At 36.6% G+C, this 234,938-nt stretch overlaps 1 protein-coding gene, 1 non-coding gene and 1 pseudogene across 8 annotated transcripts in view; all 3 read left to right on the top strand.

The window, feature by feature from the left end:
- Mettl4 (methyltransferase 4, N6-adenosine) overlaps nucleotides 1-10,427 on the top strand; it is a 29,013-nt gene extending 18,586 nt beyond the window's left edge. For 5 of the 7 annotated variants that reach the window (XM_015482511.2, XM_048806483.1, XM_048806484.1 and 2 more), the window contains 3 exons: nucleotides 4,231-4,337; nucleotides 4,833-4,924; nucleotides 10,249-10,427. In XM_015482511.2, the coding sequence (XP_015337997.1) occupies nucleotides 4,231-4,337; nucleotides 4,833-4,924; nucleotides 10,249-10,394 (345 nt within the window). In that variant the 3' untranslated portion in view covers nucleotides 10,395-10,427. Of the gene's footprint in view, nucleotides 1-4,230; nucleotides 4,338-4,832; nucleotides 4,925-9,863; nucleotides 9,905-10,248 lie in introns of all 7 variants that reach the window. The other 2 variants (XM_048806487.1, XM_048806488.1) reach the window with 2 other exon arrangements.
- Nucleotides 10,428-30,954: 20,527 nt separating this feature from the next.
- Nucleotides 30,955-183,154, top strand: LOC107139349 (annotated as a pseudogene).
- A 13,553-nt stretch (nucleotides 183,155-196,707) lies between these two features.
- Nucleotides 196,708-196,813, top strand: LOC125617813. Its single transcript, XR_007348927.1, has one exon. It is a non-coding gene; the product is annotated as a U6 spliceosomal RNA (small nuclear RNA).
- The last annotated feature ends 38,125 nt before the right edge of the window (nucleotides 196,814-234,938 follow it).

The following is a 234,938-nucleotide window of genomic DNA, read 5'->3' as shown; positions in this document are numbered from 1 at the left end:
CCCCCCCCCCCCATTTACCCATCAAAGTTCCTCCATTCTCCCCATTCCCTCCCCCAGTATGAACCATCACCCACTTATCAGAGAGAACATTTGGCCTTTGGTTTTTTGGAATTGGCTTGCTTCGCTTAGCATGATATTCTCCAACTCCATCCATTTACCTGCAAATGCCATAATTGCATTCTCTTTTTAATGCTGAGTAATATTCCATTGTGTATATATAATATAGTTTCTTTACCCATTCATCTATTGAAGGGCAATTTTTGTTTCCACAATTTGGCTATTGCAAATTGAGCTGCTATAAATATTGATGTGGCTGCATTACTATAATATGCTAATTTTAAGTCCTTTGGGTATAGATTGAGGAGTGGGATAGCTGGGTCAAATGGTTGTTCCATTCCCAGTATTCCAAGGATTCTCTATACAGCTTTCCATGTTAGTTGAACCAATTTGCACTCCCACCAGCAATGTATGAGTGTGACTCTTCCTCCACAGCTTCGCCAACATTTATTGTTATTTGTACTCTGTATAACTGCCCTTCTGACTGGTGTGAGATGCAATCTTAGAGTAGTTTTGATTTGAATTTCTCTAATTACTAGAGATGTTGAACGTTTTCTAATACATTTGTTGATCAATTGTTCTTCTGAGAAGTGTTTGTTGAGTTCCTTGAACCATTTATTGATTGGGTTATTTTTATTATTTATTTATTTATTTGTGTGTGTGTGTGTGTGTGTGTTTAGATTTTTTAGATCTTTATATATCCTGGAAATTAGAGCTCTATCTGATGTGTGTGTGGCAAAAATGTACTCTCAAATTGTAGGCTGTCTTGTCACCTCATTGATTGTTTCTTTTGCTGAGAAGATGATTTTTAGTTTGAATCCATCCTATTTATTTATAAGAGTTTGTCTCTGTGTCTTCTATTTTGTTCTATTGGTCTGTGTGTCTATTTTGTTGCCAATACTATGCCATTTTTGTTACTCTAGCTTTGTAGTTTAGTTTAAGGTCTGATATTGTGATGCCACCTGCTTGACTCTTCTTACTAAGAATTGCTTTGGCTACTGTAGGTCTCTTATTTTTCCAAATGAATTTCCTGACTGCTTTTTCTATTTCTATAAGGAATGGCATTGGGGTTTTAATTGAAATTGCATTGAATCTGTGTAGTGCTTTGGGTAGTATGGCCATTCTGACAATATTAATTTTGTCTATCTAAGAGCATGCTCTTTTTTTCTCTAGTGTTATATAGTTTTCATTCTAGAGGTCTTTCACCTCTTTTGTTATATTGATTCCTAAGTATTTTATTATTTTGAATGGGGTAGTTTTCCTAATTTCTCTTTCAGAGGATTCATCACTGATGAATAGAAATGCCTTTGAAACTCTAGCCAGAGCAATTAGACAGAAGAAATCAAAGTGATATGAATAGGAAAAGAAGAACTCAAACTATCATTATTTTCTGATGACATGATTCTATACTTAGAAGATCCAAAAAACTTCACCAGAAAACTTCTAGAATTAATAAATGAATTCAGTGAAGTAGCAGTATATAAAATCAATAGCCGTAAATCAAATGCATTTCTGTATTTGTTTATGTAGCTCTCTGTCAAAATGATCTTTTGCTGCCTGTATTTGCTCTCTTATATCATCCTTTAATTTGCAGGACACTTTGTAATGTATATCCTGAACTTCTTCTCTGTCATTTCTTCTGCTCTGCTTGCCATGGATTCTAATAATGTGGTATCTTGGTTTGTTTGGGGCACTTTCTTCCCTTGTCTTTTCATATTGCTTGTGTGTCTTCCCTTCTAGCACTGTAGATGCGAGGCGTTACTGTTTTTACTCTAGAGGCTTATAGTGCCCCTGTAGGGATCCAGTACCTCTCCTTTGAGGTGAAGGACAATGTTAACAGGTCCCAATGTAAATAATATATACCCTAAAAACAAATGTTTGCTATTAAGACGTTTACAGTTTGGTCACAATGTACAAAAATAGTGAATTCAAATATTATCTACAATATACTCAGTAGGTTTGTAAGCAGGTTTACAGATTCTGATGGTGGACAAAGAAGAGGAATAGGATGATGTGCTGGGGAGGTAGGAGGTGAGGATATAGAATTATTATATCTTAGGAAGTGTGAACGAAAAATCTAAAGAGGAAGATTAGTAGTAGGAGAAGGGAGAGGAGGTAATTTTGGGTAGATAAGTAAGTGGGAAGACAGTTGAGTACATAAAACAAACATACATATATATTAAGAAAAATAAAAAATATTAAAATAGTAGGAATTGGTGGGAAAAAAGAAAAAAGAAAAAAAAATACAACACAACTGTAACTTCAGATGTCCCAGTCCTCAAAATCCTAATTCATGTAAAGTACTTGTTTTCACATATGTTGGATATGTGAGGGTAGGAGAATAGAGAGGGAGAGGAAAGAAAAAAAAATCTTGAAGGAAGAAACAGAGATTGTTTTGGTTGGAGATCAGTATCTTTCCTGCCTCCCTTCTCATCCAATAGGTGAGGTCGTCTGTTGTTAGCTGGTATCTTCACCTTCAGGATGGTAAAGGTAACCAGGGTGTCACTGCTAGGTGGGGTAGTGGCTGCTGGGAGAGGGGAGGGTTAGAAACTGGGTACCTGGCCAGCTGGAGTTCCGAACTGGGAGTTGCCTCCACTGAAGATGGTGATGAAGGTGACCCATGATGGAGGCGCCTGCTTTAAACGAGCTGGGCGATGGCGTTGGATGATGAGTTTAGAGACAAGCTCTGTGGTGTGCAGTGTGTGGCTGTCAGCTGATTTCAGAGCCTGTGTGACATTCCGGGTGCAGGCAGGCTACTGCGCTGTAGGGGACTATGTCTGATGCTGCAGAGTCCCAAGATGGCGGCGACAGGGGGAGCCCCATGTTGGTAGATGGGGGTCCACACCTGCCGGGTGTCCTATATGGGATCGGTGTCCGTGATTTCTGATCTGGTGGGTGGCCGAAAGTTCTTTGCGGGTGCTGCGCCACTGATGGTCTTGCTCAGGTACTTGGTAGTATGGCATGGGCAAGTAGTTGGGAGACTTACTCTGTTGCTGAGGCCTGGAGCCCTGCACAGGCATGGTGATTCCTGCATGGGGGCAGGGATATTGCTTGCAGAGAAGCAATATTCTCACTACTTGAGTCCCAGGTCATGGAGCAACATAGACTGCTGCCTCCCTCTGGCCTGCCATCTTGGACCCCCCACTAATAGTTTTGTTATGGCCAGAGACTGGGGTCAAAGTCAGAAAGAGGTCATTTTCTGAACTTGAACTCAGTAAAATGTTAATATATAAAACCGAAGACTATTCATTGCTATTAACATTCAACTGAATACTAAGAAATAGTATGATATGACTAGAGTTGAAAACAAAAACAATATATTGTAGGAAACATTTATTAAATAATTACACATTCGTTGTAACAAAGTATAAAGGCTATCTGAAGAATAAGAATTTTAATGCATGAGAGGTGAAGTGTCTGATTGGTCCTAGAGAAAACATAAAAGGACTTTCTGATTACTGCTGTGGTTGTTCAGATAAAGTGGTTGCTCAGTATAAAGAGTTTCATAGGTAATATATATAAATACTCTGACAGTGAAAATACGTATCTTCATTATAAATTAAGAGATGGATTTGTTATTATAAATTATATTTTTAGCTTGATTGGTTTAAATGAATTTTGAGAGTCTGGTCATCCCAGGATGAAATGATAATTGAATTTCTGAACTTGTAATGCTAGAGGCCAGTCTCTGTACTGGGTATTGTTTGTCTCATCAACTACCCAGCTTCTTTCCTTATCAATTTTAGTTTTCACAGTATTTAATGACACTGTGCTGGTATAGTGGTATATACCTGTAATTCCAGCTATTCAGGAATCTGAGACAGGAAGATTGGAAGTTCAGGGTCAGCCTGGGCCATTTAGCAAGATCCTTTCTCAAAATAAAATAAAAAGGACTGGGAATGTAGTTCAGCAGTAGAGTGTCCTGCTGCATTTAATCCTCAGAACAAAACCAAAACAATGTTATATAAATGAATTTTTAAAAATCCCTTGTAGTCTTCAGTTTGGTAGCCATTACCACATGTGGCTCTTTAGCACTTGAAATGTGGCTACCTCGGTGAAATGTAAAATATGCATCAGACTTTAAATACCTAATATGAAAGAAAGAATGTAGCATATCTCAGCCTATAGTGATGATAAAAAATAATTCCTTTTTTGTTGACTCCTTTCTACCAGATCACCAGTTCAGGAGAGTTTGTGTTCCCTTTAGATTCTCCACACAAAAAGCCTTATGAAGGTCTTATACTGGGAAGAATTGGAGAACAAACTGCTTTACCATTAAGGTAAGAAAGGTGATGTATCAAAATTGTATACATGTGGGGTTGGGATATAGTTCAATTGGTAGAGTGCTTGCCTTGCATACATAAGGCCATGGGTTCAATCCCCAGCACCACCAAAAAAAGAGAAAAAATTGTATACGTGTATTTTTAGGGTTGTAAGAATTAGTAACACAATGATCTTTGATTTTTCTTAATTTTTATTATTTTTGAAAATCTAGAAATCACCTAGAGCAGAAAAGTATGAATTGTATGGCACATGAAATTTTATATTACCTTTTGTTTTATCTAGTGTGTAATTGATTATAAAAAATAGAAAATGAAATTTTAGGAAATATCTCAATTCTTAAATTATTGATTTCCTTCATTGATTCTATTCTAAAATTTGTTTTAAAATCAGATACTATTTTAAAGGGGAAAAAAGAATCAATGCAACTGTGATATAGAATTTTAAAAATGTTCCTTAAAATATAGTTAACTATCTTGTTCTATTTTAATTAGGAATACAGATACAAAAGTTCTCCCCATTCCAGATCACAAATTAATTGTCAGCGTGCCCTGTATTCTTCATTCTCATAAGCCACCTCTTGCTGGTATGTTTTTATAAAATTGAATTGTGATGATTTTTGAAAAAAAAAACTGAAAAAGGGATTGAACTGAGTAGTTGAATGATTTGGTTTAGAAATTAAATCAGGTAAGTATTGTTGTAATATTCTAAAAATTTATAGCAGAATTTATGCAGTAGAGAATAGATTAGACTTACTTACTACCTTGGCTTTTCCTGTTGTACCATTTTTTTTTTAATCTTTATTTTATTTTTATGTGGTGCTGAGGATCGAACCCAGTGCCTCACACATGGTAGGTGAGCGCTCACCTCTGAGCCATGACCCCCCAAACACCCAGTTTTACCATTTTTCATGTTCCCCTTACTATTGGTTGCTCCCCCATCATTGGCCTTGACAGAATGAAGGCTTGAGAAGGCATCTGAGGATGTAGTTCATCTGGGGACTTTTATTTTACCACCAGGTTTTAGTATAGGATGCTGGTTTCAGAATACTCAAATCTCTTGCTTGTTCTAAAACCAGGAACTTGGAATAGTGGTAGTAAGAATGATGGTTAGGGGCTGGTGTTGTGGCTCAGTGACAGAGTGCTTGCCTCTCATATGTGAGGCACTGGGTTTGATCCTCAGCACCACATAAAAATAAATAAACAAAATAAAGATATTGTGCCCATATATAACTAAGAAAATATTTAAAAAAAGAATGATGGTTAGAATTCCCTTGATATTTGGTAGAGACTCTCAGTTTTATGTTTTTAAAGAGGACATGTTGCTTTTCTGAAACATTGGAAAGGTCATTGCTGCAGCCTGAAGTTCTCTCTAGTCTTAATGCTTTAGTGTTGGGTCCATCATTCAGTAAATCCTAGCAGCTAGGACTAGTGAAAAGTATTGGCTTTGGACATGGCTTAATCCTGGCTGTGATACTTGGGAAAGTTACTTGAATCCTCTACCTTATGGTCCTCATTTAAAGAGAGAGTGATGAGCCAGGTGCTGTGGGGCACACCTGTAATCCCAGTGGTTTGGGAGGCTGAGGCAGGAGGATAGTGAGTTCAAAGCCAGCCTCATCAGCTTAGTGAGTCCCTAAGCAAGTTAGCGAGACCCTATCTCAAAATAAAATATAAAAAGGACTGGGGATGTGGCTCAGTGGTTAAGTGCCCCTGGGTTCAATCCTTGGTACCAAAAAAAGAGGAGTGGGGGAGACAGACGGAGAAGCAAGGAGAGACAGACAGATACAAAGAAACAAAGAAATGATATTTATTATTTCAGAGCTGTAAGGATTGGTTATAATATATTTAAAATTCTGTAGCACATAGTTCAGTAAATGCTAAATTTGTTGGGTGAGAGTTTAAAAATTTAGGCATGTAAATCCTTGAGAGATTCTGAATTTGATAATCAAAATTGGGAACACATTTATTTGATGATTTCTGCTTAAAACCAAAACCAAAATCAAACCAAGCCAAAACAAAAAATACCTAAAACTGTATACAAACTGCCACTCAGGAAAACTATAGGCAACTTATTTTTTGCAGAATTATGGAGTAGTTCCTAAGTTAGGAAACGTAAGAAAGTGAACACAAATTCTCAGGAGAATTATTTTGAAAGCACTCAGGGTTTCTGTTAACTTAAATTACTTCCATAAAGAATCTTTATTGCATTCCTTAACTGGAGAAATATTCAGATGTTTATGTCATGATCTGTTCTTTGACTTGGAGGATTTCTCAGTGAATCATCACCTTCAAACTTTGGACTGTATGAATTCTGCATTAAATTTATGATTCAAGTGAAAAGTGAGATTGTACTGTTCTTTGAGAAAAAAATACCTTTGACATTAGTTATACAAGATGGAGGAAATCTAATATGTATCATTCTTATTTGAATTTCTTGATCATTTGGTAAATACCAAACTTTATTTGGTGTTTATTTTAGGGCTTATATCTTATTTAAAAAAAAAAATCCCCAAACTAAGAACCCAGATCTTTCATTATCAAATTATAGTTAAACTTTTATAAGTTTTTAAAAAGTAGAATAAAGTTATATTTAAATATCATTCTTAAGAGAAAAGATTTAAAAATAGTGAAAAATTAGTACTGAAGCATTTTATTGTAGCCTTTTATCTATGAAATGAAATTCTTCCATACTCCCAGTAGAGAGCAGCAGAAACATATTTTTTGGATTGAGAACATTTAAAAACAAAAATATTTTTTGGGAAAAAAATCTAAGTGACTCACTTGTATATTGGTTAAGTAGTGACAGACAAGGAATATTTGTAATACTTTATTTTTTAGTTCATGCTATTATATACATTTTAGTTACAGATTTGTAAATTAAAGCCATCAGAAAGCAACTTTCAGATTTCTGAGCATATTGTTACTATTTAATTCTGAAGTAATAATTCTGGGGATTTGCATAATACATGTTTTATATATAATGCTTAGAACTTTTACCTAAGCATTCTTAAACCTTTCTGTGCACATTCATAAAATGAAATGTTTCCTCTTTTGCTTCTTAGAAACACCAAGTTTTTGTGAAAAATTTTTTAATTTGTTATTTCTGTTGTAAAATATACCAAAAAAGAGGAAGTCCCACATTGGCAGCATATTCCATTTCAAATAATATATTTATGAAATCTCCTGTTGAAAGATCAACCAATAATAGATGTGGCTTATAACCTACATTACAAATGTATATTCTTTTTTTAAAAAAATATTTATTTATTTATTTTTCGGTGGACACAACATCTTTGTTTTGTATGTGGTGCTGAGGATCGAACCCGGGCCGCACGCATGCCAGGCGAGCGCGCTACCACTTGAGCCACATCCCCAGCCCACAAATGTATATTCTTAAATTGAAGGATTTAAGGTAGGAAAATTATGAAATAAATGTATTTGAGTTACAATTTTGATTTTCATATTTTATATCAGAGAAATTTCCACTTCTTTTTCTGTGTCATGTGCTAATAGTGTCTATCTGAAGAGTGAAACATAGCTGATGAGATTGTATGCACTGATGTTTGGGCCATTTCTTCTCTTCTACCTCATCCTTCTAGAGCAAAAGAGTGATGCTTGGCTATGCATTGTTTGCTTCCTTTCCATTGGTTGGAAGTATGTTTTAACATTTATAAATGTTATGTAATTGTCTATGTATGTCATACTCCTGGTGAAATTGATTTTTTTAAACATTTTTTTTTAGTTGTAGATGGACCTTTATTTTATTTATATGTGGTGCTGAGGATTAAACACAGTGCCTCACATGTACGAGGGCAGTGCTCCACCTCTGAGCCACAACCCCAGCCCCCGAAATTGATTTTTACTTGCATTTATTTTTAAATTGATATTTAAAGTTAGTAGGAATAATATATTTCCATTAATTAGCCTTTCTTTTGCCTTGTTTTGAAATAAAACAAATGTGATTAACAGTAAAACCTCTGATTTTCTATTTTTTTATTTTTTCCCCCAACTAGAAAGAACAATACATGTAAAAATGTATTATATTGAGAAATGATGGTAATAAATGGTTTAGGTTGTATTTTTCCACTTGAAGTACATAGCCATCTTTTTCTGTTAGATTATTAACTTATAAAACATGGGTATTCTTCTTCCTTTGTACTCATTATAATGGGTGCTCAGAATAGTGAACACTTTTGACTGATTGACTTCAGTTTAAAGTTCCAAAATAGGGATACTAACATCTTTGTACCAAAAAACTGAACAATGTAAGCAAAAACAGAATCTTGTTTCATTGTACCTTAGGCCACATTAAATATAAATTGAAGCTGGTAAGACATTAAATTTATGGGTGAGGAAATGAAAAAACGATTTAGGATTATTGTCCTTTAAGACTTGGGAAATCATTCTCTTTCAAGTTTCAAAGCATTTAATTATATGAATGTGAAAGTACTAGAAGTCTTTGTGTCAGCATCTTCTAGAAGCTATCACGGCCCAAATTTGAGTTCAATTGAATTATAGACAATGAAAATTTTTAATTCCTTCTTGATTTTTGATAAACAGAACCAGTACTCTTAGGCAAATAAGCAAGTATTTTGGTCTGAGAGCAATTGAAGAACTTTATGAAACTTAAAGTGTTGATATATTGTCTTTTAAATCTTACCTATATCAATTATTCCTGGGCCTTATCTTTCCTAGAGGGAATTTGATAGGTTTCTTCTAAGCACAACTTTACAAAGCAGTTATGAAATATGTTTTTTACTTGTTTAAATATGTTCCTTTTCTGAATTATTATTTTTATACTCAATTCCGGTTAGGTAGGTAGACTAGCTAACTGGCAACATGATTAAAATTAAATTGGTTTAAATAACTGTCTTCCAACTGAGCATGTGTTAATAAAAAAACCTTCTGTGGTATTCTTTTCTTTCATTTAGTGTAGATCACAGCTGTTTAACGAATGTATATATGAGGTACCTTTCCCCAACAAAATAGGATTTTTAATGTAGTAATTAATGTGGTATAGAACTTTTAATGTAGTATATTAATATGTATTAAATAGGGAATACTTAACTGTGGAAATAATATGGTGAAATTTTGGTAAAGAATGATCTATAGCTGGGCATGGTGGCGCACACCTGTAATCCTAGCAATTTGGGAGGCTTGAGACAGGAGAATCGAAAGTTCAAAGCCAGACTCAGCAACTGTGAGGTGCTAAGCAACTCAGGGAGACCCTGTCTTTAAATAAAATACAAAATAGGGCTGGAGATGTGGCTAAGTAGTGGAGTACCCCCGAGTTCAATCCCTGGGACAGGAAAAAAAAAAAAAAAAGAATGATCTATAATTTGAACACGAGGGAATGCTTTTAGTACTACCAAGTTATAGCTATAGGGGGCTATAGTTATTTATTTGTTGTGAATGTGTCATTTTGTATCCAACTCTTCATTTACTATTTCACTGAAGTATATGCTACAAAGAGACTTTTATTTTATCTTTATTTTTAAAGTTGGTTGTCTCTTATTGTTTTTGTAGACCTCTTTTTCATGCATGGATTACATTTATTGAAAAATAAAGTAAGTTCTCAAAGGATATGTCAGCAGTGTCGGAAAACTGAAAAGTCACCTACGTGGGTGTTAAGATCCTCATTTCTGATCTCTAAATGAAAACCAGTAAATCAGGACTACTGAAAGTTCTGTTGGTATTGTTCCCAGTCTCAAGGACGCTTATTTCAAATGATTTTTTGATTATAAATAGTAAGGCCTGTGATGAAATCTTGACATTAATTTGCTTTTATTTTTTTTAAATGAAATATCCCTTCCTCTCTTACTGGCTAAAAGGAAATTGATTTTTTCCTCAATAGTAATTTTTGTGTTTTCTCTCTCTCTCTCTTTTTTTTTTTTTTTTTTTTTTTGGACAGAGGTTCTAAAAGACTACATCAAGCCAGATGGGAAGTGTTTGGAAATGTTTGCTCGAAATTTACAGCCAGGTTGGACTAGTTGGGGAAATGAAGTTCTCAAATTTCAACATGTGGATTATTTTGTTGCTCTTAAGTCTGGGTGCTGACTCTGACCTTAATTAAAATAGAGCTTTTCCTCAGTGTTTCCTCTCTTCATTCAAACTCATTCATTTCTTTTACTACCAACAAGTATGCTTAGACATGTAAGTAAGATTTGGGCTTCTAGTAAGTGACCAAAATGACTGTCCTTCATGTAATTTTAAGGTGAATTTTATTTTCCTTATTATTACATTCCATATTATTTCACACACTCTGCAATTAAAGAAGTAAGATGTTAGACTGAAGACAAGAGGTGTGTTATTGAATAACTTAAGAAAGCATATACTGTGGGCCACATATGCTTATTTGAATGTGATTGATTTGCCCTATATGATGTTATAAAAATAATGGATCCCTCATTCTAAAAAATTAGAAATTTTACATTGAAGTCGACATTTCTGCTTCTCTTTAATCATCAGAAGCTCTGGGTACGCTAAGGCCTGTGCTCTTTCCTGACATCAACCTGCAGGTCCTGTGCTGCTTACCTATTTACCTGGCCCCTGTCTGACTTGAATTTGTAGCCTCAGGTATAGTCTTACATCTGGGGAAAGCATCCAGTCACTGCCAACTAGTGCATCAGTGGATTGAGTTTATGCAGTGGTTTTGGAAGGTTTTAAATTTAACTCAGGGTTGCTTCTCAAGCACTGCTTAGCTTTGCTTGTTTTTTTAAGAAGAATATTAAAAGATATTTCTCATAAAAATGTCAAAAAATAAACACTTTGATTGTGAAAAATGCACTTATATTATTTACAGATTTTCTACAAATAAATATTTCTCTACTGAGTAAAAAAAATTTTTTTTTTTTTTTTGTTGTTGTTTATTTTCATGGTGCTGGAGATCAAACCCAGGGTCCTGTTTGTGTGAGGCAAATGCTCTACATAGATCAGTGGTAGAGTACTTTCCTGGCCCCTACTGAATGAAATATTTTGACCAAAATGGTTCATTGAAAAGCATGCTGATTGATTATGTATTACCTTTTAAAAAATTGAGATATAGTTTTTATGTAATAAAATTTCCCAGTTTCTAGTATAACTTTAAGTGAGTTTTGAAAACATGCTGTTGTCTGCCTACCACCATGATGTTCTTATGGTACATTGGTACATTCCCTTCACCCCAAACTCTAGTGTCTCTTTACAGTCAATCTCTTCCTCATAGAAAACAGTGATTTGCTGTCATTTAGTTTTACTTTTTAAAAATTTAATTTAAATGGAATCATACAGTGTATTATGTCTGTCATAGCATTTTTAGAGAAGAATATCTACTCTCTACAAATTGCACATATTTATCTACTAAGTAAAATGTTACACTGAAATGACTTTTTGACAAGCTTGTCAGTTTATCAATTTTTTCAAATAAAAATTTGTTGTTTTTAAAGTTTGTTCATTTTTTAAGTATAAGGATGGGACCAGGGGCATAACCTTTTGTTTATGGAAGTGTTTTAACTTGTTATTTAAAAGAAAAAACGTTAAATATAAACCAAATTTCTCATAATCTCATATACAAAATTATTTTCAGCTTATGTTATTTATAGATTTCACAAAGTTGGTGGAAACACTTTATCTTTATCAAGTTTTTGGACTTTAATTATTTTTTAAATGTTATTACTTTTTATACATTTATTTATTTATTTTTATGTAGTGCTGAGGATTGAACCCAGTGCCTCACACATGCTAGGCAAGTGCTCTATCACTGAGCTATAACCGCAGCCCCTAGACTTTAATTTTTGCATCGTGAGTACTAATACTGAAAGAAAAAAAGAATTTTTATTCAATGATTCTAGTATTCAAGTGGCAAGTGTTCCAATCTTAGCTCTATTCCTAGGTTGTACAATCTTTGTAACACCTTTTTAATTATTAGTCTCTTATTGAACAAAGGATGATTCTACAAAGTTTAACATTTACCTCTGAGAACAAAAGTCAAGGTCTATGAGCTTTGACATTGTTACCATTCAATTTTAGCCAATTGATCTGCTAAATTTACATATTAATAAGGTGTTTTTATTCAGAGCTTTTTACATTATCTTTAAACCATAAAATTTTTGTGTTTTTTTTCCCTACTATCATCTTCCTTTTACTGGTTTCAGTCTTTTAAGACTCTTTGTAATACAGCTTGGACAAAGGAATGGAACTAACATTTGTTGAGAAGTGTGTGTTACTCTGTGCTACGGTTTTTACAAATTTTGTTGCACGTGATATTTGTACAACCTGATAGATACTATCTTCATTTAAGTTGAAAAAACTAAAGCCCAGAAGTTGTGGTGAACACATAGTTAAATATTGAAACTATGATTAGCATGCACAGTTCCCTGACTCTAAAGCCCTAGCTATATTCTATATAAGAACATGGAAAACTAAGCAGATGACTAAGTGATATAATTTCTAAAACGATACCACTGTACTCTAGCCTGTCCATTCTAGCTCTAGTTTGGGTTTATTTGTACTTAGAGGCCATGGATTTACAGTGGACATCCAGGGCAACCCATACGGAAAAGTCTCCTACCCATTTTGCTTCCACATGATTAACTAACATCCCTCAAGAAAGTTTGGGGAAATCTTGCCTCTTAACGTCATATCCTAGGAATTCTTGGCCTTTCTTTTGATTCTTTCATCCTCTCACACGGAGTCCATTGGAGTAAAATCACAGAACAGTTAACTACTGGGTAGCATATCCTCTTAATCCTGATTGTCACTCACCTGTCATATCTTCATTTCTTGTTCTTCTTTTGTACCCTCTAGTCAAAGTTTGACCTAGTTTCTTTTAGTTCTCTTCACTACCATAGGCAGTCTTTTTTTTTTTTTTTTTTTTTTGGAGGAAGGCAATTTTAGAATTGCCTTTGCCTTTTATTCCATATAAAAAAGGACTAAAACTATAAGATCTGCATACCTGAATAGAATATAAAGATTTGATATAGAACTTCAAACAGGAACTTTCCTAGTGGCAGAGAAAAATCTAAACAAACTGGGAAAACAGAAACTAACCTAGCTCATTTGGAAATGGGTTTGGCAGCTGACGAAATAGGTGAACTATAATTAAGTAATGCAATAAAGGAGTTAAGCACTTTCATGACAACAAAAACACACAACACACGCTGGTTGGGTAGTACCAAGGTTATTCATAGGCTCTTGCTGTCTTAAATTAGAATATTCAATGAGATACCTAGAACAGACACTTGCATTGTTCAGATGCAATTTACAGGTGGAGGGAAAAAAAAAGGTATAGAGCCATTCTGACCTCTATGTTAATTTCTAACTCTAGGAAGACTGTTGTCTTTCTAATTTTATTCTTTTTCACAGATTCTAAGCAAAGACAGCAAATCCAGAGTATTTATTGAGAATCTTCTACCAAGTTGTTCTTATCTCAGTTTTGGCAGAAACCACAGATCCAGTTTCCACTTATGTTCCTGAGCTTGGATGTGTAAATTCTAACTATGCATAGTATGCATTTCATTAAGTCTTTCAAACCTGAGATAAGGCCTGCCTGTCGAAATAATCATTTAACTGTCACATTCTGCAAAGGTAGAGTTAGTGTGTGAGGGAAATTCACCTCCTTGCCATTCCAGGAAGAATGTGAGACTAGCAACTTTTACTTCCTTATTGAAATATTCATATGCAACTCCAAACTCNGGAGGGGAGGGGGGATAGTAGAGGATAGGAAAGGCAGCAGAACACAACAGACACTAGTATGGCAATATGTAAATCAATGGATGTGTAACTGAAGTGATTCTGCAATCTGTATTTGGGGTAAAAATGGGAGCTCATAACCCACTTGAATCAAAGTGTGAAATATGGTATATCAAGAATTATGTAATGTTTTGAACAACCAACAATAAAAAATTAAAAAAAAAAAAAGAACAATTTGATTTCTAGAAATGGAGAACACGAGGAAATTTTACAGGCTTAATTACTAGTGTGTCAATGGGATGATATTGGATATTGGATAGCTATGGATATAGCTAAGACAAATGAATGGTCATTTATAGTATTAAAATTACTTTTAGGCCTGGGGTTTAGCTCACTAGTAGAATATCTACTTAGCATATACAAGGCCTTGAGTTCAATCCCCAGTGTCCTGTCTCCCCAAATTGTCTTTTTTTTTCCCCCTTTGGTACTAGGAATTGGACCCAGGGGCTCTTGGCCACTGAGCTTCATCCCCAGCCCTATTTTGTATTTTATTTAGAGGCAGGGTCTCACTGAATTGTTTAGCACCTAGCAAAGTTGCTGAGGCTGGCTTTGAACTTGCCATCCCTCCTGCCTCAGCCTCCTGAGCCTCTGGGATTATAGGCATGCACCACCACGCTCGGCCCAAAATTGTTTTAAATCAATATCCTTAAAGAAAATCATAGTGCCTAGACTGCTTTTTAACTGCTTCCTCCAACATTGCCACATGTACCTTGGATGTTAATCAATCTGGACAGTTTGTTGTTAACCTGATTGAGGCCCCTCTTTTGCTCATGGTACTGCCTCTGCTAGGGAAAAACTAGCTAGACTTTGGCATCTGCTGGGTCTACGTATTGAGACTTGGTATTTAGCTTCTGAGTGGCTTTAAACAATTCAACTATGTTATTTTAAATTTCTTTTCTAAGGAATAAGAAACCTTGTAGGATTATTATGAAGATGACGTGAAATGACATAAATGAAGGGGCCTAGCATAGGGCCTGATACCTAGAAGGTATTCAGTATAGGCTTTTTGTTTCCTGGTAACACTTTTTACTTCTTGACCCTCTTTAAAATTTTTTTTTTTTTTTGCATTTTCTGTATTTTTTTATTGGTGCATTATAGTTGTTCATAATGGTGGGATTCATTGTTGCGTATTTGTACATGCATATAATCTAATAATATAACTTGGCCAATGTCATTCCCCAGTATTTTCCCTTTCCCTTCCCTCCTCCCTCACCCTCATCCCTTTTCTATACTGATTTTACTAAGAGCCTACCTCCCACCTTTTCCTTTTTTCTCTCTAGCTTCCACATGTGAGAAAAAACATGACTCTTGACTTTTGAGTTTGACTTATTTTGTTTAACATAATGTTCTCAAGTTCCATCTGTTTTCCTGCAAAAGATATAATTTCATTTTGCTTTATGGCAGAATAAAACTCCATTGTGTATATGTACCACATTTTTTTTTTTATCCATTTCTTTATACCATTGATGTACAACTAGGCTGGTTCCATAGTTTGACTATTATGAATTGTGCTGCTATAAACATGGGTAATGCATGTATCACTTAATTTTTTGGGATAAATACTGAAGTCTTGACACTTTTATTTTTTAATATTTTTTTTTAGTTGTCAATGGACTTCATTTATTTATATGTGGTACTGAGAATTGAACCCAGTGCCTCACATATGCTAGGCAAGCACTCTACCACTGAGCTACAACCCTTGACACTCATAAAAAAAACAACAACTTATTTTGAACTAATTTTAGACTTACAGAAAAGTTGCAAAAACAGTATGGAAAGTTTTCAAATATCTCACCTCTATAACCTCTATAAAACCTACTACTTTATGGTTAGAGAATCATTCCCAGAGTGAGCATTCTGCATGCTTCTTGTAGAACACTTATTAAATTTATATTTTTGATTTACTTTTTTTAAAGAAAGGGGTGGGATTTAGTCTTTATTTATAGGATACTCATGTCTATGAAACTGCACAAGACATTTCACGAGAAACAAGTAGACAAACTTCATACATTATATAAAACAAATAACAGTTTGAAACTGTTTTAGTTTCATTGTAAAAAATGCAATAATAACAAACCACATTTTAAAAGATTTCTTAAAGGGTTAGGCATACAATTCAGTGGTAGAGTGCTTGCTTAGCATGCATAGGCCCTGGGTTTGATCCCTGGTACTACAAAAACAAATAACATAAAAAGGTAGTTCTTAGTAGAGAAACCATAAGAAGAACTTATGTGGAACATAGTACACACTAACTGTGCCTCAGTTATGTAATCTAAAAGTTAAAGGTCCAGGAGTTCTATCTTGAACTTGGAAGGCAGAGCCTTCAGAGATGGTCTCTGGTACAACATTTTGATCTTCCTCTGCTGATAAGTTAGTCTTGTGATACTCAACTTTCTATCACTATGATGAAATACCTGAGAAAATCAACTTAAGGGAAGAAAGGTTTATTTTGACTCATGGTTTCAGAGGTTTCAGCTTCTGGTCAACTGGCTCCATTGCTTTTAGGCCTGTGGCAAGGCAGAACATCATGACAGAAGATGTTTTGGAGAAAGAGAACAACAGAGAGAGAGAGAGAGAGAGAGAGAGAGCGAGAGAGAGGGAGAGGGAGAGAGGAGGGAGAAGAAGAGGAAGAGGAAGAAAGGGAAGGGAAGGGAAAGGGGACTGGGGACAAGACATACCCTTCAAGGGCATTCCTTCACTCTTCTCCAACTAGGCACCACTCTTACAGGTTTCACCACCTCCCAATAGTCTATTCAGTTATGAACCCATCAATAGATGAATCCACTGATGAGATCAGAGACCTCATTGGTCCAGTCACTTCCCATGTGCCTCATCTATGAAGGTTTTGGGGACCAAGACTTCAACACATTATAAAACTTTGAGGGCCATTCCAGATTAGAACTATGATACTTTCCCACCAAGCTTTAATGAAGCCATGTACATTTGGTCCAAATCTCCACATTCTTCAATCACTATACTAAATTTCTCAGGTATAGTACTAATACATGATTCACAATTTGCTGTATCTGGTCCTGATGGCCAGCTGTGATTTTGACATTGTCCACGTAGCTTCTTTAAGGAAAGTCGAATTGGTCAGGTTCCCTTACTGGATTGTTCAGGAAACATTGATCAAGTTGTCTTATGTAAGTCAGAAACAACAGTGCATGTGAATTCTTATATAACCACATGATATCATATTTGTCATGATCCAGAAGTATTAACAGAAAGCTGCTAAGCTATTTCCTACCTTATGGATGGTCCAAATGAACACACTGAAATGGTTGAGAAGAAGGAGTTGCGGCAACCCAACTTGTGAAACTTCTAAGAGCTTCTAAATTCATGCCAATTAGAACTTCTGAACTAAGAGCCCCAGGGAATATGTTATTGAAACATATAAGCAGACCAGATTATGATAGATACAATAGCACTTGACATTTTTCACAGCCTACTAACTAAACCCATGTATATATGAGACATACATGTTAATAAACTTCCATTTGTTTTTCTATTGTTAATCTCTTTTGTCACAGAGACCCCCGTCAAGATCTTAGAAAGATAAATGGAATGTCTTTGTCAGTTTCTTTGTTGCTATTATTAGAATAAGTGATAGAAAAATTTAGATATTAAATTATAGTAAAATTTCTATTAATACCATAAAGTATTTTTATTACTAAAACATGAATGAATGGATATGCATTATATCATTTTTAAAATTTTTAATTTGTTATACATGACAACAATGCATTACAATTCATATTACATATATAGAGCATGATTTTTCATATCTGGTGAAGAGTAAAGGAAGGATGATGGAGTTGGGGAGGAGTACTAGGGAATGTATTGGAGCAAATGATGTAATATGCATTTATGAATATGTCAAAATGAACCCCATTGGTATGTATAATTACAATGCACTAATAAAATCCATTTTTAAAAAGAGGGGAAAAAAAGAAAAAAGAAAGATAAATGGAAAATTATCTTTTACTCCCTCACATTAACATACTTGGAACTGCTGATATTTAATGAATGAATGAACTGATTTTTGGCTTCCAATTATTTGGATTTAATTGAATAGACATGATTCCTACAAGAAATTATTAGAACATGACAAAACAGAATATGTTCAAAAACTGAGAGCTTTGGAACAGATGGAAAACAATGCAGAAGTTTAGAGATCACTAAACAGGATGAGAAATGGAGAGCAGGAACTGTGTCCTGATTAAATTTTGGTTTATTTCTAACTCTACTGCTGTAATGTAGTTTACCAGACAGTAGTAGGCAGCTGAAATGTGCTGGTTTAGAAAAGTTACAAAGGAATAGTTTTGTTTTCTAGATTGCAAACTTCATGAAATTATTTTCCTAGAAATTTAGAAGATATTAATGCACTCATTTTTATTTTACAGAACTATAAGTTAAATTTACTGATTAATTTTTTAAAATGTATTTCTTCACATTCTCCATATTTTAAGTCACACTTACTTATTTATTTTTGGCAATGGGGATTGAAACCAGGAGCATGGTACCATTGAGTTACATCCCCAATCCTTTTTAAAAGTTTTTTTTTGGGGGGTGGGGGGTGGGGGAGGGTACTGGCAATTGAACTCAGGGGCACTCAACTACTGAGCCACATCCCCAACCCTATTTTGTATTTTATTTAGAGACACGGTTTCACTTAGTTGCTTAGCACCTTGCTTTTGCTGAGGCCGTCTTTGAACTAGTGATTCTCCTGCCTCAGCCTCTAGAGCTGCTGGGATTACAGGCGTGTGCCACTGTGCCCAGCAAAAAATAATTTTTTTAAAAATTTTGAGATAGGGTCTCATTAAGTTGCTGAGGTTGGCCTTAAACTTCTGAACCTCCTGCCTCTGCCTCTCAAGTTGCTCAGATAGCAGATGTGCACTACTGGATGTAGCAAAATTACATATATGTATATTTAAAAAATATTTTTTAAAAGTTGTAAATGGAAACAATACCTTTATTTTATTTATTTTTATGCTGTGCTGAGGATTGAACCCAGTGCTTCACACTTGTTAGGCAAGTGCTCTACCACTGAGCCACAACCCCAGCCCCCAAATTACATATATGTAAAATGTACAAGTTAATGAGTTTTAATTTACTCATGAAATCACATCACAAACAAGGCAAGCACAATTATCATTACCCCTAATTTCTCATGATCCTTTTCTTTTTTTGGTACTGGTGACTGAACTCGGGGGTTGGGGGTGAGGCAGAACATCATGGTAGAAGAGTGTGGCAGAGAGAAGCAGCTCACATGATGATCAGGAAGCAGAGAGAGAGATTGAGAGACTCTACTCTCCAGATAAAAAAATATATATATACCCCATAGCCATGCCCTCAATGAACCACTTCCTCCAGTTACCACCTGTCTGTAGTTATCACTCAGTTAACCCCATCAGGGATTAATCCACTGATTAGGTTAAAGCTATAACCCAATCATTTCTCCTCCAAACCTCTTGCATTGTATCACATGTGAGTTTTGGAGGATACCACATCTAAACCATAACACTTAATAGTCTTTATAGATGCTAGTTGTATTTCTTATTTTTGATTATTGTGATTATTTCAATAGGATTGCAAAAGGAGTTTTCCTTCTTTCTTTTTGCTGTGCTGGAGAGCAAACCCAGGGCCTTCCATGTGCCAGGAAAGTACTCCAACACTGATTCACCCTCCTCTCCCCCTGGAGTTTTCTCTCTATTGATATCATATTGGTATCAATATTCTTCAAATTCTTCATAGCAATCGTTCTACTAAGGTCAATCTTTAAACTCATTTCAACTCATTGAATTTTGGTTTGAGAGATACTCAGGACATTCAGTAGGGAGTTGTTTGTGTTCCTCTTAGTTTACCTAAAATGAAATTAAAAACAAAAGATAAATGGACATAGCAAATATGAATAGGTCTAAATACGTTTTGCATGCAAATTTTAAAAAGACAGTAATTTTAATCTTCTGAATGTTTTCCTCACTTTGACAAATTCAGTATTGAATTTTATAAAAGAAAACACGGTTAAGTTGGTTAAATGGATATTGTAGTGGCTTTTCCTAGACTCTGCATAGTTTAAGGAACTCATGCATGCCCCTCCCTCCTGGAGAAAAGGAACCCAATTTACAATGGAGTCCTGAGGTACACACAACTGGACTGTAGGAAGGTACTTGGCATAAAGGGGAAGGTTTCAAAAAGGAAATATAAGGAGGTTAAAAGTGCTTTTATACCATGTATTTTTTTTTGGGGGGGTTGGTCATTTATTTATTTATTTTGGTACCTGGGATTGAACCCAGGGGCACTTAACCACTGAGCCACATCCCCAGCCCTTTTTATATTTTATTTTGAGATAGGGTCATACTAAGTTGCTTAGGGCCTTTCTAAGTTGTTGAGGCTGGCTTTGGACTTGTGATCCTCCTGCCTCCACTTCCTGAGCTGCTGGAATTACAGGTGTGTACCACAGTATGCAGTTTGGTCATCTGTTTGGATCTCTCCCTCTTCCATTCATTTTCCTTTTCTTTGTTTTCCTTGCCCTCTGTTTGCTCCTCTGCAGTATAAGAAGGACCTAGGGCTACCTCTCCTTTCACTTGGAGGATGACCTTGGGAACTTCATTTTGTGAGAGTGTGTGTGTGTGTGTGTGTGTGTATGTACAGTACATTTTCTTGATCCATTCATCCTAGCAGGCACTAGGGTGGGATCCCTAGGATGCCTGCAGTCTAACTCCAGCCTAGGCAAAGTAATCTTTGTGCTGGGTGTGGTGGTGCACACCTGTAATCTCAGTGACTTGAGAAGCTAAGGCAGGAAGATCCCAAGTTTGGGCCAGCCTCAGCAAGTTTAGGACCTAAGCAACTTAGTGAGACCCTGTTTCAAAATAAAAAAAATATATATATAGTGCTGGAAATGTACCCCAGTGGCAAAGTTTCCCTGGGTTCCAGGTTCCTAGGTACAATTACCAGTACCGGAAAAAAAAAGGTCTTGGCATTTATACCGAATCTCACCACAAAAGGGGAGTTCCTAGGGGCTTAGGACCAGCAACATGCTCTTATGGATCTGTGATGGAGTTAGGCAGTTAATGGAGGAATCATGACCTCATTCTGTTTACTTTTTCATTTGTAAAAAATTAAGAAGTATGTAATTATATCCCATTATGACTTTAAACACATTGATGGGAAGGATGGTTTATTATCTTAGGATGAACTGTTCCATAGAGAGTTCAGTGCTCTGAAAACCTTTTAATTAAAGAAAATACATGTTTACTCTCTTGGGATTCTTGAAATTTAGTAAGTAAAAGAACACAAAGAGAGAAAAATGAGGGGGGAAAAAGCTTAGGTGAAAAGAATGTCACGCGTTTTGATTGTGCTTGTATATAGCATGTCTCAAGGCTGTTCTATTCTGATGTATACAATAGGACAGCTGAGCACATGCCTTCCTCCCTCACTATTCTTTCCTGGATCTTTATCTCCTAGCACAGTTTTTCAACATAATAGGAACTCAATAAGTGCAGGTTAGTGCCTGGATTGGAGAAGTTTGCATTAAAGTTGAAGGTTAATGTGGGGAGGGCAGATCTTTGACAGAATGAGCGGAAATTTTAGCTGTCAAATATAATATTTTAAAGTGTCTATAAAACTTCACAGTTTAAAAAGGACAGTCACATACAATGTATTATCTTTTCCTCACCATTCTATGGGGCAGATACTATTACTTCTTTTTAATAATGAGGCCCAGAGAGGTAAAGTGATCTTTGTCCACTATCTTATCTATAATAACAGGTTTCAAATCCAGTTCTCCTTTCTCCCCAAATGGAAGAAAAGTTTCCCAGAAGGGGGGATTAACAGAGGATTCAGAGCTGCTGAAATATTAAGGAAGAAGATTGCAATAACATTCATAGCTTTCCTAAGGGCCTGAACAGTGGAGTAGAAAGATTGGAAGATGGTTAAAGGTGGAAAGGTTCCTGAAAGTATTAGGACACTCATACTTTCTTCAAGGGGGGAAATCCGTTCTTAGATAATATGATTTTGTTCCACACTTATAAACCAAAGCAAGTTAGTGCTTTTCTTATTGGAGCACTATAATTACACATTGTATTTGGGTTCATTTTGACAGAATTATTCATGCAAGGAGTTTGATTTCAATATCCATTCCCCCCACTTTCCTCCCCTCCCCCTCTCCCTTCTCCCTCTCTAGTAAACATTTTCTTCTCACATAAAGGTGAAATTCCCTTTTGTACCTTTATATATGGGTATATGGATATAACATGGTTTTGCTAAATTCATTCCTTTTATCTTCCCCTTTCCTTTCCTCCCTTTCTCTCATCCTTCTTCTATTCCACTGAACTTCCCTACATCTTTATGGTATCCCATCCCCTCCCCAACTGCCTTCTTTCTCTTATTTTGCTCTAACTTCCACATGTGAGAGAAAGCATTTGACCCTTGATTTTCTGAGTCTGGCTTATTTCACGTGGCACGATTTTCTCCATTTCCATTGATTTACCAGCAAATTCCATTATTTCATTCTTTTTTATGGCTGAGTAAAACTCCATTTTGTGTGTGTGTGTGTGTGTGTGTGAGTGTGTAGTACATTTTCTTGATCCATTCATCTATGATGGGCATCTGGGTTGATTCCATAATTTGGCTATTGTGAACTGGGCTGCTATCAACACTGACGGGGCTGTATTGCTTTAGTATGCTGATTTTAGATCTTTTGGATAAAATAAGTTAGTGATTTTTAAAAATTTTAAATTTGTTCATTTTAGATATACATGAAAGTAGAGTGTTCTCTGGCATACAGTGTTCTCACTTACATACATGGTAAGTGAGTGATTTTTAATAACCTTACAAGCTATTCTATAATAGGTATTCTATAATAACTTGTAAAACATAGTCTCCAAATAAAGTTGATAAAGTGCAGGAATTTATAATATAAATAGAAGATTCCGAGGTTTGGTGGCTCACACTTGTAGTCTCAGTGACTCAGGAGGCTGAGTCAAGAGGATTGCAAGTGCAAGGCCAGCTTCAACAACTTAGTGAGACCTCTCTCAAAATAAAAAATAAAAAGGGCTGGGCTATAGCTCAACAATAAAGCGATTTTCAGTAACAAAACAAAATAAAACTAGGAGAAAATTAGTTAATTCTTTTATATGTAAAAATGGTTATTTCCAAAAATGTTTAGGGGCTACAAACCTTTATAAGTATTTATTTATGCTATTCACAAGTATTTGCTAAAAGGCATGTATTAGTAAGAACTGTTTTATAAAGTGTACTTTAATTCAAGTTTTCATGTCATTTTTTTTCAGTCTGCAGTTTAATGATGGGTTATCTGTGAAAATAAGTAATTTAGAAAACTTTGTTCTGTGAATATAAAGACCTTTCTGTTCAAGACTGTATAACTTCTAATGTTCTGATGGTCATCTATAACCCTTGCCCCTGCCCAAATATAGCACAGAGTGCATTTACATGGTAAACATATAGAGCCCTCAGGGATGAAATGAGTATCTGGAGCATGTTCCCACCTCACTGAAATCTAAGGGACTTCATGTACTGATATGCTTTGTTTTTATCATGTTATTAGTATTCTACCTGTAATTCTGTTTGAGTTCCCTCTAGGTCCTAAATGTATGATATAATTGTTTTGCCCATACCCAAGAAAAATGACCTGAGAATGTGGAAGTTTTCTCTTAACTTTCCTGCACATCTTGATAAAATGGTAGAAATGATAATAAAGTGCTTGGCCCTTGGGGCAACAATCTAATTCATTCCTTAGTTCAATAAATATTGTTTATATGTCTACTTCCAGGCACTGTGCTATGTGCTGGAGTTATAGGGTAGAACAGGATAGACACAGTCCTTGGCCTTCTGGGCTTACCATTCATAACTGCCAGATTGCAGAGACTAGAATAGAAGCAAGCTGATCAAAAACTTATGTGTAAAGATAAACGTAGAACAGGAGTTGTGTGAGTTTGAGTGTAAGGACGGGTAGCAATACCTCACTTAGGTATTTTGCTCTGCTTCATTAAAAGGTCATTAGAATGTTGATTATTCATTCTGATATGGACCTCACCCTCACTTTGCAACCCCAGTCCACTGGAAGGTATCTTTTTGCTGAAGCAGAAAACATTTTCACCCCATATTCTATTCTGTCTGTACTACAGTGCAATGACTGTGATGCTTTCTAGTCAGAACTCTAGGTAGTTGCCTCTCAGCTCTGTCATCATCCACACCCTTGAAATGTCGGTCCCTCAGGCCTGTGCTCTTTACAGTATGGCTGGTGCAGCACAGCTCTGTGCCTAAAAGCCTGTCTTCTTACACTATCCTCTCACTTTTCTTTTTGCCACTGTGCCTTCTGGACTTCCTACATGAAGGAATTCTCCAGATTATCAAGGATGCCCATCATCATGAAGGATATCACAGTTTAAAAATGGAACTTGCTGGTCATGATGGCAAACACCTGTAATCTGAGTTACTTCGGAGGCTGAGGCAGGAGGATTGCAAGTTTAAGGCATGCCTGGGTAACTTAGCAAGACCCTGTCTCAAAATAAAAAAAAATATATATAATAGGGCTGAGTATGTAGCTCAGTGGTAGAGTGCCCCTGGGTTCAATCCTCAGTACTAAACAAATAAAGAACAACAAAACACTGAGCTCATTGGAGTTTGATGTATCAATGATCACAATCAGACATATGTAAATTGCTGCTGGAAGTAAAGCTGAGTTCAATATGTGAGGAACAAGATGCAGGGACAAAAATGATTTTATACAGATAGGGAGAGCCTGGGAAAGCAGATAGGATGACTCTGACCAAGACTGTAACCATGACTTGCTGGGCTGAAGTGAGTAACCATGGCCTTTGGGTCCCTTCTCAGAGGTAGACGATGTAATTGACATGAAAAAACATGGAAAGTCTACTTCTCTCCTGCTAAACATGATAGCATTTTGTAATCACGGCTGCTTGCTTTCTATGCTGTTTTCAGTAGCCCATGTCATTAAGCTAAGATAAAATAACTATTAGAATTGTCATTTCTTGTCGAAAATAAGGGATGGAAACATTATGCTGCGTTTACCCTCCACTCCCTGTCATATGCATAGAGGAGTAATTCTGTCAAGGTCAGGCACCATCCCTCTGTTTCCCTTCCAAGAAACCCATGGCACAGGGGGGTTCACCACCTCTCAAGCCCAGGAGTGTTTAGGTGGTTTAGAATCTTACCTTCAGGCAGAGGGTACAAAATGTGCAAGCAGCGCTTCTGGCCCTGAATTTGAGAAGAAGTGGAGAGTAAAATTTTTGACAAAAATTGTTTATTTTGTTATCGAAGATTGAACTCAGGGGCACTTTACTATTGAGCTTCGTCCCCAGCCCATTTTATTTATAATTTTGAAACAAGGTCTCATTAAGTTGTTGAGACTGGCCTTGAACTTGGGATCCTCCTGCCTTAGCCTCCTGAGTCACTGGAATTACAGGCATGTACCACGATGCCCAGTATTGACAGATTTGATCTTGTATATTTTCTGTCTCATTGAAATCAAAACAACCAACACATAGTCTTGACTAGAGAAAGAAGATATTCTAATTTTAAAAAGCTCTGGGACACCTTGACATTTTCTTAGATACTCTTTCAGTATGCATTTCCATTTTAATTATTGTGTATTCTAATATACAAATATTTAAATTTTTATTTCATCAGGTCACTTTTCTCCTTTGGACTTTCAATTTATGTTTAGAAACTCTGTGGAACTCCTATTACTACAGTTTAGGAGACTTAAAAGAACCACAGACCCTAGCATACAGCACCCTTCCTTTCTCCCCTGAAAGTACTTTCACCTGCAACTAACAGAGTTAGTAGTTGCAAACAACAGAAATCAACTTTAACTAACTTAAACAGGAGACATATTTATTGTAAAACATGCAATAATGGGAAGGCTTGAGAACCAGGATCATAAAATGGGCAGGAACTGAGGCAGGACAGGCATTTGTAGCTGGAGTCTCAGTCCACATCTGGCACAAGGTCAGTTTGCTTTGGGGTCTGCCACTGGGTCACCATCTCTGTCATTGCCATCATTGGACTCTCAGCTATCTGTATTTTCTACTTTTTTTTTTTTTTAGTATTTTTTAGTTGTCAATGGATCTTTATTTTATTTATTTGTATGTGGTGTTGAGGATCGAACCCAGTGCCTCACACATGCTGGCAAGTGCTCTACCACTGAGCTACAGCCCCAGCCCTTTGTTTTCTAATTTAATAATCAAATCTATGTGGAGATTTATACTTTAGAGTTAAAAACATCATGATGTTGTACTGTTTAAAATTATACCAACTAATAGGGGTGGGAGGGAAAGGGAGGGAGAAGGGGAATAGCATGGATGGTGAAAGGAGACCCTCATCATTATACAAAATACATGTATGAAGATGTGAATTTGGTGTCAACATACCTTATATATAATCAGAGATATGATAAATTATGGTATAATGGTGTATTAAGAATTGTAATGCAAAAATAAATAAATAAATTTAAAAAAAGAAAAAAAAATTATACCAACTGATGTTTTCATTTTGATATCCTCCTTTTCTACCTGCCCCCCAAATTATCAAATTAGAGCAGACAAGAAGACTCTTTGAAAGCGACAGGAAATGGTGCCTTTAGGGATTGCGTGTTAGGACTCCTTCCTACCCTGTTGATGGTTAGATGATATCAGAGGGGATACTTAATATTACTTGTGCCATGAAGAATCTTTCCAGTTCGCTGTATCCTTATATCACTGCCTCTGGGTCCAGAATGGGACAGGGAGTTGGCTGAACCTGGACCACCTGTTAGTACTTTCTTTTCAAGGTATGGGGGAGGGGAGTCTGCTCCTTTTTTGGCTTCCATAGGCTCCCAAGGGTTAACCCCGGCTGGGCCCCATTTATACTATGATTTTCCCAACACTAGAAAGGATGTTGGAGAGTCAAAATGGAAGAAAATGTCAGTAGAGCCCTAGCTCTACTGATACCTGTGCCCTAGCTATTACCTGGCTTTCTGTCAAAGTCCCCATCTGCTTCTCATCCTGGCCAAGTGACTAATGCTTCTTCTTCAGTTGCTGCAAATCAGATATGTGAAGTTGTGAAGTCAGCATTCAGTTTGTTTTCACCACCACCTCAAAACTTTTGTCCCCCCTTTATGTTAAGCCTCTCTGGGGCTCATGACATCTAGGTAGAACACCCATGACACCGTTCTCTTTGGGGTTATTTACTAACGTGCCTATCCTTCACATGTGTGGGAAATGCCATCTAGCTCACCATCCCACTTCTACTTTGTCCCAAGTAGTGTATCTGTTTATGAGTCATCTAACAATGTGATTTTACTATTAAGTTGATCTTAGAGTTGGCTTTACAGTGTGAACTGGTCTCCATTTTCATCCTACAGATAACTCTAATTTAATACGTTAAACCGAATTTATAATCTGTCCCTTCCCAACCTGCCTCTATTTCCAAATTCTCCCAGTTAACAGCATCACTATCCTCCAAGCTTCCCACGCCGGAAATCAGCGACCTGTCCTGAAATGTTTCCCTTTTTGGGCATTCCATACCCAGTCCAGTTACAGTACATAAAAGCCTTCTTAAATTCCCTTGGATCCAGTTCATGTCTCTATTTGTCTTACCATTGCCTTAGTACAAGTTTAGATTTCTTTTCATCTGGATAACTGAAATCTCCTTCTAAATGGTTTCTACTTTTTAAGTATATCCTTTTCAATCTCCCCACATACTAAAGTAATCTTCTTTGTTTTCTTTTTCTTTTTGTACTGGAGTTTGAACTCAGGAGTGCTTAACCCCTGAACTACACTCCCAGCCCTTTTTATTTTTAATTTTATTGCATAGTCTCACTAAGTTGCTTAGGACCTTGCTAAGTTGCTAAGGCTGGCCTCAAACTTGTGATCCTCCTGATACAGCCTTCTGGGTTGCTAGAATTATAGGTGTGCACCACTGTGTCTGGCCTAAAGTAATCTTCCTAAACAAATGTAATCATCTTGTTCCTGTGCTGATATCCTTTTGTGTCCCTGTTAGTTCTCAGATTACAAATCAAACTCTTACCTTTAAGCAAAAGTTTGTCCTTGGTATGGCTTTTGATCATCTGGAACTTATAATTTAATTGGATTCTGTTCATTGAATCACTGTATCTGCTATCAGGTAAAATTTTTCTCCAGACAGAGTTTTTCAAATTGTTCTTCTACTCTCTCTTCTTCTTCCCCGTGTTTATTCCTGTTAATGTTTTAAAACTCAATTTGATTGTTGAGTGATTTATTTATAGATAGGTGATATTTTGAGATTTTGTTTTTGGAAGCAGCTCATGATCCAATTAGAGTGGTTATCTTGGACTTTTCTAATGAGGTGATAGAAAAGACCAATTGTTGCCTTTCAGGTCAGGATGATCTTAAGTGATAAAAGCTGAATCAATCTAAGATCAAAAGAGTCTGGAACTCTTTTGAACTAAGAATTTAGCATAGATGTGGTTTTACAATTCTAATTGTAAGCATAGTATAATTTTTTAAAAAAATATTTATTTTTTAGTTGTAGGTGGACACAGTATCTTTATTTCATTTTTATGTGGTGCTAAGGATCGAACCCAGTGCCTCACATGTGCTAGACAAGCACTCTACCATTGAGCCACAACCCTATCTTTATAATTTTGACAGGTGTTTTTAATGGGAAATCTACAGGCTATAGGTATGTGTTTAACATTTGTTTAAGTTTACATAAAAGTGGGTCGAACTTAAGGATAGTTTATATTTTGCTTGAATTTGCACGGAATTTTAGCAGAAAGCGTTTAAGCATCTTTTTAGAAAGTGTATTGAAAATTTATCAATAATCTTACGTCATTTAATTGAATGGTTATCAAGTCTGGCTGTACAGAGCAACCATCTGAGGAACTTATAAAACTGCAGATAACAGGGACCTTCCCAGACAGAGCAAATCAAAATCTCTAGAGCTGAAAGTCAAGTATTGGTACTTTTTAAAAGGCTTCCAAGTTTTTGCTTTTGTAGGGGATTGACAAGTACTGATCTAACCTAATATTTTTTCTCTGTTCCTTGAGGAATTCTGATTATCTGAACATTGCATTGTGTTTACCTCTTTTTCCTAATATAATTTCCCCTGCAGTGAGCATAACAGTGGAAATCATGTTGCTGAGCTGAGCATAAGGGCACACAGCTAAAATCCCAGTGACTTGGGAGGCCAAGGTAGATAGAGCGTAAGTTCGAGACAACCTCGGCAATTTAGCAAGACCCTGTCTCAAAATAATAAATAAAAAGGGCTGGGGATGAAGCTCAGTGGTAGAGAACCCCTGGGTTAAATCATCAGTACCAAATAAATGAATAAATAAATAAACAAACAAATAAATAAATAAATAATTCAAGTTGCTGGCTTTTGTGGGATTAATTTTTGAAAATTAGCCAAGAACATATGCTTGAACACTGCCTACCTTTAATTCTTAAAGTAATCAAAAGGCTATAAATGTTAATCTCTGGAATTAAGTTACTCTAAATTGTCTTGCCTAGATTAATATTTTCTCAGACTTATCTTGATAAGAGCTTTCTTTAAGGCAGTGACATCAAAAGTAAGAAGATAACTTTCAATGGTAAAATAGATGCAGAGGAAAACCACTAGAATAATGCATTAGAACAAATGCAACTATGTCATTTGGAGTTTAATCTATAAAACAAGATTTCTTGGGTCTGGTGCTGTGGCTCAGTGGTAGAGCATTCACCTAGCACATGCGAGGCCCTGGTTCAACCTTCAGCCCCACATAAAAATAAATAAATAAAATAAAGGTATTGTGTCAACTACAACTAAAAAAAAAATATTTAATAAAAGATTCTTAGATGTAGATATAAATTCTAGTTTATTTTCCCCAAGGGCTCACCAATATTACTATACTAAAAGCAGTTTCTTTCCAAAGTTAAAAGTATATTTAGTTTTTGATGACATATCTGATTAAAGGCAGTCATATTTTTCTTAATTCTCAGTTTATGATATCTGCAAGTTGCCCTTAGATATTTACACACATGAACAAGCATGCATGCACACACACACACACACACATATACACACAGACACATTTTTTTTGCTTAAATTTAATTATAATAAAATATAAATAAATCCAAAAATAATACCTGGAAAGAAAACAATGAGTTAGAGAAATGTAGAAATTAATTAAATTTTCTTAATTAATTAATCATACAAGAATTTAATAGAATGATTTCTTTGTGCCTAGCATCATCCTAAGGCTGAGAGGAGTACAATCCTGATCATCTGGAACTTATAATTTAATTGGAGAGATAAGACCTAGAAAAATACCATACACAAAAAATTACTAAATAAACTTGCAGGGAGTAGGCGACTAAATGTCTATTTGCTAATAACTATAAGTACTGTATCTCAGAAAAGAGAGCTATGCAAAATAAGTTTCCTAAAAGATGTGAGATGGGAAAAACATTTTGGTCTTTCTCTGTATGCTTCAATTTCCTGTGGTTGGATTTTAGTTTTACATTTTTTGAGAAGACTCAAATGAGAAGCAAGTTCCCTAGGTGGTCAACTTTTTGATTTTGTAATTTATCCTTTATAGAACATTGTTCAGAAAATTATTTATTGAGGGGTGAATTGATATTGTTTCAAAAGATTTCCAAGATTTAAAATGTATAGGTTTGTTGGGGGCAGGCCCCAAATGGTTATATAGTTAGGCTCCCTAGCCAAGGCTTCCGGTGGGCTATGTTATGTTTTTAGTATGTAGCCAAGGCCATAAATTGGCGGTTATGGTGAGTGTGTAGTCAAGGTCAGAAATACTCTGATTCAGCGTATGTACTCAAGGTCATGAACATTTGCTTGTGAGCAAGTGCCTGCTGATGAAACCTGTTGGCAGTAGACACTCCTCATGCTGTGTGCTGCTGATCCTGCACAACTCTGTAACTTAGATGTGCTAGAAGCTGGCAGAGGTCAACAGACCTCAAGTGTAGTAGGAGCCAGGAGCCCAGAGAGACCAAGTGTGCCAGGAGCCAGCAGTGACCAAGAGAGCCCAAGTGTGCTAGGAGTTGGTAGGGCCCAAGAGAACCCAGATGTGCTAGAAGTTGGCAGGGGCCAAGAAAAAGAGAGCCCAAGTGTAGTAGGAGCCAGCGGGGGCCAAGAGAGAACCCTGATGTGTGAGTCTACAGGGGCTATGAAAAAACCTAGGTATGCTAAGGGCTGGATAAGGGCTATTCCCTGCTCCAAATATAGGATGACCAATGTTTCTACTGTGGCTTGTGTCTTCTTTCAACTGCTGGATTCCGGAACCTTGTTTCTCAGGCCTGAGCCTTGCCTTTCCCTGGACAGGTTGTATTTTTTTTTTCTTAATTGGGATTGGATTTTGTTTATCCTGATTTCCTCCCTCAAAATAGAATTTCTCTTTCAGTAGAGAGATCTTGGCTCTTGGTCTGGAAGAATAATAGTGAGTGACAGGGCTCAGATCCCAAAAGTCTTTGGGGACTACTTAATTCTTTTAACCTGTGGGCTCTCAGAAGCTTACTGACAAGTAGTCAGACACTTTGACCTTCTCTAGGCATTTCCAGTTGCCTTTTCTAATTCGGCTTACCTCTGCTAGGGTATGATAACAATCTGAGCTATCTAAATCATTTGTGAGGTACAGTCCATATAATGAATGATTAGTGGCCCTCACCTTCTCCCACATTAGAGTATTTGTCTGACAAAGATGGTGCAGTTGTTCTTTATAATTTTAGAGTGGAAAAGAAAGGGATGAAATGTGGTAAAAATTACATATATCCAATATTCTGGGTCTATATATGCTTGTACAACACATGTTGGAAATATTGTTTGCTATATATGTCTTGGTGGGAAAAAATTGTTCAAGACATTGCTCTAGTAGAAGGAAAGGACTGTTTCTGTCTGTTCTCATCTTCCAGTTTGAGAAAGACAAGTCTTTTTTTTTTTTTTTTTTTGTCTAGGTCTCAAATCTACGTTTTTGGTGTCAGGTCAAAATTGCTTTCCTTTTAGTCACTTGAAGGCCAATTCAATTAGACCTTTTCTCCTCAGGGCACTTAACCCATATATCTATATCTATATCTATATCTATATCTATATCTATATCTATATCTATATCTCACCAAAATTTCTCCTGATGCTTAACACCACCACTCAATTCTAATAATTTCTTCTTCTTCTTCTTTTTTGTCTTACAAAGTTCTCCAGCTTTCTTTACTAGTTTGCCTCTTTCTTCTCACCCTCTTTGGCAATTTTATGTGGCTCCTCATTTGAGAATCAACTTCTGGTCCACTGTCTCCAATACATAATTGTCTATCTACTGAGTAATTACATTTCAATCCCTCCAGCCTCAGATACTTTGGGATTTCTCAAATTGCTTTTGATTTGGGGAAAGGATTTTTTTTAAAAAAAAGTTTCCACTGTAAATTATTGAATGATTCAACATTTATAGAAACTGAAACTTCAGAGGAGTAAATAGCTTCAACAGAAGTCTAATAAAACTTCATGTTACCCTAGCAAAGTTGGGAGAATAAGTATGTAGGTAGGTTGCAATCATTTCCTCTAAAGCCCTATTAAAAATAAAGTTTTAAAGTGTTCGACCAGTGCTAATATGCATGACTGCGTGGGTTTCATTTGAGAAAGAATCATGGCTGCTAATATTATCACTAAAATATGTGAATCTATTTTCATAATCAGAGCCCTATGGGATGAAGCATAGATTTCCTGCAGCCTTGTGCCCACGTGTTTTCCAGTGCACTGATTAATACTATTCTCTCAAGTGGAACTCAATCAGGGGCAACCTGCCAGAGGACTACTTTCTATAAATTTCAACTGGACTAATATCTGTGGAAATCTTAAGCCTAAGGAAGAGTTGATGAATATCGTACAATTAAACATGCCTGTGAATTGAAGGATGAAGCGAAGGATAATGAACATATTGAAATGATTCCACATGTTTTATGCATGATACATTCGTAATTAAAACAGCTCCTGAAGGTAAGTTTGTATAGACTAATATAATGATTGCAAAAAAGCAGAGTGTTATTGAATATCTACAGGGCATATTTCCCAAGTGGTGAATGTGAAAATTTGGCTCATTTCACTTCCTCCACTGTTGTCTATCACAAACTAGAGATTGGGTGCACTAGAAGACCACACTCATTAGGAAATTTGTTTACATTGATCAAATATATTCATATCATATTGAGCTATTAATAAATCCCCAAAACACTAATTTCTAAACAATGTTTTATAAATAACTTTTATTTTGATTACTTGATTAAGTCATATTTGTCAAATTTCCCCAGGCTCCTTTGAGATCTTCCAAAATTCAGTAGTTATTGAATGGTAGCTCAAGGTTGCATGACAGTTGCAACCAGGGCCCTATCAGGATTTAATGATAGTAATTTATATTTGCAAAATATATAGGCTCTATTGCAACTTATAAAATTTTATTACACCCAGTTTTATCATTTGATTCTTAAAATGATCCTGTGAGGTTGGAATAAATGTCATTATCTTATAATGAAGAAAACAGAAGCATGTAACATATTCTGTAGACTTTCACTTTCAGATTATAACTGAAGACTAGTTACCAGTAATCTTTTAAATGAGTTGTTAAAGTTGATGAAAAGTTGGTTTTCATAAATGAATATTAGCATATGCCTGTAATCCCAGCGACTCTGGAGGCTTAGGCAGGAGGATTGTAAGTTCTAAGCCAGCCTCTGCAATTTATTGAGGCCCTAAGCAACTTAATGACACCCTGTCTCAAAATAAAAAGGGCTGGGGATGTGGCTCAGTGGTTAAGCAACCCTGGATTCAATTCCAGTACTACAACAACAATAACAACAACAGCAGCAGCAACAAAGAAAACAAAACAAAAAACTCCAGGTAACTAAGGGATTCTAATCAGTATATTTGTGGCTAATGAGTCTGGCTACCATGTGCAGTTTTTGACAGGTTTGCAAAGCTCTTATTGTACTGTTCACATGTGGATAGTTCCAATTCCCACAAAATCAAGGAGAAACAGTTATCTCTGCTTTATTGAGTATGATTTTAGTTTTAGTTGCTGCTCTTTTGTTTGGGTAAATTTACAGTGTAGAGTGTTGTATACTTGTAACAACTGTATTCTTGGTCCTTTTCATCATAAGCAGACTGTGTGTATGTCAGCTTCTAAACCACCAAGTTGTATATGGACCACTAAATGGTATATGCACAGATATAAACCATCATACTTCTATACAGAATGAAGCAGATTTTCCTTAGAGTGAGAATGGCTGGAATAGGTAGACCTTGGGAACTTCGACATTCCTTGAGTGAACTGTGGTAAGAAGGGAGAACCATTTGTCTTCAGGTGTCCTGAGCTGGAGAATCACAGGCATATATTTGCTTAGTATGTGGTTGCAGGAGCTCTGCACGCACATCTCCAATTTTCACAAAGACCTCGTTGATGTCACGTGTTTATAAGAAGGGAGCAAAACTGCATAGAACTAAAGTTTTTGCTCAGTGACTCTGAGGATATGGAATCACAATTATATGGGACAGAGGCACCCGTGAGCTACATGTATGAAATGCAAAAACTTCTATTTTTTCTCCTAAAGACTTGATTTCTTATACCAAGCTTAAATCCCTAAATTAGAGAAGATGTTTGAGATTTGTCTTATTTTCTTATTTTTTGAGGGAAAAATGAGAAATAGAGAACTTTAGTAATTAATAAATACCACAGAGGCTGAGATGGAACCAGTGATCAGAGCTCAGCCAAGGGTATTTTCTTTTTAATCTTTAGTTTTACTTATTTTTTTTAAAATAGGGAACATATTTACATGGTTTAAAAATGCAAAAGGGCTTTTAATAAAAAAATCTCATTTCCATTATATTCCTCAACCATCCAGCTCTTCTCTGTGGAAGCAAACAGTGATATCAGGTTTGTAAATATACTTCCATAATGTTTCATGCATATGTAAACAAATATGTACGTAGATATTCCCTTTATCTCTTTTTATATTAACAATTACATGTTCTTCAAATGATCTTTTTGCAGCTTGTGTTTTTAAAAATTCAACATTTTTGGATTGGGGCTTTGGCTCAGAGGTAGAGTACTTGCCTAGCATGTGTGAGGCACTGGGTTCAACCCGCAGCATCACATAAAAATAAAATAAAGGTATTGTGTTCACTTATAACTAAAAAATAAATATATTTTTTTAAAAATTTAACATTTTAATTCAGTTCACATTGTTACAAAAAGAGTATTCATATTAATTTTTATGGCTACAGGATAATTCAATGAATCCATATATCAAAATGTACTTAACCATTCACCTATTACTAGACATGTGGATGGTTTCCAGTTTTTTGCTGTGTCAAACTATGCTGCAGTTAATATCTTGTACATGTGTTATTTTATACTTGTTTTAATGTATGTATAGGATAAATTAAAAGAAAAGAAAATTTCTGTTAAAGAATAGATTATCTGATATAGACTGCAAATCTGCACTGTAGAGATGTTGAATTCATTTATATTCCTGTTGGAAATATAATATTGCTATTTCTCCATAAAACCAACACAAGGTGTTAGTAAACGTTTTGATCATTGCCTATCTAACAGTTGAAAACTGGTGGCTGAGTGTTGTTTTAATTTGTACATCTCCTTTTAAAAAAATATTTTTAGTTGTAGATGGACACAATCTCTTTATTTATTTTTATGTGGTATTGAGAATCAGACCCAGTCCCTCACACATATTAGGCAAGTGCTCTACTGCTGAGCCACAATCCCAACCCATGTACATCTCTTACTTTGAGTATTTTTGTACCTTATTTCATATGCTTTTGAAAACTACAAGCCAAAGTGAAACTTTTTTCTTTGTAACTTGATTATCTCAGGTATTTTATTATTGTAATGGAAAGTTCATTAACAATTGGACTGGAGGCAAGATTCTTGTGAATGGATTAATGACTTATCAACTAACCACTGGGTCAGCTATGGCCCCCTTTTCCCTTTTGCATGCTCCTGTTTACTCTTCTACTTTCTGTAATAAGTTGAAGCAGGATGAAACTCTTGCTGCTTTCATCCTCTTAAACTTTTCAGAATTCAGAACTGTGAGCCAATAAACCTCTAAAAACTTACCCAGTCGGTTCTAGAGGCAGAGCCTGCCTGCCCCATGCCACTGTGGCTTGGAGTTCCTGGGGAGAGACACCCCATGCCTGCCTACACTGGAGTTCCTTATTCACCAAAGCATGGCTCCACAGCCCAACATCAGGATACATGTAGGTTTGAGGCTGCCACCACTACAAAACTGGGATATCACTGCTTCTATTAAGGAATCAACAGTAAGGACCTGGTAAGATGTCACTAAGATCCCTGTGGTCTGGCTGCACCAGAGGTTTCTCTACTAGAGGTGCTAACAGTTATCTTGTTGCTGAGGTAACAGGGAGTCTTGCCTGGGGTTGCCTATCTCTTGTTTCTCCTACTAACAGCCAACTTCTTATGATTACCCTCTCACTAGTCATAATCTAATACCTCCATATTCTCACACCCTACCTCATAAACATCTCAGCCAACCCCTAGACCCCCTTCCACCATCAGAAACTGTAAACCATTACTCAAACCTATTGACTATATGGTTGAAGATAATTGAACTCATCATTTCTGATTATAGTGACAAAATTGTAAATGTAAAAATAGAAGCTAACTGATATATGGCTACACGTTGGGTACATTGAATGCTGTGATATTGATCTCCCCCTTAAAGGTGAGGTATTGGTAACTTGTAGGCACACTATAAGACAATAGGGCAGAAGTTGTAATACCTCAGATCTATACTGCAAGACAGGAAGACAAATAGACCTCATGAAAAAACGAGGGAGAAAAGTGCCCCAAACAAACTGAGACACTACAACAATAGAATCCATAGATAATGAAGTAGGTGAAATGTCAGGGAAGGAGTTCAGAATATCCTAACTAGAATGATTTGGGAATTAAAGAATGACTTAAGTGAGCAGATACAGGCAAAATCCATCACTCCAATAAAGAGAGAAGAGAACAAATTCAGGCGACCATCAATCACACCAACAGAGAGAGATAAGAGATTACTTCAAGAAAGAGAAATACTGAAAAAAAAACACACAAACAAACGGAAATCCTAGAAAGAAACAATAAGCCAATTAAAAAACTCAATAGATAGCATCACCAACAGACTAGACCACTTGGAAGACAGAACCTCAGACAATGAAGACAAAATATACAGTCTTGAAAATAAAGTTGACCTCACAGTGAAGATGATAAGAAATCATGAACAGAATATCCAAGAATTATGGGACACCATCAAAAGACCAAATTTAAGATTTATTGGGATAGAGGAAGGTTCAGAGATTCAAACCAAAGGAATGCACAATCTCTTCAATGAAATAATATAAGAAAATTTCCCAAGCATAATGAATGAATTGGAAAATCAAATACAAGAGGCTTATAGGACACTGAATGTACAAAATTATAACAGATCCACATCAAGGCACATTATAATGAAAATGCCTGGTATACAGAATAAGGATAGGATTTTACTGCAAGAGAGAAAAATCAGATTACCTATAAGGGAAGACCAATTCGGATCTCAGCAGATTTTTCAACCCAGACTATCAAAGCCAGGAGATCCTGGAACAACAAATACCAACCTCTTAAAAATAATGGATGCCAACCAAGAATCTTATATCCAGCAAAATTAAGCTTCAAATTTGATGATGAAATAAAAACCTTCCATGATAAACAAAAGCTAAAAGAATTTACAGCAAGAAAGACTGCACTACAGAACATTGTTGGCAAAATATTCCATGAGGAGGAAATGAAAAACAACAATGAAAATCTGCAAAGTGAAGAACTACAATAAAAGAAAAGCCAACCAAAGGAGAAACCAAGTCAAGTTAAATATCAAAAATAAACAAAGGGCTGGGGTTGTGGCTCAGTGGTAGAGTACTTGCCTAGCATGTGTGAGGCACAGAGTTTGATTCTCAGCACCACATACAAATAAATAAAAAAAAAGCCCATTGACAACTAAAAAGTTAAAAAAATAAAAATAAACAAAAATGACTGGTAATACAAATCATATCTCAATAATAACCCTAAGTGTTAATGACCTAAACTCATCAATCAAAAGATGTAGGCTGGTAGATTGGATTTAAGAAGACCCCACAATATACTGCCTTCAAGAGACTCATCTCATAGGAAAAGATGCCCACACACTGAAGGTGAAAGGTTGGGATAAAATATACCATTCACATGGTCTACATATGCAAGCAAAGTTTCCATCCTCATATCAAATAAAGTAGACTTCTAGCAATTTAATTAAATGTATAAAGATGGACATTTCATACTGCTTAAGGGAACCATCCATCACAAGACATAACAGTTATAAATCTATATGCTCCAAACAATGGAGCATCTACATTCATCAACCAAAGTCTTTTCAAGTTCAAGAATCATACAGATCACAACACAATAATTCTGGGTGACTTTAACCCACCTCTTTCACCACTGGATAGATCTTCCAAACAAAAGCTAAACAAAGAAACCATAGAACTCAAGAATACAATCAATAACTTAGACTTAACTGACATATATAGAATATATTATCCATCAAAGAGAGAATACACTTTCTTCTCAGCAGCATATGGATCCTTCTCTAAAATAGACCATATGTGATACCACAAAGCAAATCTTAGTAAGTACAAAAAAGTATAGATAATACCCTGCATTCTGTCAGACCACAATGGAATAAAATTAGAAATCAATAATAAAATAAAAAATAAAAGCTACTCCAACACCCAGAGAATAAATAACATGTTACTGAGTGAACAATGGGTTGCAAAAGACATCAAGGAGGAGATTAAAAAATTCTTACAGGTAAACAAGAACACCAATACAACATATCAAAATCTCTGGGACACTATGAAGGCAGTACCCAGAGCAAAGTTCATTGCATGGAGTTCACTCCTTCAAAGAAGAAAAAGTCAACAAATAAATGACCTAACATTACATCTCAAAGCCCTAGAAAAAGAAGAATGAATCAACACCAAAAGCAGTAGAAGACAGGAAATAATTAAAATCAGAGCTGAAATCAATGAAATTGAAACAAAAGAAACAACTGAAAAAATTGACAAAGCAAAAAGTTGGTTCTTTGAAAAAATAAAATTAACCAACCCTTAGCCATGCTAACAAAGAGAGGAAGAGAGAAACCTGAAATTACTAACATACATGATGAAAAAGGAAATATCACAACAGACACTATAGAAAAACTGAAGATAATTAGAAATTATTTTGAAAACATGTACTCCAATAAAATAGAAAATATCAAAGGCACTGACACATTTCTAGAGTCATATGATTTGCCAAAATTGAATTAGGATGATATACACAATTTAAACAGATCAATTTCAAATGATGGAATAGAATATACCATCAGAGGCCTAACAACCAAGAAAAGCTCAGGACTGGAGGGATACAGAGCTGGGTTCTACAAGACCTTTAAAGAATAACTAACACCAATACTTCTCAAACTATTTCATGAAATACAAAAAGAGGGAACACTTCCAAACACATTCTATGAGGCCAATATCACCCTGATTCCAAAACCAAAGACACATCAAAGAAAAAAAACTTCAGATCAATATCTCTAATGAATATAGATGCAAAAATTCTCAATAAAATTTTGGCAAATTGAATACAAAAACATATCAAAAAGATAGTGCTTCATAATCATGCAAGTTTGATTCAACATACGGAAATCAATAAATGTAATTTATCACATCAAGAGACTCAAAGATAAAAATTATATGATCATCTCAATAGGCGCCGAGAAAGCATTTGATAAAATACAGCATCCTTCATGTTCAAAATGCTAGAAAAACTAGGGATAACAGGAACATACCTCATCATTGTAAAGGCTATCTATGCTAAACCCCAGGCCAACATCATTCTAAATGGAGAAAAATTGAAATCATTCCCTCTAAAAACTGGAGCAAGACAGGGATGCCCTCTTTTACCACTTCTATATAACATGGTTCTTGAAACTCTAGCCAGAGGAATCAGACAGACAAAAGAAATTAAAGGGATACAGTTAGGAAAAGAAGAACTCAAATTATCACCATTTTCAGATGATATGATTCTATACCTAGAAGACCCAAAACATTCCACCAGAAATCTCCTAGAACTAATAAATGGATTTAGCAAAGTAGCTGGTTTTAAAATCAATATCCATAAATCAAAGGCATTTCTGTACATCAGTGACAAATCCTCTGAAAGAGAAACTAGGAAAATCACCCCATTTACAATAGCCTCAAAACAAACAAACAAAAACTTGGGAATAAACTTAATGAAAGAGGTGAAAGACCGCTATAATGAAAACTACATCACACTAATGAAAGAAATTAAAGAAGACCTTAGAAGATCTCCCTTTTCTTGGATAGGCAGTATTAATATTGTCAAAATGACCATACTACCAAAATCACTATACAGATTCAATGCAATCCTAATCAAAATCCCAGTGACATTCCTTATAGAAATATAAAAGGTAATCATGAAATCCATCTGGCAAAATAAGAGACCCAGAATGGCTAAAGCAATCATTAGCAAGAAGAGTGAAGCTGGTGGCATTACTATTACTGACCTTAAACTATACTACAGAGCAATTATAACAAAAACAGCATGATATTGGCACCAAAATAGACCTGTAGACCAATGGTACAAAATAGCGGACACAGAATCTAACCCACATAACTACAGTTATCTTATATTAGACAAAGATGCCAAAATGTACATTGGAGAAAAGATAGCCTCTTCAATGAATGGTGCTGGGAAAACCGGAAATCCACATGTTACAAAATGAAATTAAACCTCTCACCATGCACAAAACTGAACTCAAAGTGGATCAAGGACCTAGGAATTAAACCAGAGACCCAAAGTAGGCCCAAATCTCCAACATATCGGTTTAGGCCCCAACTTTCTTAATAAGACTCCTATAGTGCAAGAATTAAAACTAAGAATCAATAAATGGGATGGATTCAAACTAAAAAGCTTCCTGTCAGCAAAAGAAACAATCAGTGAGGTGAATAGAGAGCCTACAAAATGGGATCAAGTCTTTACCACAAGCATACCAAATAGAGCACTAAACTCTAGGATATATAAAGCACTCAAAAACCTTAACACCAAAACAAAAACAAAAACAAAAAACCAACCAAACAAACCCAAATAACCCAATCAATAAATGGGCCAAGGAGTTGAACAGACACTTCTCAGAAGAGGATAGATATACAATCAATCAACAAACATGAAAAAATGTTCAACATCTCTAGCAATTAGAGAAATGCAAATCAAAACTACTCTTAAGATTTCATCTCACTCCAGTCAGAATGGCAGCTATAAAGAATGCAAAGAACAATAAATGTTGGTGAGGATGTGGAGAAAAAGTCACACTCATACATTGCTGGTGGGACTGCAAATTAGTGCAGCCAATCTGGAAAGCAGTATGGAGATTCCTTGGAAAACTGGGAATGGAACCACCATTTGATCCAGCTGTCTCACCCCTCAGTTTATATCCAGAGGACTTGAAAACAGCATACTGCAGGGACACAGCCATATTAATGTTTATAGCAGCGCAATTCACAATAGCTAAATTATGGAACCAACCTAGATGCCCTTCAGTAGATGAATGGATAGAGAAACTTTGGTATACATACACAATGGAACATTAGTCAGCATTAAAAGAGAATAAAATAATGGCGTTTGCAGGTTAAATGGATGAAGTTGGAGAATATAATGCTAAGTGAAGAAAGCCAATCTCAAGTAAACAAAATCTGAATGTTTACTTTGATATGAGGATGGTGACTCATAATGGTGATAGAGGGTGGAGCATGGGAGGAATGGAGAAACTCTAGATAGGGCAAAGGGGAGGAGGGGAAAGGAGGGGGTAAGGGAGTAGGAATTATGGTGGATTGAGTTAGACATCATTACCCTAAGTACATGTATGAAGACATGAATGTTGTGAAAATACTTTGTGTACAATCAGTGACTTGAAAAATTGTGCTCTATATATGTAATATGAAATGAATTACATTCTGCCATCATGTATAACAAATTAAATAAATAAATTTAATAATAAAAGTCAGTAAATATAATTCAGCAAGACATGAATAAACTAATGTTATACATGTAAGTGCATTAATAAAAATATATGAATACAATGGTATTTTAGTATTAGGGACTCTATTAATATATTTATTATGCTAATAGGTCAAGAAAAAACAGTTATATGTGCTAGTCGTTTGACAAAATTTAACATCCAATCCCCTAAAAAACTTGTTATAACAAAATTGAAGCTTCTGTAATGTAACAAAACATGTCATGGAGCCTAAATATATTCTCATTAAAGTCAAAGAGAAGAGAAAAAATAAATTATCCAGTCTCAAATATTTTGTTATAATGACAGACAATGAACTAAGACCATTTGCGATTCTTTTTCTCAGCACTGGACTAGGAGATGCTACTCTTGAGATGATGGCTAAAAACTTGGTTTTGAATATTTATATGCATTGAGGTGAGGAATCTTTCTTTCCTTGGCTACATCTGAAATATTTGAGGACTCATGAGAAGGAAGTCTGTACAACAACAAACTGCAGTGTGTAGTTCTGATCAGCTCTGCCGTGGATACATACAGAAGTCGTCTTTGGTTGTATTACAATGAATAGAAACAAAGAGGTGCTGAAGCATTTAAAACTAACTACTTGAAAAAATAAATTCCTCTCTCCTAGGAAGCAGCTGATTTCTTAAAGACCCACTTAGTTTTGGAAATTCTTATTGCTTAAGTAAAATTGTTTAGTTAATTATGATTTGGCTTGGGCTTTGTTCTCTGTCACATCCTTAGCTGTGCAAATAGGGAGTTCCCATTTATCAACATTAAGCACTTTTCATTTATTAGGAATGTAAAGCAGGCATTACTCTTCCCCACCGACAAGGGAGGAAGCCAACCAAGCTTGGAGAAGTTGCATAAGATAAAAATGAAAACATGGCATTATGTTGTGTAGAGATCTGAGTGGTTTAACTTTAGCAAAAATAGTTCTTTATTTGGAAATAATCTGTGCATCTTTTCAACTACATCATCGAGCCTTCTGTGGTCATGGATTTCAGGGATAAATTGACAAAATGAGAATAATAAGAAGATTTTTCTGATAATACCTCAGAAACTGAAAATAATGAAAGTATATACAAGAAGGAAGTTAAATTTGGCATTACAGTATTACCTATTATATAATGGTAATTATTGCCATCGTCTAAGGGGTATAGATTAAGATTAAAAAATATTGGGGCTGGGGTTATGGCTCAGTGGTAGAGTGCTTGCCTAGCATGCTTGAGGCACTGAGTTCAATCCTCAGCACCACATAAATGTAAAATAAAGATATTGTGTCCACTTAAAACTAAAAAATAAAGACTTAAATAAGATTAGAAAGTATTATTCAAACTGTTATCCACAAATGCTACAAAATGTGATTGTGGAAGTAAATAAATTTGGCATTAAATAAATTATTCTACAATTTGATGCATTATTTCACTGAAGTAATAAATCTGCCTATGATTAATAAGGAATATTAGTTGTAGTTTAATAGTTTATGTAAGAAAAAGAACTTCTTCCCAAAGGACTTAAAATCAGCATACTATGGTAACACAGCCACATCAATGTTTATAACAGCTCTTTTCACAATAGCTAAACTGTGGAAGTAACCTAGATGCCCTTCAATAGATGAATGGATAAAGAAACTGTGGAGTTGGAGAATATCATGCTAAGCGAAGTAAATCAATCCCCACATATCAAAGGCCAGATGTTCTCTCTGATAAATGGATCCTTGTCCACAATGTTGGGTTAGGGCATGGGAAAAAGAGAGGAACTTTTATTGGGCAATAGGAAGGGAGAGAGAGGAGGGAATGGGAGCAGGAAAGATGGTGGAATGAGATGGACATTATTACCCTAGGTACCTGTATGACTGCACGTATGGTGTGACACTAGATCGTGTACAATCAGAGACATGAAAAGTTGTGCTGCAATTGTGTATAGTGAATCAAAATGCATTCTGCTGTCATACATACCTCATGAAAATAATTAAATAAATCTAAAAAGAGAAAAAGAACTTCTTTAAATAACAATCAATTGGGTATCTTATTTAATAAAATATAAAAATATAGTCCTTCAGGTTTGATGATGAAAACTGAGTTATATTTTGGTATCTGTGGTATTAATAGCACAATTCCCAGTAGTATAAAAAATCCAATAATCTGGTAGAATATCAGACTGGAATTTGTTGGATTATTGGACTTTTAATGACATTTGTTGCATCCAGCATGTGGTTGAACCCAGATTGGCAGATCAGTTTGATGAAGTTTTTCTGTTCCAATATTGTTCTTTAGAGAGGTTATTGAATATAACTGTGTTGGTGAATAACATAAACAAGACAAAGATTATTATTTTGACAGAGAAAAGTACAATACTATAGCAAGTAAGATATATAAATTTTTTATAGTTATCAGAATGTTGTTCTTAGCTAGCCAAGAATCCAATTATCCTTTATCCTTTTAGAGTGATGCCTTGAGAGTACTTTACTTCCTTTAACTTAGTTTATTGTGTTATTATTGGTAAAATCATGAATTTTGCTCTCCTACCTCATTCAGGTCTGAGTCATGATCATGTTTTCTCTTCCAGTGAGATTGTTCCAGGATCAAGGACAAATGAATGTCAGGGAAAACAGGACTTCAATAAATGGAAATTTTAGAATGTTTCATCAGGTAATAGCCAGATAGGTTTAAAAGGAAATATGAGTACATGGTGTGGAGGCAAAGAAGGGTGGATGAGTAAAGAGCAGTGAATTGAGAGGGAGAACTGAGAAGATGGATGGTGGAATGAATGTAAAGTTCTCTTTTTGTATTTTTCTTCTGGATTGTGGTTAGAATTTGATCCTCAGTTCTCTTTTCCGGTCATTGACTCTTGCAACACAGAAGGGGAGAGGGAGTTGTGGATGAGTCAGGTCTATGCAAGGTGCTTTGTCAAAAGTATGTCTTTTTGTAAGCCTAAGAGCACAGTCTGAGACCAGAATTTGTGTTCAGGCAAAAGAGAAAGAGAACACTGCTTCATAGGATCATCATCAGGCCATTTGCCACTGTGGACAGCTAAAGATTGATCCCATAGGACTCTGAGCAGTGTTGAGAATGCACCTCTGAATTGCCCACCTGAACAACAGAGGAGGGCAGCATTTATTCATGGCTTCCATCCTCCATTGCTCCAGGGTTGCCCTGTGGATTGTAATAATGCACTCATGCTTCCAGATTGTACATGAATGAATGCCATAGCATCAGAGAAGCCCTGAGGCAGAAAGGGAGAGGTGATTAGCACAGCTGCTTAGAAGGTATGCCATCTGTGCAACCACCCAAGGCCCCATGTCTTGAATTCTAAATAATTTTATAAAATGGGGCTTTGTGTTTTCATTTTGCACTGGGCCCTCCAAATTTTATAGCCCTCCTTGGCTGTCAGATAATAGAATGTGAGATAAGGCACAGAGGGTGTCTGATGTATAGTTTAATGCTTATATTACCTATGAGTCAGATGTTATTATTCCATTTTAAAGATGAAGACACATATTCAGGTGAGGTAATTAATGTGTTGGTTGGGGCTGGTGGTGAGTGATAGAACTAGGGTTCAAATCACAGTTTGAATCGAAAGTCCTAATTCTTTCTACCACATATATGTGGTAGAATATATGTTGGAGAATAAGAAAGCAGAGATCATGATAATCAGTGATGTGATTTTTTTTTTTTTCCTTCTGGACTGACTGTGAAACTCGGACACGTTGACGGTGAGCCCCAAGGTATGTTCTTGCCCTGTTCTAACATACTGGAAACTCTGTGGACACATGGGTAGACCTGGGTCTGGCATCACCTCCAGGTTTTTTTTCTTCCTTTATAGATGAGTGAAAGGAGAAGCTACAGAAGTCAGCCAGTGATTCTGTAGGAAAAGAAGAATCTGGTACGTGTTTTGAAATTAGAATTTTTAGTTTTCTGGGTGAGAGTACATTCAGCTCCTATCTGATGAATGGAGAGAAATGAAGTACAACAAAGGTAAAACTTGGTGTCACCAAGTTGATGGCCACTGTTCACTGATCCCAAATCTAGTTCAGTGAGAGCTGCATTCCCCCAGCCAGTTTCTCTCCTAGTTACCACGGCCAGCTCTAGGTTTTCTTCCTGCTGAGTTGGTGCAATGGATGGAGGGCAGCAATCATGGCACAGTTGTTCCAATTTAGCACTCACCATCGAAAAACTGGAGCAACTTTCCAGTCTCTTTTCTTTTTATTTACCTTTTCTCTCTTTCTTTCATTCATTCAGATATTTCCCTTTGGAACAAGATTGGTCAAATTATGTTATGTTCATGTTCAAATACGACATTGGCATCATGAATTCCACTAATATGTATAATGGCAATGCATCAATAAAAAATAAATAGCAAATATTTCCCTCCGAAAACCTCATCTAAGTCATCTGGGTATGGCCAACTTTACTGAATATGACAATAATGACAATAAAGATGTTTAAGGGGACCATGTGCCTGATTTTCCCTGGGCATTTCTGGTGTAAATGTTGTGTTTTTATTAATAGCAACTTTTTTTTTTAACTTTCAAGAATGGAGTTTTGGGTTCCCAAATTATATGGTTTTCCTAGTTATATTTCATCTCCATTTAGCACATATTATTTGGCTTTCTGCATAAAAAAGTGGAAAACATTAGTCTGGACTCCTTTGTTCTAAGTTTCAGAAGGCAAACTTGCATAAACTTTAATGAAAATGGAGAATTAATTGGTTCATGTAACCAATGCATGAAAGGGGTAGAGGGGAGGAATATCAGATTACTGGATCATGATAATCAGGTTTTCAAAGTATCTTGCCATCTTTCAGTTTTGATTCCTTCTAGTTTTGCTTCATTTTCTCCTACTTTATGTGAACCTTTTCATCTATCAAGGCACACAGGTAATTCTGGCCTGGATCCTTAACATCACAACTCAAGAGGAAAGAGAATCTACTTAGATTTATTTGGAAAATTCCAGGTGAGAATGGTGTCCTGGTTTATGTTGTATGCTCATTCCCTCACACCAATCACTTAGGCTGGTCGGCCCAGCTTAAGTCAATGCACGTGCTGGGGTGAGTGGGGGCAGATTTGCTAACACAGTAGCAGTGCCACACCGGCCTGTGGAGCCTATTCTGATGACTAGCCAGGGGACCCAAGGAGGACTGGCGTTTTGTAAGGCAAAATTAGATAGTGAGCCAAAGGCCTCTCTGCCCATGTTCCTGATTTGGAAAGACATTTTTTTTTTCAATGCTGAGGATCTAACCCAGTGCCCTGGCATTCTTATACTGAGCTACTCTCCAACCCCCCTTGAAATACTTTTTAAAGGAAGACATTCAGCTTCATTTCTTCCTGTGCTTTGGGATATGTTCTAGTCATCTCTTTTATTTTGTTTTTTGACATTTGACCTCAGAATTTATTTGTGAGGGAGTGATGTGTATTTGCCACGAACTGGACAATAATGACAATATTGACAATATTCCCTTTCTGTTGAAAGGGAAGGTGCCAGATGATCCTGGAATGTATCATAAAAGAAAAAAAGCAAATACTCAGACAATGAAGGAGAAGTAGCAAAGGAACACAGAAGCCAGCTTGGATAGTTTCCCACCCACCAAATCTGGGACAATTTGAGCATTAAAAAAAAAAAAGGAATAAAATAGGAAAATTTAAATCTTCAAATAAGTTTCAAAGTTTGATAAGAAATGAGATATTAAATAGTTTCAAAATATTCTCCTACGAAATACTTATTTAATAGAAATGGTAAAGGAGTGATTTTATAGGTAAGAATCCTGGCAGGCACCACCTTAATCAAATCAAAGTGAATATCATCAGTAATTGGACAAATTAAAATTCTGCACCACCTGGTAAGATGCAACAAGAACACAGCATCCACTTCAGTGATATTCCTATTGGTTTCTGTTGAATCTAATATGTTCTAGTTACTATTATTATTATCATTGTTATTATTATTATTTTTTGGTACTGGGGATTGAACCCAGGGCGCTTAACCACTGAGCCACATCCCCAGCCCTTTTTTATATTTTATTTAGAGACAGGGTCTTGCCGAGTTGCTAAGTGCCTCGTTAATCCGCTGAGGCTGCCTTTGAACTCACAATCCTCCTGCCTCAGCCTCCTGAGTTGCTGAGATTACAGGCATGTGCCACCACACTCGGCTGTGTTCTAGTCATCTTAATACCTACAAATTTACCTTCTTATAAGGGGCAGGGTTTGGCCCTAAATGATTCTTTTACTATTTTAAACTTACATATTCCAATGTACTTTTTATTGCCATGTCCCCCTTTAAATTGAGTAACTAGAAGCAGTAGGATAAAAACAAGAGATTCCAGTAGAATGCAAATTGTCTTCTTTTCTTGTTAGACACTGCAAAATATTAGGCTTAAGTGCAGTAGCACTAAAGCTAAAGGATGGTCTCTGGGAAAATCTGGTAACTGTTGAGGGTAATGCTCTTGAAATGACTGACTATAGATTCTTCAGCATTCTTTGGAGGAAAGATTCTGGTAAGAGGGGCCAGGACATCAGAGCTTCCTGCCCATGTCTGTGAGTTTTGGTCCTTTCCTTGGTATTTCTCACAGAGATCCAATCCTGATGTCATAGTTGAAGGAAATTCAGTAGAATAATGGACTCAGATTTCCCTTTAAGAAGCAGAAAGTTAGCCTTAAACACCATACAGAAGAATTGAAAGCAGAATTGATGATGAATAAAATTTTATTCATGAGTAAAAATTTGTGTTCATCAATTATAAACATTTTTTTTGCACTTCAAGATTGTCCTATTGAGAAAGAAGGTACTAGATCATATTTAATGAGAGTGCTCTGTTACTGCACTTCTAACAGATTTTAGACAAAAAGTTGAGTGGAATTAAAAAGTGACATTTCCTATATTATCATTCTAATCAGAGGTGAATTAAATTAAAACTCAATTTCTGGATTTTTAGTGTAATATGGTTAACATAAGTGACTACATCTGGATGTCCTGGTATATTTTTAGCAACAAGTGTGGATGAAGGAGTTAGTAAAAAGAAAAAAAGGAAGAAAGACTCAAAGGAAAGTGAACAAATCTTTTCATGAACTGTACAAAGCTCAAGATGAAAACTTTGCCCTTAGCGCAGAGTGGAAGTTATTTCCTTTTTGAAAAGGAGAGTCCCACAACTTTTTCGAAATTAATTTTTATTTAGAAAAAGAAACCAGAAGTTTTTATATTTTCCTCTGCTACTAAAAGGGATTTATAGTTGAAGCATTGCTTCCAAATGTGTTTTCTTTTGAAGGTGATCTCTTTTATTTTGAATCTAGGTCCTGAAAGCTTTTCTGGCTTAACTGTTCTTGGAAATAATGGGTGTAATGCGCAGCTGTGGTATCCCACTAGGTGAATCAATTCAAGTCATGATGGATGGGAAGATTGGGCTCCTACTTCTCCCCGTTGGGGGCTTGATGAGTGAATATGCTGCCTAACCACTATGTTAACTCTATAGAGATAGATATTGGGTTCATTAAGGGAAGTTTTTAACATACGGCCCAAAGTAAAATAAATGAATGAACAGTGCTGATTATAATTTGTTTATTGTAATCCTTTAGTATTTTTATTATTTAAAACACAGAGGAATCAGAAAGCTAATTTTCCTGAGTTGTCTTAGAGCCTATGAAATTGAGGGTTGAACAGAGCTGAGTATTTCTTAGAGACAGCATGCCAATTTAGTCACACCCCACCTTACTTGCTAGGCATCTCCCCAGAAAAGGGTGTCTAAGTCAAATCATACAAAATGTGTTAAATTCAGTCGATTATAGGGATTCGGTACATAATTTTTAAAAAATATGCCCAGTACTTTTCTGAAGTTTTAACCATTTCAAAGTAAAAGAGAGAAAATTGCTCCAAAGGGAATTCATTATCTAATAAAATATTTTTGTTAAGCAAATAATTATTCCCTAATTTATACTGAATAGGAATGTTAGTTCAGGCCCTCCAAGAAGCAGTCACTAAGATGAGATTAATTGTGCAAGGATATCATAGGAGAGTGCCTGAGAGAGAGTACAGGGGGAGCAGACGGCTGGAAGAGCTGTCTGGCCACAATGCACATCTGACCTGAGCAACTTTGTGGTAAGAAGAGCTGGACCGATCATGAGAAAGGTCATGTGGAAGACATCCAGCTGAGCCTGCAAGAAGTCTCCAGACCTGTGGGTGTGGTGTTCTTGGATGTTCTGCTCTGGCCGTTGCCTCTGACTTCAGCTGCTGGAGTGAGCTGAGTTAGACAGCAAAACACCACCCAAGACCCCAGTGAGAAATTCTGAGAAGCAAGAAATCTTTGTTGCCTTAAGCCATGTAGTTTTGGATGGTGGTTAAGCAGCTGAAGATGACTGATATGCAGAGTCTGGGTGAGAGGGACAAGTGTTCTTGTTTTCTTTGTTGTAAGTAGGCATCTTCCTAGGGCACCTCTCATTGGGGGTACTGCTCTTTTGAGATTTCCACTCTCAGTTTCAACCTCTTGCCTGTCTGAGCCCAAGGCCTTATTTTCTGTCTCTACATGGTCATTAAAATTCATGACCTTCGTTTATTGAAACAGATACATCCCCACTTCATGGTAGCTAAAACTTCAGCGCCCTTAAACAGACTTTATTCATTTTTGTAGCCTTGCAAAATTGTTTTCCTTGCCTTCTTACTCTCTCAGGAATTTAAGTGGATGTGATTATACTGAAGTCAACATTTGATAGAGCTTTTCAGGTTGCCTAGTCTGCCACATTATTAGGTATAGAGTCTCCATCTAATGCTTTTGGATGTTCCCTAGAGATATTATTTGTGTTTTTTTTTTCATAAGTCACTTATATGTCCTGCCTGGGGTTCGAAGGAGGAAACTTTAAACTTTACCTTGTCATGGAAGGATTAGATCATAGTATTGAGCATCATGGCTGCGTTCAAACTTTTGTGATATTAGAACTCTATAGGAAGACATATTTGTACATGATTCTATGTTGACAAAGCGTGCTTGTAAATAAGTGAAATTTTGTATTTTGTATTTTAGAAGGGTCCAAACCAATTTTTCTTAGTTCAAAAACTAACATGAAGAGTAGAAGTTTGACAGAGTAAAAAAAAAAAAAAAAAAAAAACCCATAAAGTGATTTTTCTTTTGACTAAAGAAGAAAGAGTTCTTAAGGTAGCACTTAGCCTAGGAATTCTTTCTTCCCTGCTGGGTGTAGGAGTGGTGGTCCTTAAGATCAGCTGCACTGAGGACACAGTGGGAGAAAGACAGGTTGTTAGAGGCAGTTGAGAAAAGGCTGTAATAGTGGGAAAGCTTATTAATATGAACTGTGGACAATTTCACATAGAAAAAATTTATCAGCTTTCGTGAGAGGAAGGGACCAGTAGGTCATTAAAGTGGGTTAGTAAATGATACATGGGATGATGAAAGAGGAAAACCCATACAGAATCAGAATAGGCATGCTTCCCTCAGCTGCTCCTGACCAAGGCCTCATTAGCTTCGTGGGAGGAAGGTATCAGCGGTAAAAAACCAGGATGTCTTCATAGTTATATTTGTGCTGTGTGGTCTGTGCATGTTTTGTGTGTTTGTATGTGGTGATATATGTGTGTGTGTGTGTGTGTGTGTGTGTGTGTGTGTGTGTATATATATATATATATATATATAATTTTCATTTCTTGTTAGGTGTTTGTGAGAATAACAAAGGGGACCAAAGAGGAAATAAAAAATTATATACATAGTATATAAGTATATGTATATATATATATGTTATATATACATGTGTATAACATATATATCCCTATAGTCTTTGTAATATACTCTACTAGGTGTGATCTGTCCCCCCTCAACATTACTCTTATATATATTTTTAAAAAATATTTTTTAGTTGTCAATAGACCTTTATTTTAATTATCTATATACAGTGCAAAGAATCAAACCCAGTGCCTCACATATGCTAGACAAGCGCACTACCACTGAGCCACAACCCCAGCCCTATATTTTTAAAGTACTGAACCAACCCATTCGCAGACAAGCAGTTAAATACTATAAAGCTTTCTGATATTTTAAAAGAGTTATATCTGAATTAGATCAACTCATCTAACTCACATTTTTGGTTCTCAAGGTGGACAGGGCAGGTATGCACTCTTTAAGGACAGATTCTGGATTAATCTTCTTTCTTTCCTGAGGGTACCATGATATTTTTAACTGGATCAGCAATTTGAGTGGTTTCATAACAAGTACAAGTGACAGGTGTACAAAGCTCCTTTGCTGATGGGACCTTGTTTTGGACAGCACACATTCTGTTTGAAGTCTCTGGAGAACTACCACTTAAATGTCTGGTATGGAAGAGTGGCAGGCTTATCCGAAGCAATCGTCCCCTTGAAAGGGAGAAGAGATGAGCCTGGGTGTTATTACCCCAGTGTAAAATGTATCCAGTCTTCTTTTTCCTTGTAGTAAAGTTTTTATTTTCTCTTTGATCCCCTTTGTTATTCTCATGGACAAACACCTAACAAGGAATGGGGAAAAAAATAACTTTTTTTTTCCCCCATAGGAAGAGCATAACAGAAGGTAGCTTCATAGACTCTGTCCTTCCTGGTAATTTATCAGCAATGAACCTGTGGAAGTAGCCATGGAGCTTCCGATGTTAAACAATAAGATCTTCTGGGCCAGAAGGCTCAGCTAATTCTTCCCCTCCTAAACAGTATGTTTGGTGGTGAACTAATAGACATGAAGACCATGGCATATGGCACATATAGCTATCAGCTCTTGCCTTTATGGCAGTCCTTTACATATAATTCTTATTTTTTTAATAATTTAAAAAAATTTCTGTGATACTGGTGATTGAATACAGGTGAGCATTACCACTGTGTTACATCCTCATCCCCCAAACTTGAGACCCTCCTGACTCAGCTTCCTGAATAGCTGGGACTTCAGTAGCTGGGACTACAGCTACTGCACACATCTGTAGTTCTTATCATTTAAAGATGGTATTGATTGGTTTCTTTTCTTTGTTTGTTTAATATTTATCTGCCTCTAATTCTCACCGCTTTCTATTTTAAGATCAAAATAAGCAAGAAAGACTTGGGGTGATTAGATAAACTTAGATAAATCCTGAAGGGTTTGATTTCATGCCATGTAGGAGAGAAATTTTCTAATGGGTAAAACAGCCAATTTCAGTCCACATTTGCTTTGATTGCATAAAAGATAAAAAGAGTCCTGCCCTTTTGTGTTTTGTGTATCTGTGATTAAAATTTTCCTTTATATTTTCTTTAAGAATTTGTGTATAATAATAATATTACAAAAATGTATGTATGCATTTATATAATTAAGGTCTGATAGGACTCAAAGAAAATTAATGTAAAAATTAAATATTTTTCAATTTACTGGTTAATACCTGCTCTCATAGACTCCTAATCTGTTCATGCCTGCTGAGGACCTCTTCTCAAAAAAAAAAAAGTTGGGGGTGCAGGGGATGGGGGATGACATAATCTTCTACATGATGACCAAACAGAAAAATGATAATCGTGTAATCATGTGGCTTAAAGTGTTTCTTGAATTACAGGTGATTGAATTTGAATCTTTGGTTTTGTAACCTTGAATGTTGATTGACTAGCAACACTTGCTGACCAGCAGACCTAGACCCTTCTGTGTTTCCCATATGAAACCTGGAGTGCATGTTGTGTTAGTCCATTCTGGCTGCTATAGCAAACTACCTTAGCCTGGGTAATTTATAAACAACAGAAATTTATTGCTTTCTTTTATGAAGGCTGAGAAGTCCAAGATCAGAGTGCCAGAAGGTTCTGAGTCTCGTAGATAGCATCTTGTCCTCACAGGGTTGGTAGAAAGGGAGAAAAGGGATAAATAGACTTCCTCAAGTCCTTTTATAAAGGGCATTAAGCCCATTCATGAGGACTCAGTCCAACCACCTCTGAAAGACCCTCCCTCTTAATACTATATTGCATGTAGTATTATGTTTCCATAAGCATTTTGGAGGGACACGAATATTCCAACTAGAGTCGACATTTATTATTTGTACATACAATTTCTTCCTGTTTATTATTTTGACTAGCATCTCCACTGCCATGCAGAAGAAACTGCCATTTAAAAAAATAACTTTATTTTATTTTATTTATTTTTTTAATGTGGTACTGAGGATCGAACCCAGTAGTAGAGGCAAGTGCTCTACTACTGAGCCACAACCCCAGCCCCAAACTGTCATTTTTTTGGCCACAGTGATTGGCCAAATGGTGGCCACCTGGCTCATGCCAGGTCAGTGACAGGATCCCCTTTGGCCTCAGTGGGGTGGTAGAGCTATGGGCTCTAAGGCCTGGGCCTGCTGGGCACCATGTTGCCTGTCACTGGCAAGGCCAGGTGGTGAGGTTGGCATGCAGGCACAAACAGAGATGAGAGAGAGAGACATTAACGATGTTCCAGTTCCTGGTTCCAGCCCCAATCTACACTTTCAGAGACCATTTTAAATGAATTTTCTCTCCCTTCTTTTTGTCTAATCTAGTTAGTATTAATTCTCTCCTCTCCCATAAGCAACCTGAAGAGTTTATAAAGAAGTAAATTTATTATCTGCAGCGTTGTTTCTCCTGGACATTGGTGGACTCCTCCCCACCCTGCCCCGCCCTGGGAATTGAACCCAGGGCTTCACATACACTAGGCAAACTTTATACCACTGACACCCCTAGCCCAACTTCAATTTTTTTTTTTTGCAGTGCTGGGGATCAAAAACAGGGTCTCATGCATACTAGGCAAGTGCCCTACCACTGAGGTACATCCCCAGATTTTTTTTTTTTAATGAGGGGTCAATTACATTCAGCATTCCCCTTAAAATCTTTTTTTAGGCTTTTGTTGCACCAAGTTTCTCCTCTGTTTTGAGCCCAGTGTCTGCCTCTAGACATATCTCATCTCCTTTTCAGTATTCGGCAATTTGGGTTTCTTCTCTTCTGCTCATTCAAGCAAAACATTTCTCAAAAAAACAAACAAAACAGAACAAAAATTGGTACTTTCCCTCTGCTTCAAAAAAACCAAAGCCCAGCCAATCTGTTTCTGTAGCAAAAGGGCTAAGTACAGCATCTTAATAAAGGTGATGCTTTCCCTGCCGAGAAACTTTTGTACTGACTGCTGAGAGAATAAAATTTTCTCCGTATTAGAACTCCTGCAGTGTTTTGGGATCATTTTCCTCATTAATTAAGCAGCATATTGTCATTTTCAAGGCCCTATTTCAGCACATTTTATTCTAAAATAGCCAATTTATATCTACCACTTTTGTTTTCTGCCCAATTTTCTGTGCAATCTGAAAAACACCTCTCATAAGATGCTCTCACTTACTTTCCAAGCTGACTAATGTAATCTAAATATGTTTTTCATTGAAGATTTTTGAAATTCTACCACTTCCTCATATTTTATGATTTGAGTGAAATGTTTGAAATAGCCTGTTGATTTTTGCTAAAAATAAATGTATAGATTGCTTTAGAAAATTTGCTCCTCCTCTCACCTCTCCCCTGTTCCCGCAGCTGTTCTTTGGCAAATATTTTGCTGTTAGAATGACTTGGGGTTGGGCAGGGGGAAACTGGAGAGGAAGAAAGAAGAATTCCTTTAATTTTTTTTCAATGTTACTGAGAAGGGGAACTACGGAAGTGCTGGGGCACAGTTTTCCCTCTGAAAGTTCAATAAGACATGAAGACATAGGGATAGAGTTTAAGGAGGCTTCTTTGTGCTTTGTGTTGCTATTTCCTCAATTATTCTGACTGTGAGGGACAAAAATTGGCTACATGAGTTGATAAATACATTATTTTTTTTTACTACTGTAACTATTTTATTATATATGTATCTTCTCATGCCATATAACTTAAATATAAACAATAAAATTTATTTTAAAAAGTGAGCTATAAATTTTTTGCAGCTTCTCGCAACAAGAGGAGGAATATCTTTTTCTCCTTTTTTTTTTTTTTAAATCCAAGCTGGCTTTATATCCTGCTTTGACCAAGAGAATGCAGTGGAAGTGATGGATGACTTCTCAGAAAACTCTCAAGAGATCTTGTAGTTTCTGCTCATTCCATGTACTAGAAATTGGAGACATCCTGTCAGAAAGGCTGTGTAGAAGAGAATTGAGATACCCCAGCCAACGACTCTAGCTCATGACAAGGAATATGAGTGAGGTCAGTTGAACTACTGTACGATGGTAGACACTTAAGTGATTTCATGTGGGAACATCCAAGGACTGGCCCACCAAACCCAGCATAAACAGAAGAATCATGGACAATGTTCCTCTTCTACTTACATCAAGTCGAAGGAGAAAATAGATGATTCAGAGCACACACACACACACAGAGAGAGAGAGAGAGAGAGAGAGAGAGAGAGAGAGAGAGGCAATTACAGGAACCATTTTACACTTAATTGAGACCTGTCAATGGTGTGCTTTTCTCCAACCATCTTCAGATGTTTGGGTAGAGGTGTGGCATACATAAAACTGGATTTAATCATGATGGGGACTTGGAAGTATGAAAGCACTAGAAAGGGTCAAGATAATATATGCAAGGGAGTAGTTACAATCATGGCCCATGAATTCAAATCTCCAAAATGGGGATATGATGACAGGAAGAGATAAGGATTTGGAGAAAAGAGTTGGGGAGAAAGTGGACCAAATACAACCTTGTGAGGAAAGGTACCAATGGAGTACTTGATATCATGTAATAATCATAAACATTGTGATCTTGGGGAAATCACTTAAATTTATTGATTTGTATAATCAAGAGTTGGACTAGAGTAAATTCTAAAAGATTCTAACCATCTGTCATTCTGTCTCCACAGTTGATTGTTCTATGATTCCATTTAAGAGTGGTCTATAACATAGACCATATCAAGGAATACATTCAGTTTATTAAACAACACTGGGAACCCTCTGGTAAGGTTTCTCACAATATCTTAAGCTTAATTAACCACTAATTATTGTCCTGCTTGTTTGTTGCGTTCCTTTTGGATGACAACTGCACAGGGTTCTACTTTTAGAGTAAGTATTGAGAGATACAATGGAGCATATCTGGAATCACTGAGTGAGTAGGCAGATCCATCCACACAGTAGGATGGAGGGAGGGTGGTGGGGTTTCTGCTCTGGCTCTAATTCTAGTCATATTTACCGCTTTTGCTGTGATTTACTAAAAGATCTGAGAAACTTTGTAATTTGTGCTTCATTTGAATATCTGAGTAAACCAGAGCAGGACCCAGAAGTTGTGAAACAGAGGAGGTATGATTGTGCTCTATACCCTTGTTCATCAGAATCCAGACCAGATGACAGCCGCTGTGATGGCCTTTTGGAGAGATACGAAAAAAAACAAAACTTTCTAACATCCTAGTCAAAGGCATTTTGCTTTAAAGAAGAAGCTCCCAGCATCTATGTCATTGCTTTTGCTGGTAATTATGACTTCCGCTGTATCTGACTGATTTGCAATGTCTTCAAGTTTGTCTCCTTTTCCTCTTCCTCTTACTACAATTTATTCACCGTACAACAGTCAGTAGTGATTTTTTAAAAAATAATTCAGGTCATTTTACTCATTGATTTCCCATTAGATTGAGAATAAAATCCAGACTCCTTATTTTTAACTTCAAGATCTTACCTGAACTGTCCTAGATCTTACCTGAACTGTCTCATACTTCCCCCTCTGACCTTGTCCTGAACCAGTATCCACATCATTCAGTGTGTTTCAGACAACCTGACATTCTATTGTTTCAAGAACATGTAAAATTCTTCACTATCTCAGGATTTGGTGCCAGTGGGTTCCTATACTTGGAGAAGTCTTTCAAATCCTGTGGGGGCTGATCATTATGAGACATTATATTTTCTGCTCACCTTTTGGTTCTCTGAGTACCCTTGAACTAGACAGAGTGCATGATATGCACTTTATCTCACTGGCTGGTGTGACCTCTGTGCTGAGGAGAACCTCTGGTAGGTGCTCGGCAAATGCTACGAATGGGACCTCAAAAGTGGGTGGAGTAGAAGGCAGTTTGTCTAAGGTCAGTTGAGGGGGCTTGAGGCTGGGATCTCTCTTCTAAAATACTGACTGTATTAAAGCTTTCACTTGTTCAAGTCTTGAAAAATGTGTAGCCTTTATGATTCCCCATTTAAAATGCAAACTTTGTGAGTTTATTTCTAAAGTTTATACCAACTAAAGTTTTGGTTCTTAGTGACCATCTAACAAATAATAATGCATAGGATGTGTAAGTGGCAGAGCGTCATGAGTGAGGGAGTAAAAGAAGAGAGCCAAAGGGCAAAGGGCAAAGGGCCACCAGGGTGGAAAAATGTCAGGAAATGGTCTAAGTGAGAGGAAAGGTCACGGGAGGAGAATTACACCAGAGCTAGAGTGGAAACATTTTTGTTTCCCAAGGTATACACAAGTGTCACTGTTGACAACTGGTAGTGTGTATTTTAAAGTATCAGAACATTTTTTATTTTTAAATGCAGACTCTTTTTTCCCTTTTCTTCATATTTATTTTTTATTTGTAGTTGGACACAATACCTTTATTTTATTTATTTATTTTTATGTGGTGCTGAGGATTGAACCTAGGGCCTTGCACACGCTATGCGCACGCTCTACCACTAAGCCACAATTCCAGCCTTAAAACGCAGACTATTGATAGTTCTTCTGGGTTACAAATAAATTGGGAAAGAAGAGAAAGTGATGTGTGTACTCAAAAAAAAAAAAAAAAAAAAGGCGCAGCACCCATTACATAAGATAATGTAACTTCTCAGCATGAGCATTTCAGGGAAATATCTGGTATCTTGTAATGTTGCAGTTACTATGGTGACAATGCATTTTTAATGACATCATTAAATGGTAGTGTAACTACTTGTAACTAAGGAGCACTGAGTAGTCACAGCTGTGTTATTTGGCATTTACATTTCTTTCCTCCAGGATAGTTCTTAATGACTTCAAAATAAAAGTTTTTTTATATCAGAATATCAATTTGGTATATAATTTATGTATATTTTAGAAATAGAAAGGACTTTAGAGAATGCTAATTCTTCCCTTTAACCACACACATGTGCACAAATGGATGTGAGTAAAAACATATATACATACCTACTTTACAGACGAAGATCTATAGACAAATATCAAGTCGCTGTACAAGGTCATTAAGCTAGTTGCAGGCTTAGGACAGATCATAGGTTTTCCGACCTCTAAGACAGTTTTTTCTACCATTGCATACTGCCCCCTTTTAATACAACATGACACAGAACTCCCTCTATACAGGGATTGAACCTAGAATTGGTTCGCCACTGAGCTCCATCACCTGCTCTTTTTATTTTGAGACAGGATCTCACTAAGTTGCTTAGGGTCTCACGAAGTTTCTGGGATTGGCTTTGAACTTGCAATACTCCTGCCTCAGTCTCCTGAGCTTCTAGGATTACAGGTGTGGGCTACTGTGCCTGGCTTTACATTCTTTTTATACATCAAAATTGGTAAGAAGATAGAATTAGTTTTTAACCACCTTGTGGAGTTGTGTTGTGTTTAGGGCCCAGAATAAGAAAAGTAATTAATAAGAGTTCATAGAGGGAATTCAAGTGATCCACAAACCCTTTAAAATTGATTGCAGTGTGTGTGTGTGTGTGTGTGTGTGTGTGTGCGCGCGTGCGCGCATGTGTGTATATTTTTCTAGTGAAAAAAAATCTTACTGTCAATGAATTTATTACCTCTTCCCAAATAAGTGATAAATTTTGGCTCTTTCCCATTGATGATATCAAAATGTCATAAACAAAGTGGGAAGCAAAATGGTATATTGAGAAAAATATTTATGATCTGATAAAGACCAATTTTTTTTAATACCCTTTTTTTTAGATGTTGATGGGTCTTTATTTTATTCATTTATTTATATGTGATGCTGAGAATAGAACCCAGTGCCTCATACATGCTAGGCAAGCGCTATACCACTGAGCCACAACCCCAGCCCAAAGACCAATATTCTTAATTTACAAAGAGCATATATACATCAAGAAAACCATCAGGATCTAGTTGGAATTTGAGTGAAGTAAATGAATGGAAAAAATACAGACCAGAAAGTACAAATGGTTACTAGAAATGAAAATTATTCACATTCATCATCAATGAAATGAAAATTGAAACAGTTTAAATTCTCAATTTTCACTCAACAAATTAGCACAGATTGGAAACAACCATGATAGTATTCTTTGTGTGTGTGTGTGTGTGTATGTGGTACAAAGGTATGCTACCATAAGCTACACCTTCAGCTCTTTTATTTTTATTTTGAGCCCTTTTTAAAAAAATTTGAGATAGGGTCTTGTGAGATTGCTGAGGTTGTACTCAAATTTTTGATCTTCCTGCTTCAGCCTCTCAAAGCACTGGGACGGACTACAGGTGTGCACCACCTCACTTGGCCTGTGCAAGTAATCTGTGTGGTGAAGGGAACAATGGGATAAGCAAATTTCCATACTTTTACGAAGAGTATATTGGAGCAAAGATTTTGGAAATCAAATTAATAATTTGGATTAATAGCCTTGAAAATATTCATAACCTTTAATCCAAATCCTAAGAAAAGGGTGCCTTTCTAAGGCAACAATTAGATGTGTTTGCCAAGGCTTGTATGCAAAAGTATTTCTCCCAGCATTATTTAAAATAGTAAAATATATGAAAAGTGCAAACATAAGGAAAGTTAAAATGACATACTGCACTTCTACAAATCCAATTAAGTTGGCTTGAAATTTTTGTTAAAGATATGTGTGATGGTTAATTTGGACTGTCAACTTAATTGGATTGAGAGATGCCTAGGATTAAGAGACTTCTGGGTGTGTCTATGAGATTGTTTCCAGAGATGATTGGGAGATGGGACAGCAAACTGAAATAGATACACACCTTGAATTTGGGTCATTGTCTGATAGTGTGGGAGCCTGGATGAAAAACGAGGGGGAAGAAAGCACAGGGATGCATCCTAGATTCTTTCTGAGCTGCTGTGTCTATTACTGCTGCCACTGCTTGAGGACATCAGACTTCATCTCCTTCACTCTTCCAAGGTGAATGCTTTAGTCAGCTTTTTTTTTTTTTTTTTTTTTTTTTTTTTTTTGCTACTGTGACTTAAAGATCTGACCAGGAGGTCAAGTTTATTGAAAGGCTCACAGTTTCAGAGGTCTTAGTCCATAGAAGGCCAGATCCATTTTTTGAGGCTTGAGGTGAGGCTGAACATCATGGTAGAAGAGTGTGGCAGAGGGAGGCAACTCACATTATGATCAGGAGGCAGACACACACACACACACACACACACACACACTCCACTCTCCAAATACAAAATAACCCTAACCAACAACGAACCACTTCCTCCAGCCACACCTCATCTGCCTCCAGCCATCACTCAGTTAATCCCATCAGGGATTGATTCACTGGTTAGGTTAAGGCTATAACCCAATCATTTCTCCTCCAAATCTTCTAGCATTGTCTCACATGTGAGTTTGGGGAGGACACCTCATATCCACATCATAACAATGGAGTTTTACCAGTGATTCTCCAGGGCATTTCCAGGACTTCATTCTTAGACTGGGCTGCATCATCGGACCCTCTTGTTCTGCGGCTTCAACATCTTGGATTGGCAGCTAGTAGTTCCTTTGGATCTCCAAGATGCAGATGGCCACTGTGGAGCTATTCAACTTTGGATCATATAAGACAATCTATTAAACCCCCTTTTATAATCACACATATACATATCCTACTGATTCTGTTTCTCTAGAGAACTCCGACAAGTACACTATACAAGCCTTTTGTGATATAATATTGTATTAAAAATATTCAGACTTCTAAAATGCTTGTAGATTGTGTCACTGAATTAAAAAAGTTCTAGAAGCAAATATTCTAAAATGTTGATAATGATAATATCTTGGGTTATGGGATAGTTAATTATTACTTTTTTAAACTTTTGCTTATTTTCTCAGATTCTATAGTAAATTTTAATATTATCAGATATGAAATAAACATTATTGAAGAAGTTTTGCCACGTATATTGCAGATGTCACCTCTAGTTGTTCTGACTTGGCAAAATTTTGTTGTCTCAAAGAATGTCAGAAATTAGAAAAATCTTTTTGGAAAAAAACTAAATTGCAACAAAATTTAACTTCTATTTTTCACTTAAAAATATATATGTAATTTCCTATTTAGGCCAAATACTGAGGAAACACATATGAACAAGATATTTGTCCTGTAGCCAGTTAATGACTACTAGGAAAGACTGGCATATAAAAATTATAACGAAACAGGTCATGCATACTTTGTGATATAGTAACATGAAGGAAGAAATGATAAAGTCTTCTTTAGGAAGTGGAGGCAGGGGGTAATATTTAATTCTAATCTTGAATGATGGACAGGAAATCACAAGATGGACAAAATTAGGCCCTTTCTAATTGCACACTGAGTGTAGGGGAAAGTGTTCAACCTGGGGACTTCATGGACACTACTATTTTGAGAAGAGTTCCCTTAGATTTGCTCAGAAAGGTAGAGAAAAGCCTCTTGGAAAATCTGTGCAAGATGTCCTGATCATACTTTGTAAGCAAAAAGGGGTCATGAAAGTCACTGAGTCATATAAATAAATGAAATTTGATCAGAATGTGCATATGTGAAGGAATAATCTCTAAGGCAATGGAAATAATGATTCAATAATCATGGGTTTAAAAATGACTTAGATATTTTCTATTGAAATAATTCTCAATACAGTAAAAAAAATTTTTTTAAAAAGATTCATTCAAGGTGCTGTTCTGTATTACATTATCCCTCAGAGGACATTTGATATTGGGGATGCCATGATTGGACATATAATGGTATTAATGAGGCCCACATAAAATTCTTCTTTTAAATTTAGTAGGCAGAAAAAATACTTTGTTTTATTGCTGCCAGCTAAATGAAGCAGTTTGTAGCTGCATCTGCTATTTACAAAGGGCATTCATGCCTTGAAAGAACTGGGGTGCGTCTGTATCAAATCTTAATGTTAAATTGATCAAAGTTCAGTTTCTCCCCACATATTTCATTTCATTGCCCCAATAAAGCCCACTAGTAGAAGATGGCAGAAGCAACGCAGCAAGTCCCAATCTCCTCACAATACGGAAAGGAGGCAGAGAAAGAAAAGCAGAATTGAGAGGTGAGTGATGAAATAAATGCTCTAAGGTTCAATATGACAAAGTCTGAGACCTGGAGAAACTGGAAGATAGGTCACCAGAGTTGGAAACAAACTCAGAGTCTCCTTACCCTGAATGCGAACCTGGGGATAAGAAATGGGGAGGGACAACAGAGAGAAAAAGTTTGGCGGGGGTTGGGGGTGGAGAGCAAGCAGACAATCTTTTAAATTTACCCACTTAAAAACATTTGGAAATACAGACAAAATTTAAAGCATGATATTAACAGAAGGGTCCTTAAAACAGTGCAAACAGCTTAAAACCAAATTGCAAAGAAAACTGGGTGTGGGGTAGTGGTCCGTAGCCATCTCATGGAGCCTTCAGCCCACTGGTCATCCCTCTAAATCAGCCTGGACCCTTCCCACACCCATATAGCTGCAGATTAAACCAGAAGTAAGTCCCCATGCAGTGGGACCTCTCAAAATCTGGCTAGAAAGAACTTGTAGAAGGGCAACTACTGGCTGAGAATCACCAAAACCCTTTCTCACTTCCCCTCACTGCAAACCAGGGGAATGGGCTGTTGGGGGCCTGTGCTGGGAAGTTTGCCTAATGGTGTTTAGCCTCTGTGACCCAGGCAAGGGTGGAAAGCTCTTTGCAGCATCTGTCTGCTGGCTCGATTCAGACAGAGACAGCTAGGAAGCAGCTTTGGCTCCAAACAGAGGAAAGTGGATCCACCATGCCCTGATCACTGATGTTGGGGGGAGGCACCGTGGGAAGCTTAGGGATGGTCCCTGGGATCACGGGGCTAGACCAGAGGGAAGCTGCCTAAATATCCAGTGACACAGAGTCCAGGCAGAAACGAATCAGAGTCCACACAGCAGGAAGGGGTTGATTTCAGCCTTAACTGGTGCACAGCCTGACCCATGATCACAACTGGCAAGTGACAGGGTATCGTTTGAATACTTGTGAAGCCCCTCATCAGACTTAGTAAATAGAGGGAATCAATGCCTGCCATTCACAACCTGGGGCAGTGGAAATCAGAGTTCAGGTGAACCACTTGATACCCTTCACTATAGCACCTCTGAGAGTGGCAATGTCTGGGGGAATACTTCTGCATCACAAAACACTCATGGAAAACCCACAACCAGAGTTCTTGCACTCACCGACAGCCACCAAGATCCTCACCACCATGGAAAGGATCCTGTAGAGGGAAGAAGATAAACAGTGACCCACAGCAGTTGCAGGGACACTCCAGAGCCTGCATCCTGAACTACTGCGCATAGTAGAAACAGCCAACTCGCAACACTGCACCCTCTGCACAGTCAGCTGCAGGTCCCTGAGCTGACAAACCAGAGGCTGCTGATAGGAGGTTCGTAGCAACTAGAGAATTGGCTCCTGTGCCCCTGCAACTTAGTTGAGATCCACAGCTAAAGACTGTTGGATACATGCTAAATGGCCGAACTCCAATGAAATCCAAACCAAGATTCAATGAGAATATTCTTTACCTTGGTATAGGGTACTATAAACAACTCTAACGTCAACTTTAATCATATAAATGATTTTTAATCATATAAATGATAATTTTTAGCTCAATAGCCAACATCCAACATTGTACCTTTGACCCATTTGAATGTATTTCATCTAATGGTTTAAAGCATTAACTGGAACTAATCTTCCTATCTTTGTTTTCCTAGCTTTGGGATAAATTTTTCTTTTATATCTTCTCTCTCCCTCTCTTTTTTTTTCACCCTATTTTTTTCCTCCCCACTTAAGGTTATAGTAAGATAACTACATTTAACAACTAATTTTTTGATATAATCCAGAATTTATTATAGGTTTATACTTGAACTTGAGGAGCCATAGAGAACAATTATAACAAGTTTTGAATTCTTATAAGGTTGAATAGAATGAGGTTTGGCTCTGAAGTGATTATAGTAAATAGAGCTTAGTGGCATCTCTTAAAGTGGTGCTGTTATTGGGATCACACATTGACTTAAAATATCTGTATATTCACCCAACCCAGGGCTCTTAAGAAAAAGGAAACTTACAATGTAGTCCTTTGCTTAAAAGAAGTGAGAACTATACCAATAGATGGACAGACATATAAATAATATGAAAAACAAGGAAAAAAATCATCCTAAACAGCACATAATGCTTTAATAATGACTTTATTGACACCACAGTGGAGGAAATGTCAGAAAAGGAATTTAGAATGTTCACAAACCGTTCTATGAGTGAAAAGAAGATGTAAGGAGTGAAATCAGAAAGACCACTTCAATAAAGAGCTAGAGATTCTGATAAAGAACCAAATGGAAATCCTCAAAATGAAAGAATCAATAAAAACAAATTAAAAATTCAATGAAAAGCATCACCAATAGATTAGATGACTTTGAGGATAGACTTTTAGGCCTCAAAGACAGGGTATATAATCTTGAAAATAAAATTGACCATAAGGAAAACATGTTAAGAGACTATTAATAGAATATTCAGGGGATGTGACTCAAGGGGTAGCACGCTCGCCTGGCATGCATGCGGCCCGGGTTCGATCCTCAGCACCACATACAAACAAAGATGTTGTGTCCGCCGAAAACTAAAAAATAAATATTAAAATTCTCTCTCTCTCTTAAAAAAATAAATAAATTGTTTAAAAAAAAACCTCAAAGAAATATTTAAAAAAAAAATAATATTCAAGAAATCTGGGATAACATTAAAAGGCCAATTTAAGATTCATTGGGATAGATGAGGGCACTGAAATATAAATAAAGGAATGGGTAATCTTTTCAATGAAATGATATCAGAAAAATTTCCAAACCTTAAGAATGAGATGGAAATTCCAATATAAGAGGCATATAGGACTCCAAATATACAAAATCACAGTAGATCCACTCCAAGATACATTATTATGAAAAATACCTAATATACATAATAAGGATAAAATTTTAAAAGGTGCAAGAGAAAAATGACTGATTTATCAAGCCAGACCCTAAAAGCCAGAAGGGCTTGGAATAATATATTCCAAGCTCTGAAAGAAAATAGATGCTGTTATGGTCTAGTCAACAAATATATGAAAATGGTCAACATATATGGTCAACAAATATATGAAAAAATGTTCAACATCTCTAGCAATTAGAGAAATGCAAATTAAAACTACACTGAGATTTCATCTCATTCCAATAAGAATGACAACTATCAAGAATATAAGGAACAATAAATACTGGTGAGAATGTGGGGAAAAAAGTACACTCATACACTGTTGGTAGGACTGCAAATTGGTGCAACCACTCTGGAAAGAAATATAGAGATTTCTCAAAAAACTAGAAATGGAGCCACCATGTGACTCAGTTATGATCCATTCTTTGGATATATCTAATGGATTAAATATCAGCATATTACAATGATGTGGCCACATCAATGTTTACAGCAGCACAATCCACAAGAGCCAAGCTATGGAGGCAACATACATGCCCTTCAACAGATGAATGGATAAAGGAAATGTGGTATATATGCACAATGGAATTTACTCAGCCATAAAGAACAAATGACTTTATGGCATTTGCTGGTAAATAGATGGAACTGGGAACTAGCATGCTAAATGAAATAAGGCAGTCCCCCAAAGCCAAACATTGAATGTTTTCTCTGATACACAGAAGCTAATCCAAAATAAGAGAGGGGAATTAGAAAAAAGAGTAGACAAAAGATCAGTGGAGTACACAAAGGGGAGTTAAGGGAAGGAAGGAAGAATTGTATAGGGAAACACAGTGGCATGAATCTGACCTAACTTTCCTATGTACGTATATGAATGTACCACAGCAAATTTTACCATCATGTACATCCACAATACACTAATTAAAAACAAAACAAAACAAACTGTGGGCTGGGGTTGTGGCTCAGTGGTAGAGCAATTACCTAGCACTGGGTTTGATTCTCAGCACTGCAAGTAAATAAAAAAAAAAGATCATTGACAACTTAAAAAAAAAACTATGAGTAAATAGCAGAAAGATTAGTGGAATGGAGGAAAGGAAACAGGAGGAGGGAAGAGGAAAAGGAAGGGGAAGTACTGGGGACTGAATTAGAACAAATTCTATGCTTTTATAATCATGTCAAAATGAATCCTAATGTTAAGTATAACTGAAAAGAACCAATAAAAAAGAATAAATTTGTAAAAATATTTGAAATTAAAATTATAAAACCCCACATAAATAAATCATACTGTAAAATTAAAAAAAAACCCACTAATCTTCCTTATGGTGGTTATGAGATAGTCTTGGAGTATATGGCTGTCTTTGCTTGACCCAGGTATTGTTACTGAACTATCTATAACCCTGAATTACAGTATGGGTGTATTTATCCCTTACATTACTTGGTGCTAGTGTTTTCCTTTTATTTATTTATTTTAGGACTGTTATTAAGTGATTTCTGAATTGTGGAGCTCTCTGACTTCCTAGTTACAAAGTAGCTGAATAATGAAGTAAAAGAGATATACAAACAATCTCCATATGAACTTATACCTATACTCACATTCTTGGTTATATTTTAAAATTATCTATCAACTTAGTTTATAGTTAAGATATGTAGCCCCAAGGAAGAACGTTTAGTTTTGGCTCCTGGATACTAATGGTGATTATGTAAAGATATTGTTTAAGCCCTTGCTGAGATCTATTTCTCTTCCCTCTGCCATGTGATGGGAGGGCAATTGCAGGCTTATTATTCCCCTCATAGATGTTGTCCAGTGGAAGAGGATTAAGATGGAATGAAGAAGATGCAGTCTAATTTCACCTTTAAACTTTATTCACTATTTGACTGTGATGGTTAGTTTTATGTATCAATTTGACTGAGCTAAAGGATGGCCAGATAGCTGGTGAAAACCTACTTTTGGGTATGTCTACGACATGACTTCCAGAAGAGATTAATATTTGAATCAGTAGACTGAGTAAAGAAGATTCTCCCTTACCAATGTGGTGGCCAACATCTAATCCGTTGAGGGCTCAAATTGAATAAAAATTCGAAGAAGGGCAAATTCACACTCTTATTGAGCTCAGATATCCATCTCTCGCTCCTGGACAGTGAAGCTCCTGGTTCTCAAGCCTCGGGACTTTGGGACTTATGTTAATGCTGCTTCTCCATTTGTCTGAATTATCAACAGATTTTCTGGTTCTCCAAGTTGTAGATGGCATGTTGTGGGACTTCCTGGCCTCCATAATCACATGAGCTATTTCCCATTACAAATCTCATCTCTCTAACCTATGATTGATTCTGTTTCTCTGGAGAACTCCAATATATATATCTTAAGCCAAGAATCACTTCATCTCATTGTATTTCATTTTCCTGGTATTTTTAATTCTTAGTCATATGTCATCCCAAATTGGGTGTCTGAAACTTCGTTTGATAAACTGATTCTTTAGAGAGATCCTGAAATAGAGGAAAATTCAGGAGAGGATTTGAATAATAGGAGTCGTTTCTGGAAGATAGAAGAGCAAGGAGTAAGGGAGATAAAGAAGCATGAAATTCAGAGATATCATGAGAGTTAGAGATGTGCAGGGAATCCAGGGACTGAGAATAGGAGCTTGGTTTTGTTTTAGAAAAGCAGTGGGGATGACCTAATGTAATAATGATCATAATAAAGGGATAAATGTCAGATTGGAAATAGCCTTAAAATATCTGATGTAGAAGGCTCTGGGGAGTGAGGAGACAAAAAGAAATAATGCAATGAAGGAACTGGCAGGGAAAATTTTTTTCTATTTTGTAGAAAATAGGCCAGGATGAATCACAAGCTATAGCCTAAACTCAGCTTATTTACTTGGAGTCTGAGAAAACAGCTTACGGCTATTTAGTGAGAAACACTCTTGGAAAATTGCATGTACATACCATTTTGTTTGATAAACTATACTCTGCTTTTGCACTGAGACTTTGGATATTAGAGAACTGTCTGTAGAGAGATTTTAAAAAATTTTAATAGACTATTTTTAGGGTAGTTTTAGGCTTATAGAAAAAATGCACAGAAAGTACAGTTTCTATATACTTCCTTTTCTCTTGCACACAGTATCCCCTGTTGTTAATATCCTGAGTTGATTTGTCACAATAAATGAAACAATATTAATGGGTTATTATTAATTAAAGTTCAGAGGGTTTGCTCTTTGTGTTGTACAGTTAGTTCTATGAATTTTGACAAATGCATGACATATACTCAACATCATAGTTTCATACAGAATACTTTCACTCTCCTAAAATCACCTATGTTCCAATTTGCCCCTCTCTTCCTTCTCTGGATGAGTGTACCTTTCCCCCCACATCCTCACCAGCATATATTACTATTCGTATTCTTGATAATTGCCATTCTGACTGGAGTGAAATGAAATCTCAACGTAGTTTTGATTTGCATTTCCCTGATTGATAGGGAAGTTAAACATTTTTTTTTTCATATTTTGGCCATCTGTATTTCTCCTTTTGAGAAATGTCTCTTTAGTTCTTTTGCCCATTTATTGATTTTTTTTTGGTGTTAAGCTTTTTGAGTTCTTTATATATTCTGGATATTAATCTCCTGTCAAAGGAGTAGCTCCCTTTCTATAGGCTCTTTCTTTACTCTTTTCAATAATTTTTTTGCTGTGTAGAAGTTTTTAAATTCATGCAATACCATTTGTTGATTCTTGGGTTTATCCCTTGAGCTTTCAGGGTCTTGTTAAGGAAGTTGGTGCCTGTACCAGTATGTTGGAGTGTTGATTCCTAGCAATTGCAAAGTCTGGTCTAATTCCTAAGTCTTTGATCCACTTTGTTTTGACTTTTATGCAGGGTGAGAGATAGGGATGTAGTTTCATTCTCATACATATGGATACCCAGTTTTGTGTGGAGATACATTTATAAATTATTTGGGTAAATATTAAAGGGGAAGGTTTCTCAAGTATATGGTAAAATATTTTTGGTTTTCCAAAAAAACTGTCAAACTGTCTTACAAATTGGCTGTAACATTTTGCACTCCCAGCAACAATAAATGAGATCTCCTGTTGTTGCTTTTGTTGTTGTGTCAATATTTGGATTTTAGTCATTCTATAGATGTGTAATGGCATCTTAATGTTCATTTAATTTTCATTTCCCTAATGATATATGATGTTGTTATGGTTTGGATATGAGGTGTTTCCCCAAAAGCTCATGTGTAAGACAGACAGGAAAACTCAGAAATGAAATGATTACATTATGAGAGCTGTAACTTAGCAATGGATTAATCCATTTGATCAATTAACAAATTGAAAGTACTACTGTACTGGGTGGTAAATGTAGGCAGGTGAGGAATGGCTGGAGGAAGTAGGTCACTGGGGGTGTACTCTTGGGGAAATATATTTTATCCATGGCTCCTTGCTGTCTCTCTGCTTTCTGGCTGCCATGAGCTGAACAGCTTTTTCCATAGAACCCTCCCACCATGATGTTCTGTCTCATCGGGTCCAGAGCAATGGAATTGGCTGACCACAGACTGAGCCTCTGAAACTGTATTCCTCAAATAACCTTTTTCTCCTCTAAGTTGTTCTTATCAGGTAATTTGGTCACAGGGATTAAAAGCTGACTAACACAGATGTGGAATATCTGTTCATTTGCTAATTTGCTATCTCTGTTTAGGGGTCTCTTCAGATATTTTGCCCATTGTAAAAATGAACAAGGTTGTTTGTTTTCTTATTGTTGGGTTCAACAGTTCTTTGTACAGCTAGGATACAAGGCCTTTGTCAGTTAGATATTTTACAAAGATTATTCTCTCAGTGAGTTGGTTGTCTTTTCATTCTTGTTTATGGATTGGTTCATAAATGTCCCTCAGAATTCATCTGTTAAAGGCTTGGTAAGCAGCCCATGGCACTCTGGGAGGTAGCAGAGTCATTAGGAGGTGGAACCTAGCAGAAGGAAGTTAGGTCATTGGGGGTGTGTCCTTATAGGGGATATTGAGACCCCAGCTCTCCTCTCTCTCTCTCTCTTTGCTTCCTGGCCAACATGAGGCGAAGAGGTTAGCCATGCACTCCCCACCATGATGGTCTGCCTTGCCTCAGCCCTCCCCCCCCCAACAATGGAGTCAACCAAGCATGAACTGAAACCTCTAAAACTATGAACAAAAACCACTCTTTCTTTCCTGTTTCTAGGTTGATTTTTTTTTTTTTTTTTTTAGGTATTTTATCATGACAGTGGAAACCTGACTAACACAATTCCCTTAATAGTGGATTTGCAAAGCAGAAGTTTTTAATGAAGTCAACTTGATCAATTTTTTCCTTTCATTGATTGTGCTTTTGTTGTTATGTTAAAAAAAAAACTCATTGCCAAGCTTGAGGCATTGCTTTTCACTGATATTTTCTTCTAGAAGTTACAAAGTTTTGTGTTTTAAGGTTAAATTTATGATCCATTTTGAGTTTAATTTTGTGAAGAGTGTAAGGTCTGTGTCTAGATCCCCCCCCCCCCGGTCTCTGCATTTGAATGTCCAGGAGTTCTAGCCTCATTGTTTGTAAAGAAGTCTATTTTTAAAAAATGTTTACTTTTTAGTTGTAGGTGGACATAATACTTTTGTTATATTTTTATGTGGTGCTGAGGATCAAACCTAGTGCCTCACACATGCTAGGTGAGCGCTGTACCTCTGAGCCTCAAACCCATCCCAAGAAGGCCATACTTAATTGATTGCTTTTGCTCCTTTTCTAAAGTTAGTGGATTGTATCTGTGGGTGTCTGTTTCTGGGTTCTGTATTTAGTTAATTGACCTTTTTTTTTTGTTTTGTCAAAAATATTTCCAATACAGTGTTGTCTTGATTACTGTAGAATTATAGTATGTCTAGTGTCAGAGACCATCTGTCCTCCAAATTTCTTTTTTCTTCAGTATTTCATTGGCTATCCTGGGTCTTTTGTATTTTTATATAAAATTTAGAGTTGGTTTGTTAGTAGCCAGTTTGACTAAAGGTAGAAAAATCAGGCATCAGAACCAGACTTGGATATGGCAGAAATTTTGGAATTATCAGACTGGAAGTTCAAAATATACTTAGTAAACTAAGAGTACTAATGGAAAAAGTGGATAGCATGCAGGAACAGGTGCATAATGTAAGCAGAAAGATAGAAATTCTAAGAAAAAAAACAAACACTGTAACAGAAAGAAAGAATGCCTTTGATGGTCTAATCAGTTGACTGGACACAATTAAGGAAACACTCAGTAAACTTGAAGATATTTTTAATTTATTTGTTTGTTTGTTTATTTATGGTGAGTGTTCTACCACTGAGCCACATTTCCAGCCCTTAAAGATATGTCAATAGAAATTAAAAGCAAAGAGAAAAGAACAACAAGAAAATATCAATAAATATGGGACAGTTACAAACTGTGGAACATGTGTGATGATAGGAACACTAGGACAGAAGAAGCAAGAAAGGAACAGAAGAAAAATCTGAGGTAATAATGACTGAGAATTTTCCAAAATTAATGACAAACACTAAATGACAGATTCAGGAAATGCAAGAAATACCAAGTAGGATAAACACTAAAATACTTATGCTTAGGTGTATCATATTCAAACTTCAGAAAATCAAAGAAAATCTTGAAAGGAAACAGAGGAAGTAAAATACCTTGTCCTTAGAAAAGCAAGGATAAGAACAAGAAGACACTAGAATGAATCAGATGTAACTTTCCTATGTTCATATATGAATTCATGACCGGTGTAACTCCACATGATATACAACCACAAGAATGGGAAACTATACTCCATGTATGTATAATATGTCAAAATACATTCTACTATCATATATAACTAAAAAGCACAAATAAAAAAAATTTAAAAAAGAATGATATAAGATTTCCTTCTATAAGTTGTGCAAGCAAGAAGATAGTGGAGTGAAATATTTAAAATGTGAAAACATCAACTTAGAATTTGTAACCAATCAAATGATCTTTCACAAGTGAAAGTTTTTCTAAAACAAACAAAAGTTGAGTAAATTTGTTGTAAATAGACCCATCATGCAGGAAACAGTTTAAAAAATTCTTCAGAAAGAAAGAAGATGATATTGATCACAAACTAACATCTAGAGACTGAAGGAAAGAAATTAGAGAAGGAATAAATGAAGGTAGAAGGAATAAATGAAGGTAAAATAAAATACTTTTCTTACTCTTAATAGATATAGTGGATAATGGTTTATTTTAAAAAAAATAACAGCCACAATATATTAGGTGGCTGTTATTATAACTTATAACTTATGGAAAAGTGGAAAAACAAAAACAATATTATAAGCAACAGTGGGAGGAACTGGAAATATTATGTCATAACACTAAACCATTCTGAAGTGGTTTAGTGTTATTTGACTTGAATTAGTTGTAAATGTCTATTACAATTACTCATTTTTTAAAAAAAAAAAGCGTAATTGATATGGTAACAGAGGAAAGAAAATTGAAAGATATAAAATGTGTCATGGTTTACATAGGTGTCCCACAAAAGCTCATGTGTGATACAATGCAAAAATTGTTCAGATGTGGAATGGTTGGATTGTGAGTTGTAAACTAATCAATAGATATCCATCGATAATCCATTGATATGGATTAGCTGGGTGGCAACCGTAGGCAGGTGAGGAGTCACTGGGAGTGTGCCTTAGGGATTTATAAATTGTTCCTGGTAAATGGAGCTCTCTCTGTTTCCTGGTGCTAGGTCCTGAGCTGCTTTCCTCTGCCACACCTTTCCCCCATGATGATCTCCCTCACCCTGGGCCCAGAGCTATGGGGTTAGCCATTTATGGACTGAGACTTCTGAAATAAACCCAAATAAACTTTCCTCCTTCTGTGTTGTTCTTTTCAGGTCTTTTGGTCAGTGATGAAAAAGCTGACTAAAGCAAAATGTTTGATTAAAACCAGACAAGGCAGGAAAAGAGTGAAAGGAAATAAAGAAAGAAGAAAGAAAGAAGGCAATGAATAGAAAACACAAATGCAGTCAATATCACAAGTATACTGTATCTATCACTTTAAGATTAAAGTGTATTTTGCCAGTCATGGTGGCACACCCCTCTAACCCCAGCAACTCAGAAGGCTTGGGCAGGGGGATCACTTTACAGGTGGGGTACTTGAGTTAAGTACCTTGCTTCAGGTTATACAATTAATAAGTTATGGATCTGGGATGAGAACCTAGAGCTTACCAAAATATCTGTAGTGGAATTAAATGCATTTTTGTTTGTTTTTAGTGTTTAGGCTTGAAATTTAAATAAACATGGAGGGGAAGGATGCAGTAGGCAGGATTCTAAAATGATTCTCAAGATCCCTGCTTTGTAGTGGGATATTTCTGCCCTGTATAATCTCATTCTCTTGAATGTAGATAGTAGGACCTGTGAATATGATAGGATATTACTTCCATGGTTATGTTACCTAATAATGAAAAATAAATTTGGGGTGTCATTAAAATCTCTACTCAGCTGATTAGAGATTATTCTGACTGTGTTTGGCCTAATCACTAGGCCTATAAAAGAGATGGCAAGTAGCTACAGATTCTTCAGACAGCCTCCAGGGAGTAAGCCAGGAAGAGTTCTATAACGGCAAGGAAGTGGATTCTGCCACTTGAGCAGGCAAGAGGACTCCAGCTCCGTGAATACCTGGTCTGTGGTCTTGTGTTACTTTGTTACACCTTAAATAAAACTAACAGAGGAATGTACTATAAGTGGGTTTGAAAAATTGTTTTAGAAAGCACTCTGGGCAGTATCTATGTATTTTTCAGAATGTGTATGACCCCACATAAACCTTTCTAGCTCTCAGTTCCCTCCTGTCTTCTAAACTTTATGAAAGAGTAGTTTACATTTGTTATTTTCAAGTTGGAATACATTCCATTTACAACTCAATCCACGGCATGCTCACTGGACTTATCTCCTTAAAATTACTCATATTTTCCTTCTTAATTGTTAAATCCAAAGAGCATTTTCCAAGTCTTTTTTTTTTCCTTTTGCTCCATTTGACAAAGTTATCTCCTACATGTTTGTGATTCCAAGATCACATCTAGCAATGATCTCTTCCCCTTGGTTTTAGACTCATATTCTGCTATCTGAGGGATGTCACCTGAATGCCCAATAGGGCCTTTCAACTCAATAGTGACAGTTTCTTAGATCTGTTGTAACAAGGTACCATAAATTGGGTGGCAGAAAATAACAGAATTTTTTTTTCTTTTTCTGTGCTGAGAATTGAACTAGAGCCTCATTCATGCTAGGCAAGTGTTCTACTACTGAACTGCCTCGCCAGCCTCAAACAACAGAAATCTGTTGTCTAACAGTTCTGGGGGCTCAGAGCTCAAGATCAAGGTGTTGGCGGGGCCATGTTTCCTCTGAGACTCTGGGTGTCTTCCTTGCATCTTCTAGTACTTCTTTGCCTCTTCTGAGTTTCTAGTGCTGGTGGGCAATCTTTGGAGTTCCTTGGTTTGTATTTGCCTCACTCACTGCTTCTATGGTCCCACGGTGTTTTCCCTGTGTCTTCACAATGTTAACCCTCTGTCTGTGTTCACATTTCTCCTTTTTATAAGACATAAGTCACATTGGACTAGAGCCCACCCTTGCCTAATCATCTCATATTGATTCTAACTGCAAAGACTCTAGATCCAAATAAGGTCACATTTTGAGATATTATGATTTAGTACTTCAATATATCTTTTTTTTTGACAGATATACTTCAAGTCATCACATTATCTTCCCGTGTTCCTTTCCTTGTATGTACTTTTAGACTTTTCTCTGGAGGGGATGATGTTGCTCTAATGGAGAGACCAGAATGAGGACTTGGACCTCAGATGTGAAAAATGTGTGGCCTTAGGAAAGCAACTCTAGGCCTCAGATCATATCAGTTGGGAAAATAATCAGGATTATTTTGTGAAAATTAAGTGAGATATTTGTGCTTGGAACACTGTACACACCTAGCACTCAATAAATATTAGCTATTTCTATGGCTGCTGTTATTACTCTCTCTGTCGCACCATATGCTAGGAATTTGTTCATTAAGAGATCAATAACCTGGATATACTTTGATCCTGACAATAATCTGAAAGGAAGGTAGGGTAGGTGAAGATTCCTGCCCTAAGAGATGAGAATACTCAGTCATAATAATTAAGGCATTTGCTCTGTTTACATGGATGGTTAGTTGTAGAACCAGGATATAAAGTAGTCGATAGTTGAACTCATAAATCCTGTGTTCTCTCCTCCACAAAATCCTGCCAGGACATAAGACAGCTGCCAAAACAGATGATTGCTGTACTTTGTCTATTTTCCTTGCAGATGTTAATTAGGATATTCCTCTTAGAATGTTCATTTAGGGAATAGACAATATTTTTCCTCCAATGTATAACTGATCATAACCTTTAAGTTAGATCCCAAGTCATTAGCATTGCTTCTAATTTTCTGTTACTCTGCTCCAATTTTCTCTCTCATTTTCTTTCCAAGCCAAAGATACTGACAGGTGGGAGAGTTAAAGACGTTGACAGGTGGGAGAGTTGATGAATGTTGGTGGAGAAGGAGCTGCATAATTAAATTTTTTATTTTCTTTTACATATATTTATGTTTTTGGAGAGACTTTTTGCAACTAAAGAAATATATGAGAGAATTATTTTTAAGATCTATTTATTTTGTAGATAATAATAATAATAATAGCAAATGAAATTTCTAACACTATTCACATCTGTTCAGTGCATGGTGTTGTGCCAGATACTGTGAGGGACAGATCTCAAAGGATTTGTCCTTATTATTTTCAAAGTTTTCATTTTGGTGAAAGCCCTTATTTCTAAACTACAGAGTCTAGCTAGCGTTCTATGCTGTAGGGCTGGTTTGGCAAAGACACCTCTGTGTACCACCCTTCTGCTCCCATGCACTTGTACTTCTAACATCAGTGATCCAGGAAGGTGGATATACCTAGCACCACCACTGTCCTCCCAGTTACAGGAAGCTGGATCTGCTGCAAACTCCCTCTGTTACCAGAGATAATTTTTTTTCAATCTCCACTGCTTTGCATTGTTAGTGCCCAATTCAAACCCGAGTTGGGTTAACCAGATAGGTAGTGGCTGTCAATGTACTAGAATAAGTGTAGTCCTAATAGTAGCAGCATTGGTATCAGTTATGAGCTTCTTGGTACAGCAAACCATGCAACAGGCTCCATTCTATTTTACTGATTTAAAATCTCAGAGAGTAATGCAACATGCTCTCTAGGTTTGGTATACCTCAAATGTGATATATTATGTGCACTAAAGTTTGCAAAGCACTTTTCTAGATAACACATCCATGTCTGTAAAGGAGACTAGGAAACAAAGTAATGTTTGCAGACTTCATAACAAGAGTGGTTCAGCGTCTCCCAAGATTGACAAGATGGGGGAAATCCCAAGACCTAAGAGGGTTTAGCTGTTTAGTAATCAAAAAGAATGCAGATGTCCAGTATATATGCTGTTCTCAGAATGTTTTAGCTGGACTTTCTGCATTTGTTGTGATGAACCAGTGGGGTTTCTTTGAGAAAGGGTGTCTTGGCATTAAATGTCCCCAGAAACCCCACAAGATTGAGTGTTCGTCTGTCCCCTTCAGTGATTTGTGTCATTGATGGCCTCCCCTTATTCCCTTCCTTTCTCTTCTCTCCTTCCCTGTTTCTCTCTCCTATTTGTCATTTCTTTTCCTCCTCCTGCTTCTAAAGTTTCAGGAGTCTTTCCTAAAGATTTCAAGGAAAAGGAAGTCATTGTTCTTCTATTAAAGGCTGCTGGAGGGCTGGGGTTATGGCTCCATGGTAGAATGCTCACCTTGCACGTGCAAGACCTGGGTTCGATCCTCAGCACCACATAAAAATAAATAAAATCAAGGTATTGTGTCCAACTAAAACTAAAAACTAAAAAATTAATAATAAAAAAAGGCTGCTGCAATCACTGGCTTATGAAGTTAATGAAAGCTTCAGGGGATTTTTTTCCCCCTCAGAAGGCTAAGAAATCATACACCCAAGACTTGCTCTTGGCAAAGCATTGAAGTTGAGATGTTGATTTTTAGTGCCCCAGGCTCTTTCCGTTTATTTCCTCTCAGCCTCCCTTCTTATTCCACCCTCACCTTTAGTTACCAGGGGCCCTTCCCCCTGGTACTCTCCAACCAAAACTTGCTCTGGAGCAGGCGTGGTAGCACATACCTATAGTCTCAGCTACTTGCAAGGCTGAGGCAAGAGGATTGCTTGGGCCTGGGAGTTCAAGGTCAGCCTAGTCAACATAGGGAGACTCTATCTCTAAAAACCAAACCAAACCGAAACAAAAACCAAATGGAAACAAAACAAAATGCTCTTGGGGGAAAAACTGATAGCCTTAATGACACAATCTGTCAATGAAACACAGATTCATGTCTCTCAGAGTATTTATTTAAAATGTTTTTTGTTATCTGGTGGATGAGTGAAGGTTTTTGTTCTCAGTAAAAACAAATTTCAAAACATCAGTCCGTTGGAGAAGTTGAAATTGAAATTCACTCACTAGGTGAATTAAGGAGTCCTGCTCATTAACTTCCACTCTTTTCCCTGCTGATTTTACTTTTGCACCCCCTGCTGTTGTAGTGGGGGAATGTGCCAGAGCTTCCTCGCTCTACCTATACCCCATGATGGGGTGAAAATCCCTGGGAAGATACAGAAACACTCTGGAGTCCATTCAAGTATGTTGCTTCTGCTCCCCTCCCTGACACAGAGGCTTCTTTTTATGAACCAGAAAGGACCCTGGTTAGAGTTGCCATCTGTTGACTTGCCCTCCTCCCCGGAGCCACAGTCTTGATTTCCTGACTCTGTTATCATTGGGAATCCAAGGCTCAAATACATCATTCCTTTGTGGCACAATGTTTAACCTTTTTAGAAAAGAGAAATGTGGTCCTTCTACTTTTCACAGGCCAAAACCTCAGAGACTGGTGTCTCCGTTGAATGTCCTCCCTTATCCTGATGGAAAAGACACCTTCTTCCCTAGGAGATAAACAAGGACAAGAGGCTCTGATTTGTAATAGTGATCTTGAATTTATCCTCAAGCACTTGTGGAATAGGAGGAACAGCAGGCCAAAGTGAGAGATCAAAGCAGAAACTGGATGGAAAGACATTGGAAAATGGAATCACATCCCACAGTGCCATAAACATTGGCCACTTCTCTGTGGTTAGAATTAACATTCGGTACCATCTCAATTTGTCAATCACCAATGACATCTGTTATGTTGTTACGTGGGTGAAGGAATATAAAAAAATTGCCTGGGAAAAGTAAAAGATAAACTGAGAAAAATAAAATAAATTTACATCACAGAAAAAGGATGAATCAGAAAGAATCCTAAATATCCAATTCACAGGAGTTTTTTAAAACAGAGAAGAAGCTAGCTCAAAGCTCAAAGCTAGCTCCTAGCTCAAAGATAATCAGGTGGAGATAATTATTCCACTTTGTGTTCTAGTCGGTCTTTCACAAGGTTGGAGAGAGCAATCTGCTTTACTCAGTTTACTGATTCAAATGTTAATCTAATCCAGAAACATCCTCACAAATACACCCAGGATAATATTTAACCACATATCTGGGTAAGCGGTGGCCCAGTCACATTGACACATAAAATTAACCATCATAATCCAAACTTGTAAGCTTAGTATTTATTTATATCCATGAAACTATACTTATTTTACAAATAAAAACAACAAGATTATAATTTCACCTGATGTGGCACAAATATCCTTTGTACAACTGAAAATGCACTAGCTCTTTCCCTACAAGAGCAGTGTTATGGTTTGGATATGTGGTGTCCCCCTCCAAAGCTCCAGTGTCAATGACGATTCTGAAGCAAAATGATCAGATTATGAGAGATGTAATCTAATCAGTACCTTCTAGTTTGAATGAACAGAGAGGGTGGTAACTGGAGGCAGGTGGGGCATGATTGGAGGATGTGGGTCACTGGGAGTGTATCCTGGAAGGGTACATCTTCCCTAAGGTCCCTTCCCTTGCTCTCTTTTTGCTTTCTGACCCTACCATGAACATAGCGACTTTCCTCTGAAGGGCCTTTCCCTCACGATGCACTGCTTTACCTCAGGCCCTAAATAACGGTGTTGGCCATCAATAGACTGAGACCTCTGAAACTGTGATCCCCAAATAAACTTTGGTCCCTCTAAGTTGTCCTTGTCAGCCAAGGACATTTTGGTCACCAAGATGCAAAAGCTGAGTAAAACAAGGTGGTAAAGTCCTTGAGTGATGTTCACTTTTTCTTTGAATCCCATATCTATGACATAAAATTAATAATATTTAAATATTATAATAATAAGACAACATATTATGTTAAATGATAAAAAATAAGAGAGAGGAAAACAAGGATATTTGTTTAATATACATTAATATAATAAATGCAATTCAATGTAATATATTAATACTCATAAATACTCAGATATATTAACAAAAAAGGAGAATTCTAAAATAATGACAGTCTTTATTTCTGTGACTAACTTAATCATGGTCATAGCTGGTATTTATAATATCTTCTTCTACCATCCATTTTGTATTCCCTTTGCCTTCAGAAAGCACTTTGGCTGGTTGTGGTTCTTTACCTGGTAGAGTAACCAAACCTTCTTGCCAGAAAGCTCTCTGTTATTAGTAGTCCTCCCTGTATTGGGTTATAGTTTTCCAATGTATTCAACTTGTTACTTGGTAACTGGCTGATCTCTCTAGAGAATGGTGCCATTGAGGACTTAGTGTTGGTCTCTGCTACTGGTGGATTAATTGGGTACTCAGCAGTGGCTTTTACCAGTTTGACCTTGGTGAGCGGAAGTTCATATTGTTAATCTCTATCACCTACTACCAAGACCACTTTGTTAAGCAACTTATAGACAGATGATGGAATTGACTAGAGAAAGAGACTGACTGGAATCCATAGAATGGGTCAGTCTCTCTGATTATTAAAACCCTTTTATGTTGAGGTTGCTCAGCATGCTGAGATGAGTCTTCACATGAGACAGATATCTCCATGTATTCTGCTCATCCTGAAATATTTATTTACATATCTCTTTCCCAGATTCCTTTTTGTCAACTTTTTTTTTGGTGGGGGGGTACTAGGGATTGAACTCAGGGGTACTCAACCACTGAGCCATATCCCCAGCCCTATTTTTGTATTTTAGAGACAGGTTCTCATTGAGTTGCTTAGCTCCTTGCTTTTTCTGAGGTTGGCTTTGAACTTGCGATCTTCCTGTCTCAGCCTCCTGAGTCTTTGGGATTATAGGTCTGTGCCACTGTGCCTGGCTTCATCAACTTTTCAATCATTTTCTTTTCCCCCCAAATCCTGAACCATCCAGCTAAAGTTTACAGAGCACTTTTCTAGATAACATATTCATACGTTGTAAAAAGACTGGGAAACAAAATAACATTTGCAGATTTTATACCAAGAGGTAGCTCAGCCAAGATTGACAATTTGGGGAAGTCCCAGGACCTAAGAAGGTTTAGTTGTTTAGTAATCAAAGGGAATGACAAATGTCTGTACAGCTGCTATACTGCTACAGCTGTCTACTTTTAGGTGGTACCTGCATGTTAAGCAGAACCATTTGAAACTAGACCTGAGTCTTTTGTTCCTTTGTCAATCAATCATAGTGAGGTCCCCATGAGGCCACTGACATGAACTAGGAGGAAGAAGGCAGTGCAGAGGGCTGGGGGCCTTGGGAATCTGGGCCACTTCTTTATATAATTTATTTGTGCCTTTAGAGCTTGCTTGTGCCTAATTATGTGCATTACACTTCCATTTGATGATGGAAGAACTTTACAGCTTGGTGGTCAGGTAACACCCACTTCATGATGGACAGCTCAGGGCACGTGACAACTTGGTGGCTCATGGTTAAGTGTTCACTCTCCACTAAGCCCCAGGAGCAGGGCAAGAACCGCATCTCAAAAGGAGAGTAGTTGTCTGCAGAGGGTGGTAGGGCTTTGCTCCAAAATCCCAAGGACCTATTCTGCAATCCACCTGTGAAGTCTTGCCAAAGACTCCAACAGCATCCCTACTGCCACTGATACCTCAAACACCATTGAACCGTTGGGTCGAAGGACCCAGTGGCAGAGCAGCCTGCACAATCCTGGACCTGCTGCAGAGCTTTATCTAGTTCTGGGTCACACTCAAAAATAGTAGCCTTTTGGGTTATTTGGCAGATGGGCCAGAGTCACACATGCAAATGAGGAATATAAAATGAGGATTTTGCCACCAAGGTCCATAGAGAGCCACTAGGCATTATTAGGCTTCTTTTTCAGTTGTAAGAGAGGTCAGATACAACAGCTTATACTTTACCTTAGAAGGGGTATCTCAACAGGGCCCACACCATTGTAACCCTGGAAATTTTATTGAAGTAGAAGGCCACTGAATTTTTATTAGCTGTATCTCCTGTCCAAATGTGACATCCAAATGTCTTGTCATTAAGTCTGGAGTAGTTCTTCATGACATTAACAAAATCATTTGTTTTAGTCAACTCTGCATATTACATGTTTGGTGTAAGGAGAAAGAGGCACAAATGTAAAATCAAATAATTGTACAAATCCTTTAATTTATTCATTTGAGTTGAAAATTTCAACATAGACTCAGGATATATTTCTAGATCTGCCCACACAAAAGGCTACAATCAACCAAAGAGCCAACAGGACTCCTCATCTAGAAGTACGACATTCCCTAAAAGGAACAAGCGTTCCTTGCAGCAATAAACAAGTTCAGATTTTGGGCATAAAATGTGTCAGGTGACTTTGAAACATCTTGTTGTAACCCAAAGCAAGAAAACTACCAAAAACAATCAGGGTCATGTCAAAAGACTCAGGAGATAATTTGTGGGACTCTCAGTAACTAACTCTTACAATTTGAATGTCAAAGAAAAAAACAGTAGTCCCTCTATATCTGTAGGGAATACATTCTAAGATCCCCCAAAACAGCAGATTATACTGATCCCCAGTATATACTATGATTTTTTCCCCTATGCCTACATGCCTTTGATGATATTTAACTTATAAATTAGGCACAGTAACAGATTAATAACAGTAACCATTAATGAATAAGAATAATTATAACAGTATACTGCACTAAAAGTTAAATGAATGTGGTTTCCCTTGAAAAAGTCAAAACAAGTATTGGGCCAGTGCAGTGGCACATGCCTTCAATCCCAGCAGCTTGGGAGGCTGAGGCAGGAGGATCATGAGTTCAAATCAGCCTCAGCAAAAGTGAGGTGCTAAGCAACTCAGTGAGACAAACCAGCCTTAGCAAAAGTGAGGTGTTAAGCAACTCAGTGAGACCCTGTCTCTAAATAAAATACAAATAGGGCTGGGGATGTGGCTCAGTGGTCGAGTGCCCTGAGTTCAATCCATAGTACCCCCCTGCCCCCGCAAAACAAAACAAAACAAAACAAATATTGATATTTTTGGAATGTTTTTGGTCGACTATGAGTAACTGAAACTATGGAAAGAAAAAATATAGTTAAGGGGGAACATAATTATGGCTCTAATTAGTAAATGGACTGAAACATATAGAATATATTTAAAAGTCCATGAATAATAAAGAGAAAGAGTTTAAGCAATTATTCTGCTTTGCCTGAACAAACTCAACCTCAGATAATTTGAGAGACTCTCACTAACCGAAGATGGGACAATTTGAATGTCTAAGAAAAAACAGTAGTCTTTCTATATCTGTGGAGAATACATTCTAAGATCTTGCAAAACAGCAGTACCCAAATTGTTCACTTGGGAAATTTTTCTTAAAGAATATCAGCAAATAAATTAAAGTTTATTGAATAAATTATGCCAATTCGAATGCATCTAGATAGTGATCATTTCTGGTTGCTAAAAACATTAGCATTTGAGAAAGACTGATGGGGTCTAGGGCAGATGTCTCTGAAGTTCATGCATCATCCCCTTGGAAAACCTCTGAATTTAGCCTGAGTTGTGGTGGACAGATCCTCTTTCACTGCCAGCATCTTGCCTCAATGCACATGGAACCTTCTCTGTCCTTCCTTGTGGTCCTCTGGCTCCAGTATTCTCATTCAGCCCGGAGAGTGGAATAGTTGATGCAAACTTCACCTATGAGATGGGAACCAATGGACAAAGGTGCTTGCCTCCTTTTTTTTCAGGTGAACAATTCTCAGAGGTCTTTGTGCTTCTCAGGAGGTCATGGTAGAATTTTTTATGCATTCTTTTGTTGCTTTTTCTTTCTTCCCTGATCCATAGCTACTGTTTCCCGGGATCATCTTTCAAATAAAACCTCCTGCACCCAAGTTCTTGTTCTAGATCCTCTTTGGAGAAACCAAAACTAGGACCAATGAGACTGATAATGCATGATATCACTGGTTATCTCTCACAGAGAGAGAGGAAACCAGACACTGTGTCTCTAGCACCACATATATTATTTTAAAAAATTCAGGTTGAATCTGATCAGGCCTCTAGATTTAACTTCCAGTTCATAAGGACGTGTTAAACAGTTCCCTGGGGATGTGCAATCATTAGTCCAGAGTGGGGGAAAATCTACAGGACAAATGACCTTCCACAACTCAATGGCACAAGGAAAAAAAAAAGAGGGAGGAGAAACCTATAGATAAAAGAGATTTAAGAGATCTATTGCCAAATCTATGGGTTTAGAACAAACTATATGTAAAAATTATAAATTAAAAATTACAAGGACTGGGAGTGTAGCTTGGTGGTAGAATGCTTGCTCAGCATGCACAAGGCCCTGGGTTCAATAGCCAGCACCACCAATAAATAAATAAATAAATAAATAAATAAAATAATAATTGGGGAAGTTGTTGATAATAAGGAAGAGTTACAACTTTTAGTTTTATTTGATTATGCAGTAAAAGAATTCTATTTTGTATAGATCCATACTAAAATATTTAGAAATGAGATGTTGCTTGGGATTTACTTTAAATTAATCCATTTTGGTCAGGAAATGAGTGGGGTACAGATGAAATGAGATTACCTCATGATAATGATATGGAGGTGAGTGAAGGATGGGGGGTGTTTTAAATTGTGATTAATAAAAGTTTTTTTTCCCTCAAGAATGTATATCTTTAAAGATACAGAATAAGAAACTAATGTACCAGAACTTCCAAAACAGACATATGCTGTGGCCTTATGCTGAGCCATTTGGCTTCTTTGTCCCTCTGGGATTGTTCTTTGTGAAACAGGAGCACATGCAGATTAGCACAGCATTTTCTTGCAGGAAGTGCTGGGCTCCTATTAAACAGGCATGATCTTTGGATCATCTTTGTGGTGACTACTGGGAACTGGAAATGATATCTTGGTGATGTATTTGCACATGTTCAATGTGTGATAGGAAACTTACAAATTATTCCCCCAGCTAGTCTCTATTTTTGATTTCTCTAAACTTGTACTTGTTTTAAAAAATAGATCTTATTTTTTTTTTAGTTTTACTGAAGTATGATTGACAAGTAAAATTGTACTTATTTAAGCAGTTCAAAGTGATGTTTTGATACATACACATTATGAAACAATTGTCAGACTTGAGCTAATTGGCATGTCTATCACAGTTTAGATAAAAAAGGTAAGTCACTTTTTTTTTTTTGTGGTGAGAACACATAAGATCTACTCTCTTAGCAAATTTCAAGTATGAACTACAGTGTTGTTAACCTTAGCCACCAGTCTGTACACTCAATCTTTAGAACTGATTCATTTTACAAGTGAAATGACCAGCATAGTCCCATTTTCCTCCATCCTCCAGCCCCTGGTAACCATTGTTTCATTCCCTGTTTCTGTTAGTTTGATTTTTTTTTTTTAAGATTCTTATAAGTGATGTTACAAAGTATTTATCTTTTTGTGTTTGCTTTATTTCACTAAGTGAAATGTTTTTCAGATTTATCTGTGTGGTTGTAAATGGCAAGGTTTCCTCTTTTTTTAAAGACTGAATAATATTTATATGTAATATAATATTATAAATAATATTATATATATATATATATATCCTTTTCTTTCTTTTCGTTTCCTTTTTCTCATTTCCCTTTCCCTTTTCTCTTGTTTTTCTTTCCTTTTTTTTTTTCAGTGCTGGGGATTGAACCTGTGCCTTTGAGCATGCTAGGAAAGCACTCTACTATTGAGCTATACTCCAAGACCTCACATCTTCTTTATCCATTGATCATTGATAGACACTTTTCTCATATCTTTACTATATATTCTGAATAATGCTGCAATGAACACACAAGAGTACAGATATAGCTTCAAGATAGTGGTTTTATTTCCTTTTTCTATATATACAGAACTGGGTTTGTTGGGTCCTATGGCAGTTATATTTTTAATTTTCTGAGGACCCTCCATACTGTTTTCCTTAACAGTTATACCGATTTACCTTCTTACCACTGTGTATGAAAGTGTTCTTTTCCCCAAAAACCTTACCAATACTTGTTATCTCTTGCCTTTTTTGATGATGGCCATCCTAACAGATGTGAGGTGACATCTCACTGTGATTATAATTTCATTTCCCAGATGATTAGTGATGTTGAACTCCTTTTCATATACCTTTTGGTTATTTGTGTGTCTGTTTTGGAACAATGCATGTTCAGGTCCTTATGCCCATTTGAAAATCAGGTTATTTATTTATATTTTACTATGGAATTGTATGTACAAAGCTATGTGCTTTGTACACATGTTCTCACTTTTTATCTTCCACTGTGGATGAAATGTTGTAGATGGAGAAGTTCCTTTCTGGTCCTGTTTACTTAGAGTTCTAAATGCTTCTAGTACTTGTTGTATATTTTGGATACTGACCCCTTATTGGATTTATGGTATACAAATATTTTCTTTCATTTTGTAAGTTGCCTTTAAATTTTTCTGATTGTTTGTTTGCTGTGCAGAAACTTTTAAATTTAAGGTAGTCCCACAATTTTTCTTTTGTTACCTGTGCTTTTGGTATCATATCCAAAAAATTATTGCCAAGATCAATGTCAAGGAGATTTCTTTCTCTGTTTGCTTCTAGGAGTTTTATGGCTTCAGGAATAATGATTAAATCTTTAATGCAGTTTAAAAAAATTTTTTTTTTTAGTTGTCAACAGGACTTTATTATTTATTTATTTATATGGTGCTGAGAATCGAACCCATTGCCTCACATATGCTAGGCAAACACTCTGCCACTGAGCCACAACCCCAGCCCCTTTAATGCATTTTTAATATATATTTTTTTCGTTGTAGATGGACACAATGCCTTTAATTAATTAATTAATTTATTTTTATGTGGTGCTGAGGATCAAACCCAGTGCCTCACACATGCTAGGCAAACACTCTGCCACTGAACCACAACCCCAGCCCTCTTTAATGCATTTTTGAGTTGGCTTTTGTGTATGGTGTAAGATAAGGGGTCCATTTCGTTCTTTTGCATGTGAAGATCCAGTTAACTTGTACTCTTCAAGTTATTTTGTTAATTTTGTTGGTCCCGTAAGACCCATCTCATTGTCTTCATTTCATGGTGTTTTGTCCTATCAAATGGTGTGAACTCAACTTCTGGGGAATTCTCAATTTCTGTGAATTCTGAGGCCTTGCTAGTGGCCTGTGCTAGGTCATGAAGTCAGTCCTGGACCCCTTGGGAAGATGAGCCTGTTAGCTCATTGGCAACTAGGATGTTCCCTCTGACTAGTAGAAATGTGGTGAGAACCCATGTATTCTGAGTGATGACTTGGTATCAGGTGCTATGCTATGTGCTTTGTACACATGTTCTCACTTTTTAATCTTCCACTGTGGATGACATGTTGTAGATGGAGAAGTTCCTTTCTGGTCCTGTCTATTTAGAGTTCTAAATGCTTCTAGTGCTTGCATATCCATTTCTCTCCCAAGATTGGGAAATTTTTCTGCCATTATTTAATTGCATTTTTTGTTATCATTTAATTCTATACTCTCATTCTGTGTCTCATCTCTTTCCTAAAGATCTGTGAATCTCAAGTTTGACTTTTTGATGTTTTCCCAAAGCTCGCTCTTTCTTTCTTTCTTTCTTTCTTTCTTTCTTTCTTTCTTTCTTTCTTTCTTTCTTTCTTTCTTTTTTTCTTTCTTTCTTTTTCTTTCTTTCTTTCAATATGGTCTTTTAGTTGTAGATGGACAGGATACTTTTATTTATTTATTTTTATGTGGTGCTGAGAATTGAACCCAATGTCTCACAGGTAATAGGGGAGCACTTTACCACTGAGCTACAACCCCAGCCCCTTCCCAAAGCTTTTGCAATATTCACTTCATAGTCTCTTTTTTCTTTATTACTGTCTGACTACTCTAAAAATATTTGTTTTCAAATCATGCCTGATATTCTCCCTTATGCTTGATCTGATTTATTAGTGAGACTTTCCACTTAGTTTTGTATTTGATTAATTTTTTCATTTCCAAGACTTGTTTTGTTTTTCAAAATCTCCATCTCTTTTTTTAAATATTTATTTTTTAATTTTAGGTGGACCCAATACCTTTATTCTTTATTTTTATGTGTTGCTGAGAATCGAACCCAGTGCCTCATGCATGCTAGGCAAGCACTCTACCACTGAGCCACATCGCCAGCCCCGCCATCTCTTTTTTTGAAATGTTCTTTCATATCCCATATTTTCTCCTTTTGTTTATTCCTTAGATCTTCATTTAATCCAATAACTTAAACCATCAACCTTTTGGCTCTTGGCATATCCTCCACTTCAGTATCTCTGGGTCCACTTTGATTGCAGGGCTATGAACTTTTGGAGGTGTCTTATTATCATGTTATTTTATGTTACTTGTATTTCTATGTTAAAATTTGCAAATCTGCCAGGGTAGATAAGTCTTCCACTGTCATGTGAGGATCTTTTCAGTGAGCTGTGTTCTTTTTTATTATGTGCCTTGGACTGGGGATATATCAGCATCAAAGTTCTCACTCAATGTGTTCACAGAGCTGTGATCAATCCCTATCACCCCTTTGAGAGGAGATAGTAGTCAGCAGTAATTGTGGCCACTGAAGAGTAATCCATGTACTAACAAACCATAAAAACTTATTAAAAGTGGTCACCATAGTTCCACTAGACCAAAAGTGGTAATAGGGACTAATACTCCATTATGTGAGAAGAGGAAGAGAAAAAAAGAGGAGAGAATACAAAAAGAAAAACGTGAATAAAGATAGAGTACATCCCACTAAAACATTACAACATTGATAAAGAAGAAAAAATATGTAAAATTGAATTGAAGTAAACCATGTCAAATCTTTGGGGGAAACCTACCAAATTGACACAGAGGACAATACCAAAGATATCAGAAACTAACAGTAAAGAGTCTAAAATTATTCCTTGCTGAGGACTTGAGATGGAGAAATTTCTCACTGGACCTTTCACACTTGGATTCTGCCAGGTGTTGGGAGGCATAGTAAATCCTCAAGCCTTAGGCATGGAGGTAACCACCCCACTAGCTTTCCCTCCATTTGGCTTAGCATTCTCCTTCAAACACTGTGCAGAACACAGGCCTCAACTCCCATATCTCGTCCTGCCGAACTCTGGTCTGAACGTAGGCAGCTCCAGCAGTTCCATGACCTCTCTGGACCCTATGACACCTCTGGAGGAATTGGCCCCAGATTGTGTCTCAGTGCCTGGCTCTAGAGGTGGCTTTGTGTGCCTTGTGGAAAACACTGCACGGAAGCTATCAGTACAGAGCTCTCCTTGACTTCTCTGGCATGCCAAAGTGGCTCTGAAAGTTCCTCAGTAAATTCTGGTGTTTAATGCTCCCCCTATTTGGACAGATTGAACTGTGCTGGGCTGTGGTGGGTGTAATTCTTCATGTGCAGTAAAGGAGCTACGTGCCTGGACTACTTTGGCCCAGCAGTTTTGGTTTACAGTGATCCCACTATGTAAGTAAGTCACTTTGTTGGCCTGGTTCAAACACATTCCCCACAAAAATGTTTGTTACCTTCTCTAGGTCGAATGAAGCTGTAGGGATTGAATCCTTCTCTGAGCTACATGCTTAGGCAGGTCTTAATAAAATGGCTGCCCACCAGAGGTCACCACTAAAAAACTGAGCAAAGCAAGGCACTTCTCACACATCAGGCCACTTCTCAGCTCCTGCTGCAGCTTAATTCAGTTTTTCTTTTCTGTCACTGTTTCTGAGGCAGACTTGTAAGCTTTGTGTCTTTCTCTGTTAGCCCCCTGCCCCCCAGACCTGCCCCAACACTGTGGGCACAGGTTAAGGACTGACAAATATTTCTGGCTTTCTGTTCCTGTAAGCAGAATTTCTGAGCCTCTGGAAGTGTCTGACCGTTTCATATTTTGCCTCAGTGTATTCCTTCTGTTACACACCTTGCACAGTAACTGTCCTCTATATTTTTGTTTCCCAACTATGGAGAAGATGGGATTTGCAGTCAGTTTCTACTTCACAAGTGTCACCGAATCCTGATCACAGCCTCCTTCTTTCCTTTCTTTTCTGGCTGGGAAAATGGGTTTGCAGGTAGACTGATCAACCCTGGATGCTTGAGGGAAGCGAAATCAGAAATCTGCTAATGAAAAATTCTTCAGTAGAAAGATATGTCTATTCTATAGCTTGAAGGATGGTGCAGTTAGAGTGTATTTGCTCTGGGGATGAAAAGTGAATTCAGTTTGCGGGGTGGGTCTCAGTAGTTGCTTTTATCCTTGGATGCTCCAGGCTGTGGTGCCTCTTGGCTGGAATCTGACACACGGACTTCATCAGAAAGTATTTCTTTGGGTTGTTTTGAGATTGGAAAGAAGAATGCTGAGACTAGATCACTACAGGCAGGGTATGAAGTGGGGGTATGATAGGAGGATGCTAAGGAAAAAGAGGAGAAATGATGGGATGTTGGGGATGAAGAAACACAGGATTGGCTTCCTCTGGAAAGCATAATGGCTGTGGCTTCTGAAACATGCCTTATTTATTTATTTATTTTTCAGAGATCTGGGGTATCCTTTCTTTCCTGGCCTCCAAACTCCTGTCTTTCTCTTCTCCTTGCCTGAGACTCCTGCGTTTTCTCTACTTCTCCTTGCCCTCTACTGCTTTCCTGTCCCTCCTCGTGTTTGCAACCGTCTCCACACTCCAACAGTTGCAAGATTCCTCGCTTTTCCTTCTGTCCTGAGATGACTCCAGTACAAAGAGGATAAAGCTTTTTTAGGGTTGGAGGGTGAGAAGCAGGACAGCAGGCCTGGAAAGTCTAGTGGAATCAATTTAAGTTCTTAGACATAATATTAGTGGAGTAGTATCTCTGGATACTCAAACTAGTTATTAACAGTCAGGACAGGACTAGGACTTTTGCTGCTGATATTAACAGATTCTATGTCGAAACAAGGAAATAACATTGAGTTCTCATGGTGGAAGTCAACAATGACTCCTCTGGAAGGTGCTTTTTCCTGACACTTTGGTGTATCTGCATCTACAAAGCTTACGTGCTGTGAATGGGGGGTGGGGTCAGGAAGCTTTTCTTGTATTTGCTTCTTCTCAATTGTCTTCAGCTCAAAATATATAAAGATAATATATTTATTATCTATATCTGTATATACACATATACAGTACAAATAGATGCATGTACATATGTACCATATATCTGCTAAATATGCATATAATATGCCATATATATATGCTAATATACATGTATATAATATGCATCTGGTCCCTGACTTATGGCCCAATGAAAAATTTTCAATTTTAGGGTGGTGCAAAGTGACAAGCATTCAGTAGAAATTGTACTTTAAAATTTGAATTTTTACTTTTCCTTGGCTAGTGATGTGCAGTACAATACTCTCCCATGATGCCGGGTAGTAGCAACAAGTTGCAGCTGTGTGACCAGGGGGGCAAACAACTGGTACCCCACAATGTACTGTCTCTAAGCTGTTATGTTAGGTAGATTTGGTGTATTGGAAACATTTTCCATTTACATTATTTTTAACAAATGATGGGTTTATTGGACTATAACCCCATTGCTTATAACCCCAATAAGAAGCCTAATAAAACTAATGGTAAGCATAGAAAAGAGCCCAGTGGTAGGACAATCACCTTTCCACTCTGGCGAGTTCTATCTCTGAGCACCTGGGTGAACCTGGGAAAGTTGTCTAGCCTGTCTGTCAGTGAGCCAACATGGTCAAATGGGGATGATAATATTACTTGCTTAGGCCAAATGAAGAATGGACACAAAGTGTTCAGCATAATGATTGGAATAGATTAAATACCCAATAAATGTTAGCTATCATAATTGCTATTTTTGAGAATCTAAGACCGGGGGAAAGATTTCCTTCTAGTCTTCCTAGTTATTAGCTAAGTCTTCCTGCAACGAAAGACAGACTAACAAGAAAAATAAAAGTAAGTTAAGTAACATGTATATTTCATATATAAATGGGAGATATGCATGGAATGAGTATCTTTCAAAGAGGTGGCTTAGAAGTCTGACCTATATAGGATCTTCAACAAAGAACAATAAGTTTTAGAGCCATGACAAAGGAAAAGGACATTGAATCTCATGAGACAGCAAATTGTGGGAAGGCAGATAAATGGGAAACTAATGGTGGGCAAAGGTTAATTAGTACAGTTCATTATGTAGATTCCTCTGACATCAGCTCTAGACTGACAATGTTACCTTTGGTGATCAACCTTTATCCTTCCTGGTAGAAAGAGGAGGGATACCTTATAAATTTATGAACTGCTTGAATGCTCTGAATGGGGGGTGGGGTCAGGGAGTTTTTCTTGTAATTGCTTCTTTTCAATTATCTTCAGCTCAAAATAATCCTTGTGCCAAAATGACTTATTTTGGTGTTGCCTATTCTGCTGCTTTTCATGAATAAGAGCTTTGAAAAATTATCTGGTGGTGCAAGAAACTTTCCTAAAGATAAAAAGTATTATTAGTGCTTGTGATTTTTTTTACTCTTAAATTATAAAATTGAAAAATCTTTTAACAAAGACGCATAGAATATTAAAAAGATGGTGGAATGACATGGACATCATTACCCTAGGTACACATATGATGCACATATGGTGCAATGCTACACCATGTACAACCAGAGAAATGAAAATTGTGCTGCAATTGTGTACAATGAATCAAAATGCATTCTGCTGTCATATGTACCTAGTTAAAATAAATTAATAAAAAAGAATATTAACAAGCTGAAATGGTTAAAATACATAAGTTAGAATGATTCTGTTAAGTGGCACCTTGAGTGAATAGATCTGTTACACATGAAAGAATTCAGGATTTAAAAAGCTAAAGTAGAGATTGTTACGTGCATCACAAAAATTGATAATTGCCTCATTTTCTGGCATATTAAAAAACAAAAAACCAAAGTGTTTGTTCTAGGCCTTCCTTTAAGTGTGACTTAGTGAGTAAGCTATACCTTGCATAGTATGTGCAGAATGATGTATTTGACTCTGAGGGTTGCCCCATTAAATACATCCTATGTAGGCTCCTGTATTATTTAAAAATATATTTTTAAAAATGTTTCCCTTTTCCCTTCAGAATACTGGAATCTAAACAAATTCCAAAGTTTCCTGGACATTGCTTTTTAAAGACAACAAATTCTCTGCATGAATCCATGAATGACCACTCATGAGATATGTATCATTAACCTAATATTATTTGAGGAAGAAAGAATATGATTTTATAGCTAAATCATGACACAGATATGGTTCATTTTGTTAATATAGACAGAATAAACTTAAACAATATAGAAATTACTGGTATTAAGAAGAAAAATTTAATTTCATGAATTTTGAAATTCAATTAAATCCTAATAGAAAACTGAAAATTAAAACATTTCCTAAAATTGAAACAAACAGGATATTGTTGCCAATAATAAAGTCACAGAAATATTTCTTAATATTTGTATATGAAAATTATAGATCGAAGTGATGCTTATAATGTTCATAAAATTTTACAATATTTTTGTGAATTTTTTTATATTTCATGGAAGATGATCATTATACCACCAGGTTTATAGTTAGTATTCATTAAATAGTAGCTTAATAAGAATGTGAATCATTTTTTACAGTCCTTTCAAGGAAGTGTTGATAATAATTTGTTATAACTAGTAAAAAAGAATATATAAAATGTTTTGTTAATTTAACAAAGATGCATAATGATACTATGTTGCACTACCTTAAATCATAATGTCTTACAGAAAAGAATAAATGATTATTTAACAGCATATCTGAGAATAGAAGAAAATAGGAGAAAGGTCTAGAGACATATTATTCAACATTTGTATTTACCCAGAGGTAATACTTCTTTAAAGTAGTAAAGGATGACTGGGATTTAACTCTCAGATAATGTAAATTTGGGCGTTATCTCTGAATCCTAACTACTCATATCAAATCATCAGATATAATTGCGAATTTACTGAATTACAGGATAAAATATCATGACTTTCCTCACCTAAAACAAAGCATTACATTCATCTTCAAGCTGAACTTAACCATCATCTCTTCCAGTCTACACCTGTGTATTTACTCCCTGTCTCTGTTTATGTTCATCTTATGATATGGTTGTATTTAGTTGTAAATTGTTTTGCTGGGAATAAATATTGCAAAAGAAAAAGATCAGTTGATTTAAGAATATGATGCTGACTTTGAGCTGTAGTTTCTTATAAAAAAAGCTCTGGTAGCAGTCTAGCATTCCCTGTAGAATTCTGTAATGGCTAAGTGTCATGCAAAACATTTTGCCATTTATCATCATAATGTAATAGAGAGGTACCTTATGGGGATGAGGCTAGAAAAGGCTTTTATATGATTATATCATATGGTGATAGATGTTAACAATTTGTGCTTATTATGAGAACAGTTTTCTGAAGAGAATTCTTGATAAATTTTTGCAATTGCTCTTTTCTAGATGTATATAAATATAGCTAATATTATATCATAAATATAAATAACAAAGTTAGAAATAGGCAAGAGGGATTTAAAATTTGTCTGGATAGAACAAATTGGAATTTGTGCATATTTGCTCAGGTCTCATTTTGATTAAAGGATGACTGGGAAGAATGAAGAAATAAAAGAACCATTCTAAGAAAATATTTACTAGAATCACAATCATTGCCTTTGTGACCTTTGGACTAAATTATTAAAGGGCACACAAACAGAGATCAGGAAGAATAGTCCTCAGATATTTGAATTGGCATAATTTATAAATAACCTGAGATACACTGAAAACTATTAGGTATCTAGAGCTTACCACATCTGTATTCTTAAAGCTCAGGTTATAAGATAAATAATAAGTCCAATACTACCCATAGGAATTGATTTTTGGAGTTGATGATTTGTGAACATTAGAAATGAAGGCATTAAAGTTAACTTCTTTCTCTAGTAATTTTGGGGATTAATTTTACCCAGGAAGATCTCTAAGCCTGTGCTAGAAATTGCTTGTTTCAATATAGCTGGAGGGAGGCAAATAAAGTGTGTGTGTGTGTGTGTGTGTGTGCAAGCGCACATGTGCTTGCATGTGCCTGTACACATGTATATTTTTCTTGACTGTCTAGTAAGTCAATATCAGTAAACAAAAATTTAATGTATGCTTATGTGCACATTCTGAACAATGCCACAGGAGGTCAATGAGGCATAATACATGGCTCCTACTCACTAATTGCCACTACTCACTAATTGTGTGCATGTTGTATCTCAAGATTCAAAAAAAAAAAGTTCATCTAAAAGGTGAAAAAAAGTAGCAACAGCAGTCTTTTCAAAGAAACATCAGGTTTTCCGTCGTTAATCAGGTTTTCTGTCAGTCTACCACACTCCAAATCCTATACAGTGTATACACTGTAGCACTGGGGAGAGATTTTTTCTTATATTATTTTATTTAATATTTACCTTAAGTGTGCACAGAAGTTATTAATTATAATTAATGGCTAGTTTCTGGCTGGTCCAGAAACCTCAGCCATTTCAGCAGAAGGAACCACATTAGCAACGTAAGAAATGGAAAAGAATTTTACAAAATCAGAGGAACAAAACCATTAGTACTTTCTCTGGAAATTAACTATTCAGTCATCAAAATATTATCATTCTCATTTTACATATGAGGAAACAGAGGTCCAGAGGAGGTGGATAAGCTTCCTAAGTCTGTACTGCATCTGCAGAGCTGAACTCAGGCTACTGGTTGTTTTGGTGTCTCATTCTGTTCTCCTCTGGACTGAGGGTCTGAACCTGGCCTTAGCAGACAAGGTTTCTATGGGCACTCCCAGCTCTTGAGTTGTGATTGGAGAGATGCCCACCCTGACTCTAAACAAGGCCCACCTTACTTGGAGGACTTTGCTTATGTTAGGCACTTAATATAAATTATTTTTGTGGAATGAATGAGTAGTATCTGAATGACATCCTAATGCATGTTCTTAAATGATCTAATAATGCACATTATTAAATGCACATTCTTAAAAGTTCCTTAAGAGACTTTGGCATGAAACCCAAACATTTGATTTTTCAAAGGGAATACACTGATAATAAATGCATTATTATCCCAGTACTCTCCCTGCCCCCTACCCCAGCACTGGGGATCAAACCCAGGCTTCACACATGCTAGTTATGCACACTACCACTGAGCCATATTCCCAGCTCCAGTGTTCTTTTGACAAGAGGTTGGTGATCACTAATTTTAAAACTGTTAGAGATAAAGAAGAAAATCTCCATTTTCACTCTTCAGGTGGGCTAGGTACCTCATGCCATCTGCTTCTAGAGGATGTGGAAGCCATTGGCCAACAGTGAGCATCTTCATGTTGCATCCCCTTCATCATTTAGAAGGCCCATTCGTTCTTACCAGATGGTCTTTTATGAGCCAGAGTGGAGCTATTTCTCTTTTTTGATAGCTTGCCTACATCCTTTTTAATTGTGATTCAACTCTGGAAGTACCAGGAAAATGAACTGCTTGCCATAATCATTAGTTTGAGAAGTTTAAATATCACCCATTGTGTGCATGTTGTATCTCAAGATTCAAAAAAAAAAAAAAAGTTCATCTAAAAGGTGAAAAAAAGTAGCAACAGCAGTCTTTTCAAAGAAACATCAGGTTTTCCGTCGTTAATTAGTTAATACAGTACTTGTAAAGCACTTAGAAAATGAAAAGCACCATGTAATTAAGTGTCACCTTGCTGATCAGCACCAATAGACTTAATCACATTATAAGGTCATAGAAGATCCATTTTGCTACATTAGAGAAAGTTTTTTTCCTTTATATTTTAAGTATGTCTTTAGAGAAAATATAAAAAAAAATTATTTTCTCTGTTTCTTTCTGTGTTTCCTGCCTATAAACCCAATGAGGGTTTTGCAGTTTCTGTAGGCTTTGAAATCTATAGTCATGGGTACACAGTGCTAGGGGACTGTCCTGTCTGGCATGACACTGAAATGTAAGCACACCTTCTAATCCAGATCTCATCTTCTTCCAAGGACTCTACTTCTTGCTGTCTATAGCTGTTCTCATATATCTATTGATCCCCCCAAAACAAAACCTCTTAAGCCCTGCTTTTGTTCCTAACTCAGGACTATAAATTAGTAGTTACATTTTCCCTGTCTTCTCATCTCTGTAGTCCAGCCAAACTTACTTGATTTTTCTCCTTCCTTCCAAGACTCCACCCATAGCTTTGGTTTAGGTCCTTCGGCCACTTGTCACATTTTTGTTTTATTTACATAAGCACATTCTTAACATCTAAAAGGGCCCTTAAAGCAACCCAGAAGATAGTATTTTTCTTTCAACTAGGAATAACATGTTTAAAATTATAAATATCCGATTGTATTACTTGTACAAATTAATGGGTTCCACTGTGACATTTCCATACATGCATATAATCATGTTTTAATTGTATTCATACTCCTCACCTTCTCTTTCCTTCCTCTTCCCCCATGCCCCCCTAACTCCCCACCTCCTCATCCCCCACATAGTTTTCCACTTCCCTAATAGTTCCTGTGTCTGGATTTTTTTTTAACCTGATAACCTCCAGTTCTATCCATTTTCCTGCAAATGACATGATTTCATTTTTTTCTTTATGGTTGAATAACCATTGTGTATATGTACATTTTTTAATCCATTCATTGGTTGACAGACATCCAGGCTGATTCCATAACTCATTTAATTATTCAACTCATTTAGTTGTATGCTAACTTCCTTTGGATAAATACTCAGGACTGATGCTGGATCACATGATAATTCTATTTTTAGGTTTTTGAGGAATCTCCATGCTAATTTCTCCATGCTAAATGGATGGTTGCCTTTAGGATGATATTTCTATTTTCAATGATTTTATTCTTAAAAGTTCTGAACTTTGTAAGATTTTTAGCAGTAAAATTCAAACAGATAGACTTTAGCCACAGACATACCCACTTAATTCAGAGATAAACTTAATTTTTACTCTATTATTTTATAAAAGACAATATTAGAAATAGAGTTTTTAATAATAATAGTAGTTTAGGTACATTAAATAACAGTATAATATGTATTCATGTAGTAAATGCTGTTCCAGACAAGTGGAATAAACCAGATACAAAAGGACAAATAATACATAATTCCATTTATATGAATTTCCTACATTAGTCAAATTCATAGAGATAGAAAGTAGAATAGTGGTTTTCAGGGACTATGATCCCATATTTTCTTATTGTGGTAAAAACACATGAAATAAAATTTACTATTTTAATCATTTCATGTTTTGTGGCATTAAATACACTCACCTAATATGTGCAAACATCATTATCCTCCATCTCCAGAATTTTCCATCTTCCCCACCTGAAATCTATGCCCATCAGACACTAACTCTCCATCACCATCTTCCCATAGTTCCTGGCAGCCACCATTCTACCATCAACGGACGCTTGAATTGTTTCCACTTTTTGGCTACTGTGGAACATTCTTCTGTGAACACCAGTATACAGATATCTATTTGAGAACCTGCTTTCAATACTTTTGTGTGTATATCCAGAAGTGGAATGCTAGATAATATTCTATGGGAATTCTGTTTTTTTTTCTTGATGAATTGCCATATTGTTTTCCATGGCAGCTGTACCATTTTGTATTCCCACCAGCAATGTGCAAGGATTCCGGTTTCTTCCTGTATGACAGTCTTATGGCACAGAAATCCTTCCTCTAGTGGATATTTACTCGTTATTCATCACTGTGGATACTTTGTGCACATCAACCAGATATGAATCCACGCAGCTCTCTTCTCATGCAGCCCAAATTTCAGCATTTTAGCTACATGCACATTTTGGTGAAGAAGATGTCTGAAGTGAAGATGTATAAATCAGACAGCATCCTTTCAGCATAAGACTGCATTCTTAAGTATTATATTTTGCCCTCATTTTCTCTTTATTTTTATGTTTAATTAAGATATTTTTCATTTATTTTCCCCCAAACTTCTTCTTTATTTATTCTTATTGCTTTGCTCTGTTATGACTTTGAGACATTCTGAATGGAACACATAATTGCAGATATGCTGAAACATAGATACATACCCAAAGGAAATGATTACTTATTAATCATCTGGATGTGAACCATGCAAGCTTAATGCTAAAGAGGCAGGGCTCTTAGCAATTAAATGTTAGCTTTTCAGAGAAACTAAAACCAAGTATTATTTTTATTTTCAAACTATTGATCTATAGAAGTGGAGAAATGGTTTGATTTAATTTTCTCCTATTGAGATATAACTTGTGGGATTTTAGCCTATGGGTGAAATAATAAGAAATGATCAGAGGCAAAGAGATGGCAGGATGTTAGAAATTCTAAATGGGTTTTAACAAAATCTTATGATCTATCATATCAAGTGCTGTGAAACAGTTGCAGACAGAAAAATAAAAAAAAGATGAATAAAGACAAACAGAGGAGTATTGCTTAATAATGAAAGATGAGTTTGGCAAATGGCAGCTTCCACCCTGCTCCCAAGCAGGGAGAGGATAAAGTAGACTTTCTTTTGTAGAGAAAATAGCATTTTCCCCTCTTTGTTATAGACCTGCAGATCTGAGTATATCCTCAAACTTTGATAGATATCACAGTCCTGAAATGGAGACTGTTAGAGATGTATTGGCAGAGGCTCCTTCTTCATACTTTGAATAATCATCCTGATAAATCAATTCTGAATTGCCACCCTAGAATTCTGACAAGATCACTTGCAATGAGTTGTCAATATCAAAGAAATTAAGGGGATGTATAAGGAGGTCATGCCAGTTAGACTACAGAGTTGTAATTCTTTTAGGTGATAAGGGGGCAATTATTTAACATTTCGGAGGTGGAAATGAACTTCATGTTATTTAGTTGAACCCCCTTATTTTTGGAATGAAATTGTATATTGCCTTGGAATAGGATTTTTAACTTCGAAGATAACTTGGATAATAATAAAGCTTTATGTGCCAAGGTAAAACATTTAGTAAATAACATTTACAAATTCCATTAAGATAATAATAATAAAAGTGACCTTTATTGAGTGCCATAACCATCCTAAACACTTTTTACATATATTAACTGATTTATATGTAAATGTAATTTTCACTTCTCATTTTACATATGGAGAAACAGAAGCATAAGGAAGGTAGAGTAATTTGCTTAAGAACTAAAATATAATAGAGCACTGGGTCTGAATCCTAGAAATTTAACTGTGGAGCTAATGTCACTGAGACACAATGCTGTCCTGCCTCTTGGGATTGTAGAGAGATACAGAAACACAAATATGAAATGTAAACTGTTTGCTGAAAGTTGCTGAATTAGTGGGATAGGTAATCAAGGATGCTATGTTGGTGGAAGTTGATAAATTGATAGCATAAAAATGCTGAAGTTGTCGAACATAAGTATTTTCTCCTATAGAGTTGTATTTGTTGTGTATTAAAAATGTTTCTGGTTTTGGTCCTAGGCTACTAGCACAGACCCTCTAAAGTCTTCGAAACTTTCCAAGTGATAAAAGTATCTCAGCTATTCCTGAGTCCCTTGAATCACATCTGAGTTTATCTTAATGAGGTAACTCATGGCGGGCTCCTAGATAGCTTCAGGATGGGTGCTGGTCACCAGGAATACCACCCATCTGATTAGAGGCTTGGATCACTGAGGCAGCTCAACCTCTGAGGAGGGATGTGTTGTAAAGCTTGAGTTCCATCACATGGCCAATTACTTAATCAATTATCGTTATGTAATGAAATTCCAAGAAAAACTGAATATTGAAACTCAGTGTTGCTTTGTGGCTGATGGACACATTGATGTGATGAGGAGGGTGATATGCCTTCAATCCATGAAGACAGGGCATAGAAGCTCTGTATCGAAGACCCTGCCAGACTTCACCTTGTGTCTCTTCATTTGGTTATTCCTGAGTAGCATCCTTCATTTAAAAAATCCTATTACAGATGTAATGCTATCCTGAGTTTCCCATCTTGAGTTTTGTGAGTCATTCTAGTAAATTATCATTCATTAGTGGGATTGTGAGAACCTTTCGGATTTGTAGCCAGGTGGTATGAATTGAGGACTGTCTTGTTGTGGATCATGTCCTTCAACTTGTGGGCTCTGTACCCTATGCCAGAATTGGGTTGCAATACACTGGTTGGGGTTTAAAACAGAATAAGGGTGAATAAAGGTAAGCATAAATGGTTACCTCCTCAAATTTAGTAACAAAGCTAGGACTTCAGGTTATTAAAATACTTTAATCACATTTAATGTGTTAAAATGATTTTATGTCCTTAAAGTACTTTAATAACATTGAAATACTACATAAGGATGTGGAGGAGTATAGAAAATGACCTTGGTCTTGATTTCCTCCAGAAGGACGTTTAATTATGTATAAGTACATGTTATGAGTATGTTTATAAAGTTGAGACGTTTTGAACTATGGAAGTGATAATAAGCTTTGATTAGAGAGGGAAAACTATTCTGAAGGAAGCAGAAACTTGAAGAATTTTATTGACTTAGAAAATTCCTTTTCATGGTAAATTTATAAACACAAAGGAAGGAGCTGATAATATCACTGAATTTAATCTCTTTATTTTACCAAATGAGACATGGAAGTCCATAGATTCGGATTTGATAATCCATCAAGTGACATGTTTGGTTAGGGTAGGGGTAGGACTGGTTTCCAGATAGCTCTACATCCTGCCTGCAATCTAGCCTCTGTGATTTCCAGCCTTCTGCTCCAGATTCCACTCAAGAAGTGGTTGTGCATACATATTTATCCATTTATTTACTCGTTCTTCTTATGTAAGTTGGCAAGTAATATAGAAATGTGTTTGAAAATTTTAACAACCCAGAATTACCCAGAATAAACATCAAACTTCCACCCCCTCACCCCAATCATAATTTTCTCCTAGAGGAAGCCATTTTTACAGTTGGGTGTAAAACATTCTTCCAAATGTTTCCCTGGGCATTTATAAATACATATTAATATATCAGTTTTGTTAAAAGTGTTTTTTTTGGTAAGAGAATTCATGAATACATATTGTTCTTCAGCTTCTTCTTCACATTTAGTGATTTCTATTTCATCATTATAACTCTAGTCCATTCTTCTAACTATTGCATATTCAACTGTATCTTAAAAAAAAAAAAGACAACATTCATATCATTTGAGAGAAAACCAAAGGAGTTTTGTTTTTATTTTGTGGATTTCCAGAGCTTTCCTTTTATTGTCATTTGCTTCTTTTGCTCTACTTGTAAAATTAATGCTTGTTTTTTCAAAACATCTTTCATCTCTTTTTCTTTGCTAAAAGAAATACATGGACAACAGTTGCCTTTGTAGCATATTCCCATTTCAGCTTACTTAAATACTTCATCATGTGATTAACTGTAAATCTAAGTCTGTAGCTACTCTTATTAGAAGGGGATTTATCATCATTAGAATCAGAAATTATTCATGAGTTGCAAATAGAAGAAACAGAAGTAAATGCTGATTACTTCACTGATGTGCATTCAATCGAAATGTTTTTCCATGTCCTTGAGCTGACATAGAGCATCAGACCATCAATGTAATATTTATTAACTGTTCTTAGAACACACTTAAAATATTAAGTGGTTGCTCTACCTACAAAGATTAGAAACTAAGCATGGGCTCAGTAGCTGAAATGTGTTTACACCATTTCTTCCTGTTTTAATCCTACTTAAATTTTTTTTTGACTGAATGAATCCTCTAATTCTTGTTTTCCGTGCTTGTGCAATTCTGATGAACAATTGCAGAGAGCCCAAAAAGGTTAAAAAATGAAAGCTTTCTTTTCTTATCAATTATAATAGATATTGTCTGAAAGCTCATATAATAGAATGCATTAGTTTTTTTTTTTGGTTTGGAGTTAAAATACATTTCAGATGGTTTATGAATAGGTTCACATGGAAGCAGCATTTTCAATATATACAAAATAAGAATACAAAATAGGAATAATAAGATACAAAACAAGAATAATTAGAGTAGAAAAGCAAATATATGTACACACAGATGATCTAATTAGAATAATTTTATTGTAACTGTTTTTGCTAGGTAGGTCCTTTAGTTTACCAATGACTAAAAAAAGGAGATGTGTATTACTGAAGAAAAGTTTTTTTTTATTTTTTAAATTTTTAATTTTTTAATTTGTTCTAATCAGTTATACATGACAGCAGAAAGCTCTTCAATTCATTGTACACAAATGGAGCACAATTTTTCACATCTCTGGTTGTACATGAAGTAGGGCCACACCATTTATGCAATCAAACATGTACCTAGGGTAATGAGTCCATCTCATTCTACCATCTTTCTTACCCCCATTCCCCCTCCCTCCCTCACCTTTGCCCCATCCGAAATTTCTCCACTCATCCCATGCCCCATCCCCCATTATGGATTAGCATCCATTTACAGAGAAAACATTGGGCCCCTGGTTTTTTGGGATTGGCTTATTTCACTTAGCATGATATTCTCCAACTCCATCCATTTATCTGCAAATGCCATAATTTTATTCTCTTTTAATGCCGAATAATACTCCATTGTGTATATATACCACAATTTCTTTATCCATTCATCTATTGAAGGGCATCTAGGTTTGTTCCACAGTTTAGCTATTGTGAATTGTGCTGCTATAAACATTGATGTGCTTGCCTCACTGTAGTATGCTGATTTTAAGTACTTTGGGTATAGACTAAGGAATGGGATAGTTGGGCCAAATGGTGGTTCCATTCCAAGTTTTCTAAGGGATCCCCATACTGCTTTCCAGATTGATTGCACCAATTTGCAGTCCCACCAGCAATGTATGATTGCCTTTCCCCCACATCTTCGCTAATACTTGTTGCTTGTATTGTTGGTTACTGCCATTCTGACTGACGTGAGATGAAATCTTAGAGTATTTTTGTTGTTGTTGTTTATATTATTTTATTTATTTATTTATCTATATATGACAACAGAATGCATTGCAATTCTTATTAGATATATAGAACACAATTTTTCATATCTCTGATTGTATACATAGTATATTCACACCAATTTGTGTCTTCTTACCTGCACTTTGGATAATAATTATCACCACATTCCACCATCATTAATTACCACATGCCCCCTTCCTTCCCCTCCAACCCCTCTGCCCTATCTAGAGTTTGTCTGTTCCTCCCACACTTCCTCTCCCTATTCCACTATGAATCAGCCTCCTTATATCAAAGAAAACATTTGGCATTTGGGTTTTTGGGATAGGCTAACTTCACTTAGCATTATCTTTGCTAACTCCATCCATTTACCTGCAAATGCCGTGATTTTATTCTCTTTTACTGCTGAGTAAAATTCCATTGTGTATATATGCCACATTTTAAAAAAATCCATTTATCTATTGAAGGGCATCTAGATTGGCTCCACAGTTTAGCTATTGTGAATTGTGCTGCTATAAACATTGATGTGGCTATGTCCCTATAGTATGCTGTTTTTAGGTCCTTTGGGTATAGACCGAGAAGAGGGATAGCTGGGTCAAATAGTGGTTCCATTCCCAATTTTTCAAGAAGTCTCCATACTGCTTTCCATATTGGCTACACCAATTTGCAGTCCCACCAGCAGTGTATGAGTGTACCTTTTTCCCAGCATCCTCGCCAACACTTATCGTTGTTTGTATGCATAATAGCTGCCATTCTGACTGGAATGAGATTAAATCTTAGAGTGGTTTTGATTTGCATTTCTCTAATTACTAGAGATGTTGAACATTTTTCATATATTTGTTAATGATTTGTATATCTTCTTTTGAGAAGTGTCTGTACAGTTCTTTAGTCCATTTATTGATTGTTTTTTGGTTGTTAAGTTTTTTAAGTTCTTTATATATCCTGGAGATTAATGTTCCATCTGATGTGCGTGTGGTAAAAATTTGCTCCCAATACATCATAGGCTATCTCTTCACCTCATTGATTGTTTCTTTTCCTGAGAAGAAGCTTTTTAGTTTGAATCCATTTTATTTATTGATCCTTGATTTCATTTCTTGTGCTTTAGGAGTCTTGTTAAGGAAGTCAGGTCCTAATCCAACATGATAAAGATTTGGGCCTACTTTTTCTTCTATTAGGCTTAGAGTCTCTGGTCCAATTCCTAGACCCTTGATCAACTTTGAATTCAGTTTGGTGCATGATGAGAGGAGTTTAATTTCATTTTGCTGAATATGGATTTCCAGTTTCCCCAGCACTATTGTTGGAGAGGCTATCTGAAGAACATTTTTTTTTAAAAATTGCAGTTGGACACAATACCTTTATTTTATTTATTTATTTTTATTTGGTGCTGAAGATCAAACTCAGCATCTTGATGTGCTAGGTGAATGCTCTACCGCTGAGCCACAACCCTAACCCCTAAAGAAAAGTTTTTGATGTATACAAATCTTGACCATATTTATTCCTTTCTTCTTCTTGGTCTATTTCAATACATTAAAATAATGTTGTTTTTACCACAGCCCAAGTGTGAAACGGGTCTGTCGTGCCTGGTAATACAAAAGTATAATAAAAAAATTAATCAAATTAACTAATGAGGAAATACAAATTTCTCCCTCTAAAAATCTCAAGTTTCCTCTGAAATCAGTAACTTATGGCAGAAAATAATGAAAAAGAATATGGTTTATGTGGAATATTAGTAGATTTGTGACACAGATGAGAAATAAAAAAAATGAGTTCTTTATAAAGAATACTAACATTGAAAAGGCTTGTGTTTTTTTGGCTTTATGATCACTTTATATAACATGATTTTGTTTTATGTGTGACACAGTGATGCAGTCCAGCTATATTCAAATTCTGATTTTGGCATAGAATCATGCCATCTCTGAGACTTTATGCTATTTAGTAAAACTCTCTAAGCTTTAATTTCCTCATTTATAAGATTGGATAATGACAACTACAGGATTGTTTTGAAGATTCAATTAGCATGTACGATGTGCTTAGCACTATAATATCTATATTCTTGTACGTGGTAGTCACTGTGTTTTGGGGGGTTTAAGTGGGGCATTACCTAGGAAATCTCATGATTCTGTGTAAGTGTGGAATCTATCTTTAGGTCTGATTTCAACTAGAAAACTGAAACTTCTACACATGCATTTACCAAATATTTATTTGTTAGTATATTTATTTGTTATTTAAAATATTTGTTGTTTAAAATATTTATTTGTTATTAACAAATATACTAAACTATGCACTGTTTCAATTAGGATAGCAAATGAAGCATTAAAAATGGTGCTAGGCAATTCACAATAGCCAAACTATGAAAGCAGCCTAGGTGTCCATCAACAGATGAATGAATAAAGAAAATCTGGTATACAAAGACAATGGAGTTTTATTCGCTCATAAAGAAAAATGAGCCAGACTTGGGGCACATAACTGTAATCTCAGGAGCTTGGGAGGCGGAGATAGGAAGATCGCAAGTTCAAAGTCAGCCTTAGCAACTTAGTGAGGCCCTAAGCAACTTAGTGAGATCCTGTCTCTAAATAAAACACTAGATAGGTCTGGGGATAGTCTCAGTGGTAAAGCATCCTTGGGTTTAATCCCTGGTTAAAAAAAAAAAAAGATGTCATCTGCAGGAAAATGGATAGAACTAAAGATTATTATGTTAAGTGAAATAAGTGAAACTGAGAAGGGCAAGGTGTCAAATGTTTTCTCATATGTAAAAGTTATTTAGAGGAGGAAATAGGAAACAAAGATCAGAGGGCCAGGGATTTCATAAAAATTAAAGGGAGATCAGAGTAGTGAAAAAGGGACTAGGGGGTGGGAGGAGGAGAGGGAAAGGGGAAATACTGAGGAATGATATTGAACAAATTATATTGTTTATTATGTGCATGTAAGAATCTGTAGCAACAAATCATACCATTATTTACCAATAAAAAGTAATGTACCAATAAAAAATATGGAAAAAATGGTGCTAGGGTTAGGATTGTTGCTTAGTTGTGTTTGCCTAGTGCGACCTAGGGTTCAATCCCCAATGCCTTGGGTTCAATCCTCACTTCACACACAATCACAAAAGTACTTTCACAAGATACATGAATAATATCTACATTAGGGTAGATGGTGATGAACACTAAAGAGGAAGTAAGAGAAGGGGACAGACAATGTTTGGGGGAAATTGAAATTTTAGATAGTGTAGCCAGAGAAATCTTCACTAGGAAGGTAATTTATGAGCAAAGATGGAAAAGAAATAATAGACCCATAAGGACATTTGAGGGAGAAATTCCTGCAAGACTTTAGGTGACAGTAAAGCTGGTGTGTTTGGGGAGCAAGAAGGCACTGGTGGGTTAAATAAGATGGGGTTGAGATCAGAGAGAGAGAGATGGGACCAGATTGTGTAGAGCCTTGAAATGATTGTAAGGACTTTGGCTTTGATTTGGGATGGGGTGGGAAGCTGTGGAGGATTTCAGGCAGAGCAACGTGATGTGAGTTAAAATTGATGGCGTTAGTGTGGTCAGCAGAGTCAAGGGGTGAGGCAGGGAGGCCAGTTAGGAGGCCCTTCTAATAATAATATGGGAAAGAGGATGATTTCTTAAACTAGAGTGATGGAGGCAGAGAAGGTAAGAAGTGGTTGGGTCTGGATGTAGATTGAAGGTAGCGTAGACTGGATTTGCTAATGGAGCAAATTCAGAGTGTAAGATAAAGAGAAGAATCGAGATAATCCTTAAAGCAAGGATGACTCTTAAATCAAGGAATTTGATTTAAGCAACTGAAGTGTAGAATTGCTATTTACTATGGTTGGGAAGCTTTTAGGAAGAGCAATTTGAAAAAAAAAATCAAGAACTCATTCTTGGATATGTTAAGTTTGCCTGTTAGATATCAAAATAGAGCCAGTTTTGGGGCTGGGGATGTGGCTCAAGCGGTAGCGCGCTCGCCTGGCATGCGTGCGGCTCGGGTTCCATCCTCAGCACCACATACAAACAAAGATGTTGTGTCCGCCGAAAAACTAAAAAATAAATATTAAAATTCTCTCTCACTCTCTCTTAAAAAAAAAAAAATAGAGCCAGTTTAAGGAAGAGTGTAGGCTGGAGTTGTACCTTTTGGAATCATTACAGCCTAGGTGCTTTTTTTTAAAGCCAGGAGACTGGGTAAGATTACTATCTTTGTCTATTTTGTGCTGTTATGACAGACTGATAATTTACAATCAACAGAAATTAATTCACACATGGTTTTGGAGGCTGGGAAGTTCAAGGTTGCCAGGATCCTATTATTTTTTGTTCCCCTTTTTCTGCCTTTTAGAAATAAATCAATTGTTTACTTATTTTTTTTGCCTTGTTGGCTTTTTATATATACCTGTTTGTTGAATCAGTTGTTACTCTCAGAATTGCAGAATGCATCTTTAATGTCTCACAATCTATTTTAATATTGAAACATTTTACAAACAATGCAGGAAGTTTATACAAGTATACACCATTGAGCTCACTCTCATCATTTGTGCTCTGAATATCATATATATTCTTCTATGTTGTTAGAAGTTGTACAATACATTGTTGACTTTTTTTGCCTTAGTCAATTTTCCATAAAGATGTTAAATACAGAGGCTGGGGATGTAGCTCAATAGTAGAGAACCTGCCCAGCACTCAGGAGGCCCTTGTGTTCTGTCCCCAGCACAGAAAGTGTTCAACAGGAACTTAAAAAAAGTTACATGTAGTCTTTTATAATTATCCACATAGAAACCACTTCTGCAAATCTGTTTTCATCTAGAATCATTATTTTGCAGTTTGAAGAATTTCTTTTAGTAATTTTTTTTCTGTATGTGGGATTGAACCTAGGGGGCACTTAAACACAAGCCACATCCTTAGCCCTTTTATATATTTTATTTTGAGACAGGATCTTACTAAATTAGTCCCTTGCTAAACTGTTGAGGCTGGCTTTGAACTTGAGATCCTCCTGCCTCAGCCTCTGGAGCTCCTGGGATTAGAAACATGCGCCATTGCACCTGGCTCCTTTAGTAATTTTTGAGGTGAGGAACTGATGATGATGATGATTCTTTTTTTTTTTGTCTGAAAAATATCTTTCTTTCTTCTTTATTTCTGTAGGATATAAGATTATAGGTAGATTTTTTTTTCTTTCAGTCTTTTGAACATGTTATTCTGGCTTCCATTGTTTCTGGTGAGAAGTTTCTGCTATTCTCATATTGCTGTTGATTTTCTCTATGTATGTCTCTCTTTATCTGGCTGCCTTTAGGCTTTTCAATTTATATTTTCAAATTTTATATACATATAATTATAAATAATAAATATAAATTATATATAAAATTTAAATATAAATTATAAATGTATTTTTATATATTTGAAAGCAAATTATATATAGAATTATATATATTTCTACTTTGTAAACAATTTATATATATTGTTTCCATAGCTTAATTATAAGTCCTTGGTGTAGTATTATTTATATTTGTTCGGACTGATATTTGTTAAGCCTATGAATCTTTGGGTTGATGATTTTCATAAATTAAAAAATTTTCTATAATCTTTTCATATTTCTTCTCTCATATTCTGTTTTCTTCCAATTCTGCATGTGTTTTCTTTCGTAAGTCTCTGGTACCTTGGTATTATTTGTTCCTAATTATTTTATCTCCTTGTTCTTCAGACCTGGTGTTTTTCATGGTGATTGAACTTGTCTACAAGTTCGCTGATCCATTATTCTACTATGTCCTCTCTGTTTTTAAGCCCATATGATGAATTCTTTATTTCAGTTTTTTAATTTCTATAATTTCCAGTTTGTTTTCTTCAGAGCTTCCATCTCTTCACTAAAATCTTTATCTGATTATTCATTTTGTTCATGTTTTTTTTCTATTTTTAAAAAAACTTGTAATAGCTATTTCAAAGTCCAAGTCTGGGAAAAAAATGATTTAAGTCAACATCTTAGCCAACTGCAGGTCTGCACCTATTGCCTTTTGCCTACATTTGTGTGGGCGTGTATGTGGTACCAAGGATTGAACCCACGGGTGTTCCACCACTGAGCATCATCCCTGGCACTTTTTAATTGTTTATTTTGAGATAGGGTCTCACTAAGTGGCTGAGGCTGGCTTTGAACTTGTGATCCTTCTGCCTCAGCCTCCTGAGCAGCTAGGATTATGGGCTTGCACCACCATGCCTAGTTTTCCCCTACATTTTTGAGCCTTAGCCTATGTCTCAACTTTTTTGATTACATACTTATTATTACTTTAAAAAAGAATAAAGCCTGAATTAGACTTTTTTAAAAAAATATTTTTGTTAGTTGTTGATGGATATTTATTTATTTATATGTGTTGCTGCGAATCGAACCCAGTGCCCCTCCTACCCCCACCCCCTATCCTAGGCAAGCACTCTACCACTGAGGCACAACCCCAGCCCTTGAACTAGACTTTAAAAACAAAAAACCCAACTTTCTTAGTTGTACATAGACATAATACTTTTATTTTATTTATTTATTTTTATGTGGTGCTGAGAATCAAACCCAGTGCCTCACATGTGCTAGGAAAGTGCTCTACCACTGAGCCACAACCCCAGCACCTAGACTTTTTTTTTCTCCATAGTAGAGATGTCTTTTCCTTGGTCAGGAAAGTAGGTAAAGGGTTGGTATTTTTTATTTTATTAGAGTTGAGTTGGGTTAGTAATTCCAGTTCACTTCTGCTTTTAAATTTCTTAAGGATAAGCTCACTTCCACCCTTAAGCAGGAATATGTGACTCAGGAACTAGAAGCTATGATCTCAGTTCAAATTATTTACTCAGCAAGAGTTGGGAACAACTGTGGGATCAGTAAGACTGGTATTTTATTTGGGGTCCCTCTAGATTTTATATCACTTCTCCAGTCCATACAATCATACACTTTTGTTGGTTTTCTTCTTGTCTCAACAAAGAACTGCTTATAGCAGATCAGCTCCTCTCCTATCTCCTCTAGTATCCACAGGTAAGACCCCGGGTGGGAAAGCTATCATTAGGCTGTTGCTAATCTTTACTTACCTGGAAAAGAAAAACTCCCTTTTGCTTGTGTCCATGATGCTTTGATGACTTTAAAGCAAAGCATGCTTTTTAGCTTATTTTCTGTTTTCTTCTTAAGGCAGGGACAATATTCTTTTCTTTCATTTCTTTTCTTTTTTTGCATTGGGGATTGAAGCCAGGGGTGCTCCTCCACTGTGCTACATGCTCAGACTTTTAAATTTTTTAAATTTTTGAGGCAGGATCTCATTAAGTCTTTTAGGCTTATGAAGGCTTGAGTCTCTAAGTCTCTTGAACTTGCGATTCTCCTGCCTCAGCCTTCTGAATCGAGGAGAATCGACCGGTGAAGGCCATCATGCTCAGACAGAGCAATATTCTTTTACATTTTTCTACATGCTAACTAGAAGGTTGATAAGCATCTTTCACTAAAGGTACTTTGACAATATTTATGCCCAAGATAATATTTGAAATATTTAACATTCAGTGTAGTAGAAGACCCATTAAAACAGACATTGGGCAGTACAGCTTCTAGTAAGAAGATTGAATGTTTAAAACTAGTACCATTATGACAAAGAACATCAGTATATAAATAGGTGGATTATAAACGATTATAGTTTCATGAACGAGTGAATGAGATGAACATTTTAAACTTGGCATTTCAAATGCAAGTTTAACCAAACACAACTGTTTTTTTCTGAATGGCATTTGTGATATCAGGTTCAAAGTAACAACGTCTTTTTTTCCCCTGTACCTATTATTTGTCTAAGATCTCCTACCATGAACCTGTATTTCTTGTTGTTCTTATCTTTTAAATAGTAATAATCCAAAGCTGTTTGAGAAACCTTCTTGTTTTACCCACTGAAGTGCTGCTCTTGAAAATTTTGTAAGTTGACACTGTACAATGAGTGCCCTGGTGGGAAAATAGGGGCTTAGCTTCCTTTATAGATCTCCTTCCCAGTGGGAGGCAGGGGCTGTGAGCCCTGTCCTGCTGGCAGTGCACTGATATAAATCAGGCTCTTTCACTCAGTCAGCCTCACCTCCAGTGAGCGAATCCTGGTCCTTAAATAACAAGAGGCTGGGCTGTGATTTCATTGCTCTGATAGAACGTGATCTAAGCTGTCGGTTCCTAATTCAAGGAAAGATCCAAAAAGCATGGACAAAACAACAGTGAAGCATTTTATTTATTTTGGGAAGAAGGCAGAAAGTAAAAACCCCAGTAAATAGATGAATGAATAAAATAACTATATTCAGGGGTTGATTTTAGAGTCCTTGCGAATCTGGCCCTATTTAGAATCCTTGCGGTCCCATAGATTTTAATGCCTTTACCCTAAGTTTCAAAACATTCATCAGGAGACTCCAGTGCCTTTAAAAATATGCTTTATATTCATAGTGTAGGACACAACTTGGATCCTAACCTCATGCATATCCTAATTCACTCACATTTAAGAGTGCTTTTCTGAATCCCTGCCTTGAAAAAAAATGCTGTATTAAAAAAAAATAATAAAAGCAATGACCACCTCTTACCATTTTCCCCAGTGTTACTTGTGTATTTTGTTGCTGTAGTCCTCTGTATTTAACATGTAAAGTGGTTCTAGAAAATGCTAGATGGAAATCTAATCCCTTTGGATTTATGGTGACAAATGGACCTATAAGACAAGAAAAAAATTTTGTATTGTTGGTAAGTAGTGGAAAGAGCAAAAAAATGATACTTTTCAGATTGAAATAGTACTTTTTGTGGAAATGTCTAGTTAATTAGATAAAAAGAGCTGATGAGCCGGTGCAGTGGAGCTCGCCTTTAATCCCAGCACCTCAGGAGGCTGAGATAGGAGGATCATGAGTTAGTTCAAAGTAAGCCTCAGCAAAAAGGGAGGTGCTAAGCAACTCAGTGAGACCCTGTCTCTAAATAAAATACAAAATAGGGCTGAGGATGTGGCTCAGTGGTCGAGTGCCCCTAAGTTCAATCCCTGGTACCCTCTTCCCCCCAAAAAAGGGGCTGATGAAGTCCAAGTCCACAGATAGATTTTAAATCTCCAAAAGAAGATGAAAACCAAAGGTCCTCATGTGTGCTTGCATGACTGTGTATGTCATACAAATCATAAAACCAACCCTGAATCCTAAATAATTTCTAAGAAATTCTAAATATTTTCTGGTATAATTCTTAAAATATTCATTTACTATTTCCCAGGACATTTCACTTTGCACTTTCTGTGGCTTGCTACTCCAGTGTTCTCTTAGATTATCTGCTGACATGTTGACATGGGACCTGGGGCTGGTGGATAGCTGCATACCTAGAAATTTAATGTATACTTAGGAAAAAATTCTCCTCCACAAGAAGGAGGAGTTGAAAACCATTTTAGACACTAAATAGATGAAAGTAGTCTTTTCTGGATAGAGAAACTCAGATGAGTAACTGTAAGCTGGTATCTTCTGCTCCAGACCCACGGTCCACCTTTTCCCACTGTTTCTGCCTGGGGCGGCTGACCTGCACGTCCTACAACAATGGGCTTCCTTCCATGCCTTCTGTCTTCAGATGGGTTTGACCAATAGAAAGCCCTGGTAAGAGACCAGAGGGAAGGAGGAAGTGTTGACTCTTTGCCTGTTTTTATTTTTAGTTATGGTGGAGTTGACTCCGTCATTAACAGAAGGCCTCTTGTCACCTCAAGGGACCTTTCCTTACTTAACTGTCTCTCCAGATTCTGGAAATCACTGCCTTCCTTCCTTCATTCTGGGATATGGATGGTGGCAATCAGGCAACCAGCCCTGGGTGACTCTTCTATGTCTTGTGAGTTCCCCAAGCAATGCCTTTATCATTAATCTCCACAAATAAACTTTGTTCAAGTTAGCCTGTTGTGAGTTGACCATCTGTTACCTATTGGGACCTTGACTGATAAAAACTCTATTAATCTGTAAGAAAACAAAGTTATTAAGGATTCGTATATTAAGTACTATTACATTTACGTGGGATCAAATCTGATATTACCTTTACACTTAACCTCACAAAAAAACAAGAGAATGATATTATTTCCTATTACCAAGAAGAATCTTAAGACTGATGGCATTTCACAGACCTTGTGGTCATCATGCCTTATGAACTTGTTCTAAAGGAAAATAAAGCTTTCTGTCTGTAGGTAACAGCTTGGTACTTGAAAACAAGCTTTGACTTTTTCTTCGTGGGAGATAGGTCTGATTTCCAATTTTTATTTGATTCCTGTGAAGGCACAACTTAAAAAACTAACATTTAGTGCTGGGGTTGTGGCTAAGTAGGAGAGTGCTTGTCTAACACGGCAAAGTCCTGGGTTTGATCCTCAGCAACACATAAAAATAAATAAACAAAACAAAAGTTAAGAAAAATCCTATCATTTATTTTATGAAATGCAATTTTGGTTTATTCATTTTTCTTTTTTACATGTGTATTTTATTACAGAAATTTTTATTACAGTAAACTTTATTTAATATGTATGTGTATACATAAAATGGATCTAGCAGTATATAGGCCTATATACTATAAGTAGCTACTATGTTCTTGAGCATGTGCCTAGTATTAGAGGTGGGATAAACACCACAGTTTATCCAGGACCTCTTGCAGATTATAAGGTAAAGACAAATAAAATTCAAGGAGATGGAAATACTAGTTACCCTGATTTGATCATTACATGTTATATACATGTATTCATTTATAATGCTGTACCTCATAAATAAGTACAAATATTGTATTTCAATTTAAAACTCACAAAACTCCCCAATATGGCATTTTCAGTGTATATGTTAATCACCTGAGAGTTGTCCTTGAATTGTTAGTTTTTTCCTACCTTCTTTCCAAGGTAGGAAAAAGTAGTCTCTACTTTTGTATCTTTTGCCTGTTCTCAGATCCTCATCCTTAGGACTGTTTCCCTAAGTGAAGTTCCTATCATTTTTTCTCCTGGTGTCTTGTGTCTATCCCTACTTCTAGTCTTGCCCCTCAAATCCATCTTTTGCATTGTCCTCCGAGAGTTTTAGCTATGAAACAAAATTGCCCATTTTATACCCTGCAAAAAAAAATTACTCAATGCCTTTCCAATCCACAAAAGATAAACTCCTACTCCTCATCATGATGTATAAGGGTCCTAGTGACCTGTTCTTAGCTGTACTTTCAGTTGTGTTCCTTCCCTCAAAGGGCAGACACTAGTATTGAATGGATGAACTTAAACCATTTAAAGTTGTCTCATTTACCAGAGATGAACACAGAAAATATTTTATAGCCACACATAAACATAGTGAGGGATTCTGTGTTACTTAAGATTTTTTTCCTTTTTCTTTTCTCAGGAAGTAACTTACTCATTCAGTATTGATTTAATAATGCATTTGTTAGGCTCCAAAGGGATATCCTAGAGACCTCCCTTGATATGAAAGTTTACAGTTTTTCTGAGCCGATGTCATTCAATTAGGTATCAGTGCAAGACTGATTTAAATAAAGACCAACATTAGCAATTTGAAAGCCCCTGCTGTAGAAACCCCTAGAAGGAGAAAGTCTCTTGTGGGTCAGAAGGTTGAGCTGAACTAGGTGTGTAAGTGAGTTCTGTCCTGAGGGTAGCTCTGCTTTTTGGAGAATTTGCCCTGTTATTCTTGGAAGCTAGGGACTTTTCTAGCAGAACATTAACACCCTCACTGTGTAGTGTTCAGACTTCTCACTGCAGAAGTCTGCAGTGAGAGGTTAAGGAAAATTTTTGAACACTTGGGGACAGAACTAAGTCTGCATTGTGGTCTGGCACTTGAAAATGTTGTGAATCAAAATCTTCCCTCTGCTTCAACTCTGGAATTGTGCTATAAGACGTTCTTCTTGTGCAAAGAAAAAGCTACCCGGTGGCTTTTCTTTGTCTCCTACTTCTGTGAAAGGGATCTGCAACGTCTCTGAAAGTGTCTTTTCCCTTGGTCCCTTCTCTGCATTTGTGATGCATTCTTAAAGCATGGAGGAAAGCATCAATCCATATAAAGTTTTGTGTTGTTAAATCCAAATCCAAATGCAGGTATGTTTATTATATAAAAAGACTATTGTTGGAATCTTTGTGTCATTGACATTCATCGTTTGGCCAAAATATTATTGTTAATAACTGCATACTTTATTGCTACTTTTTTAAAAAAATCAAAATATGCTTTTAACAGGGTGATATAAAAAGGTATGCATTTGGGGGCTGGAGTTGTGGCTCAGTGGTAGGGCACTTGCCTAGAATGTGTGAGGCACTGGGTTTGATTCTCAGCACCGCATATAAATAAATGAATAAAATAAAGGTCCATCAATATCTAAAAAAAAATTTTTAAAAAAGGTATGCTTCTGGCTCTGAATAGAATAACCTACTTGGAAAATAGTGAAAACTCACTTTCTCTTACTCTTAATTTCTGGTCTGAAAGGACGGGACCTTTGTACAATTTCTTTGTGATTTCAACAAAATTAAAATTCCTAGGTGGCTGAAAGATTGCCATTAATGAATTAAAATCAGGATTTCATAAGAAACACACCATTGAGAACCCAACTTTTCTAAACTGTCTCATTAAGCCTCTTTCATAAGCCTTTTAAAGTGTCACAAATCTTTGATGAGAGTGATAAATGGAATGTGGTTGCTTTTTAAACCTTTCCTTCATCCTAGACCCTATGTCTTAGTTCTAATTTTTAATTATTTTCCCATTGGGATTATAAATGTTCCAACTATCTGATTTGCTTTATATCTTCATTGAAGAAGAAGGCTATGGATTTTTACAATATCTATCTATCTATCTATCTATCTATCTATCTATCTATCTATCTATCTATCATCATAGTTTGGATGTGAGGTATCCCCCCAAATGCTCATGTGTGAGACAATGCAAGAAGGTTTGGAGGAGAAATGATTGGGTTATAGCCTTAACTTAATCAGTGAATTAATCCTTGGTGGGATTAACTGAGTGGTAACTGGAGGCAGGTGGGTGGCTAGAGGAAGTGGTTCATTGAGGGCATGGCTATGAGGTATATATTTTGTATCTGGAGAGTGGAGTGCCTCTCTGTCGGCTTTCTGATCATCATGTGAGCTGCTTCTCTCTGTCACGCTCTTCAGAATGATGTCCACCTCACCTTGAGCCCCAAGGAATGGAGCCAGCCTCTATGGACAAAGACCTCTGAAATAGTGAGCCCTCAAATAAACTTTTCCTCTCCAATATTGTTCTTGTTGGTGTTGTAGTCACAAGGGGAAAAAGGCTGACTAAAACACTATCTATACACATACACTTAAATTTCTGTTTTAGGGTCAAACTACTTCAATAATAAAAGCTAATACTTGCTCAATACTTACTTTGTCTCAAGTACCATGGTAAGTACTTTATGTTCTGTCCTCAAAAAAAGTTTATGAAGTAGATACCATTACCACTTATTTCCTGGTTCAGGAAATCAAGGCACAGAGAGTTTATTTAGCTTGTCTAAATACTTATGACAGTACATGGTATTTCTGAAGTTTGGACCCAGGCAATCTGACTTCAGAATCAGTGCTTCAAAGTCACATTGTGCTGCTCTTCCATAGAAAATTTAAAGGATGTACCACGGTAGAACGAGCAGGTAGTTTGAAAGGTCACATGTAATCTTTTTTGTTGTTGTTGTTGTAATTGGACACAATACCTTTATTTATTTATTTATTTTTTATGTGGTGCTGAGGATTGAACCTAGGGGCCTTGCATGTGCTAGGCAAGTGCTCTGCCGCTGAGCCACAACCCCAGCCCCCTCACATATAATCTTAAATCCAATGAAAAAGCTTAAGGTTTTCATCTTGCACTCTTGTTATGACATAATTTTGAATCTTTTATCATTTGAAATGAATTTATCAAACCCTGAGAACCTACTGTGTGTGTGTGTGTGTGTGTGTGTGTGTGTAAAATTTAAGAGAAATTCAAGAGGAGAGAACAAAATGTTCTTGCTTTTTCAGAGTACTGGATGTGCTGGGTAGTGGTTAAGTCTCTCTGAGATACTGTAAGAAATTGCAAAGGACAGTAGGCAATGTAGGGGAAGAATAGGAAAGACATCACATTGGATGGATAATTTACATAGTATGATGCTTTGGTCATGAGTTTGGTTCATTGCTTGTGCCATGGCCACATCATGCCATGCAAAAGATCCAGCCAGCTTCACAATTATCAGGGTAAGATAGTGCTGGTAAGGAGTGAATGATTTGTAGGTGTTGGTATTTGAGAGTGATTGTTTAAAAAGCTGTTCGTAGAGTGGATTGCCATTGGAGATATAAGGCAGTGGTCCAGTTAAGAAGCTGTCGTCATGTGCAGATGGAAACTCAAGACTGGTGTTGGATATAAAGCAAAGCAAAAGTTCTAGAAATGCTGCAGAGATATATAAAATGATAAAGTGATAAAATTCAAAGCTGGTTTGTAGTAGAAGAATGTGGGGAATCCAAAATTAAATTTGGGGATTGAAATATTTCACATATCACCAGCATATCCAAATAGAGATGTCCAATGGGCATCTGGACACAGGGAGAAGACTGACTAAAGATTTGATGGTGAGAGAATGAATGAGGCATCTTCTGCTCAGATCAGTGCATGGCCCCCTCTCACCCTCTCCTGTCATCCTCCACACAATAGCCAAAGTGATCTTTTAGAAAAGTAAAGAAGGCACTGCTCTCTACTTAAAATTCTTTAATATACTGATTTTAAATGAGGGAGAAATAGATACTTGGAAGGCATTTTTGAGATGAAAAGAGGTGTTCTGAGTTGTCAAAGTGAGGGTGGGGGCTATGCCTATGTAGAGGGTAGGAGTCAGGAATTATGCAGAACCTGAGCATTTAAATGTTGCAGTTCATCTCATCTTACTATGAATTAGTATTTTTCCTTTATTGTATGGTCAGGATATTATATTGCTTTTTTTTTTTTTTTTAAAAAAAAGATTACATATGTATTGCTTTCATTTTAGGGTAAGACAGGACTTTACAAAGTATTTCTCATAAAATTTCACTTTCTAATTCAGTTTATCACTGAAGGAAAATAAAGAATAAATAATAAGCATTAGTTCAAAATAATATATTGAGATTGGAAAGACTATAAATGTAGATTAGTCTAAATTTAAACACAATTATTTTTAAGCCTTGAGTTCATCTTATTATCACTAAGAAGAATGAATACAGTGTTAGATGCCATCCTGAAATAAATTTGAGTTAGGAACCCATGAGCTGTCATCCTGGGTGGGGCCTGGGCCTTACAACCTGGAACACTATCTCAATAATGGCACAGAGGGACGGATTGGAAACAGGCTAAATGACTAATCTGACATCTACTTCTAGTTTCTTTCAGTAGCTGATAAATATGCCCTTCATAAATTTCATTCTGAGGTCTTTCTAAATCTGTATTTTTTTTCTCTACCAAATTTTGGATGAGTGAATTCCTTAAGTTTACTACTAACTTGTCTTACATGGTGATCTTAAGCTATGAAAGCTATTCCCTAGGACAATTTTCCAGAATTTGGGGAGTTACAAGGATCCATAAAGACCCTGCAGAGCATTCATAGTGCACTATTCTATTCAGGTACTTTATAAAATGAGTTCTATGGTGAACTTTACTTGGAATACATTTACTATATAGCCCTTATTAGGAAAAGCATGGTGTGCATTATTAGCACGTTGAAGATGTGCTAGGAAATGTGATCACAAAACCTATGTGCAACCTCATGCAGGACTAGTGTTCCACAGGAAAAAACTGTTCTAGCAGTTTAGAACAAACTGTTAAAGTGTTTTTTATATCCATGTATTTATTGCTGCAGTTTGGATTTTTAAATATCTCCCAAAGGCCCATGAATTAAAGTTTTGGTATCCAGGTGGAAATTGTAAGAGATAGTGCCCAGTGGGAGGTTTTAGCTATTGGGAATATGTCCTCAAAGGGGATTGTGGGACTCCAATCTCTTCACATTTCTTTTGTTTACTGGCTATAAGGTGAACAGAGTTGCTCCATCATTATGGGTCCCCTACCCCACACCAGAGGTTGAAAAATGATAGGCCCACCAGATCATGGATTGGAAACTGTGAACCCAAATAAACCTTTTCCCTTAGAAGTCCATTATCTCAGGTATTTGTTATAGTGACAGAAAGCTGATTAACACATTGCTCTAGTTTGGACCTGGCATGTCTCTCAAAGGCTCATAAGTTGAAGACTTGGTCCCCAGTGTAGGAATGTTCAGGGATGGGGCTTCTTGGGAAGTGATTGGATCATGAGGGCTCTGACCTCATCAATGGACTAATACATAGCTGAATGGATTACTGGGAAATTATGGAAACTTAATTGGAAGAGTGGGTTCTTGGAGGCATGTAGTCTCAAGGGGCAACTGTACCTTGTACCTGAGCACCCCTGCCACTTCCTGGATGCAAGGACATGAGCAACTTTCCTCAGCCACACCCTTCTGCCATGAGGCTCAGAGACAATTGAATCAGCCAATCATGGACTGAAACCTTTGAAAATATGAGCCAAAATAAATCTTTGATCCTTTAACTTACTTTATTCAGTTATTTTGCCACAATGACTAACATACACACTAAGGGAGAGTTGGCAAATAGAGCATTTTTCCATTCTGTTAACCTATTTAATTATTTATTTTTAAGATGTACAACTTAATGTTATAAAATTTTAAATTGACATATAATCATTATACTTTATTTATGGGGTATAGTGTGATTGATGTTTTATTACATGTATACGCAGGGTAATGAGAGCTAACCAGGATAAGTAGCATAACTATTATCTCATCCTTTTATAATTTCTTTATGACAAGTGCATTCAAAAACCTCTCTTCAAGCTATTATGAAAATATATATTTTTAATTAAGAACATTTTATTTTGCAGCATCAGGGTCAAACTCAAGGCCTTGTGCATACTAGGCAAGTACTCTACCCCCTGAGCGACATCCCTAGCACCATTACTGTTAACTATAGTCACATACTGTGCAATAGAACACCAGAACTTATTTTCCCAGTCTACCTGTGATGTTTTTCCTGTAGGCTGACTTCTCCCCAATCTTCCTCCATCCTGCCCTCCCCAGTCTCTTATAACTACCATTCTACTCCAGACTTCTCCTAACTCATTTCTCATACAGATGGTTGACGGTGAGTGGGGAGACAGTGGGTCATCACCAATATCTGGGCAGCCCTAAAACAAGGACAAGCAACTCACTGAAAGAAGATGGGATTTAGATTTTAAAACCTTGGTTGTGTTTCTTGCTCTGTGATGCCTAGCAGCTGTGTGCTGTAGAGAGGGTCGCTTGGTTCTCTGCATTTCCTCATGTGTACTGAAATGGGAATAATATAGACTCTACTTATTACTAGGATTATTTTATAAAAATATATTTGCTAGTATGTGTGGAAATTTTGCAAAATGTATTGGGTTTTTACAATGTGCTTTAAGTATTCATCAATTTCTAAATGGGAATGAGTCCTGGTGTTCTAATTAGTGAATTGAATTATTAAATATGTAGTCTAAGCTTTCGATTTAAGGCTAAAATTAGTTTTTGTGTATAAATGTATAAAGAAAACAAAAATCCAAATCTTCCTCCGTGAAGAAGAAGAAGGAGGAGGAGAAGGAGGAGAAGAAGTAATCTTGAGGTTTATAACTGCACTCTTTCTGGGTCAGGTCTAAACATCAGCCCATTAGACTAGTTAGGCATCTAGTTCAATTTAATGCTCAGTACCTGTTTTTTATTTTTGGTATTGGACATTGAACCCAGAGGTGCTCAAGCACTGAGCTACATCCACAGCCCTTTTTATTTTTCCTTTTGAGACAGGGTCTCACTAAGTCGCTAAGGCCTAGCCTTGCTAAAGTGCTGAGGCTGGCTTTGAACTGCCTCAGCCTCCCAAGTCACTGTCAGCACCTATTTTTCATCTCTGTTCTGCTGGAATTCTCAGCATGAAGAAAATTGGGTTTTAATAGCTTTATAAGATAATATTCCCAGGAGCTTAGGTCTTCAAGCTCTTCATTTTCATTTATAGCAAACTTGATTTCATTTGGGCTTTCATAAAAATATCTTCCAAAAAAAGATTACAAACAAAAAAACAGATTTTTTCCCCCCAATACAAAAGGATGTCAAAACCATAGTGCCATTGATAGTATATAAGGGTCAGAAATAGTTGAAGAAATATGTTAGTTTTTTGATACAGAAAATTGTTTGATGATGTGCAATTAAGAAAGAGTTCGAAATTATTTTGGTCAGATTATATTGTTATATTATGTGCATGTGTGAATATGTAACAACGAATCCCCCCACTGTGTACAATTATAATGCTGTAATGAAAATATGGGGAAAAAGAGAATGAGCTCAAATGGCAATGCTTCTCAACAGAGGCTTTGCCACTTCAAAACGAAAAAAACGATTTGAATTCGTCTCACTAGAACACATGCATATGCATGGGCCACGGTTCAGAGAGAAAGGGTACAATATCAAGTGACAGGCACTGGAGCTTTGGAGGATGGGTCCCTCCTGTTATAGGACATAATTAGGGCAGAGCTCTGTGCTTCTAGGCAAAACCAAGTTGGTCCCCAAGTTGTGGAAGTTGGATTTAAATTAGATTTGAATTGAAAAGTTATTTAACACCCTAAAGCCTCATTTTTCTCCTCTCTGAAATGTAGATAATAGTATTTATCTCTTGGGATCATTGCAAGGACATTGAGATAATGTATCTGCAAGGTGTTTAACAGAATGGCACCTGGTAAGTACATATTACCCATGTACACATACACACACACACACACACACACACACATAAATGCAAACATACAAATGACCATTTCTTCCTTCAAATATCCATCTGGAGAAACTAGACACTTTTATAACAATGTCTTTGACAATAAATACCTTAACCTTATTTCTGGATCACCCCATTCCAAAGTGTCATAAGAGCCCGTGGCGTATTCTTTCAGATGTAATTGAGGCAGCAAATCTTTTCTTTCAGAGAGTGGGAGGGAATTTGGGTTTTGAAAACTATCATAAGTCCTTTGAAATAAAGACTGAAAAACAAATAATGAGTTTGGGTCATACAACTTTGAACAAAAACAAGCTAATAAAATGGAACAAGATTCTAGGCATAAAGGGAGGCTCAGAGTGCAGGTAGAGAGTGGATCGTAATTATTTTATTGGGCTTCTAGCTCCCTGGTATTCTTGTTGTACAGCTTCTTGTTTAAATGTTGGAGAACTCTGGGGCTCAGTGCCTGAGCCTCTTCTCTCTCTAGGGAATCTTGCCCCTTCCCATGGCTTTACAGACCTTCTATTTGCCTAACTCTTAATTCTCTATCTTTGGCTAGCATCTTTTCTCTGGATTCCACACTTGCTTATTTAACCATCCAGTTCATGCCTTTTCATGGAGGTCCAACGAGCTCCTCACATGCATGTTCAGAGTGGAGCTCCCACTCTTTTTCCAGACTACCATCTCCATCTCCAGACTACCATTATTCTTTCTCCTCTCAACAAATGAAAACCATCCTTCTGGTTGTTCCTTGCAAAGCCTTTGGCCTCACCCTTGACATCTCTTTCTCTCATACTTTGCATCTTGTTGGTCAACACATTCCGTCCACTCTACCATGGACCACCCCAGTTCTACCCCTCTGGCCCAAACCACTATATCTATTCCTTGGGTTATGATAACCTCTTGCTCCTCCTGTCCTTGTCTTCTTCACTTCACTGTTAAGATGGAATCTAGTTATGTTATTCCTCTGAGGCTTCCTATCTTACTCACTTGCAGTCCTTACCATGAACTACAAAGCCCTCTGTAAACTTGTCTTCTGTCAAACTTTTTTTTTTTTACTTCACTAACACTCATCATTAACTCACACCTGCCTCACAGTCTTCCTGCTATTCCTTGAACATTTCAGGAATTACTATCCTAGGACCTTTGCACTTGCTCTTCTGTCTGGAATGCTCATTCCCCATGTCTTTGCATGACTAAGTGTTTCACTTCTTTCAGGTCTTTTCTTGAAATGAATCTTCCCTGACTTCCCTATTTAGACATTTTATTTCCTTTCTTCCTTGCTTTATTAATTTATTTTCTTTAGAAATTCCTTTATTTTTTGGTCTTTCCTTTCAGAAAATATACTCCACGAAGGCAAGAGATTTGTATGTTGTTCTTATTATTACATTTCTGGCAACTTAAATATGTCTGGCCTATAGTAAACATTTAATAATTATTTGTTGATTACATGAATAAACCAATTAGTTACTCATTCAGTTATCTATTTCAAAGTTGATACAGGAACTATGGGAGGTCCAGGAAATGAACGTAGAGGAGAAAACACTAAGCAGTAGTCTGGGCACTTGGATTCTACTTCTAGCTGTGTCTCTAACAAGTCATGTAGTTCTAGGCCTGTTGCTTTACTTCCATGAGACTTGATTTCCTCTTCTGCAAAATGAGACAGTTATAAGAGATAAACAGATGGTGCCGGAATCTCTTATAACAACAAAGACACAGTCACTCTTTCAGACCTTATTAGAACTTTCTGTGATAGCCAGATAGGGTACATTTGTGTGTCTATTTTAAGGTTTGCTCTAGTAGTTTTTGTCTTTGAGAGGGAGGACCAAAGTCAGACAGGGAGTAGAAGAAGAGGTAATTTCTTAGTGTTGCTCCACAGTGTTTCATTTACCCTGTGTCTCAACACATCCTCTCACTAAGCTGGAAACTCATTTTGTACTATTGCAGTAATGCCGATGCTGTTACATTATGTTATATGTTTTTTTTTTTTAAGTATTTCTATGTGCACTGATCAGCATCCCAACATCACCATGAGGAAGGTGGGTCAGGTTTTATTAGCTTCTCCATTTACAGAAGTCCGAAGCAGCGATTCAGAGGGTAATTCATTGGCAATGTCACAGAGAAAGTTTGAAGCAGTTCAAGGCCAGACTTCATAAAAAAGAAGTGTTCTTTTCTAGTACTAGAACTTACCGTTAAGATGCTAAAGAACTGGTACCATTCTTACCCAAGCCTCTAAGTCTGGAGTGGTGGATTGTTTAGCAACACTTAAATAGATATTTCTGCAACTCATGAAGTGCCAGGAATGTCACAAAATTTTGTTGGAAGTTTGAAGATTTTCAGTGTTGTATAGAGTTTGATCTCTTGACTTTGGGTTTTGGGAGATAAGTACCTCTTCCTTCTCTCCATTAGACTATGTGATGGTCCTACCTAGACATTTTACCAGAATAGCAATACAACTCTGTCCTCTGAATATCTGGTCAGAAAAGATAGATATGTGGAGCAAACTGTACTTCATTATTAAGCAACCTGATCTGTTTGTCAATTGAACAATGACAGATATAACTTTTTAGATAAGTATTAATCAATGCAGAATTTTAAAGACAAGAATCCCAAATCAAACTGGATAACCAGGAAATTTGTCCAGGTATAGAAAACATATAAAATACAAAGACTTATATCTGCAAGCTTAGTACTTAGGATATAGTTGAATTCATGACCTGTTATCTTAGTGGGATTGATTAGAATTAAGACTATTCTGAGTTGATTTGGCCTCTGGTATAATAGGGGTTAGAGGCATGAGGCATACTGCCAAGGATCCCAAGATTAGGTGTGTTGAACCATGTCTCTTCTCCTGGAAAAGCCGGAGAATGGTGTCTAAAAGCTGGATTCTTTAGTGACTCATTTAAAATTCCATAATTTTTGTTAGTAAGGTCAAATATGTCACACTGAGCAGATAGTTGAGAAAACTGAGGGCAGTAAGTATAAAATATGCAGTATTACCTTTGAGTTTTCTGCCCCAGAGACAGAATGCTTAAGGCAGGAAGTGTGAGAGGTATATGCCTTGTAGGTCTGTTTATAGCTGGAGCCCTAATACCTTGGACACTCTTCCTGGCAAAGGAGCAGAATAAACCTTCCTCCAAGCCCCAGCACCCCAGAGAGAATGCAGCTGTCACAGCAGAGTCTCCTGCACATAAAGTTCATGTTAGAGCTGCCTGGACCAGCAGGCAGATAATAGCTATTCCAAGAGTTAGGGAGCAGAGCAGGCTGCAAGCTTTGTTCAAAGTATATTAGGACAAAGCAAAGTGTCAGTATGAATCAACAGGTTAAGAAGAAATTTGAATAGTTCTATATGCTAGATGGTCACACTGTAAGGTAATATAAGAAAGATTCAGCACTCAGGGGCCACCCAGGAAAATGGTCCTAGAAGAATCCCAACTGAGCCTGTGTTCTATCAGTCACATTAGCTATGTGTGTTTGCCAGTGTATTTAGTCGACTTGAGCAACAGTTTCAGTAACTCGTTATTTATGTTAACATATTTTTTGATCTGAGTGTAGGTTGAGTCCTTCCCAATGAGTACTTTTATTTTATTTTTTTAATGTGGGGCTGCTGAGGATTGAACCTTGTGCCTCACATGCGCTAGGCAAGCGCTCTACTACTGAGCTACAGCCCCAGCCCCCCAGTGAGTACTTTTAAGCCTCCTCATGGTCCCTGGCTAAGAAAACTCCTCTAGGGATTGTTATATTTAGACCTTGGACCAGGCAGACATTGAATGTTATTAATATTGTGAAGATTTTATCATTGAATGAATTCTCTATTAGCAGGGTCAATTTCGGTGTCAGTAGCAATTTATAGCTTACTATTCTCTGAGGTCCTGGTTGAGGTCCTTCCTTCCATGTATTGTTTCTGGAATCATATGCTCTCGGAATTATCATACAGCCATAGGTGTCATTGTAATCTTTGCTGCATAACCCAGTTGAACATGGACATTATTACAAGTCTTACAGGTATCGCTATAGAAACTATAATATACAGATTAACCTGTCCCTCCATTGTATGCACCTGTGCACGTACACAGAGGAAAGGAATGGAACTAATTTTTGGAAATGACATTGTAGTAAAACTCAACCTTGTGTGCCAGAATCTATCTGCAAATCTCCCTTCCTTTTTGTCAAGATCTAAGTAAAACTATTATTGAATTCTTCTACCCAAGTAACTTATTGACCAGAAGGTAACACAAATCTAACTGTGTTACTTATTTGCACCAAACCTTCAAAGACTCATCAGCTATGAGACAAAACTCAAAGTCTATGGTGGGCCATACAAGACTTCATGCTCTGCCTACCCTGCCACACATTTTATGCGTTAGAGATAGCACATTGCTTCTTCTTTTTTTCCCTTCAATGTGTGTGTGTGTGTGTGTGTATATGTGTGTGTGCATGCACATGTGCACACACACACACACACACACACACTGGTTATTGTCTTCTTTACTTGGTTTATGCTCTTCCCTCTTCAGTATCTTCTGTTCCCATTTCCTTTCATGCTGCAGCTTAGATCAAGTGTCACCCCTTCTTCTTGCTTCCCTCAGCCCTTCTGTTTTCAGGTGCCCCTCTGAGTTCCCATTGGACCCAATACAAATCACTACGAAGCACATTTCATTTGTCTGTCTTCTGCAGTAGACTCCAAGTTTCTTTAAGACAGAGCTGTGTATTTCTTATGAATCTTCAGGTTTTTCTTTGTCTAGCTCAGTGTTTGGTATATAGCAGCTGAAAAAAATAGTATTTATTTAAGAGAAATGATATTAGCATTCAAAAACATCAATCAGTCTCAAGAAGCACAGTAGAACTTGTGAAAGGACAGGCATTCTAATCCAACTTTAAAGTCTAGTGAAAATAGCTCAGATATGGTTTAGTTTCTATTCACCAGAGTTTACTACTGAATTGGCAAATAAGATGTTCAAGAAAAGCAAGAAATGAAGAGTCTGGGGAACTAATGGATCAAAGTTTTTACTATTTCCTCACTCTTTAAGGAACTATGCTCAGATTTCAGTGGTCAGGGGTAGAGAGGGGAGAGTTAATGGGCTCCTGCCTTTGATAGCAAGAGGTTGAAGGAGAGGCCATGTAAGCACACTGGGGTCTATCCATCAATACTAATGGAAATTCTTGCTTTGCCATTGATGCACACTTTGGGATTCTATTTGTCAATGTGTTATCAGGCCAAGAGCTGGCCTGGCCAAGGCCTTACCATCATCATATTTTTTTCCAGTTAATAGCAAAAGGTTGCTTTAGTATGTCATCCAATCCCAGAACAAATCATATCTGAAAAACAATGATTATGTCCAAAGTCTTTTGTGGCTGGGGGTTTGCCATAAACTATACATATTTTTATGAAAGATTTTCCATAATATTATCCATGGGATTTACCGTGTATCATTGGGCACGATCACATTCATGTCACAAAAATCTAGAATCAAAATTACTTCCTAGACTCTAGCAACTCAGAGGACAGCATGTATGAAAATAAAAGTCCCAAGAATATAATAGAAGGTTACAGACAATTTTGTTAATAAAAGCCATAGAAATATGAAGTGTTGATAGACGGAATTTTCCATATGCCATGAAAAAAGAAACAGTTTGCATCATCACATTCCCCCTCTCATCCTACCTGTTTTATTTCTTCTTCCTCCTCAGCCAGTTCCCTCTGCTTTGCCAGACTGTTTCTTATTTCCCCCCATTGTCACAGGACTCGCTGTTCTCCTTTGTATCTGGGTTCCTTTGCTTATGTTCTTTGCCTAGAATTGGGTAGTTCTTTCCCTTTCTGCTTTATGCAGTTAAGTCTGGGCATTCTTCAGGCTGCAGCTCATTTATTAACTCCTTTATCAATTTTTGATTTCTCAAACACATTCATTTCTCTCAAACTGTTAGAACAATAGTCTTTTGTTTATTTGGTGTGGCCCAATTACATTGCTAATGGTTGCAGGAGTATGTATTGACCTTGACAAATCTCTGTAGTAACTTCCATCCTTGAGATTCTGACTCTAGATTGTCTCCTAACCAAGCAGTGAGCTCTATAAAGGGTGAAATTCATTTTGTCTGGAACACCTTACAATGTCTAGAACAGTGCAAAGTGTATTGGTGCCTAATAAGTATAGTATGAGTAGCCTGAAAAGAATTAAAATTGAGACTTAAAAAAATCTAATAATATATGTTTCCGATGGAGAATATAGATAGGTGCTCAGAATGAAACAATTTGTACTGAATTAATAAAGTTGATATCGCTATTTAAACTTTTTTGCTAATATACTTAAATATCAATGTGCATAGGATAAGAAAAGGTCCTAATGTATTCATGAATAGAATTCTTGTCAGCAGCCTATATGGAGCACCTGAATTTTAAAAGTACCATTTGCATTAAATTGTACAGGCATAAAGCTAAAAATCCTAGTTAGACTAGTTATCATTCTGTATTTGACTTTGATATCTCCTCTTCTGAAGGAACTTCTCCAGGAAAGAATAAAGAATTCTCAAGGGCAAGACACAATGAAGAGTGAGGACTACCTGTCTCAGAAAATGAAATGAGTCAGCTATTCATTTCTACCACTGAAAGCCGACTCTGACATTTCTGACAGATTCACAGTAAATGGGTTTATGGGTTCTGAACCACATGCTTTGTAAAACCCACTGCCCCAAGGTGGGCTGAGATTTCTTGTTGGAGAAATATAGCCAACTCATTAGTATAGGGCTTAGATTGAACAACGTGGACCTTTCCAAGAACTACCAGGCTATAGGTTGGCTTCCATAATGTAAATAATACACATATAATCTTTCAATGGAAAATATAATCTCATCAGTTTGCTTTTTCACTTCCAGATCGGTTTCCCTCAGTGGTACCCTGTCTGGGCTGTTCCAACACTTTGACCTGACTTTGTTGCCTTCTGTTTGTACCTGATGCATTGAATGTGCCTGTTCACAGTCCTTTGGCTTGGTCTGCCCCAGCAATTGGAGCTGCTTCCTCTTCCTCCCTGGCAGGTAGCTCTGTGCAAAACCACCAGCCACATCTGCCTGTGCAGGGGCTACCCAGGAGCTTGGTGGTGCAAGTTGATGGGCAGAGCATTCCTGGGGTCAGCGTTAACCAATAGGAAGGAAATAGAGGACAAGAGAGGGAACATCTTCTCTTTCTTTCTGTGGACTTTGGTTTCTGTGCAGATTCTGTCAGGAAACATCTAAGTAGTTGAGCAAGTGCCCTGCCAGTGAGGGGCTGTGTTTCTTCTGGGTTCATTGTGAAGCAGTTGCCAGCCTTTGTATTGCTTTCCACCCTCCCAACTTTACTAACAGCTTTCTTAGTCTTGCTGCTCTGGAATTGTATGCCCCAAATAAATCTCCAGAGCTTTATCCTGCCTCAGGCTATTTTTTCTAGGGAAACTTGGATACATTGACATAATAATGCCTTGTTTACATGCTTGTTTCTTTTGGGAGACAGTAAAACCCTTGAAAGCAGGAACTATGTCATATTTTTTTGTTATACTTCCTCCAGTACCCTACATAAAGAAGGTTAAAAACTTAGTCCCTGTCACAGACTTCTTCATGAAACTAGGGAGAAGCATAGAATAAAAATATTCTCTGTAAAGTGCCCTTCAAATATGATTATCATACTGTCTTTGATCTTACTGGAAAGTATTTAAAAATCATCCTCTGTATATTAAATATAATATACTATTCGAATCATGGATAAAGCCAGAAAAAGAAAGTTTTGAATAAGCAGATAGTTAAAAGCCCTAGGGGTATTTTTGCCATTTTGTTATCACTACCGGTAATGTAATTTTGATTAAAAATGAACTCGGGTAATCTGTACAATCTATTTAAATGTCTTAGGCTTTGGCTGTTCTGGAAGGTAAAGAATAAATAAATATCAACAAATAAGCATCTAAGAACTTTGATAGGAACTAAAGGTGGAAAGCCCATTACGTTCATAAAAAGAAGTTCAAATAAAGCCAAATTGGGAAAAAAGCAGATCTCAGCACCTTCTGTCGAATTTGCAATAAACCCCAGAGGCTGAACATTCATCTTACTTAACTCTTAGTCCAGTGCTTAGTTCAAATAGAGTACTATAAGTATTTCCCAAATTGGATTAATGGTGGTGAAAAAGATCACAGGTGAGAGGATGATGGGAAGATTGTCAACTCAGGGTAATTTGCAGTGGAGGATATATCTTGATCATGAATGCTTGGTGTCTGAAGCAGTCTGATCTGGTGTGAGCACCATGTGCTACATTCAATGTATGTGTTTTAGGAATATATATCTTGACCTAAATATTAAGCCTACTCTTTTACCTTTCATTTCTAGTTTTATTTCAAAGTATTTTTTTATGCAGATCGAAGGAGGATTCCAGATCAATAGCCAAAACAATTTTGCGTCTAAAAAAAATAGAGTTTAGAGAATGTGTGTGGAGAGTGTGCCAAATTTGAGAGTATCAAGGTTGAGCATTTTAGAAACTCTTACTTTTGAAATAAGAATAGAGATCAGAGAGGTACAGATGGGAACTAGGAGGAAAGGAAGGATCACTATTATTGAGCTAGAAGCTTTGTTGGTGTTGTCTCACTAATTTTTATAAAAATCAATCTTCCGGGGCACCTACAATTATTCCCATGCATGGCTTGAGGAAACTGAGGCTCCTACAGCTTTATTGGAGTGAAAGCCCTGTTCTGCTGGTTTTGCTGTCTGGTTATCAGTACTGTTGGCAGACATGAAGGCGCTCTCTCTCTCTCTCTCTCTCTCTTTTTTTTTTTTAAATCAGATGCCCTATTCTTATCTATGAGGCATTAGTGACATTGTCAGTTTTTTACTTTCTGTTACAGGATCTTGGTTTTAGTGTTAACTGAAATGGCTTGGAGTACTGGTCCAAAGGGTGGAGGCCAGGACTTGGATACTGTATTTATTAGTCAGGGTTCCCAAGAGGAACAGAAAAGAAAGAATATCACAGATGCTGTAATCTTTGCCATCTCAAGAAGTTGGTTATTAAACCATGAACATCTTCAAGATGTTCTTGAGTTTAGTAATAAAACCAATTTCAAGGTGCACCACCTGTAATTCCAGCTACTCATGAGGCCGAGGCAGGAGGATCACAAGTTCAAGGCCAGCCTGGCCAACTTAGTCTCCAAGTAGAATAAAAAGGACTGAAAGTGTAGCTCAGTGGTAAAGCACCTGGTGAGAAGTGTGGTGTTCAATCCCTAGTACCACAAACAAATGAACAAATTGGGAAAAAAAAGTAGTTCCAGCCTAAAATGATGATACTTGAAATTATGCCTTTAAATTCTGCTTCTTGACTTTGCCTTTAGTTATAGATTTAGTGCCAATATTTATGTGGTTTTTATTTTTGATATAGTGTAATGGAAAAGCTGTAGACTATTTTGCCTGGAAAATCTTTTATTTTGCTTTCTTTATGCTTGTCTTATAAACTATTGTCATCAAAATATTCTCTACCAATGGAATGCCCATTCACCACTCCTAAATAGAGTGCTTTGTTTACTAGGATGGGAGATTTCTCAAATATTGGAAACTGGTCTGTGTCTTATAACATTTCACAAGAAAACACTGAGATGTTATTATTAAAAGTGTGTGTGTGGGGGGGTATATGTCTTTGACATTGAGTCAAAAATCAGGAAAATCTTTTTCCTTTTTAACTCAACATTCATTTTTTTTTCTTAGTAACTGCAAATATCATCATGCAGAAAGTTTACTTCTTTGGTTTCCTGAGCTCATAGGTCACATTGCTTTTTTACTGGAATCTCTACCTGGCTCAGTAACCAAGGCAACAAATCCCCAGTTAATGACTCACTAGAAATTCACTGTGGAGGTGGCTTATTAGTTTTTTTCTTTTCCCCCAAGAGCTGGGATAAAAAGCATGTTCATGAATTTTTTTTTAATCTATTTCTCCTTTCTCTTTTACTTGCAGTCCTGATAACCTAAAGTAAATTTAATTAAAATCAATTGATTAAAAATATCCAGCACTTTAAAATACTATTTTGGGACTCATGGTATAGGCATATGAAAATATTGACAAGTTGAAGAATATTTTATTTCATGACTGTACTTCAGTTTGCATGTGGGTGAAAAACAAAAGAAATTTAAAATCATATCTTTTTTTTTTTCATCAGGTAGAGCTCTAAGCTCTAGAGTATATAAAATCGTATCTTTAGGTTTAAAAATTATTCTAGTCCTTTGAAGAATTGTTTGGAGAAGGCATCTTTAAGAAGGTACTAAGCATGCCTTAAGGGAAAGAAGAAAGAACAAGTAAAAATCTGACATAACTTTAAATGGAAAAAAAAGTCAACTTTTAATTTTTTTTTTATGAACAGAAGTAAATGTGAGAAGAAATTAATGAAAGAGAAAAAAACTCTCAAATTAAAAAAAAAAAAAAACAACAAAAAACCAAACCCAAAACAAGACGAAACAAAAATTCTGGGAACACTTTTTTTTTTCCCTACCAAAATATTTAAAGAGAAGCAAGATGGAGAGAAAATGATAGAATGACATTTAACGTATTTCTCAAGTGTTTACAAGAGAGAAAAAGGCAGTAACACGGATGACCATGGTTACTTGGTTTGAAAGTGCTAAAAGGAAAAATCTTAAGAAAGGTGTCAAGGTACAAGGGAACATTAACAACAGACTTGTAACATGTTCCCCTTTGCCACACGGGCTTTAATGCCATCTTAAAAAGGATAAAAATAACTGAAAATTACATCAAGGAAATATTTCCAATTCCTCTTAAGAATGATGTTGGTATTTGCTACATTAATACATTTCTGATGTCTTGGCTTATAAACTTGCAAATATACTTTTGAGAACACTCATTCAATAAAAATTAATATTAACTAAAAAAAAGAATTGGAGACAATTTGTGAAAAATATTAGTCTATAAAATTATTAGAAGGTATTTATCTATGGCTTCATAATAGTGAGAATGTAAAAAAATAATGAAAAAATTATGTGACTGTTCATTAGGAGTGGGAGAAGAAAATATTAAGGGTCAATGGAAGTCTAAATATGCTGTTGTATGTCTGTCATTTTTGTGTTACACAAACTTGGAAGTTATTTCTGGATGAACAAATCCGGATTTTGAGAGTGCTGTGGATGTGCTTGTCACTGGGGGAACATCATGCCAGCATCTCATGGAAGGCACAGAGGTCTTCTACTCTTCTGACCAAATTATTGCTAGGAAATATTGAAAACATTTTTGTTTTTTGAAATTTCAAAATATTGCTAGGAGAATTAGTAACAAATTACCTGAAAGTCATAAGTGGACTCAATCCCACAATTGGCTGGTGGATTGGTTTTTTTTCTCCTTGTCCAAATTCCCTTTACCACAGTTTTGCCTAGAGACCCTTCTGCCTTTCCTCTGGCCAGCAAGCTTTGGTGTGGAGCTGTCTCTACCTCTGATCTCCAGAGCTAACGCCTTTACTTAGGTTATGCCATCAGCACCTGCCAATTTGGCTGATTTTAGTTAAGAAGCTCAGCTGGCTGGGTGCAGTGGTGCATACCTATAATCCCAGCCACTCGGGAGGCTGAGGCAGGAGGGTCGAAAGTTTAAGGACAGCCTGGGCAATTTAGAGAGATTCTGTCTCAAAATAAATAAATAAATAAATAAAAGGACTGGGAAATAAAAAGGAGCTACCTCTGTGGCAAAGTGCCTTTGGGTTCAATCCCTAGTACAGCAAAACAACAAACAAGAAGACTCAAAGACTTTGGTTTGACCTTTCGTTGGACTCTCTCCCCTTAGCATTGGGCTGTGTGTGTTGGGATCTAAAAGTTGAAGGAATCTGTACAAGGAACCCAAGAATGTATGTAAAGAAAAGAGGTAATATTACCTAAGTATGGAATAAAACCATACTTGAAGCCACTGCTTGGTTTGGACTTTTCATTTAAATAAATAGTAAAGATTTTTTTTTTTTTTTTTTTTTTTTTTTTTTAGCAGTTTGAGACTTTCTTTTTCTCACTTGGAGCTAACACATCTAAGAAAAACAGAGCTCTTTAACCTATTCACAGGTGCAGAATTTCCAGGGTAGAGCCAGTAGGGATTGAGTCATTCTGTAATGAAAACAAGTGTAAATCATGCAAGGGATCTTTTCTATTAATGACTAGGATATCAGAAAACAATGTAAAGGCTTGTACCATGACTTCAAGAAAGCTGTATCTTAATGAAGAATAAAAGGGTAATAGTAACAAAAATAAAGAACAATTTAGGCACTGTGCCCTGCTTTTGTTTTTTAGTAAATGCACAAAGAATGTATAGGATTAGTGATCGGTTATAAGAAGGCTTTGAGAAGAAATGAGTTAATAGCTGGATTAAATGCCTACATTATGCATGGACCAAAATTTAAGTAATTATTAAGGCAGAAAGCTTGGAAATTTAAAAAATGTCTTACAGTTTATTCCATTGAGATTAGCCATTCTTGGTTATTATTTTAGTAGAGCATAATCCAGTCAATCCAGCATACAAACAGATACTTAAAATAATGTTTTAGCTTTTGGAATGTAATTTGGGTATCAGGGTACCAACCTGAGAAAATATTTTAAATGATTTTACAGCGTATATGAACAACATTTTTCATTAATAATGTGATTCTCCTTAAAAGAATGAATGTTCTGGTTTTGGCTGTGCAAGTGACCTTTTTACCCCTTATAAGATTGTACAGTGGATCTACTGCTGTGTTATAAGAAATGTTTAATTTTTAACTACTTTGTACCTGTTGGTGAAAGGTAACAACAAAGTAAAGTTGAAGGTCTGTCAGAAATGATACGTTCTGATATTTTCTTGCATATGTTGAGGTCAAATGCTTCGTTCTTTTAAATCAAATAGGAAACTTGGTGGGTTGTAAGCAAGTTAATTGGGGATCACAAGTCTTCTGCAATATTGAGAGTATAAAGAATCTTAACATTGTCATTGACTTGTGGTGAAAGATAAGTGAATATTTTTTTTAGGGATGGTAATAAAAAATAAATGAAACACACTGAGAGGCTACTGAAGACTTAGAGGAAAATGTGTAACTATAGAGTACAAGTCTGAAAGATGAATCTGAAATGAAAAAGGATGCAATGAATTTGTATATTAAAGGAATTGAGGGTAGCAAATGGAAAATATACCGAGCAGAGTAGCAATTTTGTCAGGAATGTTAATTTATTGTGTGCCTGTTTTATACATTTCTCTGTTAAAAAAAAGAATTCAAAGTATCTTGGATATTTTGAGTTTTTTATAATAGAGCAGATGAGTCTATGAATCAAGTCTGTGTGTGAACTTGCACTTAAGGTAAATGAAAATATGACTTGAGAGAAGAATCATCATGCAGGATGAGCCTTCGTGCAGGAAGTCTGATTTTTACAGTTGTCAAAAGTATCCAAATGATGAAATATCTCCTCTTTTCCAATGTGATCACTTATTCTCAGGAAATAAAAGAAATTGATAACAGTCTAGTGGTTTGTGTTATAAAGCACAACACAGTGGTTCTTTTAGATAAGATATGTCACAAATAAAGCACAAAAATATGAATTTCATGAATGCTTTTTCTATTTCTATGAGGAATGCCATTGGGATTTTGATTGGAATTGCATTAAATCTTTAAAGTGCTTTTGGTAGTATGGTCATTTTGATAATATTGATTCTGCCTATCCAAGAGCAAGGTAGATCTTTCTATCTTCTAAGGTCTTCTTTGATTTCTCTCTTTAGAATTCTGTAGTTTTCATTGTATAGATCCTTTACCTCTTTTGTTAAGTTGATTCCCAAGTATCTTTTTTTTTTTTTTTTGAGGATATTGTGAATGGGGTAGTTTTCCTCATTTCCTTCTCAGAGGCTTTGTCACTGATATACAGAAATGCCTTTGATTTATGGGTGTTGATTTTGTATCCTGCTACTTTGCTGAATTCATTTACTAGTTCTAGAAGTTTTCTGGTGGAGCTTTTTTGGGTCTTCTAGGTATAGAATTATATCATCAGCAATAGTGCTAATTTAAGTTCTTCTTTTCCTATACATATCCCTTTGATTTCTTTCGTCTGTCTAATTGCTCTGGCCAATGTTTCAAGAACTATGTTGAATAGAAGTGGTGAAAGAGGGCATCCCTATCTTGTTCCACTTTTTAGAGGGAATGCCTTTAATTTTTCTCCATTTAGAATGATGTTAGCTTGAGGCTTAGCATAGATAGCCTTTACGATGTTATCCCTAGTTTTTCTAGTGTTTTGAACATGAAGAAGTGCTGTATTTTGTCAAATGCTTTTTCTTCATCTATTGAGATGATCATATGATTCTTATCTTTAAGTCTATTGATGTGATGAATTACTATCCCTGTCCTCTCCTCCACTATACCAAAAGACTTAAAATTAGCATACTACAGGGACACAGCCACATCAATGTTTATAGCAGCGCAATTCACAATAGCTAAACTGTGGAGCCAACCTAGATGCCCTTCAGTAGATGAATGGATAAAAAAAACAAAAAACCTCTGGCATATAAACACAATGGAATATTACTCAGCAATAAAAGAGAATTAAATCATGGCATTTGCAGGTAAATGGATGGCTTTGGAGAAGATAATGCTAAGTGAAGTTAGCCAATCCCCAAAAAACAAATGCCGAATGTTTTCTCTGATGTAAGGAGGCTGACTCATAGTGGGGTAGGGAGGGGGATCATGGGAGGAATAGATGAATTCCAGATAGGGCAGAGAGGTGGGAGGGAAAAGGAGGGGGCAGGGGATTAGCAAGGTTGGTGGAATGTGATAGACATTATTATCCAAAGTACATTTATGAAAACACGAATTGGTGACAACTTACTTTATATACAACCAGAGATATGAAAAATTGTGATGTATATGTGAAATAAGAATTGTAATACATTCCACTGTTATTTATTTTTTAAAAAAAGCAATAAAAAAGGCACGAAAATAACATATTGCTCAGTTGCAGGGCAACATACACCTTAGGGCCTGAGGTGGAAACAAACGGTCACCAAGGCTTCTATCAAGCAGCATGGCAACTCCCAATCTAAGACATAGACTAGAGCCAGCCTGGCTTTTTCCATCATTAGTGTTATTATCCATTTCTGATGATTGAACCTATATGGTTAAACACCCACTGGTTGACAAATGTTGTTATAAAAATAAGAGGAGAATCTCTTCATGGGTGTAGGAGGTAAAACACATTTTGGAGAGTTTTAAGATAACTTGAAAACCCTGAGGTAATAAAAATAAGATGGAGTGTGTTAATTACTTGAGGTACTTGTTTGTTTGCATACAAGCAATCTGTATTTATCTTTGATTGACCTCCTACAAGGACTCCTTGTTTTTACAGTGTGTTCCTTCAATGCATTTTTCATGTTGCAGACTAGGTGATCTTTACAAATGAAGTTCTGCAATATTCCCTTCCCCCTTCCCAGTACCCAATGGGTTGTCTAATTAAAACCCAGACATCAGATTTTTTCTTCAACTGGGATTTCTGGAAAACACCTGCCCACTCTCCTGAGTCAGGCTTACTGTTTTATGCATTATTAGCACCAAGAACTCTGTTTCATTGGACTACCATAATTGATAGTCTGTATACATTGGATGAATATTAAACTTAATGATGTCATCTGGAATGAACATTAAGTATTGTAAGGATAAAATATGTCTTATAAAAATTTCTTGCCTTTATTTCCTCGCTTCCAATAAATATTAACTCAATAAATACCTGTTGAATGAATTCGATCATGTGTCCCCAAAAGCCTAAAAGAACATTCGCTAATCTGAAACATTTCTTAGTATCATCTTACATATCAAATACTAATATTCTCCTCTAGACCTCTGCCTCTTACATTTTTGTTAATTGGGAAAGTACCAGAGTAATAAAAATTTCCCCAGAATTCACATTAAGGTGGAATTAGTTTAATGCATATGAAAAAAAATATTCTTTGCACTTGTTCTTTTCAATTTTTTAGTTTCAAAGTTAATATGCACACAGTTGATTAATATTTACACAAAACTTATAATTAAAACAACATTCCCCTGTAACTCTGCTTTCTCATTTCTGATTTTAATGATTTGGGTTTTCTCTCCTTTTTTTTTTCTTTGTCAAGCTAAAGTCTTGTAATTTTTGTTGATCTTTTTTTCAGAGAGCTAGTTTTCAGTTTCATTGATTTGCCTCTAGTGGTTCCTTATTCCAATCTTTATTATTTTCTTCATTCTACTGGCTTTGGGTTTAGTTTCTCCCCCTCCTCCTCCTCCTCCTCCTCCTCCTCCTCCCCCTCCTGCTCCTCCTTCTCTTTTTTTAAGCTCCATCAATTGTAAGGTTACATTGTTAATTTGAGATATTTCTTGTTTTTTAATATAACCACTAATAGCTATAAATTTCTACCTTAGTAGTGCTTTGGCTATGTCTCATAAGTTTTGATATGTTGTATATTCAGTTTCATTTATGTCTAAGTAGTTTCTAATTTCCGTTGTGATTTCTTCCATTGTTCCTTGTTTAAGAGGGTGTTATTGAGGCTGGGGTTGTGGCTCAGTGCTAGAATGCTTGCCTAGCATGTGTGAGACACTGAATTTGATCCTCAGCACCAATAAAAATATGAATAAATAAAATAAAGTTTTTATGTTGATCTACAACTTATATATATGTATCTATATATAATATGTATCTATATATCTATATAAGATTTTTTTTTAAAAAAGAGTGTGATTTATATTAGTATCCCGACTGTCTTTTGCTTAACTTTCCACGTACTTTCACTTTTAACCTATTTATATTTTCAGACCTAAAGTGAGTCTCCTAGACAGCATATGATTGGATTATGGGTATTTTTTTTTAAGTCTACTCTGTCGATCTCTCTCTTTTGATTGGAGAGTTTAATTCATTTGTTTAATGTAACTACCAGTAAAAAAGGACCAACTTCTGTCATTTTGCTATTTGTTTTCTGTTTGTTTTACATTTTTTAAAAATTTCCTGCATTACTGTCTTTTTTTTTGGTGTTTAATTGATTTTTTTTGGTAGCAAAACATTTTAATTTCTGTATCACTTCCTTTTGTGTATGTTCTATAGCTATTTTCTTCGTGGTTACCATCGGGATTGCATTTAACATCTTAAATTATAACTAACATGAGCTTGTTCCATCTTCATTTCAATAGCACATGGAGACTCTGCTCCTTTATGGGTCTGTTCCTGCTGTTTTGACAATTGTTATTACAAAATTACACCTTTATACATTATGTGCTCAAAATCACAAACTAGTAGTTGTCTATTTTTTAGTGCATTTAGTTTCTTAAATTATGTAGAAGGGAAAATGTGGAGTTCCAAACCAAGGTGACAATAATACTAGCTTTTATAATTACCCATTTCTTTACCTTTACTGCAATCTTTATGTCTTCATACAGCTTGGAGTTACTCATCTTTATCAAACATTCATTCTGTTGGGTCTTTCATTTCTACCATCATTCAAAACATTTCTCAAAGCCCCTTTTTCCTCTCTGAAAGTTTCTCCTCTGTAGAATTATGTCCAACATTTATTGAGACAGAACTCTTTTCTGAGAATACTAATAATACATTAAAAACATTCTTTTTTTAGTAGTCTCTATTTCTTTTAAGTTTCCTTTTTCTCTTTGCCTTTTCTTTCCCCTAAAACCTAGAGTCCTTCTTCCAGTGTCTTCTGATTCTTGTCTGTGAATTAGCATTCCACTGTGGTGCACTAAGAAACTTATCACACATGCAGAAATTGCTGACATTGGACTTCACCATCGACTGGGCTGATGAGCAATTCTTTGGGGGATATACACAAATATCATTATATTTAATGATATTTGGTTAGATTGTTGGTCAGATTGTTCCAGTATCCTGGAAGCTTAGGCAGGGAAGAGGGTTGGGGTTTCAACATTTAGTCTGACTTTCAATCCTCCTTCAGTCTGATAGCCCTGACTTCAACTGTGCTTGGTGTCCTGGTCCAAGGTTCACCTGCTTTACTTTTCCCTGGGGTGAAGAAATGGCAGTGCCTAAGAGTAGCAAAGCAGTGGAACTTATTTGGGGGGATTTCTAATCAAATTTTGAAACTTTTCCATTTTTTTCACTTCCAAACCCAGAATTTTTCTGGAGTTGCTGATTTTTGAGACTTTTGAAGGTTCTAGTTGGAAAATTAGGTTTATGCTCAGTTTTTTTGGGCGATGACTTAAGATTCAGTTTTTTTTCCCCAGTCTTGCAAAGTAAATAATCATTCATCCATCCACTTTGTATCTTTTAAAATGTTGCCTTTTTTTTTTTTAAAGAAAATATATTTTATTTCTTAAAGTGGGTTAAGTTCATAGCAACATTGAGTAGAATGTACACTGATTTCCCCATATATTCTCTGCCCCCTCACATGTCTTTCCCATTATCAACATCCCCTACCAAAGTGGTACATTTGTTATAATTGATGAGCCTACATTGAGACATCATTATCATGCGAAATCTATAGTGACATTATTATTCACTCTTAGAGTGGTATATTCTGTGGGTTTGGATAAATGTATAATGCCATGTATCTGCTCTTACAGTATCATACAGAGTAGTTGTCACTGTCCTGAAAATCTGTGCACAACCTATTCATCCCTTATACCCACCTAACTTGTGCCATTGCTTCCAAGTCTCTTTGTCCTTATAAGTTCATGATTTAAAAAATAAATCCCATTGATGGTTCTTTTAGTGGGACTTTGCAAGAGAGAAAAGGCATATATGTGTGTTCAATCTGCCACATATCAGTATGAAAAAAACAAAAACTTATTAAAAAACAGAGCAATGTACATTTTATTTGGTCTCATAATTCTTATGATATAAAAATAACAAATCAACATGCCATAGTTAATAGTCAGATTTCAGGACTTTTAATTTTTTGCTTTGTATAAGACAGTGAATATACATTTATGTATATTCAATTGACTTGAAAAACAAGTATTAAAAGTTTTGTATTCAAGCAAAATCAATACAGTGTGTAGAACATGTCACCTTTCCCCCTCAATACCACAAATAAGCCCCAACACTTATAAATTATAGAACTGAAGCGATCATTTTGTTCAAATCTTTAATTCTTATGAAATTGAGGCCCAAGGACTGGGTGGCATCTTGAAACTATACCTTCTAGAAGAACTGAGTCCAGAGCCTAGTTCGTTTGAGGAAGAAAAGAGTGAACCACGAAAGAGTGAAAAACGATAGGAGGTGATAAGTTAGGAAATAAAAATCAATAAAAAGCCTGAGGGAAAATTGTCTCTTAATTGGATTATGACTGCTTTTGGTGTCTTTATGTTCTTTTAAACTCCTTCATCAGGGATCTAATGCTTTTTACATGTGTGATTTTCTTCAGGAGAAGGATGGCGGTTCTTATTACACCCCCTACTCCCACTTTGTTTACATGTATAACTTCTAGCCACTGTCTATATTTTCAGAGAGGATAGTGAAGAAGTATTCTTACATTACTATAATGATAAAATGTTAACATGTGACTTTAGGGTCACATATAGGGTAGGGTGAGTATTTTGCAACAATTGTTCTTTTTAGGTGTGTTAGTTAGCTTTTTGTTACTGTGACAAATAGCTGAGAAAAGCAACTTAGAGGAGCAAAGATTTATTTTGGCTCACAGTTTCAGAGGATTCAGTTCATGGTCACTTGGCTCCATTGCTTTGGAGGCAGGACATCATAGTGGAAAGGAGTGGTGGAATAAAGCTGCTTAGTTCATGGTAGCCAAGAAGCAGAGAGAGTAAAGGGTTGAGGAGGAAGGGACCAGGGACAAGATATAGCCCATAAGGCTATGCCTCCAGTGACCTGATTTCTCCAATTAGGTCTCATATCCCAATAATCCATTCAGCCATCAATGAATTAGTTCACTGATGATGTCAGAGCCCTCATGATCCAATCACTTCTCAAAAGACCCACTTGGGAACACACCAGATTTCAGTGGACATTCCAGATCCAAAGCATAACACTAACAATAATTATTTATAAAAATATCTCAATATGTGATTCCCTTCATAATAAAAATATATTGCTGGTCTTGGTGGTATACACCTATAATCCCAGCTAGGCAGAAGGATCACCCCCAACCTGGGCAATTTAATGAGACCCTGTCTCAAAGTTAAAAAAAAAAAAGGCTGGTAATGTAGTTCAGTGGTAGAGCACCCTTAGGTTCAATCTGCAGTGCTACACATGCATACATACATACATACACACACACAAACATGAAGTAGAGTACATAATCTTTGTTATATTCGATTGAGATGGAATTAAATTCACACATAAACTTGGGAAGAATATATATATCTGTAGAAAGGATGAACATTAGAATGATATTAATTTTTTAGAATATCATATATATATAAAATATAAATTCTAATTAAAGTGGGGCACATTCATTTTCCTGAATTTTACATGGAAGAATGAACTGGTAAGATATGCAAGGAAGTTTTAAAAAGAAGAATTATATATAGTTACTTAAAATAATTGACAGTGAGGATTTGACTGATATCTTGGTAGCGTATATTAGAAGCTTACACAATTTAGTCACATGTAATAAGAACTTTAACAAGTAAGCCCTCTGATATAATAATATGGCCTAAGGGAATCCAGCCTAAAGATAGAACCTAAAATATAGTTCAAAAAAATCAATGCTTGAATGCTTTATAATGGCAAAATTATATAAATACCTCTAAATAGAAGAAAAACATTAAAACTGTATTATATCTGTATAATAAATATCATAAAACAAAGCCATTTACATAGTATTTCTAATAGCATGAGAAAATATCTATGTTATAGTCTTGAGGGTTATGAGTCAAATATAAATTTTAAGTGTGATAGTTTTACAACTGTATAAATGATTTTAAAATACAGAAGGAAATGCATTAGACTATTCATTACATCTGGCTATGGCTTTGGGGGTTATGAATATTTTTTTCTTCAATGCATTTTCTACTTTTTAATTTTTTTAATAAAGGGCATGTGGTATCATTGAAATAGGGAAAAAATAAACGAAAAAACACAATTTTTTTTCAAATTAAATTTAGTTTTGTACATTTTAGTTTCTCTTTGACTTAGTAACATTCTCCATTTATTTTCTCCTCTTTAATAAGTCATTTAAAATATTTTACTTTCTCATTTCTTTATTAATTGCAGTTTTATTTCTCTCTTAGTCATCTACCCTCCCTCCCTTTCTTTTTTTCTTGGCTGAGGATCAGACCCAGGGTTAGTATAAGCTGAGTAAGTGCTTTACCACTGACATATGCCTCCAGCTGTTACCCAGTTTTTTAAATCTGTTTTTAAATTCTGTGTCTTCCTATCTTCTCTGTTATATTCTGTCTGGTCCTTTGTTTCCTTTCTTTATTCAGATTGTCTCTTCTGGAAGATTCCAAATTTAATTGGCTGAAAATGGTTTTTGTCACATGAAAAGGTCTTTTTTGGTAACTCATCTCTATAAAGGCTTCATGTTATAGGAATAATAAAAGAAAGCCTAGTGCAATGATCAATGCCTCTGTGTAATCTATCTTCTCGCAACTTAAAAAAATTCACAATAATATTTTCCAACTATTGTCCTAACTGGGTCAGGACATAATTTAATTAATATATTATGAGCAGCAGTATCAAGCATAATTCTTTCCTCGTATTGTTACATAATAGCATAAGCTTGTGGAGGGAGCTAAGCAAACATTAAATATTAGCCAACAAGAACTCAGGGTATACATTTCCTTTCTGCTTTAGTGATTCTTGAAGGGCATTTATTAGATTCTTTGAAGAGGTGATAGATACATTTTTTTTCTTTTAGACAGCCTCTTTCTTCTTTTTCCCTGTCTACCTCATTTCTAATAATTTTGTCTTTGATTATTTCCTCTATCCAACCTTACTCTGGGAGGTCAGGCTCTGATGGTTGAGAAAACAAAATGAGATTTTTAATGTTGCAACTTTCCCCTTTGTGTTCTTTATATTTTGTCTCCCAAAGGAACTATGAAGCAGCTCTAAGTAACCTAAGTAAGTCAGGCTGTCAGGACTTCTGGGGAAGAAGACAGGTTTTAGGCTTGTCAGTTTGAGCACAGTGGCAAAGGCTAGTGATGTGAAAGCATGTGTCAGCCTGAGGAGTGCAGGGGGCTGCCGAGAATGGAGCCGTCCAAGAATCCTGGGCCACTTGCCTTCTTCATTCTTCATCCTAAATGTGGAAACCTACTCTGATAGTTGCTTCAAAAGCCCTTCTGGGCAGGTCCCTGGGACCTTGTGAGGTTAAGTGTCTTTTTCTCTGTGTTTGTTTAGACTGATAAATCAATAGAACATTTTCCAGCTTGGCTTTACAGACATCTCCCTGTATCTGCAGTTTCCTTTTCCTTGGTTTAAGTTACCTGTGATTAACTATGATCCAAAGATATTAAATGCTAAATTCCAGAATAGACCATTCATAAGTTTTAAGTGGAATACCATTTTGAGTAGCATGAAGAAATTTTGTGCCACCCTGCTGTATTCTGCTTGGAATGTGAGCCCTCTGGTGTATCCATGCTGTATATGCTATCCACCCAGGAGTCACTTAGTAGTTGTCTTGCTTATCAGATACACTATCACAGTGTTCCAATGTTTGTGTTCAAGCAACCATTATTTTAATTCATAATGGTTCCAGAATGCAAGAGAAGGGATGCTGGCAATTCATACATTCCAAAAAGAAACTATGAAGAGTTTTCTTTAAGTATCATCTCACACCATTACATTAAGGTTGAATCCAATACAATAAGATATTTTGAGAGAGACCATATTCACATAACTATTATTTTAGTTTATTGTTATAATATTCTTTTTTATTATTAGTTATTATTGCTAATCCATTACAATGACTAATTTATAAACTAAACTTTATCATAGATATGTATGAATAGGAAATAAAACACAGTATGTCTAGGATTTGATACAGGAAAAAAACACACAGTATATATAGGATTTCATACTATCTACAGTTTCAGTCATCCACTGGGAGTTTTGGAATGTATTCTCCACAAATAATGGAGACTACTGTACTGAAAAACAGGCTATTTTCCTTAGAAAAATATAGGTTGGGGAAAAAATATAGGTTAGGGGAAAAACATATAGGTTAGGGGAAAAAATCTGAATTGTATTTATTTTGCTCCACATCTCCCAGTTTATAACTACTGCTGTGAGAGAAGGCTTGGATAGACAATAGCCAGGGAAATTCCTATACCTTTAGGCCGAGGTCCCAGCTGGTCTCTTGGGGGACAGCTGTTAAATAAGTCCTTATATGGGGGTGGGGAGGAGATGGTACTTCCCTGTCACATAAAATATTAATTTAGAAGTTGATCAAGGAGGGTTCAGTTACAAACCTGCTTCTTGTTTCCTGAAATATATGCCCTGGCTGCCAAGGTTTTATTTATTTTTTTATTTTATTCCCAGAGCACTACTGATGGATACTGACAGAAATCCTTTGTGTTTATATTCAGTGAATGTCAGGCTTTTAAAGATCCGATCCGATCCTTCCTTCTATCATCCATTTTCTCTCATGTATACAATGCCACAAAATTAAATTAAAAAAAAAAGGAGTAGAACACTGAGAATAATCTGTAACCACACAGCTTTAGCATGGACAATAACGCTGTCGTTGCTACAGCCATTCCAGAGCACCCTTCATTATTGGAACCCCTCCTGTAGGTGACACGGGCTGGTGGGGAAATATCTGTTTCCCCAAACCTTCCAGCTCTGATCCTATGGGAGAGATCATCTCTAAGAAGGAAAATGGTCTTTGGCTTTCTGCCATGCATTTTCTTTCCTCTCTTTCTTTGTCCTCTTGTGTATCTCTGTTCTATGCTCACACAGACACGTCACATATAACAATAAACAGATTTAGATTTTTGCTGAATAGTAATAGCTTTTACTCTGATACATGGTTGTGGCATCCATACCTTACTTATCAATATTTTCTATCAGCTGAGATCCACTGAAATTTAGACTTTGCTGTTTTTTTTCTGGACTTCTCTCATTTTGCCTGGACTGCCCCTTCCTTATTGGGCTATTGTAATTAATTACAAGATGAGATTAAACAGGAACAGTTGTATGGGGATATGGAAAGAATGAGAGAGAAAGGCTGGGGTATGTGTGGAAACTCCTTATTTTGCAATAACCAATGCCCAGAAGTCAGGGTTCTAATAAGTGAACTTACTAACTCTTTCCAGTATAATCCAGTATAGAAAAATGTGTGCTCAACTTGAAACTTGACTGCAAGACGTGAGATATGTGGAATATAAGACCATCTGTGACATTGAAACTGAGCACTAGCTGATTGTCAAAATATTAATAAAAGAGGATTATCTCACTTAAAACATTATTGCTCTGGTCAAGGGAAATTAAAGAGGAATACTGAGGGCTGGGGTTGTAGCTCAGTGGTAGAGCACTTGCCTAGCATGTGTGAGCCTCTGGGTACAAGTCTTAGCACCACATAAAATAAGCAAAAAGGTATTGTTTCATCTAAAAATATTTTTTTTAAAAAAGAAATCCTCAGAAATGAATGTGTTAATGGCAGTTTATAATAGGGGATGATTGAAAAATAAAACTCTTCTAATAATCATAATTATAGATTCCTAAACTACAGGAAAAGGGAATAATGAAGTGTATGTTTAAGATAGGTATAAATATTATCAGAGGAGAAAAACAGCTTGTGAAATTGAATATAAACCTTGAAGAGCAAGAACTTACTTGGGATCATTTTTGATTTATGTAAATAAAAACAAATTCAATTTGGAGCTAGATTTGGATACTTTAAGATGTATACAAATCTTAAAGTCCTTCACTGAGCTTTAAGTATTCTGACCTTTCATATTCTGAGCTGGGGATAATAGTACTGGTGTTGGAGTGATCATTTCTTTTTAATTGAATGTTGGTGGAATGAAAGATGGTTTTTAATGGAAATCAGGAAGATTTGCCTAAAATTTATTTAAAAACAGGAAGGAATTCTTTAATATAAGATCCTCAAAGAAACATAGATAATTCTCTATGGGAAATACTGGATATTTAAAAAATTATTGGGGTTTTTGTTTTATTTTTACAGATTATAAATGTACAGTTTTCTAAACTTAAAAACATATTCCAGAATTCTTTTATATTTTCTTTCTGTCTGAAATACTACAGACAGACCTTGGTTGCTGACTTTGGTTGCCAATCTACAAAAATTTATATAATTCACCAAATAGAATAGTGATTATCATTCAAATTATAGTGTTGAGATTCCTCTATCTGATCACTGTGGCTTCAGAAAGAAAGAAACATTGAACAATTAGAGGTTCAGGGTTCTAACTGTGACCTTCAATGAGCTGGGTTTCATTTAGCTTCGGTGTATAGAGTCTTTCACTTGTGAAGTTTAGATAGATTTGAAAATAAAGCTCAAAAAGTTTTTATTGTGGAGTAATTGAAAACCATTTTTTAAAAATTATTAATACAGAAAGCTCTTAAAGTCATGCAATGTAAAAGCCATGAAGAAAATGCTTATTCTACATTGAACAGGTTCGTCTAAATGAGCACAAAGAAAGAAATCGTTCTTTGTTGTTGTATTCTTTTGTTGATATAACTATGAAATGCTCAAGCTCTATGTTTAGTACTTTGGTACCTATTGACTCAGTGCTAGATTGCAAGAAGCATATATAAAAATGATGACAAATTTTTGTTTCATGATGGCCAAATCAGCCCTTGCAAAACCCAGACAATTCCCACCCCCAACCATTTCTTGTGGAGTGTTCTTTCAAATAAAGTTGAAGGAAAAAGAGAAAACAATTCTCTGAAGACTCTTACTGATTGAAAAGATGTTTGGGAATTGCGGAGAAGTGTAGTTGGGTGTTTCTCATAATTTGAACTGACATTACTGCAAAAGTATACAAAGCAGTTGGCATAGATGTAGGTATTCATGAAAAGTTAGGAGACTGTATCCAAATCCTTCACTGAGCTTTTGAGAATATTTAAGTATTCTAACCTTTCATGTTCTGAGCTGGGGATGATAGTACTGGTGTTGAAGTGAGGATGATTTAGCTGTGACATTTAATGCTTCATTGATCACTACAGTTTATTTGGAAGACATAACTGACTTGGTTCCTGTTCACAGTTTATTATGTGTAAGTCCTTCAGAATAGGGTTACTAGAAAAAAAATATATAGTCTCTTTAAAAAGAGAGTGCATCAGCCAGAGTCAACTAGGTTATGATGCTCTGGTGGCAAACAATCCCTGAATCTCAAATCTCAGCATCCTAAATGGCTCTAACACTAGTACTTGGATTGAGAATGATGAACTCTTAAGTTTAGATGGGTGGGATCATACCAATTAACCAGTGGCAGCAGAACTCAACGCAGCAGGCGGTAATGGGTACACTTTTCTCCTGGTGCCACTGGAATGACATTTTGCTTCACTCTGGTACTCATCAATGAGGTAAAAGAAATAATCCAAAGTTTCACTGTCACTGACCTAAAAGATGTTAGTGAGGCAATGGATATATAATGCAATGACTTGAGAAACTTGTTTATGTCTATCATACATTTCTGTGATTTTTGAAGTTACTATAAACACAAGATGTATTACATTATCTGTCTTTTAGGAATTGGGTTTCTCTACCATGAAATGAATGAGATTTCTTAGTAATTTTGAGGTCCTAGTCAGTGATAAACGATTTTCATCTAAAGGACCTTAGGGAAAGCCGATTTTTAATTCTGGCCCTTTCCCCCTTTATTATACTAACTCCCTTTGTGTTCCATGCAAACTAAATGCAGATGACAGAGACCTCGGACTGTCAAGAAGGTCAAGTAATTCAGGTTTTTAGCAGACTACCTGATGTATATAGCCCCAAATTAGTTTATGACACATGCAAAGAATAGGTCAATTTGAATTTTCTTGCATTATTTATTTAAACACACTGCTAACATTCTAGCAAGTTCCTCCACTTCCTTGTATTTAGCATCATAGATGGTATTTATACTGATCTAAGGTTTGCAATACAGCAGTTGAACATGCTTGTAAAAGCCTGCATCCCATGCTTTCTTACTTAACTAACATCTTTGTGCAGTCGTTGCCCATTCCCCTGCTTTGCAATTCTGGAAGAGAAGTAAATATGAAGCATGAACTATCAGTCCCTGGACACCCAGCACATATTGGGCAATTTAAGCACATTCAAGAATTTTCATTTTCCAGTTGGTAGGAAATGACATTTCTATACTTTGGTTGATTAGGATCAGGAGTTGCTGTCTGATATGAAGATAAAATATTTGAGTTGAATTAATTTGATTCTGACGGCCTTGAAATATAAGGTGAAATATTTCCCATACAAAGCTAGCAATATGTAAATAATTTCTTTTGCTATTCCTTGTGTTTTCTGTTGTTTTAAACCATCTCTTAAACTCAACAACTTGTTTAACTGTAGTTCATTTGAATTGTATGAAAAACTTAAAAAATATACAGTCTATTTCAGCAAAAGAAAATGATATAAGCATGCCATTTTAATGATTGAATATGCCAGTAAATCCAATTTATTATTTGGATGTGTGGTGTCCCCCAAAAGCTCATGTGTGAGACAATGCAAGAGGGTTCAGAGGGGAAACAATTGAGTTGTGAGAGCCTTAAACTAATAAGTGAGTTAATCACCTGATGGGATTAACTGAGTGGTAACTGGAAGCAGCTGGGGTGTGGCTAGAGGAGGTGGGTCATTGGGGGCGTGGCTTTGGGGTATATATTTATATTTGGCAAGCAAGATCAATCTCTGTGCTGTCTGAGCATCATGTAAGCCAATTCTCTTTTCTAGTCTCTTGCTGTGATGTTCAGACTCACCTTGAGCCCCAAGGAATGGAGCCTGCGGTCTATGGACTGAGACCTCTGAAACTGTGAGCCCCTAAATAAACTTTTCCTCCTCTAAAATTGTGCTGGTCAGGTCTTTTAGTCCCAGCAGCAAAAAAGCTGACTAAAAATACCAGATGAGTTCTTACAGAAGAAAAATAAGTGAAACTATATAACTGCCAACATTTTTCTAGGTAACTTGTAAGTTATATATTTGGTTAATAATGATTTTCAAGAAATATTGAATTTATTTTGTACTTATATTAAATTTATAGAAGAAGTTTTCTTCTTCCTTCTCACTATAGATTTTTTTCAATTGAAAAGTATTTTTTAAAGTAGCTCTATTGAGGTATATTTTCTGACCTGTATGACTCAATCATAGAAAACATCCAATTCAAATTCAAAGTCAGTTTTAGGATAAAAAGTTCTCTTGTTTCCATTTGTAATCAATCACTGCTCCCATCCCCACACCAGTCAACTTCTTATGGGCTCTTAGTCTCAGTTTTTTTTTAAATAAAATTTCTAAATTTATGATTTAAATAGAATCATATAATAGGTTGTTTTCAGGATCTTTCAAGGTTTATTCTTCTAACAGGACATTTCAGTAAGTTGTTATTTTTTATTACTTAGTATTACAATTTATTTATCCATTCAGAAATGGATACATTTGCATTGCTTCCAGTTTGTGGTTATTATGTGTAGTTAGGCTATGAGTATTCATGTAAAAGTCTTTGTGAAGACCGATATTCTTATTGCTCTTGGGTAGATACCTAGGAGTTGAATTGTTGGGTTAGATGGCACATTTGTGCATTAAACTTTTACAAGAAACTATTGATGGCTGGGGTTGTAGCTCAGTGGTAGAGCACTTGCCTAGCATGTGTGAGGCACTGGGTTAGATTCTCAGCACTGCATATAAATAAATAAATAAATAAAAATAAAGTTCCATCAACAACTAAAAAAGAAAAAAAATCGAACTGTTTTCTAAAGAGACTATAGCATTTTGCATTCTCACCAGCAAATTATTAGGGTTCAAATTTCTCAACATCCTTGCCAACAGTTGATATTGCCAGACTTTCTGATAATAGGTATTCTAATGTTTATGTATAGTGGTATATCGTTGTTACTTTAATATGCATTTTTTAAATGCAATTGCTAATGATGTTAAGAGTCTCTTCATTTGTTTATTACCTATCCATATGTCTTCTTTGGTGAAATGTCATTCATCTATTTTCCTCATTTATTTGTTATTGTTATTTCTTATTTAGTTGCAAGAGTTTTTTTTCTTAAATATTCTGTTAGACATATGATTTGCAATTATTTTTCCCATTCTGTAATTTGTTTCTTTATTTTCTTCCTGAAGTTTTATTTTTTCTCCATATTTTCAAGTATTTTAAAATTTGAGGAGGTATAATTTGTTTCTAATTTTTTCTGTCATGGGTCATGCTTTTGGTATCACATCTAAGATATCTTTGCTTAACTACTCTTGTGTTCTTTCACAACATTTATGGTTTAGTTCTTACAACTAAATTTATGATTTGAGTTAATTTGGTCTACGGTATGTGGGGAAAAAAGGATATAGTGTGAGGTAACATTTTGATTCATTTATTTTGCATGAGAATATCCATTGTTTTTTGAGAAATGCCATTATAACAATGTTAAGTCTTCTAATCCATGAATATGGAACATTTCTCCTTTTATTGAGATCTTTAAGTTCTCTCAATGAAACCATAAAAACATGTTTTATAGTTTTCAGGGCTTAGTTTTAAACTTCTTGTGTTTACTTTATTCCTAAATCATTTTTTGATGCTTTGGCTAATTGCTTTCTTATTTGTATGATCATGCTTTCATAAAGGTATTTAACTTATTTTTGTGAATTAATATTGCATTCTATGATCTTCTAGATTTGCTTATTATTTTCAGCAATTTTTTTTTTGTTTTTTTGAGTACCAGGGATTGAACTCAGGGGCACTTGACCACTGAGGCACATCTCCAGTCCTATTTTGTATTTTTAAATTTAGAGACAGGGTCTCCTTGAGTTGCTTAGTGCCTCGGTTTTGCTGAGAATGGCTTTGAACTTGTAATCCTCCTGCCTCAGCCTCCCAGCCCCTGGGATTACAAGTGTGCCCCCTGTGCCTGGCTATTTCCAGCAATTTAATTTTTTTTTTAGTTGTTGATAGACTTTTATTTTACTTATTTATATGCGGTGCTGAGAATAGAATCTAGTGCCTCACACATGCCAGGCAAGTGCGCTACCACTGAGCCGCAACTCCAGCCCCATCAGCAATTTTTAAATCTATAGATTCCTTAGGATTACCTACCTATACAACACATTATCTCCAACCTGATGAGGCAGACAATATTCCCTTGTTCCCAAACTTCAAGGGATTGCATTCAGTTTTTTACCATTAATATAATATTAGCTCTATGTTTTCCATGTCTCTTTTGTCATGTTGAGGATTTTTTCTTATAAATTTACTGAAATCTCTTATCTTGAAAAGATGTTGATTTTTTAAAAGTTATTTTTTTTTACATCAACTGAGAAGAGTGCTTTTTTAAAAAAATATTTCTTAATATGGTATACCACATTAATTGTTTTTCAAGTGTCGAGTCAACCTTGCATTCCTGGGAAAATCCCTACTTGGTCAAGGTGTATATTCCTTTTCATGTATTCCTGGATTTGGTGTGCTGATATTTCATAAAGGATTTTGGCGTCAATAAATATTCTTCCTTTATTTCTTTTGGCAGTTTTAGTCTTCTCTTTCTCTTTTTTTTTCTCCTTTTAGTTAAAGTTTATAAATTCTTTTGAACTTCTTAAAGAGCCATTTTTAATCTGATTTTCTCCATTACTTTTCTATTTTGTATTTTACTTTTTTCACTCTGATTTTTTTTTTTTTTGCTTTCTATTCACTTTGTATATAACTTGGTCTTTTAGCTTCTCAAAGAAGAAATAGATTTTTAATTTTAGGTATGCTTCCTTTTTAACCAAAGCATTTAAATTTATAAATCTCTAAGTACCCTATCTAGTCAATTTGGTATGTGTTTTTACTTTTATTTATTTTACGTTTTTAAATTTTATTTTTTATATTTTCTTAACCTATTGGGTTTTTTTTTCATTTTCCATATATTTTTGGGATTTCCCATTTATACTCTCTCTCTTTGATTTCTAACTTAAATTCATTGGTTTCTGAAGACATTCACTTGAAAAGTCTTTAAATTATGGCCTAATAGATGGTTGGTAATTTTTCTAAGAGTATGGATATTCTTCTATTTGGGGGTTAAATATTCTGTATATTTCAGTAAAGTGAAATAGCTGGTAATCTACATTTTTACTGACTTTGATTTGATCTTTCAACTAATGAGAAATAAGTGTAACAACAACCATAATTGTGAAATTATCTCTTTTTTTAGTTGTCTCATTTTTTGCTTTATAAATTTTGAGGATCTGACAAGTGCACATGTATTTTTACTAATATCTAATACTAATGTATTAAATTTACACTAATGTCAATACAATACCCTTTCATGTTACAAAAGATCTCTTCTATCTCTTCAAGTTGGTCCTGTTGTATCTTTGAAAGGTGTTTTTATAGATAGTATATAGTTGGATCTTAATTTTTTTTTTCTAATTAGGTTTGTCAGTCTCTGCCTGTTCATTTAGAGTATTCACATTTAATACAATTTCAACTTAATACATTTACTGTAGGCTTATATTATACATATCATTTTGTGGTTTATTTTCTGTATGGTTTATGTCTTTTTTTTCATCAACTGTTACTCCTCAACTGTCTTGTCTGTGTTAAATAAAAATATTTGGTATTCCATTATATTTTCTCAATTAATTTTAATTGCATATTTTTTTCTTTGTTGGAGGGCTACCAGGGATTGAACTCAGGGGCATTCAACCACTGAGCCACATCCCCAGCCCTATTTTGTACTTTATTTAGAAACAGGGTTTCACTGAGTTGCTTAGGGCCTTGCTAAGTTGCTGAGGCTGGCTTTGAACTTGCGATTCTCCTGCCTCAGCCTCCTGAGCTGTGCCCGGCTTAATTGCATATTTTCAATTAAAAGTTTTTCTCTAGTGTTGAAAGTGTGCATTTTTATTGTTTACAATTTCCGAATGAGGTAGACACTGATTTCAGTAAAAGATATTAACCTTTCTTTGAGCTACTATTTTCATATGCATTATGTTGATATATGGTATAAATCTAAGAATATTGGGTTATAACTTTGGCTTTAAGCACTTTTGTGCATACTAAAGAAATCCAAATAATTAAAGTCACAACCACTATTTTATATTTATCCAAAGATACAAGGAAATATTTCTCTTCTCCATTCAAGTTACTAATAACATTTTCTTTTAGATGGAAGGAATTTCTTAAGAATTTGTTATAAGTATTACATGTTTTATCAACAAATTATCTCAATTTTTCTTCCCTTAGGGAATCCTTTAATTTCTTTTTTGTTGTTTTTAAGGATAAGTTTTCTGTAAATAGAATTCTTGGTGGGCAGATGAGGCTTTTAAATGTAAACTAATTTGTTTTTAAAATTAATTAATTTATTTTAATTAAGTATATATGACACAGAATACATTTTTATTCATTGTGCACAATTGCAGCACAACTTTTAATTTCTCTTGTTTTACATGATGTAGCATCACATCATATGTGTCATCATACATGTACCTAGGGTAATGATGTCCATGAACACCATCTTTCCTGCCCCCACCCCCCCCCACCCCTAATTAATTTGTTTTTTTACCCCTGCTTCATGGTTTCTATTTTTTTGGGGGGGGGTACTGAGTATCTAATCCAGGTCACTCTACCATGGAACCACATCCCCACCCTTTTTATTTTTTATTTTGAGACAGTGTCTCAGTAAGTTGCTGAGGCTATCTCAAACTTGAGATTCTTCTGTCTCAGCCTCCCAATTGGATTACAGGCATGTGCCACTGTGTCCAGCTGCTTTTTAAGTTTTAATTGCTCAATTTTTAATTAATTTAAAAATTTTATCCTGATGTCATTGGGGTTGCCCTAGAAAGTCTAAGTCTGTATAGATTAGAAATTAGCCAATAATATTGGAAAATATTATGTTCAAATATTCCTAGCCAGTATAGTCTCATCCTTTGTCAAGCAATCTCTTTCTGTGTTTGGGAGCATATTCTAAATTTGTCTAGTTTGGCTTTTAATTTCTGCCTACATTGCTTAGGTCTTTCATATGCATGTGGCAGTTCCCAAGTCAGAAAGAGATTGGGAAAGGGGTGCAACTTTTCTTTCTTTCTTTCTTTTTTTTTTGGTACTGGGGATTGAACTCAGGGGCACTCAACCACTGAGCCACATCCCCAGCCCTATTTTGTATTTTATTTAGAGACAGGGTCTCATTGAGTTGCTTAGTGCTTCGCCATTGCTGAGGCTGGCTTTGAACTTGGGATCCTCCTGCCTCAGCCTCCTGGGATTACAGGTGTGTGCTGCTGTGCCTGGCTAGGGGTGCTAGGGAAGAAGGCCACTGACTCTTATTGTTCTTGTCCAAAGTTTAGTAGTTCTGCAGGAAGGAAATCTCAACTTGTCTCATTAGCTTTTCATTGCTGAGACCAAAATACTCAACAAGAACAGGAGAACCATATGATTGAGCAATCCCATTATGTGTATTCAAAGGAAGTAAAATCAGGATGTTGAAGAGATATCTGCAGTCCCATGTTCATTGCAATCCTATTCATGATATCCAAGAAATAGAAACAACCTTAAGTGTCAATCAACTGATGAATGGATAATAAAATGTGGTACATGTGCACAGTGGAATATTATTGAGCCATAAAAAATGAAATTATGTTATTGGCAACAGCATGGATGGGCCTGGAGATCATTATGTTAGGTGAAATCAGCCAGCACAGAAAGACAAGTACGGCAGGATCTCACCTAAAAATGTTGACCTCATAGACATTGAGATCACAGATAGAATGGTGGTTACCAGAGGCTGGAAAAACTAGGGCCCTACTGTAAAATAGGAGTAATAAATTCTGGTATGTTGATCCACAGTAGAATGACTATAGATAATGATAATGTACTGTACATTTCAAAAAGTTAGAAGGACTTTGAAAGTTTTGCCATGAAGAAATGATAAATGTTTGAGGAAACAAGTTTAGTCTGATTTTTTTTTGGTAGTGGGATTGAACCCAGGGATGCTTAACCACTGAGCCAATTCCCAGCCCTTTTAAGAAAAAATATATATTTTATTTAGAGACAGGATCTTGCTGAGTTGATTAGTGCCTTGCTAAATTGCTAAAGCTGACTTTGAACTCTTGATTCTCCTGCCTCAGGCTTGTGAGCCGCTGGGATTACAGGCATGAGCCACCATGCCCTGCAGGTTTAACCTAACTTAAACATTATGTAATACATGTATAAAAACTTTATATGGTACTCCATTAATAGGTACAATTTTTATGTATCAGTTAAAAATCAACATAAAGGATAAAAAAGTTAGATCATTGAATAAAAGAGATTTTTATAAAGATAAAATATCTGTATTAGAGAACATGCCACAGTACCCTGGGGTTCCATATACTGTGTTTATGAGGACTAGACGTCACACAATTTTAGAGTTCAAAATCTTGGCTGAGCGTGTGACTCAGTGGTACAGCATTTGCCTGGCATGGGTGTTGCCCTGGGTTGGATCCCTGGCAATGCAACAACAATAACAACAACAAAAGAGTCCCAAATCAGTAAAGAACAGAAGAAAATTTAATAAAGCAAGTCTTTTCTCAGCTTTTACAGAATACTTGTTATTCAAAATGAAACGGATGTATCAAAATATGAATTATATTCATACACATTCAATTTAAGCCTAATTTTGCCAAACTAGGCTATATGTTCCATTGGTCAGTATTCAAAAGGCAAAACCCTGGTGAAAATGAACCATACAATAAAAAATCTAGTCATTTAGAAATGGGTAAATAAATATGGATCTTATTTAGTCACTATAGAAACAGGGTTCAAGGAACATAAATTAGTAATAGAAATGAAATTGTCCTGAATTATTACTTTTTTTGTAGTAGTGGAGAGTTAGCCCTGGGGTGCTCTACCACTAAACTACATGCATATATTCTTAGCCCTTTTTGTATCTCTGTTTTGAGACAGGGTCTTGCTAAGTTGCTGAGACTGTCTTCAAAACACATGATCCTCCTGCCTCAGCCTCCCAAGTCATTGGGATTACAGACAGGTGTGTGCCATGATGTCCAACTATAAATTATATTTATATAAGGATGTGTGTGTGTGTGTGTGTGTGTGTGATTGAAGTAAGAAATATAAGTAACATTTCTAATACTCAAATCATCTTGGCAGAGAATTTTTCCTTTTAATAGGGTACTAATTTTCAAATGGGTTGATGGGAGGAAACTTTACACTACTTTCCATTATTTACTTTAGAATTATTGTCTTCACAAGAACTTATTACTCAACTCCCTTTACATTTGGAATAACCTTTTTATATGGTCTTATCAGTTGAATCCTTCTGTCAATATTCTGTGTTCACTGGAAGGTGTTTAAATATACTTGCTGAATAATTGATGAGTACATATGACTTTATTATGAGAAATGCCAATTTTATAAAGTCCAACCTAGAACACATTAATGATGAGAAAGTGACAATCTTACTTGGGTCTTTGAGCTTTTCCCTTGGCCTCATTCAAAGTTTATAGTATCCTTCATTAATCCTGTTTCTTTTTCCTTTTCTCTTTCTCTCATACTTCTATCTTTTTTTTTTTTTTTTTTTTTGAGGTGTGGGGAGGAACGGGGATTGAACTCAGGGGCACTCAACCACTGAGCCACATCCCCAGCCCTATTTTGTATTTTATTTAGAGACAGGTCTCACTGAGTTGCTTAGTGCTTTGCTTTTGCTGAGGTTGGCTTTGAACCTTGCGAGCTACTGCCTCATCCTCTTGAGCCGATGGGATTACAGGTGTGCACCACTGCACCCAGCTCAAACTCCTATCTGTAACATGCATCATGTCTTAGACCTGCTGCTAATACCCTTTGCTTCTTTCAACCTAAATGGCTATAAATGGAATAGTTTATTTACAATCTCAAAATAGGAAAAAATCAAAGCTTTATGTGAACGTAGTATGAATGTTCACAATATATGAATGCTAATAACCCGTGTGCATTTGCAAAACATCTTCTCTACTGAATTCCTCTGATTCATACATTTAAATCAACATGATCTCTTAGATTTCACATTCCTTCAGTAAAAGATCTTCCAGCAACTCAGTCTGCACAAACTAACACAATTAGCCAAGATCTTCAAGTGCCTCCTCAAGAGTTCACCCGGGGAGCAAAGCTGACAGAGGCAGCTTAGTGGGAACAGAGGTGGGAGATATAATCCTAAATCCATGGAGTTTAAAATTTGTGTTGTCTAGTTGAGACAAAACATACACACTTGTAATAATAAGAGGATATACACCCATAAAACGTCTTTTGGGATGAAAACCATTTTTAGAATCTCTCAAGGGCTCCATATACAAAAGATACTGTATGAGTTTATTGGAAAGTACAGAAGAGAAGTCAGTGTTTCTTTTGTGAAAAGGAAGCGCCTGTTGTCTGGTAAACTCACTGGCTACCATCTGGCTCTGTTCATTAAAAGAGTAATCCAAGCAGGAGAACCTGCTGGTTGTAGCAAAGGTTGTAGCCCAGTTGGTTTCAAGTGCTTAGCAGGAGGTAAGCAGTCTCAATTCATGTTCCCAGACACTGGAGGTCAAAGAGGGACGTGTTTTGTCCATATGCTCTGGAAGATGCCCTGAGCCATGGAGTCAGATGAATGCCCTTGGGAGGTTTTGGTTGTCTTAAACAAAACCAAAATTTAAAAGAAGTTTGTGAAAGCTCAGCCTTGACTGTGAAAGGCAAGAGATCAATATGAAGCTTGATCTGATTTGAAGAATTTATGTTATTCTCATTTTTGAGAATAACATAAACTTTATTCTGTTTCTTGCTAGGAGAAATTTATGTATGTGTGTGTGTGTGTGTGTGTGTGTGTGTGTGTAGTGTACTGGAAATGAAATTCTGAGTTGGATGATGAGTTTGAATTCTATTTCATTTCTTTGTAACTCTGCATTTTAGATGTCAATAAATGTCTAAACTTTCTCTTTCTCACACCTGTGAAAGGACTTATTTCATGGAGATGAGCAAGATCAAATGAGATATTTTATGTAAAGCATTGTGTGAGCAATGAGAGATACAAATGTTAGTCAACTTTAATATGATCTAGATATTTTTACTAGGTGTTCATGGAAAGGAGATTCAGTTATCTGTCACGGTGGCAATATTTTTCAGTTATGCTACTGTAATTCTTGGTATTATGGGAAAGAAAATTTAGTTATGGTAGCTCTGTTTAAATGGTTCAGACTTTGATACTTGCCACTTTCCCTGACAATTCCCACTGGAAAATAATAGTGATAGGAAAAGACATTTTCTTATTGGTAATTGGAGCAGCATTTAACATTAGTTTGGTTGAAATCAACATTATTTTGTTTCTAATATAATACCACAAGTTATACCATCAGTGTGTTAGCACTTTGAATCAAGACTGTGCATTGAAGAGTTCATTATTAAAATTCAAATAATGCAACTTTAGAAGGAATAGCTAAATAACCTGTGATCCATAGATAATTAACACTTCATGGAAAAGAAATAACACTCGGGATGGTACCATCCATATAGCTTTGAAGCATGTTTACCATCCTATTCCATGCCTATTAACCAAAACCCAAACATTGCATTTTAGATTCATGAAAGTAGAATGACAATTTGATATTGTTCTAATGTGATCACTTTGGTTGCCAAAGAATAATGCATATTAGAGTAAAATAAGTTCATCTTCAGGGGTATTAGAGAAAAATTGGCCAATAGCAGCATCATCTAGAGGAGATTTCACTAATTATAAAGAAAGAGAGAAAGTTTCATTAAAGTTTCTTCAAACCAAAGGTCTAATTCGTAAACATTCTGTGTGCTTTTCTCATATATTCCCTTAAAGTAAGTAATAAAATTTTATAAGATCAGCAAGCCTCAGAGCAATAATAATTAAGAATCTGAGAGTGTTAGGAAAACAACCAAAATTAAATTTAGTATGATATTGACTGAACATGATAAACTAAATTTTTGTCAACAAACTCAATGGAATATCACAAGAAGAGAACTTCCACTTAAAACTTCCTTGCCTGCAAGTCTTCTGTTAGTTCTTCTTTCTTTATGGAAAAAACACTTGAAAAATCACTCATACCCGTTTCTATCCTCATCTTCCATTTTTTTCTTCCGCCTGCTGTAGTCTGGTTACTAGTCTCATTACACTTACATTCATATTCACCGGGCACTGGGCTAACCAAGTATGTCTATTATTATTTTATTCCTCATAGTATCTAAGGATAGATGTTGGAAATTCCATTTTTCTTATACTGAAGTTGCTCCAGAAGAAGTAATTTTATTAATCTGAACTGTTTAGTGATAATAAGGGAAACAAACTTGAACTGTCTTAAGTAAATACGGTCATGGGTCATGAATCTGAAAAATACAGGATTTACGTTTGTTTCAGGCAGGTCTAGATTTCCCCCCTTTCCCTCTCTTGCCTGCTCTTAATGTGTGTCTTCCTTCTCAAACAGGAGCTCTCCATAAAGGAGCAAAGATGGCCAGTATTAAATCCAAACTTGCATTTTACCAATTTCAATGAAAAGAGAGTGCCTGGATCCCAGACAAGGGCCCAGGTCTGACTTTAATTGGCCAGTCTTGGATCATGTACCTAGCTCTGGCCACATAAGTGAAATGCTTTGTGACATTGAGCTAATTCAAATTTCTTTAATAATATAACCAAAACATGACCCACAAGGGCAAAAATGGACTAATTGGAGATTTTGCTCTTTATTCTTCCTACATTCATGTGGCATTTGATATTGATGATAAAACCTACTTTGCTGGAACTTTTCCCTTTTATCTTAATATTCAATTAAGGACAGTCTCTGGGGGGTGTGCCAGACACTGAATCAGATGCTGGGTAGGCAGTAAGTAGAATTATGTCCCATTATGTAAGTAGAGTTATGTCCCATTCCCACTAACATTCTGATTGCCATTTAAAAAATTTTAACCATCTGAATAGTAAATGCTAGAGAGGATGTGGAGAAAAAAAACCCCCACTTTTACACTGTTAGTGGAATTGTAAATTAGTAAAATCACTATGGAAATCAGTATACCAGAATCATTATGGAAATCAGTGCAGAGTTTCCTCAAAAGAATAGGTAGGAATGGGACCACCATATACCACTCCTCAGTATTTATCCTAAGGAATTAGAATCATCATACTTTAGCAATACATGCAACCCATGTTTATAGCAGCACAATTCACAACAGCTATGGAAACATGCTAAGTGTCCATCAATGCATGAATGGACCAACAAAATGGAGTTTTATTCAGCCATAAAGAAAAAAAATGAAATTATCTAATTTTCAGGAAAACAGATAGAACTTGAGAACATTATGTTAAACGAGGTAAGCCAAATTCAGATAGTCAAGGATTGTATGTTTTTTTTCTAATATGTGGAAACTGACGAAGAAAAGAAAAAGGTAGGGGTGGTGTGTGTGGGGGGAGATCATGAACATCAAAGGGAGATCAATAGAGTAGAGGAAATGGACCAGGGGAAAGAGGAGGGAAGAGAAAGGGGAAATACTGGGGAATGACACTGGCCAATATTGTTTTACTCTGTGCATAGAAATATGTAACAACAAATCCCATCATTATATACAATTATAATGTACTAATTAAAATATATGTAAAAATTTAGCTGCTGCAACATTGACTAAATCAGTCAGGGCCACTCCAGGTGAATTGGGTTGGCACAAAATAATCATACAAAGACAAAGAAAATACATTTTTCTTGGTCAGTGACGACTCCTCAGCCCCAGCTCCCACAAGGGAAGCAAGAGAGGCAGACACAAGAGAGGGAGGAGCAGGTTCTGAAGTCCTATTTATTGAGGGGAGCCATTCAATAGAACATTCCATCCCAAAAGGTAAGGGGTAGTATTACAGAGGAACAAGAAGGCAGCCCACTCCTAAGGTCTTACTCCCCTGCTGAGCTGCATTGGGGATTCACCAGCTCCTGTGCACAGTGGAAACCAGTCTCCGCATTTCCATCTATCAAAGCTAGGGGGCGCTCAGCTTCTATGTGGCAGCTCCCAACAATTAGCCATTCTGACAGATGTGCAGTAATTTCCCATTGTGATCTTAATTTATCTTTCCCTAGTGACTAATGATATTGAGCACCTTTTCCTATGTTTGACATTCATATATCTTCTTTGGTGACATATGTATTCAAATCTTTTTCTTATTGAAAAATATGATTATTTGTTTTCTCATTGAGTTTTGAGAGTTGTTTATATATATATTCTAGATATAACTTATTTATCAGATATGTGATTTGTGGATTTATTCTTCCTGCCTGTTACTTATCTTGTTATTAATAGTGCCTTTGCAAGTTTTATATTTTTAGGTCTTACATTTAGGTAATTAAGGTTAAATAAGATCATAAGGAGGTAATTAAGGTTAAATAAGATCATAAGGGTGGGGCCTAATCTGATAGGACCAGTGTCCTTAGAAGAAGAAAGTAATTGATCTAAGAAAAAATGGAAAATTGGGTTGCAGTGGGAATGTGAGGAAGAGTTGACTTTGGAAAAAAGGATTTGGGGAAGTTCCAAAAATTTGACAGCAATAGTTCACGGACCTTCTCTCTGGAGTGCTTGCCACAGAGGATGCTCAGTTATAGCAATTCCCAGGCTCTTCCTCTCTGGGTTCCTAAGTTAAAATAACAGGTGACAGAATGTGATTGACTACTGTGGTCAGAATTCTATCCTGAAGCAATCACCTGCAGCTCAGAAACAGAACTACACAGGACAGATGTGCATCCTGGTGACCTTTTTCTGGAAATCTGCTCCTCAAAAGGGAGCTCACTGCAAGCCACACAGCCATGCCCCAAGTTGTCTGTCAGAGCAAGAGACTTGAAGAAGATAATAATTGGCCCAAGGTTACACTGCTCCTTCTACCCTGGATGTGTGAACTTGGCCAAAACACTTAGCCTCCTCTGGGATGATCAGTCACCTCCCAGGGTAGGGCCTGAGCTGTCTGCTTGTTGTCTTAGAACATTTTATCACAGTTTCAAAACACTTCATGTTGTGTATTAACATGCAACTAACAAAGTTCTGTTTTATTCTCTTTATTATTCAATTTTGATAAAATTCTGAGGTACATATTTTACTCCTTAGTTCTTTTTTAATCATGAGAAAACTGAGATTCTGAGAAATCACAGAGTTAGTGAACAGCAGAATCTGATTAACCTGATGCCTTGTTCTGAGCTTGGAAGTGCAAGTCAAGCATGTAAAGGGAAGAACAAGGGCCATAAGATGGATTTTTTTGGTGAATTTCAGTGGACATATAATAAGGAGCAGTGCCTATTCAGACAAGTCTCTCCTTATTACTAATGAGAAGAGCCAGAGCCGGCATAGTGGCTCATGCCTGTAATCCCAGTGGCTGGGCAAGCTGAGGCAGAAGGATTGAGAGTTCAAAGCCAGCCTCAGCAAAAGCAAGGTGAGACCCTGTCTCTAAATAAAATACAAAATAGGGCTGGGGATGTGGCTTAATGGTCGAGTACCCATGAGTTCAATCCCCCGTACCAAACGAGAGAGAAAAGCCATAGTTTTTCTTTGTCCCTTAACCTGTTATAGAAGGGAATATTGAAACGACCATTTTTTGATAATGGATACTTGCTTTTCTGAAGGCAAAGTATAGATCCATAAAATACCTTAAGCTGTCTTCTGGCTCGATTTCTATGTTTTAAATGTAGCAAAAAGTGTTGAAAGTCCGTATAAATAAAACAAGAGATGGATGCTTAAGGGCTGGTTGTAGGAAAGAAGAAAAAAAAAAGGAAACTTGAGCTTCATAGAACTGTCTATACGTTTAAGCCCGTATTTCAGGATTTATTTTGTAATATTATAAATTTCCAGTGGGGTTTGATGCAAGTTCAGCCCAAGGTTCCTACAGGTCTGTTTTATCTCTATGGTTAGGAGACAAAAAAAGTTAACAATGATGACAAGCGAACCAGGTCCCATAGAAGAATCAGGGATGTTTCAGGAGGGAATGACCCAGAAATCAGGAAAAATATTCTTCCCAGGAAGTGTCTTTATTTTGCTCCATCCTAAAAATTCAGTATTCAGAATAGGAGAGATGATCTGTGAGCCTGAAAAAAATTTCTCTGATTTGTATCTTTTGTACAGGTCTGACCTTGAAAGGTAATATTAAAGAATAACTTCTGGTGGAATAAATATGAAATCTTTCAGTTATAATACCTCCCACACAAAGGCTCTTATATCCTCCTTTATCCTGTTTTTTTTTTGTGTGTGTATTTTAGTTGTAGTTGAACACAATACCTTTATTTTATTTATTTTTCTATGTGGGGCTGAGGGTTGAACCTAGTGCCTCGCACATGCTAGGCGAGCACTCTACCACTGAGACATAACCCCAGCCCCCTGTTGTGTTTTTATTCTTCATTTCTCATTAGAGTGGATATTTGGAATCTCTCTTTGTAATTTTTACTAATGATATGTTAATTTAGAATTCCCTTTGGGTGCATACCGGTGAACATAAGGATCTTACAGTACTTTCTGATTCTTGATTCTTGAGGAAGCAGAGAAAGCTGACTTCAGCTTAAAATTCAAGGGAGTCTCTGAAAATTTGTTTCTATGAAGACATGCTGGAGGGAGTAGCAATGTACTTGCTACTCCCACTCAGAGTTGTCATCTAGAATTTCTATAGCCTCATTCGCCATGAGGATGTTTTTCTTTTTCTTTTGTTACTGTGTTTCAGTTATACACAATAGTTGGGTTTGTTTTGACAAAATCATACATGCATGGTCTTTGATTTCAGTCCCCGGTGGCTCCACCTTTACCTCCCCTCGTGCCTTTCCCTAGTCTCCTTTCTCTACTCTACTAATGGTCTTTGCATGCATTTGTTTATTTTTGATTGTGCTTTATAGATACACATAATGGTGTATTTATACATGCACATGGTGTGATTTTGTTAAATCCAGTCCTCACTTCCTCCCCTTTCCAGTCCCTCCTTCCTCCTTCTCCATCTCCTCCTACTGCACTGACCTCCTCTATGTCTATAATATCTGACCTCCTCCACCCTTTCCCCTTATTTTGCTCTAGCTTCTCCCATGAGGAGGTTTTAAGGCAGTTAAGTCAGGAAACTGCCACCTTCTTCCACCATCCTCCTCCATCTCTATCAAGTTAGTGACAGGCAAGATAACATTAATTTAGTTTTGGTATTGAGGATTGAACCCAGGAGCGCTTAACCACTGAGCCACATCCCCAGTCTTTTTAAATATTTTATTTAGAGATAGGGTCTCACTGAGTTGCTTAGGGCATCACTAAGTTGCCGAGGCTGGCTTTGAACTTCCCATCCTCCTGCCTCAGCCTCCCAAATTGCTGGGATTACAATGTGCACACTATGCCCAGCAAGGGAACATTGCATTAGATGTTGCTTTTCACTGCCCTTTCTCTGATTGTTTTAAAATTCTTTCTCTCTCTCTCTCTTTCTCTCTGTTTACATTATGATACTCTGTAAGGATTCTTAAAAGAAGCAAACGTTTAGGACTATACATTCCACAATTGCCTCTGTTATTCTATGTTATATTAAATATTTTTGACTTTTGAATAAGTTGTATGTGATTTAAATTGATCATTTAAGTTGTTACTATAGGTGTGAATTTCATTCTTTAAGATATTTCCAAGGCATAGACATGAATTACCTAGCTTCAAATTTGGGGTAGAGACTTTATCTCTTAAAATAAGATCAGTCTTTCAGTTTTAAAACAAAGCCTTATCAGAAATGTCATCTTTGGACATAAGCTGTATGTAGAAGGAAGTAGAGAGTAACATCCAGGAAGTGAACTAGAAAACTCAGTGACAGAAGAAAATACAGTTAAGCTGAAGGCTCCTGTTAAGCAACAGCAATGGAAGTAACTCCTCTGGTGGTCAGTTTTATACTAAGGGTCATGGATCTCTGTGGAAAACGTGGGTCACAGTTACTCAACGTCCATGAACTCTTGTTACAGAATAAACAGAAACAAAAAATAAGCAAACACCAAAAGCCAAAAACAAAAGAAAAAGAAAACAGAAAAACAAGAACAAATCAAAACCCCCCAAAGCCAAAAGCATTTGGAAAATTCTGTAGCAATTTGACATTGCCATGACTTTTGGCTTGAGATGGATTGCCTTGTCCCATTGATTAGGTATAGATCAGTTTGTGTGTTATCGACTGTGTACTGGACATACATAGTAGAACCACATCTTGATCTGTGATAGACTTGAAACAATAATAAAATAATATAAACACTGATCTGTTCCCACTAGGAGTTGGAGAGCGGTGATGAATATGACATTGTCTCTGTTTTGCAGGATAGACCAAAGCTTCACAAACTTTCAGGAACCCACATAGCAAGTTAGTGGTTTGTACAATATCTCCAAAGGAAGATGTCCACAAGTTTTGTTGATAAATCAGTATGCAGATAGAGTAAACTGATACTCACTGAATTTCTAGAAAAGAGGAAATGAGGAAATCTGATTCTGCCTTCTGTCATCTGAAAGTGACAATAACCCGAAGGAGAAGAATCATAAAATTTTCACCCTAACTATGAAATTCATTTTTTATTTTATTTATTTTTTTTGCTACTAGAGATTGAACCCAGGGTACTTAACCACTGAGCCACATCCACAGCCCTTTTTATTTTTTATTTTGAGATAGGGTCTCACTAAGTTGCTTAGGGCCTTGCTTAGTTATTGAGGCTGGCCTCAAACTTGTGATCCTCTTGCATCAGCCTCCTGAGCCTTGGAATTATGGGCATGTGCCATTGCTCCCTGCTAACTATGACATTTTGTGAATGTTATTTAGTTACTTTCAGAAAGTGCCATACATAATGAAATCCAAGGCCTTGAAGCTGGAGAGGCATCAACAGAGTATTGGTCTGGCTTTCTCTCTTCAGAGCTGGCTACCAGAAGAGGGCAATCTAGGGTAATAGGTTGATACCAAGTCTTGAGGTAGAGATAAATGTTTTTTTCTTGTTTTCCGAACTGTTCAGCATCCCCTAACTAACAAAACGTACTCTGTGGAGATCTTATAAATTGTCTGAAGAAGTTGTTTATGGTTGAGGCTTCATTTAGTGACCTTGAAACCAAGCATCTTTCTCTGAAAAAATGACATAGGAGAAAACATCACACTGAAAAATGATTAAAACACAGTTTTAATACTCTTATTAACTAAACTGAAACAATGCAGTACAATCATCTCTGTGCATTTGAGGAATTGGTTCCAGGATCTCCTGGTAGATACCAAAATGCTAAGTAAATAATTGTTACACTATATTGCTTAGGATGTATTTTTTTTCCTGAATATTAAAAAAAAAAATTGGTTGTGGATGGACACAATACCTTTGTTTTACTTATTTCTTTTTATGTGGTGGTGAGGATCGAACCCAGTGCCTCACACATGCTAGGCAAGCACTGTACCACTGAGCCACAATCACAGCCCTCTGAATATTTTTGATTCATAGTTGGTTGATTCACATGGTTGTGGGACTTGCAACTATGGAAGGCCAACTATAATTGCCTCTTGCAAACCAAGAGAAAACTTGTACTTCTTCAGATCTTCCTTGATCACCTCATACCAGATGAACGTATACTGGTTACAAATCTTGAAAGTTGTTATCTATATTTTCTTTCTAATATTTCTGTTACTCAGCACTATAATGTGCTCCTCATGGACAAAAGTTGTATATTTTACCTTTTTCATAATCATCAATGCATATTCATTGGAAAAGTTGTCACTGTGACATTTCCATTTGTACATAATTGTGCTTTGATCATGTCTACCATCCATTCTACTCTCTCTTGCCCTTCCAACTCTCCTCCTTCCTTTTACCTAAGAGTCCCCCTTCTATTTTGAATCTTTTTTCCCCTTTAGTTTTCATACTTGAGAGATAACATGCAATACTTGTCTTTTTGCTTCTTTTTATTTACCTAACTTGATTGATGTCCTTTAGTTCTGTCCATCCATTTTCCTGCAAATGGCATGATTTCATTCTTCCATATATCTGAATAATACTCCATGTGTCCATATACCACATTTTCTTTATTTACTCATCTGTTGATGGGTACCTGGACTGATTCCATGTTCTGGCTATTATGAGTAGTACTGCACTAAGCATTGGTGTACAGGTTTCTCTCTCTTTCTCCATCTCTCTCCTCCCTTAATTTCCTTGGGATAAATACCCAGGAGTTGTATAGTTGGAGCATATGGTCGTTCTATTTTTAATTTTTTGAGGAACCTTTATACTGTTTTCCATAATGGCTGTACTAATTTACATTCACTCCAACACTATATAAAGGTTCCCTTTTCTTTGCATCCTTGCCAGCATTTGTTATTTATTTTATTTCACTTTTTAAAATAATAGCCATTCTGGTGGGGTGCTGAGGATTGAATCCAGTGCTTCACACATGCTAGGCAAGCGTGTGTGGTGAGGTGGAATATATGAATTGCGTATATATACACCACAGTTTCTTTGTTCATCTCTTGAAGGGCACCTAGGTTAGTACCATAGCTTGGTTGCTGTGAATTGTGCTGCTGTAAACATTGATGTGTCGACATCATTATAGTATGATGATTTGAAATCTTTTGGATAAATACTGCAGAGTGAAATAGCTGGATCATATGGTGGTTCCATTCCTAGTTTTTCTTGAGGAATCTCCATACTGCTTTCCAGAGTGATTTGCCGTCCTACCAACAATGTATGAGCGATGTTTTTCCCCACATCCTTGCAAACATTTATTATTATGTTAGTTTAGCTAAAGGTTTACTAATCTTGTTTACTTTTTCTAAGAGCCCACTCTTTGCTTCCTCTGGTCTTTGCATTATTCTTTTAACCTCTACTTTATTTATTTCTGCTCTACTTTATTTATTATTATTTTCCTTCTGCTGATTTTTGGTTTAATTTCTTCTGTTTTTCTAAAACCGTGAGATGCATTATTAGGCCATTCATTTGAGATCTGCTTTTCTAATGTAGGCACTTATAGTTATGAACTTCCCTCTTATAATTGCCTTTGTTCTGTCCCTCAGGTTCTGGTAAATTGTGCTTTAATTTTCATTTGAATCTTTCCTGACTTCATCAATCATCCCACTATTCATCTAAAACTATATTTTTTCAATTATCATAAATTTGTATAATTTATGTAGTTTCTCTTGCTGTTGATTCTATTATGCTCTCATAAGATGCAAGAAACTATTTCAATTTTTTTAAAACTATGGCCTATTATAGGATCTATTTTGGAAAAAGATCACATGTGAGACAATGCAAGAAGGTTTGCAGGAGAAATAACTCGGTTATAGCCTCAACCTGATCAGTGAATTGAGCCCTGATGGGATTAACTGGAGGCAGGTTAGGGTGTAGCTGGAGGAAGTGGTTCATTGGGGCCATGGCTACAGGGTATATATTTGTATCTGGAAAATGAAGTCTCTCTCATTTTGGATCATCATGTGAGCTGCTTCACTTCACTATACTCTTCCGCCATGATGTTCAACTTCACCTGGAGCCCTGAGGCATGGTGCTGGCCTTCTGTGGACTGAGATCTCTGAAGGCATGAGCCCTCCAATAAACTTTTCCTCCTCTACCATTGTTCTGGTTGGGTCTTTCTGTCACAGCAGCGGAAAAAGCTGATTAAAGCAAATCTATTGAGTTTCTCATTCAGATTTTGCATTGTTTTCCTTGATTCACTCAATTGTTTTTCTTTTTTCTCTTGGAATTCATTAATATTTAAAAATATGTCTTGTATTTTCATCCTCTCTGATATCTTTGGGATCTGTTACTATAGAATTATGAACTTTAGGAGGTATCATATTGCCTTTTTTCACATTTCTTGTGTTTCTGTGCTGAGATTTGTGCACAAATATGTTGGGGCAGATATCTCTTTCCCTTTTCCTTTTTCTTAACAAGTGGCCTTCTCTTGCTGATTCATCTTGGGGTATCAGTTTGTGGTATAGTATTGAGTTTAATCCTAATTTGGCTTCATAGTGTAATCTCCCTAATGATGGGTTTTCTGATGCCCAGAGCAATTTAGTCCCTAACAATAAGACCCTTCTCACGCTGGCTACCAGCTATCCCTGAGGGTCTTTTGAGAGAAGGAGTAAACCTCTTCCTTCCCTGAAGCTCACTTGTTACCTCTAGTCACCTATGTATTTAAGCTTTCTGTCTCCAAGGCACAGCCTTGTGCACCACAATGATTTCTTTAGGTGTGGTTCATGGGTTTTCACACAATGTTTAAAATATCAGAGCTTGATGGGAGGCTTGCTTTCTCTGTAGGTCTCACAAGAGTGAGGACCCTCTGATCATTTATACTGGTGTGATAGACCACAGAGCCATTGGGGGTTTACCTTCTGTGGTTACTCCTTAACGGGAGTGGAAGTCCCCATTAAGTTGTTTACACTGTTGAAATTGGCTCTGTTACTTGAAATTGATTCTGATATTGGCTGTTCCAATCATGGTAAAGGGACTCAAAATGGCTGGGAGCTTATGTTTCCCTTTTCTTTAAGTAGAAGTGTCTTTGAGGGTTCTTCTGGGATTGGCTTTTGGAGGGAGCTGAGTTTCCTTCTTCTCATCTGAGTTATAATTGGAGCTCAGAGGCAGAACATCTGCCCTATGTGAGTGAAGCCCTGGACTTGATCCCTAGCACCAGAAAAAGGGAGAGGGAGAGAGAGAGATAATAAAGAAGAATAAAAATAAAGTAAAATAAAAGGAGAACAAAGAGGGAGAAATTATGTATATATGTAAAAGGAGGCAAAGGGGAAACAAATCAGAAAAGAGAGAAGAGGAAAAAACTCCTATTTAAAGAGAGAAGAGAGAGAGAGAATTTTTATAAAATATTTATTTCTCAGTTTTCGGTGGACACAACATTTTTATTTTATGTGTGCTGAGGATCGAACCTAGCGACCCGCACATGCCAGGCGAGCACGTTACCGCTTGAGCCACATCCCCAGCCCTTCCCACGAAGGTTTTAGTGCCAGGGGTGTGCTGAATGTCAGAGCCATAGTGAGCCCTTATTACCTACTGAATTTTGTCTGAGTGTGGACTGCTCCAGAAGTTTTTAGATTGTGTACCCAGGAGTGTGGCAAATGTCCAAGACATGGTAGATTCCCAGAATGCCTCCAAGTGTGGCAAGAACAGTTGAATCATTGAATTTTGGCAGGAATCAAGTGATTTCCTATCCTCAATCCTGGGGCCCTTAGACCTGGCCTCCATGGAGAACAATAGAAGACTGGTCACTTCTTGGCCCAGATGGAAGGGTCGCTGAATCACTGTCCATTCTACTCCCTTCCCTGTTGCAGCCTGTGTACCTGGCAGCACACGTACCTCTTAGAGGGCTTGTGTTGGAATTGCTCCCTTGAGTCCCAGCTGTCTTGTGTAGCTGCTGCCTGTCAAGTCAGTGCAGAAGGTGTCCTTGAGGACCCTGGGGTGTGATTATGCTGAGTTTTCTGATGCCCAGAGCAATTTAAACCCTAACCATAAGACCCTTCTCACACTGGCTCCTAGCTATAGCATCATGAAGTCTTTTGAGAGAAGCAGTGAATCTCTTCCCTGAAGCTCACCTGTTATCTAGAGTCACCTATGTATTTAAGCTCTCTGTCTCCAAGGTGCAGCCTTGTGCACCACACTGTTACTCTCTCTCACCTTTACCCTTTTGGAGGAGAGAATCCTCTTCCCCAATCCAGGTGCCAGGGGTCTGAAGCTGGAGTATCCACTCTTTTCGTTTTTGTATTCTCTGGAATCCATCAAATTTCATGTTATGTGCCATTGATTTCCAGTGCATACTCATAGCCCCTCACCTGCACGAGCAGTTGCATACCTGTTGCTTTGTTTCCCCCCAGGGAGGAGCAAATTAGTGAGGAGTTCTCTGTTCTACCATCTTGAGAATGTGTATTTTACTTCTTGCATTTCATGCTTTAAAAAAAATCACACTACTTATTATTTATTAGGCACTGAGTAATTGCAGGTGTAGGAAATGTGACTTTGGTAGTACTTAATCTTTTCTGAACTTTGATTTTTCTCACTTATAGTGATATAATAATCCCTGTTTAACAAAGGATTGAATCACTGTCTTAAGTTAAGTTACTTGATATTAAAATGGGTTTACATTATAGAATATTATGAATATCAAGGAATAAATGTATGGGCAGAAAATTCATAATTTCTATTGCCCCATCTGAAACAATTAAGTCAAACCATTGAATTTTAAGTGAACTAGAACTAACATTTGAGTGTAACTGATAAAAGCAAATGCAAACCAAAAACCAAAACAGCAATGATTTATATAACCTTTGCTAAACTCTTTATTTTAGGACTAAATTATTTTAGGAATTTTTTTTATAATAGAGATTCTATAGCAGAATTCTAGACATTCTGATTTGAAGATATATATTGTAAAACCTTTCAGCATACACATAACATATACATAATGAGAAGACCTCTCATCTTGAGTCATGGTGGAAGTAAGTGCAATGAACACGTCAATAGGAAAGCACTGAAATGGAGAGGAATAAACATATACACATGTATATTTTGGACAGACTGGAATAAAATTCTTTGTAGTGAAAATAGAGCCCCTATCTCAAAAGAGAGCTGTGAGATAAACCTCAGAGTTGATGAACTACTCTGAGTTCCTCTAGAAAGAGGTACTTTGTTTACAAAGACTGTGATGATAATACATAACTTTTTGTAGAGTAATTTTGTCTAAAAATTTGGTATAGCTTTGGTGTAGCTTACATAGGAATACAGAAGAAATCATCAAAGTGACATTTTAAAAATTCCTATTTCTATTTCTAATCTTGTAAAAACTTTGGCACTTCAAGGTAAGACAGATATTTTCATGTACTTTACATATGGTATTATTAATCAAATAGAAAAGCAGAAGTTTACATTTCACTAAGGAACATGCAGAAATTCTTTCAAATGTAACTTTTTATTTTGATGTCTAAAGATAAGGAAATGTGGCTTCTGTGAAAATAAGATGATTTGTATTTTAAAAAATGGAAACCCATGAAAAGCAGTATAATAAAAATTGTGCAGCAGACAATAGGATCATTATAGGAAATTGTAGTTACCTTTTATTTCTATTTCTTTCTATAACACTAAAATGAGCTCATTTTGAACATGTTCTTATTTTAGTATCCATAGTCCTGGGAAATGATGGAGTCTTTCCTACAACAAAATTCTAGCTCTTAAAAAACTTAAGTAACATCCCACTTCAAGTGGAACACAGGAGCAACATTATTCCTTGAACTTGGGAATGGGGTGTTCTTAGTAGTAGACATTTTTGGTTCAGTAAATTCATAATTTTGGGCAAAGAAGAAAAAAAGATGGAGAAAGGAAGCAAAGATGGAGAAAGACCTAACACTTAGCATGATGAGAAACTTCCAGCAGCTTCTGTTTGATTCTTTGGCTTATCTTCAAACAGATCCAAGTTCAGATCATATTACAAAGCTTTGCTTCTCCATTTATCCTTGTCTTGCTGCTCTAGTAGGCCACAATTCCCCTTTATTTAACAACCAAGAATATATGGACGTGTGGATCAGATGAGAAATGTGTAATAGAACCTGGTAGAACATCCTGGTGCCATAGAGAACTTAGAGAAATATTTATTAATGGATTTATTTAAAAGTGTTATCAGGTTGGCAATGTGGCTCTGTGGTAGAGCACTTGCCTCACATGTCTGAGGCCCTGGGTGTTTGATCACCAGCACTGAAAAAAAAAAGCCATCACGTTTTAATTTTCAGTTCTATTTTTGAGTATCATTGAACCACTTCATTAAACAAAATAGCACCCAACACACACCAATTTCTTCCTTCAGTGATGTAATAAGATGATAAAAATTTGAACTTCAGTGAGATAGAACAACCATTAGGTCATGTAAACTAAAATAATTTCAAAAGTGCAAAGTAAATCCCTAAGTCAAACAAACAACAAAAACAAAGTTAAACTTTTTTTTTGATCTTTTAGCCCAATACACTCAGAACTCATGGGCAATGAAAACAATTATTAAAAAATATTTTTGAAGCTTAATGAAGGTAAGAGAACAGTATGTAAGCAAGCGATAACACAGTAGGGGAGGATTTAGAGGTATCTTAGAATAATCTCTTGAGGTCTCATTAGTGCTTAAAGAGGCTGAAATTCTTCTTAGTCTAAAGAAATATGTAATGGACTGTGAAACAGTACAACTGAATCTAAAATATTTTTGTAGAAAAGTATTGAATATTGTATGCATTTACTTAGACCCAAAGGAGCCATTGCTACCTAATTGGTCTTATTTGTATGAAAAATGACCCAAAGAAAGAGTTTATGTGTCATGATTTCAAAATCATTTCATATCACAAATATCCTTCTGCATGGTAAATATCATTATCTTTGTTACAAGAAGGGATCACCATGGCATATGTAGGTGTATTGAGAAAGGCAGGTAAGAATTCACCTGTGGAATGGAGGTGGGAATCCCTCAGTGCCTGGGGTGGGAAATCTCAGGCTATGAGAAAAGAGGCTTCTTTGGGTATGTGTCTATCAGCAGAAATCCTTGAATTGGGAGGGGTGATATTTTGAAACTCAACAGGTGCATGTCTGAAACAGTACATTTTTTTTTGGCTAATGCTTTCCTGTTATTTCTCCTTATCAAATTGTGCTGGACCATGAAATCCTTGTTGGGAGAATTCTTTTTGCAAATGTATGATTTTGGGTATAAGCCAAGAATATTTCCAGACTTTCTGACAGTCAGGATGCAAAGATGAAAACTGGTTTCTTCTGACAAGCCTTGAGAAGATAGCTAAACTATTAAATCTGAATCCTTGAAACTAATTTCTATCTGAAGGGTTGAATAAGAGAAATGCATACTTTTTCTTCTTAGTGTTTCTCTATCATCTGATGTTACCTTCAGAATCATGATATATTGATTTATAAAAAAAATTTGGTATAGCACTAAACGCTATATTTTTGGTAAAAAATTCTTGTTTAAACTTTATAAAATTGTAGACTAGCAGAAATAAAAGTAGCATTGTATATTTTTGAGCATGTCTGTTTCATTTTTTAAGTTTTGTGATAGTACACACTCTAAAAGTTTTCAATTTTTATTAGTTCCGATCTCAAGGCTTCTTATGTAGTTTATGTTGGCTGAAAAATGGAAACAGGAACATTGTTTCCTTTTTTTTTTTTTTTGGAGGCAGAAACATATTTATTTTGTAAATTTCTTACAATGACATGACAATCAGTCACGTATTTGTTCAATATTGTCATAAATCTGCTATGAAATGTTTGATGATTCAAATATCTTAATAGTTTGTACAGTCAAGAAAAGAATAATACACACGCTACCTGGTGCTATCCCCCACCCAACTTTTTGCTTTTCAATTTGATGTTTGCCTTCCTCCACTTCTGATTCAATTTCCTTTAGTGTTTTGTAGCCTTTTGTAGGAAATTGCTTTAAGTGTTTCTATGTGGGAATAAAATACTTATAAAACACTCATGTTCCAATTTAAAGGTGATCCATTCCCATAACTTTGAAAAAAACCAGAAAACTTTAAAGAAGAAAGTTATAAACATGCCAACCATGCCTCTTCCACTACCTAGAGATAATCCTTATTAGCATTTTGCTTCTAGTCTTTTTAATGTCCCAAACAGTGCAGTGTAACAGCTATTTACAGAGCATTTACATTGTATTAAGTATTATAAGCAATGTAGAAATGATTTAAATTATATGAGAGGATTAAATAGGTTATATACAAAATCTTTGACAATTGTGTGTGTGTGTGTGTGTGTGTGTGTGAGAGAGAGAGAGAGAGAGAGAGAGAGAGAGAGAGAGAGAGAGAAAATTTTTTTCTTTTGGTACTGGGGACTGAACCCAGGGGTGCTTTATCATTGACCTATATCCCAATCCTTTTTATTTTTTAGTTTTGAGACAGGGAATTTCTAAGTGGCTTAGGGCCTTGCTAAATTGCTGAGGCTGGTCTCAAGCTCGTGGTCCTCCTGCCTCAGCGTCCCAGGGAGCTGGGATTATAGGTGTGTGCCACCATGCCTGGATTTGGCAATTTTATAAGTTATTTGAGCAACTGCAGATTTTATTATCTGGAGGGTTCTTGGAACCAACCCCCCGCCGCCCATGGACACTGAGGGATAACTGTATGTTTTATTCTATTCATAAAAAATATAAAATGCATATGATTATATATATAGATATGTATATATACATATGTAAAATATACATACATATATATATATATTCCTTTGATGTTCACTTAATTTTTTCGTGCTGTGATGGATTGAATTGGTTATAGACTCTGCCAATCCTCCCACTGAGTGATGCAATCTGTTTCCCCATTCCTTTAAACCAGGCTGCCCATAGGATTTGTTCTTCTCAATAAAACAGCAGCAGAAGTGATGCTGTAACTTCTGAGGCTAGGCTTCAAGAAATCTGTAACTTGAACTTTTGCTTCTTGAAGCATTTTTTCTTGGATTCCTATTACCATTCTCTGAGGATGTCTAAGTAACCCTATAGACAGGCTCCTGTGGAGAACACAGGGCCAGGCAGATGAGGGAGTCCATTTGGACCTGTCATTTATTTCAGAAACCTCACCAAATATTTGTTAATCTAGAGAACTGCAGTCAACCCATAGAATTAACCTTTGGGCTATATTATAATGGGAAATAACATTTGATTGCCTAAGGACAATATATAGCAACCAGATTGAAACAATCATAAAAATTTTATGCCATTAAAATCTTTATAGTTGTGATTTCAATGACTTCAAAATATTGCATTAGATATACACAATATATTTTACTATTTCCCTCTTGTTAGACATTAAAGTAGTTCTGTTATAAATAATTCTACAAAATAATATTTTATGCATAAATATGAGGATGAAATTATGACTGTTTCCTTGGTCTGGCTATTTCCTCTGGTCAACCTTTGTAAAACCATTGTAAAAGGCTTCTAAATTGCTTCCATAATGGTTGGGCAAATTAACAGTGTCTTAACAGATTGCTAGAGTATGTCTTTCACTGAAACCTTATTAGCACTGAAAAAGAGCATCAAAGAAGCAAGACAATAAACCTAAAGCACAATATTTTGTTTAGATTGTGCTTCTTTCTTAGTCATGCTGAACAATTTAAATATTTATTTAGCCCCTTTTATTTCATCATTATTGAACTGTATATTACTATCATTTGCCATTAAAATAGTAGTAGTAGTATTTTTCTCAAAGGTTTAAGAGAGATCTTTGTTTTTGAGGATGTTAATATTTGAATGTTTCTGGAAAACATTTTTAAGAGTTTGTTGTTTACCATTTAATTTTGTCTGCTGAGTTTTTGATTTATGTAAGTTTAATTATATCCATCAAATTGCTTTTATGATGATTTTCCTCGCCTTTAAATGGTCTTTTTTTTTTTTTTGCCACAGCATTTTAAATCACTTAAGAAAGCATAATTTACATTCCAAGTACAAATTAATGTTTTGAAACTTCTCTTAGTTCTCTCTTTTTCCTTTTTCTGTCTTTTTTTGTTTTTGTATTTCCTTCAGGAACTTGTTCTGTGTTATTTGTGCTTTGGGCAGTAAGTTGTTTTCTTTGTGGCCTAGTCAGGATCCATTTTTGTAAACGTTTGACTTATGAAAGTGTTTTCTATTTCTGGGGTTACAAAGTTCAGTATACATTAATGTAACCTTGTTATGTAGTTCAATTCTTCTATGCCCTTCTTTATTTTTTATTGCCTTGATATGTCAAAGATTGATAGTGGTATGTTAAAATAGCTCATGATTTCATAACTGCCATTTCTACTTTCATTTGTAATGGTTTTTACTTTCTACAGTTTGATGTCATATTATTTAGTGCAAAAAGATTTATGACTTCCTTTTGTTTGTTTGTTCATTCATTTAACATGGAAAGAAGGTAGAAAGACATGGTTATTCCTTTCAAAGAACTCCCAGAGTTGTAGGTAAACCCACCAGGAGAGATGATAACCCCATTAGGAAGGGTTGCAAGAGAGGTGAGGGGCTTGAGGAGAAACAATTCAGACTGGATGGAGTGGGATCCATAATCCTTGTGGAGATACTGCCTTTTTATGAATTGCATCATTTGGTTAAAGTTATTCTCTGACTTATGTAACAATTGCATCCTGAATTCTACTTCATTTCATAGTTTGCCATTACTACATTTCCATTATTTTCTAAGCTGCATATATTGAAATTTTCTTTTTCTTTTTAAAATATTTTTTGTTGTTGCTGTCAATAGAACTTTATTTATTTATATTTATATGTGGTGCTAAGGATTAAACCCAGTGCCTCACACATGCTAGGGCAAGCACTCACTCTGCCACTGAGCCACAACCACAGCCCTGGGATTTTCTTTTTAAGTTCAATATGAAGGTCTAACTTTTAATTAAATAAATACTGAGTTCATTTAACAAACATGTGCTGAGCTCCTACTATATGTCAGGCACTGGGCTAAGCCTAGGGATAAAATGGTAGACAGTCCTTAAGGAAGTTTAGGTTCACTGCAGGAGTGTCAAATAAATAAACTGATAAAGCATAAAAGGACCCCAAGGGAGGAATTCCCAGTGTAGTTCTGAACCCTTAATGTTGGATAGGAGTTGCCTATTAGAAGAAGGCAGAGGTGGGAGTTTCAGAATAGACACAGCATGTCCAATAGCCAAGAACTGAGAGAGCACGGTCCATGCTAGGAACTGTACATAGTTTAGTGTGGTGGACCATGGGACTCTGGGGTAATGGGCATGGGTATAAGAGTTGTGAGACAGAGGTAGAGTTGGGGCAGATCATGATGGATCCCACAGAAGGTTAAACTTTATTCAGAAGATTCTTAAGAGCCATTTTAAGTGAGTGATATGACTGTATTTACTCTTAAGTGGTTCTTTTCATAATGGCGTCCTCCTTTCTACTCTCAGTTCTGATTACACCTACTAGCACTGATTACTGCTGCTAGATACTGATCCTATGAGAGTGGTAGTTTCTGCTTACTCTTAATTTTGACTTGGCTTCAGTGTAGCCTCTCCATTCAGATTGTCTTCACTAGAACACATTCCTTTTGTATTCACTAGGATATCTCATAGGGCACTGGATATTCTCACGCATGCATGGCTTATTGTGTTCTGGCTCTTAGTTTCTAAACCCTTGTAAAAGCTGCTACTGGATGCTCACTTCTGTGTTCATGACCCCTGTAGGGAATAAATACAGAGAAAAAACATTCGGGTATATGGGATCTCAGGGGATATTACTGAAAAATGTGTAAAGGTGAATGATAATATATAAATAGGTTATACTCAAATGTAAGCCTAAGGAAATTTTAAAAAATTATGTTTCCATATCTATCTATCTATCATGGGATAATCTCATCTCATGCTCTACTAACCACTCTGTCAAATCTGTAAATCACATTTCACACAAAAAAAACAACATAGTCATTGACAAAACAGATAAGAGGCGAGGACTCTGAGGTTTGCTTTTTCAGAATTCATACACACACACACACACACACACACACACACACACTCTACCATCATTACATAATCATTATTTCACCAATTTGAGCCGAGCCATTAAATTCATGGTATCACCAATTATTCTAAACTACTGAACTACCCAGTTTCAACCATAACATATTACTCCTTATCTTCTATATTGAAGAGCTCCAAAAATGTGCATTTTATGTATCAAATAAGATCAAGATAAGTCATTGTCAAGAGGTCCTCAAAAACACTAAAAGGAAAAATGCAAAATCAAGTAATAGATATTACAGGGCACAAAGCTAGAAAAAAATCGTTAGAAAAATTAAAGAAGATTTCAATTAGTGGAATGGCATTCTCTGTTCTTGAATTAGTAGATTAAATATTAGATGTAAATACTACCCAAACCATCTGTAGATCAAAGAAATCTTCATAAATTCCACTAAGATTTTTTTTTAAAATATAGGGGAAAATCCATCCTAAAGTTCATATGGAATTTCAAGAGACCTAGATAAGAAATAAAAATCTTAGAGAAGAAGAAAGTTGGGATTCTCATACTTCATGATTTTAAAACGTACTACAAACTAATGTAATCAAATCAGTTTTACTAGCATAAAAATAGACAGATAGACCCTTGAAATATAGAACAAAAAAGCTCAGAAATAAACATTTGTATGTGTGGTAATTTATTTTCAGCAGGGGTAACAAAAATTATTTACAAGGGAAAAGGTAGTCTTTGTAAAAAATGGTATCGGATCTAACAAATCCACTTCTGGACATATATATTAAAAAATTGAAAGGAGACATTTGAAGAGATATTTGTACATCCATGTTAATAGCAGCTATTTGTAATAGTCAAACAATTGATTTACCGTTGACAATTTTTTTTTTTTGTACCAGGGATTGAAACCAGCTATGCTTTACTACTACGCTACATCCCCAGCCCTTTTTGTTTTGAAACAGGGTCTCAATAATTTGCTTAGGGCCTCCTTGAGTTGCACAGACAGTAACATAATCTGCTGCGGGCAAATCACATGTTCTGCTAAGGTCTATTCCTTGGCTGGATATATGACCTTAGAAAGGGGGGCCATATATATCAGGAATCAAGACAGGTGTGCAATCGAGAGTAAGGTTTTTACTTGGAGGGAAGGAGTGGGAGCTTAAAAGATATATTTTGAAACAAGACATAGTCAGTCTAGATACATGAAAGTGTAGAAAAGTGAGCACAGTAATAAGAAAAATTCACCCTCACTCTTTCAGTAAACAGAAAGCCTTGGTTGTGTGCATCTGTTAAGGAATTTCCCCCTTATTTTTCATCATTTTAAATTAAAAATATCTTAGTTTATACTTTTAACTTTAAAAATACATAAATAATAGCCAGAGAAGTCCGAGCTGCAGGTGGTGCACCAGGTTTGTGGGTCCTGCTTCTAAACATGCCTGCCAATCAAGATGTTGTACCCATCCCCCCAAGCTAAAGGCTTCCAGTCCCAGGAACCCATCATGTGAACATCAGAGAGGAGCAAGTTGGTTGAATTGTCTTACAATTGTTTGTGGATATTGTACCCAAAACTGCAGAAAAATTTCGTGCATTGTGTACAGGAGAAAAAGGCATTGGACCCATTACTGGGAAACCTCTCTATTTCAAAGTATGTCCTTTTCATTGAATTATTAAGGAATTTATGATTCAGAGTGGAGACTTCTCAAATCAGAATTGGACAGGTGGAGAAAGTATGGTAAAAAACTTGAAGATAAAAATTTCTACTATCAGCATGCTCAGGAAGGTTTACTGAACATGGCAAATACAGATAGCTATACAAATGGTTCTCAGTTCTTTATCACCGCAGGTCTAACCCCTCATTTGGATGTGAAATGTGGTGTTGGGCCAAGTACTTAAAAGAGTAGGTATGGCAAAGATACTGGAAAATATAGAAGTGAAAGGCGAAAAACCCTCCGAATTATGTGTTATTGCAGAATGTGGAGAACTGAAAAGGGCGCAGTTTAGGGAATATTCCTAAAAGAGGCTCTGGCAATAAACATCCAGATTTCCCTAAGAATGCAGATATAGACTTAAAAGATGTAGATAAAATTTTATTAATAATAGAACACTTAAAAAACATTGGATATACTTTTCTTTTTTCAAATCCCAACACTGGGATATGACCATTAAAAAATTAGCAAAGGTTTAAACATATGTGGATAGTTCAAAGGCTGTTATTGAGAAAGCAGGTAGATCCAGGCTGCAATCTATAACCTTAAGCTGTGTACTGAATATTGGTGCTTGTAAAGTGAAAATTGCTTCCAGGGAGCAATTGACAGTTGTTTAGAGGCTCTTAAAATGGGCCCATCAAATACCAAAGCACTGTATCACAGTGCTCAAGGACAGCAGGGATTAAAAGAATATAATCAGGCATGAGCTGATCTTAAGAAAGCTCTGGAGATAGCACCAGAAGATAAAGCCATCCAGGCAGAATTGCTGAAAGTCAAACAGAAGATAAAGGCAGAGAAAGATAAAGAGAAGGCAGTATATACAAAAATGTTTGCTTAGTAAGGACTCAATTTTGCTGAAATATCTGCATTTATTGTATGGAGGCAAAAGGACAATGTAAGAGTTATTGTCTGTATATGATCATTAATGTGATTCCTTTGGCATTTCAGTTCTTCATTGTTTACAGTTTAGAAATTCCAATATAGTTTCTCTCTTAATAAAAGGTGTTACAAAATACAAAAAATTAATAGAATTTGATTATCTTTCCAGGTTAGAGGAAAAACAATTCTTTTACATCACTATAATTGGTTTGTAGAATGTCTCATGACAAGGACGTACACAATTTATTTAATCAATTTGCCATTTTCAGACCTCTAATTTACCTAATGTTTCTCTAGTAGCATGATCTGCTTTGCACCATAGAAAGATTATGCCAAAACGGCTTGTGGTTGGATTTAACTCCTGTGCTCCCTAGTTCAGTTACCTTGAACAAATCATTTACCTTTCCCCAGTTTCATTTTCATTTATTGTAAAACAATAACAATGTTAACTGTAAAGCTAATATGTATTGAAAGCTTACTATGCAGTAGGTACATTGTATTATTTAAACTTTAAACACATGAAATAGTGCCTACTACTATTATTACCATGCTACAGATAGTGACCCTGTTTTAATGTCTTGCCCAAGGTTGTACATCTACCACATAATACAGCCAGAGTCTCCGTGAAGATAAAAGGGGAAAATACATGCCAATGCACTTCTAAAAAAATTTGTTCTTTTTAGTTATACATGACAGTAGGATGTATTTTGACATATCATACATACATGGAGTCTAACTTCCCATTCTTGTGGTTGTACATGATGTAGTTACACTGGTTGGGTATTCACATATGAACATAGAAAAGTTATATCTGATTCACTTGACAATCTTTTCTATTCCCATCTCTCCTCCCTTCCCCCATTCTTCCCTGTCCAATCTGGTGAACCCCTCCACCCTGGCCTATTGTGAGTCAGTATCTGCATATCAGAGAGAACATTCCGCCTTTGGATTTTTGGGATTGGCTTATTTCACTTAGCACAATAGTCTCCAGTTCCATCAATTTACCAGCAAATGCTATAATTTCATTTTTCTTTGTGTACATGTACTACATTTTTTTTTATCCATTCATCTGTTGAAGGGCACCTAGGTTGGTTCCATAGCTTAGCTATTATGAATTGAGCTGCTATGAACATTGATGTGGCCCTGTCACTATAATATGCTGATTTTAAGTCTTTTGGGTATATGCTGAAGAGTGGGATAACTGTGTCAAATGGTGGTTTCATTACAAGTTTTCTGAGGAATCTCCATATTGTTTTCCAGATTGGTTGCACCAATTTGCAGTCCCACAAGCAGTGTATGAGTGTGCCTTTTCCCCCACATCCTCATCAACATTTATTTTTACTTGTATTCTTGATAATCATGCAAATGTACTTTAAAAAGTGATTATTCTGTAAAGCCCTGCAAGGACTCTTGCAATTCTTACTGGGGAGGTAGTGGTTGGAGGTTGGGTTTTTTCCTTCCTTCCTTCCTTCCTTCCTTCCTTCTTTCTTTTTTCTCTTCCTCTTCCTCCTCCTCCTCTTCCTCCATAGAATAAGAACCAAATTCTTCAGCACAGTTCACATCACTGCTTTGCTTAAATAGTAAGTGGTAGCTCCTTGGAGTTGAGAAAAACCTCCATAGAATTCGTAGAATACCACTGAATGTATCTGATCCTACTCCCTCCTCATCCATTCTTTATGTCTTGGCCAAAACCAATTCTCTACACTTTTTCTGAGTATACCAATCTTTCCTTCCTCATTGTCTTTGCATGTGCTTTTCCTTGTGTCTGGCCTAACCTTCTCTACTGATATCTCTCTTTATTTGTACTCTTCAATGTTACTTCAAGTGCCACATTTGTCATGAAAGTATTTCTGATATTTTCAAATGAACATAAATTTGCACTTTGTTGGTCTAAATGGACTCTCTCCATGCTGTGCTTTTTATTGTGAATATTTGTATGTAGGGTTCTGAAGTCAGGTTTAATGTACCACCCAGGTTTTGCATCTGTCTCAGAACCTGAGATGTAAAGATTAGAAGGCGGCCAATATGTAGCAGTGTGTTTGTGTGTACAAGTGGGAGTGCTTCAGGAAGGAATGTGTCACTTAGTTGATTCCTTGAGAAAAGATGTCAGATGTAAGGACTCTAATGTTTGATGTTTTGGAAGTCTCATGTATATATTTTTTTTCTGCCAGTATTATCTCACCAATTTTGGCTCTTAGATTTATGATGTCACCAACTACTCCAGAATACATAGGACTTATCACTTTATCAGAGGGTCAAACTAATTGATAGTCAAGTGGGCCTCAAAACTATAGAGGAAAAAATAGCAAAATCTGGTAAAAGATATTAGAAGATACCAAGCTAGAAAAAAATAAAAGCAAATCATTAGAGAAATTAAAGAAGTTTTCAATATTCCAACCAGTATCCAAACAAATTGTTAGATAGTCCATCTTGTGAATTTTGAGAATATTATTTTTCTTCACTAGAGAAATAGAAACCAGAAAACACAAAGTCAAATTGGGATGAGAAAGGTCACTGTCACTTAGATGTAATTAAATTCTAGCCCAGTTCAGCACGTCCAACCAACACAGCCTAGTCAGGCAATCTGACTTCATTTTTCCTGATTATCTTACAATTTGTAACAAAAAGGACCTTGTAATGAGAGAAAGGTCTTTCAAGTTTATGACTGTTATCAGGTTTTGAATGGATGGGTACAGGATGGACTCATTGTTAGTGCTACATGCAGTAACAAATTTCCTGCTCACTGACTGAAGATGCATAAAGCTCCTCCTCTTCAAGTCTGTAATTTTGCTGAGATAACTCCCTTCACCCCCACTCCTACATGTTCTGACCTTTCTTTCTCATACCTGCTTATCTCAGAAATCCCTTCTGCAGGGAAAATTTCTTTTTGAATTTTCATAGTGTGGAGATATATATATGTATATATAAAGCCTGAGGAGATCATCATAAAATAGTTTTACAGCTTTGAGGTGTGAACAAAAATGAAGATATTTAAAAAAAGAATGTCAAAAATTTCTGAAAATGCACAGAATCAGAAAGAATAATATTAAGTGAAATATTTTAGTCTTGGCCACTTCTTCTTCCTTATTTGGATCTATGGAGATATATCTCTATCTCTGTCTATCTATCTATCTACCTATCTATCTATCTACACACACACACACACACACACACACACACACACAGTAGTCTTACCCACAGTTTCACTTTGTGTGGTTTTAGTTACCTGTGTCAATTGTGGTCCAAACAATATTAAATAGAAAATTCCAGAAATAGCAATTCATAAATTTTAACTTGTGTGCTGTGTGAGTAGCATGATGAAATCTGGAAATGTCCTGCTCAACCCCACCTGGGATGTGGATTATCCTTTTCCCAGTGTATCCTCACTCTATATGGTACCTGCCTGTTACTCATCTAGTAGCCATCTCAGTTACCAGATTGTGGGTTGGTATTCAAGTAACCCCTATTTTACCTAATAATGGCCCCCAAGTCACAAGAACAGTTTTTCTGGAAGTTTGGAAATGCTAAAGAGAAGCTGGAAAATGCTTCCTTTAAGCAAAGAGATAAAAGTCCTCAATGAGTAAAGAAAAAACATCATATGCTGAGGTTACTAAAATATGGGGTAATATAAAAATTTCTATCCATGAAATTATAAAGTAAGAAATAAATTCTGCTAGTTTTGTTATCACTCTTCAAATTGCAAGTTACTACTGAAGTTTATGATAAGTGCTTAGTTAACATGGAAAAGACATTATATTTATGTGTTTGTATAGAAAAAAGCATAATATTTATAGAGTTTGGTACTATCCACAATCCCAGGCATCCATGAAGGGTCTTAAACTACTACATTTGGTATATACTTATACTAAAAATTATATGTAGTTTTCTGAAATTTAAGTTTATCTGTCATCCTATGCCTGATGCCCGAGTCCTTGTACCATGGCAGCTAGCTTCCCTCCCAAAGTGAGTGATCTGAGGGGAGAGAGTACCCAGAACAGGAGCCACAGTCTTTTTATAACCCAATACCAGAAGCAACATCACATCATTCTTCCATATTCTATTCATCAGAAGTGAGTCACTAAATATAGTATCACCCAAGGGGAAAAGATTAAATTCTTTCTTTTGAGAGGAAGCATATCAAAGAATATGTAGATGTGATTTAAAAGGGCAATGGGAGAGCACACAGAAGGGAACATAACCGTAGTGCTTCATTGCAGGAGACATAGTGACTGAACTGTTGTGAGCACATGGCATACATCCTACATTTGGAGTACTTCTCGGGGGCTAATATATAAACATTAAAAAGGAGAATATCTTTTTCTGTTGGTTTGGTTAATGCTATGGTTTGATTCTGGAATGTGCCCCAAAGGGCCATGTGTTAAAAGTTTGGTTTCTGGGGCTGTAATAATGGGAGATAATAATAAAAATAATGAGATAACTGTATTTATGTGATTTTGTCTCTGTGTCTTCTATTCTACACCATTGGTCTACATATCTGTTTTGGTGCCAATACCATGCTGTTACTACAGCACTGTAGTATAATTTAAGGTGTGGTATTGTGTTGCCTCCTCCTTTACTCTTCTTGCTGAAGATTGCTTTGGCTACTCTGGATCTCTTAGTTTTTCAAATGAATTTCATGATTGCTTTTTCTATTTCTATGAAGAATGTTTTTGGGATTTTAATAGGAATTGCATTAAATCTGTATAGTGCTTTTTGATAGTATGACCTTTTGGACAACATTAATTCTCCCTATCCAGGAGCACGGGAGGTCTTTCCATCTTCTAATGTCTTCTTCAATTTCTTTCTTTAGTGTTCTGTAGTTTTCATTGTTGTGGTCTTTCACCTATTTTTTTAGATTGAATCTCAAATATGTTATTATTTTTTTTGAGGCTACTGTGAATGGGATGATTTTCCTAATTTCTCTTTTAGTAGATTACTCACTGATGTATAGGATTGCATTTAATTTATGGGTACTAATTTTATATCCTGTTGCTTTGCTGAATTCACTTATTAGTTCTAGAATTTTTCTGGTGGAATTTTTGGATCTTCTAAATATTGAATCATGTCATCGGCAAATAGAGATAGTTTGAGTTCTGCTTTTTTTTTTTTTTTTAAATTCGTATCCCTTTAATTTCTTTCTTCTAATTGCTCTGGTTAGAGTTTCAAGGGCAATGTTAAATAAAAGTAGTGAAAGAGGGCATCCTTGCCTTGTTCCAGTTCTCAGAAGGAACGCCTTCAATTTTTCTCCATTTAGAATGATGTTGGCCCTGGGTTTGGTATATATAGATTTTACAATATTGAGGTATGTTACTATTACTGTAGTTTTTTTTTTTTTTTAGTGTTTTGAATATTGAAGAGGTGCTGTATTCTGTCAAATGCTTTTTCTGCATCTATTGAATTGATTATCTAATTCTTATCTTTAAATCTATCGATGTAATGAATTACATTTATTGATTTCCATATATTGAACCAACCCTGCATCCCTGGATGAACCCCACTTGATCAAGGCCCACTATCTTTTCAACATGTATTTGTATGTGATTTGCCAGATTTTATTGAGAAGTTTTGCATTTATGTTCATTATGGATATTGGTTTGAAGCTTTCTTTCCTTGATGTGTCTTTGTTTGGTTTTGGTGTCAGGGTGACACTAGCTTCATAGAATTAATTTGGAAGGGTTTTCTCTTTTTCTACTTCATGGAATAATTTGAGAAGTATTGGTATTAAATTCTTCTTTGAGGGTTTTGTAGAAGTTGGCTGAGAATCTGTCTGGTCTTGAGCTTTTCTGTTAAGAATTCAGCTGAGATCCAAATTGATTTCCCCCTATATGTAATCTGTTATGTTTCTCTTGCAGTCTTTAAAATTCTATCTTTTCTGTATGTTAGTCATTCTCATTATAATGTGTGTCTGTTGTAATTTTTTACATTTTGGGGTCCTATATTTCTTTTATTTGATTTTCTATTTCATTCTTTAGATTTGGGAAATTTTCTGATATAATTTCTTTGAAAATATTGTGCATTCCTTTGATTTACATCTTCATCTATCCTGATAAATCTTAAATTTGATCTTTTCATGTTATCCCATAATTCTTGGAAGTCCTGTTCATGGTTTCTTAACATCTTCTCTCTGTGGTCAACTCTATAATTCTTTTTTCAAGATTCTATATTTTGTCTTCAAACATAGAATTAGAATTGCTTGAGGTTCTGCCTTCCAAATGGTCTAGTCTATTGGTGATGCTTTCTATTGTATTTTTAATTGGTTAATTGTTTCCTTCATTTTGAGACTCTCTGCATTTTTTCCCACCAGAATCTCTGCTTTTGTGTTGAAGTGATCTTTCACTTCCTGTATTTTCTCTCTGATTTCATTCCTTATACTGTCTTTCATTTTGTAGATCAGTTTAACTATCTACATTGTAAACATGTTCTCTGACATTTCTTCCACTGTGGTGTTGATGGATTCTGTTATTGGAGTGTCTTGGTTTGTTTGGGGTGATTTATTCCCTTACTTTTTCATGTTGTTTGTGTGTTATCCATTTAACATTATGGATCTGAGGCAGGTGGAGTTTCTACCCTGTGGACTTAGTAGTGTTCCTGAAGGTTTCCAGTACTTCACTGTTTAGGGAGAGACAAATAATAACAACCACCAATGCAAATAATATACAGCTTTAAACCAAATAGTTCTACTATGATATCTACAATGTTAATTATCATAATAAACAGAAATGATATGATCAGTTATTGCCTACAGTAAATTCAGCAAGTTTGCAAAGGGGTTTACAACTTCAAATGATGGACAGGGAGAGAAAAAAATGATATAGGATGTGATGATTATGAGGGAGAAGGAGAGAAGACAGAAATAAAAGATTAAAGTAAGAGTAAAAGAGAGGGGCTGGGGTGGGTTGTGGCTTAGCAGTAGAGTGCTCACCTAGCACATGCGAGGCCCTGTGTTCGATACTCAGCACCACATAAAAATCAATAAATAAAATAAAGGTATAAAAATTATTTTTTTTAAAAAAAGAGTGAAAGAGAACAATTGAGATTGGCTGTGAGGGAAAGTAAAGAGAGAATCAAGGGAAACATAGGAGAAAAAATATAAAGCAAAAATTTTTTAAAATTAAAAAGAATATAAAACCAAACTAAAATATACTAATCAAGCATCCTAGTTCACAAAAAAAACCTAATCCATGAAAAATACCTTGCTTCAAAAATACTAATGTGAGAAAAAAACCAAATATGCAAATATGTACCATCAAGGTCATAATTAAACAGAGAGAAAGAATTAAAAAAAGAAAGAAAGAAAGAAACAAAAAAGTCTTGAAGAAAAGTTAAAGAATTCCTTCTATTGGGGTTCAAAATATTCTCAGCTTCTCTTCTCAGCAGCTTTAGGTAGGGGTCTTCTGGAGTGTGATGCTCTACCCTCTGGATTGCTGGAGCGAGAGAGCTAATCCTGTAGGCAGAGTTCCTGGAGGCAGAGTTTAGGTTTAGGTGGGCTCCAAGCTGTTCACTGAATGCAAATTGGTCTGGAGATTTTAAATCAGTGTACCTCCAGCAACCAGTACTTGCTGGCTCGCAGTGGAGGACTTTACGCCAGGGATCACCCCTAGATTCTACTCATGTGGTTGGGGAGCCAATTCTTAGTTCCCTACATCACCTACAGACCCCACATTTCCTGGTCTTGGGTTCAGTCTCCAAACAATCTCTTCCACCCATGCCCTTCTGAGTTTCTGGCCAGATGTGTCTCTCCAGCAGGTCCTGCAAGCCATCGGATTGAAAGGGGAGGCATAGAGCTGGATGGGTTTCTATGATTAGTTGTCCCTGTGTAAACCTGTCTTCATGTTTGATTTTCTCTTGGTCACTTAAGGACACCCTATATCATGCAGCGTGTGTTTACTAGGCCTGTATTTCTGGCCAAACTCAGGTCTGCCAGGAATTGGCTCCCTCAGCTGCGGGCCCCACCCTGCAGCTATAATATGGTTCCTTCCTTTGTCCTCTGCACCTGGCCTGGAGAAATGGCAGCTTCTTTCCCCACCCATGGATATTGTGCAGTGTGTCATTCAGGTTTGTTGGGCAATGTCCTTGGTTTCTAGACACTCCTATGCCTTGGGCCTCCCCCAGATGGAAGTTCCTTTACTTCTCTTATTCTTCTACTCTACTCATGGAGGGATGGCTCCAGCCGGAGCTTCCAACCTAGCTACGGCAGGGGCTTTGCTGCTGGGTATTTTTTCCGTATTTTATTATATCCAACCTCCTGTGACCCTGGTCTTCTTTGAATGTCCGATTTTAAATTTCAGTAAAGCCCTCCTCCTTTTTTTTGTTTACCTAACTTGTGGGGAAGCTGCCTACTTTCTGGGTTTTATGCCAAGGAGCAGCCAGGGGCACAATCTCCTCTATTGTGCCATCTTGAAGGACATGTTATATATATATATATATTTTTTTTTCAATATGCATTTTATATATCATTTTTTTAATACCAGTGATTAAACCCAGGGGTGCTTAACCACTGAGCCCGTTTTTAAAGTTTTTACTTGAGGCAGGGTCTTGCTAAGTTATTAGGTCCTTCCTAAGTTGCTGAGACTGCCCTTGAACTTGTGATCCTCCTGCCTTATCCTCCTGAGCCGCTGGGATTAAATATGTGCACCACCACATGCAGCTTAATCATTGTATATTTTAAATTAAGTAACTGACACCAATTTGGAAAAGACTTTGGAATAGCCCTGTTTGATTCTTGTACTTATCAGAAGAATTGAGAGAAGGTTATCTCTGAGTTCTCACTTTTGTTTTTTGGTGCAATGAGCAAAATGAGACCTCTATACATGGTTATTTCAGAGTTGCAATGAATGGCATGTAAATAATACATTTATAACTCATTGATAAAATAGCTAAGGCACTGAAAATGGAAAGACAATTAGGGCAATATGCATAAAAAAATAGAAAGTTTTTGATTATTAGACTCCTCCCTTGGTTTTGCCAGATCAACATATCTACTGAGTTTTCATGTAAAATAAATAAATATTTTAAATTAATTTCTTCTGTTTGAGTCAATAAATAATTCATATATTACTGGCAAAAATGTATATTCATATCCTTTCCCATTAAAAAAAATAAAAAATACATTGTTATTTTAATAGACAAAGAAAAATACTATAATGCTTAGATTTCTGGAAGAAGAAAGGGATAAGGTAATTTTTAAAAGAATAATATGGTCTGACATGGGAACATAAGAAATTAGTAATGGCTTACTCAACCGGTATAACTTGGACAATCCCACAGGGGGACTCATAATCCTAGGTGGCTTATGTTTAGCTGATGTCTGCAGTATTAAATAGACTAAAATTTTCTACTTGATTGGATTGATGAAAAACTATTTGGTATTTTAGTATCCAAATTGAAGAATATATATAAAATATATAAATATAAATATATATAAGCAATATATATATAAAAGCATAAAATAGTTACAATTGATATTAATAGCCAAATTGTTTATATAAATATGAACTTTAAATAAAGTACTATTCTAGAAATACAGGAAAAAATGGAGAAATTTGATAACTTTAAGGTGAGACATACAATGATAATTTGAATTCAGAAAATGCGCATTCATATCTCCTGGGATCATCATTCAACACATATGACCTTTGCCTTAATTTTTTGTTCCTTCGGATAATTAAAGTCAATAGGTACTTTAAATTAAATATTGAATATATTATTAAAATAATATTCTACATGTTCTTGATTGTTTGTAAAAGTGTTATACCCTTAAAAACCAATAATTGAAGGAAAATTAAATAAAGGAAAGCAAATACTCATAATTTTATTATCATAATAGGTATTGTTAGAATGTAGAGCATGAGGAATCAGATATTTTTTATTTAAAAAATTGATTAGTCTGTACATCTAAATAGTTTAGAGATGGCAAATAGCTTACATACTCTTTGAAAACTTCTCTAACTTATGATCATGATGCACATCCCAAATTGAACACGGGATTCTTATCACTGAACCTGTACTGGGATTCATAGTTCTTCCCAGAACTCAAGGCATCATTACCGATCAACTGGATTTGGCACTTGAGAAGAAACTTCATTGTCATCCCTGAAATGGACAATCCTTCCCTTTTAGAAAAGGGAATTGAAAGATAGAGTACAGGACTTGGCCCAAATAGCATCACAACTCTGTGACTTCATCTGAGAGTGATACCTGTCAGACTGAGTCCTTTACTTCCCAGTTTATATCTCTTTACTATATATTGAATTCTTTAGGGAGTTTGGGATGGAATTCTACACTTAGTATTCATTTAACAAATATTTTTGAATGACAGCCTCAATGCTAAGCATAAAATCATTTTTATTAGAAACTAAATAAACCATGATGACTATTGTAGAAATCATTATATCATCTTTCTCTTATATTCTTTTCAAGTGCAGATTCTGAGATGCTGCTTGCTCTGGGAAAATGGAGTACTTTAGAGATGGAAAGGAGTACTTTAGGTTGCTGAATGTAACTTTTTTTTTAAAAAAAAGATACACATGACAGCAGAGTGTATTTTGACTTATTATACATATATGGAAAATAACTTCCCATTCTTATGGTGGTACATGATGTGGAGTTGCACTGGTAATATATTCATATGTCATTGGTTGTTGAATTTTGAGTGTTAATCTTTTACTTTTAGAGAGAGTGGAACTGTACAAATCTGGAAAGGTTTTCTGTGATGGCAAGGATGTTCAAAATGGAAAGTCAAGGTAATGAACTTATAGTCATGTATTCAACTGTAGATCTATGAAAAAAGGTAGGTATTCATTCCCATTGAATAGAAATAAAATGGAAGGAAGAAAATAACTCTGGGGTAGGGGGAAAAGCTGTTAAGTTACAGAGCAGATCAATATTTGTTGTGTGGACAATGTATTGACGAAGGAATGCAAAGTAGGTTAGTGATTGGGTGGGGTTAGGAAAATTTGTACTTTTTTGTTTTTTTAAGCTCTGTGGTGATTGTCTTGTTAGTTTTCAGATATCAAACCAGCCTTGAATCTTTGTGATAAGTTCCACTTGGTCATGGTGTACAATTCTTTCCATATGCTACTGTATTTTTTTTCGGTTAGCATTATGTTGAAGGTTTTGCATCCAGATTTATGGCTTTCTCCCTTTCTCTGGATGTCTTGGTCTGGTTTGGGTATCAGAGAAATAATTGCTTCACACAATGAGTTGAGAAGTGTTTCCTCTTCTATTGTTGAAAAGCTCATGAAAAATTGGTATTCAATCTTTAAATGTTTAATATAATACAAAAATGAAGCCATCTGGGGCTTGGCTTTTCTTTGTGGGTAATCTTTTTTTGTTACTAATTCAATCTTTCACTCATTATAACTTGATTCAGATTGCTTATTTCTTCTTGAGTTCATCTTATTAGTTTGTGTCTTTCTAGGGATTTTGTTTATTCCTTCTGAGTTATCTAATTTGTTTCCAGCCATCATTACTTTGAGTAAATTTCCTGTTCATTTCTCTCCCTCCTTTCCTCCTGGTAATCCCATTAAGTGTATATTGATGCATTCAATGGTGTCCTACATCCCAGAGGCTCTGTTAATTAAAAAGAATTTCCCTCTGTTTTTGGCTTGTGAGGTCTCATTAATCTACCTTCAAGTTTCTTAATTCTTTGTTCTTCTTATTTCAATCTGATAAAGAGCCTTCTAGTAATGTTTAAATTTCAGTTATGTCATTTTTGCTATTCAGAATTCAGTTTGCTTTTTTCTTATATTTTCTATGTTTATAAATAGTCTCTATTGAATGCAACATTGTCATCATACTTTCTTTGGTCTCTTTAATCCTGGTTGCTTTTACTTTTGTGAATCTGTTTATAATCATTATTTTGAAGTCATTTTCTAATCAACCTAACATCTGGTTCTCTTATGGGCAATTTCTGTTAACTGCTATTTTTTTTTCTCATGTGTAAAGAATACTTTCAAGTCTCTTTGCACACCTCCTACTTTTATTTTGTTAGAAATTGGACACTTTTCATAACATACGACAGCATTTTGGTACTCGTCTCTCTGTCTCCATGGCATCCTTTTTTATTGGTTTAATGACTGGCCAGATTATTGTAGTGATGTCTGTTAAATTCCTGATGTTGTTCTGTACATAGGTGAAATTGAGTAGTCCCATAGTCACCATGGCATGATAGTGGGTGGGTTCACTTCCTCTTTTTCTCTGACTATGCCCAAATAGTAAATGTCACCATTTATTTGTAAGCAGATTGCTCTAATGTTTTCAACAATGTCCCGGCATATGAGCGGCTCTAAAAACAATCAAATCAAATTCTATCGCCTTTGAGAGAACAGTTTGTGAAGTCTCTGCTTCATATTTATTCTGACTGCGGGAGCATTCCCTACAGTTGTCTTATTCTTGATTTTCTCCTGAAAATTCCTGGCCAACAATCCTAGCTGCATCTTTGTTAAATTCATAAGTCTGGCCCATTTGCCTTTTACCAGGACCCCCACTGCTCTTGCAAGTACTCTTAGGCATGACTTTATCCAAGTTCTGTTGAAAATAAAGTCAGTTTCTTTAGGAAAAGATTAGCAGCTCTCTGTTTTAGAGCTTGATTCTTCCCCCAACAAACTCTGAACCAGAGCTGTGAGTATATCTGTGGCAAGATTCTCTTTCATGACTTCCCTGCTAAAGGAGCTGAGGGGTTGGTGGAGGAGGTGGGAAGTGGCCTGATGTCCTCTCAGTTTGTCTCTCTGGAGTGCAACCCATGAGTCAGGTAACAGTTATCACAGTGCTGTGCCTAAGACGAATACTTCGTTCTATGAATTGGTTATTGTTTTTCAATACATTTGGGAAGTTTCCAGCCATTATTTCTTTGGTTATTTTTTTCTGCTCATTTATTTCTCTGCTGTCCTCCTGGTAATCCTGCTGTGTGTGTTGATGGTTAATAATGCTCTACCTCAGGAAGAAGGGAGCTGCCATTTTTCAGTTATGCTTTCCTGGGCTTTCTCTCAACAATAGGTATCTGGTGGCAGGATGAGGAACACTGATGTTCTGTTACTGCTGGGAGAAAAGCCCCCCAACTGGGACCTGGAAGGGAGTGGAGAGCTCATAAAAATTGCAAATATGCAGAAAACATAAGGAGATTTAACATGTATTAATGTTTTGCCATATTCAGAATTATTTTTCATAAAGAAATAAAATGTCACACAGAAAGTTAAAGATTTCTTTGCATTTATAGAGGATACATATAAAGTATGTGTGAAACCAAGGAGGGGATATAATACCAGAGATTTTCTAGCATCTGGGCTTACTGTAGTTCAAGTCACAAATTAATCCAGTTTTTAAAATCAATTAACAACACCAACAATTAGAACCACTTCCAACTGCTCTAGCTAATTTGCTGAATCCAGGATCTTCATTAAGTTCACCTCTATCAGTAAGTGTGGCTCTATCTAAAATTATTTTTTATCCCTCTTGTTTATCCATACTCTCCCTCTGTTTACTGAGAAACCAACAGTCTGTCAACCATCTTTGAGTGCTCACTTTGACAGCACAGATAGTAAAATTGGAACAATATAGAGAAGATTAGCATGGCCTCTGCAAAATAGTTATGCAAATTCATGGAGCATCTATGTTTTTTTGATACGTGTGTACCTATGACAGCGTGATTTATAATGGCCAAATTATGGAACCAAACTATGTGTCCATCAACAGATGACTAGATAAAGAAAATGGGGTATTTACACACAATGGAGTTTTATTCAGGCTTAAAGAAGAATGGAACTATGTCATTTGCAGGAAAATGAATGGACTGGAGACATTATGCTAAGATTAGCCAGATCCAGAAAGTCAATGTTTTCTCTCATATCTGGAAACTAAGAAAAAAAAAATGGAAAGAAAAGGGACCTCAAGAAAATAGAAGAGAGACCAGTAGACTAGAGGAAGGAGAATTGAAGAGAGGAGAGGAAAAGTGAAAGGGGCTGTATAATAGAATAAAACAGACCAAATTGTGCATTGCATACGTATGACTATATCACGATGAATGCCATTATTATGTAAAACTACAATGCACTAATACAAACCAAAACAAGGCCTGTGAAGAGGTGCTCCTGCATCTTTGAAAATCATTGGAGTACTTCTCCATAGAGCAAGAAGACTTGGAAGAAGTGCGACAGTTGAAATGAGTTCCTTGATTTCAGTTGGATATGGAATGTCAGGGCAGCAGAGGTCAAGCATGTAAGAGCAATTTAGTAACCTCGTGTAGTTATTTGTGTTATCCAGCTTTCTGTTACTATAACAAGTAACTGTGATAACTAGAGTGTACAAGGAGGGAGGCCTAATGGACTCCATTGCTTTTATTTTATTTATTTGTTTATTTATTTATTTATTTATGGTGCTGAGAATCAAACCCAGTGCCTCATGCATGCTAGGCAAGCACTCTACCACTGAGACACATCCCTAGCCTCCATTGCTTTTAGACCTGTGGATAAGCAGCACATCACGGAAGGAGCACTTGGCTCACTTTGTGGCCAGGAAGAGAGAGAGAGAGAGAGAGAGAGAGAGAAGATAGGGTACCAAAATTCCCTTTGAGGGCACACCCCCAGTGACCTTAAGACCTCCCACTAGGGCCTACCTCTTGAAATTTTCACTACCTCTCAATAGCATCATTCTTGGGATCAAGTCTTTAATACATGGACCTTTGGGGGATATTGAAGATCCAACATATACATCATCAAAATAGGCATCAGAGGTAACCAGAATGTTCGGACCTGCATTAATCTTTATGGGTATCTGAGCAAAGGACAAAAGAAGTAGGCCTCCCACTTAGGTTCTATGAAATCTTTATTTAAAAAAAAAATCAGTCTGGAGTATAGGAACCGTACTTGGTGAACAGTGATAGAAATGTTCAGAGTTGGGTCAATTGACATACATGGAGCTCCTGAAGAAAGGATTGGTCCTACACCTTGAGGAAGTATCTTACCTTATTAACAGAAGTTTCTTCTTAGCCCTTTCCCAAAAATGTTCATAGCCATTTCTGGGAAAATGAAACTATCTGGACCGAAATGAAGAGTTTATAGAATTGAACATATCCCCCAAGAAAGCAGAATTTTATGGAACACTGATCAGTTGGTGTCTAGTAGGATCAGGTAACAGATGAAATCTCAAAAGGAGTCTAGAGAAAATTGAAATTTACCTTGTTGTTATCCTCTTGGCTTGTGAGACTATAAATGGAATATACGCTGGAAAAATCTCCAGACTTTCCTCATGACTCATCCACCAGGGGCTGTTAATATAGAAAGTTAAATGGAAGTCTCTGGAGCTCTGTATCTCCCCAAATAGTAACCACTAGCAATGCTATAATATTCAGGGGACTTTCAGTCGTATATACTGTTATCAATGAATTAAAAAGAGACTCATTACATTTCCTCTTTTGGCTTGTTGGAAAGATAGATAGGTTTTGGAGGAAAAAAGTGGCTTATCCTAACCTTCATCAAATACTCCAATGGCAGTTCTTGTTCTAGAGTTTTGTTTTGCTTTTTCCTTGATGAAATCAGCATTTGATTCTTGGGCCCTGATACAAATCTATGGATCTCTCAAATGGAATTCTGTGTCACAAGCTAGAACAACACGAATTGTTTCTTTTTTCTTTTGGGAGAGCAGGCAGAATGCCTCTACTAGTTCATGTCAGGGATTACATCAATGCTATGATTCTGTGTCACAATTTAGTTCTTGAGAACCTTAAGAATCTCACTTTTCTAATAAAGCTTCATACAGGCTCACTACATTGATGCCATCATATTTGTAGTACCTGTTCTAGTCAGCTTTCATGTTGCTGTGACCAAATATCTGACAAGAACAGCTTAAAGGAGGAAAAGTTTATTCGGGGCTCATGGTTTCAGAGGTCTCAGTTCATAGATGTCTGACTCCTTGGCTCTGGGCCTGATGGGGAGTCCACACATCGTGGGGGAAGTGCTTGTAAGGGTCAGGAAGCAGAAAGAGAGGGAGGGGGAAGGGGCCACAGAGAAGACACACCCTTCTGGGCCACCTGTCAGTGACCCACTTCCTGTAGCCACATTCCATCTGCCTAAAGTTACCACACACTCAGTCCATTCAAACTAGGATGGACTTGTTAGGTTACAGGTCTCATAATCTAGTCATTTTACTCTAAATATTCCTGCATTGACAGGAGCTTTTGGGGAACACTTCATATCCCAACCATTATAGTACCTGAAAAATAGGAAACAAAGTTATCTTACTTTCAAGACATATTTCTGCCAGAAAATAAAAGATAATTTCCACTAACCAGGTGGGCTGCCCCATCGGTGAAATTTCTGGAATTGCATTCTTCTTTTGGATTTTCTTCCAAAGGTCCCTACAGAGTTAAGACATGGGCCTCTGTAGATTTATGCGTCTATAATCAATCAATCAATCAATCATCATCTCACATTTAGTTTTACTAATTTAACACACTTAATTGATGACCTAAAGAGCTGCCAACTTTGAGTAGTCAGAGGCCAGAGCTGGGAAGGTACTCCAGTGTATCTAGGCTACATTCCAAACATCTTTGCCACTTTACTTTTATGAATTAGCTGATTTAATGGTGCTGAAAATATCCATGTAAGATTTGGATACTGAATGGAGCCAGTTTCCAGACCTAATACACAGATTACAGTGAAGGTCACAGGATTTTTATGGAAAGCTATGTCTTATTTGGTAAGTAACTATTCTTCATTTGAAAAGATGCTTTTTCTTGCTATTGGACCATTTAGATAATAGCACTCCATATATGGTACATGTTTTAGTCAGCCTTTTTGCTGTTGTGACTAAAAAGATCTGACAAGAACAATTTTATAGCAATAAAAGTTTATTTAATGGCTCATGGTTTCAGAGGTCTCAGTTCATAGATGGCTGGCTCCATTCTCTGGGCCTTGAGATGAAGCAGTACATCATGGCAGAAGAGTATGGCAAAGTGAAGTGGCCCAGGACATCACATCAGGAAGCACAGAGAGAATAAGCTTAGCTCACTAAATATATATCCCAAAGGTACGCCCCCAATGACCCACCTTTTGTAACCACACCCTACCAGCCTTCAGTTACCATTCAGTTAATCCCTGTCAGGGGATTAATTCACTCATTGGCTTAAGGGTCTCATTACCTAGTCATTTCACCTCTGAACTTTCTTTCATTGTCCCACAAATGAGGTTTTGTGGAACACTTAATATCTAAATCTTAACAGCACATCAACTGATTGCATGGCTTACTCCACCTACCACGCACTATTGCTTGATTCATAAGCATACCTAATTGAACTTCACCACCAAAGACATGTGTTGTATTCGGTATCAGAGTAGAGAAAGCCCTTAATGCACCAATTCCAGGGACAGGCAGCTTACATTGCCAGCACTATCAATGCTTCCTTAACCCAAATGAAAGTTGTTTTAGAGTATTTTAATATGGAAGAAATAAATAAAGCCCTGTTTAAAGGTGACTCTATATGATATGATGGCATTATGTAGAAGTAAACTTCTGTAACCTTATTGTGTCACCTGTGGATCATTTTAAGATGAAGTAGAGGAAGAAAATATAACCAGCGGGTACAATTTTGACTGAAACATTTCATTGTTCACTGTTTTTTTGAATGAATGATATGCGGAAGTGAGAATATGCATTGATTCATGGCGGTGGCTGGTGACTTGTCAAAATGGTCATAGTAAAAGAGGAAAGATTAGAGAATTGTTTGGGGGAGGGAAGTTTGGGGAAGGGTCATATATTTAGAGTTCTTGGAATAGGTGTACAGTGTTAGAATATCTGAGACCATTTCTTCTCTGCATCACCCACTGAGTAGGATAAAAATGACTGGTCCTTTGAATGTCAGTTGTCTATTTTCCATTTAGACACTTGATCAATATGTTATTGAACAAAGGCCTATAGTGGCAGGGTTGGTAATTACAATGAAAACAATAAAATGGACCATGGCTTATCAGGTTAATATCATGCTGATTATCCAATTTTTAAAAATCAGTCAACACTGAGAACCCAATGTTATCATACCCAGGGAATGTTCATTATACTGGATTCTTTACATAATTGGAGGTAATTTTTTTCCTCCTGGTTGTAGACACGTATTTTGAACCTGAGTTTACTTTAGCCTACCATCTCCTGACACATCGGCATGAGTGGACATACTAAATCAAGACTATGGTTTGGATGTTGGGTGTCCCCTCAGTTACATGGGTTGGAAGCTTAGTGCTTCAGTGTGACAGGTGGTACAGATCTGAAAGGGGAGGGGTTTCATGGGTGGTCTTTAGGTCATTGAGAGCACTGCCCTGGGAAGGGAACAAGGGTCTCCTGGAGTGAGTTCTCATGAGAGTGGCTTGTTATAAAAGCCCAAGTCCAACCCCTGAATCTCATTGTGACTTCCTGTATCAGGATGTGACCCTTTCTCCAGTACCTGTTTCTGCCACCTGCCACAGGGCCCTTGCCAGAGCTTGCAAACTGAGCTAAATAAACCTCTTTTCCTTCATAGTCTCCCTCCGGCACTTTATTATAACAATGCAGAATGGGCTGGTACAACGAAGCTATCCCACAAAGCACTGCTTTTGACCAATGGGCTCACTTTACAAAAAGGAAACAGTGCCAGAGACTAATTCTCACGGCATTCTCTAACTTTACCATATATGCCATCAGATATTTAGCCGATTATGAGAAACTGAGTATTGTGAACTAGCAACAGATAATGCTGTTTCCTTTTATAGTTAGAATATGTAGATTTAGGAATTAAGGGTTAAAAATGAAGTGATATGTCATAGCATCATATGTCATGATTCACTCACATAATTTTTAAAGTTCCCTACAACTCCAAGCTTTGCAGGTCTATGGTTTTAGAATCCAAGAGAATGCTTTCAACTGTTCATATGTGAAACAATTTCAATGAACTGGAATCTACTCTTGCCCCCCAATCACTTTGGAAAAATAGGTAAAACACAATTTTATACTGTTAGTTGGGATAATTGACTACATTTATTATGGGGAAAAAGAATTTCTAGTATATAATGAGAAAAAGGGTGGTAAACAATGTAATCTAAGGTGTTTGGAATGCTTCCTGATATCCCTGTGATCAATTGTAATAGCTGCATAATCAGCTTCACACAGGAAGGGCAGTGAAAGACTCAGAAGTCTCAAAATGAAGGCTTGATTCATCCCATTGCATCTAGTTGAGGGGCTGATAAGGGTAAAGGGAAAATGTAATAGGTGGTGGAAAGAAAAAAAAATCACAAATACCAACTCTAGTCTCATGACTAGTTGCAGAAACAAGGACTCAGAATGCACACTACTTTTGTGTGAGGCATATGTACACATATGCATGTACACATGTGCATATGTATTTGCATATTTAAATTTGCTTCCTCTCCCACATCATGACTGGTTGTTGTCATTGTCATTTAATTACAGGTTTAAGAATATGAAAATTAATAATTATAGACCTAATGGAGAAAAGATACCCAGAGATCCTGGATAAAACTGGATATAAGTCCAATAATATTAGCCTTTCTGTTAATGTTATGAGGAATGACTTTAGTGTTTTAGGTAAAACCATTGTTATTGTGTGAATTTCAGTATCAAGGAAGGGTGTGTTTTTTGGCAGCCTGAATGAATGAGATACAGTGGATATTTGTAAAATTTCCCCTGGCTTCCAAGTAGTTTTGAACTTTGTGAAAGTAAGCATTTTCTGTGTAACAAACCACCTCATGACTTAATAGCATAAAACAGCTGCTTATTTGTTCACAATTCTGTAAGATATTTGTATTGGGTTCAGTTTGGATGGCTCATCTCCGTTCTGAGTTATATCAGTTTGTCTCATTCATGCATTTGTGATTGATTGGGCGGCCTTACATGTCTGGAAGTTGACTGATTGTCAGCAAAAACAATGTTGGTAACTCACTTCTATTAAACTTACTATCCAGCAGGCTGCTTTGAATTATTCACCTGGTAGCGGCTGGAAAGTTTCCGAAAACTGCAAGAGAGGGCAAGCTGTAATGCATAAACTTCTTTCAAGCACCTGCTTGCACCATATTTGCTAATGTCCCACTATTGGCCAAAGCAAATCACATGACTGATCCGAAACTTGGATACAGAAGTGGACTCCACCACTTAATTGTAGGAATTTTAAATCATGATACAAAATAATGGGGATAATCTTGCAGCCATTTTTGCTATCTAACACAACACCTTGCTGTGCCTGGGAAATTTGTCTATTCCTAGCCCAGTAGTCAGACACTTTCTAGCCTCCCCTGTACACTGCCTGTGCCAATCAGGTGCACCCTCAGATGGTTTTTAGTTAGACTTTGAAGGTAGTGGCTCAAAGCACCAAGTGCCACATTAAATCTGTTATGCAAGGTACAGGTGCCTTATAGTTTCCAGAGCAGAATAGTCCAAGGTTCTAGCAATGGCATTAAAAGTCCAGCTCTCCTGGTGGTAGTGGTTTAAGTTTTGCCGTCTCCTTTGCAGATAGCTGCAGGAATGTTGCCTTGACTGAACTAGCTTTAGGTTATAGTTGGGGACTTTTTTGGTTTTGTTTTGCTTGCAGTGTTTAAGCCTGGTTCTTGAGTCTTTGCAGAGACTTTCATCAACTCTCCAAAATAATTAGTCCTTTTTCTAAACATACAAATTTAGATAGAATTGATATCTGTTTTTTTCCCCTAATTAAAAAATCTTAACTCATACAGTATCCCTGCACATCCCATTTCCCATTTTTCTTCCCAGGCATATGACTAACCTGAAGGGGGATATATATTTATAGATTTATTATATAAATATGCATACATAAAATATATAGACACATTTAGTGTATTTAAAAATCTTACCTAATTTGTAAGACACTATGTATACATTTATTAACTTTCTCTTTTATTCAACATTATGGTTTAAATAATTTTTTGATACATATGGTGGGTGTGGTATCTCATTAAAGTTTTAATTTGAATTTCTCTGATTGTTAGGGAGGTTAGACACCTTTGTTTATCAATCACTTACAGTTTTTTATTAAGTGGATTTTTTAAAGCTAGTTATTTTTATTGAGTTGAGTTGGGCTACCTGCCCAGATTTTCTCTTCTCCTAAGTTTTGGTTCACATTTCCTCACTATTTTGTTCTTTCTCTTAAGAAAAGTCTTCAAGAAGATACCCTTTAAAAATTTCAATAAACTTCATGGTTTTCCTCAGAAAATATTCAATTCATTTGAAATAGTGGGTTGTTTGGTCGTTACTGGAAATGGATGTCATTTACTTAATTTATTTGTTTTTTGATATTTATTTTCCCCTGATTTTTAGTACTGCCAAGAATCCTTTTTTACCTTTTGACTTTATTGATCATTGAAGTTTCTTCTGTGAATTTTCCTATTTACATTATTTACACACACACACACACACACACACACACACACACATATATATATATATATATATATATATATATATTGGGTTGGGCTGATTGTCCATTTCTAATTGATTTATATATTCTGAATAGTAATTTCTTGTGAACCACACACATATCTTTCTCTCTTGCATTTTGTGTGTTTACAGCATATTTGGCCTTTTGAAATCTTCTGTAATATGGTTATATTTCTAAATATTCTTTTAATGGTTTGTATTATTCGTTGTTCTGTTAAAGAAATCCCTCTCTTATCCCAGTATCACAAAGATGTTATTGAATATTTTCTTCTTAAAATGTTAAGGGCTTCCTTTTTTATATTTGAGTCTTTATATGGAATTCATTTTTTTGTGTGACATCTTATTATATTTTTCCCACTTGTATGTCTAGTTTACTCTGAAACATCACATAAAACCTTATTTTTCTGATATACTTTAGTTTATAAAGCTCTTTCATGAAGGTGTATTTCCGATCTACTCCCTTCCTGAGCACATGAGCAGCCTCCCCATTTGTTGATATCCCCACACCAGGATGGTACATTTGTTACTACCGGTAGCCTGTGCTGACACATTATTGTCCTCGAAGTCCACAACTGCCACTGGTGTTCACTCTTGCTGTTGTACATTCTGAGTTTGGACAAATGTATAGTGGCATGTATCCATCATGATAGTATAATGCAGGATGGTTTTGTTGTCTTCAAACTCCTCTTTGCACCACCTATCAATTCATTCCTTGTCCTCAAAACCTTGCAGTGGTTATTGTCTCCATAGTTTTCCCATTTCTAGAACATCATATAGTTGGAATCATACAGTATGTAGTCTTTTCAGATTCACTTCTTTGACAGTAATATGCATTTAAGGTTCCTCCATGTCTTTTCAAGGTTTAATGGTCCATTTCTTTTTTTTTTTTAATTTTTTATTGTGGGTTGTTCAAAACATTACAAATTTCTTGACATATCATATTCCACACTTTGATTCAAGTGGGTTATGAACTCCCACCTTCACCCCATACACAGATTGCAGAATCACATCAGTTACACATCCATTGATTTACATATTGCCATACTAGTGTCTGTTGTGCTCCGCTGCCTTTCCCATCCTCCACCCTCCCCCCTCCCCACCTCTCCCCTCCCCTCCCCTCCTCTCTCTCTACCCCCTCCACTGTATAACCCTGAGGGTCTCCTTCCATTACCATGCAATTTCCCTTCTCTCTCCCTTTCCCTCCCACCTCTCATCCCTGTTAAATGTTAATCTTCTTCTCCTGCTCTTCGTCCCTACTCTGTTCTTAGTTACTCTCCTTATATCAAAGAAGACATTTGGCATTTGTTTTTTAGGGATTGGCTAGCTTCACTTAGCATAATCTGCTCTAATGCCATCCATTTCCCTGTAAATTCTATGATTTTGTCATTTTTTAATGCAGAGTAATACTCCATTGTGTATAAATGCCACATTTTTTTTATCCATTCGTCTATTGAAGGGCATCTAGGTTGGTTCCACAGTCTTGCTATTGTGAATTGTGCTGCTATGAACATCGATGTAGCAGTGTCCCTGTAGCATGCTCTTTTTAGGTCTTTAGGGAATAGACCAAGAAGGGGAATAGCTGGGTCAAATGGTGGCTCCATTCCCAGCTTTCCAAGAAATCTCCATACTGCTTTCCAAATTGGCTGCACCAATTTGCAGTCCCACCAGCAATGTACAAGTGTACCCTTTTCCCCACATCCTCGCCAGCACTTGTTGTTGTTTGACTTCATAATGGCTGCCAATCTTACTGGAGTGAGATGGTATCTTAGGGTGGTTTTGATTTGCATTTCTCTGACAGCTAGAGATGGTGAGCATTTTTTCATGTACTTGTTGATTGACTGTATGTCCTCCTCTGAGAAGTGTCTGTTCAGGTCCTTGGCCCATTTGTTGATTGGGTTGTTTGTTCTCTTATTGTCTAATTTTTTGAGTTCTTTGTATACTCTGGATATTAGGGCTCTATCTGAAGTGTGAGGAGTAAAGATTTGTTCCCAGGGTGTAGGCTCCCTATTTACCTCTCTTATTGTTTCTTTTGCTGAGAAAAAACTTTTTAGTTTGAGTAAGTCCCATTTGTTGATTCTAGTTATTAACTTTTGTGCTATGGGTGTCCTATTGAGGAATTTGGAGCCCGACCCCACAGTATGTAGATCGTAGCCAACTTTTTCTTCTATCAGACGGCGTGTCTCTGATTTGATATCAAGCTCCTTGATCCATTTTGAATTAACTTTTGTGCATGGCGAGAGAAAGGGATTCAGTTTCATTTTGTTGCATATGGATTTCCAGTTTTCCCAGCACCATTTGTTGAAGATGCTATCCTTCCTCCATTGCATGCTTTTAGCCCCTTTATCAAATATAAGATAGTTGTAGTTTTGTGGATTGGTTTCTGTGTCCTCTATTCTGTACCATTGGTCCACCCGCCTGTTTTGGTACCAGTACCATGCTGTTTTTGTTACTATTGCTCTGTAGTATAGTTTGAAGTCTGGTATCGCTATACCGCCTGATTCACACTTCCTGCTTAGCATTGTTTTTGCTATTCTGGGTCTTTTATTTTTCCATATGAATTTCATGATTGCTTTCTCTATTTCTACAAGAAATGCCGTTGGGATTTTGATTGGCATTGCATTAAACCTATAGAGAACTTTTGGTAATATCGCCATTTTGATGATGTTAGTTCTGCCTATCCATGAACAGGGTATATTTTTCCATCTTCTAAGATCTTCTTCTATTTCTCTCTTTAGGGTTCTGTAGTTTTCATTGTATAAGTCTTTCACCTCTTTTGTTAGGTTGATTCCCAAGTATTTTATTTTTTTTGAAGATATTGTGAATGGAGTGGTTGTCCTCATTTCCATTTCAGAGGATTTGTCGCTGATATACAGGAATGCCTTTGATTTATGCGTGTTGATTTTATATCCTGCCACTTTGCTGAATTCATTTATTAGCTCTAATAGTTTCTTTGTAGAGCCTTTTGGGTCTGCTAGGTATAGAATCATATCATCTGCAAATAGTGATAATTTAAGTTCTTCTTTTCCTATTTTGATGCCTTTAATTTCTTTCGTCTGTCTAATTGCTCTGGCCAGTGTTTCGAGAACTATGTTGAACAGAAGTGGAGAGAGAGGGCATCCCTGTCTTGTTCCAGATTTTAGAGGGAATGCCTTCAGTTTTTCTCCATTCAGAATGATGCTAGCCTGAGGCTTAGCATAGATTGCTTTTACAATATTGAGGTATGTTCCTGTTATCCCTAGTTTTTCTAGAGTTTTGAACATAAAGGGATGCTGTACTTTGTCGAATGCTTTTTCCGCATCTATCGAGATGATCATATGGTTCTTATTTTTAAGTCTATTGATGTGGTGAATAACATTTATTGATTTCCGTATATTGAACCAGCCTTGCATCCCAGGGATGAATCCTACTTGATCATGGTGTACAATTTTTTTGATATGTTTTTGTATCCGATTCGCCAGAATTTTATTGAGGATTTTTGCATCTAGGTTCATTAGAGATATTGGTCTGTAGTTTTCTTTCTTTGAAGTGTCTTTGTCTGGTTTAGGTATCAGGGTGATGTTGGCCTCGTAGAATGAATTTGGAAGTTCTCCCTCTTTTTCTATTTCCTGAAGTAGCTTGAAAAGTATTGGTATTAGTTCCTCTTTAAAGGTTTTGTAAAACTCTGCTGTATACCCATCCGGTCCTGGGCTTTTCTTAGTTGGTAGTCTTTTGATGGTTTCTTCTATTTCCTCAATTGATATTGGTCTGTTTAGGTTGTCTATATCCTCCTGACTCAATCTGGGCAGATCATATGACTTAAGAAATTTATCTATGCCTTCACTATCTTCTAATTTATTGGAGTATAAGGATTCAAAATAGTTTTTGATTATCTTCTGTATTTCTGAAGTGTCTGTTGTGATATTGCCTTTTTCATCCCGTATGCTAGTAATTTGAGTTCTCTCTCTTCTTCTCTTCGCTAGCATCGCTAAGGGTCTGTCGATTTTGTTTATTTTTTCAAAGAACCAACTTTTAGTTTTGTCAATTTTTTCAATTGTTTCTTTTGTTTCGATTTCATTAATTTCAGCTCTGATTTTAATTATTTCTTGCCTTCTACTTCTTTTGCTGTTGTTTTGCTCTTCTTTTTCAAGGATTTTGAGATGAAGTATGAGATCATTTATTTGTTGGTTTTTTCTTTTTTTAAGGAATGAACTCCAAGCAATGAATTTTCCTCTTAGAACTGCTTTCAATGTGTCCCATAGATTCCGATATGTTGTGTCTGTGTTTTCATTTATCTCTAAGAATTTTTTAATTTCCTCCTTGATGTCTTCTATAACCCATTGATCATTCAGTAACCTATTGTTCATTCTCCAAGTGATGTATGCTTTTTCCTTCCTTCTTTTATCGTTGATTTTCAGTTTCATTCCATTATGATCAGATAAGATGCATGGTATTATCTCTACTCCTTTATATTGTCTAAGAGTTGCCCTGTGACATAATATATGATCTATTTTTGAGAAGGATCCATGTGCTGCTGAGAAAAAAGTGTAACTGCTTGATGTTGGGTGGTATACTCTATATATGTCAATTAGGTCTAGGTTATTAATAGTGTTATTGAGTTCTATAGTTTCCTTATTCAACTTTTGTTTGGAAGATCTGTCCAGTGGCGAGAGAGGTGTGTTGAAGTCTCCCATGATTATGGTATGGTGGTCTATTAGACTCTTGAACTTGAGAAGAGTTTGTTTGACGAACATAGCTGCACCATTGTTTGGGGCATAAATATTTATGATTGTTATGTCTTGTTGGTGTATGGTTCCCTTAAGCAGTATGTAGTGTCCCTCTTTATCCCTTTTGATTAACTTTGGCTTGAAATCTATTTTATTTGATATGAGTATGGACACTCCTGCTTGTTTCCGAAGTCCATATGAGTGATATGATTTTTCCCAACCTTTCACCTTCAGCCTATGTATGTCTTTTCCTATCAAATGCGTCTCCTGTAGGCAGCATATTGTTGGGTCTTGTTTTGTGATCCATTCTACTAGCCTGTGTCTCTTAATTGGTGAGTTTAAGCCATTAACATTTAGGGTTATTATTGAGATATGGGTTGTTCTTCCAGCCATATTTGTTTATTTCTGTTACTAAACATGGTTTGTTTTCCTCTTTGATTATTTCCCCCCCCTTTACTGTCCTACCTCCCACTGTTGGTTTTCATTGTTATTTTCCATTTCCTCTTCCTGTAATGCTTTGGCGAGGATGTTTTGAAGAGATGGTTTTCTAGCTGCGAATTCTTTAAACTTTTGTTTATCGTGGAAGGTTTTAATTTCATCTTCCATCCTGAAGCTTAATTTCGCTGGATACACAATTCTTGGTTGGAACCCATTTTCTTTCAGTGTTTGAAATATGTTATTCCAGGATCTTCTAGCTTTCAGAGTCTGTGTTGAAAGATCAGCTGTTATCCTGATTGGCTTACCCCTAAATGTAATCTGCTTCCTTTCTCTTGTAGCTTTTAAAATTCTCTCCTTATTCTGTATGTTGGGCATCTTCATTATAATGTGTCTAGGTGTGGATCTCTTATGATTTTGCACATTCGGCGTCCTGTAGGCTTCTAGGATTTGGGATTCTGTCTCATTCTTCAAGTCTGGGAAGTTTTCTCGTATTATTTCATTGAATAGACTGCTCATTCCTTTGGTTTGGAGCTCTGTACCTTCCTGTATCCCAATGACTCTTAAGTTTGGTCTCTTAATGTTATCCCATATTTCTTGGATGTTCTGCTCATGGTTTCTTAACAGTCTTGCTGAGCTGTCTATGTTCTTTTCCAGTTGAAATACTTTGTCTTCATTGTCTGATGTTCTATCTTCTAAGTGTTCTACTCTGCTGGTAGTATTCTCCATTGAGTTTTTAAGTTGGTTTATTGCTTCCTGCATTTCTAGGATTTCTGATTGTTTGTTTTTTATAACCTCTATCTCCCTGTATAGTTGATCCTTTGCTTCCTGGATTTGTTTGCGTAATTCGTTGTCGAAGTGATCTTTCATTGTCTGATTTTGCTGTTTAATGTCTTCCTTGATACTCCAGATCATCTGAAGCATGTATATCCTGAATTCTTTATCTGACATTCCATCTGCTGCAGCTGTTACCTCTTCTAAAGTTGCGTTGACCTGCATTGCTTGTGGTCCTTTCTTTCCTTGTCTTTTCATACTGCTTGCGTATCTTTCCTGCAGGTGCGGGCGGCGGCTCTGCTCTCTCCTTATTCCAATTGGGGTGTCGTGGCTACCACGCCGGCAGGTCACTGGGCCTGTTCTGGGAGCTGGCGGCGGCTCTGTTCTGCCCCTACTCCAATTGGGGTGACGAGTGTACCACGCCGGCAGGCCACCGGGCCTGATCCGCCAGTCGGTTGCAGGTTTGCCTACCCTGCAGACGCGGGCGGCGGTTCTACTCTGCCCCTACTCCAAATGGGGTGTCGTGACTACCCCGCCTGCAGGACGCTGGGCCTGTTCCTGGCACGGGCGGCGACTCTGCTCTGCCACTACTCCAATTAGGGTGGTGTTTGTACCACGCCGGCAGGCTCCTGGGCCTGATCCGCCGGTCTGTTGTAGGTCTGCCTACCTTGGAGGCGCGGGCGGCGGATCTGCCCTGCCCCTCCTACCACGCCTGCGGACCCCTGGGTCTGATCTGCAGTTTGATCACTGGTCTGCTCACCCTGCGGGCACGGGTGGCGGTTCCGCTCCGCCCCCACTCCAATTGGGGTCACGTGACCACCACACCGGCAGGGCCTGATCCGGGCGTGGGAGAAGGATCTGCTCTGCCCCTACTCCAGTTGGGGTGACATGTGTACCACACTGGCAGGCCACTGGGCCTGACCCGCCAGGCTGTCACAGGTCTGTTTACCTTGCAAGCGCGAACGGCGGCTCTGCCCTGCCCCTCCTACCACGCCCATGTACCACTGGGTCGCGGGTCTGCCCACCTTGCGGGTGCGGGTGGCGGCTCCGCTCCGCCCCCTCTCCAATTGGGGTCACGCGGTCACCACGCTGGCGAGCCGCTGGGCCTGCTCCGGGCGCTGGCGGCGGCCCGGCTTCTCCCCTCTGGCTCAACGACAAATTGAGGAGGCTCAGGTGACTGTGCCTCACCCCCCCTACCAGGAGACCAACTGCTTATGTCACCGCTGGTATTGATGAAGTTCTCTCCTCCGCCGCTTTCTGCTGACATCAGATCTCTGCCATGTTGGTATCCTATGCGAATGGCAGCATTTCGTTCCCCTTGCCGGGCAACCAAAGCAACGGGTGAGTCCTGACCGGCCCTCAGCAGGACCCGGACCGAGAAGCAGTTTCCGCGGGCTCCTAGCCCCGGGCCAGGGAAGTTCCGGGAGCCGGAACTCGGCCGCTCCGTGCTCAGTGTAAGCTCCTATAAGTGTAGGCTCCAAGAAGCAGTCCCCGCGGGCTCAGTTCCGGGAGCCGGAATTCGGCCGCTTAGTGCTTGGTGTATGCTCTGATAGGAGCAGGGTCCAAGAAGCAGCCTCCGCAGGCTCCGCAGCCCTGGGCCAGGGCGGTTCTGGGACGGTTCCGGGAGCCGGAACTCGGCCGCCCCGCGCTCGGTGTTCGCTCCGATAAGCTCAGGTTCTAAGAAGCACCCAGGCGCTGAACCCTAGCAATCTGTCTGCAAGCCGCAGGCGAATTGCAGCCTGAAATTACCTGATCTATGGCTGAATGAGCTGCGGTCAGTCGAAAACAGGGAAGGTGACGTCAGTTTACCAACATGGTGGCTGCTGGCCTCCTCTGTGGTCTGACCGGTGTGGAGAACCGAGATGGACCGCTTCCTTCCCCCGTCTCGAACCCAGAATTCAGCCCTGAGTACGGTGCTTGCACGGCTGGCAGAAACTGCAGCGCTGTATCCCTGCGTCGCTATCTCCTCGTTTCCCAGCGCGCGCTGCAGACTCTAGCCGTGGGGCGATTTGCTGAATAAGCAGTGTTACCCTCCGTGTGACAAACCTCTCGCGTTTGAGTCCCCGTAGCCGATCCTCGTGCGATGGAAATCCTTCCTCCAGGTTCCGGAGCACCCCACTATTGCTGGAAATTCCTAACAAGATATCCTTTAGCCGTCCTGACTTGTCATACTCCCACACAGTGAAGCAGCACACGGGGGCAATGCACTCCCCTCGCCGCCGTCTTCAATGGTCCATTTCTTTTCAATGCAAAATGCTATTACATCATGTGGATGTGTCATAGTCAATCGATCCATTCACCTACTAGAGGAGGGCATCTTGATTGCTTCCAAGCATGAGTAAAGCTGCTGTGCCAGGTGCAATGGCACATGCCTCTAATCGCAGCAACTCTAGAGGCTGATGCAGGAGGACTGTAAGTTGGAGGCCAGCCTGGGCAACTTAGTAAAATTCTGTTTAAAAATTTAAAAAGTTAGAAGGGCTGAGGATGTCACTCATTGGTAAATTGCCCCTGTGTTCAATCCCTAATTCCCCAGTACAAACAAAAACCCAAAAAACCAAAAAGCAAACTACTGTGAACATCTGTGTACAGATGTTTTTTTTTGAGTGTGTGTGTGTGTGTGAACAAAGCTTTCAAGTCATTTGGGTAAATTTCAAGGAACATGATTTCTGGATTATGTGGTAAGAGTAGATTTTTTTTTTAGAATTAATTAATTTTACAGTAGAATGCATTTTGACATATCATACACAAATGGAGCACACCTTCTCATTCCTTGTCTGTCTCTGGGGCAGAGTCATTCCAGTAGTGTAGTCATACATGTATATCAGGTAATAGTGTCTGTCTCATTCTACCATCCTTCTCATCCTAAAAAACAAAAAGTCGAATGTTTTCTCTGATAAGTGGATGCTGATCCATAGTGGGGTCAGGGTATAGGGAAGAATGAAGGAACTTTGGTTTGTATTGATTTTGTTTTGTAATAAAACTTACAAAGGGTCTTCCAAAATGACTACCATTTTGCATTCACATCATCCATGAAGAGATGCTCATGTAGTTAGTTCTATATCCTCACCAGCATTTGGTGTTGTCATTGTTTTGTATTGGGGCTATTTTAATGGGTGTGTGGTTGTAGCACATTTTAATTTGCATTTCCCTGATGACATATAATGTGGAACACTTTTTTCATATACATTTTTTGCTACCTATGTATGTTCATAAGTGAAGCTTCTCTTCAGATCTTTTGTCTGTTTTTTAAGTTGGGTTGTTCTTTTTCTTACTGCTGAGTTTTAAGAGTTCCTTGTATATATGTTATCAAGACATAACAAGACAGTTATGTCTTGTTCAAATATCTTCTAGTCTGTGCCTTGTCTTTTAATTCTCTTGACAGCATCTTTCCAAAAGCATCTGTGCTTTTAATGGTCCTGGGGATTGAACCACCAAGCTGCATCTCCAGTTCTTTTAATTTTTTTTTCATTGAAATAGGGACTTGCTAAGTTGCAGAGGCTGGCTTTGAACTTGCCGTCTCTTACTTAGTCTCCTGAATTGCTGGAATTATAAGTATGTACTACTGTGTCTGGTAGCCTGTGTTTTAATAATCAGAGTTCTACTTTATGGCAACTGCAAAATGAGTTCTCTGCACAGTTAGCACCCCAATTATCAGTATTCAATATAAGAGAATAAGAGTTTAACTAGGTGCCATGGCTCATGCCTGTAATCCCAGTGGCTTTGGAGGCTGAGACAGGTGGATTGGGAGTTCAAAGCCGGCTTCAGCAAAAGCAAGGCTCTAGGCAACTGAGTGAGACCCTGCCTCTAAATAAAATACAAAACAGGGCTGGGAGTGTGGCTCAGTGGTGGTGTGTTCCTGAGTTCCATCCCTTTACCCCTCCCCCATGGGAGGAAAAACAGAATATATCTAAAGGTCTCCTCTAAGGAAAAGTTAAGGAAAGAGAGCAAAGTAAGCAATGTGGACTTTTACCTCTATCTCATGCAAGTGACTTGCTTGTCAAGCATATAGTGGACCCTCAGATACTGAGGGACAACAGCAGAGATGGGAACAGTCATCAGGACAAGGCACCCAGCCCCTTGGTGTAGTTAGTCAAACCCACTGCTCACAGTAAGACTTTGGCAACTCAGTATTTCTTTTGGAGCCATGATTTCTTTATCTCTGATGCAAGTGTTATATTGCCTATGTTTCAGGTTGCTGTGAGGATTAGGTGACATGGTGTATGAGGGTACCTAGTCCTGTGCCTGATCTGTGATGTGTGCTCCTGCGTTAGTCACTCTTCTCTATCCTTCTTCCCTCAGTTCTCACCTTTGTGGAGGGATTTGAGTCTTAAGGAAAATATAGACATATAAAAAGCTTTGAGAGTGATCCAATACTAATTTTAAACATACATAGTGACTGTTGGTGCCCGTGCATATTACACACTTGGGTGTCTTTATAAAAGAAAAATTCTACCATATGTCATTTCTGTTAAATAAAGTGTAGGCCAAAAGGGCCATGTGAAAAGAACCAGGGAGAATGCAGAAATTAGTTTTCATAAAGCAAGATTGTGGATGACTAGAAGGTGAAAACCAAACTAATAGTTCCAAAGGTCATGATAAATGAATTAGGAAAGCAATCAAAACGGCTTAGCGAAGCAATGCTGTCATTCCTCAACTTAATGAATCTCTTAAAGAGTAAATAAAAGGAGAAAGATGAAAGTAATTATTGACTGTCTACCTAGTTATTGGAGTTGCTGGGATCTCTAAGGAATACAGTTCATAAAGCTGAGGCTGTAGGTGAATATACATATATATCATGTTGCTGCCTGAGAGCGGGTGCTATAGATCTTGTTTGCATAGGGGGTATATAAATATTTAATTTAGTGAATGTGGTAAGTAGTACTCTAGCTCCATCACACCCTGCTGAATTTATAGAGTGCTTCTTGGATGTTGGAAGGGCTACAGAGAACACAGCAGTAAGTATCAGAGGCTCAAATAGGCTCCCATTTCTATGATTTCTTGCTGAATATAGAGGACATTAAATTTTCTTGCTTACCATCAAACAGCAAAAGATATAGAGGAGACAAATAAGGGAAAAGATATTTTTTTTGGCGGGGGGAAGAAGAGGAATGATCCACAATGTTATTATTTCTATGAAAAATGTAATAAATGCTCTTTCCATGACTATTGTATTAGAGGGTGCTTGCTAGTACAGATTTTATGAGAGTCAACCCAATCAACACTCTTAGAGCTGGGAATTCTTGTTCACTTTAATGATGAATAAAGAATGTGTGGATTAGCCTTTTTGTTTTGACTGGCACAGCAATTAAGTCATCTTGTTCAGTGAGCTGTAACATTGATTACATTATCATCACGTTACTTTACATGGTAGGAGGATATCAGAGCAGCGGAAGATCCCACAGTACTAGAGGCAGGCTCGTACAGTTCTGGTTAAAAGGTTATGATGCAGGATATCAGGCAGTAATGGAAAGCTCCAGAATAGGGAGAAGGGCCTATCAAGGGTAAATTTCTAGGGCTCCAGATTAACAAAATTCTATTCAGTTTTATAGCATTCACACACCTATGGATGTTGCGGATATTTGGGAGCTGGGGTTATAATTTCTCTGGGAGCTCATGCTACAGACACTTGACTAATTTCTCACTTTACCTCCTGGAGAAAAAAAGGTGCTAAATATTCTTATAGATTTGGTTAGTATTGACACAAAGACTGAACATAATTACTTTTTCCCTGATGAAGTTCTTCAGAGCTCCATGTTGAATAGGACTCCGGGAGGCTGAGATTGACATACTCTCCATGTTAAGTTTGATAGAAATGACAGATGTGTGGCTCAAGGCTGCCTTTGAATTTGCAGATACAACTGGTATTTACAGAACTTCTTGCTGTCTGCCATTTAGGTTATGTCTAGACAGAAAAATATGCCTGAAGAACAGTCAACTCAAAACATAAGACATTTCAACTTGCAGAATTCAATCAACTGCAATCAAGTGGGGGATATTATGTCTAAATCAATCCTAAAATGACCCTTCCCTTAAAAAAAAGATAATCATTCTGAAAAAGGTCAATTCTGTTGTGCTGTGTGGTAAAGATGTGAAATATTCATCTCTTAAAATCTTTTCTCCAAAAGATTAGTTCTATAGGAATGGTTGCTAGAAAAATCTACCTTTTCCTGTCGCTTCCACAGGAGTCAGAATGATTAGTCTATGGTAACATGTAGCTCAGGACAGCAAAAGGTTATCCCATGATTTCTAAGAAACCTTTCAGATCATGTCCTCCTTAGCCCTCCAGGTCATGGTGAAAGCTGCTTCTAGTTCATTAGTCACTGGGAGAACCATATCATTTTTTTGATTCACTTAAAGTATGGCAAGAGAAAAAACATGAACTTTGTTAAACTTTGGTTACTGCTATTTAGTGGAAGGATTAATCAATATTTGTAATTTTTAATAGCTTCTGTTGAGTGTTCAGATAATTTGAACAGTTTCTATTGCCTCACAGGATGTGATATGAAAAACTTAGATTTCTCTTCTCAAAACGATAGCTAAGAGAGCATATTAATGGGAAATATGCTACCTCTGGAGGGTGCCCTACCTCTGGGAGGTGTGACTCAGGCCAAGATTGTTTATTTTATATGCCTACATATTTTCCTACCCTCTTTTACTTGTAAAATCCTTAAGATGAGGACCAGAAGGCAGAAAGTAAATATTTTGATAGTCCATGTGACGTAACAATGTTTTATTGTTGTTAAAGAAATTAAATCCAGATATTTAAAAATAATTAGAATTGGGGGATGTTACAACATTTGGATGTAGAGTGTTAGTTTTCATGTCATAAATCAATATTGTTAAATTCATATTTTTTCTATTTGAAGTGATTTAAATTTTAGATAGACATAATGGAATTATGATCATTTTCAGTGAACCCTGTATATTTTCATGTTCCTTGAGTACACATTGCACTCTGTGGTAAGAGCAAAGTTTGCTTTGGAGGAAAGAATGCTGGTTTTGACGTCTGAACACCTAGGTTCAAATCCAGATACCTGTATTAACAGTGTAAACTTGCGTGGGTTATTTAATCTTTTTAGGTTTCGCTTTTCTCGTCTATGGAATGGGAATAATGGGGCTGGAATCTGAAAGCAACTTAGACAAGTGTTAATACGTGGGGGGTACTTTTTCTATGTTTCTTTCTTTTCTCATTTTCTAGAAATCTTTAAGCATAGATAGGGTGAATGCAGAGCTGGGGTGGGTGGATGGCTGTTATCAGGTGACCTTGAAAGTCTCATCCCACCTTAGTTTCTCTGGTCATTGGGTCACATGTGCCCCTTTGTCAACACCCTGTTTTTCATCCAAATCTTCTTTTATTTGGTATTCACTCTCTGGCAGGCACTCTGTCACATCCTTGGCGGGTACATAAATGGGACATGAGCATGGCATGTGTGGGGGATGAAGGATGTGTTCACCTTTTCTCTGCCTTGCTTCCTTGTCCTCAGCATGCTGTGACCTTCTGTCTCATCCAGAGCATGTCCCATGTCCATTGATTGTGTTTGTCTTCATTTATTTGTGACCTCCAAAGACCTGTTTTTTTCCTCATTAGGGTGCAACTCCCTATCATCTGAAGTAACACTTAGCTCAGAGCACTGTTGTGAGGGTAAAAAAATTAATACATCGAATCTCTTAGAACAGTTTCCTGGTATTAAATAGTTGATATTTTAGTTATCATTTTATCTGCCCATTCACCCTGGGCTCGTGTTTATTCTACTAGGTCAATCACCTTCTGTTCAGGTCCTTTCCAGGCAAGAAGTTCCCTGGTTGTGAATAATACAAGAAAGATCAGAGCAAGGATAGTCTGTCTGGTATTTAGGTTAAAACAACTTTGAAAATGACCTTTTCTAGATTAGAAATTACAATGTTATCTACAGGGCAAGCATGTTGTATACAATATGATGTTGATAAATATTATTTACTGTTTATCCCAAGTTCTATTTATTTTATTTATTTTGTCATAGTTTTCATATTGTCTTGCAATCAACTGATACTTATATGCATATGTACATATATGTATATATCTACATATATATACATCTATATGTCAAAATCTGAAAAAAAACTACAGAGAAAAAGCATCCATGCACAATTGCGTTATCTTCCTCCTTCTCTCATCAACTCAGTTTACTTTTAACAAGAACATCAGAAAATTTCTTACCAAGGAAGAGTGACCTTTAAAAGGAAAGACCTGACAACCAGATAAACTACTCACCATTTACAGAGGGATTCAGTGGAATTTACTCCATCTATTTCCTAAGCCTCCAGAGGAAATTATTCATTCTGGAAGGGCACAGCTGATTGAGGAAGGAAGACACTTGGATTAAAAAAGACAATGCTTTGAACTGTTTATGGGAAAAAGTCTAGTCCTTTGCATTCTTATCTATAAGGGGAGGTGGTTTGGACTAGATTACTTTAAAGGGGATTTCTAGGTCAAGCAAGGTGAGCTCTACTGTGCTAAACTACTGGACTTGTGCCCTTTGGGATGAAATTGTGAGCTTCCTACCTGTCTGCCAGCACTAGCATGATGCAAATCCAGACACTTGAGCTCACTAGTTCTTGTAGAGGTACTGAGGAGTACCTCTTCCTGTACCTGACCAGTTTTCTCTGCTCAGCCTTTTGTACTGCAGAGAGACTATTTTTATGTTTTAATTGCAGGAATATTATGAGGGGCAAGTAAGAGAATATATTTAGTAGTACTTAGAGATCTTCAAAGGCAAAGTAGGCCATCTTCATTAAACTGTGGAAAAATGAGTCTAAATATGGGAGTAGTTTTACTTTTGTCTGTTAGATGGTGGGTTTTGCTTTATCCCAGGAAGATTTGAACAGAAATTGCATTTATTTGCCCTCTTTGATTAGTTCGTATTCTTGTAGAATATTATTTGGAAGTAATGAACCAGGTCTTGACTTGGTAGAGGTAGTAATAAACCGGGGCCTCAGTTTTTAGTGAGTGTATTTAGCTACTCACATACCAATGTACCAATGCCTGTTTTCAGCCCAATTGCAGAAGTGTGAAAGTATTTAATTTTTATAGAGGCAATCTTTAAGTAAAATGCTTGAGGATGTCTTAATTTAGAGGGCCCAGAAGAGATTATGCAAGCGTAGGAAGACACAAAAGAGCTGCTTATGTTGATGTGATATGTCTTTAGGATGACCGAGTTTTCCAAATTTATGCACAGGTAATTAGCATCAATGTTCATTATATACAAGGAGTCTTTGCAGTGGGGATGATGTGAGTGACAAATGACAGCAGGGCAATTTTCAGGTGAGTGCTTAGAGAGATCAGATAGAAGACAAGAAAAATAAGAAGGATCAAGCTAGCTCTCACATATATTTTAAAATTCTTGCACATGCTCATTTTAGAATATTTACAAGATACCAATAACCACAAAGAAAAAAGGAAAAACAATTCTGTAACCTATAATTCAGAGATAACAATCATTACATTTGATGTGTAGCATCCCTGGACTCTCTTTAATATAATTAAGTGCTATGTACAAACAAAAGTGAAATCTAACTGTTTTATAATAGTATTTTCTTTTCCCTCTTCCTTCTCCTCCCCTTCCTCCTCTTCCTCTCTCTCTCCCTCCCCCTCTTTCTTCTTTTTTGTGTCAGTTATTGAACCCAGGGGTACTTAACCTCTGATCCTCATCCTTAGCCCTTTTTATGTTTTATTTTGAGATAGGGCCTTGCTAAGTTGCTTAGTGCCTTGATAAATTGCTGAGGCTGGCTTTGAACTTGTGATCCTTTTGTCTCAGCCTTCCTAGCAGCTGGGATTACAGGTGTGTGCCACCATGCCCAGCTAATAGTAGTGTCTATCTAGAGGACCATAAATATATTTTCAGGAATTTAAATATAGCACATTCTTTAAATCACATACTGAGAAGAGATTTCTTAGGATCACTGGAACAAAATACCACACATAAAAACTTGATGTAAAAAATAAACCCTTTAATTCCTATTAAGTTCTTACCTTGTACTCTGTCGTGTCCACAAGACTTTACAATGATTATTTCATTGTAATGTAGTACTAGAAGATGATTTTTGAGGTAACAGTTTGGAAATTTGTTTGGCAGTTGTGATTTTGAACTTATATGCTGGTTCTCAGGTATATTAACACTCCCAATCTTACAAATCTTCCCAAAAGCATTCCTTTTACCTTCTCACATTTATCAAGTCAAGGAGGATTAGAGATTTTGGAACTTTAGGATAATGTATTACATAAAGCAATTTAACAAAGTTAGCTTTTAGATTAATGCACGTGTGTGTGTGTATCTCATATTGATTAGAGTACCTAACCTAGAAACTTCTTTAAAATATCTCTTTATTGCTTCAAGGTATTATGAATGAGCTGAACTTGCTCGATAAATACCCCCCAAATTTCCTATATGAAGGATGCTGTGATTGGATTAAGCCATTACATTTCACTGAAGGAATTAAATCTCAAAAAGAAAGAAGACAAACAGTATACCTTTAATTATAACACATGCCACAGGATTAATTACTTTCTTCTTTGAACTTGGAAAAATGTTAAAATAATGGCAGGAAATAATCATGTAAAGACTCAAAGAAACTTTTAATATAGTGGGCTCATTCATACACGTGTCCATTTATTTATTTAAAAATATTCAGTACCTGGTATATATCGGGCTCAGCTCAAGGATGAGTAACAAACACACTTTGTAGGGAAATGAACTTCCAATTATGTAAGTTTCTAACTCTTGTTAGACTGTTATGGTTATTGTATTGTATAGTGTATAGTGTGGTTGGAGAAAGAAGCAGCTGATTTCATCAGAGGGCTGAAATCTTTCATGGTATCAGCTACCTGGGTTAGAAGGTGGTCTGAGCTGATCAGAGGAGAGTCTTTACTCTTGAAGAAGGTAGCAAGATTTGTTTGGGGTGTGGTACACTGACTTTGGCAAAAGTCAGACCTGTCCATGATTCTGAAGACTCAAAAGAAGGTCTTTAGCTTTACCCACGTACGTTAACTGACTGTACTGGAAGCAATAAAATGAATTACCACTAAATAGCACAAACACAATTCCCCTACAAGATAAGGGTTATTTTATGTATTTTCACATGAGAAAAATGGATTTGAGAGAGAAAATCACTTGTGAGTGTTCAGTTGCATAGGACAGAAATCAATCTAGTTACTTTAAATGAAAAGGATTAATTCAAGAAATTGGGTGCTTATAAAATTATGGAAAGAGCTGGAGCAGCAGTCAGTCCCTACCCTGAGCTTCAAGGAATAATTTCTATGTACCAACACAGAGCTATTCAGGCAGGGGGACCCGCAACCTCTGTGACATTAGCTTCATGATGCCAGTTGCTGTTCTAGAACCACACAGTCTTAGCTGTGATATGAGCTTTAGGGCCCACCATCAGACCTGTGTGCTCCGGAGCTAAGCTGAGCCTGCTTTGCCTATAGCAGAGAAATGGATAACCTGCTTCCTGCCTCTTAATACTACTAGGTTACTGTCCACTGTGACTTCTGCTAATGCTATTTCAGGAAAACTAAATCCCTATGACTGTATATATCCAGCAGAAATAGTAGAAACTTCATAGGTGGTTTCAGGACCCTGCTATTTTCTAAATCTCCCTTGAGTATTTCATGTTGGTAGATCCTAAAGCACATCCTAAGTTTAGTGGCAAGGGAATCTAGGAGACATGGCTTTTAAGGCAAGACAGTAGGAGAGGTGTTATGCCTCAAATGACTAGACCTATCACAACTGGGGAGCTGGTATCTGAACTCAGACTTGTGTAAGTTTAAAGCCCTGGACTCTTCCCACTATATCATGAATACTGGAGTCAACATGAAATTCTATTGATTTCACTGAGGTGGCCTTAGACATTATTTCTATTATTTTTTAGTACATAAGGGGAACCTTTTAATCAAGAAGGACTTGAGCCAGACCCCAGACCCCAAGAGAGCTATATTGTCTTCCTTGGAGTTGGGAGACTTTGGAATCCATGGCTGAGTTGGAATATATGAGAAACCATGACCACAGTCTGGCAGAATGAGAGAAAGCATAACAAGAAAAGATGGCGTGGAGGTTGTAGCTCAGTGATAGATGCTTGCCTAGCATGGGTGAGGCACTGGGTCTGATCCTCGCCACCACATTAAAAAAACAATAAATAAATAAAAAATAAAGGTTAAATTCTTTAAAAGATGGCACAGTGTCTGCTTAGTCTTAGGGCAAACACTTTTGGAGCAGAGAGAATTTATAAATAGCTAAAGACATAGGCAAACCATTTACCATCTCTATAGAAAAAGAGAATTCTATTCATAGCGAAGACACTCAAGGGATTTGGGAACAATTAGGGTTGGACTATAAAAGCTAGGGAAGTGCTCGAATCCTAGAGAATTAGGATATTTTATTTACCTCAGAGGTTCAATTTTGGCATTATAGGCATAACTGAAAGTATCCTAAATAAAAAGCATGGGCACAGATTTACATGGTAAAAGACAGAGATCATTTTAGTCTCCTAATCCACTCTAAGAACAGAAAGGCAAAGGTGAGGAGAAGCAATCTTTTGCTTCCCCAGTATATCTTATGATCAATTTCCAGCTACAAAAGGAACTCTACCAAGTTAAAGGAGATCTTGATTTTGGCTCACACCCTTCTTCTTGGAATACCCTTACTGATTCAAATTTCAGACCTTCAGATTGTAGCTCAAACTTATTGGATCGTGGATTCTATGCAGGAACATTGAGTTGATAAATTATGTATTTAGTGCCCAGCATAGTGTGGAACATTTAGTACTCATTTAGTACATTTCTTTCCTTCAAAAATTATGACAAAGTTGAGAAACAAAGCAAAGAGTAAATAAAAGAAGACAACTTTATTATAACTAGTGGATAAGTAGTAGGTCACAGCAAAGTGGGAAAAGCATATGGCCTGCTCCTCTCATTTCCCAAAGAGAAACAGGCAGAGCTGAGCCAAGTTTGCCCATTTGTTCTTTGCAAATTAATTAATCAGATAATATGTCACTCCATGTTCTGGGAATAAAGTGAATAAAAGGGATCAAAGGGATTCTAAGAATGGAGAGTTTTAGCGTGGGTGAATAAATGCGTGTATGTATGAATGAATTTTGAATGTATGAATCATGTCTCTTTCTAGATTCAAAAAGTCTCCATTGCCTGCGAAATAGCCAACCACTTCAGGTGGCTGGTGGTTCCTGGAGTCACTGTGGACTGGACTATATACTTCAGAACCTAACTCACTCTAAGTGTGGCTGGTGTGTTCAAATGACCATTTCTTCTTTTCTTTGGACCAACTCTGCCTTGAAACCTGGAACTTGACTCTGCATCTCAGTCCTTAGAGTGAAGAGCTTGACTTTTCACTTGGATTGTTCTGGCCTCTTCCTAGGAGCTGTTGTCCAGTTTATGGACTCTGCAAATTTTCTTCAAGTTGCCAAGTTCACCTGATGCTAGAAACTAAAATACAGTGTTGTTTCTTTATTAATTTTTACTCTATGAACATGGATTTCTGTTAGGTTTCTTTTTTGGGGGGATGTGATATTTATGATATTGAACTTGCATATTGAACTCAGATCCTTTTCTTACCCTTCGGTTATAGCAGGACAATAAACTTTTGCTGTTGCTTTTGATCACTTCCTTTAGCTCTCCTAACCGTGATGCCCATCACAAGCATTTTGGGGTTGCAACAATTGTGAGAGTTACTTTTAAATTATGCTGCAAGCTCTTAGAAAAGTAGGGAATCATGCTTTGGATCTTTGTAAACTCAGGCAATTAACTAATGCTTTTTGTGATACATAAAAAGCAATGTCTAAGGAATTCTGCTATGAGCTGCCCAGTAACAATAAATCCTTGAACAGTCTCCAAGTAATGCAGGACTGAAAAAGTCTTTGAGGGCAAGGCATGCTGAGCACAGCCAAGAACAGCCAAAGCTGTGACAGCTGTGGTACTGATCAATCACTGACAGAGAGATACACTCTCATTAATATGCAGAAGTTACTAATGTCATGTCTCACTGGTGCCAAAGCCAGGCATGAAGAGGGGGTAAGAAGGAAAATGGTAATTTGGAAAGAGTGAAAGCATTCTACAGTGCTGAAGTACCTTTATTGTGCCATATATTATTTAATTCGATCCTTGTAATAACTCATTGAAATAGATATTGTGAGTTTTTTTTTCATTTAATGACAAAGAAATTGAGGATTAGTGAGATTTCTTAATTTTCCAAGGTCATCCTTATATGGTTATAAGAATTGAGATTCCTAACTTCATCTGTTTGGCTCTATAGGAGCAGAACTTGCTATCACATTGCTAATTGACCCCTATATGAGGATGTCCATTGGTATTATGTTCCTGGATTGTCTATATTCTCACTCCTCTAGAAGTTCTCAGTTAATTCAGGAACTAAGACTTCAACCTTCTTCTCCTACTCCTCCTCTTCCCCCTCCTCCTCTTCCTCCTCCCCTTTCCTTCTTTCTTTCAACTAACTCCTACGGGAAGCAGACATCTGGGCTGCCCCTTTAGTACATATCTTTTATAACATCATGACCTGGGACACAGCCTGGTGATGGAGGGTAAGTCTACCAGATTCTTGGTTCAGTTTCAAGATATCAATGATGTTCATATTAAAAGTGATATTTGATTATTCATTTATCCATGCTTTTTTTTAAAAAAAATCTCAGTTTGATTCAGAAGTAAGTTGGAGAAAAGAAGGATTTATGTTTTGACTCCAGTCTATGTTCCTTTCCCTATATAAAAACTAAAAAGGATTCTAAAAAGGACTGAAGATAAACAGAAGGCAGGAAATAGCAGGCATGAGGTTGAAAGAGAAAGAAAATAAATAAATAAAACAGCTCAACTGTTGGGAGAAATTCAGAGGGAGAATAATCAAGTCCATATATCACTATCCCAGAGTGAGCAGCATGGCACAATAATTAATGTTCCCAATAACAATTCTTGATCCATCAAGAAGCATTAAATTATGTTCAGCAGACTTTATTTTTTCTTTGACTAAAATGTGTAGCACACTTTAGAAAGATTTATTCTTTTGATAAACATCATTTTACTTGTATTTGCTGGATTCCCAAAGGAATACCATTGTGAAAGTATTTAAGTATAGAAAAACTGAAGGAATTGTTGAGGATTCACTTCTTAAGAAAACAGATTTAAAAAAAAATTTTTTTGTTTGTCATTGAACCTTAATTTTATTTATTTCTATGCAGGGCTGAGAAGCAAACCCATGCTAGGCAAGTGCTCTATCACTGAGCCACAACCTTAGCCTTAAGAAAATACATTTTTTTTTTTAAAGAGGCTACTACTCCATCTGCCCTTCTTTACTTTATTTCAATTTGCTTGGTCAGGATTAATCTTGTTAAAAAGTCACATTAATTGATTAAATCAGCTCTTGAAGTGTCTGTTTTTAAGATGATAAGTCAGTTATAATTTGTTTGATACAAAAGATGTAAATCATCCATTTGTATTTAAATTAAGTTGAATCTTAAGAATCAAACTCCTCAGACTTAAATTATAATTAACTAAACTCAGAATATCAGATAAACAACCTTTATTCATTCCAGTGCATGGATACTCTAGTTGACATTGTGGATAGGAAAAGGGAAATTTGTCAGTCTGGGTGCCCTCCGGAGAAGGTGTGAAGGTGTGAAGTTCTCACCAGGAGACATTATGTTGATGAATTTTGTAGATTCCAAGACCTGGCTTTGTCAGACTCCTGAAGATAAGCAGCATGAGAGAGGCTGGCCTTATGTGAATCACTTCCATAAAAGACTCAAATATGGGAAGCAGACTGCCAATTTATCCATTCACAATGGAGTCAAGGAAGATGAGGAGAAATATTCATAACATCATTCAAGGTACCTTTTTTTGTAGCATCATGATACCTGTGAGACCAAATTAATAATTGAGAGGTTGTTTGGTACGCATGGAACAACAGCAAAGGGAGGCAGGCAACCTTAGAGATTTCAAATCATCCTCGATCCATGGTGGAGTTATAATAATATATGACAGTGTTAACTAATCATTACGGCAGGCACCTTATAAATACTTTTCTTCTCCTTTTTTATTGGAACTGGGACTAAACCCAGGGGTGCTCTACCTTTGAGCTACATCTCCAGTCATTTTTTAGTTTTTGAGACAGGGTCTCCATAAATTGCCCAGGCTGGCCTCCCACTTTCGATCGTCCACCTCAGCCTCCCAAGTAGCTGGGATTACAGGTGTGCACCACTTTGCCTGGCAAAGCTTTACTTTCATTCATTCAGAAATCCTGCCAGTAATCCCACGAAGCAGCTTCCTACAAAATGTCCTCTCCACTAAGTTGATGAGAAAATGGAAGAATCAGAGTGTAAGTGACTCTCCCAAGATTATAGGGCTGGTGAGTTATGGGGTTGGATTCAAACCCAGGCAGAGTCCAAAACTGCCTCTCTCAAGATCTATGGTCTTGGTTTCTCTGGGGGGTAGTTTGTTTCCCTGGGTTTAGTGTTTTTCTCTTGGGAGAGTGCTGCATAAGCATTGCGGAATTCTCATTTCTTCCATTTCTAGGTTGCAAACTCTCCATGTGACTTTGCTAGAATCTTCCTGCAGATCAGGGACAACCAGATGAGCTGTTTCTGTTTATGAACATACAATGACTTTCAAGTTATTACTGTGACATTGCATCCTCCGGTCTGTTTGGATTGCGTCTTAGGTGTTTGTGAATTCTCTCATCATACAATTATACAATGTTTGCATTACTCTCAGTAGGCTTGTCTTGAAGCTCTTTCCCATCTAATTGTTTTGAGTATTTTACTAGTGTTACTGCAACCTAATTTCTGTTATTTTTAACATCTTGGAGTATGCTTCTAATTATTTTCTTTGTATGCCACCAAGTTAATAAATAAAATGTTGATGGAAAATAGTCTCAGAATGGATGATAAAACTATTTAACTTCTGAAAAGTGGATATATCTTTAAGAATTCCAAATAGCAGCGCAATCTCAAATCTTTTGCAGTTGTCTTTCTTGCTTCATTGGTGATTTTTAAAAACTGGGACTGGCCAAAACGTCCTTGCTTATTGTCTCAGTTTATTTATTTATTTTAAATCTACACTTAGAGATGGTCTAAGGATAGCATGAAAGGGAATTTTCTATTTATAGTTTCTGGTATGATCGATTTTCCATCATTAATAAAGTGAATCATGGCTGTGAAATGAGCTTACAATTTCCATCAATATATTTTATGTCTTCCTGCAAGTGAAGAGGTGACATTTGACTTGAATACTAATGTCAGGATATGTTTCAGACTGTGCTGAGCAGTTCCTTGAGATTTTTTGGAAGAAAAGTGCTTTATACGGCATTCTACAAAGTATTTGAGACAGCCACTTATGGATTACTATGAGCTGACGACTTTATCTGACTCTACCAAAAGACATGGGGTGGATTATGAATCAGATTGTGATTCAGATTGTGAAGACAACTCAGTTTTATAGACTGTCAATCACCTTCAAGATAGGCAAGGTCATTTAACAAATACCCTTCCTCGTTCAAAAATCCTAGGTGGATGTTTAGACTTTCTGAAAAGCTCTTGATGGGATTTTCATGCCTTGACAGTAAACTATGAAATGATCAGCAAGGTGAGTGTGTCTCTTGGCAGAGTGCTAGGACTGGCTGCTGCACTCATACCATCCAAAGAAGCAGAAGGGGATAGGATTTCCTACCCACCTCCACCCCGTACAGATGTGAAATCTGGATTACACTGAGTGTTCCATTCAGTGTTTGGAGGTGTTTCAACTCATAAATAATGAATGTGTATTGCTGTGCAGGTCATGAGGGAACAGTAGACGATAATTCCAAGATTGTTATTGGAGGAAATTAATCCTTTTGGGAGCAGGGGAGGTAGGATAAGGGACAAAGAGGGGAATTAGAAATGCATTTAGTCAAGAGGAGCTGAAGTGATGCGATGATGACAATTACAGTTTGGCAATGTCGGCAGCACATGGGATCTGCCATCACTTGCCAATCGTGGAGCATTTTGGGTCCCCATAACAAATGCTCCCTTGGAGCAAAGAGTGATTTCACAAAACAATAGCATAAATATCTAAGGAATCTGAAGCTGCGGAACAGCTACTTAGCCATAAACCTACCCTATTGGGAGACATGTGAGGGAACAAGTTGCAACAAGGAGAATACAAGGGGGAGTCAGCTAGAGTTGAAGAATTGTGGGGGCTTTGTTTAAAACTTCATTTAGCCATGATCATAAAAAGTTGTTCTCTTACTATTTTCTTGGGCTGCCTATTTTTTGAATGAAACTCTGTCTTTGACATAATTAACTTGAGAAAGAGGTTGTTTTATTTAAGCTCATGGTTTTGGAGGTTTCAGTCGATGATTAATTGGCTCCATTGCTTTTGGGCTTGTGGTGATGTGGCATTTCATGGCGGAGTGCATGCGAGCAAAATGGCAAAACTGTTTAGCTTATGGACCAGGGTAGAAGGCAGGAAGGGAAGTAGGGAGAGAAAAGGGGGCCAAGGTCCCAAATCCCTTTCAGGGTTATACCCCTAATCACCTGAAGACCTCTCATAGGCTCCACTCTTAAGCGTTTTACCAACTCCCAGTAGTGCCACATTGGAGAACAATTCTAACACGTTTTGGGGAGTAATTCCAGATTCAAATTACGGCAATACTTTTTCATTTTTTAAAGGTAACTTTTATATTAATTTTTAATCTTTATTATATTTAAAAATCATATGTCTCCTGTCCTTTTAATTTGCTTATTTATTTATTTTGGGGGTCCAGAGACACTTGGGATGTTTAGAGGAAGACAGCAGTGTAGAGGAAGTGGCATTCTAAGCTGCACCATGGTGTGAGACCAAAGCAGTGGGTATATAGATTCTCAGCAAGGTCACTGAAATTTAATATTTGGGACTCAGAAACTTAGGGACAATGGACTAAGCTTAGGGACAATGAACTAAGAAGAAAGCTCACCACAGGGGGCTGCTGGAGGGGATTTGTCACAGGCAAAGGGTAGAGGAAGTTGCATTCCAAGCTGCACCTTGGAGTGGCTTGGTGTGGAGAAACTGAGATCAAAAACCCTGCCTAGACTTATCTGACCCTGAGGCTGCACTATGCACTGGCACTTAAAAAGCATGCTCTGCCTCTCAGCTGGCCATGGAGAGCTGAGGCAGGAACCAGGTTGGAGCTAGTGTCCCACCCCCCGTGTCTGTGGGACCCAGGAGATGAGAAAAATAAAACAACAAAACAAAACACACACAGCCACCATATCTTGGCAGGCACCTATTGAGGGACCTAGACTGAGTTTGGCTGACTGTGAGAGAAATGGGCAAGGAGTAGACTGTACTCAGGGGAATCAGAGTTAGAAGGGCAAAGCGGAGCCTTTGTGTCTAGTGCCTCCTGGGACCAGCTGAAGTAGGCAAGAGTCTGAGAGTGCAGGGGTGAAGACACTCAGGGATTAATTCCAGGAAGGCTGTACTCTTGGGCAGCAATGAGTGAAGGATTTCCCCCTCCCCCACACTCTGCAATTGGATTTCTTGGGAAAGAAAATCCTGCAGAAGTGATTGGCTACTATCTAGCTCTAGGGGAGGGTCAATCTAATCTCTCCAAAGAAGGTCCCAAGGCACAAAGCCCAGGGAGGCCTGATTAGACCTCAGTACCACCTGCTGGAACTTCCCTCACAGATACTGCAGAAGCGGTACCTTGGGAGTGCATCAAACTGGTTATAATGGACAAAATGTGAACTGGCGGTATGTCCTAATCAGTCCCACCTAAACATAATGATAATAATCATTTATGCCACAAATTTCAACACACCCAATTACATGGAAAAAATACTCCATGACATTAAATCCCACATAGATTCCACCACAATAATACTGGGGGATTTCAATATACCCTTATCACCAAGAAACAGGTCATCAACACATAAAATCAAAGCTCTCCAACCTAAGCAACACTATAAAGCAAATGGACCTAATGGACATCTACAGAATATTTCATCCCAACAGCTGAATTTACCTTCTTCTCAGCTTCCCTTGAAACCCTTTCCAAAATAGATAATATTCTAAGCTGCAAAGAAAATCTTAACACCAAAAAATTGATATCATCCCACGTATCCTATCAGATCATAATGGAATGAAGCTAGAAATCAACAGCAAGAAAAATAATAGAAACCACATAAACACATGGAGATTCAACAATACTCTCTTAAATGAAGAATGGATGAAAGAAGAAATGAAAATAGAAATCAAGAAATTCTTAGAAACAAATGAGAACAAAGACAACATACCAATATCTCTGGGACAGTATGAAAGCAGTTCTAAGAGGATTATTTATAGCACTGAACACCTATATGAAACAATTAGAGAGATCCCAAATAAGTAAGCTTGTGCTCTGCCTCTAGACCTTAGTAAAATAATGAATTAACCCCCAAACCAGTAGAAGAGAAGCAATGGTTAATATCATAGCCACAATCAAGTAAATTGATAATAAGAAAATAATACACAAAATAAATATACAAAGAGTTGCTTCTTTGAAAAGATAAGTAAAATTTACAAACACTTAGCAAAACTAACGAAAAGAAAGAGTGAAAAGAAGCAAATCAAAAGGATCAGAGATGAAAAAGGAAATATCAAAAGAGACCCTTCTGAAATCCAGAGGATTATCAGAATCTATTTGGAAAATTTATACTCCAATTATCTGGAAAAGCTGGCATACATTGACAAATTTTTAGACACATTTTAGACAAATCTGAACAGATTAATATCAGGTTATGAAGTTAAAACAGTAATTAAAAGCCTTTCAGTAAAGAAAAGCCCAAGACCTGATGGACTCTGAGTTCTATTAGACCTTTACAGAGGAACTAACACCAGACTTTCTCAAATTATTCCATGAAATTGAAAGAGAGGGAACACTCCCAAGCACTTTTTAGGAAGCTAGTATATAATCCCAATAACAAAACCAGAAAAGATTAATGAAGGAAAGAAAACTATAGACCAATATCCCTGGTGAACATAGATGCAAAAATCATTAATAAAACATTAGCAAAGTGCATTCAAAAACACATCAAAAAGATAATACACTATGAAGAAGTGGGTTTCATTCTAGTCATGCAATGATGATTCGAGATACACAAATCAATAGCTATAATTCATCACTTAAACAGAATTAAGGACAAAAATCACATGAACATCTTAATAGATGCAGAAAAGGCATTTGATAAAATCCAGTGCCCATTCATGTTAAAAACACTGAAGAACATTATGTACAACCGTAAGAATGGAATCTTAACCCTATACTCCCAGGTATATATGTCAAAATACACTCTACTGTTATGCATATTTAAAAGGAACAAATTAAAAAAGAGACACTATTGTATATGTCTTTAAATCTATAAAAGGTAAAATAAAATAAAATTCAAAATAAAACAAAACACTGGAGAAACTAGGGATCAAAAAGGAAATCAACAAGATCAGAGATGAAAAACATTATTAAACTTCAACATCATAAAGGTCACTTATGACAAACTCAAAGCTAGCATCATATTAAATGGAGAAAAAGTAAAAGCATTTTATCTAAATTTAGGAACAAGTTGAGGCTATCCATTCTTACTCCTATTCAATATAGTCCTTGAAAGATTAGTCATAATCTTTATAAGATTATTTATCTCTCGATCAGGCAAGAAATGGAAATCAAAGGCGTACAGATAGGAAAAGAAGAAGTCGAACTATTTCTGCTCACCAACAATATGATCTTATATCTGCAAGACCCAAAACACTCCACCAAAGACTTTTAGTGCTTATAAATTTAGCAATGTAGCAGGATACAAGATCAAACACCCCTAAATTAATAGCTTTCCTACACTGCAACAGTGGTTCAGCTGAGGCAGAAATAAGGAAAACCATCCCATTTACATTAACCTCAATAAATTAAATACTTGGGCATTAATCTAACCAAGGAGGTAGTAGAACTCTACAATGAAAATGATAGAACACTGAGTAAAGAAATTAAAGACGACCTTAGAAGATGGAAAGGCATTGCGTGTTCTTGGATAGCAGAATTAATATTACCAAAATGGCCACACTTCCAAAAGCACCAGGCAGATTCAATGCAATCCCCATCAAAATACCGATGACATTCTTCACAGAACTAGAAAAAACAATTTTTAAATTCATTTGGAAGAATAAGAGGACCAGAATATCCAAAGCAACACTAAACAAGAAAAGCAAAGCAGAAGGCATCACAGTACCCAATCTGAATTTATACTACAAAGCTGTAGTAAGTAGCAAGACCACATGATATTGGCATAAAATATGGACATGAAATAGAATAGAAGACAGAGAGACCAATCCACATACCTGACATTTGACAAAGGCACCAAAAATATATCTTGGAGAAAAGACCACCTTTAAAACTGGATAGCAGTATGTAGAAAAATGAAATTAGACCTCTATCTCTCACCCTCCACAAAACTCAAATTGAAATGGATCAAAGACTTCAGAATTAAACCACAACTTTACAACTTCCAGAAGAAGACATAGGATCCACACTTCATCATGTGAGGGCTGGCACTGACTTTCTTAACAAGACCCCTAAAATGCAAGGAATAAAACCAAAATCAATAATGGGATGCGATTAAACCACAAAGCTTTTGCACAGCAAAGGAAACAATTCATAGTGAAGAGAGAGCTTCCAGTTACTCCTCCAATAAAGGATTAAAGATCCAGAATATATAAAGAACTCAAAATAAACTTAACACTAAAACAACAACTACAAATAACACAATCAGTAAATGGACAAAATAACTAAACAGAGACTTTTCAAAAGAAGAAACACAAATGGCCAATAAATATATGAAAAATGTTCAATATCTCTAGCAATCAGCGAAATGCAAATCAAAACTGCACTAAGATTTTATGTCACTCTATTCAGAATGGCAATGATCAAGAATATGGACAAGAGTCTGGTGTGGTGGCACAAGCCTGTAATCCTAGTGACTAGGGAGGCTGAGGAAGGAGGACTGAGATTTCAAAGCCATCCTCAGCAACTTAGGGAGGCCCTAAGCAACTTATCAAGACACTCTCTAGATAAAATATTAAAAAGGCTGGGGATATGGCTCAGTGGTTAAGCACCCCTGGGTTCAATCCCTGGTACAAAAGAGAAAGACAGAGAGAGAGAGAGAGAGAGAGAGAGAGAGAGAGAGAGAGAGAGAGAATATGAACAAAAATAAATGCTGGTGAGGTTGTGGGGAAAAAAAGATACACTTGTACATTGTTGGTGGGACTGCAGACTAGTACAACTGCTCTGGAAATCAGTGAGGAGATTTCTCAGAAAGCTAGCCATGAAACCACAGTATGATCCGCCTATCCCACTCCTTGGTATTTTCCCCAAAGATCTAAAATTAGTATACTATATAGTGTTATGGCCACCTCAATGTTTATAGCAGCACAATTCATAATAGCTAAATTATGGAATCAACACAGATGCCTACCTATCAATAGAGTAATGGATTGAAATTGTGATATATATATCCATTATATATATATCCATTCATGTATATGTGTGTATACACACACACACACACACACACAGATATATATGTTCTACTCAGCCATGAAGAACAAAATTATGGCATTTACCAGTAAATGGATGGAATTGGAGAATATCATGGTAAGTGAAATTAGCCAGACTCAGAAACTCAAAGGTTGAATATGCGCATACCTGTAATCCTAGTGGCTCTGGAGGCTGAGGCAGGAGAATTATGATTTCAAGGCCAGCCTCAGCAAAACTGAGGTGCTAAGCAACTCAGTGAGACCCTATATCTAAATAAAATACAAAATAGGGCTGGGGATGTGGCTCAGTGGTTAAGTGCCCCTGAGTTCAATCCCTGGCATATCCCCCCTCAGAAAAAAAAAAAAAGATTGAATATTTTCTCTCATATGCAGTGTTGGGAAAAGTATAAACGGCAGCCATACCCCAGAGAAAAAACCCCAACATGGCGCCTAAGGACCTCTTCTTCCTACCTTCTTCTTTTCTGCAGTGGTGCGAAAAGTTCCCGCCTGTGTGAACTCTCCCACCAGCACCAATTTCAAATCTCGCTGGCGGGGAACCTTAGCCCCAATGAGAACTAATTCCTGGGCTCCGGAGCTGATATCTGGAAGAACTTGCCAATAAACGGGTTGCCTGCCATTTATCTAAGCCCTACCATCTCCCCCTTAGTTCTATATAAGCACACTGCTTTTTGCAATAAAATTGGAATTCTCCCGGCGAAGTGTCTTTGCGTGGGGAATTCTTTCATTCTGGTGCCCCGTGTGAGGATACGGGTGAGCTCTTTCCAACAAGAGCCCCGTCCCCCGCTCCGCCGAGACACTCCGCCCTGGTCCGCTCTTTTCAGA

This window comes from Marmota marmota, unplaced genomic scaffold (genome assembly GCF_001458135.2).
Source record: "Marmota marmota marmota unplaced genomic scaffold, marMar, whole genome shotgun sequence".
Classification (NCBI taxonomy): Eukaryota; Metazoa; Chordata; class Mammalia; order Rodentia; family Sciuridae; genus Marmota; species Marmota marmota.
Note: the sequence above shows the minus strand (reverse complement) of the source record. Positions and strands in the feature narration are given on the sequence as shown.